This window comes from Thunnus maccoyii, chromosome 22 (genome assembly GCF_910596095.1).
Source record: "Thunnus maccoyii chromosome 22, fThuMac1.1, whole genome shotgun sequence".
NCBI lineage: Eukaryota > Metazoa > Chordata > Actinopteri > Scombriformes > Scombridae > Thunnus > Thunnus maccoyii.
Genome location: NC_056554.1, coordinates 18925757 through 19214114, shown reverse-complemented (window position 1 = coordinate 19214114; position 288358 = coordinate 18925757). Strand labels below are relative to the sequence as shown.

Sequence of the window (288358 nt, the reverse complement as noted above, 5' to 3'; positions counted from 1 at the left end):
TGATAATTAAAGATACTAGCCAGATTAAAGCAGCATTAATATATATATTTTTGGGCCACCTGGAGGCAAAACTTCACAACAACTGTAGTCAGCATGTAGGCATTTATTTAGAATCTCATTTCTGGCCACTAAATGAATGTAAGTCTTCCTTTTTATCTCTATTTTGACTCCTGGGTAAAATATCTGACTCTTTAGCTGCTAAATACTCCATTATGTTCATCCACAGCTGGTCGCTAACACTGTCTGTCTTTTCTTCTTCACTTTTTCTCTGAAAACAGCTGCCTACTGCTAGTTAATAAGCTGATAAGAGCAGCGAGAGTGAACCAAAACTGTAAAGTTGTGGGCTGTAAAACCAAAACAATGAGCTGAAAGACGCTAAAAAAGCTCCCTAGAGCTGTACGAACTGCAGAGTCCAGTGACAATTTTTATGACGAGCGACCCACGTTTCACATTACACTTAGTCATTTGATCCATTGTTCATGTAAAATTATTGATTAATGTAGTTTTAACGCCGATAAAGCTGCATTAATGAGTAAAATTATTGATTAATGTAGTTTTAACCTGATAAAACTGCATTAATAGGTAAAATTATTGATTAATGTAGTTTTAACGCTGATAAAGCTGCATTAATGATTAAAAATATTGATTAATGTAGTTTTAACGCTGATAAAGCTGCATTAATGAGTAAAATTATTGATTAATGCAGCTTTAACCCTGATAAAACTGCATTATTACAAACATTTAATCATCTTTCAGTCTTAAAAAATAAAAACCTACTTGAAGTTTATCCAAAGAGTATCCAAATTTTGGAAAAAGTCTTCAAGTGTGTCTGTTTTTATCTGAATACAGATGTACCTCAGTAGATCAGTCTTAGACAGCTGAATTCATGCATTTTTATAGATTTAGAGACCCCATCCTCTGAATTGAATCACTGTCTGTCATCAAGCTGAAATAACCATGATAAACTATTTTTCACTCAGCCATACCCACTGTAATTTTCCCCATCACTGACTCCGGCCTCACAAACACTATAATCATCCTTCAGCAGGATGGAAGAACGCTGTAACTCATTTACTGTAGATTACTATCACTCGGATAATGTCATACAGCGAGATATCACACAAGAGAGTACAAGTCCTGGCATTCTGACTAATGAAGGTAATTGTCATTGTGGTTTTCATTCATATTCTGAGAATGATTGGGTCCGCTTTGGAATGGCTTCGCGTCTCGATCAGATAATCATAACGGTGAATTACAAGAGATGAGACGACCGCTTCGCCACCGCAGAGCCAGGATCGTGACTCATACGGGTTCAAGATTTGGCGTCTGGATGTCGGATTTTGATTGATGATTGTCTCGTTTCCTCATTTATCAGAATTGGAAACTGTCTGTAGCTGGTCAGAGGTTTTTGATTTAAGCAACGTCAACCGTCAGCGGTCAGTCTTGGATTCGCAGCAAACATTTGAAATCCTGTTATCAGCACACGATGCTCTGTTAAGTTTTCTCACAGGCACTACTGTAACAATGACCCCAAGCTTATAAAGCATACCAGTACAGTCTGTCTTCGTCTAGAGGAATGCATTTAATTAAGGACTAATTTACACCTGAGATGTCAAATGATTGCAATTAACTATCTGCTGACGAGTTTGCATGTCATATTTAAATGGTGTGTACACATAAAATGGTGTTTAGAACATGTGAACACTCTTGTCATGCAGAATATATAGTTTATAATAAAAAAGGCATTTGATGTCTGTGGAGAAAATCTGAATTTGCAGCTCCAATGGCAAAGCAGTGAAACCTTCCTGATAGTTTTGGGCCTTGGAGTTCATTATTCACCTTTGGGTACAGTATATGTAACAAATAATCCAATGTCCAATGCCCACTTACTACTTCAACCAGCTCTATTTGGTGACTGAAGACAATGAGATACAGTTTAAATCTCTGAAAACTAGTAAGTGGACCCAGTAAGTGGCTTAGATTTTTTTGTTACACTTCTAAATGGTGTTTCAACTTTATGTTCAATTGGTTCAGTTTTTAAAAGGTCACACTTTTCACAAAAAGAGATCAATATCCTTTTTTGCTAATATGTTGTTTTGGTCTAAAATGCGTCCAATTTTTGCAAAAAGCAACTTCCTCTTTGCACGGAAAGTTCATGAAGGGCAGACGGTGGTTGTTAAATTGTTCGCTACTAGATGCAGCTTGTAAATAAGATGTGTTATTGAAGCTTCTCAGTCATAGGATATCTAGAAGTGCTAATTAGATAAATAGATAATAAGTCCATGCTTTCACAGTGTGTGCTAAGCTAGGCTAAACATGTTCTAGATTTATATTTATACTGAATGAAACTCTTTGCACTACACACTGTGCTGCAGTATTTCCCATTATGTCAGAGTATTGCTATGAGCTATTCTCAAGGTGTTAAGCAAGCATCTTAAAACCTTGAGAATATTGTCACAAAGGCAATAAAAAGGGCTCGAAGTGATAGTGTGCAATGATTGCAATGCAGTCATGCACCGAGCTGTATTATGTGGTTTACGAAGAAAAACCTGTCCTGCTGCCTCGAGCGCTGTATCAGCCTCAGGCGCTGGGTACTCAACGCCTTCCCCCACCTACACGGCTGAAATGAGAGATGCATCAACAACATTTTACATTCAGGCGCTCTCACTCATAAACTGTGCACCTGTGCTACTGAATGGCCGATTCAGGGAATGTTTTGAGCTGCAGACAACTCATACAAACAGACTTCCTTTTACCTGCTGGCATTAGGCCTCACAGTCCTGACCCTGATACCTAGCAAATAAATAAAGTAAACGCAGCTGATGTTGGTCCTGCACAAATAAATATCTCCCTTGCTAGGAACGGCAGATTAAGGTATCTGGATTTGGGATTGAGAGGTGCCTGAGAGGTGAAATTCAGGGCAAAGAAGCCCTTTATTGCTTCATCATGGTCATATTAAGGGGTGCGTGACATTATTTTCTTATCAATACAGTAAACTTTTTAATAGAAAATTGTATTTTTGGCAGTTTTAAAAGTCTAAAAAGGTGCATTTATAACCATGTTTTGTTTCTTTTGGTAGTATTTGTCAAGGTTTTGAGATATCTGCCTCTAAGATTTCTGATTCCACCCCAATTATTCTTTCTTTTCTAACCTTTAAAGTTGGTCAATTCTTGTACTTTTCTGTCTGTGAAAAGCTTTCTGAGTTAGGATCACTCTATCACTGTATTCCCATTGGTGCAACCGCTATCAATCAAGCGTGTTCAGCTCAACTATCGGAAAACAATGTGGTGAAGTGGCTGTTAACACTGTGAACACAAAGACTTGAAGACAAATCCTCCTAGGACCCTGCAGAGATTTACTGCAGTAAAAAGAGGTTTTCTACCTCATTAAATCGATCCATTGTTGACTGTGTGAGAGAGACAGCGAGTCAAGAGCATTTTCTTTGTGCACTTTCATGTACAAGTGTGTACGTATCGGCGGAAGTGTGTATCTGTGCTTCACTGTGTGGGCAGCTGAGCTAGTGGCGCCACTCGGCTCAGGTGGGTATTCGGTCTTCTGCTGACAGTGTAATTAAAATCTGCTGTTTCTATGAAGGCAAAAAAATCCTTCTTGTATTAAGAGAAGGGATGAAACAAACTATTAGCACAACAATTCATTGGTGAGTCGATAAAAAGGTCCTTATTGCCTTTAATGAGTTTAGGTAGAGTCCTTGAAAGAACACTTAAGAGATTTATTGACCTGTGGCTCAAACTTTCAGAGGGTCAGAAAGAGAGAAAAAGAAGAGATAAGAAGAGGAGAGAAGGGAGGAAAACAGACAGAAAATACAAGGACGGGAGAAAGGAAGAAAGTAAACTAGATTTGGAACGTCTTGGTTGCCATCAGCCCACATTTTGGAGATCATGAGTCCGAATTCCTTCATTACAAACTCTTCCCCACTAAGACACATCTGTTCATTCATTCATCTGATCAATGATATTCATGTTTTGTCTCTGAATATGATTGTCTAATTGCTGTTTCACAGCGTTAATCAAACTAAAGGATATATGGCACAGCTGTAGGTGGAAAAGAGAAAGTGTCAGTAAAAATGAACATGTTATATCTTGTTTGTTTAAACTGTAAAAGAGGCTACGTCTAGCTGTCTTTATGGTAAGCGTATTTTCCAAAATGTTGAACTATTCCTTTAATCGGATGGTTCAATCCCCACCTATCCTGCCACGTGTCCATTAAAAAGACATTCAACCCCAAATTGAATAATTGTGGTGGAGAACTGCTAAATTGTTTCATTTTATCTCAATTTACCTTTATTTTTTAATAATAACTGAAAAGAGAAAGACTCTAAAGAATTTCGGAATTAGCTTTAAAAACCCCACTATGTGTAATTTCTCTATAATTGTAGAATTTAAATTCCTCCGCAGGTTGTTAAAATCCCCAAACTCCCTGAAATAATACTGAGGAATACATTGCCCTCAAAGGTAGCTGCAGGCTTTTATCTGTATAAGTAACAGAATGGATAGAGTATTCATATTATTAAAACAAATCAATTTACTTTTTTTTTTTTTTAATTACAAATAATTTTGAACAGGTTCAGAATTGATGTCGTGCATTTCAGAAAAATAAATATGTATCTTTCAATACACTGAAAAGCTTGTTTCCTGGGTCTCGTCCATTAAACACTTCATTTACACATCAAATGTGAAGTGCTACATTATTATTCCTGCTTTTAAAAAAAAAAGGACAATTAAAACCAACAAAACAATAATTGCATAAAAGGCTGAGGCCATTTAAAGGCAATAAAAACAATAATAAAACAACAGTTGAATTAAATACATGATTAAAATGACAATAAAAGCAGGCAGCAACAATAGCAGGACGGCTCTGCTGCGTGTGTATGTGTATGTGTGGGTCGAATGTTTCTGACCACCTGAGGGTAAATGCCGTCTCTGGAGCGCCTGGTCTGGTTTCTGATGCTTTTTCCATTACTTTCATGATGAAAGAACTGAGAATAACCAGTCACAGGAATGACTGGAGCGCCGAGCGCCGTTCACAGCGTTTCACAACACTTAGAGAGAGACTTATGAAGCTGGTTTTTCAACGCAGATGATCTTTGATGCCGATGGTTATTCAGTGATCATAAAAAACGCTGTGATGCCTCCTGTGGGGATATCCTTCGACAAATAGTTTTGGTGAGTAAGAAAAGTATGTCAGAGAGTCAACAATGAGACGCTAAAGCATTGTTTTATCAGACACACTGGTGCTACAGCAGTAAGATAACACTGTGAGATATGTGTTTGTTCAACAAGCTGCTTTTTCTCCAAAAAAGTTTCTGATGTCAGTAAAGATTGATGATAGAGAGGACAACATTAGGAGGATGAAAAAAAGCTCAGTCATCTTTTTCCTTTTCAGTAACTCACACATCTAGCAAAGCAACTTCCACTGCAAACCTTCTGCTTGCGGTGAACGCTGCTCTCTTTCACTGTGGATGAAAGTTCGTAAACATGGTGACTGCTGATCCCTCTCCAATTTCATAATGAGGAAAGGTTAGCTGGATGTAACTCCAGTTGTATAAGTATGTTGGTAGCTCACTATCACTCATGTCAAAAAGCAAATCTAAGAGTAAACACAGCACAATTCATGTGCGATACATGCATCTAAATCTGACACTTACTGTAAATGTGCATCAAAATCTACTTAACCCTGCTCGTCAAGTATAAATCCAGCTGCACTGCCAGTGGTGTTGCATTTTTTAGCCCACATCCCTTACATTTAACATCCCAACTCATCATTTTGCAAACTCTGTCGTAGTATTTGTATTTTGTCAAGTGTATCAGGCATCCATTGATTCCTGTTCTTTTTCCCATGATTTGAAAATGTAGTAGCACACTCTTGTAAGTAACTTGAGTACTGGAATTACAGTGAACAGCAAGTATGCCTTTGATTTTTGTCAGTTACATTGTTGCGACCAAGCGGGTAGTTACAGGTCTGAAAAGTGAAGCCAATGCGGAAATGCCTTAAACCTGCATTCTCTCTAACGTCCAGAAGGGGGCGACTCCACTGGCTCTAAAAAGAAGTCTGTTTGTATAGAAGTCTACGGTGAAAATGACTCTACTTCTCACTTGATTTATTATGTCAGTAAACACTTCTGGTTCCAAAAAAACAAGATGACATCAGTCAAAATGCCAAACTCGAGGCTTCAAACCAACAGGTGACATCATGGTGGCTACATCCATTATTTTTATACAGTCTACGGTTGTGACCAAACAGCGACCACCACGGCTTGAGGCTGAAGTGCAAAGCCATCGACAGCTGCCAGATGCTGACTCCAATTGTCTCTCATTCTAAAATGCTTCTCTTTAGAAATACTAAGACATAATGTTTTTTCAATAAGACATTATAGTCTCAGTTGCTCAATTCAGACCCTCTAATAAATGTTCTGGAAGTCAATTTGGAAAATATTGCGACGTTAGAAAGATTTGAAGACTTACAGTTGCTGCCATGTGGGCGTTGACTGACAACTGTGATTGACAGTTCACTCCCCTGCTGCTCTCCCCCGACTCCAGGACTCACACTGACTCAGACTATTGCCATAATATTTCAGTGAGTTTAAAAAAAAAAAAGTAATATATAGATGATTTGTGGAGCTATGACTTCAAAATATGGTTCTTAAAAAGGCCATCATCATTGCCATTTTGTTCATGTTTTTTGCTCCGGGTTTCTTCAGGTTTGCCAGTTAGTTTCTTTAGCTTTTCCCCGTGAGATTGAGATTGATTTTCAACCTTTCAGTCCCTCTGGCTCCTGAACAGACTCTGCATGGCTTGAAAGACAAGTGTTTGGATATATAAGACTATAATGCTGTGGGTGTAAGGCAGAAGGGAGCGAAGGAGGAAAGGAGGGTACGGAGAGGGCAGAAAGGGAAAGTTGAGAGAAAGGAGAAAAGGTAAGAGGAAATAAAAGTGATTCATTCATTCTTTTGGAATAGGTGATCGATAGATGATTGGATCGAGGGGAAAGACAGAGTGGTACCACAGAGGAGGTGAACGAGGAAGGCAACACACACCTTCAGGGGCATTGATTGGTGCACCGTAAGTGGCTCTCAGCATGTGATTGGTCCCCGCTGTGCAAGAGATCCCCCCCCCCCCTTTTACCTTGAAAAAAGTGTGTGCGGGTGTTCGAGCATGTGTCCGTGTGTGGTTGCAAACACTTAACAGTGTTGTTGGGGCGCGCTGTGTGTGCAGATAGCAGCTAAAGCTTGATAAGCACCCGGCGAGGGAGAGCGCCGCAGAGCAATTATTCTGAATGACTCAAAGGCGAGACAGAGAGGAGGAGGAGGGAGGGAAGGAGGAGAAACAGAGGAGAGTAGGATAGATGGGGGAAAAAAGTAAAGAGAGAGGAAGAGGGCGGGATCGGAGAGGGATGAAGGTGAGACAGAAAGAAAATGAGCAAGAGAGGAGAAAGAGAAAATGTAGCGGAAAGTGGAAGAGACATGGAATAGATGGATATGGAAAGAGGAAGAGGGTGGGCGAAGGAGGACGAGGGAGAGTAAAACAGATAGAAACCATGTCTGACAAAGAGAAAAGACATTAGTATGCCTTGTCACTTAAAATGATGAACTCTCGCTCTCTCCGTTTCCCCTCTACTCTCCAGATCTCCCCGTGTCTTCATCTCGTCTCTCCTTCTTAGTGTCTCTCTTTCTTCTTCCCTCCATCTGTTGTCTTCCGCTAATGTCTTCGGTCGGGCCCTCTCCATCATTCTCTCTCTCTTTCTCTCTCTCTCTCTCTCTCCCTTCTGCCCTCTGTCAGTCCTCCTGATATGGAGGGGAATCAGACCGTGAAGACGGCAGCGTGAAAAAAAAAGCCGGGATCTAAACTTCGGGGGAAACTCGATACTTTCTTGTATTTCCCCAAATTGAAACTGCCAAGATCGAAAGTGTCAGGAGAGTGTGTGTGAGGATGATGAGAATATTTCATAGCACTTACGATGCCTTCGAGCCTCTACTGGAATTGTTTTAACACGATTCTTCTGTCAGATGTATTTTAGATATGATCTGATATGATCTACACAGGATTTTAAGTATTTTAAGTAACCCTAGAAAAGTGGTTTAAGTAAATCAGTTGTGCTGAAACAACAGGGTGAATATAATTTATTCGAAAGACAGAAAATTAAAAAACAGTAATTAATTAAGCAAAAATGCCAAAGTTTTACTTGTTCAAGCATCTTAAATTTGAATAATTGTTGTTTTTCATCATTCATCTTATTGTTAATCAAATATCTTTGAGTTTGAGACTGTTGAGAAATCTTTGATCAAGGGGTGCTGTGATATTTTATAAACAAATAAGTCCAAAAACAAATTGATGAGTAATGAAAGTAGTAGTTAGTTATAGCCCAATAAGTCAATGTGATTGTTTCATTTTAAAAGTGATTAAAAAATTGTGCCTATTCAGTAGTATTTAATTTTGTTTGAGGTGACTGACGAGTGACAAAGCGAAATGAAGTGACTAAATGAACTGCAGCAAAACGATTTTTAATTATTTTTTTTAATTACCAACCTTACCAACCAGTTAAATGTTAAAATTTAGACCCAGCAACACGTGAATGATTTCTGAAGTAATAGAGTGTTGACAAAGAAAAGAGACTCCACTCAAATGAATAAAAAAAACTTGCTTTACTTTTGTCTTGTGTCAAGATATTAGCTTCATTTCACAGAATTATAGAAATACTAAGGAAACTACTTTCAAGACTGAATCTGAGACTAAATTACTTGATAAAAGGGATGTTTGTTGTGGTGAAAAACTAAAGCTTAAGTTTTAAATCATTTAGAGTACTTAGTGTGATGTATTTAACACCACAACTTTAAAGATTTTTACTAACATTGTGCAATAAGACACAATTTAGAGGAAAAACCTTTGAAGCCACGTATTCAAGAGCATTTCACCAGGACTTATTAAGACACAGGAGGCTGCTCCATATCAACATGTGCTCATTCCCAGAACGTCAAACACTGACGCTTTGTCACATCCCCCTGTGTCTCATGCTGACGTACAAGATGCCCTTTGGTGACTGTATGGCGACGCACCGGGCTTTCAACTAATATAAACCTATCCGCAGCAATATTAGAAGCTCAGAGCATCTGCTCCGGCCTTCTGTTGATTCCGATGTTAACCCGTCTGCTGTGCTATACGACGCCGTGAGCATCGGTCCCATTGGAGAGCCAAGGACCCGGCACTGTCAGTTCCCATGTTGATGCTTTCTTTTAATGATATCCTCAGAATTTAAGCTATTCAGCGAAGTTTCAGGAGCAGGACCACACTATAAATACCACCTAACCCTCTCCGCTTCTTCCGCTCTCGTATTCTCGTATTCTTGTTTCTTCATGATTCTTCCTCTCCTTCGTAGGGTCCTGAGGGGGTCCGCTGTTGCCCGGGTGTTGCAGCGGATTCTCCGTAAGCTTCCCCACAACGCAGTCAGCAACCGGAAGAACTATGCATATCAATTGTTTTCCTCAATAAATCATCCAAACGTATCTCGTTGATGGTGTGGTCCTTGCTAGTGAAAAAAAACGCCAAACATCTATTCAGCGCAGAATAGACGCTCAGCTCCTCGTTTGTAGCATAGTGTAAATACGCGGCGCTCCCATTGCAGACAATTCAAAAAATACACTGCATGGCCTCAGGAAAAACCGCTTTGGTGGACACAGCCCCCTAATGGTTTTGAAATGAAATATTGACTGTACAAATATGGGTTGTGCTATGGACAAAGAAATGAAGTGTATGAAACAGATGAAGGTGACAAGAGCAAAAATTAGATGTGACATGTGCAATAAATAAATTATGTAACAGCAGAGGCTGAATGTAATGTACAATGTAAAGTCCAGTTTGATGAAATATGTGAAAGTGACAAGTGCAGGGATTAAACAAGGGGTGTGAAATGTAAAGTTCAGTTCGATAATCTTTATCTCGTTTATGTGACCATGGTACGAGATTTGATGCAAATACAGGCTAAGGTTAGGGAAGGGTATTGTGTTGTTGGTGGACTTGACATATTCAACTCCTGTTTTGGGTCGTCTACAGCTTGTTCTCTGCAACACGCTCATTCCTATCTGCTTCCAGCACTTGTCTTTCTGTCTCTCCTAGCCGCTTTTGTTTTGACTTCATTTACTCTCAATGTGGTCAGCAGCATCTTTTCATTCAGTGCATATTCTGTCGTTCTCTCTCTCTCCTCATCTTGCATGAATCCTGTCCTTATTTCGCCCCGTTTCTCCTCTGTTTTTATTTTTTTTTTCCTGTGTCCCTCAGTTCAAATCTCTTAATTAATCTGAGTGTTATTTTCTACCAGAAGTTGAAAGCAGTCTAACCCTTCTCTGACAGCACAACTCGAAATGAATATGCTTATGTGTGCAAATGTTATGCGTATGACAAACGTATAAATAATGAAATACTGAATTATAATGTGTCCTTTTGCAAAAATCCTGATCTTTCCACCATTACTGTACATACATAGGAAGTCATATACGTGCATCTACGAAACACTAAAACTGCACATCATCCATTATGACTCACTCCCTCCCCCTCTCTCTGACTTATATGCCATGATTAATAAAGCAGACATGCCATTAAAATGTAACCTTTATCTTGTGCTGCCAACAAGTCATTAACTGCAATATTACAATATAAAACATGACATTGTGATGACAAAGGCATTTTCTGATTACCTTCACTGAAAGCATGTAACATTAAGAGTAAGAAAGGCTGAATGCAGTGCTGTATTTCTGTTTTATTCACATTCCTAAGGACATTTAAAAGACCTTTAACTGTGGCTCTCTCTCAGGATTAACTTGTATATATGACTGTATAGCCATGAGAGGAATTCTGTATTTGCTATTTTCACAATGAGGAATTTGCACAATGAACATGAATACAGGATTGAAGGTTGCATATTTGAACTCGTCAAGGTTAAAGCTGGCGCCCGTAAATATCAAAACTATCAATGAGCCTCAAGTCTTTCAGACCTCCTTGTTTCCTCTGTGGCACCGAGCCATTTTGTTTCTTCTGATGATGCACATCTTTAAAAAACTAGTCATAAATATATACTTTTATTGTTTTAAAAGGCTCAGTAATTTCCTAAAAAAGCTGGACATCGTAGCTTTGAGCAGACGTTACTCAAAGAGGAGCAAATAAAGCATTAGTTGGGGACTATTTTCATCTGCGGATTAATATATATAAATATGTGCAGTTGACTCAAAAGAAATGGAAGAAGCTACTGTATGTAGTTGTTGGTTAAAGTTATACTTTCATGGGATTTGTTGATAATAAGAAGAATATAAATAATACCTTCATCCTTATCCTTTAATGAGTAACTTAACACCAGACTGAGAAGTGGCCTTGTTCACACTTGGCATTAACATGCATCTCGAGTGATCCGATCACAAGTGGACAGCTCAAGTACATCAGCTCAGACCTGGTATTAAAATGTGTCTCTGCATGCATCTCGAGTGACCACTTGTGATCGGATCTCACCTCCCCGTTCTATATGCAAATAAACATGTACGTCATCTCCATTTGTAAAGACCAAATGTGTTGGGGTTTTTTGTTTGTTTTTTGGGTTGTTTTTGTACTGACTCTTCAGCTCACTGGACTCACTCGGGAGAGACTCAGCAGCCAACGTTTCTCTTTTATCTGTTTTAGGGCAGCTGAGATTGTTAGTAAATGAGAATAGCTGGTCCACCTTAAAGGTCAGTCCACCTTAAGGTGGGAGTGAGCGGGTGTGTGACGATCAGGCTGTGAACAGGGCCAGTGTTTCACTGCCCTCTCCAGTTGGAAGTTTAAGTCTGTTGCACCTTTGACCACACCGAACAATGATGTCACGGTGCACTGACACACCCTGGAGTACACTTCTACATCACTGCTGCAAGGTGAGAAGGTCAGATAAGACAGATCTGGCTCCATTTGTAGAGAGTAAACAAGGATACTGTATGAACCAATGGAAACAGCTTAATCAGAGTCAATATATAGATAGTGCGGTTTTTAGTATTGCGATTCAATATAAATAGTTTTTTATTTTTCTGAATAACCAGAGCAGACTTCCTGTGGAGCCTGTTGGATAGTCCTGGTTTGCTTTTTGTTTTTCTTTGCTTGCCTCCATATAGAGTCGGGCCAGATGTGCCTACATGTTATACTAACATAATACTTGAAGCTGCAAAGTGTCTGATCAAGCTGTGCCTCAGCTTTCTCACTGTGAACTCCAGCACAGTGCCAGGTATTGTGTGGATCTTTGCAGGTGTGTCATCATTCGTTTGTTTCTGCTTTCCATTTAGTAATTGGTCCAACTTTTGCATCCTCCTGTTGTTTCAGCTGATCATTTTACCTTATTCGAACACTCCTAAAAACATTTTTATGACTCAAAAATGCCAACTAAAACTATTGATATCCCCATCTTGTGTGGGAAAAGTCCACTTCTTTTCTATTCTGAAAGAGAAACTGATAAAAGACCGGATACCCGCTGTGCACTTTTCAACTTCAAAGGAATTGATCATCACTGTTGGAGGACAGTATCAACACTTAACCACACCTTAAAACCTGGTGAAAAAAAGTGCTTTTCATTCATATTTCATCACTTTCTAGGGGCTTGAGGCCGGGTGAACATAATTTTATGAGACATCAGGATGGATTGGCTGAGAATGAATGTAATAATCCTGTCACACATACAGACCAAAAAGCCTTTGATCACTTCATCGAGTCTCTGTGAGAAGAAAGAGAAACTGTGTTTGAGAGACTGCAAGTGAAGGGGCAGAGATCCATCATCTCGCTTTTACACACAAATTGAATATGATGCAGTAAGGATAAATATCTATTACGTGAATATATGGGACCAAAAGCTATTGTCATCACTTTGGATCATTCCAAATAAAATGAATCTCTGAATTTGAGGCCAAAGCAGAAATGACTTCACAGTAGAGATTCATAAAGACAGCTGGACAGACGTCATCTTTTTACTTTCAGACCTTTAAGCCTGTCTTAGAGTGCACTGTGACCTGACTGTGATGTGCTTTTTAAGAGTATTGTGGTGATATATGGTGATCTCAGCACTTCTAATCTATAAAGACAAGTTACTTTCTGATCAAATGCACATTAGTTTGCAGCCTACCTCACATGAAGTCATTGTCTGTGCCTCTACTGTACCACCGTGGTGTTATTTACCTGCTTGCTTCAGGGGAATTCCTCAACCACTAGAGTGTGATTTAGTCAAAGCAGCTGCTGCATATGGAGCTGAACTGGTCGGCCCTCTGAAGCAACCAAAAGCACACACAGCAGCAGCAGCAGTAGTAGCAGTAGCGTTTTTATTTGAATGGAGACTCTGTCAAGAGAGATTATTCGCAAGGAAACTAGGGCAGTTGCTTCCGGTCAAGGATTGCATCTGCCAGGCCGACTCGGGCTACGGTTTTATTCTGAAGCTTCTTGGTTGACACGCGAATTCACATACACACACACACACACTGTCCCTCGCATCCTCCGTAATGTTCTATTCGCCACCCACACTCTGCCTGTGGAGTATGGGGTTGTTGGGAAAACTGACAGTGATTGAGGAGATGCGGCGGAGAGAGGGAAACGCAGAAATATGACTAGGTTTTTCCAATGTCAAACCAGGTTATGGTTTAATCCACTCAACATGAAAATAAGGTAGTAAACAAACACACACACACACACCCACACATACACAATCTAAGGGAACATAAAATGAGATGAAACAACATATTCCTAGAAATCACTTTCTCTCCTGACCTTGGTGTTGGATTAGATAGGACTACACACACATATAATCGTGTTTCTTTCTCCTTTTTTTTGATCTGTGAGCCAATCCCAATGCATAGCGGATACCAATTACATTTGGTCACTGCCTCCTCAACGATGTCCTTGAGAGAAAGCTATGTATAGAAATGTGATTTCATTTCCCTGTGGTGTACGTTACTAAGGAGATTCCTTGAGAGAAGTATATGTCTAGTCACTCGGATAATTGAAGTTCCCATCCCATGAGGTTCTTCATGAGTCCTGAGCAAATCCTGTGTTATGAATTTCTCTAAAACTCTGAACACCACCACCTTTTGGAAGTTTTCACACATCTTGTGGTTGTCTTTGGCAGATGGTGTTGCTTAGATATCGCGGAGATGGTTTAGATATCTCGTGTCCTAATTGTCGAATCTTGGATAGCAGGATGGGAGGTCGTAACTCTGTTCAAAGATGCTCTCCAGCGTTGGATGTAGATGACCTTCTTGATCTTTCTCCAGCTTCCCACTGACCCTTGGTTGATGACTTTGACCCCTTCCCAATTGATGCTGTGACCTCTTTTAGTGTTCACAATAAGCTATATGTTACTCACAATCATACGCTCTCTCTGCCACCAGATCACATTATTTTCAGGCGTTCTTTGTGTGACGGTGTGGCTCAAAGTTACAGTTCTTTATCTGTAATTTGCAGCTTGATGGAGTTTGTACTGTTTGTTGTTATCACTTCAGGCCTTTTCTAGGGAGTCAGGATGTATCTGAAACCCACTGTACAAGCAATTAAACATACATAGCACTGATGATGATGGTTTAAATACTAGCACAGTATTCCAGAAATTGTTGCTCATTACTGGCTAAAGTCTGCTGCTTCAGTTCTTCAAATGACTGCTGCTTCTGAAGGCTTTGAGTTTAGACCAGTCATCCTTGAATCCAGCTTTTCAGCACATGAATAGGCGAGAATAAACAACGTTGAATAAAATAATTACATTGCTCACAGATTAGACCAACTGTTAACGATTCCCAAGAGGAAAACGGGCATAATTTGTGCAGAATTGAAATAATGGCTGGCAACATTGACAGTCTTGCCTGAAAAGAGGTAATTTGTCATTGTCCATAGACAAGGCGAGGGCCATTATTAGCACTAGGATGGTGGGGTGGGGGCTATTAAATTCTGTGCACACAGCAGTGCTGTAGAAACCCAGACTTCTGTGTCACATTTGATGATGGAGCCACCTTGCAGAGGGCTTACCTTGTGTCTTGGGGAGATGTCGGTAATGCTGAGAAAGCTGCTGTAAACACAGAGGAGTCTGTTATAAAATGAATTATCCATTTATGAAAAACACTAGCTTCACATAATTCTGTTCTTTAAGTTTATTGCTTTTTCTCTTTCTTGCTGTTGGGTTTTCATCCTTTAGTAGTTCTCAAAAACTGTCTTAATTTCAGGAAGAAAAAAATCTAATTGGACAGGGGCCATTTTGGCATTTAAGTCATACATAATCAATGGCTTTATCAAACTGTATTGACAAACTGTAGGGATTTCAGCAACATCAATGCTGCTTGTCTCCACCTGAGAAAAGTCTTAGGCACAATGCCAGAGAGTTTTGGAAAGCAAGAAGTCTTGGCAGATGGCAAAGTAGTTGTGTGAGTCATTTGTTACAGATCAATGACCCCATCAGTCCCGGCAGATAGATTCTAATTGTTTTCTGATGTTGGCGAATATAAATCCTGCGTAGAGCGTCGCTGTATGTGAATTAAGATGGCAGCCTTCTAAGTTAATAATGCTCAGACGTCCCCGCAGCCTTCAGCTTTAGGGCACATTGGCTATTGACCACTGGATGGATGTCACAGGCTCTTGGACTGCTTAAAGGATTATTTTCTGAACTACACTATTTATAAATGATTTATATGGACTGCCAGGTCAGGTCTTTGTGGTCAAAATGTGCAGAAGATGAACTATAAAGTTTTTATAAGCCGGTATAAGATGGATATTGGATAATAATGTCAAGTGCAAACTGGTGAGTCAGCAGGTCGTCTGGCTGAGTTCTTTCTCTTATTCTTCTGTTTGTCTGTTTTTCTGCATCTCTTTAACTTTTTCTCTTTGTTGCTTTATTCAGCTGTTTGCCGCCGTCTTCTGTCTCCTCTGTGCCGTCCGTCTTTCAGCTCTTCCTCTGCATGATTTGGTTTTCTTGCTGAATACTAGTCTCTCTCCACCAAAACAAAATAAAGATGTTTCATTCAAACATTTCACTGGATTCACAGCACGTTTGCATTTGTGTGCCTGTGAGCGTGTGAGTGTGTCAGCACGACTGCCTGCATGTTGAACAAATGCAGATTGTGCACAATTTCTTGATGCATCTGTGGTATGAAAACACACCAAATACATTAATTTAAAAGGGATGTATCATGCACACTGTTGTGGAAATTTTCTTGAGAAAGAGGCACATGGAGACATAAAGAAAGCATTAAACATTGTTACTTGTTGAAGCAGTTCTAGACACTGTACAGTCCTTCACATCATCAGTAACAATTATACAAATGTCCAAACACAAACAAAAATACAATCATCTTGTATTTTTGGAGAGAAAGCATATTGTTCAGCTGGCCTTTTCCCTAGAGATTGTGAACCCAAACTAGACAGCTTTACACCTCTACAGAAGCAAAGCTAAAAACAGTCTGGTCCCTAAATGGACACTTCCACAAACACCTTCTTACAAACAAGTATGGTCTCTAAAACAGTAGGCTTAAGACAAAGATATCTCTAGCTAACCCCAGAGGTCAGATAGAAACAGGTTCAAGAGTTCAACTAGCCTAGGAGTAGGATTTCTTCACCAACATGTATCCCCAAAATGACAATGACATTACATCACATTCAGTTGATAACAAACATTGACTCTTTAGTTTGAAAACATTTGTTACATATATACAAAAGAGTTATAAAATGATAACCTACTATTCAATTTTTTTCCAGATCTATATTTATATTCTGGGGCTCTACTCTTTGCATGATTTAAAGATCAAAAACCTCATTATTTATCATATACTGACCCTTTATGCAGCCCCTCAGTTCAGCCAGTCCACCTTAAGGGACAGAGACAGCTCCTGTCTCTTTAAGGCCCGCCTCCTGATGAGCCCACTCTGTTCTGATTGGCCAGCGGTTCGGGAGGCTACGTAAATAAACAGTAGAAGTAGGATTTCACTGCTTTTTCTTGTTCTTTACCCGAAATGGAAACCTCTCAACTTCTAAAAACCTGTGGCAACCTTAGCAATAAAGGCTACAGAACAGTTGTTTGTGACATCATCACAAGGAGGAAATAGAAGCATTTAACATACAATCACCTCAAGTTTCTGAACTTTGATCATGTTTAACATAGACATCTGACATTATAACAGTAAATAACAGAAAATCACAAAAGGCATTGATCTGTCCCCTTTATAATGTAATATCACCTTCAGAAAAGGCCATGTCATAAATCATCCACCATGTTTCACCTCAAAGAACTACAGCTTAATATATTACATATTAAATGTAAAAGCTACTTTCATAGTATACCGTACATAATAAAGTATAAATAACAGTCTCTCAGAATATGTAGATGAAAAGGCACATTTTCTCTACAATATATGGTAGCAGTAGTAATATATGGCAGTAATATATGATCCCCCAGTTCGTTGTGAAATTAATTTGCATGACATTAGCTGGGGATTCATAGACTGAGCTACTTTCCATCCATTACTGTCACCACCTGTGAGTAGCTCATGCAGCCTCATAGCAACTACCCCAATAAAGAATCCCTTTAAGAACAGACGTATATGTTAAAATATACAGTTCACATTGCTCAAGGAGGTTTTGTGTGTACAATTACTGTATTTTCTGTCAGGATATGTGTTTTTTCTAGAAATGTCTTGCTTTATTATAATGCAGGGGTTTTCAAAGTCTGAGACTGTGGGCCTCCCCTCAGACAAAGCTTGGAAAAAGGCGCCCCTTCACCCTGTTTAGTTTACTTGCTTAGTTTTGCTCAATTCCTGGATGCCTATGGGCTCATGATTATGTTATTTGATCCCATAGACACTCAGCAACTGAGCCAAGATAGCTTAATATTGCTGTTTGACATAACTTCAGACTACACCAAATACATTAAAAAAAGTCTGTCTTATAGCATTTATTAGTTTCTGACTCTGGGAAAGTGGTTAATGAGTAAAATTCCCCAAAACTACCAGACCTCTGAACTATCTCTTTAACCAAATCACACACATTTAAGCTGTTCTATGTGTTCTCCTTTCTGATATTTTATGTAATATATATATTTTTTACCTCCATTCGCTGAGCCTCCCTTTAAATTGTTTGGAGCTTCCCTGGGGGGGGACCCGCCTCCCACTCTGACAACCTCTGTTCTAATGGAAAGAAATGACACGGTGATGGATGTCAAGTATTACAAGAGGCTTATTTTTGATCCCGCAGAGAATTCCTCACATCAGCCAACTGCTGTGAAGGGTTTTGCAGAGGGTTTAAATAACCAAAAAAGGTTTACAACATGCTCTGAATAAACTTTGTCGTTAGTTATGCTTGACATGTTGTGAGATACCTTCATCCCAAACAATGAAAGCAAGAAGAGTTGAATGAATTCCTGCTAAATAAACTATAATGAATAAATTAAGATCAGTCAGTTACAAATCATTCTTGTATTGTTCTTTAACTCTGTGGCCAATCAAAACAGAGTGGGCTCATCAGGAGGGGGGCCTTAAAGAGACAGGAGCTAAAACAGCCCGTTTCAGACAGAAGCTGAACTGAGGGGCTGCATAAAGGGTCAGTACATGACAAATAAGGAGTTTTTTTTAACTGTAAATCATGCAAAGATATTCCAATAGAGCCTCAGACTATGAACATATGAAATAAACGTGCCGTGAACCCAAGAGAAGTCGTCGAGTGGTCTCCTCAGGCTGCAGAGATTAAGCTGGAATAAAGGGGTTGCATAAAGACCTGGAGAAGTGCATCATACGTCCACTTTAACGTAATAATAATAATAATGTTAGAAGGATGATCTAAATCTATTGGAAAGAACAAACTTTTTTGTTGTTCCATTTGTTTCTTTTGGTGACCCGAGTGGATGAAAATGCAGGTGCCAAAATGTGTTTCAAAATCTGTCTGTGCTGCCTCATCTGCATAAACACAACCTCAGCCGGAGCCACGCATTTACCAAACAGGTGCAAATGCAAAATCTACCTGAACCTGACAAAAAATGCCACTGGCACTGTGTTAATGGGACCACCAGTATTCCTCTGGCAGGAAATTAGAGGTTACAGTAGTTGGTCAGAAAAAACAAACATGATGATGATGATGACGCATAAATAAATACATTTATTGTAAATGGTAAAAACAAGATCAAACATTTAATCGTAAGATTTTCCATCATTCAGTAACACTTCACACGACCTTCAGCTTGGCTGTGGTCCTGGATGTGTGCATGTCCGTTGACACGGAACTGCTCATTTCTCTCGGGGTATATTGAATATCCCAGAAGTCTGCATTTTAAGAACAATATTTATAAAGTTTACCAGATGTGAGCTATAAAAGGCACCAATGTTGCAGTCTTTTTGCCCCTGGCATCCGTCCCACGTCACATTAAATTTCCAGTAAATCCATCAGGAGTATGCAAGAGAGTCGGCCATTTGCATTTCCAACGTGCATAAATAAAAACTGACAGTATCTTGATTTTTTTTTTTTTAATTAAGTAGGAAACAGTCAGATTTCTGATAAATGTGTCCTAATCATATGAGAGCAACCACAGCAGTCTTATCCCAAATTAAATCTGACCTTTAATTTGCATGGAGCTCTTCTTACAGACTTACACAAAGTATTATTTGCTCAACCTTGTTTATCAAGATCTGGTATTTATCAGGTAAATATGCAAGGATTTTCTTGCAAATAAACGCCTCTTTTGCTAAGCCCTGATTTCACTTAATGACTTACTCTTTATCCTTTTCATGCAAGGTTTTATATTTGTTGCTCTTAAAACCCGTTGTGTTACATTTTAAATTTTAGGGATTTGTTTGGAATGAACAGAGAGCAAAAAAACCCCCAAAAAAACAAAAAACAAAAGATAGTCGTCATGTTTTGCCAGACCCAAAAATTCAAATTTTATCAGCCAAAAATTCAACTTGTAGTGTGAGAGAGGTATATGTTACACTTCTGACCAGTTATTGTCTGAAGGAGGTCTGTCATTTACTGTCTAAGGCTGCAGTCGAAAAGTATCCTATCCTATCGTCTTTTCCTTGATCTCGATGGAAAATGTCACAAGGTCAAGGAAAGATGTGAAGGAGAAGTCATAAGAAGTCATGAGAGAATCCGACTGCACTTACACTGGGCTACGTAATTATGCGACGGTGGATGTTGCTGATGTAGGTCTGCAATGGTGAAACTACAATTTTCCGAAGATGGACAACAAAAAGTGCGTCTTAGATACTTTGCTCCATGCGTTCTAACCATGTTGTTTCATGCAGGCGATATAAACGTGGACAACACGGTGAAAAATATTACTTGAATTGAATTAAAAAAGGAATACAGGCACAAAACTGAAACTAAATTGTCACTTTGAGAATGCTTGCTCACACTCTCCCTCCTGAATCACAATTATTTTATGAAAATAAATGTTAAATATGCAAGACAGGCACAACATGTTAGGCCTACAAATCTACTATTGTGCATATCATCATTCTTAAGTTCAGACTTCTGTGTTATGGTTTACTGATTACGATCTGTTATTAGCTTGTGCAAATAACAGCTTAAGATCCGCAACACAACTCAGTAAACACCTTGAAATGTTGACTTGATTGTGCTTTGAAATTGTTATAGTTGATACAAGCTGTGGATGTGTAATGTGACAAATTCCCTGCTTGGTTGCTTTAATTATTGCTGCTGCAAGGAATTGCTGGGACGGATTAATCTCCTTTCCTTTTGCAAATGATGATCAAGTGTACCGAACACTAAAGGAGATTAGAAAGGAAGCACTGAAGCACCTTTCCTTGGCATTTAGAGAATTCGACCAGCTCTTATAATGGCTGCCACTTAGATGCTTCTGGGTCATTTCACTCAGTTAAGAACCTTCCTAAGAAAAAAAGACTATTTGACTTTAGCTGAACATTAGTTTACAAGACTATCGACTGATTGGCATTTACACTTATCATTTTAAGTGTCTCCTATGGGGATAAAATACAGATAGGAGATAACACTTACACTTTCACACTTAAACACTTAGCCACGTTTATACATCTCCACTGGCCAGATGAGAAATCTGCTTGCATCCATATCTGTTTTCATTAAAGTAAGCTCCACTCTAGTCTAGAGGGAGGTGGTGATTCACTTAAAGCTGTTTACTGACTGTCAAAAACACTAAAAGAAGAATAACTTGTGCACTTTAGCAGTTTAGTCACAGCAATAGCAGTTATAGCTAGCTAGCTAGTAATGGCTAGCTAACAACAATTATCCATAAACTAACATAACTTAATTTACACTTTTTTGAGCTTTGAGAGCCAGCCTATCAGCACAAGACCCATGAAGTAACAGTGTTTAAATGGGTCATTGTCTCAGTGGTACTATTGATCAATAGTTAACACTGTTGCCTCACATGTAGACCTGTTTCATGACAGACATTTTAACATGTCAAACCAGGAGAAGCAAAGGTACAATTAACAACATGAATCATGGCTGTATTCCATTTACTTATGCAGGTTTCAGGGTCCTTGTATAGTGCATGCTGGCCATCGTTAATGTTATTAGTGACACGTGTGCTTTTCCTGCTTTGACAAGTCAAAATGTCTGGTTCAATCCTCAGTACATCCAACTGCCCTGTTGATAAAGATACTCTTGTCATCAGCTCTGGCCAAAACACTGTCCTGATGATTCATGTTTGTTAAATCAATGTAACTTTCACACAGGTGTATGTTGTAGGGCTGTACAATATTCGGCAAAGCACAGGTTGTAAAAAAATAGGCAATAAATGAAAAGTGCAAAGCAAGAATCGCCTTTAAAGTTCTTCCCTACACGTTACAGACTGTGCTGTCTCTGTGTTATGGGTGTATAAATAGGTTTTAGCTCAGTGGTCAGCGCAGTCGTCTATGATTGACTATTATGAGACTCCAGTTTGAATCCCGGTGTGGGGACATCCCTCATAAGTTAGTTTATTCATGAACACTTATTGTAACACTTAAATTTCTCAAATTAAAAGCGTAATAGAAACAAAAACAGGATTTTTAAGCCTCTTTCCACTTTTATTTGAATACAGATACAAATAATTTTGCTGCCTCAACAAACTCTCTGCACATCCCGAGTCGTTTGGCTAATTAGACTTTTCAGTAGACTGAAGAAAAAGGAGTCTTTCTGCTCAAGCTCAGCTGTCAGAATAGCTGCTTCCTAACCAAAAAAACTTGGTGTTTAAACCTAACTCTAACGTAAATCCCTGTTAGCTGTCAATGTAACCACTGATCTCACAATATGAGCTGGTTGATTAAGGATTTTTAGGCTCTGTGATGTTTATTGAAGTACTTTATTATCCTTTTTTTTAGTTTGTATTAAAGACAGACAATTCAAACTTATTATATGCAAATAACTCTGATGTCTGACTGAATTAATTAATTGCCATTGGTGAAAATGCCCTGCAACCTTCATTAATTATCCTCAAATTTTTTAAAAAGAGGCTTTGCTCTACTAACAGTCAAATCATGAAGTCATTTTTTTTTTTTTTTCCATTTGAAATTCAGACAGGATCCTGTACTTTGACACTGACTCAAGCTCCCTGCAGTAAAGTCAAGTAGGAGAGCACAACGTATTATGAACCGCTGCTCCTGGGCCGTTTTTCATTTTTGCCCTGTCAGTCCCCTTCCTGCCTCAGATCACAAGAAAAAGTGTCATGAGCCAATGTAAATTAAATCAGGATGATCAAAGTCAGGAGGTGTTGGTGAGATTTCGCAGCCTGAAGATTGAGGCTATACAAGATACAGAAAAACAGTTGTTTGATAATGCAAGTGTCTGTGTATTAAGGCGAGGTCATGAGAGGTTACCTCAGGACAATCTCTTAGTATTCATGAGGATAACTGAAGTTCTTGGTATTTATCTGGTGAACCTGCTGTCATTTCTCCCTTTAATACTCTACTATCTATCTCTCTATACTGATATACTTCTTTTTAGATCTCCCACTGCATCTTCTTCATCTTTTCAATTTGAATCGTCTTTATCGGCGTGACATGACATGAGATTGTGTGCCCTACTGAGATTGTCCTCCCAAGAAAAAAATGGACAGGATCAGTCATTATGCAAGTGTCCCAAAACGACATATTTCAACATTTTGTCACAACATTGAAGTGACAGAAGCCTTCTGGCGGCTGGAGTAATTATGATCGGAGCAAAAGAGGAAATCAGATGACGTTAATATGTAGCGACAAAGTCCACGAAGGAAGGAGGTTGATGTGGACGGACGGGTCAATGAAACATCAGATTTTAACATGAGGGATCGCTGCTCATTTCTCATCGACACTGCCTTTTAAAAACCATGACCATGATCGTCCCCTAACCATAACCACGTCGTATTATTGTAACCTTGACAACAAAGCTCTGGGGACATAACATGAATAACATTTTTACCGTTATGATGGCGGATGTTTGTTAAAGACAGTCAAAACTCTTAAACTTGAGGTGAACGTATGTAAAAATGCTCCCCATCCATCCAAAGATCCAACAGACAGAACTTGAACGTCCAGTTGCTTCGCAGATGGTTTCCATTATTCCATATGTTACTACATGTATAATGTTTATTATCTCTCTGTCTCACAATGGAAAACATGGGCTACTGTGAGGGAAAGTCTGCTTTTAAAAAAGGTAAAAGTGGTGTTATATTGGTAACTGGTAATATTTAAAAGGATTACAAGAACTGTAACTGAAAATAACTGTCTATATTGTGTGTGTGTGTGTGTTATTACAGTCTTCTTGTATCTAAATTTAAAATACTGTGAGTCACTTCTCGCAACTGTGTTGTTCCAACATTCTTGAGTTTCTGACATTCTGTGTTTTCAACGTTGCGTATCTCTGCCTCTATCCTGTGACGGGAAATCTGTCTACAGATGGGCCACGAGGAAATATATAGTAATTCTGTCCACACGTATACACACACAAAGGAAATGGACCTGAAATGTGTGTACCGTACATGTCATGTCAAATCAAGTTTATTTATAGAGTCCAAAATCATATACAGTGTCACGCAATGGTCCGAACTCTCCGAGAAGACGAGGGGGGAAAAAAATATCCAAAACATATGAGCGCAGAGGGAGAGAAATGGAAGAAAACTGAAGAAAACATCTAAGATAGATCACTCTTCCTTGCAGGTCTATAGGTACAAGAGGGGTGGGAGACGGAAATGGCACTCGCAAGAAAAGAAAGCCGTGACACATAGTGGAAATACAAAATACAACAATGTAAAAACTAATAACAGGATTCTGATGGTCTAAATAAATCAGGCAATGGAATGGGTCCTGGGAAATAAGACTATAAATAAGTCTAATATTATTTCCTCACATTGTCCAGGCTGCCGGGTTTCTTTTTCTGTTCTGCCGGCTATCATCGATCATCCTAACTACCCAGTTCTTCTTCCGGTTATTCCAAACTAACCGTAAATGTAATATGCATGAGACAGAGGTTAGAGGGAAGGTCAGATGATGACAGACGACGTCAGGGCAGGCAGCTTGGAGGACTAGAGGACGGGGTAACTTGAAAGATGGGGGAGGCTCGGCTCCTCCAGGAGACATTACAGACAGCCGTAGAAGAGCAGCGCTGATTTAAGGACTCTGACACACGTGTGACTGGGAAGTGAGGTCCTATGTGTCCAATAACTGCAGCTGTATAAAGCCAATATTTAAGGCTTAATGACAACCTTTAGTTTCTGTTTAAACAAGCAAATGGCAGCAGATATGAAGGCAATCATGCGTGCACAGTGATGAGACAGAGAGTGGGGAACGGCTATGACACTGGTAGAAATCACAAGAGAGAAGAAGCAGAAAAAGGAATAAAAGATAACTTTTTTTAATCTTTTTGTGCTTTCTAGTCTTTTAATTCAATTCAGTTTTGCACAGCAGTCATAGATAGAGCTAGCTGGCTAACTGTAGTGGAGGACAAATGCCTCAAAACATTTCTGACACAGGGAATTTGCATTGTTTGCCCCTAAAAACAGATACAAAACTGAGAAAAAAAAGGACATGATGTGACTGATGGCTGTATGACATGACCCCCACTGATTAAAATCAAGTTTTTAACATTGTTAACATGTCCTTGTGGTGTTTTTCTTATGCTACAAGACATATCAGGAGCAAAATAAGCAGCCAACGCCATGACTGTGTACCAATGTCTCAAAAACACGGATTCAGTCAGGTGGGATCTCCTACGTCACAAATCTAAGTAACCAATCATTTATAATTAGTAGTTAGGAGTCTTCCTCCTCAGGTTTTCCCCGCCAGCTGATTCCGATCTGCATGAAAGAGCAGCAACCTGTTGACTTGATTTCATATTGCTGTTTAGCCAAGTTTCCGTCAAGAATAAAACACAACAGTTCCTCATAGTTTGGCTAACATACCGGCCCGCTAACCCCTCTCCTGCTACGGTGCTTCCTCTTTCCTCCGAGCCGTTGCAGTCTGCTACACCGGTCCGTTTTGCCACAGGGCATTGTTATCCTCAGGAGCTGCAGTCTGCTGAGCGCTCCTCTTGGCTTCGGTGGAAGTGAGGCAGGCGAGTTGCTGATAATGTTCAGAAGTTCGGTTGGGCTGTACCCTCTTGGCCTAGTTCCACTGGCTGTGTTATCTGCACACTTACTCAAGAGAAGAGTCCCTAACACTCTCTACACCTTAACCAGGAGCCAGAGAAGCTGCTGCACCGCTGCGTGCCAACATGAATTTATTTGCATTTACATAGATTCTGAAATTTTTATGAGGGAGAAGGAGTAGATGCCATTTCAAGGATTTTAAAGTGGTAATTATACTTTTTTTTTTGCAGAAAAACCCATATCAGACACACATTATTGTTCCAAGCAGAGTATATTTTTACGTCTTAATACATGTCTGGATGTTTAAAATGTGCCCAATGATAAGTTTTGATAAGGAGCTCCCTAGCTGCCTGTACAAAGTAGATTTTGTGATAAGGCTCCTCCAAAAATAGACTTCAAAGTGCACTGAGGAGTTAATATTCATCAAAACCGTCCCCGTGTTTGTACTGTGCAGTTGTAGTTACAGCAACACTTTCTTGAGACCATGAAGCTCACGCAGTAAGTTAATTGTGAAAAGATCCTTCACAGCATGAGTTTGACCTCATATTTCGGTGTATTTGCTGCTCTCTTTTAGATTTATACATGTTTTTACATAATACCTGTCATAATCTAACATTAAACCATCCATTTGTGAAGTTATTACACCCAAATTTCTATTTTGCAGCTGCCTGATGAATCCTCTGCTAAAAAAAAAAAAAAAAAAAAAGAAACTGCTCCAGGAATTTCCACTCTGGTCTCTGCAGAGTTGTTACCTCCGTCTGAAATCACAGATCATGTCAAGGTCAATCTACAGGAGACTGTAATAAATGTTTTAAGAGCACATTGAAAGGCTGCACACATTTGACTGATGTCGAGGCCATAAACCAGACTACAATTACTACCAGCTGTAATAAAGTCGGTCAGGAATGCAGAGGCGCATAAGTCACTTCTGATACATTCTGTGCCGCATAAAAATCATTTGCCACGCCACACATCGGTGCACGTCATTCATTAAAAGACTTCACGTCGTCGTCATTAACAGGGGGGTATATGTGGTGTCGTCTTCCCCATCTTCGTCATTATTACCACAATTCCTGGTGATACAAATGAAACCTGCTAGACTGGTACAAAAGCCCATTACACTATTAGTCAGCCCCCACACACTCCTCATGTATGCGTTGTGTGTTATTGCTTTCACTGTCTGCTTCTCTGTGACTTACTGCAAGTGTGTCATCTCTAATCTATGTGTGTGTGTGTGTATTTGCACGGGATCAGCATGTGTTTAATTTTGCATGGCTTATAATGTGAGTGTGTCTGCGTTTGAGGTTTTAAAGTCAGACGAGACAGAAGAAGGGGGAGTGAAAGGTTTTTCTGAGGCTTGTGTAAATGTCACCAGCATACATAATTTGAACCCCCCTATCATGTTTCCCAAATAAATGTGTGTTTGTGTGACAGAGAGAGAGAAAGAGAAATAATGCAAGAGAACTGAATAACATTAAAAAACAAGTGAATAATTAAAGAAAGAGGAACACACATTCAAAAGAAGTCTACTGCTGAGAAGAAGGAGATATCAAGGCAAAAAAAGCATAAATTCTACTTTGAACATCCTCACAAAAATATTTAATATTTAAATGTTTAATAAGTAATATATTTTGGTCACTTGGGGGCAGCGGATTAAGCTGGAAACACAACATTGATATGTTATCCCCATATAAAGTTGTTTATTGCTAACATGTTAGCTAACATTTGCATTTTTACAGCATTAGCATTTATCTGGAATGGTTTTAAGGCCACCTGATGATGAATAAATCCAACATTCACTCTCCTTTTGGCTTTATTTTGCTCTGCACCATCTCCTGAAGCAAATACCTGCTGCTCAATGTCCCACTATATTCAGCAGCTAGTCTCTAACTTTGTCCGTCATGGGCAGGTGGAGAACAGTTAATTTCACAGAGATTTCTCCCTGAAAACAACTGAAAACAAAGCAGTGAGAGTGAACCAGAACAGTTCAGACTGTAAAACCAAAACAATAAGCTGAAAGAAGCTAAAAAAGCTCCATATCTCCAAGAGGAATTAAGCTAGGTGAGAGTCCTATGTAGATTCATCACTATACATGACCCCTTTCACACTATAAATCACCTTTGTGTCATTTAATCCATTAGTAAAACATTTCTTTTGCCCTCCAATTGCTGTCAACTGAATTTAAATGCATGTGTGTTGTGTAATTCAACTGCTAAAGCACAAGATGCATTGTTTAAAATGCTCTAAATTACAAGCAGATACTGTATATATGTAGAAAATGAATATAAATATACTTTCATTGATGTTTTAACATGGTGGATACATTTTTTTTTTTTTTTCTCCCACTAACCATTGTGAGGGATAAGCACCGTCTCAGCCGGGGAGTCCAGTTTGTTGTCCTGTTGTCCTCTCTGCTCCCACTGGCATTAAAAACTGGCAGCGGATGTGAGCGCTGGCCCATAACAGTATCTCACTGGGACACAGTCAGCAACAAGGGGTAAACAAGGACATTTACAAAAAAAATGGCCTCCACATGTCTGTGTGAAAGTTTATAATCCTTGAGGAGGTGAAATGGATAAAAGGAATAAAAAATGTGTGGGTACTGTTGTGGGTACTACGGCTTTACAGGCTAGTGTTGCTTTTTGTCATTGTGAAAAGTGATTTAAAATGATTATAATACCAAAAAGCAAGGAAATTGTGCACATTCTACAATTTTTAGCACCTGTGTCCAAGAAAGGAGAGAGTGAAGGAAGGTAGAAAGGAAAACGGGAAAGAATCCTTTCTTTTTTGTGTCAATAGTTAAGACTCATTCCTTTCTTTGCTCGTTTAGGTACAAGACCCAGTAAAAAGCTCTTTTCTTCTGCCACAACCACTCGACCTCCCTCTTTGCCTTCTTGCTGTTTCAGTAAATAAAACCTCATGAGGGAAGTGGACTGCCACCAAGTTGTCTATTTTTGTCTGCGTGTGTTCGGGTGCATGTGTGTGTGTGTGTGTGTGTGTGGCTGTGCTCGTGTCAGCCCCCGTGTGGGTTATAAAACGCCAGATTTCTTGAGAATTGGACCCTGTCGACTTCCAGGAGGGAAAATCTTGTGTTATTTTCCATAAATAAACACAGAACAGCGGCGCTGGATAAAAAAAACACACCAGACTGCACACACACACACTTCCGAATATCTTACCGGATACTTTCTAACCACATATTGGCCAAAGGAACTTCTTTTTCCCTTCTCGGCCTGTGGTGATAATTATCTTACTGTCAAAACTGTAAAATAATAATAATGAGTGATTTTATAATGAAGAAATGCTGTTAATCTCGCTAATCAACTCTACTGTTAACTATAAATTTAAATCAGTATGACGGCACCAGTCAACTTTCCCCTCCTTGCTTCCAAATTACAAATAAAGGATGTGTCCTTGAACCTAAACGCACTGATGCAGAGGAAAATATTGCGACACATGGACGGACCACCAGCCCATTTCACTGCTCCGTGACTGCTGCACAGATGGATGGAGCAGCGGATGGATGGGTTGAAGGAAAATCATCCGTCTTTGCCCACTGAGACGGTGTCTTTCTCTTTCCTAAAAAAATCTGGATTTGCTCAGATTTTGGTTGGACTGCAGACAAAAAGTACTAAACAATGAGTAAAGATGAGCTAAAAATATGTTTCATGATCCATTTCAAACAGCTAATTTTAGAAAAGTGGGGGAGAAATAAACAACACTGGGGGTATTTTAATTCCTCTTTCAAACCTTGTTGATCTTCTCACACTTGCCTACATCTGCTCATTATGCAGCAATGATGCCCATCTTCAATTTCCCAGAAGCTATTAGACAAACAACAGTGAAGTACTGTAGCACACTGAAGCTAAACTGATTAATTACTGGCAGTAGACAGTTATGTGTGTGTGTGTGTGTGTGTGTGTGTTTGCATATTGAAGGTACAGACACTTGCTTCAATGACTCAATCATTGATTTCCAATAAAAACTCCAAGGTTTTCCATGGAATAGTACACAACTCGAACATCAGACTAGTCCAGTAAGCTAAATCCAGACATTACAAATAGTACCAGAGCTGGGGGGTTCAGTTCATTGCAGGTGTTGACACAAATAGAGCTTTCTTTCTCATTCATGCTAAAAATTATGCACTCATAAGGGGCTCTTTTGTTTAAAGTGTCTGCCAGATGCTACATTGGCAGATTAGCCTGATTCTCTCTTGAGGCTTTTAACCAATCCAACGTTTTCCAAAGAATTTGCACTTTAACTCCAAAAGGTTTCCCCACATACTGGACACGTGTCATTGTCACATGTGGTCTCATGCAAAAACCACAGATTTGTTGTAAGTTTTCTTGGATTTTTCTCTTCTATACAAACAAAATTGGTACAACAGGTCTAGAGTGGTCCAATGCAAAGATAGTCTACCTTTTTCCACAAGGGAAAATGAACTATTGCACCTTCATCTGAGTGAATTTGGAGTTTCAATAAAAAAAAAAATCCCCTGACTCAAGCAGTTGCCTCTCGGTCCATTTACCATATTTGGTAGTTACTTGATGGTCCTCATTACTTTAGGCTGTCTGACATCAACGGGACACAGTGAGAGGGTTTGACAAATATGATGTTTTCCCTGCATGGTTGTTATATTTGTTAATGTCACCTAAAAAGGAACACGATTTAAGAGCATTTCACACAACTCATCAAAATGTTCCATTAGAATCAATCTGGGTTTTGCATTTTCAGAGCTGAAAACTGCTGTTTTTTGTTTTTTTTAAATCATACCAGGTGGTTAATTGTGTCCACCAGGTGCAAATCAGTCTGTGATTAGATAGCTAGAAAGGAAAATCGACACTGATCAGAAGTGGAACGTCAAATGTGAAACATTTTATATCCAAGCTGTCAGGTTGGGGAAGCAGGAGTGGACACAAATGCAGAGGCCGGAGCGCAGATTTGACAAAAATCTCCTTTAATCATGGATGGTCAAGAACAGAACAAGCAGACGAGACAAAACAAATGATCCAACAAAGACTCAACTCAAAAGCAGACCTTAAACACAGACTAAACTAATCAGGGAAGGGGGAACAGGTGACGAGACACAAGGGCAGGCTGGGAGTGATTGGCTGAGGGGAAACACAGGAAGCAGAGCAGGGCTAACGAGGGTGATGCAGGGCAGGTGAGGAGGAGTACATGAACACACAAGGGAGACACAGCAACAAAACCAAAATCCAGAAAACACAATACTCTAAATACAGGCTAAACAACACCCACCACCCAAATATAACAAGAAAACCTATATGACCAGAGGGACTAAAGGGAAAGTGAAGGGAAAGGGAAGTGCAAACCAGGAGACCCCAAAGAACACAAGAACACAAAAAGACCAAAAAACACACAAGTTCAGTGTGAGTGTGTGAGTTCAGAACAAACTTTTAACTTTACAAGTTTAGCCAACTTAACTGACTATATAGAAAATCCAATTTAAGTCATTTTCTGTAAATCTTCCTGATAAGGAAATGCTTAACTTTGACTTAATGGTGCGTAGGATTAGAGCTGCTGCTATATAAAAGTGTAGTACAGTTTTAGTCAACGTGACACTTATTTTGGATCATCAGTGATAGGGCTGAACTTTATCAGTGTGAACTACAGTTTTACAATTAGTTGGTGTTAACTATTTACATTTTTTCTGTGTTTAAAATCAAATAAATATTGACTCTTATTAGCCACAATTAGCAGCAAACCTAATAACCGCACTACTTCCTCTAAACCTAATAATGAACCACAACTTTCACACCTCACCTGAATGGTTCAATTCAAACATACTCTGGTGCATTTGCCTGTTTACTGAGGTTTATTTAGGTTGGTGTGAAAGCTGTCGATCAAACTTTAGTAAAAGTTTAACAACTGGACCGAGTGAACTGTGGCGTAATTGAGGTGATTGCAAAGCAAACCAACTACAGGATTGGTAGATTTGTAATTTTCACATGAATTCAAAAGCTATCAAATTACTTTACATAAATCAATCTACTGATAACTGTTAATAAAGTGATGCCGTGTTGTGTGTACGCAAAGTATAGCCTGTATTTATGCCAGATTATTTGGTAACCATGCTAACCTGTATGCACGTCCCCATGTGAATGCAGGAATTTATCCTGATCAATCGAAAAGTAAAAAATAAGGCGTGTTGTGCTTGTGTCAAACTTTGTGGATTTACAATAAAAAACATGAGTGAAACTTTGCAACCACACAGTATTCCTTCATAATAGTATGATACATTGGAATGATATGCACATCAATGTATGAGTGCAGGGATTTTCCCTGATCAATCAGACACTCAAAAACATTGCGATGCACCTGTATCTTACTCCGTGTACTTTGGCAGTTCATTACATCCATTAAAAAGTGCTTAACACAGCAATCCCATCATAATTCCACCCACAATAATGTACAAGACGCCTTTTTTTTGGTCATTAAAACAGTCAATTTACAGTCTAATAATACTAATAATGCTCAAAATCAGTTATTTCTTCACAAGCTCTTCGTGACACCATAAACTCACACATTAAAGTATTGCGTGACTCGCTGTTAGTCACCCAAATTGGATTTTTCCCTCGTGGGTCCTGATGATTCAGGATGTCACTAAAACTGTCAAATGAATGAGTTACCTGTCAGTCTGTATAAGCTCATGTTTACAGCTCTTGGTTTGCTGTGTAAACATGAACAACACAACAAAACCAGAAGTAAAAGGCAACAATGTGCTATAGCGCCTTAAAACTGAACAAATCATCTAATCATAAAATTAGTATTAACATAGAGCTACAGTCAAACCTTGATTAACTACCACCATTCATTATGTTAAATTAAATGAGTCAGATTTAATTGGGTAGTTGTAAAGTTTAATTAGCAATAAAAAAACATCCGTTTCTCATGGATACATTAGATCAATTTTATACTAATGAGACAAGAATGCTTTAAAAATACTTCAAAATTAAGTCATCACCAAGTAGGTGTCTGTGTCGGGTTTTATTTTCCTATCAAAGTTACCGTGAGCTCGGATTAGACACTTTCTAGCTTCTGTGTGACTCAACAGCAGCTGAGTCACACACCTTTCTGCTCATCTCTTTGTTTTACCCACGGACAGAGACGCGGGAGGATGAATACTGATGGAGACAGTTAATGGGACAGGTTATGCACTGTCTGAGATGACGCAGCCACAGAGACAGAAATCCCCCCCTTTTAAACAAAGGCGATCATGAGAAATGTTGTTTTTCAGAGCTGAAGTTCAATTTTCAACATCTCACAGACAAGAAACATTTGACCTTTTTTATTCTGAGGGAAAAACGGCTGCTCATTAAAAAACACTCTGTCATGATAAGTCAAATAAGCCAAATAAGCTTGCCACTTGATTCTTTATAAATACCATCTCGCCTCTGACTTTGTCAGGCTACATTTGCATTATTTTTTAAGGGGCTGGTAGAAGGTCAGACTTTTCGTTAAGTTCTTGTTTTGCCATGTCTGTGTGACCTTTGTAAGCCAGCTGATGAATGGAGTTTCAACTTTCACTACTGATGTTTTTCAGTGCAGCTACATTTCCAGTTCAGTGTCTTGATACTGGCCTTATCAGTGGGTTTACACAGAGAACCACATCCTCTCATATACATTTGTTGAGACTCGATTTGTTCCACGCTGGTAATAGTGATAAATCTTATCCACCAGCAAGAAATGGCATAATCCTAAATGTCTCCCAAACAGCAAAGATTCACCAATTTTATACTTTTTAGCCACTTTAGTCCAGACTGATCGCACTAATGGTTGGCTTGAGGATGAAGCTAACTGGTGACCCCTTGAGTTTTTCTCTTGTGCCACCATGAGGTTGACATTTTTAGTTTGTGTCTCCATTACTGTTGCATGGATTGCCATCAAATTTGGCACAGATATCCATGACGCCCAGAGGATGAACCCTATTGACTTTAGATGATACTCTGACTTTTCCTCAAGCCCCACCAGCACGCCAAAGTTTTCTCTTACTCTTATCCAGTGAAATATCTCTACATCAATGAGATGGATTGCAATGACAATGACGTGATACAGAAATCAGTGGTGCCCATGATTAATGATGGATTAATGAAGGATTGAGCGTGGAGCATTGGTGATACCCTGACTGTTCTTATTAGTTTTAATTTGTCCAATATCTTGGTTAATGATCAAATACATGCAAGGCTAATGGTATTCCCATTAAACATGCTAAACATTGTCTTGCTAAACACCAGCGTGTTATAATGCTGACTTCATCATTTGGCTCAAAGCACCGCTGTAAACTCTTGTTCATCCCATTTGCCCTTTAGTTTTAAAGCCTCACATAACAGCTAGATTAATAATTGTGGTTTCTGCGTGTCACATTATATGACCTTTGGGTCTTAAACTTGAAAATGGTTACTAAAAATGTACTACTCAATCACATTTTAAACCATCTATGTGCAATACACTTTTAAACATCTTTTATCTTGGATAATAGGATAAGATGAAGCAGAAACTATACATGACACATACATTAAACATTAAAATCTATCTATCTATCTATCTATCTATCAGTTGTATCTAAGACTCATTGGTTTATGGAGAGAAATGTGTCTCAATACTAGTGACAAATACATGTTTCATGATCTACAACCAAAAACAAGATGCTTCTTCATCTCCACAAATACAATCAACTTTAAATAAGCGTCAAACGGTTATAAAAGTAGATAAAATCCAAATTGATTTATCACTTAATTATCTATACTATACACACATATGAACATTTGTAAATCTGTAAATGTGGATCAAAAAACACACATTTGTATTTACTATTGAGACAAATTTCTCTCCATACTAGTAGGTAAAAACAAAAATAGTTAAATTAGAGATTATATGCGCTTCAAGAGGTATTCTTACAAAAAAAAAAAAAAAAAGAAACAATCTTCACTTTGAATTTTATTGCAGATTTCATCCACAATAAACTTGGATAACATTGGATAATAAGCTCCAACAGTGTGTTTTAGTCATTGTCTCGTTCCTCTCTTTCTGTCTCATAAATATTAAATATCTGCATCCTTGAGCCACACTAACTGAAGGAGTAGATGGAGCAGTGACAGCTGGATGGATCATTGCTGCACGGATGGAGTGGTGGAAAATCTCATCTCCGTCCCCCCAAGAGAGGCACATAATAGACAAGGCACATGAAATTCCCTCTTCTAATCTTTCTCTCCATTATATCCCGCTGCTCATCTTTCCCACATGTTCACTGATGCACATATGTTGTCGAGAACAGGTGGAAGTTGAATGGTTGGAAGTCAATAGCAGTCACAATTCTCTATTCGCCTGGTGGCAGCATGGATGACTTGGCCGGAAGAAAAGATAAATGAAACCGATAATACAAACTGTAATGTAAACAACACTGAGACAATCTTAGATACAAGGTTAGAGGTGTGTGTATGCAGCCCCTCAGCTCAGCGTCTGTCTGAGACAGGCTGCTTTAGCTCCAGTCTCTTTAAGGCATCCTTCCTGATGAGCCCTCTCTCTGTTCTGATTGGTTAGCTCCCAGAAGCTGCATCTTGACAGACTTCTGCCAGCTCTGGGGGCCAAATAAACAATAGTAGTCAGATTTTACTTCTTTTTCTTTACTTGTAACCTCTCAAATACATTCATACATGTTTGAGCCTGAATCAGATCTGAGCTATGCATGGATAATCCATGGAACAACGTTAACAACAATGACTACGGCCGGTTATGGGCTTGCACGGCGACCTGGCGTCATCTTATTGGAAAAAATAGAAAAAACTTTGCAAACTGAGCATTCAGACCAGGCTGTAGCCCTGACTTTTGTCTTGCAGGGAGCATTTTTATATATGTTCACCTCAAGTTTTGGAACTTTGACCGTGTTTACCATAGACATCGGACATCATAATAGTATGTAAATAACAGAAAATCCTAAAAAGCATGTTTTGTCCCCTTTAAGTCTGGTTATAGTCAGAACACAGGTTCTGTAAGTCATACTGTTAAAAGCACAAAGATTTTTAAACTCTCAAAACAGCAAATTATATGATTTACTATTTTTTTTTTAACTTCTGTTTATAGGAGCACATTGCAACAGCCAAGAAGAGGTCTAGATAAATGAATAAATATAGAAAACCTTATGAATTCAACTGAATATCCATCAAATTCATCCGAAGATGCCTCAGACTGTTGGAAAATGACGTTAGGTCTCTCATCAGTTACTGTTCTCTTGCATGTTTGTTATCATACGTGTTTTAAATATATATAATGACATGTAATGCACTTTGTTTTGTTGATTAAAAGTGTTAAATGTTCTTATCTTAATATACAGCATAATAAGTTTTGTACAGAGAGCCCAATTTGAGTTAAAATCCCTGGTACATTGCATATATCTGTGTAGAAGTTTAGAGAAGATTTGATGTTCTTAAATGAAACATCTCACTTATAAAACTCTGAAAGGAGCCTCATGTGCCCTAAAGTGCCCACACACTCTGTGCCACACACAGCGAGAGAGAGAGGGACAGTGACAAAGAGAGAGCGACTCAGTAAGACGAGGGCGACACTTTAGCCACACATGATGTGACATCTGTGAGGTCTTTTAATTTTTCATCCCGTTCCGCCTGCACTCAAGCTGAGTTACTTTAACTCTCGTAAAAAGTACACAGACCCTTAAGTGAACCTGCTGTGCGGTGTCACCGGTGATGAGTGATGGTGATGCTCTGAACTTGTACTATGACAAAGTCATACGTCAGCATCAAGAGGTTTGTTTTGTCAATTAAGCAAGTGATGCACGACGGAGCAGCTTGTGGCCTCGTGTTTCCACTGACCTTTGCCGCCTCATCTCCCATGCACCTGAGCCGTGTTTGATGGCGGGTACAAGGGTTGTTTCTCTTGTATGACAAACATATCTATAAATACTTCACATGCTTCAACACCTGACCAAAAATAAGTTTGTTGTCATGGATTGTTTTAACCTTCGCTGGCACACGCTGTGAGACAAAGAGTAATGCAGTTGAAAGTCATCTTCACCTCCTAGATGCCATCTGTCAGTTCCTTCAGGTATGTTTAATGTGACAAAATTTTGCACCAGACGACAATATTTCTCTGGATGAAAAATATGTTTCCTCCCAAAGTGTGAAACATTATTCAGTGGCTTATAAGAGGCCGAACCCAGTGAAGCAGTCTTCCAAACAGCCATGCAGATGCTTTGGAGGGAAATTTACATTTGTGTTGTCAAACAGGACGTTCAGTTTAGGATGTTCAGTAAGAAGATGTTATGTATTTAAGGTTGCAGAGTGCAAACTTGTGACTTTGTAGATTTGCAGTTGATGTCCTTTGAATTATTGCACATGGTCTCTTTTTCTTCAAACAAACTTACTGTGCAGTTGCTTGAAATGTAAATTGCAAAGGATTGACCCTCCTAATACCCAGTGACTGGAACAAGCCTGATGAAAGAGGATGGTAATTGTACACTCGAAGCCTAGACATTATAATCTAATGATAGGGGCCAAGGTTTGACCTGAAAAAGACCTTGGTCTTGGCAATCAATTATTTCGTCACAAGGTACAAATGTGAGATTGTCATCTTATGCATGTTAATGTTTTCAGTCTGGTATCTCTTCAACAAAAACAACAACAACAACAAAAAACCCAATAATGAATTTAAATGTTATTTCAAAAGATGACTGGTGTGATGCAGAAATGATGTCTGAAATGATGTGAATTATCCTAATGCAGCAAATCCTAGGGGTGGGAATCTTTAGGAATTTCATGATTTGATTCCGATTCTGTGGTGTCCGATTTGATTCAAAACCAATTCTTGAATGAATGAATAGAAAAGGAGGCATAATATTCAGTCTCTTGCTCCAATGTTCTGTGCGCCAAACCATTAACTGGTATCTTTATTTCACTGAAATACAATATGAAACATAACTGGCAATTAAGATAAATGGTCCACAGCCTTTTTATTTTAAAAAGTTAACTGCATTAATTAATAAATTAATTAATTTGAAAGCATCTTACAGACTTCTGCCTGTATGAGAATAACAAAATGAGCGGGAGGCAGAGTGGTCCGCTGTGTTGTTATTAACGTCATGTCTCCTGCTGTACCGTTAGCTCCGGGGGAAGACGCTGAGCGGGCGCAGGGTTTTTGAGGTGAAACAGACTGAGCACCGAGTTATTTTCTTCACCTCAGAGTTGGTTTAAGTTGTTAAATGCTGCAGTGTGTGTTGGTCTCGTTTGTTACTGCTGGAGTTTGCGGCTCAACTCCACTAACAGTGTAGATATTTCACAATATACTTCAAGTTCGTCTCGCAGAGGTAATTATTTAGACATTAAATCAAAACATGCTTGCAACTGGTGCCTTTAGTGAAGATGAATTACAAGATAACTCTAGCGTGTGCAGGCTGTAGACTGTCCGGGTGCTGCACTGCCCTCGCAGTTGAGTTCCACCTTTTGCGTTCAACATCATGTTATTAACTAACATTTAGAAACTCGATTTTTGACATTTGTGAATCGCCCACGTCCACAACACGATGCATCTAAGAATCGATTTTTTCCCCCACCCCTAATAAACCCCATCCATCCAGTACCCTGCAGTTTTAAAGCTTAGGGAGTCATTAAGAATTTTTAAAAAAAAAACATTTCATCATATAAGAGACATCAAATCAAATCAACCTTGCCTAAAGTGAATTAGAATGTCTCTAAATCAGTGTGATGTTGCGTCAGATATTCTCTGATGAAACGCCGTCCGGTCTTCTCAAACAGAAAAGTAAAGGGGGTTGATCAATTCTCTGCGTGATAAACTCAAGTTGAAATACTCCTGCTCCGCCATTAGTGGACAAATGGTCGCTGAAGGGAGGATTTGCTGCAACCCTATGACGAGTGTTGCACATAAAGTATCTACCAGTGGCTGTTAATTATTAGTTAAAAGCACAGATGACAAATGTGGTCACATGAAGTATATAAAAATATTAGCCCTGTCATTACAGTGTTCATTACACCCCATGATATGAAGCATTAACAATTCAGCTATTTTAGTGCTAGATAATACACCATGAGGTCATTAAAATTAAAAGGATCTATCTGCTCTGAAGTGTAAATGTACTAGGTATATTGGGTGGTAGCATGCTAAACAACATACAAACATTTTTGTTTAAAGATGTTGGCATTTTTGGATGAAGGTGATGCAAGAGAAAAGCGGTCAAGTGTCCAGAATAGGAAGCTTCTGGGAAGCATTAGCGCTCTTATTAAATTGTACGGCAATCTGACAATGAGTGCTGCTATGAGTGGAAATATTGACTTGAAGCTGAGACAAAAAGTCAGGTGTCACCCTAAGATTTTTATATATAATATCCAAATTAAATATCACTGCCATCTAGCCAATAGTTGTTGAGATATGTTGCTCTGAACCAAAGTGTTTCATTGACTTGCTGCCATGTGCATAATGGAGTTTGACATGGCTGTATTTTTTTTTTTATCTCCATTTCTTTATAACAATCTACATGGATGATCTGTCAATGCAGTTCAATAGATGTGGAACAGGGTGTATGGTTGGTTATTCTCTCATTAGCTACTTTACGCTACTGTGACTTTTACTGTATGCTGATGATTTGGTGATTTTCTGTCGATGTAGTGCTGGTCTTCAACAGTTATTGTGGGTATGTTCACAATATGGTATAGATTTCAACATCAAATATAATGCAAATTAAAGTAATATTATGAATGTTAGAAGTAGGGAAGACAGAAAATTAGTATTTCCTGATTTCTTTCTGTCTGGTATTGCCCTTAAAGTGTGTAATGAGGCTAAATATTTAGGCCATTACATAACCAATGATCCATCAGATATATATAAAGTTGTATGCACAAGCAAACATGTTGGTTCATAAATTTAGCATGTGTTCAGTGACTGTGAAGACCTCTCTTTTTACAGCTTTATGTAACCCACTATATACTGCCCAAGTGTATTGCTACAGAAACGGCAGCATTCGGAAACTCACAGTGGCCTTTTAATGACAGTATGAGTCTGCTGCTTAAAGCTCCAAAACAGCAGCGTAAGCCAAATGTAAATTTTGGTGTACCCACCTGCTCTGCTGTAATACGAAATATAGATTATATATAGATATATATGTAGGTTATCTGATTCTGCAAACGGTATTATTTTAGCCTGAACCAACCCGAACTGTCAGGTTCTCGTCTAGAACGTAGAACCACTGATGTACCAGTCTGTATGCAAATGTCTGATCATTGTGAAATGTTTTTGTGGATTTCTTGTTTTCTTTTTTTTAAATTCTTCTTTGTATTTTATTGTGCTATGGACCCCCCATTAGCTGTGTCCTTAATAAGGTCTGAATTGAATTGAATTGACTAAACAACTGACTAACATTGCTGGTCTTAGTGCCTGGTTAGAATAACATTTATTATGGCAAAATTCTGGCCCAAAATCAACTAATTGCAATGGAATTACCGAAATCAGTGCATTTGCTCTTAGAAGTGAACTAAATTTGCAAAGCTCTATTAAGTAGAGTTCAGCTTTGGTGAGCCTTAATATACAAGTTTGCTCTGTTGATCAAGTGCAAACCATATGGACAGCGGTGACTTTTGGGGGTACCCAGAGAACTGGAGTGTCCAGAATGATCATAGCCATCATTTTGACTGTGTTGCACCGTCTAATCCAACATAAAAGATGTGAAAAATCCACATTAAGGGGGTTCGTAATTCCAACCCTGTTCTGTCAAATAAGACGCAATGCCAATAGAGCTTTCCTCTACGTATCCAACCATATAACCACAGGTAGCTACTACACAACCTGCAAATATGTTGCCAAGCCTCTAGCGCCACATATTTTGCAAGGATGCATGAATCTTTTTCGTTCTGCCACTTTCCTGGTGTGACCTGGCATTTGCCACTAACAGCACAAAAGCCGTCCTGTGCAATCTAATCATCAGCTGCCTCTGGACTGCACATTAACGTCCAGTGTTGCAGCTTTTATTCTCTGTCTCTTTTGTCAAGTGAAATTTACTTACAGACAGCTTTTACAAATTGCTTGTAATGTGACAGGCTGGCTACAATCTGACAGAGCAGCAAAAGGACATTTAAATAGAGATGAAAACAAGAGAAACATTATGGGCTTGTGTGTATGCATAAATTTGTAAACCATATGCATCTGTGAGTGGTTACAAGACCTCTTCAGCAAAGAAATGGCCACCCCACAAGCACAAAGTTACATAAAAACAAAGATGAACTTTGTTTTTATGTAACCTTTGTGTGATTGAATACCTTTTTCTTTTTCTTTTGTTCTTTCTGAGTCTTTGGTTATCATATTTCCCTGGATCACTTTGGTGACCTTTGTTTTGACACAACTCTGCGCTCTTGCTTTTGTTCTTTTTGGTTACTTTCTTCAATGTCTTCTCTGTTCTTTTCATGCTGTTTTTGTTTACCATTTATTTGCTCACATACTCATTTCAGGATATGAAAGGGCTTTGTCAAAAGGTAGTGCATTAAAGTGCAACACCTCACTTTGCTAACTTGATGTGATTAAAAGACATGAACGTGATTCATGTCTCTTAAAAAAATGATCTGCACTTCCCACAATTTTTGACATATTAAATATAATCTATGGCAACCTAATTGTTGACGGATGTGATCAAAAACAAGACAGTACGATCATGATGACAGATAAAACTAAAACTTATTTTTAGCCATGCTAGCCGTGTGGCTCTAGCGATGGCAATGTCAGTATGTTGGTCTGTTGGTCAGTCCACCATTTTGGTCTAGACTGAAATATCTCAACAACTATTAAATGGATTGCTATTAAATTTTGTTCAGACATTCATGGTCCCCAGACAATGAATCCTACTGAATTTGGTGATCCACTGACTTTCATCTAACGCTGTCACAATGTTGACAGTTTTGGTTTTGAGTGAAATGTCTTGACAACTATTGGATTTATTGCAGTGACATTTGATACAGACATTCATGTTCCCCTGAAGATGAATCATCAGGTCAAAATTTTACTTTGTCCCATTGATTTACAATCGAATAGCTGTGAAACTAATGATATTCCCATCAGCCTCTGATGTAGCAGCATGCTAACATGTTAAACTAGAATGGTGAATATGGTAAATAAAATATACCTGCTTTTGTTTGCAAGTAAAACATTCCTCCCAAAGAATAGACATCTTTAAGTAAAAAATGTACTATTGTAATTGTAATTACTCTGACCTTGAAGCTCTCATCCATATACTAAGTCAAATGCCTTCTGCTTTATCAAAAGAAATACTCATCATATGAAGAGAAAGAAAACCAACTGGATGCTGTAAAAAGAGGGTTTATTACAGGTCTCATGAACAGGTAGTGAGACTGTCCACGGAGTCAAAGTGAAACCGTTACTGAGCACATATTGGTTTCCTCTGTTACAAAAAGACAAAGACTCTGCCAGGATCCTCAATTAAAAAGAAGGGAAAAAGCAAAAACAAAGCAATGTCATGGAGAATATACAGTTATGCACTGACACATAAAAGGATAGATGTGAAGTATGTTCTTTTGACCTGTCTGCATGTCTGCTTGAATGCTCTGTTCTTAGACATAAAGATATGGATATAAATTCATAGAATAGAAAAATACATCAGATCAAACGATTTAAAGCCAAGAAACTTAAGTGATTCTGCAATGAATCTGAGAGGAAAGAGCAACTGACTTGTAAAAGATAGAAGATAAAAACCAGATGATGATACCTCTGTCATATCAAACTCTGTACAGACCACATGGTGTTATCCCAGTACTGTAGGTGGACTAATATATGAGGGAGCAGGCTTTGTATTTGAACTCTACAGGCTCACATATGACTCACACCAGTCCTTCAGACATACCTCCCTCTGTGTGTCTCTACCAACCTCTATCTCTATCCTTCCTTTTCCCCAGTGTACTCTACCTCTCTGTCCTATCCTCTGCCTATAGATAAGCTCCTAACAAGGTGTCATGGAAGAGGAGGGTTTTACATCCTGCCCACTCTCCTCATAAACCGTAGAGTAAAAAGAAAATATGAGAGTAGAGAAGTAAAGGGGAAAAAAGGTCCATGTTTCTTTGAGGGTTGACTCTCAGTTGAACTGCATCTGAGAGCGGCTTTATTAAATTAATAGAATGTTGAATGAAAGGATGGAAAACCCGCTCTTGAGATGTGTCGGCACGGTAACAGGCATTGGAAATGTTGACATGGAAGCTTGCCTGGTGTAAAGGGTTTAAATCCGTGTGCGGTACAGTCATGAATAGATGTTCATGCTAAAAATTGATTGCAGTCATGGCACCACAGGTTTCTTTGGTGCCTTCAAATGCGGTCCTTTTTACAAGTCCGCTGTAGTGACCCACTCATGTGAAATTCATGACTTTGTGAGAGAAAATCTGAAAGCAATTAGTTGTGACATATGGAGACTGTTCTCCCAAGATAAACAACACAATTAGTCGTGATCTCAGTCACCCAAAAAGACGTATAGTTACGTTTGAGTGACAGATGCTATCTAGCGGCCATAGTAATTATGACCTGGAGCAGGCACACAGTTCAGATGATGTAAGGGTTGGGTGGATGGTACAACCCAACTTTGGATTTTGACACAGGAGACTGCTGTTCGTTTCCTGTTTACAACAGTGAGTCAGGACAGTTTTTTTAAAAATGTAACTATGAACGTCCCCTAACCTTAACCTCCATGGTTATTATTGTAGCCATGACGATGAAGGTTGCCTAACTTGAAGGAAGTAGTAACTTTAACCCACAACACATGTTTCTCTAATCTTTTTTGGCCTAAACCTAACCAGACATTATTTTTAACAGTGATTTGTAACGGTTTTGGAAATTACAGAGAAATTATGTTGTCCTGCCGATGTCAATAGGGCAATAGATTAGAAAATGCTCCTATGTGTCATTCTGTGGTCCGTGGTCAAACGACTTATTTGGTTGTTTCATTTTGAGGACTTGTTGGACATATGCTGCTTTTATTAAAACATTCATATTGAGTGGACGTTACTTTGTAGGAGAATGAGAGCCACGTAACTGTGACCTGGAATGAGTGCCAGGTCACGGTGACCTGTACCGATGCCAAACATGTCAGTCCACCGAACCAAAACAGGAGACATCTGGAGATATTGGGAAAGGGGCGGAATACCACACACACACACACACACACATAGTGCAGACGCCCAGTCAAATTTAGTTAAAGTCCAAGATAAGTGAAATTGAGAAATGTCCCACTATTCTTCTTTAGAATTTGGGATTGCCGACGAGTTTGGCAAACAAGTCATGCAACACAAACACATACACACACACAGCCTGTCTTCGGTATAAAAAGGCGTGCCACATTCTATAATGTTGGAATTTTCTCTGTCCACGTTGTTGGTGAGCCGTTGTGAAATAAGAGATTTCCCATCTGACACATGTGTCTCAACCATCTGATTCCTCTGTTGTCCACCTCTTTCTGCCACAACAACTTCTTCATGTTTTCTAACCCTAACCCTAAGGTTGAAAACATCAGTCACATTGTAGCAATGTTCTCACAACTTAAACCATTTGAATGCCAAGCATATGTTATGCTTGCCCCGTGTGGGATCGTCTCATCCAGTGCATGGGTGAAAATTCCCAGTGCTTCTCATTAGAAAAGCTTAGCGTGCTGCTCTTTAACTTGAAGTCTTTTCTTTTGTAAGACCAGAAAATACTCTTTGAAAACACTTTCAGTATAGCAAAAATCCCACAGTTGGTGAGAACTGTGGTCATAGTGGGTGTATTTTCCCGGTTGGCCTCAGGGAGCAACAATGAAACCACAAGGTGAGATTTATGCTTTATCGTAAGCGTTTCCAAACACTGTATTTTGGTTTTGAAAAAAAGGCTTCAAGGATGAGAACTAATTTGCTTTTTGGCAATTGTACAGAAGGTCTGGTTAACTTCTCCCACCTCTGATAAAGTACAGCACACAGCTGCTTCCCTGCACTTTTATACTGGAAGCATTCAGTATGCAGTCAATGAGTCAGTCCCAGACAGGGCAAGGAGACGATATGCTTGGTGTGCTCAAGTGGTTTAAGCTGAATGAACACTGATACAAGATGACTGACTTTTCCAACAGTAAAAAAAAATAAATAAAAAAAATAATAAAGCATCCATGGGTAGCTACATTTTAAAAAACAGGAGCATGTATCAAAAACATGACCTCACAAGTTCATTTTAAAAGGTAGTTTATGTTATGAACAAAAGCAAGAAACTTGATATAGTTAGTTGACATGGCCATGGGTGTAGATTTGGGTATGAACAGTAGGAACATGTCCCTACCAATATCAAAGTGTTGCTGGATTGTTCCTACTGGTATTTTTACAGATCTCAAACAATCTAACCACTTTAACTCCACGTAATGTTAACGATAAGATCTCTGCAGAGTTGCCAGCTTTGTGTGTTCTCTGCAAAAAGGTGCACTATTATGATAAAGAGTGAAAGAGCAGGATATGGGGGATATTCGACCTGATGATCTGGCAATCCTCAACTTCAAGCTGTACGCATCGTTGACCAGCAGCAGCAGCAGTAGTGGATTTATAGTTTAAATGTTCCAATCACATAATTAAAAATGACTTCACTGGACAAAACTAAGATCATTAGATATCACATTTAATTTCAGGCATTAGGTGTTTTAGCTAATTTGTGATTGTTGCACAGACATGCTGTTTTAATTAAACAACTTTATTACCGTTGGTGAAAATTCCTCCCAAAAGCAAATTAAGACATCTGGTCCTCTTCAAAGAAGAACTAAAGTGTTAGTAACAGCTGAACTTAGTTAATAAGAATGTTCTGTAATCAATCCAAACATTAATCTTTGAAATAAGTGGAAGGAGTATTTACTATTTAATGCCATCTCTCCGCTTTTCCATGAGTGCATCAAGAGCAGAGTTATTATTGAATATGTGTCACTAAGACATGAACATTATTTATAAGCTACATTAGCCACAGCTTGTCCAACTGATCTGTTTGTGACTGTCAGGCATCATTTTATTATGAAAATCTGTCAGCAGGAGCCTGAGCAGCACAGAGACACACAGACAAGTGAGCTGCAGTAATACAAATAGAAGTTTTTTAGATGATTTAAAGACAGGTTTGAGCACCGTGGCTCTGTCACCCAAATCCACAAACTAAAAGAAGGACAGAATCTCAGTTGAGGTTTTAAAACCTTACAGCAGCCAGTTACAGAGCACCACATTACCTACAGGTCTCTTTACATTTATTTTATTGTGACAGTCTGTAATATGTTATTTTTAGATATTAATGTTGGTCTCAGATTTATAGTTAAGTAGTCTACCAATAAAGTAAAAATGTAAAAATCTGAAAATAAATCATGATACAAGTCTGGTTTCAGGCAAGTCAGCAAATGCATATTCAGTAAAGTAACATTTTGCAGAGTCAGGCTCTTTATGTGAGAATGTGTGCGCGCTCATGTGTCTATGAAGGAGAAAGAGCAAGTGCACATACACAATCATTTGGGCTGTCCGACAAAAAAATGTCCCCACCAAAAGTTCAAACCAAACCTACGACCTTGGACATAGTTAAGTCAAACGTTTTTGATTAAGAATCGTTTGAGTTTTAACACCATTTCCCAGTTTTACCACACAAATAATGACCATTTAACAGAGGTGGTATGAATGAAATCATGCATTAACATAGTAAATGCACTCTACATAAAAAATTCAAAGAGCCTGGCCATCTCAGCTCCCTCATATATAATACAAAGTGTCTGTAAATATTGATTGGATCATATAAATCTGTAATGTTGGCTGTCCGTCATGATGGAGGTCCCTGTCTGATTACACCTATATACAGTATAATCAGCTCTTTAAAACTCTTTTTTTGCACATGTTCTGTATGCATTTCATTGTTCAGAGATGTATTCTGAGAATTGCCTCTTCTTTAAAAGGCTATAATGTATCCCTGACTTTTCCCTACCATTATGGGATTATAGGAGCCTTTTAGAGCTTTATTCCTAAAATAATTGCACTAGTCTGGGTTGTAATGGTGGGTTTTAAGTGGAACACAATCTAAATGCTTTTTTATGTAATTCTGGGAAAACTGTAAAGTGATGTAAATGTTTGGCTCACAAATGGTAAAAGCTTTAATGGCAAAAATACTGGTTACTTGCTTTTAGCCATTAAAAAAACATGCTTTATGTAATATCAGTATCATTCAGAAAAGTCATTCTAGCCTTCTGTCATGTAAAGGAAGAAGCTTGAAAAGAGGCAAAGGTGGATAAGGTCGTCCAGGGTCCATAGGGAAATCAAACTGATCAAAGACATGGGTTTAACAGGGTCACACAGCTGATTGAGATACACCTGATCAATTGAAACCAGGTCAGACACAGGTCACCAAAAGAAGGGTATCTGGGTAACCAGTCAAAATCACAAATGATTGGGAAGATTTGGTTGAAATAGACACTCTTGTGAGAGTTGAAAGCAACATGGATCTTTGGCAATATACTGAAAAAATAAAGCAAATTATGTTAATATGATATCAAGCAGCGATTAATGGAGGGAGGGAGTTGTCCAAAACACAGCACTTTGAAGTGAGATTTTTCTTGGACTTTCGGACCACTGATTCTATTTGCATCACTTGAATGAAGCGCTGTGAATATTTCATTCGATCTCATCCTCCCCTATTGTAAATTAAACCAGCATATCTGCAGGCAACATTATGATTAAACCTTTATTTACCCAGGGGAAGATGACAGAGTGCAGATTAGAGTTTTAGTTATGCAAACATTTCTTGAGGGCAAAGCTGTTCTAGTGTCAGGGATGATCTCTCGCCATTTTAAACCTTAATGGGAAGAGCCAAAGAAGTACAGATTTTATGGATAAGCAGTGTTAGTCTGAGGTGCATTGATAAGGAAAATACAAAGAAGGGGAAGGAACTGTGAAGCCATCTGGCTACAAACTACATGCTACATTAAGTGGCTTTCCAAGTTGAAACTCATCATTCTAGCCTGTAGCTATGTACGCGGGCTAGCTAACCAGCTATACCTCAGAACAACGTGAATGCCATGGTCATGAACAAGTATAAATGAATCTCAGGAAAGTTGCCAGTTTGCAAAAGTTTGAAAAAGTCTTGTTATGTCTGGACCACAGACTGTATTAAAATTAATGGAGGTAGCCACCGTGACATCACCCATTAGTTAGTGGACTCTTGTTTTGAAGCCTCGAGTATGGCATTTTGACCGTCGCCATCTTGGATTATCAGAGCAGGAAGTGATGAAAAGTGACCATATTTGGACAAGAGGGTGGAACTGACCCAAACGCTAGCTGCTAGCTTGGTAAGCACGGTACTGTCTATGATTAACTGTGATAATGATGATGATGATAATGCTAAATTTCGCTAGTGAAAAACAGGCTTAAAACCATTAGAACAAAATGTACTTACCAGAAACCAGAACATCCGACTCCTTAGAGGGTCTTTTAGTACAACCAAACAATGAATAAGACTCTTTTAGGCAACCAAAATGTTAGAATTAACTTTAATGAATTGAAAACACACTGAAATAGCAACAGCTACGGCTACGCCATGGTTATGTCACCCAACCAACATTGTCGCTGCGGTAGTGACTTATCAATCACAATGTCGCCACACCCTAAAGCATACACTGCTTTATATTCAAATTAGATTAATTGGGACCATACTTTACATAATGAACATCATGCTGTATTGAAGAAGACTTGAAACTAGCGATTGAGACCATAAACTCATTAGGAAACTGTTTACTGAGGTAATAAATCAAGTAAGAAGTAGGGTCATTTTCTCATAGACTTCTATACAAATGGACTTCTTTTTGGAGCCAGTGGAGTCGCCACCTGCTGGCCATTAGAGAGAGGGCAGGTTTAAGGCACTTCCACATTGGCTTCACCTTTCAGACCTGGAGCTACCAGCTCTGTCTAGACGTGCCAACAGAGATTAAATGTAACCAATGAGATCGCAGAGCTGCACTACCACTCCAACCTGTTGGCTATGTAAACATACACCTATCCAGCTTCACACAATCACTCATCACCGATGAAACTGGAGTATGGTACATTGCTAAAGGCTTGCCTACACAGGAGGCGTTTCAGCTGTGGTTTTTCAGTTAACCCTCTGATGGCACAGATGCGCCTCTTTTTTGATCAATACAACTGTCTGCAGGCCACATAACAGCTCACATTTTATACGTGTAACCACAGCCTGGAACATATTTTTGCAATTCAAGTCTTTCATCTGTTTTAGTTACATGCATAAAACAGAAGATAATTGATCGATTGTGTGCTTGGCTCAGAGCCTTGCCAAAACGCAGGTGACCCCCACTTAATACTGTGCCCCAACACATCCTGTGTAGCGTTGAAGCTGCTGCTGCTCTGCTGACGTGCAGCTAACGAGAAGAGACTCATTAAAACACTGCAGTCACTTTTTCCTCTGTTGGCCTTGACTGCTTCACAGCCTCCGTCACTTCACAGCAAGTTGGACTCACTTACTGACAAGTGACCTTTTTGGTTCTCCCATCTCATCATTCATTGTTTAAAGTTAGAGTGTCGTGCAATAGCTCGGCTGGATATAGGACGCTTGGATATTAAAAGATGCCCAAACATCCTTTAGATGACCTGTGGACCAAGCTGTTTCTCTTTACTGTCTTTGACAACTAAACTGTATTTTTCTATATAACTCACTCTTGGGAATAGAAGAGTAGTGCTCCTTATCATATGGTTTAGTTAATGGTTTATGGTAATACATAGTACAATACAGCATGTGACATATGATTCTCTAACTGTCATCTTGTAGTACTCAGGAGACCGAGCCCAGCTGGTTTTAATCAGGAAATGGTTCACACGTCAGGCAGCAGGTGAATGAAATTAACTTCAATCAACTGGCTGGCAGGAGAGAAACCAGCCATTCTTTGACATGTAAGGATCAGAGTTGAAAACCACAGCGTACGATCGTGTCTTTGTACTGTATAAGTAGGCTTTAAAACAGCGTTAAATAATGTAGATATATTTGACCTTGTACTTAGGAAATAAATACAGTATGAGTATAGGATGTGACAAGAGACTTTATTATCCCAGAGGAAACTAGTGCGTTGTAATATATTATGCAGCATGTGTTTGACATGTAAAAGGGAAATAATTCAGCTGCTCACATAATGCTTGAGGTGGTTTTCTTTCCAGTAAGATCCTGATACTTTCGTCATGGTTATGGGACAACAACAGGATGTATATGTTGTAAGTATTTAATATTTTACAGCAGTATTCTTGCGTGCATGACATCATGAAATTGGGATAGCGTGTCAATTTTAACCTGCATGAAGTTCCTATGTATTACTGCACTAGCCCGTGATTTGTGATTTAAAATTGTACTAACTGCATTTTGGCATTTCACATTTTTCTGAGTCATTTCCTGACAATGTTGATTGGCCACACTGTTGACCAAATATTTTTTTGACAAATAACATTTAATGTGTTTAAAGCAGGAAAGTCAGTAAATCAATCTGCATTAATCTGTAAATGAATGCGGGTGATTCTTACAGTATCTGCTGTCCACAGATGTTTATACTGTATGAAAAGTTTCTTCTTCAGTTCCTTAAATTCCTGCGGCATCTGAAGTCAGCAGGACTGATGCGTTTATAAATCTGCAGCCTCTGAGAAGAGCTGCACCAGAGTGCAGTGCTGTTACGCACGACTGTTCACTGTGTTCATTAAATCACCTGAATATGACCACAGGCTGCTACAGTATAACCACACTCACCTCTACACACATCTGACTGGTCAGTTATAACTCAATATTGTGCTTTTTTATAAAGGAGACGTCAAGTTAGCACAACTCATCAGCCTCTTTTCCAACTTTCTTTTCAGCAAAAGTACAATCTCATGTTTTATCCTTGAAACACAATGCAGTGCAAACACTGTTGTGTAATATTAATTACTAAACTATGTGACCATGTACAAGGTGAGATACATTAGAATTATTGCTGAAATAGCGCTGCTCCGATATAATCATGTCGTGACGCTCTGAACCATCCACACATTTCCTGAAGAAAAGCTGTTTGTCGAGCTTTAAGTGTGAATGGCACAAGTGTTTCAAAGCTATGAGAGCAGTGATGTGACTGGCTGAGTATTGTATTTATTAATCACCACACCCGCTGATCTACAGTCACCTTCACTCAGCCCTTTTGCACTGCTGCACATACGTGAGCCAGAATAGCAGGTACACATGGAGACGCCCACACAATCCGTGCACCTAAGACCTACCAAGCTGTGCTTGGCATTTATTATTAAAATTTCAACTGAGGGTGCAAAATATTAAGCTGAAGGTGCAATGCATACTTTTGCACCCTTGTAGAACCGGGCCTGGCCACTGAGGAGGAAAATTTATGGACATTTACTATAAAATAAAGCAAGATGTCAAGATTTCACCTATGGATTTCACATATCTGTTACTGTCATGTAACCTAGTCTGTATAGCTAATGCTGTAGTGAGTGGACAGGTTAGGCTATTACACTGTTACGGTGGTTGCCATGGTAATGGATTACGTCCAACTATTAACCACACCCCCCCTCCCCCCTCATTCTCTGTTTGAGAAAGAACGTTAAACAACAAGTAACACTGGCTGGATTGGAGCTTTAAGAACTGGTTATGTACGCATGTGTTTGTCATGTCTGAAAACAAATTATAATTCTGAATAAGAGCTTATAAAATGATGCCAACATTGTGATGTGCACTTACTTTTCAGATAAATCTAATGCAGCAAAGCTCTGCAGTGTTTGACAGCGTTTACTTAAAGTTATGAGTTACAAGCGCTATGTGGCTGAGTAATGCCTCAGTGGAAAGCCGTATAATGCTGCAATGCACATCCCTGTTTTTGCCATATGTAGTAATAACGCGGATTTCTTTGTACACTGTGTATGTAACAAATAATGGAATGTAACAGGATAAAGAGTTGAACCAAAGCAGCGTGACAGAGGGTTTTTTAAGACGCAGGATTTGATTTATCGCGGTGGGAAGAGAGTAAAATACATCAGTGCACAGAGTGAGACGTGGAGGGGAAGGTGGCTGAACAGTGAGAAAGGGAAGAAAGCAAATCCTCTTTTTTTCTGTAGTGTGTGTGTGTGTAGCTATAATGTACAGTGAAAATTAAATGATTCGTTTTAAAATATATGCTAAATGATAATTAATTTTAAAGCTAATATAATTCCAATTTACAGATTACAGTTCATTGTTCAGGTGTGTGTGCGCACTTCTCGTATGTCTATCTTTGTGAGGATCAGTTTAAAACCTTGAGAGTCAGGACATTTTGGATAGTTCTCACTTTCAAACACAGGTGTTGGTCGAGTCAGGCAACATTATAGAGGCCAAGAAAGTGTCATCACACTGCAAGTTAAGACAACACAAACACAGAAAGGCTTGTACAGTCCTTTAGGTCATGATGAAAATTTCTAGAGGACACAAAAAACTGAAGCTGACCACTCATCAGTGATATTTATTTTATTTTTTTACATTGATTGCATGATTCCGACATGATTGGTGAAGCTGTTACAGTCACATGACATTTCCATTCAACAAAATTTCCCATTACTCAGTCCTGAAAAAGGACATGATGTCACGAGTCTGATGAAGGGAATAAATGAATAATGATACACTGCAAACAGTGTACGAGAGCAACGAAACAGTGGTCTGACAGTATGATCATGTACTTTAAATGGTGATGAAACACACTAGAATAATATTCCAAACTCCAGAACAGCAGTGTTTCCACTGGCTAACAGAGCATCTGATCAGTCAATGTTGAACAAAGGTGAGTCCAGACATACAAGATCAAACAGATACAGGAAACACATGCTCGATTTTGTTTGTTGTGCGAGCTTCATTAGAAGTTAATGACTGAAATTGCAGACTAACATACTGCCCACTATGTACTCAATCAGTATGTTCTGCATACTGCATACTAAATCACATGACTGACAGCTGGTCTCACCTGACCAGTGGCTCCTCACATCTCCTAAAATGTTGCAGCAAATTTCCAAACAGGTGTTATTTGGATAAACTGACCACATATTGGGAAACTTAATAAAGTGACATATCAGCAGCTTTAGCTTTAGCCTGGCTCAAAATTGACGCTATTGCACAGCCTGAAGAGACGCAAAGCATTTTGAGGCAGTTGACTACGTCCAGTAAGCTCACACTGCATACTCAGAAAACCTTATGTATACAAAATCCACATACTATGCAGTTGGAACGCACTATATACTCAATTTGACATCATTTTTAGTAGGATTACTACATTAGTATACGATTCCAACACTGCCATTGGGTGCAATGTGACCATAACTTCTAACCTTATAGCTGTGTTCATCAGTTTTTCATGTCCCCATAGCAACTAGTTCCTGTTAATAAGTACAACTTGCAGTGTGTGTTTTTGTATTTGCTTGCATTTGCTGTGTGTGTTTCTTCATGCCATGCACAGTGTGTGTTGTCACATGAGGCCAGTGTCCCGCCCAAGTAAATAAATCCAGGGTGGTTGACCATGTGCCAGGTAGAGCCAACAGTCTGCAGGTTTCCATTCCTATGAGAGAGTTCACACACTAATTAGCACTACTTTATAGTAGCAGAACTCATTAGTAAAGTTACCTGCTAGGTGTGTTGTAATGAAAACCTGGAGATGGAGCTGACCACTGATTAATACAGTAAGATATGAGTTAGGATGTAAAGGTAGTTAGTGCATTTCTCTGCATGAAGTCACTGCTGCAACTGAAGTGAGCAGGTGAAACTCACTCCACCAGCATGCATAAACAGGCTAAATAAATGTGCAATAAGCTACTCTCTACGCAGCGGCGCTTTATAATTCAAAAATGTGCAAGAGCTTGTTTGAGTTTCAGACCTTGTTGAGGCGTCACAGTGTGTGGGATCAGAAGTCAACTCGTGGTCGGTGAAGCGAGTCGGAGTCTGCTCTCTCTCTCTCTTTCTCTCTCTCTCTCTCCTTACCTCCCTCCCTCCCTCCCTCCCTCCTCCTTCTCTCTCGGCTCCAGTCAGTAAGGAGTCAGTTATCCAGTTATCGTTTCTCGCTCATCCTCTTCGCGCTCCTCTGTGTATTAAAACTTTCCTGAAAGGACCCTTTTTTAAATATCGAATTAAGTATATTAACCAAATTTTTTCTCCTGTTTTGCCTGGAACTTAAGAGGAGGATTTATTGCCGTTGTGTCTCCTGTGTTGGTGCAGGACGCGTCTCGGTGCGCACGGTGCAAAACGGACCGCAAAACGTGTCCGATGCGTCCGCCCTGGTCCTCTGCCACTGTGTCCGGGACAAACTGATAGAAACCCTGACCGGAGGGGGAGCTGAACTCACATCCAGGAAACTCAGTCTGGTTTTTCCATCATTCATTGGTGGCATCAAGTTTTTTTGCGGCTGTGAACTCCGCGCACCTCCGCTGGAAGATAAAACAGAAACAGAGGTTCATTCCTCAACCCCGAAGAGATGACATGGACATACTGTAGCCAGCGCTGAGGATGTGGCTATAAAAAAGAGGAACATCACAAATAATCGGATGCCTTCACGGGTGAGTGAAACATTATCTTAGAAGAAAACAACCACAACGACAAAAATATTTACTCGAGAAAGATGAGAATTTTTGCGCGCCCTTGCATCTTTGACACGGACCGTCAGCGGATGGAGGTCAGAGCTGGTTTTGGAGTTGTGTGAAGAAGAATTTGAGGGTGAAAGTTGGTCAAATTATAGATATAGTGAACACACCAGGCTGAGCACCTTTTAGTTTAGATGAAACTTTAAGGAAATCGAGTCCTTTAGAGAGAAATATGTGAGAATAAAAGCGATACTGAGGTTACGACGCGCTGACCAAGCGGCGGCAACAGCAGCAGCAGCGCCGCTGAGGTGTGCAAGTGTGCGGCATCATCGGGGTAAACAGATAAGTGAAGAAATATATAGAATGTGTGTAACAGTGGAAACTTGATTGTGTGATAGGTTTACAGGTGAAGGACATAGGTGGATAACTGCGTGTATGTGGATTGCGTTTTTACGCATGGCATCAACTGTTACGCCGCAAAAACGCCCATATTAAGTGATTCAGTCTAGTTATGAGTTTCATAATTATTTTTCAAAACCTTTCCTTATTTTTTTTGTCATGACAAAGTATTAAAAACCTGTTAATTCGGTGGATATTTCTATCATGAAGGAAATGAATAATTTTGTATGATTTTCTGCAAGTATGGACTTCTCATTATCCAGATTTGTCGCTATTTGAGAGAATAAAAATGATATTGAGACTCAATACTAGACTAAATGACTTGTGAGGATGCTGTAGATTATTCACAGAGGGTGTGTTCAGGTCTTATGTATGTTGCTGGGTTTCATTCAGAGAGGGTGTGGCTGTTCGCGTGTCCATCTCTGCTCTGGCTGGTTTTTCTGCGCCTCGTCCAGGCGAGGAATTCGGCAGCAAATACCTGCACCAAACTGGGAATTAAATCACCTAGCTGTGTGTGTGTGTGTGTGTCTGTGTGTGTGTCTGTGTGTGTGTGTGTGTGTATTCAATCCCGCTAATCCACCTGTCTCCAGGGAGGATTAGAGCGTTTGGGACATTTGGACCTGATTTTCCTCTTTTTTTTTCTCCCCCTCTCCGCCTTTCCACAACATAATCTGTGAGACAAAACGTTTATTCCTTCAGCTCTATACACCCTAAGAGATGGAGCCACAAGTGCCATTTTTCATGCGCAACATTCGGCGGAGGCGTTTATCACTCAAAAGCCCCTGGCTGTGCTTTGAGTGCACATATTTTTAGTAGCCAAGGCTGCTGCTTGGCCCCCACTGATGGGCTGCCAAACTCTCTGACATGTGTCATCTTGGAGGAATTGTGGCAGAACAATTAATATGTTACCAGCTCACTAGGAAACAGCAGAAACTGTTGCTTTTAAACATAACTCAAGGCTGATTTTGGATATAAACTCATCTATATGCAGGTTGTTACTGTAAACAAGAGCTATAGGCTCATTTGGATGCACAAGACTGTCATTTATCATAGCCTGGACACACACTCTCTCTCTCTCTCTTGCTCTCAGTTCAATTGAATCTATCTCTCTCTCTCCAGCTTCCCCTCTCAACCTCAGTTCAAATAAATTCCCAGTTCAACACGCTTTATCGGCATGAAAATGGAAAGAAAATATCAGAGATAGATCAAGATGGAAATAGACATGGTTTCTCTCTCTCTCTCTCCCTGCATTCCCACCTTTTCTCGGTTTTGCCACATTCTGTGTGTTTAGCTTGGCAGATACACATTTCATTGAGAAACATGCACTGATGCTCAGTGATTGGTATTCCTCAACGTGAAACTAGACTACTTCACTGATGTATTTGTGTTTTTTAGGGTAAAGGTAGGGGTTCTGCTTAGTTCATCATCCCATTTATCACACATTTTCCTGCTTAAAAGTGTGTATCATTGACATAAAATGATTCCAAAACAATCTGTCTTTTCTCTCTCCTTCATCTTTCTAGCATCACTGTACAAGCCGCCTAAAAGGATTAGGGGGAAAGACAGATGCCCACCAAATGGCTTATGGTTAGAAATACAGGTTGTTTTTATAATGGCTGTTTGTTTTCAGACAAACAGAAAGATCCATGGCCCGGAGGGGGATCGGGGCATGTCGAATGAGACTTTAAACACACGCCAAACCACAGACGAACACAAGGCGGTCACACAGAGACACACACACACACACACAGTCAGACATGTACACATAAACATGCCTCTCTGTCTCACACACACACACACAACATGCGCGAATGTACTTTTGTTTTTTTTTTTTGCCTCAGGGTGCCCCTTCGGAAATGCCACGTCTGTCCACTCTGCCTCTCATTTGATTTACAGCATTAATCAGAGTGGATCAGCAGGCTTGACATATTGCCGCTAACTGCCCATCCCACCCCCCCCCCCCTCACGCACTCCCCCTCCTCACCCCCTAAACGAAAGAACAATCTGTAGCGAAGACTCGCTCTGAATGGCCGCAATGGAAACAATAACTCTAGAAGATGAAATCAGATTGCCGGAATCCAGGAAGAAAATAGATTTTTTGAGGAGGGGCTCAGTAATTCAGGGAATGAAATGAGATGTGTGGTTTTGTGTGGTAGGCTCGCGGTCATGTGTGAGTGCCGGCATGTGCGGGCATGTGGTGGTGAGTGTGTACAAGCGTTGCATGCATGCATACATAAGAGTGCCAATTGTGGTTTTTTTTTTCATCTTTGTTTTCTATCTGTGCGAGGATGTTTGTTTCTGTCTCAGAGGCATAGCTCTGCACGCTCTTGTGCTCGTATCTTTTGTGAGAAACGATTTGACTTTCAGATTGTGAGAGTGGGTCCTCACTTCTTCAAAGAGCTCTTTGAGGGTTGAGACTTTGTTTTAGGATCATGGTTAGATTTAAGCATAGGTTAAACCTGAATTATTTTACATTTTTTTGCCACTTAGGGGCAGCGGAAAAAGCTGTAAACACAACATTGGACATATTACCACCTTATAAATATGATGAAGGTTCTAGCAAACAACATGGAGCAACATAAGCATTCATTTGGAGACATGGAAGTCGAATATTTCCTCTCTTTTTAGCTCTGCTTTGGTCTCCAACAACTCCGGAGAGAAATATCTGGCTCCTAGTTGCACAGTCGGATGAAAGTTCTCTCTGGGTTCATCTCTGCAAGCATCTTCCTTCTACATTAGTTTGTCCATCGTTAATATAAGAATATTGATTGTAGCAGCTTTAAATGAGTTACTGCTTGATAAACTTGCAAGTTGGAAGAGTTTTAGACACACAACACAAGGCTCTCTCTGCAAATATGTGACCTTCGGTGCAAGAAAAGCTAAATCTCTTCACCTTTTGCTCCACATGTCTTGCTATCTTCATAAACCTTGCCAACCTGAATTCCGATTGCATGAAAGCAATCTTGACTTCTTCCCACATGAATCAGATCCATGTTTCTTCCCCTTCCGTCATGCGTCAAGCAGAGAAGCATGATCACACAGCGTGTGTCCACGTGTGTGTGTGTGTGTGTGTGATCACCTACAATTGTGGCGGTTGATTCACTCATTTTCGACGGAAGAGGATTTCATTTTGCCTGAATTTCCTCAGTCTCTCCTAGCTGCGACCCACAAGATTAAAGTGACAATCAGTCATGTGAAACAACAACAACTGCCGCCGCCACCGGTACCGCCGCCGCCACCCCTCCCTCCCTCTCTCTCTCTCTGCAGACCTGCGACTCACGGATCACGGATCAGAGCTTTAACCTCCAAGCGGTGGGTTGGCAGTAGACCTCATCTATTGCAAATCAATCCCTCTAGCTGCTTGCTGTGTTGCTTTTCTCTCTCTCCAAATGGAAATCAGAGATAAATGCTGAGGCTTCTTGAGTCTGATTATATCGTTCTCATAATGGTAAGTGGATGCTTTTGCTTGTGTGTGTAAAAATCCAGATTTCCCAGCAGCTGCCAGTTCAATAACATTTGACTGAAGTCCTAAAGGAGCAAAAAAACAAAGTGGTGTCCATCATTAATAGCCTTCAGTATGATTCTAACTTTAATTTTCCCCTCTGGCGTTTGAATGTATTCTGTTGCCTTCAAAACGTTCCTCGTGTCTTCTTCTTTGATATTTAAAAGACGAGTGTCTTGATTCATTCAAAAGTATCTCGCTTTCATGAGTCAGTAGACATAAATCATCGCCTCGAGTAAAATAAGGCCGGCGGAAGCAGCGATAAAGAGTTTTGTTTCAAAATGAGATATAAACCTCCTGAGAAATTAAGACACTTTTACTAAATGTTGACTTTTAATTAAATTCAAGCTGTCCGCGGCTGTGAACTGCGGGGAAAAGTATCATTTTTACGAGATGTGATCATCTGTGGTCTTTAAATATTGATCGGTGAACATTAGGGGAATGATGTTCCTTCTTAATTCTTTTAGAAAATGGAAAACTGCCTGTAGTGCCTGTTGGAATGAAACCCATTTCTTGTCAAGTGAGAATGGGTTGTCTGAACAGAAAGCAGGAAGGCTACTGTAGAACGGCTTTCCTGCTGTATGAAGCTATTAAACTTCAGATTAGAGGTAGATTTATAGACTCCAGATGGGATTTAGGACTGGGTGGGGAAAAAAAGGGGCTTTCTCCTGGTTTAATGTGTCCTGGGTGGTTCAGGATGATTGAAACAAATGAACAGAAGATGGAATTTTGAAGGATAATCTAGTAGCGAGGAATTTATAGATACGAAGGGATGTTGTGACAGTCATTTTTGGTTCGGTTGAAGCAGCTTATCACGAACTTTGACCTGCTTGGAGGGACGGAAATCATACCTTCACCGCAAATTATCCAACACTATTCCAGAGAACAGATCTTTAAAAACAGTTAAATCCTTTTTAAATATTCAAAACGCTTAGTCATCCTAGATTTGTAAACCAATTTCAGTGACCAAACGGAAAGAAAAAACAAAACTTGTGCATTTTTACGGACGTGAGCATATATTATGTTTATTTCATGGGCTGTTCAAGGGGGTTTTTTTCTGCAGGAGGAACCTTTGAATGTATTCATCCTGCGTACTCTCTGATTGTAATATTGATTTATTGTGCAACCAACTTGGCACCTATTGGCTCTGGAATGGGTTTTCCTCTTTTGTGATCCCTCCCAAGGCTATTTTTCCCATAAATATTTCACAGGGAGCTTTTCTTGGATGGCATCCTCGCTTTTTTTTTTTTTTTTTTTTTTTTTAATGCTTCCCTGTGCAGCCCTTTTGATTTAACACATTGGTACTCTTATTTGTTGGTAGATGCTCCTTGAATTTTCTCATTCTCTGTGAACTATAAAACCAGTTTCTTCTTTTCATCTGCACTCAAAGAATTCAATGCTTTCCAAAAAAAAAAAAAAAAAGCAAGTTTCTGAACCAAAATATCAAGAGGAGCATTTTTCTGAAGTTTTTCTTAGATGAGAAGAGACGAAAAACTTGATTTGTGAAACATTTTCCGCTCGGCTGTAGAGCGAAATGAGACAAGCACGAAGTAAAAACCTGACTAAAGAGACTGAATTTGTAGCTCTTCTTCTTCTCTTTGCTTTGATCCCTTCACTTCAAACTTTTTCTTTTATCCCAAGTCAGCCTTCTCTTCTCTACGCATTGTCAGGATTTTTCACATTTTTGCATCAGCACAGTACGCTGAGAAGTTACAGTCGAATATTTCTAAGCGCTACAAATAAAAGGTTCTCTTAAAGCCACGGAGACCTTCAGCTGCAATAACACAGAGCCAGGTACCTCCAGTACTTATATCCTCAGTGCATTTTATCACAGAGACCTTGAATGGCTTTAAACCTCAGGAGATCTAAAAAAAACGTATCTGTGTGAGAGAAAAGTAAACATGCCAGCGTGTGATTAGGGGAGTTAAAACGAGGGAGTAGAGAGAGAAAATAGAAGAAAACAAAGAAGGGAAACAGAACATTTGTATTTATTACCCTTCGTTGTCGTCGTCGTGGAGAGCAGATGATGCGCTGCTGTCTCTCAATCTGGCAATTAAGACGACAAGGTCAACAGGGGAAAGTTATAATCCACTATAATCCCAGTTTTCAATCTCTCTATATAGATGTAAATACCCCAGTGTGTTTTTTTTTTTTTTTTTGCTCAGCTCTCTTTTCATTGGTTAATATTCAACCCAGCAGCGTAAAACAAGCCAATAGGGAACTGGAGAGAACATGTGTGCATGAGCTAACTGCAGCGTAAGCGCCTTCTCTACTGTAAATACACTGGAGTAGATATGATAAAGGCTTTTTACAACACTACAAGAATAACACACTCAGACACAGATTTATAAGACAAAAATAAACAAAGAAATCCACCAACTATGTCACATAATCCACTTTATGATTGAAGTATATGTATGTGATCTATGAAAACACAACTGTGTGCTGGTTTTGGACAAATCTGTGCTATTTTTTCAGCATTTTTAAAGTTATGGCGGAAAAAAAAAAAGGTGTGCAAATGTTCCAGGAATTTTCTCATACACTGCTTTTTGATCATTTAAGCGCTGGATCAAGGCAGCATACTTTCCTATTATATTTAAATCCAAGATAAGATTGAAGCTGGCCAATACAAGCTATGAAACAATCAGATCAGGATATCAGCCAAAAATATAATAAAGGACACATTTGACTAACGTGCTCAGCACTGAAAACCTTGTTACATCACTTTTCTAGATCCAATAAGATCTAATATTCATGTGTAAAATCAAAATTCACTTTAAAGACGAGCAGGATGTAAAGCTTTACATTAGTATTCTCAGGCGGTGTTAAACTGTACTGAATTTATATGATCACATCTCTTAACGCCTTTAAGCTGTGGAGGAAATCAATTATCTAGAATGACTGAGCAAACAAGATCAGCTCATTTAAATTCCAGTTTTAGCCTGTGCTCTGCATTTTTTTAATCTCTTACATCTTCAGGTTGAAGGCAGTTCAACAAGAAATGAAAGAATCGTGAAGGATGACGTGAATGTTCTCAAAGTAGCATAGAAAGTTAAAAATGTAAAATGCTATTAAAACAAAGGCAAGCCTTATTAAAAGAAGACCAATCAGTATATTCCAGCTGGAACTGAACTGAACTGGAACAGGATATTCAATATATTCCAATATATTCTTATTAGAATGAAAAGTTAAATACTTTGAATATATTTGAGCCTTTTAGAGCAGAATAGTTCAATAAATTCAAGCCTAATTGGAAGGAGACTAGTCAATATATTCCAGTGTTTTTAGAGCAAAAATACTTCATTATATGTTGACGTTGCTGGAACAGGATGCTATAAATACAATAAATTCCAGCATTATTGCAACAAGATGCTTAAATCTATACTAGCCTTAAAGAAACAGGAAACTTCAATATATTTAAATGTTTTTGAAACACTTTGATATAATCTCTTGTTATTGGAACAAGGTCCTATTCATATTGATTCAATAATTATAGGCTATCAATCAACGTAGCAGTATTATTTAAATATTGAATGTGATAACTCTGTCAATATAGCAATATTTATTGATTGATTCATAAACAGTTATAGCCTAAAGCTCACTGATTCAACAGACCTCTTCAGCTCTCACAGACACAAACACATGTGTGCACTGTTCTCCTTTTATTTGCAATGTCATGAGTCATTTCTCTTTGCAGGCAGACAGACTGCGTGCAGGTGGATTTAATATAAAACGCTGACAATCATTAACTTACTTGATTACAGTGGTTGTATTTACAACCTTTAAAGACTCTAGCCTATATATAGCTATCTATTGATGCATAAGAAATCTACCAAAAAGAGCTTTATAGCAAGAAAAAGTTTGCTTTGTGTAATTGACGTAATGAGCTAATGCTAGCCACTGTTAGCATAACAGATAGCCCGAATTGATAACATTCGGTATCAGTGATTTAGATTAAGCTGATTACATAACGTAAATTATTAACAGCACAACTAGTATAAAGCGAAACATTCAGACTATTTAATGTTTTGGATGCAAATTTGCCAGTCACTGTTGTGTAGAGGAAGCTTCAAATAATGACCAGAACAGATCATCTAAAGCTACGACAAAGCACAGGGCGGGTTACTTCCTTGAAACTTAAAAATAAAAAAGTAAGCTTTCAGTACCTTGTCTATAGTAATATTGAATAAATACCAGTACTAGGTTTCTCATAAATTCTCACGTTCTGTAAATATTGCGTGTAAGATACTGAGTGTGCGAGAGAAGACGAGTTAACGCTGAGTCACGATGCTATATTGGCACTTAGCTTGCAGCTAACTCTGCTAACGCTGATGCAGTCTAGCAACTCACAACAAAAATACATTACACTACTTTTTTTTAAAAAAAATGTGTTGATATAGCCATTATAACAACAACTAAAAATGAATGAACACAACAAAATGTGTTATTTCCTGTCCTGAAACACGGAGCTAGCACCAGAAGCGTCCCCACAGAGGAGACCTGCAGGCAGACTCCTCTCAGAATTATGAAAAAAAAGACAATCTGAAAAAAGTTTTTCCTCGTTTTACAGTCACAGTTGCCTTACATGCCAGTCAATATGGTTTTTTAGTCTTTTTAGAGTAGGATATTTCAGTATATTCCTGCTTTTTTGTCTTATTTGCTCAACATTCACTGTCCAACTGAAAACCATTTTCAGTGATGCTGCTCTAATTTCTCTAACAGAGAAATGCTTGCAATGTTGTGACAAGTTAAATCAGTATTCTTTTTGGTTACAAGGTGTAAAAAACGAGGCCAGAATCATTCAGTATCCTCACCAGAGTGTTTTCTGATATGAAATGAAATGCGAGGTGATACTCTCCCATCACATTGTGTCGCTACTGCTCCCTGGTGTGTCCTTTGAAATCATACTGTATGTAAGCGTGAGGTAAAGTGCATCCCATATGGCTCTTTGTAGATTTCCCTCGGCGTTTGCTGTGCCGGTTACGGCTATCTGTTCTCATTTGTATGTACTTCTCTGACCGCACTTATTTTATTTTCCTGCCTGTTTGATCTCCTTTCAGTCCACCACTGGAGACAGATGTGCAGGGAGAAGAAAAGTGAAGAAGACAGACAGAGTATGAAGAACGAGAGGGAGAGGAATAAAAAGAGGCAGGTGGGAGAGTAAGATAGAGACGATGAGGAGACAAGCGGAGGGAGATGGGTAGTATGTGTGCTTCATGTTGTCATGGGCGTCGCCTGTAGCCTCTAGCTCATACAGTCAGTCAGTGTGAGGAAAAAGTGGATATATGAAACATACAGCATTTACACACCTTGTTTTCCTGGCTCAGCGTTAGAGGATGTTTCCAAGTTATGTGAACATGATATGAGCAGAGCATATATACAGTTATAAACAGCTAACGTACTTTGCATTGCACTGTATCCAGCTAAACCGTTAGCAAAGGCGGCTTTGTTGCGCTTTCCCCTTTGCTAGCGACACCAAACTAGCCTAGTCTCATGTTAGATAGCCAAAAGGTTTTATATTTTATCAGTCTGGTAGTCCTACAAACAGTGATAACACCTGAGGAAAGTTTTATGACCAATCCAGCTTTTTTACTGATCATGCCATACATTAGCCGTGCTTCAATTAGTCTATTTTATGCACATTTTGAAGTATTGCATTAAAAAAGCTAAATGGAAACGCCAAAATCCGAAAAATGTCCTCAATTTCACAAAAAAGTTTTTAAGCTCGCTTGAGGTAGATTTCGGAAATGTCAAAGAACAGTTTATGCGCAAAATAGGTAATGGAAATGCATTTGTCGAGTAAATAATGACGTAGCAAACATTGAACTCACATGACTCATCAGCTGTTTCCTCTTTCGGCATCTTCCGGTGTCTCCAGATAGCATGTAGCATGAGACATTCGAGTGGCAGGAATATTTATGTGCAGATTATATGATAAATCGCTTCCTTCCATCTCCAGCAAAAAAGCATGGAAACAGTCTATTTAGAAGTACATTTTTTGATGTAGAAGAATCTGGGCTCAGCAACAGTCCAGCCAACGCCTCTGATGTCGGTAAATCAGATGGCTACTTATGATTGCGTGAGTGTGTGACTAGATAATAGCTTCACCTTCAAGTAGATTACTTGCATGGATGCATTCTGTATGAGTTACACCTCAAAGTTACACAAGGAGATAAAAAAAAAAAATGATATCATATGATCCCATTACAACCAAAAAGAATAATATATATATATTAATATAATAATAATATAATAATATCCTGGAGTAAATGCACGCCAATTTCCTCTACAGCAAGTCAGAGATGCCCTGTCACTACCTGATGTACTTGTGATGCAGAAAAGTGCATGACAGCCAGGCAGCGTCTGTCACGAATGTGGTTAATGTTTATCTCTACAGTCCGATAATCACGACAGCAGCACCTGCAAACAGCCACATCCCCATTTCCCTCAGACTATCATTAATCTATGCTCCTGAGGTTACAATACGCCTCTGTGAGCGCCGCTGTAAAATCACTCGGCGTGTGTTTAACCTGTTCTAGCGGTATGATACACCTGTAGGGTAACGTATGTATCTACACACACACAGACGCACACATGAAAGAAACTTCTAAGATTGTCATTTAACAAGGCGGCCATGACAGAAGGTTTCATGCATCTGTGAACATAAAGACAAACACACATGAATGTTATTCTTTGCTGTCAGCCCTTCGGTTTGCCTGGCTAACTCCAACACACACACACACACACACACACACACACATATTTTTGCACCACGCCATATGACTCATTTCCTGCATGTCCCAAGGGTTCCTGGGAAGTTTTCATCGCAGGAAGGGATTTGCTTCACACCTGTCAGTGTTTGCATATGTCTGTGTGTGTGTGTGTGTGTGTGTGTGTGTGTGTGGCTAAGCAGCGTCGGGACTTCCCACAATTCCCTGATGTCATTTGTCAAGCATTGGAGGAGCTTAAAATATAGATGAGTGAGTGTGTGCGCACACATACACACACACACACACTGTAAGCCCGTTGCATGAATTCAATTAAAAAGTGGCATGAAATAGTAGAATGTTGAAAAAACTAATCTTTCAACACGTGCCAATTTTTCTGTATATCTTTCTGTCTCTCCGTCGTTCTCTCTCTCTCTCTCTCTGATTCTAGTTTGTTTTTGATTAGCATGAGAGAGAGTGAGCCATTGTGTTTTCCAAACCTCCGGGCACGTTGCGACGTTGTAAAACAGCGATTTTTCTTCTTTGAGTGCCGAATAAATTCCCCCAGCCTCTACTGCCCCCCTGCCGGCAATTTGTCTTCACCTCCTTTGACTTTCCCATAACTCCTCAGCCTCTTTTCAGCAGTCCTTCCGTCCATCCTCCCGCCCTCTTTTCTGTCCTTATTGCATCCTTCTCCTCTTATCAAAATAACCCTACACACACCAGACTGGACAGTTACAACCTGTTTTTTTCTGCCAATTCTTTGTTTGTTGTCATGTTTAAGACTGAACTATGAGGAAAAGTGATGCCGAGAGTATATGTATTATTCATCGCACCCTTTGATCTATAATCCACTTCACCCGGTCCATTTTCCATTTGCACCGCTGTTCATACCTGAAACAAAATAACAGGTGTGCTCGAAGACGCCTACACAGTCGTAGACTTTATGAAGGTGGATGTAGCAAGATGTGATATCAGTCATTGGTCTACATGGAAAGAAAAACAAACTTCAGGCAGTCATGTGTGGAGCGGGAACAAAAACACCTAGGATTAAGTTAAAAAGACTTTATTCAAAACAAGATTAACAACAAGATCAATAGATTTCTGCGGTTTACACTTAAGACTTTTTCTGAAGAAGTTGTAATAATATGTGGCTTGTAAGACCTTTCCTTGAGTCACTGTGAAAGGCTTTTTACCTGCTTCTCAAAGTCTGAGTCACAAAATCCGCCTGACTCTGTGAAACTGTCCATAAGGGATATTCCTTTTTTTGATGTGGAGGGTGAAAGGAATGATAAAGAAGAGAATTACAATACAAACATATTGATTTTTTTCTTTCGAATACTACATGCTTGGTCTCGTATTTTCATTGGTCGAATTTAAATAATCATGAAAGGATCGTAGTTCAGTCTCACTACCTGGGGAAAAAAAAGATAAATATCATCAATAAATCGACAAAAGAATTTGATCTTGTCAAGGAAAATATTCTTTTGAGGGTTGTAAATGAATCCGTCCCCCCAAAAAACTCAAAAATGCAGGAGCAAAGCTTGCACCCATACAAGTGCCATTACATTGAGTATTTTACCTGGAAATAAAAATACATTATCATTGAGGAACAACTCCATGAATTACAAAAGAAAATCAATGGGATCATCGTTTCCTGCCTGCGAGATTAATATTTACTTACACGTATGCCCTCTGAATGCACAATATCGGTGTACTAAGAATCTACATCAAGAGTTACTTGATAAGTATCTTCAACTTCACCAATTTCTGACAGCTTGTTCAAAACATGTGTAGTATCCAGTACATAAGATGAGAGTTCATGTACAAATGGTTTTAAAAAACAGTCAATATACTGGGATGCTAGCTCAGTCAATGTCCCATCGGCTGACACAATGGGTCTGCCAGGGGAGGTTGTCTCTTTGTGAATTTTTCGGTAGCATGTAAAATGCAGCCATTCTGCGATATTCACACTTACTCGCATTGGTTGATCCAACCTGCATCTTTGGCTCTGTTTAGGAGGGCTGGGAGATCACATTTCATACTGGAAAGAGGGTTAATTTGAAGTTCTTGGTATTAATTGGAATTGTTCAGTTGACGGTGAGCTTCATTGATGTATTTATTGTAATTCATAACGACTACTGCGCCGCCATTGTCCATTGGTTTTATTGCAATGTTCTTATTGTCACTGTTCTTTTAAAGCCTTACGTTCATAAGGGGAAAGGTTATTCTTTGGGACTGATGTTTGGCTATAAAAGAGTTCTGTATGTCAGAAGGGTGGGATTTGTGCTTGAAGGTGTGAACGTGGACTTGAGTTTCAAGGCTGGTGTACTCACAGCTGTGGCTTGAGAGTGCCTATGTGCCAAATTATGATTGTACCATGTTTTAAAGTGTAAGCTCTTGTAGGAATGAAATAGATCTATTTAGTTTCAAATTGGTCTGGGTTGTGTGTGAGGGGAAGAAGGAGCTTTGGATAAAACTTGTATGTGAGCAGGACTTAGCTTCTCGTCGGACAGATTGACACAAGGTGGGTCTGGCTGCATGTTTCCTCTCCATTGAAAGCGTCTTCTTTGGTCTTTCTTCCTGTCTTGGAGGTTGTTTGGAGAGTGGTGGTCATTCTTCTTCTAGAAAACTGCTGCTGGTTACAGCTGTATTAGTCACAGCGTAGGGGGGTGGTTAGGTTCATCTTTGCTGCTGGTGAGGTTAAATGACACAGACCTGTCCCTGCAGCATTGTGGTCGGGGTTGGGGTTGCACTTGGGTGTGAGGTCGTGCAGCAAGTCTCTGCCAGCAGTACACAGCTCCTCGACTATAATCTTCTTTATCCCCTCTGAACTTGGGTAATTTTGACTGTTTCACTTCCAATTTCTGTAGATCAGAGGTCAATATCTCTTCAAAGGGCAGGTACTGTCATCATCCGGGGAGAGCAGCAGGTGAGCCATCTGTCAATCACAGCTGTCAATCAAGGCCCACACGGCAGACATTGAAGCTGCTATAAGTCTTCAGATCTTATTAATGGAGCAACAACTTCCAAAATTACCAGCGGCACACTTATTAGAGGGCCTGAATTTGACTTGTTGTCAGTTTGAGCCAGCGTCTAGCAGCTGTCGTTGGCATTGCACCTTAAGGAGGTTTCAGCCTGAAGCCGTGGTAGTTGCCACTTGGTTGTATCTTTCTGTTCACTTTCTTGCAATCCTTCCTTTCATTCACTCTTTCCTCAGTTATGGAAGGGGATCCCTCACTCTATATTTATCCTCCACCCCTTGCTGCTTGCTTCACAGCATGCCTGCCACACATTCATTGCATATCATTCTCCTTTTGCACTCTTATTCCCTTGTTCCATCTTTCTCTCCATGCTCCCCTTGCTCCCCTCTCCCTCCTCATGCATACCTTCTTTCTTTCTTCATCTTACCTCCTTGTCCTCTCTCTCCCTCATCTCTTCTTTTGCCCGCTCTGGTTCTCAATATTCTACTCACCTCTCTTGTCTTCTGAACTCTCGAGGAAGGAAGAAGTCCTACACTTTGACTGACACATCGTATCTGACACAGTTTCTGCCACACACTGCACTACTCTTTCCCTCTTTCACACAAACGCACACACACTCTCCCGCTCACTGAATCTCTGGGTAGTCTTCCCTTTGAAGGTGATGGGCTTCGGGGATTTGTCTGTTCCGCCGCTGTTTGACAGTTTGACACACACACGTGCACACCTCGCCTACCATATATGCTGCAGAGAGCAGTTTACCACGAAAATACTCTTTCGCTTGTCAGTTTATCAACTTCACAACTCCTTCACCCGCTTCCTTCTCTCATTTTTTTTTCTCTCCCACACAAACACACAAGCACACACAAACTCATTAAAGTGAGCACGGCTCTAGGTGCGAAGTATGGCACTAATCCTGCCAGGGTTACGGGCTCCATTCCCACTGAAAGTGCCAACCAGACAAAAATGTAACACCCCTGTCCAGCAACATCAAACCGCGATATAAAAACTCCATTAAGCCAGCTTAGGTGAGTCCATTAATCACAGGTACTTAACCTTTGATGATGTCACTCACACACACACACATATTCTCATTCACAGATTTATCAGTCGAGGACAGTTCCTTCCTTCCTTCAGTACAGTGTAATTAGCTTGTCACAGCCAAGTTTACATGTGTGCAATGAAAAAAAGAACAACAAAAGAAGAAAACTGTTGCTTTTTGTTTGTTTTTTTTTTTAAAAAAAGGCGAGAAAAAAAGTGCTTCTTAGTAGGTTAAGAGCACAGAAGAGGAGAGGTCAGGAGTCCAGCTGATCTGCGGGTCGCTCTGGAGCACAAATACAACTGAACAAGGATTGGCAGGAAAACCAGTGTGCTGCTTACTTTTTCTATGAGTGTGTGAGATGTTTCTGAGGAGTTGAATAGGGTCTGTCCTCTTCTATAAATAAACCGTCTGATCAGCATTGATGAAAATGACATGGTGTTACTGAGGTTTAAATAAATTTTGTTCACACATCTCTATCAAACTTTGAATAATTCAGCTGTTTGCATCTATTTCACCCAACTTGTAAAGCTTGTAAAAACTGTAACCAACTGACATTGCAAACATATGATGTGAAGCATTTGTGCAAAAAGAAAAGAAAAGACAAAATATGGTGGAGTCAAAACTATGAAAACAAAAACCAAAAAGATGAACAGCACAAGAGAAAAAAGACCAAAAAAACCAGCAAAAAATCAAGTACTGTAAATATTGTGCAAATAATATTAAGAATTCTTTCAAATTCCTCCGGGAATCCACTATGGACATGTCGGATTCTCTCTCTTCTTCACAAAGGATAAAATAGGACAGAGAAGAGAACGGAAGTGGATCTGGGTTAAACTGGACTTTAAAAATCCTTGAAAATAATGTGAATATGACAACCCAAAGTTCTTGTATTTGAGGGCATAAGGGCGATGAAGTAAATCTGCTTCTACATATTATTATCAATTCCATGTAAAATCATGTTCTCTGACATCAGCAGAGGCATTTTTGTTTCAAGCGTAACATGCTGTGGGAAACAATTTTATTATATGACTTTACCACATGTTGACATCTCACATTTCCCAAAACAATGTCCACATCCCACTGAATTGAATTGTAATCGCCCTGTTGCTTATACATGTAGAACAACTGCAAAATAATAAAAAAGCTGAAAAGATTTTTAAAATGAGAAAAAGCTAAATTTGCACAACATAACAAATCTTACAGATCTTGGTAGCTGCATAAGCATGCTGGTCAGTTGAGGCTACCATCAGTGGAGATTCATCTCACTGCTTCTCCTATAATGAATTTCTCCCTTCATGATTGTTGAACATACATGAACTCCCTTTGAATCTGAGGTACTCACACCAAAACTTGACAACCTGGGATGTTGTAGATTCTGCTATTTCTTCATTATGATGTATAAAATTTGCTGGATTGTAAAGCAAAAAGTGCCACAACAACAGAGTCGACTAAATAACACAAGTTACATCACCAGTGGCAGTGCTTTAGGGTGGATTTACCCTTTAATCTACTGCTGTTCCTGTGGAGCCACCGGATTGAAGAGTGAAATGTCATTGGTACAATATGGAATTGCCTGGAAAAGAGCACTTGTGTTCAGGCAACCCAAAACCCAAGATTAACATATAGCGTCGCCATTGTTTCATCTTGAATGCTGGATTAAAGGGTTTAACTCGGAGAGTCTCGCGTTATCTATAGTCTGCCTTGTCTTAAACATCTAAGAAACAGTTTGAAATCCTCTGAAATTGATAGAATGTGCCTAGCAAAGCAAAGCAGAGCCGGCTAATATTCCCAAACGTCAAATCCCAACCCCCCCCACTAACCCCCCCCACCACCCTGCATCTGGCTCACAGCCAGACCAAAGCAAACGCTCAGACAGTATCTGGAAGGAAGGAAGCTTAGAAAGATTTCAGCTCTCACTTTAGATCTTTGGCAGTCTGTTACACCACTTGATGCCTTTTGGTTTGTGATTCGTGAAGACAAAAGGGGCTTAGTCTTGCAACTGCCTCACAAGGGCTTATATGTCAAGAATTACAAAAACACTCACAAAAAAATATGTCTTTTGAGGCTATTTCACTTGATTGATTATTCATATAAGTCTAGAGTCAAACACTGATTTAAAAAGTGCATATTGAGTATATGCTTGATGTTTTATATATGAATAACTGTACATGTGCAATACATGAACACAGTAAAAAGCCCTCTGATATTTGCTTTTGATCATATAGTATCTGTTAAGGATGGGAGAAAAAGTCTTATAATTCTTAGATACACCACAATGTGGAAATTGACGATCCTGCATTGATTCCCAAATGTCAAAAATCGATTTTCTAAATGTTAGTTAATAATGTGATATTGATGGAACGAAAAAGGCAGAAGTCAACCCGTACAGTCAGAGTTATCTTGTAATTCATCTTCACAAAAGGCAGCAGTTGCAAGCATTTTTTGATTTAATGACTAAATAATTACCTTTGTGAGACAAACGTGAAGTATATTGTGAACAGTCTACACCGTCACTCAGAGACTAATGTTAGCGAAGCAGAGCAGCGATCAGCAGTAACAAACGAGACCGGCTGACCAACACACACTGCAGCACTTAAACAACTTAAACCAGCTCTGAGGTGAAGAAAACAACTCGGAGTTCAGTCTGTTTCACCTCAAAAACCCTGCATCCGCTCACCGTCTTTCCCAGAGAGCAGAGTGGCTGCTCTCCAGTGCCGGAGAAATGATGCTAATAACAACACAGAGGAGCAGTCCGCCTCCCCATGATTATGTTATTCTCATACAGGCAGGAGACTGTAAGATGCTTTCAAATGAATTAATTCATTAATTAATGCAGTTTTTTCTCTTTTTTACCATTCCTTCATTTATCACATTTATCTAAATTGCCAGTTATGTTTCATATTGTATTCCAGTGGACTAAGGACACCAGTGAATGGTTTGGCACACAGTATACTGGAGCAAGAGACTGAAAATTATGAATTTTCTATTCATTCAATCGAGAATCGACTCTGAATCGAATCAGACACCAAAGCATTGGAATTGAATCAAATCATGAGATTCCCAGAGATTCCCTCCCCTTGTATCTATGATACTACTTAATATAGGTCATTAAAACACAGAATACACTATAATTTATTCTATTTAATCTCTATTCATGAGTCCATGTTGGTTTATTAGATGAATTAGATCCTAAAGATTGTCTTTATGTGTATGTATGTGTGCGTACATGAGTTACATGTGTATCCAGAGAGAGTAGTTATGGAAGAAAAGTGGAAAGAACTGAGAAAACGAAAAGACAAAGAAAATCCTTGCAGTTTTATTTTTTCAACTGCAAATCAAGGTGCAAAGTAATTCACTGTTTTGCAGTTGTAAAAAGACACAAGGACAATCAATGAAAGGGAGAGAAAACAACAGATGGTGAGAGAAAGTGGAATGACTGTGAGAGAATGAATGCCGGGGGCAACAAATCAAAGAAATAGGTCTTCTCAAAGTAACATCTCTCTAAGAGCGAAGGAATCAGCCAATCCACGACCTCAATACCCGCCTGCTAAAACAGATTACTTTCATCAAGAAAAGAAAGAAAGAAAGTCTCATTGGTGGGACTTAAATAAGTTCATGAACCCAAATACTTTACAGATGACTTGTTCTTACCTGAATATGTACACTTAATGATACTTATACTCCACTACATTTAACAGGAAAATATGATAATTTAACAGCTGTAGTTGATTCAGATTTTGCACACAAACCCTTTTATAACTTGGGTAAACACAACATTGATATGGTGAACTTGTTAGCAAAAAGTTAAACACCATCAGCTTTAATTTTTCGTTGTGGAGCTTCTTCCACCAGACAAAGCTAATTGGTAGCTAAAAGCTAATGTGGCTAGCTTAGCTTGGGAAGGTCAAGTTGGCTCATTAGTCCAGTCCACAAACTAGTAAAGTTAAAATAATACTTACTATATGATTTCAGATGTTAAAGGAGAAAATGTCCACCTTTGTAGATAGAAATTGTGTTTATTTAGTTATTTTTGAGTGTAATTCTGTTATTAGCACTATTAGCGCAACTCCAAGCTGTGTTAAATTGTCCCCAAACCTCCATGAGCTTAATGAGATTGATATCTAGGTGTGTGTAAAGAAAAAAGAAGGCAGAAAGAGGATAAAAGACCTTTTTTATTTTGGTGCAATCTTTGATTCTGGGAGCTCATTGTTGTTTCTTTCTGCCCCGCATCCACACGTTAACTGTCAATCAAACAAGTTTTGGCGGTACAGGGATTTGTTCTTCTCTTGGCAGACTTTGAGTTTCCGTAGGCAGTTGTCTCCACTTACGATGTCAATCAATACACGGTGACAGTTCATCAATTCATTCAACCTGATGGAAAGTTAAGGTGAAACAGCTCCAGGTGTTTAAGCAGCTGCAAAAGTAAGGCTTTTGTCAGTTCAGTCATGATATTGTTTGATGTTTGGGAGTTGAAGAAATAAAGATTTACTGATTTGGAATTGGCACACACTCTTTTTCTTCTTTCTGTCATTGATTTTTCTTTCAACATTTCACTTTTAACTCCAGATCTAAGACTCTACACTCTGAATCTTTACCTGTTGTTACCTTTCCAGATGTCCCTCAGTAGTCTTTCTCTGTCTCACCTTTACTTCCTTTGTCCTTGCCAGTCTATGAATCAGGTGTCTCATTCTTTTCATTCCCATCACTCTGAGATTGTCTACTTTAGCCCACAGGCTTAGACGGCTCGGGAGGAGAGGAGGAGGAGGACGAGATAAGAAATTGGTCTCCTCTTTGGTAGTTTCTTATTCGCACTCTTTCGTCTTTCACCTAACAAAATTATCTGTCCGATCCTATCAGTTACAATCAGTTTACCCATCCTATCACTGCCTAAATGTTGCTGTAATACACTTAATAACAACAACAGAGTCAGACCTCAATTATAAGCTGATTTTGAAGGGACTCAGCTCAGCATCGAATTAATTAAAAGCTGCTGATAGTTTTTATGAGCTGACATTTTATTTGACATCAGTTAAAATAATTCACATATTAAACATAAATGAGGAAAGGAAACGTTTCAGAGTCTTGGAAGTATTGACAGCAGCTCTCCGCTTTTCAAAATGAATTGCAGGAGCTCGGGCATCTGACCAATTTAGCTAAAACTGCAGCAGGAGGGCTTCTCTTTGAGTTGACAGTTGACTGCAAAGCCGTTGTTGCATGGCGAATAAAAGTTAGCATATGTTTCTTTTTAACCTACTTACTGTAGGACAGAACATATAAGTCACTCACTACTGGTTTTGGGCAAAACAAAACAAAACAATCCATGTCATGTTCAATGAATAAAGTAAAACAAAATGGCAATTCATTCTGATTATCAAGCTACAAAAAACTGTCCAAAAACAAGCAAGTTTGTGTGACTTAAATTTCATATTTATCATTAAAGATACCCTCCAGACATGGTTTAAGATGTATATAAACTACTCTACTCTGAATGATAATTTGTGTCTAATATAGTTTTTCCACCAAAAAAAACTTCAATTATCTCTTTAAAGTTCTTAAAAAGTTTCCCTAATTAAACATGTCACTAACTACAAATATGTAAGTATAAAAATTGAACAGCTGGACACAAAATATCTCCATTTTCAGCGTATGTGCACTGGAGGCTTCAAGTTTCCACATCATAAGTTGAATACTGGGCCACGATTGACTCCAAACTAGTCGTGATGTCACAAATCATGCTCGTAAGTTCACCCCTTAAACTGAGATTTTCTGTGAACACGGAGAAACTTTCCTCTTCAGTAGATAAATGTGAAAACAGCCTTCTAGTGTCAAACTCTGCACATACATCATTCAACGAAGGAAAAATAAGCTAAATGCATTTTTGAGTGTAGGCGGCCTTTAAAAAACAGTCACGTAATCAAAAACAGAAATTAGTGGATTCCTTCAGATATACTGTACAGACTGGACTGTGATTTAAATGGAAATTGTGCTTGAAGCAGTAGAAGAAGGGTGATCAGAATATAGTTTATATACAATTCAACCTCAACCTGAGGCAAAACACGCTTAACTTTTTAATCATCCAAAAGATTTTAGCTATTGAGTTGGAGGGAAAATAAAAATTGCATTTCAACAATTAAGCTTAAATGACCCTGAGAGAGCTAACGTTCCTATTTCATTACTGATCTATTCTTTACAACTAGCACGACATGCTAAGTCGATAGCTTCACATACTGAAGTATTACAACAGGAGCTGGCGGATCCAGTGGGAGCTCCGTCAGTGTACAAAACGTTGACATAAGTAAGGCTGTCTGGTCTGATGGGTGCGTTTGACTGGGAGTTAGACTCAGCAGCCTTGTTCTGAATCCCAGTCCTGGCGCTGAATTCCCACAATGCCCCTTGGTGCTGCTGCTCGCTCGGCCTTCGCTGCTGGGATACAGAAGTTTGTGCACGGATGTTAGTGTGTTTGTGTGTGTGTGCTGACGTTGCTGCATCTGTCTTCCTGTCTGAGTAGTCTAGACACCTTTTTCCTGTGACATTAGCTAAAGAAACAGCTAGTAGAGAACGTGCCCAGAATTTAGGTTTCCTTTTCGCCTCTATCTCTCTCTCACACACACATACACACACACACAGTGCAGCTAATGGCAGAAGACATGTGTAGATGCCCACAAGACCAATCCGGTGTAATTGTTTTCTCTGTCACCCCCCCCAGCAGTGGCAGACTAATGTCACCCACCCACCCACCGGCATACACACACACATGCACAGCAGGTCTTAGCCTGTCAGATTCACCCTGTCAAACAGGAGCCCAGGGTTCATGTGGGGTTTTCGGTGCACGGTTGTGGTTTTATGTCTACATGAATCCAATTTTGTGTGTGTCTGTCTCTCTCTCTCTCTCTCTCTTGTCTCTCCCGATCCATCTATGTGTTTGTTTGTTTTTTGTCAGTGTTTTATGTGTGTCTCAGCAGGCTGGCTGTGTGAACAGATGCCTGCTGCCTGCCCCCTACTGCCACTTTGAAGGTGTCACTGGTGCCATTGAAGAAAGTGAGCACATACACATACACACAAACATGGGGGAGAGACACATTTTAACACACACACACACATGCACAGACAGGGAGAAAGAAAGAAAAGCTGAGCTGGCTTCCACTTGAGGTGGTGAGAATACATTTCCCAGTAGTCCAGATATTCGGGGTGGTCCAGCGTTTTTACTCATCTGTTGCTCAATCCTTTAAATTCAGAGTATTTAAAGGAGCAGTTCAGCTTAAAGTAAAACCAATTTCACATTTATTTAAGTTTCAAAAAGGCATAAAATGACCATCAGCTTTCGAGTGATCAAGTGTCATTTCTAATTTTTTTTGTTTCTCATGTTTATTTCATGTAGAGGAAAAAGTAACTGCATTTCCTTCATCGTTTCAGTTCTCATATTCATTTTCTCTCCACATTTTCCACTCATGACCTTTCAACAACATGTTTACAAAGAAGAAACCGCTCATTTCCTACAGCCCTACATTTCCTTTCCATTTATTCTTCCAATGTTTTCCCCTCATTGCAAAAATACAGAGGGTAGAGCTTCATTATCACGACTACTCGAGCCATATTACCAGCGGCTTTGGTTAAGCATCAACTCAGGGTGTTTTCAAACCTATAGTTTATTTGCTCTGGTCTGAATCAGTGGATGAATTGGTGTATTTTCCCCTTGGTTTGGTTTCTTTTCACGCAGGGAAGAATCCAAGCGAACCTAAATGCATCATTAAAACCTACGAGAGAACGCTCACTCAGCTCTCTGGCTAGCAACTGTTGATTTCCTTCATCCGCATCCCAGTATGCAAAGCACAACTGGCCCCAGTATGCAAAGTACACCTATCTAAAGGAGACATTTAGCTCTAACTTGCAGAGTACGCCTAGTAGTTGGGTCAGATCGAGGTTGAATGACGTTCCCACCGCAATCAAACCGCTCCAGAGTTCATTTGTGACCCAACTTCCTCAAAGGGTCTCAATATGGTTGTTTTGGTTCGTCCAAGATGATTGCTGCGTTCAGATCTGCCCAAATAAATTGGCACCAAGGGCAAAAAAACAAACCAGAGTCTGATTCAACCTGTCTAAAAAGCACAGGAGCAGGTAAAACAACTTTCCCCAAGACACCTTCACTGAACCGGTCAGTCATCCATACCTTGTGTGTATAAGATTGTGTGTGTGTTTGTCTGTGTAGGTGTAAAACACTCACTCACATTTCCTTTGTTCTGCCGTTGATAAGCACAGTCAAATCCACTCTCTCTCGCTCTAATCTGAGAGATTTAGGAATGTGTTTGCTCTGCTCCCTCGCTGAAGGAAGTGTGACACACAAACACACACAATACGACGCTGCATACTTGGCCACAGAAGAATTAAGTCATCGGTGTGCTGTATGACCTCCATCTTGGGTTGTGTCCAACGGTCTCTCTCTCTTTCTCTCATACACACACACACAAATGCATACAGAAAGCGGAAAGAGAGCCTTTCATCAGACATATTTACTACACACATTATGATTGCTGGGCTGATTAGAGTTATGATCTGACTGTGGCGACCGAGTCGACCGTGTTGTGTCCAATCTATTCCAGTCTGGGCTGGTTGGTGTTCACAGTCTGGAGATAAAATCATACACGGTGTGGTTTTTCATTAAAAATACTTTAAACGTTTGATATGAACACCTGGAATCGACTGATATCACTTGTGCAAGAAGGAGAAATAATAATTTAAAGGGGATGTATCATGTTTATATGTATATTTATCTTATACTGGCCCTTTATGCAGCCCCTCAGTTCAGCCTCTGTCTGAAACAGGTTGTTTTAGCTGCTGTCTCTTTAAGGCCCGCCTCCTGATGAGCCCACTCTGTTCTGATTGGACAGCTCCTAGAAGATGCCCCTCAGCAGAGTTTTGCTGGCTCAGGATGCTACGTAAACTAACAATAGTAGATCTCACTTCTTTTTCTCGTCTTTGACTCGAAATGGAAACTTCTTAATTACATCCGTACATGTTTGAGCCTGAGTCCAATATGAAATATGTGAGTGGACAACGTGAACAACCCGTAAACAACCTTAGCAACAACCTTAGCAACAACCTTAGCAACAACCTTAGCAGCAAATGCCATTTGTGGGCATGCACCAACAATCTGACGTCTTCACAAGGAGGAAGAAGAGGTACAAATGCAACAATTAGGTCTCAGGAAGCATTTTTACATATGTTCACCTCAAGTTTTTGACATTTGACCATGTTTAATATAGCTATCCAGTATCATAACAGTAAAAATAACAGAAAGTCCTGAACAGCATATTTCCCCTTTAAAATACTGACCAAAAACGTCTTTGTTTGAGATGGAAACTATCAGTTTATCCACCATCTCATCCAATATTAGCATTTTTCCTCCATTTCATTCTTTGCCACACAGATTTTTGATGAGGAAAGTATTTGTAAATATGGAATAAAATAACAAGCAAAATTAAGTCAAATGTTTTGTATGACCAGCCTAAATTATTTGAACAAATTTCTCAGAATGACTTAATTTTAATCTCTTCTCTTCTCTTCTTCTTCCTCCTCTTCCCCTGTCCTGATTTGACCTCCCATAGGTTCAAAGTATTTGCCTCATACTGTCAGAAATTGTAGCGTAGAATTATGATAAAAGTGAACATCTTGATGATAAATGACTTTACATTAGTGCTTCGGACAGGTCAGCTTCACTTCAAAGTCATCCTCTTAATTTCATTTAGATTTTCAACGGTTTCATCACAGAGCCGCCCTGGACGGTCTGTCATTGCTGTTCGGACTGTTTGCTTGCCTGTGTCACCCACACGTCTGCCTCCTGCTGTATCTCTGTCTACCTGCATGTTCTTCTAACTTTGATTTTAGTACAAAGACGTCTTTGATACACCCACACTCACTCATTCACTAACTCTCCTTTGGTAAAAGGACACCTTTGCTGTGCTCTTCCCGGGTTGTTTGTATCCGTACCGGGGTGAAAAAACACGCCAGCATTAAAACAAAACATTGAATTTGACATGATGAGCAGCAAATACACGGATTTCGGTGTTCTCTTTAATTATATATCGTCTTATCAGGACATGTTCATGCTTGTGCTGTTGCCTCGCATTTGTTTCACTTTTGCTCTCTGGTTTGTTTTGGAGGATTAGTGTTATCTGTTTTGTTTGTCCCCTACATTCCTGCACCGCCCACCTTCACACTCTAGAAGCAGATAACTTTATTAGCAATTTTACAAAAAGGTAATTGAATCCTGGCGTTTCAAATTTGCCTTCAACACAAACAAATCTCTTTCTCCGGAAGAGTCAAAGCGAGCTGTAGGACTGCATCCTAATACATGACGGAGAGAGAGAGAGAGGTTACTGTTTGTTTAAGGGAGCTTCAGTAACTCCAGATAGAAGTGCTGCAGAGGACAAAATGACACTTAATTTGTTATTTATGTCTGTCGTAGCTCTGGCTATCTCTCTGGTTACTTCAAACAAAGCATCAGCAGACCTGCCAACCTGTACGCATAACTACGCAAAAACATGGTGACGCCTGTGAGTTCAACTCATACATCCATGGTTCAATTGTGCACGTGCAGTACTCAAGTCTAACAGCAGGAGGCAGCAGCGCGCAGCCTCCCGAAAAGCAATAGAAGACGAGTTCAACCAATCACAGCACCGGATTCATTCCCCCAGCCTTCATCCAAATATCAAATGGGGATGATCGTGATTGACGAATGCGTAATGTCGTTTCAAGAGACAAATCGACAGGAACATGACGCTGATTTTATCCCTCTCGTTCCCCTTTCTCACTCCAGCTGGCTATTTCCTCAAGTGAGGACGGTTCTTTAAACTCCTTTGCAAACAGACACAGACTGGGGTGGATGTGGAAAGTTAAAATTGTGTGTTGAGTTAAGTCAACAATGACCTTCCAACCTTTGGTTAAATATTTGACATTAATAATGTTAGCCTAACGTTATGTAATTTGCAAGCTAGCTTGTTTGTTCACCATGCAATTAAGGTGGCAAAGTCTGTGTGTCGCAGATTGTAAAACAAGACTTTTCATAGTGTGTATTCATAATTATTGTTGCAGCCAAACCCGTAACCCGTAATGAGAGGAGCAGATCATGGCACGATGGAAAAAAAAGTGTGCAACAGAAATAACCTAGAAAGTTACCAGGAGGCGTGTGTGTGCACACATGTGTGTAAAAGGCAGAATGGGCCTGTGGCCTGCTAGGTGTGTGTGTGTGATGGCACTGCAGTCTATAACTTTGCCTACTCATGTTCATATTCAGCCTGTATTGTCATTAGGTCATCACACCATTAAGTAATATCCTTCCTATAATGAGAACAGTTTGTATTAACCAGCTCTAAAATATTGATTTCATCGTAGCCACAAAATAGTCTGTTGAGGCTGGTTTGGGTTTTACAGCTACATTGTCATAATCTTTTCAAATTAGCTGAAAATCATATTGGCTTGGCTTAATTGGTTTGATTATTTTGAGGTTGTAAATAATAGAAACTATATAAATGCAGCAGTGGTGGGAGGTTAGTGTGTAGCCTGAGTGAAACTGAGATCCTTGGTAAGCTATGTTTAAGCAGGTGAAAGAGACAAATGGACAAACAGGCATAAATGACCAACTAACAGTAGAAGCATCTGCACATATTTTTGTAAACAATCTGATATTGGTATCAAGAATTTTCATATCACTGTATCCCTCAAATGTTTGTCTGTTCGACTGCTGCATGTATGCAAATAATGTAAGGATGTTTTGGGTATGTTTGCAAAATATGTACAATAATTCATTGTGGGAACATCAGTGATTTGCATCTCATACGTCTCGGTCACGGAAGTGGTGCTCAAAAAATTCACCCAGGGTTGGCAGGTCTGAAATAGTTGTTTGATAAGTCAAGTAAGGAAAGGAGAAAGTTTATGAGTCCATTTGATTAGTGGATTAACAGACAGTTCACTTACTTGTTAAAGCCATTTTATTAAGCTTCACCCTTGTATACTGTTAATAGTCTGATTCATAATTAGTCTTTATATTAAACTTTGGAACCACAAATCTATTTTTCATTCATAAATACCTTATTAGTAAATAATAAATGGGTGATTAACCCCTATTGAAGCTTTTAGAGAACAGTGAGAGTGTTTTCTTTAGGTTTATTCAGGGAGAAAAAACATTCACAATCACATTATACTGTATTATGGTCCTATGTTACCTCAAACAAGAAAACATACACAACCATAATAATGATTTCAGTGAATGTTATCGAATGTGAAGAATGCAAAAACATTTTTGAATGGTGGTTTTTGAATTTTTTAATGAATACAGGTCAAGTTTAAACCCCTCTATGTACAAAAATGTTAAAAAAAATCAAAATATTTCCATTTTTAAACTGGAAAAGAAACAAAAAGTCATACTATTCCAGGCTAAAAGAATGGTGCTGGGTTTTTTTATTGCTTTAAAATGGAAAAAAAATGTCAGGATTTAACCAATAAGAACCCACAGGTGTCACCAACCCTTTCAATGTTCTGGAAAATTCCTTATACAGCTTTTATCCTTGATTTAACCTCATAAAGTCCCTAAGTGACATCTACTGAACATCCTGGTGCAGTCATGTGACAATGTGTGAATCTGTGTACCCATGACATCACTTCCAAAATGGCGGCAGTGTGCCTGGTCAGCAAATGTGACAGAACTAGCTAATTTTAAAAAGCTTGTTTTTTTGTTACTAAAGCTCGGTTTCAACCCATTTAACAATTGCGATACTTTAATAAGACGTCCTGTATTACATTTAACCTGTTCTGACCACATTTCTTGAACAAATTGATATAAAACAAGTTTACAGATCTTTGACACTGAAGATAGAATTTCAAAAAAAAAAGGAGGAAATGGGTCCGGGTTCTTATGGGTTAATACTTTTCTTCATCTTAAGTTATAGTTAATTGAATATCTTTGGGTTTTTGACTGTTGGTCGGACAAAACAGTTTATAGACCAAGCAAGAAATTAATTGATTATTATAGATTATTATAACTAATAATTAATTAATCGATTATAGATTAATCGATAATGGAAATAATCATTACCTGCAATCATAAATGAAATACAAAAATGACATTTAGCAACAAAGATATTGCAAAAATAGTAATGATAATAAAAACAGATTAAAGAGTTCTCATTTCTGATCATCTTCCACACACAGAGTGAAGCACTTTTAACTATGTAATACGTCTTTAATCTCTCTCTCATCTTCAGACTGCCATCCTTGATGTTTCTTTCTGCTGCCGTGAGATTTCTGTTGCTTTTCACCCACCTGCCATCCAGCTTCACCTGCTTAGATCTGCTTTTAAATTGCATAATGTAGAAAAGACGACGGTGTGATGAAATGTCATAACCATGAATACACATTTTATACAAAAAAAATGAAGAATTCTCCCAACTGAATCGCTACAGGTGGGAATATACAAGGCTGAACAAATATCAAACTGGGGTTTTAAATGGGAAAGAGAATGGGAACGGGGGAGAATAAAGTCAATAAAGCGAGTCATAACCTTTGTAGGAGAATGAGAGAGAATGACAAAATAATTGGATAAAGTGAAGAAGTGAAGGCCAGGAATAAAAAATGAAACAGATGAAGGATGTTTGATGTCGAGAAAAGGGGGGTTGGGAGGGGGGTTGTGAATGAATAAAGACAGGCAGAGAGATGGATTGTGGAAATAATGAGGTGCAAGAAAGAAGCATCTATTGTCCACAGTGTCCTGTTCTTGTTGGTTTGCATTGAATACATTTATGTATATATTTTGTCATCATGCCATCAAGATAAGAAAATCTGCGTGAGATCGGAAAAACAAAATTATAGTTTTAACGGTGAGAGCGGCGGGAGAGGAGCTAGTATGATGGAGGGAGACAGCACATACCTCCTGACTGAAGTGAGTAACGACAGCGCTGCTGAGAGATCACTGATCGAGGAGGGGGAGCGGCAAATGAAGGACGAGCATAGGGAGGGAATTCCAGCGAAGCTATGATTCAAAGGGGAGTGACTCAGTAAAGGAATGAATGAACGGCTCAAGTGATGAAGGTGTGGACAGGTGGAGATATAAACTGGGTGGAGGAGGCGATGATGGATGAGGGGGAGGAAGGGAAGAGACTGATGGAGAGATGAAAGAGTTGAGGGAACAGAAGAATGGATTTTAAGTTCTGAAAGGCCTTTGAAGAACAACAGAGAAGAAAATTTGTCTTTTGAACATTGAAACGCATGTCACAACACATCGAAACATCTACAGAAACTTATCAAACCACTTCTGCAGCATAAGAAACTCTTTCTCTTGCTAGATTTGTTACTTCTCACTAGCTTTTTCACAGCTTTCAAACACATCTCATGGTCTTCATCAGCAAATGGAACTACAGTAATGTACTGTAACCGTTGACGACAACTTGGCTCGCTACTTTCGCTAATGAAGACTTTGAGATGCAATTGAAAGCCTGAAAAGGGTAGTAAGTGTATCATTGATTTACATTATTTTTTCATACAACTTCTTTGGACATTTTGCAAAGTTTTTTGTGGTTCTAGGCTCCACATTCAGGTTTATTGTCCACTTTTGGATAGCTAACTATCAGCCATCGTCTACGACAAAAGCGGCTTAAACATTTCAGAGGCAACTTTTAAAGCCTACAGTTAGTGAGTATTTGATACTCATTATCTTGATTTTTGGTGAAAAAAATCACATTAAAATTGAATGCTGTGTTTTGCCAAAGCTACAACTACAACGGCTTGAGGCTGAAGCCAATGTGGAAGCACCATAAAGTGCAATGCCACCGACGGCCACTAGATGCTGGCTCCACTTGACTCTCATTCAAAAAGCGTCAACTTCTCTCCAGAAATACTAACTTAAACATTTCTTCAGGCTCTCTAATAAGTGTTCTGGTGGTCATTTTGGAAATTATTGCTCTGTTAATGAGGTTTGAAGACTTATTGTAGCTTTGATGTCTGCAGTGTGGGCATTGAAAGTAGCTAGCGTTAGCCAAAGTGTGCCCCACTCTGTGTTCCTAGTAAGCTAACTTACACTTCGGTCCGAGGTAGTGGGGCGTGTTTCGAGAGCATGAAAGGTTGGAGGAATTAGAATAGAATAGAACTAAAATGAGAATAGCTGGTCCACCTTAAAGGTCAGTCCACCTTAAGTGAGCCTGTTCCAGACCGTAGTTGACAGCTCCTCTCCCCGGATGATGACAGTACCTGTCGTATTAGCACGAAAAACAAACGTGTGCACTGCTCGATGTTCCCAGTAAGCTAGAATTTGTGTGTTTCCAGAGCATGAAAGCCAACTCCCTGCACTCACTTATTTGGAAAGTCGTGGCTTCAAATGGAAAAGATGGCGTCGACCATAAGCTGCAACTCTGGGCTTCAAACCGGCTCCAATGCAAACCAACGGGTGACGTCACACCTCGCTACATCCCATCTTTGTTTACAGTTTATGGTTTTGCCCCATAAATCAACAGTAAATCCACTCGGAGCATTGCTTCCTCAAACCTGCAGGCATGTGAGTCTCTCCACGTTTACCGACTGACCCCTGCCTCTTGCTTGTCCCTGCTCTTCCAATTACACAGAATTAAAAAACACTGTGCCCTTTCAACCCTCTCTATACATCTCTTAGATAACATGTTCCATAGTTCTGTACACTAAACACCTTGACGTCCCCCTCCTAATAAAAGACACTCAACCCCACAGATACGCAAAGCTGCATTGTTTGCCCTTGCAGTATTTCTGGACGACTCAGCAGCTCAGGCCAACTTTTCACCATAAATGTCTTAATTACTCTTGTATTTGGCTCCATATCCAACAGAAAAGTGTCCACAGTGCAGGATGAATTCAGAAAGAGGGACGTCTGCAGTGATAACTACTGTCTGCAGTAGTGATGTACAATAGAGACATGAAGTTACTAATGTCAGCAAGAACTGTTTACTGCAAAAATGTGGATGTTTTTCATATTTCCTCAGAACACATTATTCGTGCATACACAACTAATATTCTTTAATACCTCTTGACCAAATTGCCTTTGAATTCCTGCTCTGTGCAGGTAAATGCAGGAAAATGTATGTTTTACAATATCTTTTGACAGTTCAAAAATTAGTTATTCTTTCTAATGAATGGCAGCTATAGTAAAGGTTGGGTTATATAGTTACAGTCAGGGAACTAAAACTACTTTTCTTTACCGCTGTTATGTCTGTATTAGCTGATTTGCATCAGTTGTTTCATTTACGCTTTACAATGACTGGCTCATTCACAGCTGTGTGGTTTAGCAACATCCACTCATATTCTTGTAGGCGAACAGTAAATCCATATCTTCCTCTAGGGCCTGTTAGGGCCTATAAGGTGTATGACTGAGCAGTGCTTCTAAAGAACTGCTCATATTTTTTCCATGTATCCGCACAGATGCAATAAAACACAAGCCCAGCTTGTGTCTGGTCACTGAACCATTGAAAACATCTTGCCAGGTATGCATTAAAACATTTGATACTTCCTGCCCTCACTGTGTTGTGGTGATTGATTGCAAACATTAAGATGAGTGCCTTCTGTGCTGATCTGGTGAAACCTTTCCAACTGTGAAGAAGCCTATTAAAAACAGGTTAGAGGCCTTTGTCCCCAGCAGACTGCCAGCAGCTGCTGTCAACCAGTGATGGAAATTAGAGCCTGACCTTCATGTTTGAACTGGATTATAAAAATTTAATTGCCTGTTTACTTTTTTAATCAAATTGCTTAAAAAATACTTTTTTTTTTTTTTTTTTTTACCAATTTAGTGACCTAATTTTCCACATTTTTTGAGTCACCTGCAGCAGAAGACTTGAAGGTATTTATATTTGTTCTCCTTCAGGTATGGCCTCAAATCCTCCATCAAAATCTTCTAGTTTAGCCGTAACAGATGCTTTGGTTTCATCAGAGCGGACCAACCGCTGGAGGAAGGAAGATTAGTGGAGAAAAGACAGGGTTAGGATGGAAATAATGAGGAGAAAGATTCAGGAATCAATGAAGAAATAGATGATTGACAGCGGTGGAGCAGGGAGAAGGACGGCAGAGATGGGAGCGGAGTGTGAACTGAATGCTTATGAGAGGGAAGGAAGAGAGGAACAGGAGAAGATGACAGGAATGATGAGGAGCATGAAGGAGAGAAGAGAGGTGGAGAGATTCAGATGGAAAGCAGCTCAGGGAGATGAGAAAGAAGAGGGACTGGAAAAATGCAGAAACCAGTAGAGTTTCTATTCATCTGCTTTGTAGTGTAGTTTAATTTCTAAATCACATGAAGTCCTGTGCAAATAGGGCTATGAGTGGAAGCGCTCTAAACACCCCCTGATGATGTAATAGAAAACCGTTTGCGCCGATTCATTACTCACTCACGGACAACCACACATGTACGTCTGTTCTGGTCCAGCCAAAAAAAATTGCACACAAAGGAGGGAAGCAGCAACAAAACGCCTTAATTTGTTAAGACTTACCGGTCAGTCAGGTATCCTAAATGTATTTTTGTCCTGGGGGCAGCTGGGCTTAGCTGCAGGAAAAATCTGTTGTAAATAGTCTTTGCAGCATTAAAAGTTTAGTTTTTTGTTTATGCTGGCAAGGCTGTTTAAATCCTGTTCAACTCTCCTTTCAACAGATCAAGTACTATAGAATATTATACACATTTTTCATAGAAAACCCTCAAGAAAGCTTGTGCTGCTTGGGCTAATTCTTTAAAAAAAAGCCTTTCACAGGTGACAATAAGAGGTGAAGTGTAACACCAAAAAAAAAGCAACAATACAAATTGCAATGGCCACCTTCTGAATGTTATTGTGCTCTTTTTAGAGTCAACTAGGTCAGACTGTGGCGGTTCAGAAGGTGACATAAAGCTAAATGAGATGCTTTGTACTGTATAAAACCTAAAACCGATGAAAAAACCATGAACTTATCACCACATTCCCAGACGGTGCCTCGTTCATTCCAATGAAAGTTGCACACTAGGTACGGTATACGCCAAAACAGTTTTTCAGGCTTTAACAGGCTTTGGCATGATTTGGCCCACAGAGCATGAGCATCAGGGTCCCTCTTCGGCTGAGTCAGTTGAGAGAGATGTACTGTGGCGATGCAGACTGATTTCCAGCTGGCTCCCCCTCCTCCACACGCACCCCACCGCACATGAATGAGATGAAATAATTCACTGATACAGCACTTTGAGACTTTTCAGACCAACGTGGGTTGAATTCTGATCATCTGCAGAATCATTTCAGGGTGTCAGTGATGTTTTATATACATTTACAGTCATTCCTTTTGCAAAGATTGCGTTTTTACGCCATTGTGCCTCACCTGATCTTGCAATTTTCGATTGTGGAGGATATTTAGATAACAATAGTTGACAGAAGAAGCTTTTTTTTTGGATTTTGTTTGGCTGATATGTTGAAAAATTGCTTAAAGTACACACAGAATTGGATGGACACACACCTGTTTACCGGCTGAGAGGGTCGATACAAGTAAAGACGAGAACAGCTTGAAAACAAACTGCAAAGAAGAAGTTGATGCAGCGAAAAGTGACAGCAAACAGGAACAGACAGCACACTAGTAGTTAGCGGATGGATGAAAAAGAAGTTAACAAGTGGAAACGAAAAAGAAGGGAAGAAGAAAAAGAAGAGACGGGAGTCGTGTAATAGAGCATAAATCAAAAGGTTACATGAAATCTGAGTCACTTCCTGCTGTTTTGGTTATTTTCTGAGTTTCGTCACTGTTTATCATCCGTGCCGTCGGAGTGTGTTCGGGCTGAGAGGGCTGATGAGTGATGTCGGAGTGTAAAGTGGAAGGACGTGTGATAGCAGGCGATGAGCTCTCCGGTTAGAGAATCAATGGAGAGGAACGAGTTTGACCTTTTACCTTAACTCGTCACCGCGGAGACGGTTACAGCCTCTGAGACCGACAGAGCGTAAAGTCATCAGTCTTCCCTTTCCTTCTGTTCCCCGAGTTATTCATGTTGTGTGTGTGTCGCTGGATATGTGTGTGTGTGTTGTCGCAGATAACAGCACTTTCTCTGTCTCACTTTCTCTGTGTTTATATATCCATCTCTCTCTCTCTCTCTCTCTCTTCCTCTCCATATGGAAGTCCCCACTGTGTGTCTATCTCCCTTTCATTCAAAGTGTAATGTGCTGTAGCGGACTAGCAGACTGTGATGGTGGCACACGACGAGGACGGAGGAGGTGTGACACACCGAGTCGCAGATGTATTCTTATTGTTTCGAAAGAGCTCTCTCTCTCGTTTTCTCTCTCTCTCTTCCTTCTTCCAGTTACCTTCAGAAAAGGCATATTTAAGGTTTATTAAGATGTAGAGCTGCAACCATTAGTCGATTAATCGATTAGTTGATCGACACGATAGCTGTTTTCAACTTCACAAATGATTCTGAAATGACTTTGCAGATGATTTTCTTTGTCGTACATCATAGTAAAATGAACATCTTTGGATTTTGGACTTCTGAAGACCTTTGACTCTGGTAAATTCTGATTATTTTGACTATTTTCTGACATTTTATAGCTAAATCAGTGAACTGAGAAAATAATCATTAGTTGCTGCCCTACTTTGATGTGTTTGATGCTACTGTGGGTTGAATCTTAACAACCATTAAGACAAGACATGAAAATTGAGGATTTAAAGGGTTAACTGCAGGATTTTTGATATATTTCAGGTATAAGTAATGTTATAGATCATTAAATTTGGACAATTTAAGACTTTAATACTAAATAAACTCCTTTCACTTTACTTTCTTTCAACACTTCCTACCTCCTTCATTAAATTAAACCCCAATTATGAAGACGTTCCAGTTATGATCGCCGCTTTTACCAGAGGAATATGTAGGTTATTTTCAAGTCTTTTCGTCTGTGTGATCCTCTGTGCTAGTAAGACCTGCACACACGCATGAGTGATCACACACATGGACACACCAGTTTCCCGGAGGTATTTTTAGTCAATACAAATCTCTGTTTGTTTAGCCCTGAGATCACGCAAATGTTTGTATGTCAGAGACTGTAATGCACTTACTGATGTGAGAGTGAGTGTGTGTGTGACCTAATATGTGTGTGTTTGTGTACATGCATCCGAGAGACAGAAGGAGGTGATGGTTATTAGTTTAGAGTTTTTGTGCAAAGTAAGGTCAAAGTTTGTCTTCCGAGAAGTTAAAGACGTGCAGTTCAAAGGCGTCTTTGAGGATCATTATGTTCTCCTTGAGGTATCAACCACAGCAACATGTACTAAACAGAACATTTGGAACCTTCTTGTAGTGAAAAAGACCTTCATCTGCAGCCAAACAGCTCTGACAGAAGTGATGATGAGTACGTGTCACCTACCTTTTATATTAAGTCATTATCTGTGCATGATAGCTACTGACCCTCTGATCCATGATGGCAAGATTGTTTACGCGTCTCTGTCAGCCAAAAACATAGCCGACTGGACTCAAAGACATTATTTTTTATAAAATCTTTTTACCACATCTTCTTCTGAACCTCGTCTAATAACACTCAGAGTAAGCCGGGCAATTTCTAAGATACCAAGCGGGGCTCGTGTCTGTCTTGACCGCTGTTATGTGTGTCTCTATTGTGTGGTTTTGAATTCAGCACTTCGGTGTCATTGATGTTTCAGTTTGCTTAAATAGTTTTTATTGATTTCAAACCGTTGCCCGGAGAGTAACTGCAACATCACACAGACGGATCGCTGATTAGAGGTGTGACGATTAACTCAAGCTGTGATAACGGCGATTTATTACCACCGCACAAGGTGAGAGAGAGAGAGAGAGACAAAGACAGCCGGACAGATAGCGAGCGTGAGAGAGGCATATTGAAGCTCGTTAGCTTGTGTGCTTCCACTGAGACCAGCTACTGTAAATGGAATCCAATACCTCATCTCAATAGCTATGAGCACACACACACACACACACACACACACACACACACACACACACTCAATGCAACATAATGGTCATTGACATCTGCACATTCAGCCCATTGATGAATACGCTATTGCTGGCTCTTTCTCCCCCACCCAAAATGATATCACCACTACTTTATAGCCACTTTTATTTATGTGTTTTGAGACACTCATCCTCCATGGTGGTTTTATCAGCTCTTCACTCAATGTGGGTCTCATGCACAAGAAGAGAAACTGAAGCCACCCTGCTAGCCTTCCTCAGTAGAGCAGGTAATTACGATGAGGTGGGCCAGGAACTTTCACAGCATTAAACTAATTGCAGGAAATTGCACTGTTCTCTTTTAAAGGTGCAGACACAGAGACGCCGACGAGGACGCATCTGGACGCAACGGACTACTGAACGCTCCAGCAGGTGGGTGACGTACTATGAGTACAAGCTCTTTCAATTTACAGCTAAACAGTTCGCTAAAGTATGTTTCTGAAAACATTTGAGGCGTAAAATAGGCGATGCGGTAACAGAATCTTGAGTCATATTTGATCAGCACTGCCTGGTTTGATCTGGATTGCGTGAGCGGGCTGCATTGCGACCTCATTTGCATGAAGTTAAGGTTGAGTCGTGATTATTGGAATTCAGATACGGTGGTTGGTCCGTCAACTCGCCGTGCTGTATCCGTCACGCACTGCGAGGCTGGATATCCTGCTCTGTCAACGTGTCCTGTCTGATAATGACAAAGTGGGTGTTCTCAACTGCCTAAAAAGTTTAATTCCTTTGTATTTTTGTGCATAGCATGATTGAAATTACAATTATATAGCAATTTTAGCTTTTTTTTTTTCCATTTCGCTGCCAGAAAAACAAGACCGTAGATGTGTTTTGCTTTGTTTTTCAGGCTAATCGGTCAGATCAGCAGACGCAGTGTAAAACCAATAAGATTTAGCGAGGAAAAGGAAAATATAAAATGTATGTCACGGAAAATATTCTAGCAATTGAATGTGCTTGTTAAATGTGAATGATCAGTGAACATTTACTTCAAGACGTTATGGATTGTTTTTCACTGAATGCTAATTGTTTCTGGGATCATGACGCAATGCAAACTGCAAATGTTTCTGAACATGTGTGTGTGTGCATCCTAACAAGTTTATTGATGGATTCTGTTGGAATGAGATCAATGTCTATGTCTTTGTGCAGAAACCAATGAGCACTAACTAGCTCACTTTGGCAAACGACTGGTCTTGGCTGTAAATTCCCAGTAAATGGGATTGATATTGCTTTGATAGAGATTGATATCAATATTTGGCTGCATGTGATGATTGACTCGGTGTAGTTTCAGGATCACAGGGAGAACAGAAAGTTATATACCAGCTGCCATCTGTCAAAATGAACATATGTGTGCAGAAAGAGTGTGTGTGCGAGTGTGTACACATCATATATCACATTATATTACATGAGGGCAGCTGTGTGCAGAACATGGTATCTGCAGGATGAAGGGATGCCATGTTTTGTTGTAATAAACTCTCAGCATCACACACACACAAATACACAAAAAAATCTCCAGGGGTTTGACTCCTTTCACAGCTGCAGTAGAAGTGATACTCAGGTTTATGAATTGGCACAAGAGTCATCCCAATCATCATAAGTAGAACGAGGGAGAGGGAAGGTTATAACTCATTACCTGAAAGCGTTCTGCCAAATACTTATATCATATACAAACTACATGCTTGAAAGGGACACTTGGTATATTTTAAAGGGCACATTCAATGTACCAGTCACTGGAGTTACTATTTAGCTTGTGAAAAGAGTCGTATAACGTCTTCACTGACTCTGAATGGAACTTTTTTCCAAGTCTGAGAAAATGACCCCGGTATTGTCGTCAGGGTTATATCTGCTCGGGCTCGGTGACTTCAACAGAAAACCTGAGTTTGAGTTTGAAAAGCATCATTATTTAACAGGCGAGTAAGGTCTAAGCTGTTGAATAGCATTATGGGAAGTGTAGGATCCAGTAATTTGATAGCTGACCCAAGCTAAAAGTCAGGATTTACAGGAAACTAGTGTATCTTTTCCTTATGAAGGTGAAATATTGAATCTCTGGAGCACTCTTTCATTCAAGGGGTATCATTTATTCATTTTTAAAATCCCCCTTCCTTTCCGTCTTCAGTTGGATGTTCGAGCTTCACAGTACAGGATGATTTCTATGCAGAGTTTGACACCAGGAGGCTGTTTTCACATTCATCTGCTGAATGTGGAAAGTTTCTCTGAGCTCATTGAAAATCTGATTTTAAGGGTCTGCGAGCGTGATTTGTGACATCATAAATAGTTTGGAAGCCAATCATGGTTCAGTATATGGAAACTTGAAGCCTCCAGTGCACAAACACTGAGACTGGACTTCACAGTGAAGTAGGAGCAGCAGTTCAACTTTTTAAATGAACAATATTTACATATTCATAAAATCTGTAATTTTTAATGAGGGAGAAGTAGATGTAATTTTAAGGATTTTAACAAGTTAAAGTAGAGTGTTTTATATACATCTTAAAATATGATGTAAAGGGGATCTTTAACCATTTGGTACAGAACATTAGGTGTGTTTTGGCTCTGCTCTATGAATCAAATTATATGTCTTATGCAAAATGAGTCTAATGCTGTCTAATTAGAGTCGTGACATAACATAAATTTATATAAAATGTGAGTTCCACTAGTGTGGAAAGTGGTTGGTAGTGATGTAAATTACATAATTTGTAGTAAATGGACTAAAACAAGTAAAACCTTCTTACAACTTTAAAGAAAATAGTTAATACAGCAATGTTTTAAAATGAAACTCCTAAGATGCCGAAAATATCTGAGAGATATGTTTAATATTCCTCATGGATAACAAGATCAGTCAGTGATTCTTGAATGTACACATACATACAGACCCACAAAATATTCCCGACCAGAAGTGCAGCAAAGAGATTTCAAGTGTTTGTTCTTTGATTGCAAAACACAGAAGAGTTTCTGCGGGCTCCCACACGCACACTCACAACCAGGTCTTCTCTACTATATTGAAAACAATTCACCTCACAACCTCCCACCTACTCACACAAACAAAAAACACACACCTACACACACATCTTACCAGCCAAAGTGTTAAATTTGGTTGTCAGAAAAGCCCATAAGGCACGCAACTTCTCGCACCCTTTCGGTGTGCCTCTTCGGGTTTTGCACCAAATTGTGACACCGTATAACTAAAACTGACTTCCGCAGATTGCAGAGATAAGGTGTCAAGGAAAAGACGGAAACTTCCAGACTCTCTGACACAAATCAGAGGAGGACTGGGCTGTCTGGAGCAGCAGAATCAGAGGTGCAGTAAATATACCTGAAGGTTCCTCAGAGGTCTCTGGATGACTGATTTAGACACATCTGAGGGGTGACTCAAAGAGTGAAGGTGTGACTGTCCTTCCTCACATCGCCAACCATCCCAAACTTCTGAAGAAGGAGCTCCTTGTAAACTTTTTTTTTACTAGATGTTGCTCTAGATTGAGCCATTCTGCTATTATGAGAGTGCTAAAATAAAGCCTTTATTTTATGGTTAATATACAACATCTTTGATCTTTTGCATGAAATCCCAGAGTTAACTGCAATTTGTGTGGCTTTAACTAGCAAAGATTTAAAGCCCCAGAAGTGATGATGGAGTGTGTGTATGGCTGCATTTCTTTGTGCAGTATGTGTGAAAAAAGTCAATGAGAGTGTGTTTGCTTCCATGGGGGGTGTGTGGTGTGTGAGTCCATGAGAGAAACTGGATTGTTGTCATGACACAGCCTTAACCTTAACCCCTTCGAGAAGCATTTCCTGCTGGGTGATGTTCTGGGTGTGTGACACTTCATTGAACCATATATAATATGAATGAACAGTACACAGAGCCTATACTATACTGACTTTTTACTGATGATAGCATCCAACAGGACAAGGAACACTGACGGAGATCTGATCACTTGGGTGGTAAAGTCTGGTGATATTCTTTATTTTTCTTACTGTCAACAAATCCCATTAAAAAATAAAACCAGCAATCTACAATAAATTGATCCTACTAACAAGTGTAGTCTCTGTATCCAAGACCTGATATATCTCATTCATTTTTGCCACAGAGCCCCATTATTGTCCAAAAAACTATTAAAAATCTCCACAGCTGTAGTTTATTTTGACTCGAGCCCATATATGCAGTACTGCCCTGCTTACTTAGATATGCATCCAATCTGTGGCTGAAAATAGTCCCCAACAAATGCACTGTCTACTAATCTGTTTTAAAAAGATTTAAAGGTCAAATATGGTGGCATCTTGCAGAATGGACATTGCAGAAATTGAATATTATATTCATAAGTATGTTTTAATCAGTGTATAATCACCTGAAAATAAGAATCAGTGTGTGTTTGTTACCTTAGAATGAGCCCTTTATATCTACATAGGAGCAGGTCCCCTTCTACGGAGGCCGCCATGTTGCACCGCCATGTTTCTACAGTAGCCCAGAACGGACAAACCAAACACTGGCTCTAGAGAGGGTCTTTTGCATTTTTTCAAGAGTTTTGCAGCCACCGTAGACGCTTGGAAGAGCAGGGGGGACGGGACGGGTATTCAGTTGCTTGCAATCTGCAACCTCACCACTAGATGCCACTAAATCCTACACACTGCACCTTTAAATCTTCAGTAGGAACAAATTGGCTTGGGGCCAGGTGTCACAGTACTTAGAGGCAGACTAATAAATTGTTGGCTTTGGTCTTCTCTGGGGATTAGTTGACAATAAGAAAAATATAGAACATTGCCAGCCTCCTGTTTTCACTTCTTTGGAGGAGAAAACAAAGGTTAATGTCATAATTATTCACAGATCTTGTTCAACTTTGATCTACTGTACTTAATGTTGTTCCACAGCACACAGCTTCTCAATGAGATAACCAAAGTCAGATGCAGTCATTTTGGGTTTCACCTTAAAATAAGTGGTTAATAATCTTGCTACTCTGAATATCTCGTATGTTTTGTCCGATTGGACTGTGTTGTAACAGCGTCGCTGCATCTCTAGGGTTAAATGTTATCATAACCATTCAACTGATGGCTAAAACCATAAAAATAAGGCTGGTTGTTAAAAATACTTACTTTTCCTGTAAATTTTAGATCGATGGCTTGTTCTGCTTCACCTGCTTCATGACTGAACGTCACATCTGAAAGACGCTTGTTTAAGAAAACAACTGCAAAACACACAAACATGGACTCAGTTATTCCCAGCGCGATTCGGAAAGCACATCTTTTTAATATAATTACAAATTACTGTAGGGATGCCACACAAGCCCAGCGGTGGAACATGAATCACTCATTGCTTACTAGCGTGTTGCTATTAGCCTTTTGAACCTGTGGGTCAGGCGAGAGAATTGTCTGGTATACAGACACACACACTCACCAACATGTGCGCATACTGTCACACCGTCTGTTTCTTTCACACATGACTTTCGTTCTGTTTGGATAAGCCGCTTCCTCACACACGACAGAACTTGTTTACTTATGCATTCATATATTCAAAACTCCTTGTTTGTTTTCATCCGATGATGTTGTCCTGGAGGCCTGATTGTACCGGTACCTTTAAGAAGGCCTTTTCCACTCTATAATCCCGCTACATATAAACACATGTGAAAAGCCTCTTTTCACATTCGCAGTACAAAACAAATGATATGCATCTGTGTTTTTACATTCGCTGAAACTAATTAAAGAAAATTGGAAGTGAGTAGAGGCTGCCCAAAAGCTTTATAAATGTAAAGCTGTGTTTTTTCTAAATTTGAGCAGAGAAGCTGCTGCGGGACAAAATGTAAATCTGCTGTTACATTTTTAGATGAGGTCAATTTGAGGCTCTTTGACAGAATAATCAAAATTAATGCAGGGAATCATGCCAGCTCTGGTCCTTTAGGGTGAAGGACTTTTGTTTTTATTTTATTATAGTTTATACAAGCAGGGTTTTTTAAAGGAATAATGCATCAGTACATATTAGGATTGACACAGTATTTTATATGCAGCGCGAATGTCAGAGGGACACTTCTTCATGCTGCTTGCTGCAGGAGCCGCTGCTGCATAATTAAAGTCTAGCAGTGACAGAAACACCCACAGTGCTGCTCCCCTCAGCGCTGCTGGATTCATCATCCACCTCCGCTAAAGGTTAGCAAAATGATACCAAACCTGTAGTCAAAGATTCACTGATGAAGCAGCGTGTACAACATATGCTCAGAGCGCTACAGAACAGTCAGTTTACTGTATGTCACCAGAATAATCCGCTCAGTATCAACGTTGCTGTCTAATGAATCATGGGTATAAAACAGCAGAGGTGAAAGATGTGTAGTCATAATAAGGAAATGACAGTTTGCTTTTCTTTTGCATATGCCTATGTGAGGCTGCACTTGTTATTCTGATCATATAAAGTAAAACTCACCAGCAGCACTGTTGTTTGTTGTGTGTGAGTGTTTGAGAGTAAATCTGAAGTACTGTTTGTTGGCAGTTGCAGTTGGTCGTTATGGAAACGATGCGCACACAGCATCTTATCTTTTTGATAAAACTCTTATGTGGCTTTTATAAAATAGTAATGCTCCAAGGGAATGTGTAAGCTTTTATTTGTTTATTCATTGAAACATCACTGAAGTTATTTGAGTTAAACCTGCAGCATTTTGCAGAATTTCACTGATTAGCCCAAAGGAGATTTACGCATATATGTCTCCAGATAGAAAAGACTGCTTAACACTATGTATAGGATGCAACATGACTTTTTTTTTTGATTACTGTTTCGATGCTGACTCAAAAATGCCCACACGATCCACGTCTGGAGCAGAACCTTTGCAGGATAAAGCGTCTGGGAGTCTTGAGTCATCGGGTGGAAGGAGAAGCTGGGCGGTCTGCGAGATGAGTGAGTTTATGAATGAGAGAAAGTGTCAGAAACTGATGCTCACACATTGAGAGTAGGAAGAAGACGAGTGCGGCGTTATAAACGCGTCTCAGTTGCGAGCATGTGACGGGACGTTTGCAGCCACATATTTTATAGAGAAATTATTATGATGCAGTGAATAATTTCATTCAAGTGAACAAAAATTGCTTCTGCGCTCGATAAATAATTTTGCCTGTTTGCTTTTATCCACATAAGCACTCAATAACCTTCAGTTTTAGTCATTCTGTCTGCATATTTACTCAGCCTGAGTGTCATAATGTGACACAATTTCAGTCACTCGGAGAATGAGCTAATTAGGTTATTCCTTTGTTTGAATAAAATGATTTTTTGCGAGACGATCGTTTATCTACAAACGATAATTCATTTTGCCCAAAATATCCCATCACACACTAAGAACTGAGACAGAAATATGTGACTCCATGAATGAGAAGACAGAGAGACCCTGGAGTAAATATAGACTCAGTATCATCTTTGCAGTTAAGTAATATAATCCATATCAAAATATTAATATCCAGTCAGCCAAATTCATTTCAAAGGATCCTCTGAGTATCTGCTGCTGTTCAGTCTCTCAACCAATAAAGTGCAAGGACTGCCAGGTGTTTATAGATCATCCCAGAGGGGGAATGCATCATCTGTAGGGAACAACATGTTCAATGCTGCATCGCTTACGATTCCTCTTATAGGCTGACAAAATATAGATGTGTCAATACGAATATCTGCTGATAAAGCACTTTATATCGATGTTTGTATCTAATACAAACAAAGCAGGTTATGCAGCTCCTTTATATCATACAAAGTAAAACATTGAACTTGTTCCTGCTTGTTTATTACTATGGGCAATGCGGAAAAGCTGTATTTATATACATGTATGTACATGTAGCACATGACACATCATTGTGAAATAAGTTATTGTGCAATGGTAGAACAATAAAGGTTGTTTCTCAGGCTGCATAAGGGGACAAAGACCTCCACCAATCAAAGTCAGTCTGCAGCCTGAGAGGTGAAACCCAGTGGAAAACAGCAGAGAAGGACTTGCTGCCAATCTAAAGCTTAGAGTGGATATATCATGTACATTTCCAGGTCTATATTTATATTCTGTGGCTCTACTGGAATATCTTTGCATGAAGCCTCAAGGCCAGCGTCCAATGAGCCCACTCAGTTCTGACTGGCCAGCTGCCCCTCTGCAGACTTCCAGCACTACTGGAGGCTATGTAAACATACAGTAATAGTCAGATTTACCTGTGCTTTTGACTTGCAGAGAGCATTTAACATACATTCACCTCAAGGTTTGGACTTTTGACTATGTTTAACACAGACATCCGACATCATAACAGTATAAAAATAAGAGAAAATGGCAAAAGGATGACATTTAACATAGCTGTGAACTCACAGTAATAATTGAAGGCAACCCAGATGAACAATTCAGCATTTTTACCAACTGCTGTGCTAAAAAAAAAATAAGGGAAAAACACCATTTTTAAAAGTGAAGAGGATATTTCCCTCCTGTCTCCAGTGTAAATTACACCCTTGGCTTTGGGTGAATGTCTAAAAAATGTAAATATAAAAAAGTTTATGCACCTAACTTATGCCTCTTTTGGCAAAGCACAGCACAGACCTGAAAAGTTTGCCACAAAATATGGAAATGCCTGATGGAAAAGTCATTTTAAATGCAGTTTAACAGCTTCGATATATGCTCCCCCCCCCCCAAAAAAACCCTGCTGTGTCTTCTCCAGTCCAAACAAAGTCAAACAATAACATTTCATTATTCATCCCTGCACAGCGTACCATTTTCCTTGGTCAAACTGTGCTTTCTAGTACCATATTCTTCTATATTGTCTTTAGGTTAAATTATCTGGATCTTGGCCATTACTTATTCCCCCCCGCAGGTAGGAAAAAGGAGAAGAGCTGTTAAAAAGTTTAGCTTTAACAAGGATGCCCTGTCCTTGACTGTCACCGTAAAGTGATCGTTCCACTTTCTTCTCCCTCTAATTAGTCTGAGTGTTCTTCTTCAGCTCTGGACATGGAAGAAAATTTATCTCTCCACTTGTCACAGTGTACTAGTTGTTAGTGGGGAACAGGGACATGCGGAGGGTGTCCATTTATATACTTAATGGATAAATGTGCATTACTGCTTCACCCGTATTATTTTAAATACAGTATGACTGTCATATGGAAACCTTGGGACCTCATTTTGGTTGATCTTATGTTTAATTCAGTATTTTTCTGAACTTCTGCCGCATTTTCTCTCCATTCGGGATAAATTAAAGATAGAGAGTATATATTACGGATGATATATAGAGTAGAATCAGGTAAATGCAGTGTAAGTGCAAGTGGGACCTCTGCTGCACTGGAAGAAATGATATTTCTGCAACTTCTTCATCTGTATATTGAGAGGCTATTTGTAGGCAATGCAGTTCCTCAGAGCCGAATATATCTGAGAGGGTCATGCTCACTTTTTTTCTTAAGTGAGACCCAAATGAGCATCGTCTCGCACCCTGGGACATACAGCTCATTAAAGGGGACAGCATATGATAAGCAATTGTCACAGGACTTATTAAAAAAATAAGTACAGTGTAACTCTTGTCCCATTTTTTTATGCTGTTTTTTTATCAGAAAAGATGGAGTGGTGGTGGAAAGAGCACTGATTAGTGTACTGAAATGAATTAATTGAAAGTTCACGAAGCGTAGAAAATACAAAAGACAGAATCAGTGAGGAGAAAAAGCTACAGTGGAGTTAAAACTTACAGCATGTAGGGAGAATTTATAGATGGTTCTTACTCTTAGTGAAAAGTCAATCTCAACTTTTACTCGGGTATTTTTGACCCATGATTCTTTCTGTGTCAGTAAGTTATTGGCATTGCCATTATTTAAGTAGATAGCCGTTCTTAAAGTCTTGTACTTTACTGGCTGTTTGCAATGTTTCCACAAGACCATCTCTCTTTCTAGTGCCCATCACCGTTATGGCACGATTCATAATGTTTCTGGAATGCTACAAATAGTTTTGGTATGCAACACATAGCTTCTAGTGTGCATTTGACAATTACTACTAAGAACCAGATAGTTTCTAATGAACACTAGATACTTTTGGTATGCGGCCAAGTTTCTTTTCTGTTGTTCACATAGATTTGTTTGTTTCTGCTGCACAGTTGACAGTTTTCAGTGGAAACCAGAAACATTTTTGATGGGACCAGATACTTTGTTTCACACCATATGCAGCAGTTTTGAATTCACACCAGATAGCTTTTGTATGCATTACTCTATTTTGCTGTAGGTAGTTCCTAGTATGCACCAAATACCCTCTAGTGTGCACCAGTGAGTTTCTACTGTATAGCACATAGTTTTTAGTTTGTATTTGATGGTATGCATCAGATATGTTTTGGTAAGCATTAGATAGTTAGATAATACATGCAGAAATCTGTTGTGTGAGGCACCTGGTGGCCTGTGCATTACTGCACCAACATTGAGCTGCAGTGTCTCCAGTTCGCACCAGCTGACAACTTTTACGTTCAGCTTTCTAATAAAAAGGCATAAAACACAATGACAGAAAAGTCACTTTTTCAGCTCCAAACAAAGGAAGTTCTCCTTTGACAGAGATATGATATGAGGAATGATATCAAATTGATATCAGTACAACAAGCAATCAGTGAAACAATTCCTGTGTTGCACTGCATTGTGGCAGTGCAACACTGCTTCCTATCACTGAGGCTGCTCTTTTTTTCTTTTTTTTGCTGGCTTCATTGACCAGCAGGTCAGTTTAATTTATTGTTCCATCAAGTCACAGATTAGCCTGCAATGCCGCCAATGAAACAGTGTGTTGAGGCCTCCTCATTGTGCATGCTGTGTGTATTTCTATGTGTACCACACAGCGCCTGCAATGTGGAGGCTGAGACATGCAGAGACGTCTCCACACACACACACACACACACACACACACATACATACATCTGCCACATGTATGTTATGCTTTCAGGCGCAAAAAAAATTAGAGACTGTGGTAATTAGTTGCACACATACTGTATTTACATGCATCTGCAGACACACACTTGCAATGATCTGATAACATTTGGTCCACAACAGCATCGTTTTACATAAAGAACTGTTCATACACATATAAAATCCCAAAGGCACACACAGTAATAAGCCCCCTACAGATTGTCATGTTGACTGAATACAGAGCATCAGCAGCTTCACATGACTTCCCCAGTGAGTCAAGTGACTTTTACTTTGTCTATAGGTCACCGTTCTGTTCCTCTCCACATGCAATCTATTTATACAAGTGGGTGGTCACAGTGACAGGCCCGTTCCTCTGTGGCAATGCAGAAAACTGAAGCTATGTGGTGGTGACGCTTATTATCTACCGCAGCACTTCTGCATTGCGGTGACACCATGGAGCTTCTAGCAGCATAATGACCTGTGTAAGATCCCAGTTAGTGCTACACAGATGACAAGCTATACAAAGCTAACGTTCTGTTGAGGTTAATGAAGGAAAAAAAAAAACAACAACACATCATCCTATGTAGCGTAAACTTCAAATTATGCTTCCAATTTGATGCCTGAACCCACTGCATGGGTTGTTAATGCAGCCCGCCATAAAATTCGCCAACTCATCTGTAAACTATTGCTTGATGTCACATTTAGGGAACAACTTGCCATTCTGCAAAAATGTTTCTTTTCCCAATTAGCTCAAATGCTAATGTAGCATTCCCTCTGATGAAGGTGAGTGCTTCGCCTCAGCGGCCGCCGTGCATAACCTTCCCAGTTTTTCTAATTTTACCTCCATGTCTGCCATCCTTAGTTCCACTTGCACAGCCAACCCTGGCCGTTCAATCAGGTGGATGCTAATTAGCTTAGTGTTGGGCTAGCCAATCCCACGGGGAGGGCGACAGGGTAATTAGCTCGTGGCTAATAGGCGTAGCAATGGCCCCGGGGAGGCAGAGTGGAGACCTGCGGTCGGTTACAGACAGTTGTGTGTCTCCCGTGGCTCTTGCTATGATATTGTCAGAGTATATGAGAGGATGTATTAAAGAAAAAGGGGCGGCAGGAGGGAGGAAATAGAGAGGAGAGTAGAGGATAAGAGCTGGAAGGAATGGGGAGATTGAAAGATAGAAAAAAAACAGTTAAAAGGAAAAGTTAGAAGGAGGATTCGGTGCAGATAGACGGGATAATGAGGGAGTAGCCGCTTCTCAACTTGAAGATTCTGGTTCAAGTTCAAATGCTGAAGAATTTGCCTTGATAAAGTGTCCATAAGCAAGATCAACTCACAACAGGCTTGCTGCTGTGTAGCTGCAGATATTAAGAAAGGAAGCATATTTCCCTGCAGGGATACATAAACTTATATGAAAATCTTCAAAATTAGCCTCATAATTGGGTTGCCTGTTGACTCCTCCAACTCTGACAGCAGAGCATGTCTGTGGGCCTCCAGAGTTAAAGAAAACTTTTTTAATAAAACTGCACATGCTTCACGTTGCTGGTTTTAATGTAACAGCTAGAGGTACAGCGGGTACGTCTCCTGAAAGCAAAACCTGCTGAGAGTCGCTAGCTAAAAATCTAATAGGAGGAACACGATGTGCTCGGTGCATGTTGTTATATTTTAGTGTTCACAGTGGTTTCCAGTAGGATGATGTCACTCTCAAGACATTGAAAGCCTTACTTTCCCAAACTCAATGGAGAATTCAACATGCCATCCAAATGACTGATCTCTAGTCTGAATAGGATTCATTTTTGCAATTAAATAGACAGTTTTGGAGGTTTGCAAAGGGAATGAAAGCATGTGGGCGGGAAAATGTATAGCTTGGTATGATAAGAGGACTGATAAAAGCTACTGATGAGTAGGAAGAAGCTGTTAGAGAGGGAAAGGCGTTGCTAAAGTGGCAGCCAGGCTGATTTTGTGTCCATGAAAAGCAAACTGACATAATGTATTCTGCATGGAGGACTGACATATTGGTGGATGACACTCTCAGTATTTTTACATTTATCAGAAATCATTTTGATGTTTCTTCTTGTAATACACCACACACACACAAATATCCATCGAATACTCTTTGGAGAGACCAAAGGTTGTTCATTCTGTGCCTGAACCTGAAACAAACCTCATCCATTTAATCTTGTTATGTCTGGCAGTTCTCAGGTGTGTTGTCATGTTACTTGTACAGAGAGAGAGAGGAAGCGAGGTAGAGATAAGTAAGAGAGAGAGAGAGAAGAGAAGAGAAAACAGGTTGGGGACTCACTCACTTAGTCATTTTAGCTCGGGGCAATCCAAACTTGGCCTTTTGTAACGAGTTCACACACATCTCTCGCCTACACACTCACTGCCTACAGGCATGCACGTACACATAAACACACACATCAAAACACACATTAAAAAAACGCAAATGCAAATGTGCATTTGTGCCCAAGACACACACACACACACACACACACACATTCATTATTCAGAAAAGGCTGATCCAGGTTGTGGAAATACTCTTGCACCGGTCCAACCCACGCTCCATTTAACATATCTGAATGAGTTACTGGTTGTGTAAATGGACATCGAAGTCACCTTTTAAACAGACTGTGGACAATGTTTCACAGAGGGGGGGATGCACTACATTACACACAGCTCCGCCGCCTGTTAGACTTCATTAGAAGTACACCCCAAAATCAGACATCATGTCAGCTCTTGTTCCGTGTTCCTGCGTCTTTTAAAATATGACTTTAAAGGCGTCGGTGTGCTTTAACTGAAGTGCTTGTCGGATGGTCAAACAGCATCTGAAAATCCCTCCTCTTACTCCTTTCTGACATCATAATGTGTCTGACATTTCCTGTTACTTTCCAAAAAGGACTTTACATTGAGATTGGCCAGATGTGCAGAGGTTGGGAAAGAAGCCAGGATTTTTCATTTTTCACACTATTACCTCTGTCATTTTTCATGTGTATGTGTGCACAATACCAGGAATGCCTTAAAGGACAAACTGTCTGAAAGTGTACGCCGTTATCCCCAGTTGAACTCACGCCTCTGTGCGACAGCAGGCTTTTCACCCTGCCTTCGAGTGTGGCCCTTTTCAGAACAGTTATAAGCACTTTTGCGCTAAGATGTGGTAGGATAACTCATACAGACCAGCTCTTTTTCCTGCCATGGTGACAATTTAATGAATTTCACTTTTTAATAGGATTATAAATGTGTGTAAAGTAGAAAATGTATATCATGCAAATACAAGACAGTTCCTGATGCATATCCTTAATTAAAACATATGCTTATGTTCACTTTTTTGTTTTTCCTGCAGTCAAAAGGCATTGAGCAATGCAACCGGAGCTTGAAAACTTGATTATAAATAATTGCTGTTCTGATGGTAATTCATCTAATTAATTCATGTATATGCTGCTTTTCATTCAAATAATGATTTGCAGCTTTGTAGAGCAGTTGGAGTGTTTCTAATCAGCTTCATTATTTCTTTTTAAGAGCCAATTAAGAACCACATCTTGCAGTTCTTCCACATTGGCTTCATTATTCATCCATTTCATATTGTATATATTATCTCACTGCGTTTCATTGCTTTTCAAATTTGTATGTTTATAATTTGGAAACTCGTGATGACAGTGCAGCTTTTACGAAGCTCGGAGAAACAACAGTCTGAATTTCTTTCTTCTGTTGTCAACTCAGTGCTACAAATTAGACGTTTCAGTTTGACTGTTGGTGGCTGATTTCAACCCGTTCTCATCCCAGGTCGTCAAATACTGACGCTTTGTCACGCCCCTCTGGTGTCTCATGCAGATGCACAAGGCACCCTTTGGCGTATATATATAGTATATAAGTATATATATAATTCAACTAAACCCAATGTAGACCTACTCATGGCAGTATTACATGCTCAGAGCAGCTGGTGTGGTCTGATTAGGTTTAGGCACAAAAAACACTTGGTTAAGTTTAGGGAAAGATCATGGTTTGGGTTAAAATGTCATCATGGCAACAGTAAACACTAATGCTGTGTCTCAAATCACATACTCCTGTACGTACACTTAACATTTTGAGTGCATAAGTGCGTTCACACTGAGAAGTATGGGAAATGCAGTGCACTGTGAGTACCTGGATGATGCACTCAAAACAGTCAAAAAGTTGAATGTCGAACTATGGACACTTCTCGCCCTCAATGGTCACCATCTTGGCTACGTAGCGGAAGGGGGGGGACCACTTTTCAAACTGGAAATGGCGGCCGTGTACGTTGTAACTACGGTGAACATCGCCACATTATACAAATGTAAGTTATACATGCGTTTTTTAGCACCAAGCACCACTATACTGTTGTCGGATATAAGCCATCAGTATGTTTTTTGGGTTAATTTAGCAGTCTGTAATGATTTGGTGTGAACGATAACGCTAGCTAATGCTAACGCTAGCTAATGCTAACACTAGCTAATGCTGATTTGTGATCGTCATTTCCGGTAAGTGCACAACGGCTGTGTTTGATTTGAGACAACACTAACTTACCCTGTCAAAATCTGCGCACTACGCCAGTAATATATAGTCTACAGAGTGTACTACATGAAAGTGTACTAACAGAAGTATGTGATTTGAGACACAATTATCCCGAGTCGCGGTTGGAAACATGACACTCACAGTTGGAAGTGGGAGGCAAACAGTGGTCTACTGCAGCAAAGTCCAATTTTTGCCACCTAACTGTCTAGCCATCCACCCACCTTGCCTCCTCCTAATAGGGAAAATGCCACCTTATATAGACTTCATCGGTCTCATGGCGTCTAATAATGACATGGATGGGGTGATATTGAAGTTAGTTGGAAGCATCTCATACAGATGCTAAAGGGTGATTTGTGCGTCGGTATCAGACGCCGAGGTGCATGGCAAAGCGTCGGTATTTGACGCCCTAGGAATGAGAACATGCTGCTGATTTCGTCTAACCTCGCTATAGTCAGACTGCACACGTTTCTGTCTGTGGATGGCCCAGTGGGAAATTAAGTCACGACCCCGGCTACGTTCTTGTTGCGACCTTCTGTTTGAAGCCGCAAAGTACCACAGAGACTGAACTGAGTGTCCCCCTCCTCTCACCTGTGACTCCATCTCTTCCTCTTTGTTAGCTGAGAATGTAGAGAGAGAAAAATAATGAAGGGTACGGCAAAGGAGGAGAGGGCAGCGTCTTTTGATCTCAGTCTGAAGAAACGAGAAAAGGTGAAAGTCAAAGTGACAGAAATAGGAGAGAGAGAGAGCCCTAAACTCTGCTCATCCTCCTGGGTAAAATCAAAAAAGGTAGTCTGGACTGTGGATCAGTTTTGTGTTGAATTACTTCTGTAATTTATGTGTTCCTTCTTTCAACCTTCCATTACGTGCAATTTCTTCTCATTTGTCTGATTTTGTCAAACTTTTTTAGGGGGTTTTGGCTAAGGTTGCTATGGCCTGGTATGAGTGAGAGGTAGGATTTGGTTCCAACAAACTGCTGGATCCATTCTGGGCCCAGTTTCAAGATGGTAACTGTATTTTTAAGCTGTCAGTGTATCTCCTCTTTCTTTTATTACCAAAAAAAAATCAATATACAGGTTCAGGAAGTCATTCAGCTAAATAGCTGTGGTTGTGGTTTGTAAGAGTTTTTTCCCCCCGTTGACCAAAGAAATACAGTGTGTTGGTTTAAGAGTTGTTATTTCCTTTTTCATGGATGTGGCAAGGTAGCTATATAGAAAAATGATGTCCCCAATCTTAATCCTGCCTTTAAAGCTCTAATTAGTCAACTGTTCAGAGACCTGGAACCAAATTACCAAATGAAACTCCTCCTGTTCAAATAACGTTTCACTTGTGTTTGCTGCTCCATCGACACAGGGATCGCCGCTAGAATTTAAGATAAATGTCTGTGGGTACGAGGTAAACATTTAATATAGATTATATGGATTTCGTTAGCTGTTCCCTCTCTTTCTTTGTGCTGTATTGTACTCTCAGACTCTCAGAAGACGCTTCCAGAAGAATACTCTTATCAGCGCCGCGCTGTAGCTGACGAGACTGTTTCTGTCTCCGTTCGCTCCGACACATAGAGGCCAGTTTGAAATTAACTTAATAACACAATTGCCATTCAGACACATTTCACTTCATTGTTACTATGCAACACAGCTAAACTGAATACAGCATTATGTCATGGTCATTGTAATCTGCACAGACTGTAGCCTGCATTATCTGAAGGATAAAGCTGGTATTATTCTATATTTTTTTCCTATATTGTCAACAAATCCAATGAAAAGATAAAAAACTAACAATGCCTTAGTCTGTTTCTCAATACTGTCTGACTGTCACTCAGCCTCAAGCCTGTTTGTCTCTACTGAAGATGTAAGTCTTGTATCTCCTCTCTCCTTTTTTTTTTTTTTAAAAAAAAGGTGTTTAATATATGGATTCATTGGTGTTTTTTGTCATTTCAGTGCATTTCTTGCCTTATTCTTCATGCTAATTGCATTCTACTGAGTCTAGCCAAGATCTCTTTATGACAGTGTCCTCCATGTAATCACAACATCTTTGCTTTGAGTCTGACCCCGTGACCTCCGCCATGCGTCAGCCCCCCTCCTCCTCTGCTCCCTGTCTTTCATCACTGCTAAATAGTAAATAAAGCATGTCATGGTCTTTTAATTCATACACAAAGTGACATGTGGGAAGCAACATGTTGCCTTGATTTTTCCCACCTCCATCTCTCTTCACGTCTGTTCACTATTCATGTTTCGCATCTTCCATGTTTGCTTCGACATTTCTCTCTCTCTCTCACACATACAGGCGCACGCTGTGATACTTAATTGAGGATGTCAGAAATGTAGACGGAGCTACAACAATGTGTTGCATCTGTCTGTCTCTCTGACCACACACACACCTTCTCCTCCTTCTGTTGTGGACATTTTCTGTATCTCCCAAACTTCCTGCATGTCTCCATATTTATCTCAGTGGTCCGTTTTCCTTCTGTCTGCCTCTTGTCTCCCTCTTAGACTCTCATTAGATTTGAAAACCCCCCCTAATGAAAACCAAACAGGAAGGAAAACACCTCCCCTCTCTTTCCTCCAGCCTCCATTTTCTCTGTCTCTCTTTCTTTCATTCCTCACCTCATCCATTTATTTCTCTCATCTCCCTGTCTCCCACCTACGCCCCTCTCAGCTTTTCTTTTTTCACAGCGAGATCCACCATTTGGGGAAGAGGAGGAGGAGGAGGAGGGGGGGGGGGGGGAGAGAGAGAGATACAAAACAAAATAGAAAGCACCTGCTCTTACAAAATGGCTGCAGACGTGATGGTGGAAAGTCATTTTTGGAAATGCAGGTGACATCTAACATCAGGATGTAAAATTGCTGCATTTTAGAGGCAGTTGTAATCAGAGTGGAGACATCTGTTTAGACTGTTGAGTTGTGAATGAAAATTATGTTCTCTCCTCTTCTTCCTCCGTCCCTCTTGCTGTTTCTTTGGCTTTTTCCTCCTTCCTGCATCTCATCATTTTTCCTCTCTTATTTCCTCCTCTCCCCCCCTCACTCCGTCTCTCTCTCTCTCTTTCTCTCTGCGGCAATGAATACTGAATCAGCCAGAGACAGACGGTGCGTGGGGTCTCCCCGGAGGAGGGATATAAAAAAATGCACACATACAAAAACATCCATGCACGCAGACATATGCCTTAGCAAGAAACCCTCTGTTTCCGACTATATGAATGTACACATGCACACACGGGGGGGGGGGGGGGGGGGGGGGGGGGAACGCACGTTTGGGATGATTTTCTTGCTGATAGATTCTGACAGTGTAATTTTCCTTATCGGTAATCTGCAGTCACTGAGTCTCAAATAGCTTCTTCAAACATGAGTGAAGCCACTAGGAAGCTCTGCCGAGGAGATTAATGGAAACCACACACACATTTTTAAAAAAGGAAACACATATATTGTACTACACACACATGAGAAGACACACACATGCAGGCACATGCAGTTATGAAAGCATTTCAACGACCAGACGAATAGACTTTTTTTGTATGATCTTCATGTTATCCAGGAAACAATAATCAAACACCTCTTCCTCTTTTATTTTGGTGACTTGCTCCATCTTTGTCTCCCTTCTTCTCCATGTGTTCTTTCGTCTTTAGCTCCCCGTCCGTCATACTGACCGTCTTTTCCTCCCTTTTCTGCGGCTTCACATTAATTTTGATTACCGTTAACCTCCGCATGTGTTAGTGTGTAATCTTCTTCACTGGGCGCTGAGCCCTCATGCCACCAGATTAAAAGTGTCCACTTGGCAAAGAAGCAGTTACTGACGTTGCATAACATGACTATAATGCATTACATAACAACAATAATGCATTACATAACAATTAATATACTGTAAATACACGTACAGAGTCGTATGAACGTTGATGGATGGATTTATCTGCTTTATGTCACAGTGAGTAAATGTACAAAAACTATAATCTTCTCACATATCTAAAACAAATACATCTTTAGAGTTCAATAACGTTCATGTAATAGCTCGCAAGAGGCAGAACGGGCTGATGAGTGGTGAGATCTTTTTGTCAATGTCTATTTTCAAGGTCAAAACTGAACTTTCCATCTCAAAGCCTGTCGTATTTCAAGGGTTTTTCCAAATGAAATTGAGGAATGCAGTCTTATTTTGCCTGAATTTGGAAGGTGCAACCCATGAATCCTTTCTGGCCTTATAATTCACTCTGCGACGGTCAGCTTTCTGGCGCCCTCATCAACTTGTTATGTGAGTGAAGATCACATTGACCACATTATAAATTGCTTTCAGGTCTCTAGTAGAGATATTCCCTTAATTAGACCAAAGAAACATTCATGTCAAGTTGAAAATAGATATATAAGAGCCTTCCTAGACATGTTAGCTGCAGGTTAATTTATACACATATACTGTATATATGGATGTCCAGTACTTACCAGTAGCCTGGAATCCATTTTTGTTGGTATTTATGCTTTGTTGGTTGTCTTGGGGCAACATCCTGGTGATAAAATTGGAAATAGACCCGAACACAACATTTGTTTTAGTGTGTGTGAGACTGGATGGTTTTACTTGTAGAGGAGACACTTGTTTAACCTGACCTTCAGATACTTAAGACCCTCCTTAATGGAACACATCCTCTGGCAAATCCAGCCCCTGAACTGGAGCACAGACACACTGGGACACGGTATTTGTGTGATATTCACACACATACTGTCATCCTCATTGAAACTTTATATAAATTTGGGTCAAAACCTTTTCTTTTCTGATGTTTTAAGACCATGTGTGGAGCCTTATTTCCATGTGACCTGCTCTGTTTTAAGCCACATCAGGAACTGAACAGAGCCTTGTCTTTATATACCAGCTGTAAGATTTCAATACTGTTTCCAAATCTGTCAATTTAATTATCTCTTCAGTGCAAAAATCCTGTTTTAATTACTGTATGTTATTAATGTAAGCCCCGTTGGTTTATCGCTTGTTTTGTTTTCATGCTGCATTCTGTTGAATATCCTCTGAAATTATCCAACTATTATTGGTGTGATGGCGTCACCCAAAAAGCACAAATGAGTCAGAAAGGGTCAAAGAAAATCTAAAGAGACAGTTACGACTAATTCAAGTCATCACAAAGTCCTTATTAACTTTAACACAATTAGCTCCGGAGTGCAGCGTGTGAACCCTTCTTCTTCTGTGCCAGCGTGTGTTTTAGCGATTGGCAGACGACCCACCGCGTTACACCTACAAAACCTCCAAAACTGTTTTGCACGTTTTGACTCAATCGTCATATCTTCAGAGCAAGAAGCAGTTTGGATAGACAAGATATTTGTGTGAAGATTAAATAGGGTAAGACAAGATTTGGCATGCTAACATATTAGATAAAATGTTGTTTTGGACGTGATGGTTCGGATCCTTCTTGGGAAGAACGACAAGCCACAGTAGAGATATAATAATGGAGATGGGAACTATGTGATATGTGGTTATTGCTGAGGCTGTGCATTGATGATAAGATGTGAAATGGATGACTCAGCACATAAAAACCACATGTCATACATTCCTTGAAATAAGCCTTATGTGTATTATTTACTATTATGATTGCAAGACTCGACAAAAAAAAAAAAAAAAAAAAGGATGAATCACTGCTCCAACTCAATGTTTTCTTGCTCGCTCAGGAAAGCGGAGAAGGTGACAACGGGAAGATGCAGAGAAAAAGGACAGGCAATGCGGCGGAGAAATGACAGGGCAATTTTTAGAAGGGAGGGGGGGAGGAGGAGAGAGAGAGAGAGATATAGGGACTTCATAGGAAAGACGGAGAGGAAAAAAAGGAGTGAATGGACCAAACGGAGCGAGAACGGCCCCGGGGGGGGGGAAGATTTAGGAGCAGTGAAGAGATTAATGGCGGAAAAGTGGAGTGCCAGAAATTAAAAAACTTGGAGAATGAGAAGGAGGAGGCAGACAGATTTAGAGGTGTCAACTGTAAGAGAAAGTGACACACAAATAATAAAGGGATTAACGGATGGGATGAGGGACTGAAGTGCAGCGAAGTAAGAGGAAGGAGAGCAGGTGGAGGAGATGAAAGGGAGTGATTTAAAGTTGTTTTTTCAGACTTTTACAGCCCACCTTCGTACCCAAAAAACCCCCAGATACATGCACTTCCTGTGGTCTGGGCTGCTTCTGGTTTATTCTCCTCTACTGCCAGGAATGTAGAAAGAGAGATGAAGGTAGGAGAGACTCAGAAAAAACAGGTAAATATAGATTATAAAGGAGGGATCCATACAGCACATCTACAGTATATCCATACAGAAAGATAACTACATGCTAGAAGTAACGGTTGAAGCAAATGCAAAGAGAGAGAGTTAATTTCCTTCTTCAACTCCGGAGGGAATGAAAGAGAGCAAGTGAAGTCGATAGGGGTGAAATGCAATAGACCAAAAAAAAAGAAAAAATACAGAATACATTAAAAGTGCAGTGGAAGAGGAAGAGGAATGGAAAGGATTAACTCAAATATTGGATTGTGATCTAGTGGTCTAGACAAATAACTCACTAAAGTCAGCAAGATTTTTTTTTTTTTCCCATTTCCAAGATTAATATCTTTATTTCTTGCATGACCTTTCTCTAATATCTTCCGCTCTGTCACTTTTTTTTTTTTTTAACTCTCTAACCCTGCCTCTATACTTCATTTTCTGCTTTATTAGATATGGCACGATGTAGGCAATGATTGAGGAGAGAGAGAGGAAAAGACGCAGGAAGAGGATTGTTTTATATCCTTTTGTGCCTTGATGTGTCCTTGTTGTAGCAGAAAGAGGCGGATAAAAGAGGAATCAGCTAGTCGAGACACAGGTATCGGATGGGGGAATCTCTTTATTACATTACAGAACGTGACATACCTTTTTAAACTGAAAACAGGCTGTATGTGTTCATGTTGCGTGACAAGTTTCATCCTGTTTGCCAGACTCCTTGGCACCGTAAAGTCTAAAAAAGAATGGTGGGACATTTCGCAATTTCACTTATCTTGGACTTTAACCAAATTTGAGTGGGCGTCTCTGCACTATGTATGTGTGTGGGGGGGGTACCTCGCTCCTTTTCCCCCCCAATATCCCAGATGTTTCCTGTTTTTTTGGTGGGCTCACATGTTCGGCATCGGTTCAGATGATCTGGCTCTCACTCCCAACATCCTCTTGCTACTGTTGCTGCAGTGGTGGTAGTGCAGTTGTGTCATTAAAGTTTAATTGGACTGCAGCTCTTTTCAATCCGATCTTTCTTCGTCTGTATTTACAGGTATTATGCAGAGTTTTTTCCCTCGAGGAAGTTTTGTCCTCCTCCTCCTCTTCCTCACTTGTGCCAGTTCATGTCCCAACACTTGTCTCTTGAATCGATGTGCTGTTGTTTTTACACATTTTCTGTCATGTCCACCTTTGGAAACTAAGTTCAAACATTAAACCGTTAACAATACCTGAAAAAAAAAGCAACAAACCAACTGAAATTACATCATCAAGAACATGAACTGCATGTTTCTCATGAGTTACCCATCACTTATTCATCTTTTCACAAAAATCTCTCCATCTTCTACTTCACATGTTGTTTAGATCATGCTAACCTAAATGTTGACAGCACTGCCATGATCAGAAGGGCCCATGAATCTGATTCACTGTAGCATTTTAATCACCCTGTCTGCATGGTCAAAATGTAGGACGTCTATGCTGATGCTGTTCAGATCAATCAACCGCCACTATGTGCGGTGCTCACACAGGCAACCTGAATCAGTTTTATACATTGACATTTACTATTAAATTTCATCCAACAAGATGGCAAAATGTTAACCAATGTTCACTTTGTGCAATTTATTTTTTTGAAGGGAAAGCAAAAAAGGGCACGGACCTGCAGAGAGCTGGAAAGACGTGTGTTTAGTTCAATTTATTGATAACACAACACAGTATCGGTAAAGACTACAGTCGTGAGCTCACTAGAGTTTGGCATGAATCTTTTGACAGGAGTCACACAGGAAACCGAATCTCTGAACTGCTCAAACTGACCAAAATGTGTACTATGTCAGAAACCCCTTTGATAGTTCAACATTTGATTGCTAATCAATCAGACAACACAACCGTGTACCAAGTGACCGTCTAACTGCAGCCAATCTGGTAGAAATTCTGCCCAATTCTAAATTTAGTTGGCGGTGACCACTTCAGGGTTTAAACCCAGTTTAATCTATTCAGTATCTGGCCAGCTTTACTTCTGCCATCTCGGCAATGCCTCCATGCCACCCCAGAGCGGCCACTAATCCGGCCTTTACTGCCATTTAGAGAAACCAGCCCATTGGCTGGCATGCTACCTATGTATACACCGACTCTTCATGGCTTCTGAGCACAACTGTTTCCTTCAAATGGAGCCAGACTACAAAAACAATGAGTTTTTGTTGCAGTTACAGCTTTATAATGTGCTTTTCCTTTCTTCCTGTTTTCATCGTACGACGCTGCCAGCTCCCAACACTTCTCACTGTGTTCATAATAGATCATTTTTATGTGTTACTTGTCATCTGCATATAATCAATCCTCATGCAGGAGACTAATTTCCTGAAGCTTGTGGAGCTCATTTAGTAAAAGAATGAAATTCAATCTTTTACAGCAGCATTAATGCGAGACTGAAATTTTGATGATTGCGATAAGACACAGTGAATGTATTCGGTCCATCTCATCTCATCATCTCTCTTTTTCTTTGCATCCTTCCATGATGCCCCCCCAGCCCCCCTCCCCAAAACCTCTTTCATCCTTTTACACCCAATATTCAGCTCTGGCCTGTAAGTAATCAAAAAAGAAAAGGATTCTTGTTATGAATGATTGTGTGTGTATATCCTTGAGCCAGCGAGTCAATACATGAATTTCAATGCATCTGTACTGTGTCGGACCCGCCAGCTTAACAAGTGTCTATTTTTCTCTCTCTTTTTTTTTTGCATTTAAAATCTATCTCTCCGCCCGTTGCTCTCTTCTCTCTCACACCCACATGTAGTATGCTTGAATGCCCTCTCTCCTGTCATCAACTGACTCATACAAGCAGCGGTTAGGACTTCATATTTATATGCATGTCTATGAACGCAATTTTGAGTCACACATAAACAGGATTACATACGCAGCCGGGTTAAAAGGGTGGAACGAGGGTCTGAGAGAATTTATCTGCATTGGTCAGGGCTCGAGCAGGTTGGCACACACACACACGGAGTCACATCCAGATGCTGGTTAAAAGGGTGTAACAGGCAGGTCTGACAGACAATATTATCTGCTTTGGTCAAGGCCCGGCAGCTTGACATGCAGAAACACACACACACACACACACACACACACACACACAGGCTCTCACACACACACGGCGTCTCCCCACTAATGCGATGTGTTTTTTTCATTAGGACCCAGTCATTGGAGGCAATTACACGGGTCATCCTGGATTTTAATGGAGAAATAATAGACTTGGAGGGAGGCTGAGAGAGATAGAGACTGGTGAGAAGTGGGGGAGGAGAGAAAAGGTAGAGATAGAGGGAGTGAAAGAGAGACAGAAAGAGATAGAGAGAGAGGAAGAATGGGTTGACGTGAAATGTCTGTCACACTCACGCTGCATGCTAATCTAAAACCCAGCAAGGGAGTGTGTGTGTGAGGTCCTGCAGCTTCACGTGCACGTGTGTGACACCAGTTTAAGTGCTGTAAAAGCAAAAGTGATTCTCTCTCAAAATTAGCAGCTTATAGATAGTACACATGTAAAAGTGTGCAGGCGTTAGCTAAAATATTTGTGCTTGTTACTCTGAAACAAGTTTAAAGGAATATTCAACCAAAAAAAAAAACAACACCCATATCCACTGTTGACCTGCACAGTATGCCAAGTATGTTTTAAACAGTCGTTGCTAAATCGAAACCACAGATTAAACTGGTTTGGACGCTCAGTGCACAGGAAAAGACAAGTTACAACAACAACATATTAAAGACAGATAACTCCCTTTACACACATACTGTACAGACTTTAAGTAACAGGCTCCCTCATGCCTGTCTGCGTGTTAACGAACGCAATTTACATACTCTGCTCCACTGTTACAATTATTTTCTCACATTGCTACGATACCGGAGCACAAAGAAGTTGCTCATTTCTCAAGTGATGTGTCTCCACCACGCATTAGCTCATTAAAGTAATATCATAATGAATGGAGAAGCCATTTACTGCAACAATTGGCTTTTCTAACATTTGTTCTTACAAGTGCTTTTATATTCATATTACATTATTTTACAGCTGTGATTGTGTTACCGAAGGGAATCAAAAGACGTCAGGGAAATTCTCATCAAGTTTAACCCTTCAACTTCTTCATGTTGGACTTTTGAGTCTTGAATCGCAGCAGCAGGATCTAATTTGGAGGTGGAATTCACAATAAATGGCAGCATGTTGCACATCTAGTATTCAAATCCATATGTGTGTCCAATGACACAGATTCTATGACAACATTAGAGGAACTGATGAAGCAATAGCGTGACATGAACACAGTGTTATTAGTTATGGATATTAAACTATGAGTGTTTGGAACATGCTGAACATATGGATCAATGTTGGAGAGGCGGATGATCCTGCAAAGTCTTTGGCAGAATATTCCTTTAATTATGATTCTCAATGTTTGTGTATGTTTAGGGTGCAGCCTCCATTAATTTCCTTGAAGCCAAGCTGTGCTCATTATGTATTTTCCATATGATGAATAGTTTAAATTATGTCTTTATTGACCTCACAGGTGGTGTGAATTTATTTCTGTCTCCTCAAGGCCAAACTGATACACAGAATACTGAGGCGGGAAACATTAACAGTAGTTTGTTTGGTTATAAAATGATCATTTTTTGCTGGTAATTTGTGCCAACCTATTGCTCCATGGTGCATTTAAATAGATGGTGCAGTATAGATAGAGGACAAGGTCAATCCACAGAGTATATATATATATATATATATATATATATATGTGTGTATGTTTTTTGCTTAGGCGGGATAACAAAGACAGCTTAAAGGTATTGTATGTTAGGTCAAGGCGAGGGAATGGTGTCGCCTGTCAGAGGGATCTATGATGGTACAGCTTGATATCACTGTGGGGCATCACGATAGGTCAAAACATCATTTCACATTAATACTGGGCTTCCATAGGGATGCTCGCCTCCATCTTTTTTGGCACGTTACACGTTGTACAAAGCCAGCTTTACTGATCCCGGACGGTTGTAAGATCTGCGTTGTGTACCCCGGGCATGACTCTCCCTAACAAACTGGATCTTAGTCTGACAAGGCAAGATATAAGATCAGCGATTTTTTCAAAAGCAGCTCAGACATGATCAAGGTGATAAGGTTGCCAAGACTTTTGAATACTGTATGAATGTAATTGCCCCTATAGGCACAGGAAACGGCAGGTCGTTAGCTGCGAGGCTAAGCTTGGTCGCTAATGAAGCCCTCTCTATAGATTACCTTAAGTGCCTCATATTTATGTGGCTGTAAAACTGTAGAGATTTTGCTTAGTCGTCGTTTCCTTTAAGCCTATTTAAATCATGACTTTGCATTTTAGTAAAAGGCTAAAAAAAAAAAAAACGGCTTGCGGGGCTCAGCGGAGATTCATTGGATGATTGAAGTGGAATGAATGTACTACAAGATGGGATATTGAAGAGCTTGAAATCATGACCAAACATTTTGATGGAAATTAAGACGTGTTAAAAAAAAGACGTCCAGTATTGATTTGCTGTATTTAACATGATTTAATTTTGATGGGTAAAATTATTCTTGGATGAGATCCTGAATGATTTTCAATTTCTATATTTGAGCTTCTTAACTAGAAATGCTGATATTTTAGATTAACTGGGATGCCAGGATTGATTTCCAATAATACCAACAACATTCCCTTTCCCTTGTGTGTGTGTGTGTGTGTGATTTATTATGTGCATACTTTGCCCTTGTGTATGGAAATAGTATTGATTGTGCATTGATGACTTAAACTATGTCTTTAAAGAGATGAGATCCTTGCAGAGAGAGCAGAAAGCTACTTGAGTGTTTGCAGGAGTTGTGTGTGTGTGTGTGTGTGTGGTTACTGGCTCCACTATATATGGCAGCTCTTTTTATTTTATACTGTAGCTTTGTTAGGAAGCTATCTCTTTGGTCCAAGTGGACAATCGGTGAGAGAGTATTATTATTTCCTATATGTGGGTAGGGTCGCATACATTTTGTGTGTGTGTGTGTGTGTGTGTGCATGGGGCCCATCTGTTTTTCAGTTTCTCACTCTCTCCGTCTCCTCCAGTCTTTCAGCTCTTGGCTACGATCTATCTTTCTTCCCATCTGATGCAGCAACAAATCATTTAAAAAAAAAAAAAAAAATCTACCAAACTGCATGCCTTTTCTCTCCTATCTCTTTCTTCTGTGTATCAGCCTTCCTCTCTACTTCTACACGTCTTCCTCTTTCATTCTGTCCAACACAATACTGCATAAAAACACTAAGATAACCTTCCCAGTGTCCACAGAATCCAATCTTTGTGTGTGTTTGTCTGATGCATTTTAAATTGATCAGCACTTGCAAATATTGTTTCTGTTGCACAAACATTAATAAGGGTATTGCATGGTGTGACAGTATTGTAAATATACTCATCATTGTTGTCAAATAGATGTTACCTAGAGATGTGATTATGCACAAACATCACCCTGTGATCACAGGATGGTTTAATCACATCAGCTGTTCTGTACATAGACTGTAAAAAATAAGGAGGTAGCCACCGTGATGTCACTCATTGGTTTCTGAGGAGTGTTTTTGAAGCTCAAAGCGGATGACTATGGTCATCTCCATCTTGGCAGTGCCTGACCGTCTAACTCCCAGCTAATCCAAAATGGGCAAAGAGGTGGAGCTGAGGCGGCCGAATGAAGCCTGGTTGCTGAAACAAGCCACCTAGCAGCTAGCAACCTTGTCATGAAACAGTTGACATGAAAGGGGAAATTAGCTATGGAGACCAAAAGCGTTTTTTGCACCAGGCTGTAAACATGTTTATTTCTGCTGTAAAGTTGGACATTAACAGGGGCGTCTATGGGGATTGACTCACTTTTGGATCCTTAAGTGGCCGTTTGAGAAACTGCAGTTTTTGGCACTTCAGCATTGGCTTCATTTTTCAGCCCTGAAGGTTGCCGCTTGGTTCTGTAACATTGCCAACAAAGAGACATTTCAATCCTAAACACTGGCTGTGTGTTTGAGGTATACTGTAACTGGTAAAATGATTCATTTATAATTACAAATACAAATGAGCTAGGATAACTGTTAGTGGGTTATGATTGGCAAGCTGACAGAAAAAATGTTTTCTTTTCCATTATGTATCAAAGTATATAACAACTGTATGTCCGGGATAGCGGAGCAGGTGGACCCAAACACAGAGACCAGAGAAGAAGGGCTGAAGAAAACTTTACTGCTGAGACTTACAGACAAAAACAGAAGCACTCAATACAGGAAACGACTGAGCAGGCAGCAAACATGACAGAACAGATGATCCAACAACAAGTGACTGCAAACCAAGACTCATAGACTAACTGAACTAATAGACAACAGGGAACAGGTGGCAAGACACACGGACAGGACTGACGAGGCTGATACAGGACAGGTGTGAGGAAAACACAGAGCAGAGCTAACGAGGGTAACGCAGGGCAGGTGAGAGGAGGAGCACATGAACACAGGAGGAGTGAAGAACACACAAGGGAAACATAGCAAATCCCAGAAAACACCACTCAACAACCCAGTATAAACCAAACAGTCTCTGAATAAATGAACCAAGGAACACAGAACTACAAGCTAACCAATAGTCTAATGGTCTTCCCAAGAAACAACTCAAATAACATGAAAGAGCAAAACCAAAAGAACACAAAGAGTCCCAAAAATAAACAGAAAGTCCAGGCATTTTGAATCCTGTGTACTTTAATTCAATTGGTAGATTCAAATGAAGTGTTTAAGTGTTTAAAGACTTACAGACATATTTTAAGACATATAAAAATCCTCTGCTTTGAATAATAAGTTTTATTTGATATGTTTTTTCCACAAAAAAGTTCAATGAACTTGTTATAATTTCTTAAAATGACATCTACTCCTTCTCCCTCATTAGTTATACAGAATCTAACAATATGTAACAGCCTTTAAGCGTCACTATCTGCACGTACGTCGTTTCTTACAGTGAAGTTTAAACATCCAACTGAAGTAACAAGAAGAAAAACACGTTTTTGACTGGAGGGGGATTTTAAGTGCAGTCTTGTCATATCTATTCCTCGGAGATAGCCTGAGGACAGAGGAATCACAGTGAATACTTGTTTCACTTTATTATTCAGTCTGACATTGTGTTCACGGCAATTTCTGTCATTTTCACTTGGCACAGAAGCGAGAAGTGGTTGATGTAAGAACTTAGTGTTTTCACGATGATCAAAGAAATACCCTGATTCATAAATCGCTAAATCTGTATGTTGACAGAGGTTTATCAGTCTCATCCGTGTCACTATTTTTCTGTTGCTATTTTTCATGAGTGGCACTAATTTTCTGACTCATTGAAAGATGATTTCCCCGTTCTCAATGCATCGTAGAAAGCTCTGATTAGATTATGTTCTAAACAGGGAAACAGCCACGAATGAGCAAAATAGCAGCACTACTTCAGTCGTTGTAATGATTGGAAATGTAGGCAATTCGGAGGTCTGGAACCAGACTACCTCAGAATCTGCCTGTTTTAAATAATGCATTTTACTGGTTAATGCTCTTGGATTTATTTATTTATTTAAAAAAAAAGGGAACTTGAACTTTCTCTTCAATCCATTTACTTCTCAGAGAAACCGTCCCAGACAGATTTATTACCTGAAGATCGAACCACATGTTCACTGAAGTTACAGGAAATTTTTATTTATTTACACGAGTACGAGCACAGGCGCACTGGAGATCTTGCATGTCAGTCGGTGGTTCTTTACAAGACAGCATTAAAAAAATATACTTTAAAAATAACACCTACGAGTACATGAATGCACCACACTGGAAGAAGTTTCAGTTCAGTCAGCGCTTTCTACTGTGATAAGGTAAACTTGAGGAAAAGCAATTTAAATGTTCATTGTGATGGATTACCTTTTCCACAAGTTTTAAAGTCTCTGCAACTTTCATAGTGTATTGAAATAAAAGCAAAACCAACAGAGGCCGGGAAGATATATATATATATATATGCAAAAATGTACAAAACTGTGATATGTAATGCTTTATAAAACATGCAAAAACACCAGCATGTTCCTTTTTATTTCCTAAAAGCCATATGCTGCCATAACATATTCAGATTATATATTATGCATCATACACGCAACCTCAACCTGAGCTCAGATTTCTATAATTAAACCATGCAATATATGAAAAATTAAACTAAAAGTCAGTTAAAGTATGAGGTACTGAGGGTGCAGGTTAAGTGTTTTAAGATTGAGAGCTTTCTACCCTTGATGCTGTTGGATCTGAACCTGAGAAATTATTTAAAGAAGTTATTTAACAATTCTGAAGGCGTTAGATAAGATTAAAGGATGAAGCTTGTGTCGCCCAGTAGAGAGCACACGGTGTTTATTGTTTATTATCGCTTCAACTTGGCTTTTTGATTAATTGGAGGCATGTTCCATTCCCAAAAAGAAAAAGCCTCGCCAACTCTAGTGGCGACAGGGGATCTAATTAGCACGTTAGCAAACTTTATTGGTTCGTCCTGTTCTTTTTATTTGTATGTACTTGAAGAAAACCTCCCAGCTTGTTGCCAGGCGTGTGACTTAAATGTGAATGTTAAGTGGGGTGTAAATTTCCCTGGATAGATAAAAAAGTTTACTCGGAAATCTATACTGAGAATTTCTGACACAGCAATATATTTCAGTCCTACTTTTCCGCTGCTGTGGCTTTGACCTTTGCTCCCCTTATATTGCTGCTTGTGATTTTGGCTTCTTGTAATAAGAGCTTAGGTCCGAGGTGGCTGTCCTGAGGGGTTTCAGCTGGACTCTATTATTTGGTTTCAGTGTTGCCGTCAACAATTAACTGAAAAATGAGAAAAGGAAGATTGGAGAAAGGGAGAGACAGGAGGCAGTGGAGGTAATACAATATTATTAGTAGTACTCTGCTACAGTATGGGACGCACATGAATGCACAACCGTTTGTTCAAACAGAAGACATGCACAGAATAAACAGAGAAGTTTTCTCTCTCATTTTTGGTCCAGTGTGGTTTTAGTACATTTTAAAAGTATAAATAATCCAACTGGAAACAAACATTTCAAACATATAGAATCTGTAATCATTCCCAAATTGATTAACAGGAGTTTTAACACTTTCAAAACAACTAAACCTAAAATAACTAAGAAGTTTTTCCATTAATAATGAAGTTCCGAGACAACTTCCTTTGACTTTTCCATTAGTGCCACCAGCAGGTCAACGTTTCAGCTGTTCAATTAAATATCTCAATATCTACTAGATCGATTGGTAAACAACTCATGGTTCCCAGACAATGAATCCTAATGACTTTGTTGACATTCTTGTTGTAGAGAAATGTCTTGGCAGCTATCGGATGGATTGCCATGACATTTGGTAAAGACATTCATTTCCCCCTCAGGATGAATTGTAATAACTTTGATGACTATTCATGTAACGCCATCATCAGGTCAAAAATAATTACATTCCCATCAACCTCAGTGGTATTTTGTGTTTAGTGCAACTGTTAGCATGCTAACAAGCTTAATTAAGTTGTAAACATTATGCACTACCTGCTAATCATCAGCATGTTAGCATTATCACTGTGAGCATGTTAGCATGCTGATATTAGCTCAAAGCACCATCTTGCCCCAGTACAGCCTCAGAGTTGCTAGCATAGCTGTAGAAAAGGCTACACAGGTACAGTAATATTTGTTTCTAACCTCATATCATACTTCCCTCTGTTGAAAACATATTGTCGCTGTAGACTCTTAATCTTATTATGTCACATACACAAGTAAAACAGGCTTATACTGTCAATTTAAATCTGCTAACAAACACACAAAATGCTTATTTTTAGTGTAACTGTTTAGTGCAACTGTTAGCATGCTAACAAGCTTAATTAAGTTGTAAACATTATGCACTACCTGCTAATCATCAGCATGTTAGCATTATCATTGTGAGCATGTTAGCATGCTGATATTAGCTCAAAGCACCATCTTGCCCAAGTACAGCCTCAGAGTTGCTAGCATAGCTGCAGAAAAGGCTACACAGGTGCAGTAATATTTGTTTCTAATCTCATATCATACTTCCATCTGTTGGAAGCATATTGTCGCTGTAGACTCTTAATCTTATTTCATCAAATACAGAAGTAAAACAGGCTTATACTGTCAATTTAAATCTGTTAACAAACACACAAAATGCAGATTTTTCATCATTATGAAAAAAAATTCAATCATGAGTGTAGCTCAAATTATTATATTGTCAAAAACTACAAAAATCAGTCCAGTCACAATTTATTAGACATATATCACTGTGTTTAATATGATTTAGCGGCTGTGTCAACTTGTCAGCTGTTGTAGATCAACAGATGTGGTCATTCGACTGCTGTTTTTAAAAATTGAAATTCTATGGCAAAAATGAAAAATATGTCCATTTAAAGTAGAGTACAGATTTAGATTAAGTAGACTTATTAGCAGTTTCATTCCACATTTTCCCTTAATCATTTTTGAAAAGAGTGTGATGTGTAATGTTTTAAATGTGTGTTGTTTTAAACTTTATGGAGTCAAACCTTTTGTCGAAATGAGCCGCTGACCCGACTAACAGAGACACTTTGCATAGAGAGACAATAAAGTTTGTGAAGCGACATGTTTGTGATGGATTATTTCCTCTCAGACACTTCCATTTTTTTCCTCTGAGTGTCATTGTGATGGACAATAAGTGGAGTGTGAAATAACAAGCACACTCATAAGAAAACATTCAACTTAGGGATAATGAAGTAACAATAAAACAGGCACTTTGACAAAACCAAATGAAGGCTTTGTGTTTACTGTGATGGATTACCTCAGTGTGTGGAAGCTGTTTATCGAACTCAACAACAATGGATGGCTGCAAATTGCTTTCTCTGAAGGAAGGAAAGTGAGTTGTAAATATATGGAAGAGAAGAAAGCGACTGAGTACTCTATAGACGTGAAATTTCAGCCCCAACCTGCCCTTTGTTAAACTCTCAAACTAATCAATTAAATACTAACCAAATGAAATAAGATTATAGGAGTGAAAAGTTTGTTCACCACTCAAACACAATGGTTTAGAGGGAAAAGCTGAGCAGAGCAAAGATTAAACTAAGTGCAGAGACCTTAACAGCATGCCCAGTAGCTCCGGATATCTTTATTTCAATCAGGAGAAACAAGTGAATGAAGCAAAAAGAATGGTTTATTATACAGATGTTAACAAAAGTCTTTGGCGCTTAGACTCTACAGGGAGATATGAAATCAAAGTATGTTGGTCCTGAAAAGCAGGAAGATAGATTCCCCACATGGAGTCCAGACACTGGTGGTAGTGGAGGCTGATGACTTCTGCTGAGGCTGATGAGGCTGATGAAGTGATGCATTGATGAATCTGCGAAGACTGGATGGTTATGGGGAGGTTGTGGTGGTGGTGGTTGGGCGTGTAAAAAGGCAGCATGAAAGCACAAAGACAGAGAAGGAGAAAACATATTTAAAAAAACAGCCGCATTATGATAGGCTGACAAATGAAGGTGTGTCACCGTGCTGTTGGTTAGATGTGATCAGCTGATGTCTTAATTGACACCCAGTAGGGATGGGAATGACAGATGGTTTGAGAGATGATACTAATAATGACCTGAGCATGCAAAAAAACATAGTCTTCCTGACTGAACTTTCGCTAAGCTTCATTAAAAGTCTAAATACAAGTGATGTTTGTTTCTGTTTCAGACTAAAAAGTCAGGAAGACTGAAGAAAGTGTGTCCAACACACACATGAATGCAACAAGAGACTAAAGCAGCTCATCTGAAGAGGTTTTTCCCACAAGATGGTCAAAACAGCATTCAGCAAAGGTGAGAACACAAACCATCACATTCACACACATTTTCTTGTTTTGATGTCAAATTTGGTTCATTTGTTTGAAAGTAACAATAGTATAAATTGTATTCTAACACACACGTTTCATTGTAACGCTGCTCCTCAGAGCTCAGAGATGCTGTTTAGTTCCAGGCAACATCAGCAACATTCAGTGTTTTGTGGCACCATCTGTCCCTGAGCAGGAAATCTCCCACATGAGGGCACGTACACACAGATATACGCAGATATACAGTATGCACAATACACTCACGTGTTCACCATCACACACACACACACACACACACACACACACAAACACACACACATGCTCTGATTTCCTAATTATCCCCCTCCAGCGGATACTCTATTTCCCCTGTCTTCCTCCGTGTTTTTCACCTGTCTCCTCTCGGTCTGCATCCGATGGTGCCTCTTTAAGGGGAATGCCCCACACACACACACACACACACACACACACATATACTCTCTCTGTAGCTTTCTATTTGTGTCTCTCGCTCTCAGTCTCTCTCCCAGTCTTGGAAAGCTGCAGCTTCCAGCCAACTCGGACAACTTCACATTAATTAGCTCAGTTTTTTCGCACTTGCTGTCTTCTAATATTTGATATAAGTGAGAGTTCACTGCAGTTTTGCAAGATTTATTCATTGGCCTATTTGATGAACACGCCTGACACACACACACACACACTCTCTCTCTCTCGCTTTCTCTCCAAAATTAAAATAAATTCACCAGAGGGCCTTAGACATGATTTCAGCGTGATGCAAAGCATGATATGCATATTTGCATATCTACATAGAACTTAATGTAAAAGCTTCCCGCTGTTTTACTGCTTCACTCCGCTGATCGCAGCGATTCCATTGAAATAAATTAGCTTTGGTCTTAAATTTCGCCGTTAAAAACCTTAACCTTAAACATAGTTGTGAAGGATTATTTAAATATAGTTAGGCCTTGATGAGAGGAGCATGAGTCAACATACATACTGCTGCAGTTTTGTGGTACAACCCTCCAGGAAGGAAGGAACAGCAGATGGAGAGAGTTCTTGATAAATTTCTTGGTAACTAAGCCTGTTTTGTTCTGGTTTGTTGTTGCCTGATTTTAAGATTTATTGTGTTTTTTATGTATGTCAGAACAAGGCTTTTGTCAGACAATTCTTCTTTGTATGTATTTCATCCATACCTTAAACCTTACTGTTAGCTTAAACCATTTAGCTGTCGGTCCTCAAACAACCGACTGAAACATGAGGATCAGCTAAAACATGTTCACGTTCACGTTCTAAAACTCACATTCGTCCTCACAAAGACATATGACCCACAGACACATACACTGACATTGTTAACATGTTTTTAATGAGACTTTTAACCCAGCTGGTTTTTAAAATCGAGGACTTCTCTCTTTCTATTCCCCTCCAGCTCTTAATACCTCTTGCTTTCTATCTCTCACATGAAGATGAGACATGATGTACTGGCTCCATCTGGCTTTGATGACTATGCCATTGTATTGATTTAAAATACACACACACACACACACACACACATATACATGCATGTTCTCTCTCAGGGAGGAGGAGAGAAAGGTCATGTCTCTCGAGTTAATTAGTGTCTTTAGCCCTCAGGTGTGGAGGAGCTTTCCTTTCCACTTTCTTGCTCCTCTATCTCTCTTTCTCTCCCTCCCTCTCTTGTTCTTTCTATCTATACACTTTCACCAGAGCATGAAGGTCAAATAAACCTCTCTGAATGTTTTTTTTTTAATCTGTTTGTGTCCTCCTTCCTCAGTTTCATACTTGTTGTAGACAGCGATTGCACATAAACAAACGAGTATATTGACGATATCTTTGATCCTAAAGCCAGAATCAATTAGAATCTGCAGCAGAAGTACTACCTTTAATTACTTCTTCACTGTAGCTAAAGGCGCAAAATCTGTGTGTTTTTCTGTAGGGATCCGCCATAATGAAGTGTGGATCTATCTGATAAAAACGTGTGTGAGTCAGTGAACTTCCTCAAGGGACGAACACACTACTAAAACACAGATTACCTCTATATGAGTGTGTTTTTTTTAAATCTCTTCCCTTCTGACAGCAAAAGCTTAGAAAGAGGCTCCAAAACTGTCTTAACCCTTTCATGCATGAATTATGATAACCTCAGTCAGGAAGTGTTTTTATTCCTCTTTAGGCATGAAAAAAAATATTTGAACGCATTTTTCAAGGAGTTTGTTCAACTGAGTGGACAGATGATTAATTGTCATTTTCTCCAAACATAAAATCAATACTTGGAAATTTTAACAATTGTATTACTCCTTAGTTGTTACTTGATGTTACAAAATTTTATTTACCTGCAAGGGTCTATTACTATAGAAGGATTGGCAAGATATTCCTGAGTCGCTGGCAGGCGGCCATCTTGGTTTTGAGCTATTACAGTCTATGGTTACAAAGGCTGGCCAATGGATGACAGTGTATGGGATGACACACTAGAGTCCACTGTGTTGGCTGATGTCCAACTATACCATTAAAACCCCATGCATATATATAAGAAAACAGCTTTTGAATAGCTGTCCGCTGTAGTGACCACTATGCATGAAAGGGTTAAATATTGATGATTAATAATATAATCTAATATATAATAATATAATATAAAATAACAATATTTGATTTGATATTAATATTATTATTCATTCAGAGATGTGTGATTCTAAAAGAGAGACTGATAACTAAACAAGAAAAAGTCTCAATATTCTGACATTTTTAAAGATATAAGAAAGCGCTACTCGAGTGAGCGCTCTTGTTTAAACATGAAAACTCAATGACATGACCTTTTTCACTCTTTTGGGTGCTTATACATGATTGCAACTAGATTCGACAATCATTCCACCCAAAAAAAAAAAAAAAGAATAGTCCCATTCAATCACAGAAACATTTTACCTTTAGAAACAATTTTACCCTTCAGAGATCCTCTTATGGAGGTCAACTGTGAACCAAAGGCTGCTGCAAAATGAGGAGGAAAGTAAAGAGGGAGACTAAGAGACTCTATTTCTCAAGTCAATTTTCCTTTGGTCTCTGTCACGCCTGCTGCATCAGTTCATCCACGCTAGTAGTGTTCATTTTCATTGCCGCATACACCATTTATTGTAAGTCGAGAAAGAAAACGTTAGTGACATAAATCTTTGTCTGTTCCACATGCTCCCTAAAAATGGCGGCCATCTTTATGTGTGACACGCCGTATGTTTTATCTAAGGGTCAAGAAATGCAGAAGAATAGGTTCTTCACTTTCTTGTTGCCAGGTAACAGATAACTTTTGTTTTTGGTGAGCAAACTTTTTCAATTATGATTCAGAGTCAAATATGAATGAAGTTATATTTAACCGCCTTGTACCGTAGTTTCATCTGTGCTCTCTCTCTCTTTCTTTCTTTCTCTCTTTCTTTTTCTGTGCCAGCTTGTTTTGCCCATATGGTGCCAAAGCTGCAGCATCACGGTCATCAAGAAGCCAATCCAATCAGTTAGCACGGAGACACTTCACTCCCCTTCACTCACTCAGCTTAATTATGCTTTACAGCTCTTGAGATAGTCATTTTCTATGAATTGTGTCTATTTCTTTTGAGAGCAGTATCTAAGGCTTTTTTTCTTAATGACCGGGGCACGACCGGGGCATTTAGATAGATAGCCAATATCTTTCTGATGTGTTTGTCAAGCCAAAATGCAGGCAGAGGGCTCCGAGGGCTTTGCTATGACCTTAGAATAAGCTTTAAAGGCGTCATGTTTCTAGCAGCTGGCACACTAACAGTATCTGAGGACTAATTCCTTATAATACTATGCTATAATTTGACAGCTTTTTATGTTGTGTAATTGCTATTCTTATATAAATAGCTTAATGAGAAGCTTTATTTCATCATGATGTGTGACAAAAAAACAGCCTATTTAGATGTTCTGTATTTAAATAGCGCTTTTCTCATCTTCCAACCACTCAAAGCGCTTTATACTGGGTGCCAACATTCACCCATTCACACACACATTCATATACTGATGGCAGAGGCTGCCATGCAAGGTGCCAACCTGCTCATCAGGATTTCTAACGGTGATTCATACACATATACACCGATGGCACAGCCTTCGGGAGCAATTTGGGGTCAGTATCTTGCCTAAGGACACTTCAAGATGCGGACTGGAGGAGCCGGGGATTGAACCACCAATCTTCTGATTAGTGGACGACCCGCTCAACCTCCTGAGCCACAGCCGCCCCAGAGAGGTCTCTCTCCATAGAGAGTAGACTTGACAACATTATTTTAAATGGTTTCTGTCAGATACAAATTTTAGGGAAGAAACATATTTCTCAACTTTGCAACTTTATTCTTATCCGTCTCATAAAGAAGAATTGATTTTTTGGTATTAAGGTAACCAACAGTGGAGGTTTTTCCATAGAAATGTAGTGTTTGGTAGCTTCTTTGTGTCTTGGTTATGACTTGCAGTCCTAAAATGAGCTTATAGACTACATAACTGCACCAACTGGTCTGGACTGGATTGGTGTTACACAGTAGACGTGGTGAATTGTGGGATACATTTTGCTCTAAATACTGACTGAAGCTTACTACCTCCTAGCTGGTGATGCCGGCTGCAGACCACATGTGTTGGCGGTGAGATAGACTATATACTGTACCTCTGTTGTGTGATGAATTATCCACAGTGCTCATTTAGTCATTGCACTATGAAGCTGTCCTTGGTGCTGACACACTCGTTGAGACTGACGTATTTCTCTACATTTCTTTGACACTATCCATGGTACTAACACATTCATTTTTTTATATTTTTACTTTATTTTTCACTTTGCCTTTCGCTATCCATGGTGCTGACACACAAATCATGACAGGTATGTTTCTCTGCAGCGATATGAAGCTGTCCGTGGTGCTGATTTATGCTCTGTGGCAGGTGCGTTTCTCTGCAGCATTATGACAAAGTCCTTGGCACTAACACACTTATCACAGCAGGTTTATCGCCAACCCACTAACAATGAGTCGGCCTTGAAGTGAACTTTTATTTTGCCTGCAGTAGAGTTCTGTTACTCGACCTGAGCACGTCAAGTCCTGTCAAATGAACAGGTTTCATCTTGGGTAGTTGTCTTTCAATGACTTTGCCAGACTGCTGCATCAATGTGTTGCATGTCTTGCAAGTTAATACACAATCCCCAGTAGTGAGAGGGAAAGAAGAGTGTAAAAAAGGTGTTTCATTAGCATGACAAGCTATTAACAAGCATATAGGGACCATTATAAAAAGCTTATAGTCTTGGGTTGTGTTTGAGTCAGGTTCAGTCAGGTCACGTCTTAGAAATGGATGCACGGGCCTTGAGTCAACATATTCCTCTTGTCTTCTGCTATGGTACTGTCCACAGTGCTGATGTACTGCACTCATTGTGATAAGTATATTTCTCTGCAGTAGGGTGAAGCTATCCATGGTGCTCATGTACTCATTGAGACAGGTGTATTTTTCTGCAGTGTTATGACGCTGTCCATGGTGCTGAAACACTTATCACATCAGGTTAATCACTTAACCTAACACTGATATAAATGTTAGCATTTAGTTAGACTTGTTTGAACATGTTTAATGAAGATTATCCATTTTATTTATTTATTAATGTTTCTATTCAAGCAAATTAGCATTGTTCTGATGTACCTACAGTATCTGGCTGAATTCCCAGCCTTGTTGGCATGTAATATTTTTTGCTTTGGCTGAATTTATAAATAAAGACAGCATGACAGCAATTATTTGCCACTATTCCAAGAGAAAACCTATCCATCTTTACCCCAAATCTGTATGGAGCTGCACAGAATCTGCACTCATTCCTATTAATTTCAATGACATTAGGCTACTCCTCTCTGACAGGGCTGCGAGTCAAGAACACTTGCAGCAGCGCTCTGGTTTTGAAATTTTTCTTCTGGCGATAAAGTGTTTGCGCGTTAAGTGGGCAATCAGTTATTAATTAGCAGCACATTAACCACAACACTCACCCCCCCACAGGCTTCTGATTGCCAATAAAAACAACAGGTAATCAACTTGAATGAGTTCTTCAAGTTTGGGACACACAGTTGACAACCCATCACTATGCCCCCGCTGGGTGGATAAACCCTAATTAACTCCTCACACCCTCTTTATTTTTATGTAGAGGGCAGACATGTGTCACTAAATCCTTGATGATATGTGTTCGTGATGTTCAGCCACTGAACTGACTTAAGATGAATGGAGAGAGAAACTTAGAAGCTCCCATGCTGATGATAAAGTCATGCCCTTGAGCAAAGCAACCAAACCTCCTTCATTATTATGTGAATGTGAATGTTAGGAATATTGGCGACAATGCTAGCTTAATAACACCCAGCAAAGATGTCTCGATAGATACTCACACTTTTCATCTTAATATGTTGTAAACACAAATTAAAGGCTGTCTGCATAACACACACACACACACACACACACATATATATACCCACAAACTAATTGCTTCCCTCCAGGCTGTCTATCAAACACCGTCTGGCTTTGTAATGACATGCTAATAAGGCACTAATGACAGAGAAAAAAGGCTAACAAGTTTTGCAATTAAAATGACCAAAATTTTTTCTTCTCCTCCTCTTCACGCCTTCCTCTCTTCCGCTCCTCCTCAGAGAGAAGAGGTGGTGGTGGTGGCGGTGGGGTGTTTTGTCAGCCGCACTCGGTTTAAGTAGTTTTTTATAATGAAAGCAGGCGCATAAAGAAAGTGTCAGTAAGGAGGTGCGCGTATATGAGAGGGAGGAAGTGTGTAAGTGTGTGGTTTTGTTTAATCTCCATTAATGTTCCTGTTTAAGAGTGGAAGGCTCTGTCAGAATGCTGAGTAAAACTCCTCCGAGGGCTGCCTACACACACACACACACACACACACACACACACATTGAAGCACATAGTGTAGGCACACACACACCCACTCACACACTCACAGACACAAAGCTGCACGCACGGAGCTCTTCCCTCTTTCTTTCTCTTCCTCAAAGTCTTTTTGTGATAAAACAGAAGGTCTCTGGAAAAAAACTCAAATCAAGCAGTGTGAGGAGCGTCAGAGGACAAGAGAAGAGGGAGAAAGAGAGAGGAGACACAGTCCTGTTGAAGTGGGATAAAGGGGTTTCTGGTCATTAGCATAAATCATTGAACGCATCTCCCCTGTTGACCGTCCAATCGATGGAAAACGGGGATCTACACACTCAACGCCCCTCGTTAAATATGAGCACGAATCCCACATGGAGTGTTACGTGTCTGTGTGTGTGAGACAAAGAGAAGGTGTAAACAGTGGAGAGTGTCAAATAGGATGATACAGTCAGCATAAAATTGTAGTCTCAGTGACTTATTTTCATCACCGCCGTTGTTTCAAAAGGCAGCCGAAGCCGGTCGACTGTTATGGCAACGTGAGCATGAAGAGACCTTTGTGTTTGCTGCTATGTGTTTGTGTGTGTACTGCTCTCCTTTTGAAGTCAGAGAAAGCCGCAATGTCTGTATAAGGCAACATCTCTGTGAGCGTACGAATGTATCTGTGCCTTTCAAAGTAATCTTCTGAAAAGTAAACACACACACACACAGAGTAGAGTGCAGGAAAACATAATGCCTTGTAAAGTCATTGCAGCTCCCTCCCAGCATTGGCCGATCCCATTTTTTTTTTCAGTGGCATCTGTGTTATTTTTGTTGTCTTATCTTTTGAAAGAGTAAAAAAATAAAATCTCACCGTTTTCTGTTTCTTGAACTTTGGCTTCAAAAATCACTCAGCTGAGACAAACGGGCTTTCGAGCTTTCAGGAAGAGATTTACAGCGTTAGAAACTCTCAGCTCTTAATCTGCTGCCTCTCTGACAAAGTTGTCGCAGCATTAAAAGAATCACATCCACAAGCGCTCCACACTTTTAACGCTTCCAAAACAAAGCCTGAAAAAATTGTATTAGTACAAAGCATTAAAAACAAATCTAAGATCAAGGAAAACTGACAAGCGGAGAAATATTTCCTGGATAAAACTATTATATTGGGTTATAAATTCTGCAGCAACCTTGAAAAAGCATAGTCTCTGCTTCTGCAACTATTCATGGTCAGTTTTTCCTCAATAATTTATTTTCCTTTTGGAGAATAGATCTTTTAACATTTGGTAAAGCCATTCATCATGCTGCAGCCGGTGTATAAGCATAAGGATAGAAAATATAATAAAACTGCATTTGGAGTGCAGCCTACAAACCCAAAAAGTGGTACGAAAAGCAGATTTAAAGTTGTGTAAATTTGTCAGCACCTGCAGATATCTAAACTCCACTGTACACTATGAAGTCAGGTTCAGATAGTAAAAGAAATCTGCTGCCGAAAGCAGGAACAGGGCGCCGTTGCTCTGAAGCAGAAGGAGCTTTTCTCTGAGGGCGTTTGACCTGAGTGAGGTAGCTGGAGATGGTTCCAGTTAAACTGTGGTAAAGACAGAAACTGGTTTATCCAAGAAAAAACAACTTGTTTTTAGCAAACGCCCCAAAAATGTTTACATTCCATGAACAAAACCTCGCAGGGACTTGTAGAAACGTGTTGTCAGGTCAGAAAATTTGGTGTATTTTGCAACAATAATGGTTTTTAGAAGGGACTGAAAAATGAACAATAGAGGCGTCAGATCAGAAAAGTGTCATTCTGGAGAACAATTACAGATGATACATAGTATTTTGTAGTGTAATTTGGAGGACTTGATGATATGTCATAACATCATTAGTGTCATTATTCTGTCGTTGGCAAGAAATAAAATCCCTCACAAATTGATGCTGAACCACTTAAGAACTGTAGTGGAAGACAGACCCTTGTTTTCTTCTTCTTTGCAACCTATATAGTCGCTCACGCACATGTCAGTCATGCTCATATGGCTCCACATGTTTGTATTTTGTTCTCAATCAATGAGAGCCAGTTGACCAGCAAGTATTCACATAAAATATTCACATTTAAACTGATAAGGTGATGAATTTTAACATTGCGTTAAAGTCATATACAGTAAGATGGATGGTAAAGATGGAAAAAATGATCATATTTAAGACTCGTGAGCGTGCATGTCATCAGATTGTGTGTTAGGGTTAAAAATACTGTGCAATAAAACACTACAACACAAAGTTGGGTTTAATTAGCTTGTATGACAAACATTGGCATCCATCTGTACTATTAAACACCTTGTTGTTTACAAGTTTACAGGTCAGAAACTGGTATGAAATGAACACGGCATTAGACAAAGTTACAAATATGCTACAAGACAAACACATTTATGGGAAATGTAGTTCTGATTCTGAGTAATTCTGACTATTTCAGGTATTTCATACCGCTGTAGTTTCTTTGTAGAGACCGTAATGCATTTTTTTCTCTGCTTTCCAGCAAAACTTCTCCCTTCTTTTTTAATGGAATAGCATCAGACAGCAAGGTCACAAAGCTATTAATCTTTGCTCCGCTCTCCTCCCCTGTCTCCGCCTCTCGTCCACTCATCATCGTCTCATCCTCTCTCCTCCTTGACGTGACTAGTGACAGGACCCGACACAATAAAACTTCACACCGCAGCCGTCAAGCGCTACCTACATGACGTGCTCTTTGTGTGTATGTGTGTGCGTGTGCGTGCGTGTGTGTCTATCCCAGTGGATTGAAGGTGAAGGCTCCAGTATGTCATGCCCATCACTACGGCGATGAACTTCTCTCTGTCTCCATCTGCCCTTTGGATGAAAGGAGAGGGAGGGAAAGAGTGAGTTTTGGGTTTGAGCAAAACTTTATTGGGCGACAAAGTCTGATTCATCTTGTTCTGACATGAAGTCAAGAAGAATTCAAGGAGTTTTGTGAGTAGAAAGAGGAACAGGAGGACAAAAAGAGATGAAAGAGGAGAGGAACATAGCAACAGAAATGTTAAGAAATGTGAGGAGGTAAATTATGAGGTGACTAGCATATTGTGTGGTTAGGCTGGTCCTGCTATTGCAGTCCAACCGAAAAAAAGGGGAAATAAAAGTACACAGACGCCTACATTCATTCGCCATCAGTTCCAACACTTTACAGCAGGACAACTAATAAAACAGCACTGATCAAGGTCAGTATAAAGAGCTAGGAAGAAAGAAAAAATTACTAAATATATTCTGGACACAATGAATACTCCTTGTACGTGACTCAAAAAACATCCCCAATGCATTACCAATCACTTAATGACAGCCCGGCGCGCCATATAAGAAAAGAAAAGTTGTATAATTGGACGAAACAATGGTGTCAACATAGTACAATGTAAGTCCTTCAAGGGAACAAAGCCTCCAGGCGTTATTCAGTGTTGCTGAGAAAAAAATGAGATTTGAATGAGCTCTATTGATTCTTCAGTTTCTCATGATGGAAAAGTTAATGTTTGGTTTTTTTTTTTTTTCTTTTTTTGGAAACAACGACCTTCACTTAAGGCCACATTGAAAATGATTAGTTTTTAGTTTACTGCGGCAGGAAAATATATCTCACTTAAATTGAACAATGATTTGATTTCGACTCCGTCTCACCTCCTTCTACTCACTTTGCTGGAAGTTTACACCATTTCTCATGTACCTTATTTAAAGTAAATCACAAACTTGAGAAAAGTAAATGTTTACGGACAGTACAATATAGAAAAGGAGGGCGGAAAATGCAGCGGTTGTATGACAGTGAGGAAGATCCTCATCAGCAATAATGGACGCCTCAGAAAAACTGCTCCGTAATAAAAAGGCTTTACTGCTCAGTCATCCCCCATATGACGCCAACGTTATGCTTGGGCATCACTTCCTTCATCTCTTCTCTAATTCTCATTCTGTATGGACGGGTCACCTCTAGCTTTTGTGAACGTGTGATAGTGTGTGTATAGAAACATGTGTGTATCTGGTATAACTCACGTCTGTTTCTGTGACACATTGTTGGCTACGGCAGACGTTTTCGGATGCTGAAGTTGATGGTTCCCATGGTCGAGTGGTTAATATGTGTGATAGAGAGAGAGAGAGAGAGAGAAAGCAATTTGTACTGTTTGTCTTTGCCGACTATAAATCATTTGCATTTTATAATAGTGTTTACAAAAATGTATGTAGGCAAGCTCTCTCATAAATGATCCTCTCTGTGTGTGTGTGTGTGTGTGTCACTGATGCTGTTTGATACGGTCAGCTAGCTTATGGTTTTACAGATAAAGCGTCTCTCCTTGGAAGTTTATTCAGTTATGAACAACAATTTTGCACTAAACACGTCCTCTAGTCAAATATGTTTCCTTTGTTTTCAGCTTTTTAAAGTAACACTTGTGATCTTTCGGGGTGGAATAAAACAATTTAAACTGTAAGCAGCAGCTGTACCTCTCAGCATATTTTAAGCTTGTATTTCATTTTGTTCTCTGATTGCTTCACTGTGGAGGTGATTTTTCTTTGTAAATGTGGGTGATTAAGGCTGCAGGATTAAATTATATACAGAATATACTGTATATTAAACATACTCTTTATCTTAATTAGGGGTGTTTCCAGACCGATTTATTAAGGGTCTCCAGGTGGGAGGCTACTAAAAGTATAATATATGCCCATTTCTGGCCTGAATGAGAATATCATCTAATAGTGCCAGCAATTAGAACAAGCTAGTGACCAACATAAACTTACAGGGCACAAAACTGATGTAAAATTGAATCTAATGTCAGCGACAGTGTTGCCAAATTGGATGGTTTTACTCCCAGCTGGGCTACTTATTATGTGATTAGGCAGTTCTGGGTGGCTTGTGAATATTCAGGCTGCTTTTTTATAGCATTTGGACAGTTTCCCCTCCTCAATAAAAAGAACCAAACACCTTAAGCGCAAATACTTAAGTTTTTATCTTGCACTCATATTTATCTACAAAACATAATAGGGAGGCTCTGAGGGTCCAAATGTCTTTCTAGCACCACAACACAAACCCACTGATGAGTATGTGACATGTGACCAAGCTGTATATGTACTTTTATGACAAGAGGACAAGTTCAAGACTCTGATTGGACCATTTGGTGTCAGTCAAATCTTGCAGCACTGATCAGGCTACTTTAACAAAGACGAGCTAGTACAGTAGGGTGAAGATGATTACATGCTTGCTCTTGTTGTACTTAAAGATCCTCACCACACATTTTTAAAATGTATGTTATACTACAGCTGCAGCTCAGGAGGTAGAGTGGGTTGTCCACTAATTGGAAGATCATCAGTTCAATCCCCGGCTCCTCCAGTCCACATGTCCAAGTGTCCTTGAGCAAGATACTGAACCCCAAATTGCTCCTTTCATTTCAAAAGTTAAACTGGGGGACACAAGATGTCTCTGGCTTCACTGTGAAGTCCACCCTCGTACTGGGCCACAACTGGCTCTAAACTAGCTGTGATGTCACAAATCCTGCTCATAGGATTAGACTCAGATTTTCGATGAGCTCAGAGAAACTTTCCTCTTCAGCAGATGAATGTGAAACCAGCCTTATAGCATCAAACTCTGCACAAACATCATTCTGCACAGTGAAGCTCAAACATGCAACTGAAGAAACAATAAACAAAGCAATTTTTTGAGTTTTAAGCATTTTTGATTTGGATATTTATTTTTTTGTGTGAAAATTTGGTTTAAATTTTGATTTTATTGTATAAATTTATTGTTACATGTTTTGTGGATGTCTTGATTTGAAGTAAATTTGCATCATGTTGGAATAAGCATTCTCATTTAAACATTGTATCCCTTGAATTCATTATGTGTCCATTAATAAATCAACATACATCTGCTAACAGGGCATGAAGCTAGCATAATATTAGCACAGCAACAACCAAGCTATTTGTGATTGAGCATCAGCTAACAGAGTAAAAAGCTAACATAATTACAATGGCTAAGCTAACAATTCAGCAGTTCAGCATCTGCTAACAGGATAAGTAGCAAGGCAACTAGCAAACTAGCAAAATCAACAAATTTAGCATCTTAAACCATCTCTATACTTTGTTAACTTACTGTTTATAAAAAAAACAGATGATATCTCATAAAATTAATCTTTTAATAAAGTTCAAAAGCAGGAAAATATTGTTCTTAACTTACACCAGTGCTACCACAACAGCGGTGGACTGTTACATTTCTGTGGTGCCAATATAAATTTCCCCAATAAGAGTGTCTTCAAATGAACTATCAAATCATTTGAAGACACTCTAAACTATCAGAAAATAGAAACATATTGACAATACTGAAATATTTCTTTATCAGTTCAGCCAATCCTTACGAGTAGTCATGGCTAAATTATCTCAGAGTATCAGGTCATATAATCACAACTATCATTTCAGCCTTAATTGCGCCTCCTGGACTCTAATTACAGTAGTGTGTGTGTGTGTGTGTGTGTTTGTGTGTGTATCTCACTGAGGATGACACAGTGATCCATCACCGCCAGCCTGCTATTTACTAACCTCAGGGGCATACACACAACAGCTGTAATTGATTTATTTACATTTTTAATCACTATAGCTCACTCTCTCTCTCTCTCTCTCTCTCTCTCTCTCTCTGTAGCTCTCCCTCTTTCTCTTCCCTCTATCTTTGACGTGTATGACAGCGTTAATAAATATACTTGAGGATGTGAATTCCTTTCTCGCTGGTATTTCATTACCATTCTTACCTTTGAGCACTTAACCATGAAGCTCACCTAAAAAAATACCACAGTCGAGACCTCAAAGGCTTGTGAGAAGAACATCTACAACCTTTAAGACTTTACAGTAAAAGCCAAAACCATTAACTATTGATGCTGTCTTCTTTCTTAGACTTTCTCAACTGACTATGAACTGTGATCCTGAGACGGCTTAAATGCCCTTAAAGAGGAAGGTTAGAGTAAAGCTGCATTCACACCAAATCTAGTAATGTAGCATCTTCCTGCAGGGTTATGCGGAGCTGTGGATGTGTTTATTTGTGCTTTAGAACATAACTTTGTATTTCTCTGATTCAGGGCTTTGTTCTCACTACTGCCGCTCCCTCTCTTCATTCACTCTCTAGCTCGCTCGACCACCGTTGCTCTCTCTCGCTCTCAGCTCGCTGGTGCTCTCTCCCTCTGTCTCTTTTCTCTCATATTATTTAAAATGCGTCAGGAAGCCGACAACAAAGTCAACAAGAAAACAAGGTTTTTCTTCCCGTGGGCTTCTTCGGTCAGATCGCCGGTTTACGTGATTGGCCACTGCAGCGTGACATCAGGTTGCATTTCGGAAATAGCTGATTCTGGTTCAACTTCTTCTTGCACGACCGCTTTTTGCTGCACTCCATGCGGTCTGCACACACTACCCCCATTCATGGGAGGACTGCCGTTTTTCCTGCATTCCTGGATCTGGTGTAAATGCAGCCTAAGCAATAAAACATAAAGACACACACAGATTAAATGCACAAATATACACAAGGACGACAGAAAAGGAAACACACACACACACACAAAGACACCATTTTTTTGAGTGACAGAGCTCTGACTGATTGGAAGGCCTTTACCAAAACCCTGCTGCGTATTTCATTTCATGGTGCATTACCCCCCACCTATGTATGTGTGTGTATATGTGTGTGTGTGTGTGTGTGTGTGTGTGTGTGTGTATTGCTGGGTATCTCTTGTTTATGCGAATACAAAAGTAAAACCCTCAAACTTATGTTTTCCTGCTTGCACAACGTAAATCTTCTTCCTTTAATGGAGGTAAATTAAGAGACAAACAGACACATGAACAGATGTGGATTTGCCGTCCGACTTGTCTTGTTCCTCGCCTTGTTAGCTGGATTGCGTCTTGTTGTGTGTTTGTGTACCAATAAAGGCCAATTAAATTGAATTTGCCAAGTGGCAGATGGACAGTGATGAGCCGGCGCAAGACTCATAAACAAAGCAATCACTGGGAGAGAGAAAATGAAATTTATAAAGATGGAAAAAAACAGAGGAAGCTTCAAAAAAAAAAAAAAAAAGATACGAGAGGTAATAGCTGAGTGAGGTGAACTCATCCTTTTGCAGTTGTTTACTGTCAAAGCAGCAGTGACAGCAGTTTATATGATGCAATAAACTGTTACGCTTCAAATATCAAGCATGAAAGAACACCGCGGGGAAAGGAAATATGTCACACTTGAAAGAAATGACTGATAATAGCTCATTTTAAAGGGATAATAGATCATTTGTGAACGCCAACATGTAGTTGCTGATTTATTTGCTAACAACGGAAATTTAAAGCGACAACAACAGATGCAGAGATAGTCACAGTCCTGGATTATCATATATTATTATATCAAGATTCATTCCTAACTTGAAATAGCAGCTTGACAAAATATTCTTCTCACAAGCTTCCACATGTCGAGTCCACATGTTTGTTTTTTTCTTGAGCTTTTAGCCAGTTATGATGTTTTGTTCACTCATTCTTTACATATTCAACCACACATACAATCACATGCTATACTGCCATCAGCGATAACTTAACCATCTCCATGACGACTGGACTCCATCTGTCTGCTGATGGAAAAAAACAAGAAAGTGCATCTTGTTTCATCAGTTTCAAGTGAACTTTAAAAAAAATTGATGGTTTAAACTATTAATTTTACCATGACTTTTCTAATCAAAGGTAAAAAGTACTTTACAGTAAAACAGATGAAGATCATTAAAGTTTAAATAATTATGTAACATGAGACGAATCTATAAAAGACAGTAAAGCAACAAAACCCATCAAAACCAATATAGTAAAATACTAGAAAATGTCATTGAATTATTTGTTAAATAAGACCTTTTTGTGAAGATTATAGCACTACAAAAGTATGTCGACACTCGAACATTAGACCCATGTGATTCAAAAACCATCAGGATCAATCTGCTATAATGGCCTCTATACTTCCGGCGAAGGCTTTCAACAAGTGGCCACTGATGATGGAGGCTCACAGTTGAGGTCAGGGCTCTTCCAAACCACAGTGCTTCCACATTAAACTGGTCAAACAAGTCTCTTTACAGACTTCTTAAAGCTCAGGAGCATCGTCATGGTGAAACAGGAAAGGGTTTTCCCTAAACTGTTCCCACAACTCTGGAAGGAACGCTATAGTCTGAGATATCGATGTAGCTTTAAGATTAATCTTAACTGGAACGAAGGAGTCTTGTCCAAACCTGTAAAAAGCATCCAGCTGTCCATATACTTTTGGCCATATGATGTATTTGACACACTACATGATCAAAAATCCTTCAAAAGCAACACTATCTCAGATCTCCTTCATCTTTTTCAGGCTCAGTCTAAATAAGGTTGTTTGCTGCTCTCCCATGTGATTCAAAAACCATCAGGATCAATCTGCCATAATGGCCTCTATGTTTCTGGTGAAAGCTTTCAACAAGTGGTCATTGATAATGGAGGCTCACAGTTGAGGTCAGGGCTCTTCCACACCACAGTGCTTCCACATTAAACTGGTCAAACAAGTCTCTTTACAGACTTCTTAAAGCAGAGGAGCACCGTCATGGTGAAACAGGAAAGAGTTTTCCCTAAACTGTTCCCGCAACTCTGGAAGGAACGCTATAGTCTGAGATATCAATGTAGCTTTAGTCTTGTCCAAACCTGCAAACATCACCAAACCAAAAGTACATGCATACAGGTGTCCGCATACTTTTGGCCATATGATGTATTTGACACACTACATGGTCAAAAATCCTTCAAAAGCAACATTATCTCAGATCTCCTTCATCTTTTTCGGGCTCAGTCTAAATAAGGTTGTTTGCTGCTCTCCTCCTTTTTTTTTCCTCCATCTGAGTCATCTGCTACTTTCATTTCTTATTCTTTGTACTGTCTCATTTCTATTCCCTGACTTTCCATCACCGCTGCTTACAGCCGGCGACCTGATTTCCACCCACCTGTGTGTGTGTGTGTGTGTGTGTGTGTGTTCCTTTAAGTATGTTTGTATCTTCCCTTTGCTTCATTTATGTGTGCAAATGTCTGTTTTTCCATTGTCTGATTCTTGATATACCCTCATCTTTTGTATATGAGTTAGTCTTGACCTATGTTTTTGGGTGTGTGTGTGCATATGTATATATATAGTATGCATTCAGGGTCCTCAGCTCAACATCTTAATAACATTCAGCATAAGGGCCCTTCCGCGCCGGCGGTCCTATTTCTCGCCGCTTGATTAGTTGGAGATGAAGCCGCAGATGGATTTTAGGTCGAGCACAGTCAAGGGCAATCAGAGGGGGTCTGGAGGGGTCTTAATGGTCAAAGACCTCCAGGAGACCAATTAGAGAAAGGGACGGAGGGCGGAGTAATGGATAGATGGAGGAAAGAGAGGGCTAGGAGGAAAGGGGTGATGAATAGAGAGGGAGGCGGGCGACAAGGAAGATGAAATTAAGAGAAGACAGGAAGGAGACGCAAAGACGGGATGACTGAAATGATGGAGAGGAAAGGAGACATGAGACTGAGAGAAAGGCTTAGATGGTTCAGAGTTGAGATTAGGGGATGACAGGAAGTAAAAAATAAATATTTACAGGAGGAATGACGGAGAAATTTAAAGGCAAGTTGGGGGAAAAAAAAGGTGTGAGGAAGGAAAGGAGGAATATACAGGATATGAAGAAAGGTGGCGGATGAAATTAGGCCAAAAAGAAAGAAAAAGAGATAAGAAAAGGACAGTTAGATAGAGACACTGACAGTGAATAATAGTAGAAGAAGAAACCTGACACAATAACGGGTAACGATAACTGCAAGAATATTGAATTGGCCTCCAGACACAGTGCATGCAATAAGGAGCAGGTTAAAGGGGTAGAATTCAGTTGAGAAGAAGGAAAAAATAGACGTATAAAGAGGAGAAAAGGAGGGATAGAATGAATAAGCAATGGGTTTGGAGGTTATGGCTGAATGGAGGTTAAATGGATCTGTGCAGCTATCGCCATCCCCCTCGCTTATTAACGTCAACATCCATCAGCGGAGACCTGACCTCCACACCAGTGTGTTTGGATATACAGTACTTGTTTGTGTGTGTGTGTTTGTGTGTGCATTGAAACATCATAAATCAATCACACCCTTCATCTCCAGTACAGTAAATCCTTGTGAAAAATCGTCCTTCCTTCTGCAAAGGAAGCTAAAAGCATCGGGGATGTATGTGATCCTTTGCAAAATGGTCCAGAACTGAATATCCTCAATAAAACAGCATCAATGGAAATAGTTGCTACGACGCTTTGTTGGCGTGAACTGAATGGGAGGATTCTGAGTAAGTACCAGATCATCCTTGTTGAATGTTTAATTTCTGGATTTAGTTTATTTTTCTGTAGTAAGAGTGCAAGGCTGGTTTTCAGGTAATATACCCACAATCTCTTGCAGCTATACTGGAAGTCATAAACTGTTGTGCAACAACGACAGCAGATGATCATATTTCTTTACAGAATATCTGTTGTCACTGCAACTTTTGATCCAGAAAAGCAGCAATTATGTCACATTTTGCTTCCTCGATGGGCTCAACCCAACTACTACTGTACCTGTCTACTTAACATTACATTCATATACTACTAATTTGCAACTAGAAATACATTTAAGAGACATATAACACCTCCCAGGTTACATTTTTATCAACATAATATGAACATATTTTATGTAATTATCTGCCAGGTTCATTAAAACTGTATCTGCAAAGCAATGTTAATATATTTTATTTGTTTTTTGCCTACAATATCCACTCTTACAATACAATATCTGCTCGTAGCAACTGAAACATGATTAAACTTTATTATGATTTTATGGTTTAATCACTTAGCACTTGTTTAGGATCTTATTAGTATCAGTGAGTGATTTTCCTTTAAAACATAAATGGCCAAACAAAGGGTATATAAAAGTAATTTGCAGGAGATACTACAGAATAACTGGCATCACTTTAACTGTTAATTACTGTCCTATTTCCCAAGACAGACATGTCGGCACTGCAGAAAAGCAGCTTTTATTAGCATGGCTGGCATGTGTTGCCCTGTAGTCCCTGTTCTCCCTGTCATGTTTTTAAGGCATTTTAACCATCTTGTTTCTTTGTTTTGTTTATTTTCTACATTTTTTATCAGTATGCACTATGTTCTATTCAATTATTTAAATGCCAACCACCAGAAATGAACAAAAAGTTTAGTGAATTCTTATATTTTTACTTGTGTATTACTAGATTATTGATTATTATATTATATATTATGAGTAATATACCCAAATGAAAAGAACAACAGGAAGTAAACAGATGTATAAACTGTGCTACTATCCCTGTTCGGTTAAACTGTGCATGGACATTCGGCACAGAGAAACCCATCAGTGCACAGTTCAAAACTTTGACCTTTCATGCCTTCATAAGTAACATTTTAGACCCTTTGAGACCCAGACCCAGACTCAGAGCATCTTTTATATAAAGTCAGAGGCAGGTGGAGGGCAAAGGATGAATGTGAGAGAGGTTGAAGGAAAAAAATAAGGGAAGTGGGGGCTGGAGATATAAATATCCAGAGCAGGAGAAAGAGAGTAAGATGTGTCACTCCCCCCTCGAGTGTCTGCTTTTCAGTTCTTCTCCCTTCTCCACTTAAAATTTACTGGAAGGCATGGGGAGAGATGGATAGACTGAGAGAGGGAGAAAGCAAGAGAGATGGAGGAATGTGTCGCTGCCCACTCAAGGGCAAAGAGCACCTTGACAGCCTTTCTTGCAGAGAGAGAGAACAGTCATGTCGGCCTTCTTCCTCTCTCTCTCTTTCTGGTTTTATGCCTCTCTCTGTATTCTTCTTTCTCGTTAACGCTTTCATTTCCTGTCCGTTTATCTCTTCCTTCTGTCCTGGTGGCTCAGCTTCCTTCTCATATTTGAATTCCTGAATCTCTACACATCTTAATATTCATTCAGAGAAGTTGGCAAAATAAACAGTGAAAAGCAATAATCATAAAAGTTAAGAGTAGCAAAATATAATTGATTTGTTAATCTGGGAATGATCGTAGTTCTTGGAGCGCTGTTTTGAGGGACTTTTTTAGCTCCTACTTTAGGGTAGGTACTCTCCCAGCACAAAAGGAACCTTGAGTGACATCAGCGTATGGTGATTGGTCAAGACGTATGATTGATCCAAGTATGATTTGATTGGTTGAACACATAAACCAATGAAGCACCGGCAACCACCATTTTTATATATTTACATAGACAGATACATATTTTTGTCTCCTTTCCAATTCCTTGAAACCCACGACTTTCAACAAACATACAGCTCTGATCATGGCATCTTGTTGTTGTTGTTATATGTCATGCAGAAGTGACGTTACTATACCAACATCCGGCCAGCTTACGTCACTTCCTATATAATAGCGTTCCTATTGGCGGTGCGAATGCCAACAGAAAAAAACCCCTTGAAGGTGTGTAGTCCAGTGGGCAGTTCCTCTCAGCGAGTCACCAGAACATACAACCTATGCTCTAACTCCGTCCTCTGTATATACTTATTTAAAATATTTAAATACTGTATATAATACAGCATCACTTATGCTGTAGCTCTTACTTTCCTGCACTCTTCTGTAAATAATACACTTATTATGCACTTCTGGCTGAATGCTCACTGCTTTTCATTGGCTTTGTACTCGTACTCTGCGTAATGACAATAAAGTTGAATTTAATCTATTTTGTGACATTTTATCATTCAACCAGAAGTCAGCAGAGGTGAAGGACATTTTATTAAAGAGTATAGTTATTAACTCATCATATAAAGAGCAATAAAATATTAAACTGACTTTTTAAGTTATTTGGGTGAGGATGAAGACAAGGTCTCACCTCTTCATGGAGATACCCATTTCTATAACGAACGATACACAAATGATGTGCCTGAGAGTAACGGTGTAAACAGATCTTTGACTCCAGGTTGAATTCTGTGTCATATACTGTATGACAATATAAATTATGGTCATTTTAGTTTAATATCAAATTAAACTGTATGCTCACAATTATCTGTACATTATCTACATCAAAAGACTCCTCACTGTGCTGAGTGTCACATATATTACACCATACTCTGTGTAAAATGTTCCAAATTAAATCTTTCTGCATATTTATGGTCATTTATTTGACCACTTTGTTATAGCTGAGGTTCAAAGTTCATTCTTGCCTTGTTGTCATGGACTGTTTGTCCATGTTAAGTTATCAGTTGACATTCAAAGTTAATTCTTGACCTAGAGCGGTAGGAAAAACAGGTTAATTAAAGAAAAAATGTTAATCATTAACGACAGAAAATCCTCAAAGTGTTCAGAAAAATGGAAATTTGAACAACTACAATGCCATGACAATTAGGCAAACACAGCTGATGAATTATGTGATTGCTACTAAACGGACCTTGTGTTCAGATTGTGTTATTAACTTCAAAGCAGAATTATTTGTGATATATGAAAGCCACTTTCCTTCATTTTACTCAGGCTCCTTGTGTCCTGCTCAGCTGTTTGGTGTTCATACACACTGCTGAGCTCAGATGCCAGCTGGCTCTAGAGAGAAGGGCTTGATAGTTCAATGACTGCTGTTTGATTAGATTAAATGTTGCCAAAATGCTTGAGCGTCTCTCCTGAATCTGAATGTGGAGTCCCAGCTCAGCTCTTCAGCTTTGAAATACAATTAGCACAATGCTTCATGCTCTTATAATAATAAATGTACTCATTGCTTTTCCACACACTTCAAATTGTTGGATTGGGCTTCCAATTATGTGCTTTGCATTTAATTTTTTAGCATACGGTCACTCCCTTGTATCTCTAATGTTGTTGGTTTTCTTTTCTTTAGATTTGTTGGAAGACGACTGTTCCTACACGGGTTAAGAATATCCTCTATTTAGCTTATAAAATCTTTACAAAACCTGACATAGAATTTTAAAATAGCTTTTTCATCAAGCTAAAAAAGAAGGCTGTTTGGTTTTGGATACAAGGACAGTGTCATCTGCATAACGGAGCATGTTTACTTCTCTGCTAAGAAGGATATGGCAGAAAACAGAGATAGAGGAATGGAGAGAGGAGAGTAAGACTGACAGAAAGAGGAAGCGAAACAGCGAGACGATGAGAAGCTCAGAGCAGACGGAGCTGGAGTGAAGGGAAACTGTAGGAAAACAGGGACAGAATAAGGGAAAAAGGGGACGGAATAAGAGGAGAGAGGAGAGAGACGACAGAGAAACTGAATAAGTGACAGAAATAGCAGTCATTAGGATTCCCATTAACAACACAAGCACACACAGAAACAGCGATGCAGGGATACTCTGTCACACACACACGCACACACACACAGAGTTGTAATCCATCTTAATACCTCAGGGTGTGAGTGGAGGGATATAGCAGGATAACTGATCGTCTTATAGCTTGACATAATCGCAGCAACTAGGGATGATGTTCTTACTGTTACCTAAACACTGTGTGTGTTTGTGTATGTATGTGTGTGTGTGTGTGTGTGTGTGTGTATATTGTAAAATTTCCCTGCATACTAACAAAATATGTATCTCCTTCAAATTTAGACAGTTTGTTGCTGCTTTGTATGTTGATTATTGCTGCTGTATCATCTGCATACACACACAGGGTTGTGTGTGCCATAAAAGTAATGTCTGCCTCCCTCATTTGTACTCAGGAAAACATAAATCTGTATAAAAATGTATGTGAGTCATTAACTTTACACACACACACACACACACACACACACACACACACACACACACACACACACACACACACACACTGAATCTTCTGCCTGGAAACGTAAAAGTATTTACAGTAGAATTAGCATGAAAGAGTCTTTAACCTTGCAGCTTGTATTTGAGAAGATAAGCTTTCTCTGTATACACACACACACGCACACACACACGCACACACACACACACACACACACACACACTCAATCACAATGCACATGCACATATGGCAGTTTTATAAAAGTCTTTAAGTCAAAGAGCTTTTATCCTTGTGGAAGAAGAAAAAGCTTTCTTTGGCGTCAGAACAAATTTTACAAAACACAAGCTCACACACACACACACACACTAGACTTATTTGCCTCCCTTCACTCGCTCACTGTTGATTATGTTATCACAGAAAAAAAGCCAAGGACTTCTTGCCTCACCTTGTGCTGAATTGAATGTTGTGTAATCTGAGATGTGCGTCATCTCTAGATTGTGTCAAACAGTGTAAATAAACGTGTTTCTATCACTCGCTGCATCAGGTGTCTGTTGGATTTGCTTCTGCTGCATCGTGTACTTAAAGAATCGCTCCTTTTTTATCAAAACTTTTTGCAGTTTCAGCCATCGTCCCTATCATTACAATAATACCTTTCTCACTGAGTTACAATAATGGCTGTGGGGAACATTGCTGTAAAGAAAAGGCAAGGCAAATGGTTAAATTATTACCCAAACTATCCAATGTAAATATCCATTCCAGTTTTCCTGTGCAGGGAGGGGCTACTATTGACATCACTCTCTTTTGGTTTAACTCCAAATGAAGTGATTATGATAATCTGGCTAAACTGCCAGATGATCTGACTGCCCTTGTTTCCTGCCCTGTCAGACTTTGTTTAGCGACGTTGCTGTCCTCCCAGATCTCAGCAGTGACTCTGGTGAGTCATCATAACCAGTGGAAATGATAGGAAAAACTACAAAAATGAGACCCAAGTTGTAATAAACCAGGAATTTTCCTTTTGGTTTGACTTTGCTTGCGTCCTTTTGAAAACAGTATTTTAGACAGAGTAGCTATATGGTAATGTGTGTGCACATACATGTGCAAATATTTGATTACCATCTGCGTCATGTGCCTAAGGTCTTAAGATAATGTTTATTTACCATTAAAAATCTGTTGAGCACTAACAGATGTAGGCACTATCATCCCCTAGCAGCTATATGTTTATATTTGAGATGCAGGAGGAGAGAGATGGAAAGACAAGTGGACAGACTGATGGATGGATGGATGTAAAAGTCCATTTTAGCATTTATTTTCTGTGTTTTGGTTCCACATAATTTTAATTTCTCCATGTTTACAGTCTGTTGTTCAAACTCACCCACTGTGATTTAATTCAGTGGTTTGCTTTCAAGCAGCAATATTTGATTTGGCTTTCAGTTCCTCATTCTGTGTGATTATACAGTTTCAGCCGCCTGCAAGGTTTAATCACAAGCTCATGTTTATGTGATTGGATCAACACTGGATCTGTGTACTTGACAGTCAAGTCACAAAATCCAAGAATATGATAAAAAAAAACAACATATCAAGGTTATCTCTGACTCCCAGCACAATCGACTATGAACAATGAGGCGTTATGCACATCTTAACGCCTCATTGTTCAAACTTTATGGGCAGAGTTGTTTAAATTCCTTTATTGTAGTAACCAGTGAGGCTGGACGTCATTAGACAGTCTGCCATTACATTTGTCTAGACAGAGCACCTGCTGTCTGCTGCTTTGTGCAACAGCAACCAAGCGGACTAAACATGACATTGCTTTGTCACCTGGGCTTCTAGTGCACGACCACCAGTGAGGATGTTGTAGCCAAGGTGTACTTGGTGTTAAGGTTGGCATGCTGGAAAAGAATTTGGCACCTGCATCGATGTGACCCTAGCTGCCAAACTGCAATCAAATATTTTTAAAAGTACGCTGATTTGTTGTTGTGTACTAACAGCAGAAATGATATATGAGTGTGAAGGAAGTGAGGAGAGTAAAGCCGGAAGGGAGGTAAAGGACAAGAGGATTTATGGAGTGAATGAAAGGCTCATTGTGATGAAACCACCTCTGACGCTTTAAGCTATAAAGTATAAGCTGGTGAAGTGGGTGTTGGGGGGTCAAGCACAGTGACACACACAGTTGGCCAGAAATACCCACAATCAAAAGAAAAGGGAAATGTGAAAGTGGGTCATTATGGCTTTTAATAAACAGGTTACAAATGTGTAGTGGCTCTTTAAAAAAGTTTACTTTAGAAACAGTACAAAACAAGAAAGTCAGTTAACTAGCTCCCTCATTAGAAGAGCTGACAGAGCAGCCAATGAAACGCAACTAGCCGTGCATTATGGGCATTAGCTGAACATCTGGGACATGTGTTTGACCAATCGGATTGCTCCCCGTTCTATAAACACCCAGACTTGATTACACACACACACACACACACACACACACACACACAAAGACACATTATGTACCTAAGCCACAACTGGACACCATCTGGTGCACCGTACATAGTCCAGTAAGAAGAGTACTGTATGTACATTCCAGGATGGAAAGCCGTGCTTTATGGGAATTATGAGCACAGCTGGAACACGTCTTAGACCAATCACATCACTCAGACAAAACCATGTTATATTTGGTTTAGTCTGGTTTGGTTTTACACAGCTTTTAATATTACTTCTCGGCTGTAGCACCTAATGCAATATCAAGACAGCAAGACGATATTAAAAGTATTTGTGCAGGTACTGTGTGTGTGTTTCTCTCTCTATCTGTGTGTGTGTGTGTTTGGGTGCAATATACGAACATTTCATTAAATCTCTTAAGTCTTCTTGAGGGTTAAACCTCACAAATTAACTTCAGATTAATTTTCTGTGAGGTTTCACCCATAAGTGGTTGAAAAACATCAGCTTTCAACCCAAAGGATGAAGGGTGTAACAGAGTGTAACTACTTGAGGATGCTGCTATGTAGAAGGTATAGACTGTCCTTGATTGAATCAAAATACTATTTGTGGCGTTTTGAGGGTAAAACCTTTTGTTCTTTAGTTTTCAGCAATTTCTGGATATCTCACTTCAAGACTCACAGCCAGATTTACTAATAAAATGGTGTTGCGCAAATGTGCATTGCGGTTGTCAATGAGTTTGTGGCTGCGGCTTTATTTACTATGACCTTATGCAGTCAGCTACTGGACTGATCCCTGGACTGACCTCCAGGCACGTTCTGTGAAGGAAAGAGAGCTCAACTCAGATTACAATACATTTACTTTGGCCGCGGTTCAACTTCACCTGAAAAAACTGTGAGGCTATTTCTCAAAATATGGAAATATTATTATAATCTTAAGCAAATATTTAATTAATACATTAGGATGCAATAAGCATATTCATGGGCAATGACCATGAGATGAAATCAGAGTTTGGACATCCTTGTTGTCATCTGTTGTTTTACTACCAACTGGCCACCTCCCATCACAGAGGGAGATCATCAATGATCACAACAAGCCCAGATGGCTCAACAGAAAATTACAGCATCCTGGATCTTCAGAGTGTCTTAGCACCAATTAAACCTCCTGCTGACACCAGCCCTCAAGCCCCATTTAGCTTGTATATACCTATATATCTGATCTAAACTAGCAATCTAAAGTTTTGAATCTAAGAGAAACGGATCATTGCTCAACATGTAAAACGTGACTTTTCCCTGGTACATTTAATTTCAATTGTCAACCACCAAAAGAAGAAGAAGTTTACAACTGACAGAAACACTACTAAAAGTAATATAACAGTAATATAAACTTACACTTATATACACTTGAGCATATTTTACCTTCAGTCACACCTCGACTATATTTCTTTGTCTCCCTCTTTATCATTTTTGCACGTGATCCATGTGGTGTGAAATCAACTCACACTACTGTCTCTTTCATTTTCCACAGTGTTACTCACAATATAGTTCCCACGGGGACCGCTGCCTTTATTACTTTATTCAGAACAGGAAAGGTACTGATTGCTTCGGTTCAACTGACTCAGAGTGATTTATTTTCTGCAATGGGTTTGATAAATTACCGTAGATAAGAAAAGTCATCACAAAGAAATTAAAACTTAAAGATTTAAAGGCCAAGCACACACCCACACAGTTAGGCGGAGCATTATGTGAGGTCACCTGACTCAACGTAGCAATAAGAATGATAAAGGTGTAAGTTGTTAACAAGTGCAACAGGTGAGTGGGGTATTGGAAGAGATTTCAAGAGATTTAGATCACTCAATAAATGAAAACACCTGCATGGGCTTTACAAATATGTATAGGTAACTAAAAATAACAAAAATATAGGGTTGCAATTAACAATGATTGTCTATAACGATTAATCTGCCAATTATTTTCTTGGTCAATCAATTAATCGTCTATTTAATTTCAGGCAATAGTGAAAAATGGCCTTTATAATTTTCCCACAGCCCAAGGTGACGTTTTCAAATGTCATTTTGTTAAGATACTCAGTTTACTATCATGTATGTAAAATAAAAGCATCGAGTCCTCACATATGAAAAGCTGGAATCAGCAAATGTTTGCAATTTTGAAGCAATTATTCCGATATCAATTCATTTTCTGTCAATCAACCCATCGATCTGTTAATCATTTCAGCACTACAAAAATATAAAACACAATTTTAAATAACAATTGCATTAATTCATGTTTTCAGCCACATGGGGCAGCAAAACAAGCTGTAAACACAATATTGACATTCAGTATAATCACCTTATAAAGTTTGTATGGTGAACTTGTTAGCAAACAGTTCACTATTTTCCACATCCAGCAGATATGTTAGCATTTATTTGGAGTCATGTTTCTTGCCACCTGATGAACAAAGTCCAACATTCACTCTCCTTTTAGCTCTGTTTTGGGCTCCACCAACCATCTGGCTCTTTAGCTGCTAAATACTCCACTATGTTCTTCAGCTAGTTGCTAAATTTGTTTGCTAGTTGTTGACAGGTAGCATGCAATGAGGTAACAGGGCTTTTTTTTTTGTTGCTGAAAATAGCTTCCTACTGTGGTTAGAAATGGTTGATGAAAGTGATGAGAACCAAACCAGTAAAGTTGTGGGCCATAAAACCAAAACAATGGGCTGAAAGATGGTAAAACTCTCCATAGAGCAGAAGGGAGCTGCAGAGTTGGTGATAATTCCCTGCCGCTTCATCACTGCAGGCTGCCACTTTCACATTATGCATATTCCTTTGATCCATTGTGAGCATAAAAACGAATAAAAGCAGTAAGTCCAAACAATACTGAATATACAGTACAATAAACTGATGTCAGTACACAAATAAAATTCCAAATCTGTTCCACAGTTCATAAACATTTTCAGGCAATAATTCATCCTAACTAAGACTTTCTTATTGGTGCCTACAAACAGTGAATTAGGATCCATTGAGTTATGCTCAATTCTACAGAAATCTCATGAATATGTGGATATAACACAGCAGTAAATGTTACTAGGAGACCAACAGGACAGTAGAATAAAGGTTGGACCAGCAACACCAATATAAGGTGTAACTTTTGGCTCTCAGCGTCCTTCAGGACTCTGTAATTAAGAGGAAAATTGGCCGAGCAGAACATAAATCAAGGAGAAACCCCATTTCTTAAACCTTTTGAGAGGGTAAAATTCCTCTTTGACTGCCTGTATTTCACCGAGCCGCTCCGCTCCCGGCGCCCCAATTGTTGTTGCGTTCACGGTGTTGCTGTTGACATATTACCTCTGCTTTAATGGGATTTTTGACAGCAGCTCAGAGGGGAATATGGACCCACACTCAACACACACACATTCAAAGTGTTTCATGTGCACACACATAGAGGAGCCGTTTGGAGGAGCCTCCTCTCTTTGCCTCTTCCCCTTCAACAATGAAGTGTTATAACTTTTGATCCGAGTAAAAACAAAAGTCAGTATCAGCTATGAGCAGAGAGAGACAGACTGAGACAGTGACAGTTTAAGTCAAAGTCAGAGAGAATTAACTGACAGGCGTATAACAGTGTGACTACCACACTTACCCAGCACACCAGCGTTAGTAGTAACAGCCAACAACTGCAGGAACTTAAAAGTACGTAACATAACATGTAGCCGTCGTCAAGGGTTCTTCTTTGTTTCCACTGTTCTCCATCCGAATGGGGGACAAGTTCCTGAAACTAAAAGTCAGCGCTGCTCAGGAGATGATACTGACTGCAACATCTGGGTACTTTTCCGGTACCTCTAAGACTGCTTTTTATCAACCCAGTCGCCAGAGGAAAATGTTGGCATTGAGTGTTTCTGCAAACCACAAAAACGTTGAATATATACATTTCAACACGTAAATTACGTATCATATCAACATTTCTACAAACGTAGCATATTAATATTTCTACCGGTTGAATAATGATGTTTTATGGTGTGACAACGCTGTGGTTAAGGTCTTGTTAGGTTTAGGCACAAAGACCACTTGGTTAGGGTTAGGGGAAAGATAGCGGTTTGGGTTAAAATAAAAGTAAAAAATAAAATCAAAATGGCCGATGTCTCACTAAAAAAAGCCAGTTTTCTCGCTTTTGTCGGTTGAAACGGGAAGCGGACATTGGTTTCGGTTTCGAGGTGGTCTCGAACCGTGTTCTCTGCTGATTTACCAACAAACTTACTAACCATCCACCTGCCCCTCCTCCTCCTATATAGGAAAGATCAACTCATATAGATCACATGTGAACTACGTCACTTTAGAAATGTTGAGATGATACATTTTGTGGACATTTTCATATGATATGTATTGTTGAAATGTTAATATGCTACGAATTTCACGTGTCGAAACGTAGATATTCAACGTTTCTGTGGTTTGCAGAAATGTACAATGACAATGTTTTATTCTGGCAACCAGGCTGTTTTTATCATCTTAGAAATATATCCAAAGTCAGATCTTTCCTGTCGCAGTCTGATTCTGAGAAGTTGGTTCACGCATTCATCTCCAGTCAACTGGACTCTTTGCTGGACTGGCAAAGCAAACACTTAATAAACTCCAGCTTATTCAGAATGCTGCAGCCAGAGTATTAAAGAATTGATTTTTAAAATACTTCTTATCATTTTTAATGCTATGAACGGCCTAGCTCCCACCTACATTGTTGACATGCTCTCTGATAGACCCTTGAGATCATCAAATAAAGATCTCCTCACCATACCTAGAATAAATACTAAATCAGCTCATTGTGCCTTCAGCCATTATAGTCCTACCACATGAACTCAGGTCTGTTATAACAGTGTCTTCCTTTAAAAGCAGACTAAAAACAAGCTTTTAGTTCAGTTAATGGGTAAAACCTTCTTTTTAGAAACAGTATTATTATTATTATTTCTTTTAACAATGATAATAATAAAACCTTCTTACCCTACTCACTTATTGTAATACCTTCTCAACTTCTAATTTTATTTTATACTGCCTTATATGTTTTTATATATGTAACATCTTATTTTATGTTTTATCTTATTTGTTTTATATATGTAATGTTAATGTCATATATTCGTCATGTATGATCTTTATTTGTTTTTAAGCACATTGAATTTACGCTTGCCGTATGAAATGTGCTATATAAATAAATTTGACTTGACTAAATTTGAATATCAGGGTTTGACAGCAGTACTATCGATCGTGATTGTGATGCGATGACAGCAAATTTGTTGTAACTAGACTAACTAAAACAACAACAGTAACCACCATTTTACCGCTTGTATCTACCTGTATTGACTTGGACAACCGATACTTAAAAAACAGAAGAACAGTGGAGAAAGCTTGATGTTCAGTATTTGGGGAGAAGAAGCCATTCAAAGGGAACCATAATCAACAATTGGAAACTAAAAGTTTTATCTGCATTTGGCAGAAATTGTGATGCAAGACAGCCAAACTATGAAGGGAAACTTTTCTAAAGACAAAACAAGACTATAGAGATATTAAGAGCACAGTGGAGCAAAGTGAAAAATTTCAAAGTGGTTTGACATGCTGGTTTGATTTCAGCGATGCCTTAAATTCAGCAGCAGTGGGACAGAAAATCAATAACATTTTCAGCACTTTTTTTTTTGTTCCGTTGTCTTTTCCACAAACTGTTACTTCCCTCAACTACCAAACCAATTCAACCATAAAAATGACATCTTGGTTGGTGAAATACAGCGTAAACAAAAGGAAGAAGTTAGTACCAAATCCTCACAAGGTTCTTAAAAGTTCAAGTTATGGAAAGACTCATAGTTACAGGTTATGTTGCAGTGGGGGAAAGGGGTTAATAGTGAGTGAGTGTGTATAAGAGAGAGAGAAAGAGGAAAAGAAAATCAAATGTCAAAGCAGACTGGTTCGTGTTTGGTCAGGATTTAAACTGGGAAACACATCAAGTACTTGAAACTAACAGAGAAAATTGGTCATTTTTCAGTGTCTTCCGAAATAACCCAAATTGCATTTTCCAAAAACAGCAACATGTTGCTGTGACCAGAGGTCCATGTGGACATTGTCATATTATTAAAGTCACATCAAGTGGATCCTCTCGGCTATGTGGGCATATAAAGTATAATTTGAGCTCTGAGCTACTAAAAAGATTTGGCTAAAGTAAGAAAATATGGCTTTAATTATCAAAAGACACAAGAGTTGATTGTTGGTAGAGGACAGGATGTAAACTATGCCTCCCAGTGTCAAACTCACATCCTTTTTTTGCCTTATTTGTCTTTTTGGGTTTTTTTTTTGCTTTTTTCTGGAAAGAACATGTAGTCATAAATCACGCAATGACACTTTTTGGGAGAATGTTAAATGCCATTTTAATCACAATTCTGTTTTCTGTCTGGTCTCACGAACCTTTAAAGGATGTTTTACTCCTTCATCTCTTTCTGTCTGTCTCATTTCGACTCTGTCATAAAGCTTTTGCCTCTCTAATAAAGCTAATTTCCTCATATTACATGCAGTATTTTTTGTTTATTTATTGGATAATTGAAAGATAACCACTTTGAGAACATGAATCCATCAACTAGGAACATTTCAAACTTGGCTCTGGGCTTTTAGTCGATGAATAAATTACGATAAATGTAGAAGGAAGTGCAACTGTTAAATAAATTATGACAATGGCTCAGAGAGCTCGGCTTCGCGAATGGACAAGACTAATTGGTAGAAAGTGCCAGAAATTCCTTCTGAAATGTTTGTCTGCCTGCCAAGACTTCCAGAAATGTTACACCTGCTGCTGCTTGCATATTTACATCTTCGCAGAGGGTCGTTAAGTCAAGTGGATTTTATTTATATAGTGCCAAATCCCAACAGAAGTTATCTCAGGGCACTTTTCACATAGAGCAGGTCTAGACTGTACTCTTTCATTTATAAAGACCTGACATTCCCGCCATGAGCAAGCGCTCGGCGACAAGGAAAAAATCCCCTTTAATGGGAAGAAACCTTGAGAAGAACTGGACTCTAGTTGGGCGTCCATCTGCTTTGACCGGCTGGGTTGAGACTAATAGATCCAGTAAATTCATGTAGTCGAGTGGATGCTGCAAAGTGCACCTCAAACCCAACACATTAGCTGATAACTGATTATTGAAATGTAGTTTTCCTTTGTGTTCTGAAACTTTTTATTGATTGGAAACCGTCCTGATTTACATTTTCTTTCTTTCGTTTCTCAAGTTTGTTCGTAATCTGTCTTCTCTCTCTCTCTCTCTTTCTATTTGTGGCTTAATTAATCTCTTCTCGCAGCTAAGATTCCTATTTCATGTTCATTTAATACCTCGTTTCTTTGTGTTTCGTTCACCCGTTTACAGTATGCCTCTCTCTCTCTCTATCTCTCTCTCTCTCTCTTTCTCCCAGTTGAATGATACTGGCTGATAAACATATGGGGGGTCTGTTTCTGATTAATAGCCAAGAGGCCTTTCAGGAAACATAATGAGTTTCTACTACTGAAGTGTGTGTGTGAGATGCATGGTTGAGTGGTTAAAACATTCCTGTTTGTGTATCGCTCTGTATGCCACGATTTCTTTCTTTTTTTTTGTACAAGTCGTGCTGATAGCAATGAAAACCGCTCCATTTTCATTACCTCACTTATCAACTCTGACTGACATTTTCCCTCCATTCCCTCCTTTTTCTTCCTGTGGTGTTATGAATGCAAATTGCACAATAAGACTCCAGCTATTTGAACTTAAAAGGCGCTAATTAAACATCAATTTGTCTTTATCAATCTGACTAGAAGACCACAGTCAAGGTAATTTGTAGCCTTTATCTTTCTGCATTGGTTTTTGCTCATATACATTAACATATATTTCCCATAGATCCTGCGGCGTCTTTGAAACGTTAATCCTGATGATTTCTGCTTTGGTGGGTTTGGCTACACTCGTAGTTGTCGCATCAAGTGTTTTTTTCAGTGTAGCGTGAAGTGTGAGGAATTGTTTTTGGCATGCATTGTTACTCCTCAAACAATAGATGGAAGTAAATTAAAAAAAAGCTTTCTTCATACATCTTGGCTTTTGGCTGGATGATAAATGAACCGTCCATACACACATTCATAACTTTCATTTTAAGAAACGCTTCCCCCGTCTTGTTCAGTCCACATATTTACCTGTTTTGTATCACAGGGCTTGTATCTGACTCACTACTGTGTAGGCTGGATCGAGTTTACCATCATCACTGTGATTTAACTCGATTGACCCTCATTAAAACTACGGAGGAGGATTCATATCTACCTTTTTTTGTTTTTTTTTAACACCATTCTTCTGTTTCAAACATCTCTCAGACCAGATCCTTTAGAGGAATAATCAGTTTCCAAAGATGAATTTGGCAAAACTGCATTTTCATACAAGGCATGCTGCACTTGGAACCATTTAAAAGACAAACTTAATTTAGAAACACAACCTTCATACTGTATCAGGCACTTAAACACCACACCTAAAACGTATTTTGAGAAGAAAGTAACTGTTTTAAATAGTCACACTTTCTCCCTTTGATCCTATGTTGTGAATGTTACACATTTTTTATGTATAATCTCTACAATGACATTTTGGCTCGGTCTCTGTTGTAAAAGAGACTTCCTGATTAAAGAAATGTTGAATATAATCTTTAAAAAATACACTTTCTGCACAGACAACATTGGGTGACTGAGCTTTGAAGCACTTCTGAAGCTTGTCTGGACATCATTTGTACAACTGCATCATCTTGATCTTTGATGTATAAAGTCAAAGGCAATATGCACATAAAAACAGGAGTCAGCTACGACTTCCAAAGAGCATTTTAGTGAGAAACGTCAATCACCAAGCTTGCGTGCACCGCTGACAGCGAACTGAAGGTAAATTCAGCTTTTTGAAACGCTTCCAATTTCAGATTCTGGGTCAATGTAAGATACTCGTTAATCATAAAAAAAGCAGAATATAAAGAAATACTACCAGAGCAAGACTGTGCTGTATACTGCTGCAAAAAATCATGTTGCATAGAAGCTTGTACATACCTTTCCTTCCTTACTCCTTTTATTTCTCAAGGTAATTTTCCATTTTTTTCCTTCCTTCCCTCCTTGAATGCTTCTTTACATTAACCCCCCCCCCCACCCCTTCTTTTCGTCCTCGACCCTCTTCCTTCATTAATTCTTCATGTCAGTCCTTTCTTGTTACCTTCTTCTTCTTTTCTTCCACCTTTTCTACTTTTCTGACTCCCTTTCCCTTTCTTCCCTGCTGTTTTCCCTTTGATCCCTCTACCTCCCTCCCTGCTTTATTCACACAATTTGTTCCTCCTCTTAAACATTTCTCTCTCGCTTCCTTCCTCACTTCACTTTTCATTGTTTCCCTTTTTTAAAAAAAATAAAATAGTAGTAAAACCCTGCCATAGAGATCCATTAATATTCTCCTTCTACATTGCCTTCTTTTACTCCAATCATTCCCTCACATCCATTCATCTCTCTCTCTCTCTCTCTTTCTCTCTGGCTTTGTCATAATCTATCATTTGTATGCTTTGAATCTTTGAGTGCTCTACTCTCCCGCTTTCTCTTTTCTCTCTGCGGCGCCCGAAGGCTCGACTTTCTCTTCTTCTGTGGCTTTGTATGCAGCCGAGTGTGTACCGTGTATAATCTAGAGTCTCTCGACTGATTTGAGGAACGCTCTGTTCTGTCCTCCGTTGTGTCTCGGAGTGAACACGCTGCGATCTGTTATCTGTCGGTCCGGTTTTTTTTACATTGCGGGGCGTTGTAATGCCTTCAAATCATAGACGTTTCCCCCCCTACACACACACACACACACACAAATACCAAAACAGCCAGCACATATTTTTCACTGTGCTGCACATACACATTGTTTGTCATCTTCCTTCCTTCCTTTTTTCTCTCTTGTCAATCCCGGATACCTTTGAGTTAATATATTACTCATTCAACCACCTCCCCCCCTCCCATCTCTCTCCCTTACACACATACTGTACACACACACACACACACACACACACAAATGGAGGGATTATGTGGTATTACATTAGCAGTGCAGCTCTGTGTTAATGACCTTTACATCATCCTGCAGAGAATACATTTTGCCGTTTTGTCTCTTTAAACACATTCAAACTTCTCTCTCACTATATATACAGCATCTCTCTCACTACCAGTTTGTCTGTCTCACATTTTTGTTCTCGGCAACTTTCCTGCACTTAATTTCCAGTTAAACCATTTAGAAAGTAAGCTTATGAATCCCTTAATATCCTTAAATCATCCATCAGCTACCTGTATGTGAATATATTCAAGAAAACAGGAAGGGATCACATGATAAATCAACCGCTAATGACTCTTAATCCACATAAAACACATCCTGGCTTCTCATTGTGATTCCCGTCTAAATGGTATTTGTGTTTTCTCTTGTATGAATGAATTTGTCTCTTGATCCACCCTGTGGTGTTTTCTGAAATTTCTGCAAACAGCTTTTCAAGACTATCCGGCATGTCGGCACCGTGGTCATCCTCATGTGCCGGACTTTTCCGGGTAGACGCACGGGAAGAGCTTTTGAAGTATTTCGATGTCGCCATGTCTTTTAAGCCTTTTCTTGACCGAAAATATTCTGTTTGAGCAATTAAAGTATTCTGAGTGAGCGTTTGATTACTTAAATATGTTTTGACACTAATTACTAAAAAACTAGTATGTGCAGGATGAGAGCTCCTCTAACTTGTGGCCATCTTGGATGCTGCACCCACGTCCACCCTGTGGTGTTTGAATCCAGGACTGAGAACGCTACCTTGTTATGTCGGTTATTACCATATCTTCTCCATTTTTATAAAGTTTCCTTAAATGTGTGAAACAGAGCTCCTCTGGGTTGTAACCACAGCTGACTGTTAGCCGATGCGTGTGGTCAAACGCAGTATAGCAGCTTAACCGACGTCTACTGAAACATCTTGCTTTGCCTGTTCATTGAAAACACAGTTGCACAGATGAAGAATCTTTTTCCTTGTCTCCTTTTCTCTTACTATGAGCACAATAAATCTGATGTTGACTTTCTCCCCTTCCAGCTCTTAATGAAAAGTTATGACACTGCATCGCCAGAATTTCCTCACTTTGATTCTCCCTCTTGATCCCTTTTCTCATTAAGTGTGTGTTTGTTTCTTCTCTCCTGGCTGCTACGCTCACTTCACTCACGTATCAACACCTCTGTGTTCAACTTGATGTGTTTTCCATACTATCTATTTTTGAATTTTTGATTTATAAATCAGGGGCGGAGAGAGTGAATTACCTGAAGGACTTTTGGTTTAAATCTATAAATGAGATATTTCTTTAATAGGATAAATGACGCTCTTTACAGTTTGAGGTTGTACATAATTCTGCTATAACTACCAGTTTCTAGAGGCTATTGTAAACCTGTATCATTAAACTACATGCAGTTAACATTTACATGCAGAAATATAAGGCTTAAAAGGCTGAAAACCTGTCCAGTTCCCTGAATAATTAGTACGTTTTTTAGGATTTTGGTATTTTTATAGTATATTTTACAACTACTTATGTTCTTTATCATTTTGCTACTACTTATATTATTATTATTATTACTACTTTCCTTTATTTGAAGACTCTGCACAGGATAAGCAGGTATAGATTAACATCATTTAATGAAAAAAAAAAATGCATTTCTGAATCTTCTACTGGGGTATTTAATAAAGTGCAGCTGTTATCTCCTTCACCCAGTAACATGAACACCTTCTTCTTCTTCATCCACATAAAAATGTGCCAGTCAAGGTTGTAATGGCTGATTAATCTAAACATTGATTCACACTTACTGTAACTTTTCCTGCTTGTCATTCATGTCAACTTTGAATTGGTGTCTCAGGACAAAAAACTCATATAAAAACAATGTTTACTTATTGTTATGAAGCTAAACATTAATGTTTTAAGTGCAGGATATTGATTTTTAACATTCTTTAGATTCTAACTCCACATATTGCATTGTATTCTTAGTTGAAGTGCCATTTTCAGCCAGGACATGTCACAACTGAACAGATTTCTACCTCTTGCTGTCTTTTCTCTATCCAAACCTCATCCTCCTCCATCAACACCCCCCACACCGCCGCCCACAAACTCCTCCCAGTCCATCCGTCCGTAATGGCGCTCCATCTGTGCAGTCCATTAGGTGGCCTCATGGCTTAGTGGTTGCGCTGATGAAAATGACCCCGTGTGACAGCACAACACAATACTCAATACAACACATTACTGTACTCTGAAGCTGCTCTCGGCACCGCTTGTCCCCTGTCCGCAGCAGAAAGTGTTGTCATTGTGGTACATGGCCAAAATAGTGTCACAATGTCACATCAGAACACATTTTGTGCATAATTCTGGAGGCTTGTTAATGTTAATATGATTGGAATATTGTTCTCATAATGTTTGTATGACGTTTTATGAAAGAGTGATGGCCATGTGCATGACATACAGTATCAGTGTGATAAAAGTCGGGGTCGAGGTAACTAGTTCGTTTAGGGTGAGGGTCTGTTTTTGAAACAGGGCCCTATCCAGATCAGTCAAACATGGCGTGCCGATTCTTGGAGCAGACACCTACTGACCACTGTAGCAGGGCCCATGCTCAATGCCAATCAGGTACCTGATTGGCAGCACCTGGGGGTACCAGAAGCTCAAAACAAGAGTCAATAGCAACAGCAAAATAAGCTGTTTGGCATTGGCAGAGAAGATTTGGCAAATTTTTCATGGGCACAACCCACATCTGCTGCTCATCCCACAAATGCATGTTTCTTACAAATGTGGCACCATTTCAAAGGGAAATAAACAGGCTTTCCAACGGTATAAGATTTATTGCCAAGAAGCATCGTTACAACAAAGAAATAATCTACCAAACACAAATTTCCTTACTTTTTGTGCTAAGTACACAATTACAGTAAAGTCATTTTGTTTATTCACATTTCTTTGCAAATTTTTCATCCGTTAAACATTCAGTTCTCCTCTTTGACTTTATGTTGTTTCACACAGCTGTACATCAGACTTCCTCACATAACATGAGCTTAAACTTGCCAGTTGTTTATCTCATGTATCATAGTATTAATTGTAGGATAACCATATGACTGTGGTATGTGTTTATTCGTCAGTGTTGGATGTGAGAGCTGAAGATTAACGGTGCAGTGATGTTGTTGTTGCCGGTGTGTGGGTGCGTGTGGGAGTCATTGTGGTTTCAGGAGGTGTTCAGTCACTTTTTTCCTCAGTTTTGATCTGAAATGTTTCACAAAAAGAGCATAAAAAGTCAGTCTTTTTCTTTTTTTTCCCTTCTCCTCTCCCTCCCTCTTTGTCTGCAGGCGGATGGATGATGCTTATCCCTCGCTCCAGAGGTGTGGAATGACAGATGACAGAGGGATTGATACAGCAAGAGCGAGAGAGAAAGAGAGGGGTAACGTCAGAAAGGGTCACTGCCGACGGTAATGGAAAACAGCAACAAAGGGCAGGCGTATCGATCGGGAGGCAAGAAGTAAGTGACCAGATTTACTGATACTGGGATGACACTCTCTCTGTCCGTCTTTACCTTCTGTCTCTGTTTCATTCTTTCTCTCTCACTACTTTTCTCATTTTCCTCTCACTGGCTCCCTCAATGTCTCCTCTGTCATTTAGGCTACCATTTCTCCTTCTGCACCTTCATCACTACATAAAACACACACTTTTTCAATGTAACACCCACAGTGTCGAAAGTCCTCAATAGCTCTAACTAAAGGAGCAACAGAGTTTTATGTTTGTGTCATTTCTCACATTATTGCTGCATTAGCTTCAATGCTACATGAGCAATATATGTGGGAGAGAGAAAAAATGGGCAGTTAGCATGAGCATTAGCATGACAACCACCGCAACCAAACAAAGAAATAAAGCTACAGAATCATGTTTGACATATTCTAGAAACTCTGAGCTGTGGCCACGAAAACAAACTCAGTGCGCTTGTGGACAGCAGCCACAATATCTTGCCGTACGTAGTTGATTGCCTTGACTAATTCAAGCAAAGATGAAGAATGCTGCTACTGGTTTGTAAGTCTGCATTCTTGATGATTAATGTACTCCAGTCACTTCAGGCTGTGGATAATAAGATACAGTTTATGCCAACTTCACGTTCACACAGGGCTCATGTGAGCCTTCTTTCCCGTAGCCTTGCCACCTAGCTAGGCCATATGTACTGACGGTCATCAGTAGGGAAGTGCACAACACAAAAAAAATATAAAACTCTACAGCAAGAATGCAAAATGCGAAAAAGTTTGGAAAACAACTCTTGTTTCTGCTCTTTTATCTCTATTTTGTTCCAACAGAGCAGCAGCTTATCTCTGTGATTTAAATGTAATCAATGCAACATTTTCAAATGTAAAAAACAATAACTATGGAAGATACAAACCAAGTAAAGGTCTGCAGCCTGACAATGTCCATGAATGTTCATGCTAGCATAACTTCTGGTTTAACAAATTTTTAAAAACACACACAATGCTAATGTAGTAAAAAGACAACAAACATCATTTACAGTAATCATTTCAGACTGAAATCTACCCATTCCCATTTAAACAATGTCAAACCCACAATCAAGATATCCTGCTAAAGGATATGCTGACTAGCTTTAGTGCTAGCACGGCTACCCTTATCAGTCATGTGACCCCTGGCTTGCTGTTTCGGTCCCTCAAGAAGTCTCCTGGTTCACATCACACTTTCTAAAATAACAGATACCACAGTGTATCATACAGCTGCACAACAGTCCTGCCAGTGGTTTTATACTATTCCACTGACAGACAGGTGATGGTAATGAGCCAAGAGACACAAAAATGTGCCAACAAAGATTTAAGATTTAAAATACTTTAAAAATGTCTTTTCAAATGTTCTCTGGAGGATGAAATGTATTTAGCACGTTGGTTAAACGTTAAGGATACACATAACTTTTGTTTGTTTACAAGACACTCCACAGGGAACCTTTAACTAATTTAGGCAAACAAAGATGTAGACTAATAGGAACAGTAATTAAGGTTACAGTCATCTTAGCAAAGCACAGTGAAAAAACACTGCACACACTTCCAAATGCTGCAGAGGAGCTAATATCCACTTTTGCCCTACAAAAAAAAACAGAAGCAACACTGAAATTTAGGAAAAAGTAATCTCCTGCCGTAATGTAAAGTATTGTTGTTGCAGAAATGGGTATTTAATCATTTAACAACATTTACGGATATGAAATATAAACCCTTGAATGTTAAGCTTCAAACCACACAAGAAATGCAGTCGGTTCTGTTTGCCTTTGTCGGACAGTTTAATAAGAAAATCCCTCCATCCCATTTCCCCGCCACCCCTCCACTGTTTTATCTCGCAGAGCAGAAATGGCTTTAACAAACATAAGTGCAGCAGCAATTTGTCCCTGCGGTGAAAAGCAAAGCGACGGCGGCGACATCTGTGCCTTAACTAGGCTTCGACGGCGTGATCCTTCGGGAGTCTCAAGCCGTAAATGTGTAACTCTCTCTAGGAAGCCGGGGTGGGAAATGTTTTACAGACACAACAACAATAATAATCTACAGATGATGTGATGGGTTAGCTGAGATGACACAGGGGCTGTGTCTAATCTTTGGTTCAAAACTAATGAACTCTGGTGTTTTCATGCCAGGTTTAAGGCTAAAACTAGATGACTAAAAGGAAGAGGATTGTTAGAATAACATGTTACTGTCTTCGACGAGTCGAGGGTGGCTCCCAGGTTGTATGTATCTATTCATAGTCTATTTCTCCCTACTTCCTTTTCTTTCTCTTTCCAATTGCCTGTCTTCCTCTCTTCTCAATCACTTTATCCTTTATCTCTCTCTCTTTCTTCTTCTCCCTCCTCTCCCTCACGCTCTCTCTGTGATGTATTGCTGCTTTATCGGACTGGTTAAATGGCTCGCCTGCAGTACTGTTTAGTTTCCTGTGAACTACGCTGATACGGTACTCTCCCTGAGAGGAGGAGATAGCAGGAGCAGCCTGTCTATTACACACTGAGCTCTGCAGAGGTGATAAACACACACACACACACACACACATATTCCTACGTGTTCATCTACGCATGAATAGTTCATTTTCTCTCATTGTCTGTTCTTATTCAAAGTTGTTTACCCTGTTATCTTATGCTTCACTGTCATTTTTAAAGCAACTCTGACCTCATTAAAACACTGTTTATCATCATTTAGAATGATGCAAACAACAACCTCATTCATTTTAGCTTAAAACACCGATACGACTCTATTGTTTCATTGACTTTATGTTGCATAAAGTCCTTTTTATTCCAGCGCAGACATAGCCGAGACAAATAATCAGTAAATTCTGATTGAAAGTATAGTTTACAGCCTCATTTAATTGGCTGAATGTAGCTACTGTGGCTTCTCATTGAGCTGAGGTCCAGTGATAAGCTGCAGCAGAATGGTAGACGGTATAATAAATGATGGGAAAAAAAGCAGTTTAATGGGTGAGTCAAAAAGCAGTGAGCTTGACCTGTGTTACCAAGTAGTTGTTTTACTTCATGCAACCAAACACACAAATAACGAGACCCATGGCACATCGCCCGTGAACCATCCCCACTATGCACCGCTTTTACACCCGTCTAACTCATGTCACACCCTTCCACCTCTCAAAATGGATTTTCAAGTAAATAAAAAATAAAAATTAGACATGTGATGTGTGAAAATTCATTGTTACTTTCACTGACCCTGCGTGCATGTACAGTAAGGAGCAGCTGCAGGAGATTCTCCATCAGGACACATTGCCTTAAGGTCTAATAACAGTGAGTCCAGTGGTCAATCAAATTATGCAACAGATCAAATTATGCAGCAGCCTCTCACAAAATTTTAATTTTAATTTTATGCCTGAATCCCACCAAACAGTATCATTAAAATTAAATGGAAATATTGTTTTTAATGATAAATGAATGCTTAAAAAACAGGGGCCAATTCTGTAAAAAAATCCTTCCAAAGACGGTCCTCACCAGAAAAACTACAGCATCAGTTGATTGTTCAAACAACCTTAAAGAGATGTATATTTATGTTATCCTGAAAAGTGATGACTTCTTGTCATGCGTATAATGTCTGTCGTCTCTCAGAAGTAAAGGTGGAAGTATTGTGATGCTGTTCTGGTGCCGTATATAGTCTGAGTTAGAAGATAGGGGCTGATGTTTGGACGTAAAAAGTGCATCTCAACCCAAACCTACGGTCAGCCTTCGTTTCTTTTAACTATGACTGCAATCTTTCCGTAACCTATGACCTCACTAACCTAGTTTTAGTTGCGTAAACTTAACCAAACATTAACCATAGAAGCAGCAGATCAGTCGACGCTCATATGAAGTGTTTTTGTAAGTCATGTAGAAGACACTGAGAGACACTGAGTTAAATGACAAAAGTACAAACACACAACACATCTGCCCACACACACACATACACACACACACACATCAATAATCTGAATGAATCATTATGTTTGCACACAATCACTCACCTAGACAATTAATTTATGCATACACAGTAATTTACATGAAAAAAAAAAGGAAAACGGAGACAAATGATCACACTCACACACACGTTGAGACACAATAAATTAACATTAAACAATGCAAATGTTAACATGCCCACACACACACACACTCAAGTAATGCAAAGCAGAGGTTTTATTATTGTGGTTATATTAATGATTAAAATATGCACACGCACGCATAAAACTGCAGAGCCAATTCTACTCTGCTTGATATTATCACGGACTCACCGCCCACTAAACTATCTCAGGTTGGAGGCCTGAGTCCATCTTTTTTTTTTTTTTTTTTATCTCCAATGCACACACACATATGGACACGGAGGCGCACACAAAGAAGGAAAAAATACAAGGAAGCGCACACAGCCGTTCACTTTTCATTCTTAAACATGCGCCCACACATGTTACAAAAAAACGTCTCGTTGGTTTTCACCATCTTTCACGCTCCGTCTTACTGTTTCTTACAGGCAAAGACATACAGTATGTGCACACACACACAGACTCACACACACTCTGACTCCTCCACCTATCCTTGAAGACATTTATGAGGTTCTAAATCACTAAGTCGTCTGAGTGGTTAAGGGTAAATAGAGAGGACAGCCAGTACTTTTACACACACACACTGTGATGTGAGGGTGTAAACATCCAAGCTTCTGTTCTGTTTCAGTTTATCTCCTCCGGTTTATTTTAAATGACTGTAGCGTTTGACACTGGTACTTGATCTCTTTCCAAAACCTTTATTAGGGTTTCAGACAATATCATAAATTTGTCTGCTTGATGAAGAATCACTGTGAGGAAGGAAAGCAAAAAAGGGGAAGAAAAGAAGAAGAATTGAGTGGGCAGGTTGATGAATGGCTGTGGAGGAAGGAAATGAAAGGTGGAAGGAAAGATTTGGTGCACAAGAATGAAACAAAAAGGAATAAGGGAAAGAAGAAGAAAGAAGTAAGGGAGGAAGAAATAGAGAGGAGGAAGAATGGGGTTAAATGGAAGGAAGGAAGAATGGATGCATAGATGTGGAGGGAAGGAAAAGAAGAATGTGAGAGGACAGACCACCAGATGTTTGGACAGAAGGTAAAGATTAAAAGAGAAAGGCTTGATCAGACAATGGATGATTGATGATTAGGTAATTAGTCACAAATTATGCAAACAGGAAGTTATAAGGAACAGAAAAATACAACTGCAAATGATCTAATGTCTTATTTTCTCTTGATTCCTTCTACAGATCAAACCGATCATCAACTCTGACCTGAAGGAGGTTAAAGCTTCTTACAACAGTCTGGAAACATTGTTCGCAGCAGGAGCAATTTCTAGCTGAACATACACATCAAAACTGATTGATACCCATCATCAAACTAATTAGTGGGGATCCTGCAGAGGGGAGCAGAGAGCTGGCAGACATGGATATAAATAATCCAGTTTTTATCTCTAAATTAGGGACTCTTAAACTCTTAGGGACTCTTACTTCCTGCAAGAGGTGGATGTGACTAAACACGAAGAAGCAACACAGGACGTATTCACTTGGCGTACAGCTTGAGAACTTCTCGCCAATGACTTGTTGGACGGAAATGGGGGATTCACACCTCAGGGAACAATCTGAGGCTGTTTGGAGCTAGCAAGGCTTTATTGGAACAAAATATAAACCCCAGAACACTTGTAGCTAGTTCCTCCCCGTCCCCTCTTCCCTGGCATTCCCTATCCCCCCAAGTAGCTCCTTCCCTGTTTTCTCCCCTTCCCTCAGATCCTGTTGTGTTCAATCTGTGCTTAATTAATGTGTACTGTTGGTATTAAGAATATATTTTGGAAGAAACACCTCAAATAAAGTCTTCAAGTCTCCCTCAATGCTGAGTGAGCCCTCCCCTCTTCAATCTCCAACCGGGTAAGGGTCTCTCCTTTGGGATGGGTGGCCCAGCCAGGGCTCTTCTTGGTGGATTCGGCACCACCACCACCTCCTCCCTGGAGGTTGGGGGCCGGATAGCCTGGACTAGCAACATCTCCCTGGAGCTCAACCAAAGCCAAACAAGGGGGGTAGGGCTCGGAAGTAACGGTGGAGTCGGAAGCGCGGCAGCCATGAGCGCAGGTCTGGACAATTTCACCCAGGAGGTCGTCACCAGTGCGGCGATCAAAGAGAAAAACTGGCCGGCGTTGCTCATCCTCATCATCATCGCGCTGACGATCGGTGGCAATATCTTGGTGATCCTGGCGGTGTCGCTGGAGAAGAAGCTTCAAAACGCCACCAACTTCTTCCTGAGGTCACTGGCCGTGGCGGACATGCTCGTAGGCATCCTGGTCATGCCGATCTCCCTCATCAACATCCTGTATGGTGAGTTTTATTGAAATATATGGTTAAACACTGGAGGATTCTTCAGAGATACTGTAAAAAAAAAAAGATTAACGTTCCTGTTGAACTTCCACTCACTCTTTTACTTCAGTTTTATGTATTTTTTTTTATATGAAATCAATATTGGATGCAAAACATAACTTTTTATAGTAGCTGGGGGACATCTGTAGAAAATGAAAAGATGCCAAAAAAAAATTCTTGCCTTTGTATTTTAAGAGGTAAATTACCCTGAAGGCTTGGTTGAAACAAATGATAAAACGCCTCTAACCCAAGACAGTGGTGGTTAATAGAATCTGATTTGTGGTGTTCGCAGCATTTAAATTATATTACATTTAAATATTTTAAGAATGGCCTCTTTTTCAAGAGAAAGTATGCTGATTAATCCACAGCCCTTGCTGTGAACCATTTTTATTTTGACTTCTTTCGACTGAAGAAATAGCCCCTATTAACACTGGTAACTGAGAGATCTATGTGTTATCCTGATTCAATTGGCCAAATGAAACCAAAACTATCTAACTATCTGCATGGCACTGGGGTTAAATAAGATTTTTGTTTGTTTTTTGTAATGTAGGTGAGCTGACCCTTAAATATGGAAACTACAGTAATTCCCATAGTCATTTATAGCTGGACAGTCAAAGGAGAAGGTGCAAACGTTGCTACTTCAAATGTCAGACTTAAGAACAATTTGCTTGCTTTATGTTAGTTTTAGTAATGTATATACACACACTTACCTACAACGAGTTATCTGATTGGCTAACAGGCTTTCACTCTGCTTAATACAATAAGTAAACAGACAGTCCAACCCGCTATAAGCGCTTGTAATTGATTTTGTTGTGTACAGTTTGTCACTAATCATGAAAATAACACAGACACGTATATAAATCTCACCCAATATTTAAACAATCCTCCTTGCACATTTCTACCCGTGATCTCAGGCCCCCTCCCACTCACCAGCTGTTGCCAGCACACTGTGACATGCGCCTCGTCACAACATTTTTCATTGCAATTATTGAAATGATTATTGTTTCTCTGAGACTTTGCACACTGTTATTTTGCAAGAGATTCAAGAGCTGGAGGATGCCAACTTGATAATTGCAATACCAGCTATCAACTGCTGTTCTTGCTTACAATATCCATGCCAGGATTCTGCATGAACGCCTACATTAGCTTAATAGGATCGCGGGTTGTTGCATCGTAGGCTGTGTATTGAATTTCTTTTCCAATGTTGAGTAAAAACATTAAATTAAAGGGAGGCTGTCTTCCTCTAACGTTTCAGCCAGGTCGCTATATTAACATTTCTTACTGCGTATCTGCAAGTGTCACCGTCACAAAACCGATCACAGAGGTGACAGTAAGTGAGAAATCTTTTGCTGAGCTGCAGATAAACATGACGTCGGCCTTTGCAGTTTTCAGTGACAGTAATCCTTGTCAATGCCAACGTTACTTACTTCCAAGAACTCTAAACCATTTCTCGTGAATGTTTCTTGGGTTTTTCAGCGGATGCCACATCTGCAAGCATTTTGTTGTCACTTTTTAAAAGCATTCTGATGAGTTCATTTTGGGCGTTTTGCCATTTGAACGCTGGTCAGAGAGAATATGAGCCAAATCGGAGTGTTTTTAAAGTCTTTTAGGGTCTCAAAAGTCTCAAGTCTTTGGATGCAAGTCCAGGACAAGTTATCCTGACAGGACAAAAGATTTAGGCTCGGTTGGTGCTATATGATTTGTGACTCAGTGACGTTGATGTGAGTTTCTTTGGTTATTTGCCAAGGTCTGCACTATATTGCAGTCTGCTGTAAACCTTGACAAACTTATAAAAACTTATGAAAACTAACTGGGAATCTGGCTCAAATCCTTGTAATAAAGATGTGTGATCATTTACTTTCAGCCAATATCTAATGGCTAATTTGATCCCTTATTTGTCCAAATTCTTTGGGAATACACAGGAGTAATGTGTGAGAGCATCATGGCCAAATATGGTGGAAGACATGCCAGTCCAGTCCAATCCAATCCAGACAGCAGAGACAGCCAGATAAGACGTGGCCGTTATCATGACGGCAAATCTCAATTTGAGGAATAAAACTTTAAGATTCGGCTGGTGTTCAATGATTTTCGTGCATCTGACAGAGACATGGCTATGAGACTTGTCCTCGGTTATCTGCCAGTGTCACATGTGGACATTTTGTGTCTCTCGGAGATAAAATTTTGATTAACTGAGTTACGGAGCAAACAGTGATGGCAACTGAGCTAAACACTATTGCCTGGGAGGAGAATATGTGTCGCTTGTTATCAGTATGACAGCAAAAGAAGCCAGATTAGGGAAAGTCAACACAGATGTTATTTTGTCTGGAGTTAAGCCAGTCAAGACCTCCTGGGATTCTGACTTTTATCAGTTCATCACCTCTTCATCATCGTATTAAACTGCTAACAAGCATAAACACCACAATTTCAATACAGCGCTGCTTTGAAGAGCTTGTTCATGCGGCTGTGTGCGCCTTTCAGCATTTATTGAAAACACCGAGGGAGGACACAAGGTTGAAGGACGAGAGGATAGATTTGGCCGTCAAAAACGGTGAAGTGGGGATCAATGAGAGGTCAAGAACTCACAGTCGGCTCAATTAACCCAAGGAGCTGAGAACGAGGGGCGTCAGCCTGTTGATGGAGGATCCAAGTCAAAATCCAACAAAGGACATAAAAAATAATAAGATAAAAGGACCAAATACCTAAACAATATAGACTAATATTCACAACTGAATATAGATTTACAGTACCAGTCAAAGGTTTGGACACACTTCGCATTCAAGGAAATGGGAAAAGTGTGTCCAAACTTTTGACTGGTACTGTTCATTATGTACGAAAGAAAAAACATATAAAGAAATTTAAATGAGAAGAACTGTTCCATAAGTTGGGACCTCTATATCTTATCTTCCTGTCCTGAGAGACATACCATTTACAAAAGAGTTGCAGTATGATGTCTTATAACAACAGTCACAAAGGCATTGCAAGTAAAATGGTGTATTATAAGCTGTAACTATCATGTAAAAGCTCATAAGACGCATGTACAGATATCTATAAGGTCATTAAAGATATGTTCAATGTTTGTTTCATTCAAATGGTTGTTGTTTGCTTCAAGTTAAGTGAACAGAACAGAAAAATGATTTTCTGGGTCCTGGTTTAAAGGATACAGCTGATGATTTTCTATAGATTTTCTGTCCCAGTCTGGCTCTAAGTCCCTCCATCAATTCACCAGATGCCCTCAGACTTTTACCCTGTTTGTTGAACTGGACTAAGTGGAAAGACGGATAGATACTGTTGCTCAATGCATTGAACCTTTGTCCAGATAAAGAGAATACATGTGCTCAATTGGAAGAGCAAACGGACCCTGAAATACTTTTACCAGATTGTACTGAGAATGAGTTTCAGGCTGGTTACTCTGAGCTGCCATGTTTAATGCTTTTCATGCAAATCACTCTCCGACTTGTAATGGAAGAGATCTAATGTTTTGGACTTTAACAGTTTGCTTGTCTCGGATCGTCTTGCAGCCCACTTGGCTCTGCGGCACAAAGTGTTTTTTTGTTTGCACTTGGCCTTCTGGTGTTTGGGGGTTTTTCTTGACACTACTTGTGTTTTTCGGTCGTCTGTTTGTCTGTTTGTAACACTTTCCCCCTGCACACCTGCTCCATATCAGTCTCATTAGCCCTGCCCTGCTCTCTGTGTCGGCCCCTGTGTCTTGCCACCTTTGCCTTGTTGTTTCAATAGTTCAATTTATAACTTAAGTCCTGGCTTTCGATTCAGTCTTGTCGGATCTTTTGTTCTGTATTGTTCAGTCTGTTCAGTTCTCTGCCTGCACTTGAGCTAAAATAAAGAATTATTCCTCGGTTCCTGCTGCTCCTGTATCCTGTGTTTGCATGAGGCTCGTTGACATTTTTTGGGCAACAATGGAGGTCTATGGCACAGAGGAATAAGATATATCAGGCTTCAGATACTCACACAATACTTGTAAGTAGATCAATTCATTGTTGGTTTGGCTCTCTACATGAGTTTTGTTGACAATAAGAAAAATATAGAAAATCAACAGCCGTATCCTTTAAATTTGCTGCACAGAAGCAATCTGAAGACGTCTCAGGTATCGAGACAGCATTTTTAATAGTTTTTGACATTTTATAGACTAAAGAATTAATAGTTTAACAGTTTAATGACAGCCCTAAAAACCGTCAGTGGGATGCAAATGGGAAATGTGCCCACATTAAATCTTTATTCCCTCTTCTTCTCCCTCGGCACAACTTGGCCAAACTAGCCATATTCGTGTCTGTGCTTTGTAGCCGTCAAGCGTCTGTCAGGAATACTAAACAGGACAAGTGAGGCTGATTGCGTCTTAATAGGCCATGTATGGTCAATAGACACAGTGGCTCTCCTGCTCTGCGTCTGTCTGTCAGTTCAAGCTGCTCCTGCTGCTGATTGCTCACAGCGGTAATCAATGTTTCACATGAACAAACACACACTGAGGGGGGGGGGGGACAAAAAAAAAAAATACACTGATAAGTCTCTTTTTCTTTCTGTTTTACAAACAGATGCACATACACACCGAGAGAGATAGCCAGTGTCTCTCCGTCATTCATATATACACACCTACAAAACAACACACACACAGATGCTCTCACACACTTGAATGGAGCCGGGATCTATACCTGCAGTGTTATCCATCAGACTGGTACTTGACTGTATTGATCCCCACAGCTGGCTGAGTGATAGACCAGACACACACACACACACACACACACACAAACACACACACGCACACCGGCAAGTCACAGAATGTTCTCGCATTGTCGTCACAATTTAAACTGGCGATGAATCATATAGATTACAGTGATAATGATGATGACAATTGTTATGATGATGATGACAATCATGATAGACGACGATGTGGATGGTAATTCAGTAACTTTTTATCTCTGTATACTCACAGTTGTGCGCACATACACACACACACACACACACGGTGGCAAGTCACAGAATGTTCTCACACAATGTGAACTGGCAATGAATCACACAGATTACAGTGATAACGAGGATGACAGTGGTTATGATGATGATGACAATCACAGTAAAAGATGATGTGGATGGTAATTCAGTAACTTTTTATCTCTGTATACTGGAAGTTGCGCACACACACACACACACAAACACACACACACGCACACACACAGAGTCGTGTTTCCTTCACTTCAGAGGACATTACGTTAATTTACATTCATTTCCTATTGATTTATTTGAATGTTAACCATAACCACCATATGTCTAACCTTAATATAACCCTAAACTTACCTGAACTTTAAACCACATCTTCACCCTAAAAGTTACACACACACACACACACACACACACAGTTGTGTTTCCTTCACTTCAGAGGGCATTACATTGATTTATAATAATTTCCTGTAGACTTATACTAACGTTAACCATAACCACCACATGTCTAACCTTAACATAACCCTAAACTAACCTTAACTTTAAACCAAGTCTTCACCCTAAAATGAATGATTCAAGTTATACACACACACACACACACACACACACACACACACATACACAGCTTTTGGCAGATACTGTATTTTTGTATTTCTTTAATAGGAATTACCAGGATGAAATACTTAAATGTAATTGATGGAGTCTAAGCTTCCAAAATAATCAACACACACACACACACACACACACACACACACACACACACACACACTCTCTAATGGCCCAGAATAAAAAAAATAGATTAAAAAAAATAGACAAATTGGATAAATGGTCCCTGGACAGGAATAATGACCCTAATTACCCTGATTGAATCACATTTTTCATATAAATCTCACAGTGTCACGGTTCCAGTCGACCTTAACCGGGTTCACCCACAACTGCACCGTCGGACTCACTCATGACCTCGTTCACATGGCCTCATTGTGTCTCCTGTGGCAGGCATGTAAACGGTAGAAAAATGTCTGCATGTATGGCAGGGACAGAAAATGCAAGACTGGGAGGAATATCACACACAAACATGCACAGGGGGAAGCTGACGGTCACTTGCCTGCGTCTGCATTCATGTCATGTCGTCATGTCACTTGAACAACATGAAAACTGCCACATGCATCTTTTCTATTCTAAGCAGCAGTTTTTCTAGTTTGAAAACTTTTCTGACCTTTACTGAGGTTTTCAGTCGTTGTGTATCAGACTTCCTACAAAAAAAGGAGGAAATGGGCAAATCATTTACTAGCAGAGGACAACGTACTTCATCCCTGTGACTGCTCCTGTGTCATCCTTGGAGAGCAGTCAGGACTACTTTGTTTTAGATATATGTTTTTTTTGGCATCTCACTTTGGGTCAAACCACTTTCTTCTTTATTACTATCACAGCTCTGCAATGACGTCGTTGACAGCTGTAGTAATGTTTTCAATTATTTTCTAGCCTCCTAATACGACTTCTGCTACATTTTTCTTATTTTTTTCTCTGCTGATTTCCGATTGCAGAACGTCAAACTCTGCGGTGTAAAGCCTGTTTCATTCTTGGATAGTTAAACACGGACATTGATTGATTATGCTAATTTGAACAGGTGGCATTTAATTAAGTTGAAACAAAGTTTGTGCAGCGAGGAAGGTTTGATGAATCTGACTCGGAACATATTGGCAATAAAACCTGACAGAAAAACGTACGACAAGTTTAGAATAGAAATACGAGCAATTTCTGGGATGAGGCACGATATATTATCACAGCTAGCTTCTTTGTGTTGAATCCACAAATTTTGACTGTCAAGAAATGATGATCTACAATAGCTCTTTACAGTGTCGTGGATAAATTGGTATCTTTTACTTGGTATAATGTTGGAGAGGAGCTTATTCTTCAGCTGCTTTGAATCATAGTTTGTTTTCAGATCATTTATTTTTGCTTTTAAGCTAAATGTAGCCATCTTCTCTTGTTCATGACATGCAGGCAACCGATACATAGCTTTGCAAGACAAAAATCTAGACAAGGCACCAGGCAATTATATTAGATAATATTCAGCTCATTAAAGGGGAAATTTCAGCTGTTGGGTTCTTCAACAAACCTTACTGGAGTGTAAAACTGACTGTTAACTCGCCCAAAAAGCCAAATCAGTTATGTGAAGTTGTCAAGAATGACCTAATGGCAGTTTTATCTCCTGCAATGGAAAATTAGTTTTATCATGCAGATAATATTTTTACTTTTCCATTTTACCGCTCAACAGTAATCTGATGTCTTCCATTCATTCAAAATGTGACCTCGGCCACAATAGTAAAGGAATAACATTTCAATGAGCGTTATTTAGATTCGTTTGGCTGATTTTCCTGATTTGCCTCCGGTGAGAAAACAAAGAAGTCACAATAAAACGCTGATAATATACGAAGCGAGAAAATTGCTCGTGTTTTCAAGCGTGACATAAACAAAAAAAGGCGCGAGGGAATATATGTCACCTCCAAAGACAAAGAGTAAACATACAAACAAATCTAAATGAATTTTTTTACCACACAGAAATAAGTTGTGAAGAAAAAGGAGAAGGAACAAAAGCAGCAGAGATGAGATCATATAGAGCCAATTAAGATACCGCACTCACACACAGGGACACACAGCGTATATGACCCTCAAGGCCAACTCAATCAGACTTATCGCTTAAGGCTATCTCTCTGCATGAACACACTCTGACAAAACACACATGTACCAAAACCTACACACACACACACGCTGATGCCAGACTTCTTCCCTCATAGTGGATTGTAGTAATATGAGCTCAGTCTCATCTCTGCTTAAATGAACCGGAAAGAGGAATGGCAGCTTGTCACAAACTGAGGTCACAGTGACTATAATAGAAAATACAATGATGGAGAGAGATCCTCGCATCGAAACAGTGCAGTAAATTGAATGTTGCTGAGTTCGTTGGGGGTTGTTGATGACTTGTTGCCACTTTACTCTCAAACAAAATCTTGTTCTCCTATAAGAACAGCATGAACACAGACTAAATCATCTTTTAAATAAAAAAAACATAATAAAAATGTATATTAGCTACTGCTACTGTGATATATTTGATTATAAAGCCGTAAAAGTTAATAATCCTTGAATGAGAGTCGAGGAAGAACCACTGCTTCAGTGGCATTGCAGGAAGTTGGTGTCCAATATCAAAATACTTCTGGCAATAGGGCTGTTTTCTCAAGGAGGACACTGTCATATTAAATGATCTTGGTGCTTTAAAGGGGACATATCATGCTTTTTGTGATTTCCTGTCATTTATATACTGTTATGATGTCGGATGTTGATGTTAAACATTGTCAAAGTTCCAAAACTTGAGGTGAACGTATGTACAAATGCTCCCTGCAAGGCAAAAGCCAGGGCTTCAACCTGCTCTGGACGCTTTGTTAACAAAGTTACATCTACTTCCCCATCAAACTGACTTCAGATTGTTCGCACATGGCTGCAAACAGCTGTCTGTTCTGTAGCGTTTGTTGTTAAGGTTATCCACTCCCGCTGTATTTGAGAAGTTGACATTTCGAATAAGAACAAGAGAAAGAAGTGAAATCCTGCTACTGTGTGTTTACGTAACCTCTGGAGCTGGTGCAAGTCTGCAGAAAGGACTCATGGGGAGGGGGGCCTTACAGTAAAGAGACAGGAGCTAAAACTGCCTGTTTCAGACAGAGGCTGAGCTGAGGGGCTGCATACAGGATCAGTATAAGATAAATAATGAGTTTGAACTATAAATCATGTAAAGGTGTACCAGTAGACCCCAGAATATAAATATAGACCTGGAAATGTGCAGGATACGTGCTCTTTAAAGCTTGCAGTAGCTTGGCCCGAGAGACATGTCATATTACACATTAAACCCTGAGGAAGCTGGAGGCCTTTTGCAACCTGCATGACATGCAGAGGTGAGCGAACAGAGACAGACTTCAAGGATCAGGAATATCAACAACCATGGCGCCCGAAGCATCATAAACATTGTCCAACTACTGTAGGTGAAATACAGCTGGAAAATTCTGACTCGCTAGTTTTCCCCGCAAAGCCTTGAGAGACACTCAATCAGTTGAACTGTGACACACTGCTCAAAACAACAATTTGTAACGTGCAACGCTCATTATGTTCTCAATGCCCCACTTCTTTTGGATTAGGCCGTTTTCAGGTCAATTTCGGGTGGTATGGTGATTCCCGACCAGGATGCTTCTGCAATTGCTAGAGGGAATGTGAAAAGAGGACATAAACACTCAAACAGCATTACAAATTCATGTATTCTCACTATAATCAGCAGACTTCCAGCTATGATGGGCCGAGTGGAGAGGACACTCCTATCACCAACCTGGGTCATTTATAACACCTGATAAGCCATGTGCTGTGAAGGAGCATAAAAACTTGACAAAACCTACTGAAAAAATATCGGACTTCTAAAAGACACATAATATATAAAACCCCTTTTTAACAGTGGTTTAAAAAGCTTCTAAGGGACTGAAATTGTTCATGTGAAATGGACAGCATTGGGAGTTGATATGGTTGATATCTTACAAACAGATTCGGCCTGTGACATCATCAGCCTAATTGATGCGGCTGAGCATTTGTTAGCTGTTGTTTCCTGACTTGTGATCAGTCCTTCAGTCCATCTGAGACCTCAAGCTAAACTAGGAGGCTGAAATACAAATTTCAAACAAATTAGTCCTCACCTCAAATCCTCAAATCAACATACAGCACTGGTTCAACTGAAAAAGCATCTTATTAAAGAAACAAGATGATTTCAAAATGCTGTTTCATTGAGAGTTAAAGTATTTTATAAACACTGTTTAGCTGTGGCCCTCAGAGTAGATGTGTGTAATTACCAGAAAATCCAACGCACCCACTAGCCAGCTGAGTAGCACCTTGCATATGTGTGTGTGTGTGTGTGTGTGTGTGTGAGAGAGAGAGTGTGTGTGTGTGTGTCATGCAGTGCCCCCAATAAGTGTTTGACCTCTGAAAAGTTATGCAATCTGCCTCCCACACAGTGCACGCATAAAAAAACAAGCACGTGATTCACTCCACATGCATCACATACGTGCTGCTTGTCCTCCAAATCAGAGATGAAATTAAGGATTGTGTGTGCGTGTGTGTGTGTGTGTGTGTGTGTTTGGCTGCAGGTCTTGTCCTCTGTGAAGACAGGACTGTTCATATAAATAGCCGCGGGCACAGAAAGACACAGAGAGACAGACTTTGTGGTATATGCCCTCTTTAGAAAGCTGACACAGCTGGAAACAAAAACAGAGCCGTTGCTATCGAAGCTTTGAGTCATCTTCAGACCTTCGCGCTGTCTTTGTCATCGCCCTTATCTGTGACTTGGAAACACTGGCGTGAATTTCAGAAGGTACCGAGAGGAGAAGTGGAGAAAAAAAAAACATATGAATCAGAGTGAGATTAACGACTATGAGCTCGAATCCAGCTGTGACACTGAATACAGGCGAGTAATGCGTTCGCACCACATATTTGGAGCAATATAATCAGGTTTTGGGGTGATTTTAGTTGGCTTTCATGCTGGTGATAATGCTGTTCCCCAGTTTAACTCTTCTGTTAGTGGGTAAAACGGTGCCAGGATGTCATTTTCGCCTGCTAAGCTGCCAGCATGCCAATCAAGCTAATTAATATACCCCAGTTTAAGCAAACGTTAACTCGTTGATTGAATTCTCTCTGAGCTAACATCTGCCAAAACGCTCCCAGCTGTATTTCTGTTTCAGCTGCTGTTGTGTTGCTTTCCCAAGACACTGAATCTCTACCAGCTCTACGAGGTATCACGCTGTCAGCGGCTGTGATGTTTGACCTCCCTGTGGACGGTTAGGAGAGATAAAAAAAAATAAAGAATGACTTCACCCTCGGGGATCAACAGAGCATCGCTGAAAAACTGAGGCTGGCCTTTTTTTTTTTTTTGCTTCACACGCTGTACGGTGCTTCAGTGTCTCCTGCTGGGAGTTAAATAAACATTTTACTCACTGTTGACAAAGTGTTTCATCAAGTGTAACACTCACACTGTTGGGAGTTCACAGACTTAATTTCAACGGAAGATTTATTAAACTTTTAATCTAATTATGAATTACAAATATATGACGCTGCCTCCGCTTAGCAGGACTGCACTGTATGAATCACTCATTTGAAATCCCATTAAGAATTATGATTTTAATTACTATTCCCTTCTTAAACTCCAATCACATCTTAATGAAATGTAAGTACGACACACACACACAGCACTTTAAATGTAAGTAATGAGTTCAGTTAATGAAAACCAATTACAAAAATAAAAACAGGTATAAAAATATTGTGTGTATGTGTTTCCCTTTTTACTTCTCAAAAGTTATGACCCTTTTTTTTATCTTATTTACCAATTGCAAAGCTTCTAACTAAAGGGCCCACACTGACACTCACTCACTCACTGTGCAACCAAAATAAAAGTGTCTTTTAAACCCAATTGTAAAACAGTGCAGGCCTGAGTCCTGAAACAATTGGCCGCTTCACTTCTAATACAAGCTACCAAATAAAATAGCACTGGCTAGCTGTTATTCATAAATCCCTGAGTTGAAACATGGGCGATGCATGACGAGGGGGACTATGAGTTACAGTCCAGATGAAGTGATAGCTGAGCAGGAGACTATGTACAGATGTACAAAACACATCCAGTTGTTTGGACTGTACTTGGCTAGATGCGGACTTTGAATTGGAACAGTACTTTACAAGAACACAAGAACACAAGTAAAGACAAGAACGCAGATTGAGAAACACCTTATCCGTCTGACTAGCCCGTGGCTCTACTCTACAGGGTCTCCTCTACATCCTGCCCCTTTACGTTTCTGATTGGCTGACAAGTTGGTAACAACCAGTGCAATTAACAAAATGCCAAGATGGACAACCTTAAGCCCGCTGGGGTTAGATTGTGCGCTAAACACGCTACTCTTATGTGTACAGCACATAAATTCACTATGAACTGTATTAAACATTCCATGTAACTGGTTTAATGGAGTACTTTTTAAACATTTAAGATTATTTATTAATCTCTACTTATTTACATATTCATTTCTCCAAACTGAAACATTTTTAGACTGGTCGACATAAACATAACCAAACCCAAACCTCAGATGCGATGGAACATCATTATTTCTCCATTATTTCTCTCCGACTCAGCTGTCCCCCAGGACTTCCACAAGCATCAGGACATCTTTTGTACTTTTTTGATGAATTAATCAAGTCCTTGGTTGACAAATGTTTACAGAGTTTGAATGATGAACCTCATTTAATCCCTCCAGTGCACCTGTGGTGTTGTGGAAATGAATATTTTGAATCAATCTTTTTCATTATCTGTTTTTTTTTCCCTCTCTTTTATAAAATGAGCTACAAACACACACAAACCCTCAGACACAGCAGAGCTTTATTCTCCTATTCTCCATTCATCCATATACGCTGTATTAATGACTGTATTTGTCCATAGGATGTCTTCTAAAATCCTTTGTTTGGTGTCTAAACCAGAGCTTTACCTCCCTAGTGGTAACATTTACATGCACATTAATCATCCGATGTTCACCTCTACTCTCTGACAACAGCATTGTCAGCAGTGTAAACACCTTTATCTGCTTATCTTAATCAGAATAATCAGAGTAATACTTGTAAACAATGTAAATGCTATCAAACTATCACCTGAACTTGCATGTAAAGTGTGTTGTGCCTTGCGCTTTGATGAACTCTTAAATTAAAGTCTAGTCAACCTCCCCGTGCTGCATCTTAAGCTGTCATACTCTGCTGACCCTGATAACATTCGCTCAGCCAGCCAATTAAAACAGATTTAACATATTTACGTCACCGCTTTCAAAGTCAGCAGTGTATTGACTGCAGTAGAGGGGAAAAAAACTGCATCAAACTATATCTTTTCTGTCTGTCATTTGGGAATAAACTGCATAAATAACTGTGTAACGATAGTATCTCTCCTCTATTCCTGCTCTCTGTCCATCCTCCAGACTACGCCTGGCCTCTCCCTAGCGCCCTGTGTCCTATCTGGATCTACCTGGACGTGTTGTTCTCCACCGCGTCCATCATGCACCTGTGTGCCATCTCTCTGGACCGATACGTCGCCATCCGCAACCCCATAGAGCACAGCCGCTTCAACTCCAGAACCAAAGCCATGATGAAGATCGCCGCTGTCTGGACCATATCTATAGGTCAGAACGCATGATTTGATAGATTGGACCTGTTGCTTGCATTCAACTATACACACACAAACACAGAGCAAGGATGTTTTAACTTGTATAGAGCAAATATGGTGATTCCTTATTGCAGTGACACAACTTTTCTCCTATAATACTATAGTGCCTTTGTCTTCAAATTCATAGCAACCAAAATGCTAGACTGTCAATGTTAGACATGGGACTTAGGGTGCATTGTTTGGTTCCATTGAATCAAACTTTGGTTCATTTCCTCCCTTGGTATGATTAGTTTGGGCAGATCTGAACACACAATCATAATGGGGTGCAGACCAAAACAACCGTACCGAGACCCTTTAGGGGAAGTGGTCTCATTTATTGGTAATGTAATCCAACCTCAATCTGATCCAAATACAAAGCGTTCTCTTCCAAGTTTGAGCTAAACAGCACCTGTAGCCGAATGTGCTTTGCGTATTGGTCAAGAGTACTAGCAACTAGCAAGTTCTGATCTCGACTAGCAACAGAGTATGTGGCCATCTTGATATTTCGGCAGATAGATTCTTCCTCAAGACCTTCTTCCTGTGTTTATGTTCTTGCTCATGCCCCAGACAGTCAATGTTCTCATGTGGCTTTTAGTGATGCTTTTTAGTTACCTTGATTTTTTTTTCCATGTGAAAAGAAACCAATAGGAAAATGCTAGAAAGGTTTACCAGCTCATCCACTGATTAGGACCATAGCAAATGAACTACAGGTTTGAAGACGTCCTTTAAGAGTCAGTTTGTCCAAGTTAAAAACCATATTTTGTCTCTTTCCTCTAGTTGTATGTAGCCATGTAGATCTTTTGTTTTATTTGCCCAAGTTTGGAGATATCCATTTTCTGCCTTACCCACCAATACTGTACAATGGAAGGGAATGGGATTTTGTTTGTGGTGCTCACAGCATTGATTGTCAACTCATCTGACAAAGAAAAAACAATGTTCCTACTATTACTGTAGGTGAAATTATCTGTTCTGAAAAACTGAGTATTGAGTAAAGTTAGTTTTTTAAGTATGTAAAAGAAAAAGGTAGAAGGTGAACTGTTTTCAGTATTTGAGAAGCTCCTTTGTGTCTTCTTGTTTGTTTTTTGGAGTTTTTTTAAATATAGTTACCAGCCTCTGAAGATATCTCTTAATGCTTTTCACAGACGTTTTCTTAGTGGTGGTAATTTTGAAAACAGAAAGGAGTGCTGCCACTCTATAAAAGCCAGTCACAGTGATGTCTGTGGATTATACCAGGACATTGTTATTGGAAAGACACATACTTGTTGATTTTTTAATGTACTTTCTCAGTGCTTTGAGAGCCACAGAAATCCCATTTACCTCCACTGTATTGGGCTAGAGTCAAAAAACTCAGAGTTGGATATCTGAAAATCCATCTGACGCCCTGAAGGAAAGTATGAAAACATGTTTTTTCCTACTTTTTGTAACTTGGGTAATTCAATCCTTCAGTATTTTGTGGTAGTTCCATTTATAACTCATGTACACATAAAATAATTCCCGACGCAGACAGGTGTTGATTCACCTTTATGGTCATTTCTGAGGCTGGATTTATGGTGTTGTTGTATTGGATTTTATTGGTGTCCCAGTTAATTTGTCAGTCCCCCCTTAGACCCACACAGAGTGTTGGCAGATTGATGACTGTTATTAAATTTAATGACTTTCTGGGATCCCCTGGCAGTTTCTGCAAAGGTCCAACTGTAATAATAATAATGATGATGATAACTTTATTTGTGTAGCACCTTTCATACAAAAAAAGTGCAGCTCAGAGTGCCTGAACAACTAAAGAAATTACATACAAGTGCTTCACATCAAAAAAGACCTAAAAGACATAGAATTAACATAAAAATATGTAAATTTACCTAAGATGGTGAATAAAATCCATTTGATAATGTTAATAACCATAAGATAGAATAAAGTAAAAATGCAATACATAGAATGCATACTTCATTTGAGACTTAATAAGCAAAAACTCAATATTTCACCACGTGTACACAGTCTGTAAATTGGCACCTAGGTCAGTATTGATTAACTGAAATAAGCCTCTTTCAGCTTAAACCAGAGCGTCCTCCCACAGGTTTAACCTCACTGTGGGTCCTCAGTGTACCGACACACCTACAGACTTCCTGAAACACAGGCAACATCGGCAACGTCTCATAACACGTTGTTACAGTCAGAACTGATTTGCATCACATACTTTTCTAATCCCCAGAGGTGATCACGGCGCGTTTCACATTCATCTTTGTCACCGGTAAAGACAATAATATGCAAATTAATTAATTATGTCATCTGAAAATTTATGGCAACCATCAGCAGTAGCCAGTAGATATTGTCTCAGGAGGAGCTACACTGCACACAAACAGTGTACATAAAAAGAAATCTGCATAAGTGCAATGTTAATCACTTCTCTTGACTGAATGGGGAATGCTGTGATCCAGACAGGAACCTACATTGAAGAAGTTAAATTAGGAGTTTCACTAACAAAGACGACACCATCTGAACGGTATAAAAAGTAGATTTATTTGGACTGTCGAGAGGGTTCAGGATTGGATGAGGATAGTGTATGGTGGGCTGGATGGGGGTCGAGGAGAGGGATGAAGGGGGTCGATGGCGTGGGGACCAAATGGAATCACAAAGAGGCTGGAGCGTCTAGGAACCAGGGGGTCGAGACTCAGGGTGGTGGACATGTCTCGATGAGCTTTCTGCTTCGTCGTCCCCCTGTGGTTCCTAGAATAGGACGAGAAGAATTACTTATGTGGAAGTATTAACCCTAACGAGCATGTCTTTGATGGTGGGAGGAAACCGGAGTACCCGGCGGAAACCCACACGAACACGGGGAGAACATGCAAACTCCACACAGAAAGGACCTGGGACGGCCAGTGTTCGAACCCAGGACCTTCTCGCTGTGAGGCATAAGTGCTAACCACTGTGAGCCACCGTTGAGAGGGGAGAGAGGAGAAAAATGGGGTTTGGAGAGGAGGGAACTGAGACGAATGGGAGAGAAAGGGGTTAGACACACTTATATAGGTATGCACAGGTGATTAAATTTAGTGTGAGAGAGGGGCGTGGTCTTGTTCCTGAACCTTTGTTATAATAATAACTCAATTTTTTTTAAAAAGCAGACAAACTTGACATTTTAGCTAACATCTTTAAGGAATTAGTTTTTTTTAAATACCTAAAAGATATGTTGGGTAAAGTCAGAATGAATTTGATTTTTGTCCTTGTTTCCAACCTCCCTTCTGTCCCCATTTTCCGTTATTAGGGCAATTTTTCTCAGTCTGGGTTAATCAGTTTCTCGAGTGTGTGTGTGTGCTGGGAAGAATGAGGCGCTTCCCTTTGAGGAAAGTGTTGAGGGATCGGATGACTTTTAAAACTTTTCTCTCAGCCCTTCCTCTGTCCATCCATCCATCCGTCCGTCTGGCTTCTGTTGATGTTGTTTTGTGCCTTTTTTAAGTCCAAGGAGGGCTTCCTTCCATATGTGAACATGTACAACCACACACACACACATAAACACGCGTACATGAACACATCCAGATCGTCCTTATCATTAGACTAACGTCCTCTGACCCTACAGTAAAGGCAGCTCTATGCAAAGTCATTGCATTAGTACATAAACCCCCTGTGGGATAGATTGTTCCTGCATGTAAAGTTGCAATCCATGTCTTTCTCCAAAATAATTACATATGCTATATTTAGGATATAATCAGATTCCTATGTGGGATTTAATACAAGTGAACTCACTGACTGCATTGAGGAAAAATTTGGATTGTTGCTGACAGGATGCAGTTTAAAAAGACAGAATAAACATTTTACTTTTCTCTCATGAAAGGGTATTATGTTAGCAAAGGGGTTAAATATATAGTACATTCTATTAAAGGAGCAAACCACCAATTTTACTCCTGAGGTTTAGTTTACTTATCATGAGGAGTACTACTCAGCCTCTGGAGAGTGGGGTTTTAAAGAAGTGGGCATTTAAGAGACTAATGAGGGACACCATTGAGTTGCTTTACAGGAAGTGTAGTGTCTGGCTTAATTGGACGAAATTAAAGGAAAAAGCTATCGATTTTCTATATGTTTCTTATCGTCAGCGAATCTCATGTGCAGAACCGAACCAACAATGAATTGATCCTAATTAGTACTACTTACTAAGTATTGTGTGTGTATCCAAAGCCTAATATGTCGTATTCCTCTGTGCGGTAGACCTCTGTCCAAAAACTATCAAAAACATGTCAATGAGTCACACTGTTGCACTGGGTGACATGTTCCTTCACCCTCGAAGAGTTTGGTCACGTTAGTTTGTTTAGAAATGGCTTCAAAGACTAATAACAGCGATCACATTTTCAGTCTCTGGACAGATACCACTGTAGATGTGCAGGAACACAGTTCTGTTCACAGAGCTTCACTAGCTTGTTGTACGACATAATAACAACCTCTTGACTTTGTACTGAAGCTCTTGTAGTATGTAGCAGAGGTCTGCAGCACAGAGGAATACAATAGCAGGCTTTGGATTCACACACAATACTTGTAATACTTGATTTTGCTCTGCAGATGACATTTGTTGACAATAAGAAAAATATAGGAAATCCACGAGCCCTTACCTTTTAACCCTTTAACATCCACCCTTTTTACAGAATTTTCACCTATTTGGCACACCCAAATGGAAAAGCTTATAACAGAAGAACTGTAAGGCCATGGTGCATGAATTAGGCTTCATTTGACAAGTGACATCCTCTAGTTTCTGGAAATGTGCTTGTTTAGCATGTGGCTAAAACACAAACAAAACTACATCAGTTCATATAAGACTCAAAAAAGTGTTTTTGGTCCTCTTCTACCATGAGTCATATTTGAATAACAATAATTAGGACACACTTTATGCCATAACTATGCAGACCACCATATACCTTCTACATCTTGTCGACCTGTATAATATTCCAGACGTCTAGGACTAACCTTATGGGAGTTTTTAGTTTGTGGTGTCACTGGTGTCCCTGAACCTCTCCAGTTATCTCCAATTGGCCAAATTGTGCCAATTGCTTTGACTCATTACTGTGTGATGCTACCGCTAACAACTGGCTTAAGTGGGTCACCGGTGACCCGGTGGATTTTAAAGGGTTAAGTAGTCAGTGTGCATACTGATTTTGAATATACTGTTGATGGATGTTGTTGTCCCACAGTTATCCCACAGTTATTTCCTGTTTGTACAAAATGATAAAAGATACATTGATGTCTTGTATATTAACTGAAAAAAACAGTAAACTAAGACGATTATTAATACATACTGTGTTTAAAATGGATCATGGGTTGGAGAAATGGTAGATTGCAGGTGTGGATCATTCATATTTTAGAAACTCTCAAGGTTTGATCATAATCTTTGTCTGCTGGTTTGCTCTTTTTGCACTTTTGTGTGGATTAATGAGTTAGTTCTCCATCTATAGAAAGCTGGACTCATCAATATTAAGATATTTTTCTCCAAAGTACATTTTCTCCAACTGGTATCCTGTAAAGTTGTCTTGCTTTTAAAGATTATTTCTTGAAAGTAGCATTGACAACTAGACATGACTGACGCCTCTAGATGAATTTTACTTCCTTCCCCTTCGCTCTACAGTCTACCACAACCAGCTGCTTTTGAATCCCTGTTTCCATGTCGGCATTACCTTGACCCCTTCAAGAGTTTCTGCACCACAACATTTCGCCATGATTGAGGTCTGAGAGGGCAAACAACGATCAATATCAAAGGATTAGCAACAAAACACCCAAAAGAAGACGTACTGATACACCATGAAGAGATTTTCTGCCTTTTTTACCTTTTTAGCATCTAGTAGTGTGTGGTTTCAGTCCCTTTTCACCTTTACGCCACTTGGAACTGATGCATCTACTTTCAGCTAAACTGGAGTACCAATCTAGACACAAGAGTTTCCTCTGTTGCGACAAATTTGAAATGCAGAGTAGTGCTCATGCACAAATTACCTCACTCAATGTTGGCAGCAGTTGACAGGTCTGTTCTCATCAGCAGAAGTATTGCCAAAGTCTTTTGGGGGAAAGTCCAAGTCAAGTGGATCTCTCTTTCCAGCCATGTGCAGCAAAATCGAGTGTTTCTCAGATCAAGGAAAGCAAACAGATGTGAGACAAATACTGGAGCACACATTGATCAACCCTGCTTAACCCAAACCACGTCTAAGCAGGGCCAGTGCTGGAAAAAAAAAAATCGGAATTTTTCACTTTATTCACAGCTAATTTATTCACACCTCCTTCATGACCCGAATGGTTTTACGATGGTGAAATCAATGATATGGATCACAGCTTCTGTTCAGTTTCACCTGCGTGGTCTAAAGTAGGAAAACAACATGTGGGTGGATTTTTTATTTTCTTTGTGTTATGCATTTTAAAGCACAGACATTTACATTTAACCGCTGTAATCTGAAGTATACAGTATCATTATTCATAGACATTAGATTGAGCACGTCTGTCAGTTTGTAAAACTACCTTAAAGCAAGATTACCATATGTCACTTTTGAGAGAATAACTCAAACTTCCTCTTACAAACACACTCAATTCAGAACAGAACGGGGTTTGCTGTTACACCCTGACTTGGTCTTGTATGACTCATGTTAGCTAATGATAGCTAATGCTTGCAAACTTTAGGTCATTTTTGGACTTTGTATGATTCATTTGGGCAGAATCAGAGAACTGCAATCGTACTCTGGTGTGGACCAAACAACCCTTTAAGGAAGTGGTCTCGGGTAAGTCCCATACAAACTCTGGACCAGTTCAATTGTGGTGGGAAAGTGATCCGACCTTGATCCAACCCAACTACAAGGTGTACTCTTCAAATAGCCAGGTGTGCTTTACATACTGGGATGCAGATGAGTGACATCAACAGTTGCTAGCAGATAGCTGCAGATTGTGCAACAAAGTATGTTGCCTTCTTGTATTTGGTCAGATAAAACTTTCTTCAGGACTTTCTTCCTGTGTTTGCGTTCTTTCTCCCACAACAGACACATCTAATCAATGAGCGGAGTGAACATTCTCACGTGGCTTTTAGCATGAAAAGAAACAGAAAAGTGAGACTTTTGAAATAACAAACTTCCTCTTAAAAGTAAAAAGTTGAATTCATAAATAAAACACTCCTGCTCAAATCAGTAAACTTAGAGGGTTTTGCTGTTACAGCCTGACTTGGTCTAATATGACCAGTAGCTTATTTTAGCTAACAAGAGCTAATGTTGGGAAACTTCAGATGGATATTGCTGTGTAACTGGTTTTACAGAGTCAGTTCACTGACTACGTGACTCCTCACTTGTGCTACTGTTACACTATGTTTTAGCATTTTTACCATTTTCCTGTAATTACATTACATTTATATTAATTCATATATAATATTAATTAAATCTGACCACATTGGCCGCTGTGGAGAAGTTACATAGTCTCGCTTTAAATAAAAGTGCAGTGAATGTGTATCAGAAGACAAATAAGTTAGTGATGACGGCTTTTGGATGCAATTTCATCAGTATCATCTCAGTGTGGGGCTTTATAGGGAGGAAGATCACATCCCAACTAGCCTAGATTCACCCTTTTTATCCAACTAAAAATTGTGTCGGGTTTGGTCACATTTTATTCTGCATGAATGAAACTGTCAAAGCACCAGCATCCGAGCTGCAAATCTCTGAAGTTCCCTGCAGCTTTAAACAAACATTATATAGCAACTGTCTCTCCTCAAAATCACACTCACTGTGTTGATCATGTATAATTTGTTTTAATGTTATCAGTGCAGAAGAACAGAAGAATAACAGGTGTTGCATTTGATCCATATCACTGTAAAACCATACAGTCACTAGATTGAATCAAAACAACAGACTTAGTACATTTTCTTCAGAGTCGCTCTACTGCGAGAGATTATTTCTCACAAGCAGCTTTGACAGATCAAGTTGATTGATGCTTCCAGGTACCAGGTAGTTTTACTATCTTCCCTGTTTCTCTGCAGCGCTTCATTTTAAATCATAAGAAATCCCCCTGTTTTCCTGTTGGCATTTCCTTGACCTCTCACAGCTACATGCTGCTGGGATTGAGGTCTGAGAGGGTTTACAGCGATCAATGCTGGAGGATTAACTACGAAACAACCACCAGAAGATCCTTGGAGCCATTCTCTCTGGCGTAATAACACACTCTGTTTGACTTCGAGGTTGTTTCAACCCATTATGACTTGTACAGTACGACCACAGCTTACATAACATTATATAACTTTTTGTTTTACATTATAAATACTATATAATCTCCTGTTTTTGTTCCCCAAAATTTAAAATTTTCAGCCCTGCTTTTGAAATGATGCTTGACATAACTGATATGTTTCATTTATTTATTTTATACACTGTATTTGCATTAGATTCTTATATTTAAATAGTATAATTCAGTATTTTATAATAATATAACTTTCAAGAACTAATAATAACTCAACTCATGTTATTATATTGATAATATTTTTATACTTTTAGCATATTCACACATGACAACAAACTAAAACCATCAATCATATGAAAAAACTTCAAAGACGTTTAACTGATCCACGTTAAAAATACAATAAAATAAGGTCAACTTGCATTTGGTTCACTGTATGGTTCATTAAAGTACACTCCACCGTAAATAAACACACACACACACATCCTCACACAGTTACAGTAAACACAATACACTCGCTTCTTTGTCAGTTTCACTCAAAGACTCTGTGACAACAGGCTTATCACGGGGTCACGGATAAGCCGTACACCCAGTTCACTGCTAGAAAACCTGAACGGAGTCCTGTGGAGGCGGATAAAATGGACCGTGACCACCTTGTGAAAAAAAAAATTAAATGTGAGATATAGTTGACATAATGGGGGTCACGCACTCACACACACCGGGGATTCAGAAGACAGAAAGGGAGGTCGGATCGGGTCACTCGAAAAGCAAAGAAACAGATAAGAGTGGATTAATACATGTTTGTCAGTGTGTGTGTGTGTGTTGAGAGTGTGTGTTCTCCTTCCTTCCCTAGTCATTTCAAACCCGACAGCTCAGCTTTCGTGGAGGTGAACAAAAATCTATCATCTTAAAGTAAACTCCCTCCAACTGGATTCACACAATTTCTAATCTCATGTCCTAAAAGTAGAAATATTCTGTTAAGTGCTCCTTAAATTTTATACTAATTTCCTGGTATTCTTTTTGAGTATTTAAGTTTTTAACAGTAAATTTTTAGGACATTTTACAGAGAGGCAATTTGGTACAAATTATAAGAAATACTCCGTTTTCATTAGTGAAAGAAAATCTCCTGGAAATTTTTAGAAAAGCTATGGATCCGTGAAATAAAGTGTTACAAAAATTGTTGCTAGACGCTTATTATAGCATTTTTAAGAAACAACCTAATATGCTAATATATCGTTTGACAGACAAAACTACACACTGAAAACAAAATATTTTCTGACAGTTAAAGAAATGCTTTTAAGAATATTTGCAAATTAACAACTACCAACTTGAAACTTTTTTCTGTTTTTCTTATAATTTTTTACCAAATTGCACCACCCTTTCTTTAAAATGTTATGTGAAATACCTGAAAATACTCACAAATTTAGTATAAAATTAAGGGAGCTGTAAAATAAAGCATTACCAAGTGTTACCTCATAATATATAGTTGAAGATTTTTTGTTTCATGACCTTTCTTCACAGACATACACAGACATACTGACAGCTGTGATGCATAATCCACCATAAACATCTATAAAGAATCATTTTTACAGTCAATATTTAGCCATTTGTTGGATTAAACTCTTGTGATAATTTTCCATAATGATCTCTCTAACTTTTAGACCACCTTTTCTAAACTACTACTACTGTAATAATCTTGTCTTCCCTTCCTATCTCCAAGACTCTTCCATGTCTTTTGTATGAGCTACCAAGCATGAGCATGCAAAGTCATCCCCTTTATTCCCCGTGCTTACAGTTGATGCTTCACGCTGCAGCTAGCTGCTGTCAGCTCTTAGGTTCACAGGAGGTGTGTGGTGCTCATGAGGAAAAACGTTTTCCAGTGCCGTTTTGTACCCTGATGATTTTGCAGATCTCCCTCTGCTGGTATGATAATCTTCCTCCAGCAGCACAGCCCTCCTAGCAGAGCCACGCTGTGATCTGCCACAGTGCTGTTGTGCACTCGGTGGATTTGCAGAGTTGGTGAGTAACCGTGGCGTGAGCAGATAACTTTTATCACCTGAGGGAGTGGAATCTGCTGCATTTCGAGAATAGTTTAAACAACTCAGCGTGAGCTAAAACCTGTGACTGTCAAAAGTCACAGAGCAGCAAGAAGTTACCCATCAGGCACTGCTCCGGCTTAAATTGGAAGACGACATATTTTCTCACTTACCTATAATGGTGTAGTCATGCAAATAAATTTATTCGCTGAAATGGTGAAATATCTGCATCTAAGATTTCCTCCTCCACTTCAGTGCTTTGGAGGTCACTGGAACTACTTTCTATTAAATAAATAGTTCTTATGAAAACTGTTTACAGTGAGGTTTATTAAAGAAACATTCATGTTGATTACTATACCATAAGAAATAAAATGTTATTGTAATTTGGGTGAAACAACCCTTTAAAGTCTCCTTAACACACTGTTTAGGAGAGTATGAATATATCATGACATGATCAATACTACTGGACAGTTTCATTTGTCAGAACTGTTTGTACAGGTTAATTGGACACACACACAGAGGTAAAAAGTTTACAATAAATGCAAACAAATCCATCTTCCTGTGCAGTGTGTGTGCAGTCAGTTGTAATGATTGCATTAGATGAGCTGCCATCGCTCCAAATTGCATTTTGATGTTGGCCTGGTCACTGTCAGCTGTGTGCAAGAGAAAATTATGTACCCTGCACTTAAATGAATTATAGCAGTCCACTCTGTGCCCATGACACAGACCAGAAAGGGCTGAGATGTCCCGACTTGTCTATGAAACACTTCTCCTGTTGTTGCCTGGAGCTTGAGAGCTGTGAAAACCTGGAGTCACGTTTCTCCTCGGTGTACGCCTTTCTGAAACAGAGCTCAGGTCAGCGAACACTTTCAACAGAAAAAGCTCTTTGTCAAACTCAGCACATTAGTCAGTCAGTATTATTACCATAGTTCAGAAAATCAGCTCGGCCTCACCTCAGTCTTTCATGAGCAGTGTCATTTAACAGCACTAAAACTGTATTATACCACCACAAACACCCATTACATACTGATAGGTATTAAAAACTGCAATGGCACATTGCCTCATAAGAGATACAGCTTTAATGTGTTGTTCTTTTATGCCTTTATGCCTTTTATGCCTTATGCCTCTGATAATAATGGGAGAAAATGTTCTGCATTTTCTAGCCCTGATTTATGATTATTACACTAAATGAGCCTCCGCGCTTGCAGGTAATGACTCTTTCCGTTGGTATTTAGTTTAAAGTGATTTAAAATTACTTTACTTACATACAATTAAGTAGAAACAGATGTTTTTTGGTCCTGATTGGCAGTTATTACCATAAATATGAATCTGTGCAGTCTTACCCTAAAAATAAGGGAATGTTGTGAACGGTGATGGAAAGATTTCAACATTTTCATGAAATTACTGATTTCCTGGAATTTTTTTGTGATTGTGAGGGTATAACATTGATATTTTGCCATGAATATTGTGAAAATATGAGCCTAATATTACCTTATTATTATTATTAGCATATTTCCCCATTATTACTGCACTATTAGCTACAGCACTCATTATTTCTCTCTAATTGCTAAAGCATTAACTTATTGTTATTGGATGGAATATTATTCTGATATAACTTAATTTGTTTGAGTAGATTACCTAATTGTTAGCCACTTTGCATGCTAATAGACAATATCAACAGGTTCATATCTCCTTCTTATTGAGCTGTAATGCAAAGTATTACCAGAAATCATGCAACGAGGTGTTTTTCATTATCAGAAGCATCAATGTCGGAATAAACAGAGGAAGCTCTGAGTTTGAAGGAAGAAAGTACAGAAAACACCAAAATCCTAAAAAAAACTTCCCTCCTCTCTCTCTCTCTCCCTATTTTTCTTCATATAGGTGTGTCGATGCCTATCCCAGTGATCGGCCTCCACAACGAGGACAAGGTTTTCGTGAACGGCAGCTGTGTCCTCAACGAGGAGCGCTTCATTCTGATTGGCTCCTTCGTGGCCTTCTTCATCCCACTGATTATCATGGTGGTGACGTACTGCCTCACCATACAGGTAGGCACTTGCATGTGCCCTAAAAACATGTTATAAGTGAACATGTCCTGCTCTTTGATGTCCTTAATTTACTCCCTGTTGCTGCTTCTTTTTCTTTATTCACTTTCACTCCTCTCCAGGTGCTCCAGAGGCAGGCCACTGTCTTCCTGTACGAGGCAAAGGCTTCCCAGCAGCCTTTGCACCAACCAGCAATGAAAAACACATTGCAACCTCCGCCTTCCACCTTCCACCTTCCTCAGATCAACACAGTTTCTCCTCCAGTATCACAAGGTAGACACCAACTGCGCTTGTAGCGGCTAAGATTTGGTTTATTTAAACAGAATTCAAATGTGTTAATCAAGGGATTTATAATAAAGATGGAAATGTATTCATCACCATAAATCATCAGCGATACCCGTATGTTTGAAGAGCAAAGACATTCATTAGTGGTAGTTTTTATAACCCTTTCAGTGTGCATTATGTCGATATTTTATGTCCCTGCCTGGAGATTTTAATCATTCCACAAGCCTTTGAAATCCCCAAATTAAACTAAGTAGAGCCTCAAAACAGATTGATGGTTTTGGTGTTTGTGTTCGGCTCTTGAGATAGTTGAGTAAACTCTCGAATGCTTACATTTTTTCATTTTCATTGTAACAATGAAAGATGGTTCCACCAAAGCCCAGCACCAACACCTTATCCATTCCTTTCTTTCAAGTTTTGGTTTATCTCTGTCCATCAACTTTTTCGCCATTGGTATGACAAGACTATTATATCTATGTAGCATAAACAGGAAAACTGAGGCGTTTTTTTAGCTTAAGCATTGTGTCTCGCTGTACAGTCAGTGTTTCCCAAGATTGTGATACATTTGCCAAACACATCATCCTAAATGTCTTCTCTCTTGAAATGTTAAAATGTTTTAAATTACGAACCGTTGTGTTTATGGTAAGCAGCCAACTAGGGTTATCATAGCTACTAGAACAGTGCTTCTTCTTTATCTCCATGTCTTCTACATTGATAGTAAACTGGTTTACTAAGATATTGACTTTTTGTCTTTTGGGTCATTCAATTTTAGCCTCAGTCTTCTAGCACTAACCCCAACCCCATGTACTGTATGTAGCTATCAAGTGCGTATTCAAGACTCCTTAAGCAAGATTCTCTCGATTCTCTAGCCAGCTGGAAACAATGAAAAGGAGATAGGGTTGCCAACTTCCTGAAATGGAAATGTGAAATGCCAGCAAGGTTGGAGGGGAGCTTTTAGTTTCCAATTACAGGATGATTCCATATTTTACGACACGGCTGGCAGCCCTATCTGGAGACAGCATTTGCGACCAACTCATGGAGCTAACGTTAGCTTCATTTGCTAGCTTGCTACAGCTGAGGGCAGCTGGCAAAACTGACAGTCACAGGCTAGAAATGAGAAGTCTCATTTTGTCTAACAGTGTCTGAAGTCAAGGACCCATTGTTCCAGAAACTTACCAAGAATTTCAAGGGGTGAATCTGAATCGTGAGAAGTTGTCGAGGAGCCAAAATAGCAAACTTTTTATCAGCTAATTCACCAGCAGTATGCCACAGCTATGGCTGTCTGTCCAATCAGTTTGGGCAGCACACAGATGGCTGGTTCCTGATCCCAAGCCCAGCCTTGGTGTGTCACGTAGAGATTAAATTGCCTGATGTGGCAGTCACCCATTTCTTTCACCTTATCCCCTTCCATCCCAAACAGAGAAGAGTGTGCATTAAACATTCCCGTCATGTTCAACCTTTTTGTCTGTCCCTTGCTTTAAAATGTCAGCTGCCTTGTTAATACAAAAACTGACAGACAGGGTAAAATCTGCAGCTTTTTTCTCGGTAACTAAGTTGGAAGGAGTCATGGTGATAACCTACATAACATCCTTCAGTTGTGCACCATATAATTGCTGAACTTTTGGTCAAAAGCTCTTGCAAACTTTTAAACACATATATTTCCCCATTGTTGATAAGTTAGATATTCATGCAATTGCATTTGTTTAACCATAAACCTTGAGTAATAGTAAAACATCTTTAAATGGTACCTCTTTTTCCCCTCCCACAGAGAAGCCGCCGCCCCCTCAGAGCAGACGAAACACCCTGAGCTGCCTGAAAGGGGCGGAGCCCAGCATAGTGCTCAGCACCTCCAAATCAGACAGCATAAGCATCATTCCCAGCTCCGAGGTGGCATCTCAGCTCAGCTCGCCAGCCACGGGGCCAGGGCGGAGCGACACATCAGGTTGCCACGGGCGACGGGGGATGATGCAGGCCATAAAGAACGAGAGGCGGGCCTCCAAGGTATGAATAAAGTGTGGTGCTGAGCCATTGCTTGTCATGTGATTTAAAGTGCATTTGTCTCAGGGCTCACAGACAAGCAGTAATGTACAGCCCAACAGTTTGGAAATAAACAGATAAATACACCCCTAGCACTAATAATATATGATACCAAACAACAAAATGTGTCCTGAGCACAGAGTGTCACATTACAGAAAGGTGATATTGGACTATCTAACTTTCACTAAGCAGTAGCAACAGCTGCATCTGCTGGCGCATTTAATTCAGCAGGCAAGGGTCTCATCTCAGAAGGGGTGACAACTGAAGCCATATATAACATACAATATGTCCAGCTAACGTTACGATCTGCATCATATTCACACACTCTGCCAGCAGAGAAGTTTGAAATTTAATTTTGTTTTGATGAGAAGGAATTTGCTTTTTGCTCATTTAAAAGTTACTCAATTTTGCTTAAATGAACAACTTAACACCAGCTGAAACTCTTAGTTTTGCTAATATCCGGTGGTTTAACTTCTCATCTTGCTGCAGTGATGTAGAGGGGTACTCCAGGGTGTGGTTGGTGCACTGTGACATCACTGGTGGGTGTGGTTGCAGGTACAACAGAGCACACTTTAAACTCCACCTACCCACATCCAGCAGTAATGCCAACCAGAGAGGGCAGTGAAACACTTCTTTGCAGCCTCATGTTAAGTTTGGCATCATTTTGTTTAATTGAAGGAAGGTTTTGTAGAACAACAAGTTAATGTTTCTTCTATAATAGTGAATTAAGTATTGTTTGGTATCAGTACGAACAGATGGGAGAAATGTTCACATTGATGCTTTATTTATCAGAGAAACAGATTGAATAGTAGTACTATCAATACTACTGACTATATAGAAGAGCTAGTGCTAGTAGCACTATTTTATTGATTTAGTAATTTATTTTTGGACACATGGAGGCAGACTTCCACAATAAGTTCATCCTGACCACGTTTAACATTATTATGACCTCATAAAGTTGATATGGTTGTCACATAAGCAAACACATACACGTCAGCACACAGAGCAACATTAGCATTCATTCAGTCTCCACTTTGTTTACTAGCTAGCGGCTAACTTTGTCTGTCTGGCGTCTGGTGCTGGGCAGGTAGCATAAAGAGGATTTATCAGAGCTTTTTCACTGAGAAGTAGCTGCGTGCTGCTGTTGGGAACAAGGTTGATGAGGACAGTAAGAGTGAACCAAAACAGTAGAGTTGCAGGCTGTAAAACCAGCACAGAGCTAAAAGAGAACAACTGCAGAGATTATCGATCATTTTCTGTGTATTATAGTTTTGAGTCCGCAATGTACAAATGTCCAGCGTAGTGAAACAAACAATAAAATCCCCAAAAAATACATTCATATAAAATTCTGTTCTAGTATATTTCATGTTGCTTTTCTGTCTCCAAATGTAGTTCATCTTGGAGACTTGGACCGATATTTCATGCTCTGTGTGTAGCGTCATTATGACTAAATGTGTTTCATTTGTCTGACTTTGATGACCAAAAAAGATTTGTTCTTCCGAGTAACTCCCTGATGTTTTCTCACTGAGAGTTTCAAATGTCTCATCTTAAATGGTTAGAAGAACTCATTATCAAATCCAGAGAGACGCATTAAACAACGTCAGAAAGCATGAAGCATTGCCAGAGTCAGAGGGTACTCAGAGACCACTCAGTGGTGGCTTAGCTGAATTCAAATTCATGTTGGATGAAGACCAAAGAACTTTTATACTTACTTACATACTTAGGCCTTTGTATTCCCTAAGGAATATAGGCCATCGACAAAAGCCCTCCATCCCCTCCGGTCTTGTGCCTTTTGATCTAGTTGCTGCCATGACAGCCCCTCAGCCTTAATCTCCTGCTCTGTGCTTCTTCTCCAGGTGGTTCTAGGTCTTCCTCTGTTTCTCTCGCCTTGTTGGTTCAATGTTAGTGCCTGTTTGGTGATAATTTTATTGTGTCTTCTGAGTGTGTCTCTCAGAGTGGCCTATCCAGCTCCACTTCCTCCTCAATAATTTCAAGTTCTAATGGTTCTTGCTTGGTACGTTCCCATAGATTGATGTTGGTGATAGTGTCTGGCCAGTAGACTCCCAGGAGGCGTCCGAAGCAGCGGTTGATGAATGTCTGTAGTTTGTTGAGTATGTTGGTGGTAATTTCCCATGTTTCGGATCCGTACAACAGAGTGGATTTGACGTTTGAATTGAAAGTTTTCAGTTTGTTTTTAAGTGCAAGGTTTTTTGTTTTCTAGATGTTATTTAGGATGTTGAATGCTTTTCTTGCATTTCCTATTCTGGCTTTGACATTGTCCTCCATTCCTCCGTCCACAGTAATTATACTCCCTAAGTATGTAAAACTGTCTACCTCTGTCTACCTCTAGTTGATTGTGATCCATGATTGGTGAATTGTTCTTGTTATTGATTCTAATGACTTTTGTTATTGGTGTGTTGATCTTGAGCCCAAACATAGCAGCAGTTCTTTCTAGTATGTATGATTTGTCTTGCATCTGTTGGTGAGTGAATGCAAGTAGTGCTATATAATCAGCAAACTCTAGATCCTCTAGCTGTTTGGCCAGGCTCCACTGTATGCCGATTTTGCTGTTGTTGGTTACTTGGTCTGTAGTCCAATCTATGCAGAGGAGGAAGAGGAAGGGCGAGAGCAGACATCCTTGCCGCATGCCAGTCAGGGCCTCAAAGGCCTCTGATGGGCGTCCATCATGAATAACTTGACATTGCAGCCCTTGGTAGGTGTTCTCGATGATACTGATGAATGCCATAGTTCACCATCAGTTTCCCAAGTGTCTCACAATAGACGCTGTCAAATGCCTTTTCAAAATCTATGAAATTGACATTGACAGGAGAGTCCCATTTTATGGATTGCTCAATGAAAATCTGAGGGTTGCACTCCCCTGAGGTCTCCTTTCTTGGGAATCTTTACGATGATGCCATCTCTCCAATCCGACAGGACTTTATTTTCCTCCCAGATAGCCCCTGTGACATGGTTAGGCATGCTGGGGGAGATTTCAGTGTCTGCCTTGTGGGCTTCAGCTGGTATCTAGCCCTTCTGCCTCACCTTCCCTCAAGACCTTAATGGCCTTTCTAAGCTCCATCTTGGTGCGGTGGTTGCAGTTTATCTCCAGCAGATTTAGCAGCTGATGGAGTATCTGCTGTCAGTTGAGGGTGCTGTCTGATGATCAGGTGTCTAAAGTGTTCAGTCCATCTCTGAAGTTGATCTCCCTTGGTTGTGAGGAGTGTACCTTTTGTGTCCTTAATGTGTACTTGTGCTTGTTTGAATTAGCCGGTGAGTTTCTTTGTGGTTAGGTAGAGTTCCCTCAGATTGTTTTTTCCTGCTTCATCCTCTGCCTGCTGTGCTAAATCCTGCACTAATCCTAGATGTACTTCTTTTTGTCCCTTCTGACACTTTCTTCACTGCCTTGTTTGCTGCCTCATATTCTTTCTGTGCTGCTGCCTTTTTTGTTCTAGTTTTACTTCTATTTAGTACCTCCTTTGTTCCCTTCTCTCACTCACTTTCGTGTATGTCTCTGTGGATAGCCAAGGTTTGCTTTTTGTCTTTTTCTCCCTACCACTTCACATGTTTCCTTTATTTGGTCTTGAGACCTTTCCTCATCTCCTCCAGTGATCTTTTGGTTTCTGTTTCTTGGTCTTGTAGTACTTGAAACCAGTTGTGTAATGTGACCTAGTATAGTTCCAATGTGCCTATATCCTGAAACTGCTGTATGCTGGATTTGATTCTTCCTTCTCTGGGATTCATACATTTGAGTTTCAGCTGTGTCCTTGCTATGACTAGGTGATGGTCCAACTGTCAGCTCCCCTTTTCACTCTGACATCCAGAAGTTAGTTACTAAACTTCTGGTTGATACAGATGTGGTCAATCTGATTTTCCATAGTGTGGTTGGCGGAAACCCATGTTGCTTTATGGAAGTCCTTGTGTGGGAAAACCGAACCTTTGATAACCAATCAGAATCAGCTTTAATGCCAAGTAGGTAATCAGATTACATTCAAGGAATTTGACTTGGTGTTGTTTGGTGTGTAGTAATCAAAAATAAACAGTCAAAATATACACAAATACAAATCTGCATAGACTGCATAGACTGTTCATGGTACCCAGCCCTTGCTTTCCCATTATTTCCCATTATTTTTTCCCCATATCTTCGCATTCATGTCTCCCATTGAAATCATGATGTCCTTTTTTTTTGGTCTGGAATATGTGATGTAGTTGGTTGTAGAAGTGGTCCTTGGTTTCATCATCTGCATCATTGGTGGGGGCATAGCATTGTACTATTTGAACGTTTATTTTCTTATGTGTAGTATGAAATTTTGCTGTAATGATCATTGAGTTAATGGGCTCCCAGCTGATGAGGGCCCTCTGGACTTCTTTGGATAGCATGAACCATACTCCCTCCGTATGTGGTGCAGAGTCTTCTTGGTGCCCTGAGTACAAAATGGACTCACCACTGGCCAGTTTAACCTGCCCTGACCGGAGCTATATGGTTTCACACAGACCCAGGAGAGATATTCTGTACCTCCTCATCTCCCCCACTATTACTGCTCTTTCCTCCTGCATACATGATGTAGGTGTTAGAAGATTCAGACGCACCTTCTCCTTGCAGTTTTCCATGTGCATCATCATTTTCTCTTTAGCTTGGGAAACTGAAGAGTTTTCCTTTCCAAGACTTTGGGATTTTTTTGGTTTTCATCATGTTTCTGTAGCATGGATGTTTTTTATGGGTTGGGGTTACTAGCCCCAAGGCCAACGTTCCACCATTTCTGCTTTATAGTGTATTTTGGAGTTGATTTGTTAGTCCCCTCTCCCATATTGTCTTCCAGGTAATGCATTACAGTCTCATACCTCATGAGACCAGACAGGCTTAGTGTCGTCTACAATCTGTCTCGCCATGTCAAGAACAACCAACTCCTGCTACTATGTAATGAAAGCCGCAACCAGTACAACAGTATATCTATTGCAAACATTTCATACCAGCAGCTCCACACAGAAAAGAACTCTAATACCAATATCAAAAATGAAAATCCCAGCAGAAGTGGCACACTTACAAGGATATTAAAAAACATCAATCTGCTGTATGTATGCTGCATACATTTCAGTTGGAAAGCATTCAAGAGGTTTAGCCACTTGAAAAAGGCATTTTAATTTTTTCCTGTTTTTATTCCAGTTGTTAATTTTACATCTCCTCTTTGCCATTAAAAGAATGATTTTTTTGTTGTATCATTTCAAATCACCTCTTCTATTTTGTTTTCATCTCTTCCCATCTTTTTTATTTTCTTGTTTTTCCCTATTCTTCCTTCCTCCTTCTTCATTCCCTCTCCGCTTCTGTTTTTTTTTTTAAACTTTTCTCCTCTCCTCTGTCTTCCTTCAGGTCTTGGGAATTGTCTTCTTCCTCTTCCTCATCATGTGGTGTCCCTTCTTCATCACCAACGTCACCTTCGTTCTGTGCCGCGGTTCCTGCAACGAGTCGCTGCTCCATGACCTCCTCAACGTCTTTGTCTGGGTGGGTTACATCTCCTCCGGGGTCAACCCTCTGGTCTACACCCTCTTCAATAAGACCTACAGGAGAGCGTTTTCCAACTACATCAGGTGCCAGTACAATGTGGGGGCCAACGCAGCCGGACAGAGTTGCAAAACCCTCCTGGTACCCCCACCGTGCCCGTCGCACGCTGTGACCCCTCTTCTATCAGGTGGTCACGGGAAAGCAGGCGTGGATCGCAATAGTAACTGTCGCAACGGCAGTAGGGGGGACAACGGGAGGCTGACAGTGGACCCAGAGGACACAACAGATGACGGGTCACAAATTGGAGGCATGTTGCAGAGCCTCTCTGAATGCCACAACGTCGGCATGCTGTCAGAAACAGAGCCAGAAACGGAAATGGAGCATGAGCTGTCACTCATCAGCTACAACCCGGCCACCACAGAACACACTAGCAGCGTGTGATTGCGTGCTTCTTGCTGTTTTATGTCTTTTCTTTAACCTGCAGACACTGAGCTGAGCAGCGTGACGATGGGCTGGTGCTTGGAGCCGAGAGCATTTTCATTAGTTGACTGTAAAACTGCAGTGGGTACGCTTATATTGACAGGACTAGTCTTGGTTGAGGAGCCTTATCCCCACACTGAAGTGCACTACTTACTTCAATGTGTCAAAGAAATCTGATTATGAGAGGAGTCAGCTTCTGAGGCTAAAAAAGTGGGAATATTTTTGAATGAAAACCAGTGTTTCAATTGTGTTTGCCTTCTAGTTGGTGCCAAAATGTTGGTTTTCATACCATAAATAGAGAATGAAGGCTTTTCTTAGACTCTTATCCATTTGTAATTGTGCTCAGTGTTCACAAAATGTGGTGTACTTCAAGGGGACCAAGGTGCCTGCTGAGAACCAGACAGGGAAGAAGTGCGTTACGAAACAGTCAGTGAAGAGCTTTGTCTCATTGTTAACCTGGTATGACGTGACGCCGTCCTCAACAGAGTCCCACTGATGCAGGTTACAGAGTCGAGCACCGACCGCTGAGGTCAATGGGGTCAAACTATGACTTCAAGCCTTCGCACAGAGTCAAAATGCAGTCTGAGCTATGGTTTATGGGGACTCTCTCCACACCAAGCAAACTAAACCAAATCTATTCATAAAAAGTCATAAAATCTCTCTGAATGAACTTTTCCAGCATGTATAATGAAACTATTCAGCTGACAGAAATGAGATTTTCTCGAAACTCTCTGGAGGCTGCAATGAAAGTTTGTCTGAGAGGACCAAGATGAAAGAATGTACAACGACCACTGGTCTCTAGTGGACTCACAGTGCCATCTGGTGGTCACATGACACAGAGAGGTTGCTCCCCTTGAAGTGGACAAAGGGGCTAAAACAGCTAAAAGCATGGCGCAGGCCTTTGGTCCAACACAGCTGTCAGGCTCTTGCTTCCCTTGATCGATACACTCTTTGAAAGTTTTTTGTTTGTTTGTTTTTTTTACTGAAAACAACCAATAAAGTTTACAATAAAAAGAAACAATCTAAAAGTAAAAATGTGAAGAAAAAAAAAAGTTTTTGATGTAAGGGTGCACAAATGTTTCCCAGATGTCATCCTTAAATGGAACGACAGATCTGATGACATCAGCCATAACGTCACTGTTAGTTTCATCATATAGCCATCGTTATCACTGAGTCATCTTCATAAAACAATATAAAACTTACTGGTCTTCCTCAAATGTGATCAAATCACAAACACATCTTTATATTCGGAAAATATGTGAATTCGGTTACCACTTCCTACATTTTTCATTGGATAGGCTTTAACAGTTGACCGGTCAGCTATGAGCTGACTAATTTGACCACATGTAGTAAATTTATTTCACTGATAAAGGGGGGATGAGTAGTAGATGAGGGAAAAACAGAATTAAGAAATATTTTTTTAGATTGTAGACACAGATTGTATTAAAAGGTTTAATCAAAGTCAGTGAATCTCTCCTTAAGATTGTTGTCCCACAAGTCTAGTCAGCAAACTGCAGATCATATTATTAGATGTATTCATGTCATCTTCAAATAATAACCCAGGCTGTTTATTTCTGAAGGACATATTCTTGAATGAACAAGAAATTCTCTGTCGTTTACTTTGTAAATGAAGGATTTTTATACAAGGTCAGCCATCAGATCAGTCCTTTTCATCCAAAAATCCTTCAGCAACATGAATTTCCAGTTATGCTACTGGCCAAAATTTGCTAAGACAGTACGGTGAATGCCAAAGAGGAAGGAGGGAACATTAATGCTTCAATGAACGCTCTGATAATGGGTTCAAGACAAAAACTAGGCAATATCTCAGAGAATTGCAGGTTTGATCAATAATTACTGGTTAAAAGCTCTAAATCAGTCTCTTTGATCTCGTCTTTTACAATCTGTTCAGCCTGAGTCACCAGATGCCGCAGTGTGACTCAAAGACCGAATACCCTTAGATTTCATCTGTCGCATAAGATGGACAAAAAGTCAATACGCTATAAGAGAGACCCCTGACTCTATCAAGACAGATCAGTAACCCTCACAGCTCTGTCACGCTGATTTTCTTGCCCTCCCACATTTATCAACATCTGACAGGCGACGACCATTCCACCATCAGCTGAAATATCTACAGTACACTGCTTTAGGGTGAAAAAAAGGATTAAACCTTTTGTAGGTTTTCCTTCCATCTTAAATGATTTTGTCACAGCAGGTGTCACTTTGCCCTAGTGATCAATATTTCATTTTGGTAATAATCCCTTCAGCCATAAGACAGCCAAAACACCTGAATGTACAACCCTTTGTTACCCCTTTAAGGTCATAGAGCAAAGGTCAAAGCCTGGAGTGGACCAATCGAATCCGGAGCCTGAGGTCTGCAGCTGCATCTGCATACAATTAGAATGAAACATAAGAACTGGGAGTCTTTTTATTCTAATTATATGCATCTCTGTGTACTGTATCCACTATTTGTAAGCTACAGACTTACACAGTGGTCATTCGTACCACTTTTCTCTCCACAGGGGGAGGTCTACATGAGCTAATGTTGGCAAGCCAGCACCGAGGTTTGGCCTACAAATACTGTGCATGTTTGAAGTGATGGTCAAAAGGTCCTCTCTGCCTCACTTAGTTTTGTTTTTGTTCTCCCTCTCTTTTTAATACTCGAAAGGAATGAAACAGCGCAGGAAGGAAAGAAAGAACAAACAAAGAGCAATCAACAAAGTGCACATTGCAAACAGCATGAAATTCCTGCAGGCACTTCATCAAATCATCAAAATACAAACAATAACGACATAAACGAGAGAAAAACGGAAAGAAAAAAAAAAAAAACAGAGAAGAGAGGACTTGCCGAACGGGTCGTGTTTGATCCGTTCAGGTGTGAGCGAGGAAAGAGCTACAGCCAGGCCAGCCAACTCAGTACGTCACAATGTAATAACTATATGTTACCCGTGTACCTGTGTGTATGTGTGTGTGTGTGTGTGTGTGTGTGTGTGTGTGTGTGTGAGTGTATGTGCCAGACCCGGCTCAAATTGCTACCTGAGATTGATTCAGTAACTTTTTCTGGGTTCTATCGATTGTGTCTGGCACAATGGATTGAATCGGCTCGTCCCTGCAGATGCCAATCCCGTTTGGCTCGCGGTCCGGACAGATGAAAGCAATCACTCTGAGAAATGATCTGAATGGATTTCAACTAGCTAATTCGATGCAGGTCTGGTGTGTATTGAAATAGTTGGAGCCGTTTATTGGCAGAGTTTCATTTTGATACATTTGAGGAGGGCTCATTTGGGATTGTCCCCCCCCTCCCCCTCCTCCTCCAGGACTTTGTTTTTGTTTTTTTGTTGCTAAGCAACAATACATGCAAGGAGTGTTTCAAAAGATTATATAGTAGCTTACATTTACAAATCTAACTCTATGAGTAAGATGTTTATTGCTCAAACAATAGGAGCATACGCACAAGGAGAAATTCTTTGGCACAGTTTTGAAAAACTTGTTATGTTCACTGCATTACTGGCTATATTTTGTGTTTTCTGATATATTTTTTTACTCTAAACATTAACTGGCAAACATGGAAATATTTATGTAACAATAAGGTATTTCCAATGAAGCTGCAGTAGAGATTATCTTAAATATAGTACAGTTGCACTAAATAAGTCCTGTAATGCATTAATCATTACGAACGCGTGCAATGCAAAGCTTCCTCTCTAGGAAAAACATGATTTCTAGGTGGCAAAATTTAAAATAATACCTCATCAGAAGAACTCACAAAATCTAAATGTAAGCATACCTCAACATGCTGATTTTTCTAAGGCACAGCAAGCAAACTTTTTTTCATACCGACCCCAAAAACCGGAAATCCCAGGACACTTATCATCCAAAGTGTTTTCTAATAACTCCCTCTCACTTATCTTCCCAAACATGCAACTCTGTCACTAAATGGCTCTGAGAATAGCCGGAGCTGCTGCTTGTTCAAGAGTCTGACAAACCCGACGTCTCCAGTGCACCTACGCTGAATAAAACGTTTCCTCTTGAGACTGAGGCGTCAACACCCTGCGATGCTGGTTTGCACTGACACGGATCAGGTTTGTCTCACTCTTGTACGATCCAGCGCTCGTGAGTTAGCTATCTCTCTCTCTGTGTTGAACCTTCCTCTGTTATGCAGTAGCTGTTTTTTATACCATTTTAATTGTGAATGTTTGTCTATGACACCTCTTCTTGAGTTTATACAATTATTATGCCATCATCCACATAATGTATATTTTCTTTTTTTTGTGTGATGCTGCTATTTATTTATTAAAATATTATTCTAATGTGTTGCCAGTTGTCTTATTTTTCATATTAACCACATGGTAAATTTGGAACTTGACTCTGCTGAACTTACACAAACAAGTTATTCCACAGTGTCAGGGAAATCGTTAAATAACGAAATTGTGTTTTGAATGTGGAAGTGGCTGAGGTGACGTGTAAATTGGATTCAGCTCCTCCTGAGGGAACATTTCTTTGAGCAAATCACAAGTACCAAACCACAGAGCAGCAGAACAACAATCCTCATGGTGAAAGTTACTGAATTGTTTGAAATTCCTCCCCTCTGATAATTAACAGCTACACACCCCGCTGTGTAATTTGGGGAATATTTGATAACAACAGTAGTTAACAGTAGGTCCCTGGCTACTCACTCCACTCTGCTATTATATTATTTTCTACTGCGAACATCTTCCAATCAGTGGAAGCTTTTATCCAAAGTGCTTCACTGTACCGTGAATAGAGCTGAACCTGGAGCTAATTAAACCCTCAGCCTTGGCTTTGTTTTAGCGTCACGCTCTGCTCATTGAGCCCATACAGAAAACCCTTATGATATGAGTACAATGAGTACCCATGCTGGCAAAGTAAGGTATGTATTTTCTACTTTGTGAACTGCTCAGTTAGATACATATAAAAACAGAGTGTTAAGATACAGCATTGTGTAGATTTTTAAAAGAATGTTGTTAACTGCGGTCTTATAAAGTTTACTGTATGTAGTCTATACACTGTGTAAGTTCTGGAGGACAAACTGCACATATACCATATAAAAGCCTACTGTGTGCTAAGTAGCACTTAATTGTTTAAAGGGGCATTAAGCAGGATCCCTAGTGTCTCATTGCACGAAATGACCACAAAATAGGTCCGTGAAGGTTTTGCAGGGCTGTTAATTCATGCAAATGATCTCACCAAGTGTTGAGACTAATTTCAAAAGGATATTAAAGGGAAACACCTCCCTCATTCAAATTTAAAGAGGCTCCGAAACCCCCACATGAATTTTCAGCTTTAACAATGAATGTTGATGGTGCTGTACATAAGATTATAAAGCCTTCAAGCCAAAAAGGTAATAATTATTACATTTTCTATGTGAATATTTACAATACAGTGTTACCTCCTCACTTAATATCTCTGTTGGATCTCTGCTGTACTGATACTTGCACTAATCTGTAATGAAAATATGATTTTTTTTAATCAACAAGTCCCAGAAAACTGTGCTAAGACTTTTTCTGTGTGGCTGTTGCTCCTACTGGCAGCTGCTAGAAGTCGATAAAGGTCATATTATTCGCTGCACCTTTAAAAAAAAAAAAGCAGAGACCCACCGCTTTGTAGTTTCACACATCTCAACAACCAGGTGTGATGCCCACTTCAAGCCACATGATGGCACCACAGAGTGAAGTATAAGAGTAATAGGAATCACAATCAAGGCAAAAAAATCCACAAATATTACAGAAAACAAGAAAGAAAATGTCAAAGTCACTTTTCTCTGCAGTACTATGCAAACCTAGATCCTCAAAACATCCTTGTTTTAAAATCAGGGTGTGTGTTTATTCCCTGGTCAGTAACTGATCAATACTGATGAAAGAGCTTCTGAAATGTATTTCACCACAGGGTATCTACTGTAGGAGCTGCACTGTAGGTGTCCCAAGTGTGAAAATATAGATTTTATATAGAATATAAAATGTGTGAAACATAAATGACTGCATGCTACAAGTTACTGCATATCCCCCCTGCAAAAATATGTATAATATTATATACCTGTAGACCGTTTTATTGAATTTCCACTGCTGGGAAACAGCTTGGATATTGCTTTAACCTTTAATATTAGTTTCATATGGGAGATAATGTAAGAAAAATACAGGTATATATAACTGAAATGTAATCATACTGTTAGTAATAGTAATGAATGTCCAGGAAAAGGGATCATTCAGTCCTTGAGACGCTTCTTTCCTTTTTCTTAAGCCTCCTCGGCAGCTTCTTAATGAAATCAGCACCACGGTCAGCGACAAGCGCGTCCATAAACATGATGTTTGCGGCGTCGTTAAAATCAGCACCAGGGACAGCGACAGACGCCGAGGAGCCAACAACCTGCAGATAAGATGCGTGTCTCAAACATGACGCAACAGCGCCGCTGTGTGGCGACGTTTGAGGAACTGCAGGAGTCTGTGAGGGCAACCAGGGTGGTTTCTCTGCATGGTACACAAGTACATACGTGCAATCCCCTACTTTTTTAGTGGAGTTGTTAAAACATAGTAAGTCTGTCTAACTGGCCAGTATTCCTTAATGTGTGGAAGGTAGAAAAATATACAAGAACCACTTTACAGGCTGTAGTCTGAACAAATGTAACAATCCAGGGTTTTATTGGGGTTTGCTTAATGCCCTCTGCTGATTAATTAAACTGCTGATTACAGTTTGAGGTGAGCTAATTTATCAGTGTGATTAAATGTATTATTAATGCAACCACAGTTCTTTTTATAGCCTGGTAATGTGCAACACAACCTCAACCTCATGCATGACTTTACAAGAGATGCTTGATTATTCATATGTGAGTCATTGTTTCCTTTGCGGTCAACATTTCTGCACCACACCAGCTGATCTCCAGCTGAAGTCCACCCACTTCAGTATTCTTTTGTTTTAATACAAACAGAGAGACATTACACTCCAGATATACAACATTTTTCAAGTGTTATGGTTTTTTTTATAGATGCATTAGGTGCTGTTTAAATAGCTCTGTATTAAAATAGACGTCCATTACATTTTACTCCTATTAAAATGCGCTTTCTGAAAACACTTCCATTCTCCTTTTTTAATTTCAAATCCTTTGTATTCCAGAAATCCTATTTTATCTCCCTATCTAGCATCATTTCATTAATCTTACAGGTGGAAAGTGATATCAGCTTGTTTGTCTGGGTTGAAAACAGATCTGGTGATTACCTTCTTCATCTCGAGTTCATTAATTACAGCGAAATGATCCTCCAGTTCACAAATGTGTTTACATGTAAGTGCCGTATTCCCACAGGCCTGCAGCGGCTCTGCCTGCTCATCCATGCTGCTCGACTGAGTGGGTGGTGGTCTCGGCTGTCACCGGTGAATCTCGGAGCGTTTCGTGTACGCATGCGCCGTTACAACGATTTGCTGCATCTCCCCTGGTTTGTTTGAGCCGACGGCTGCGTCAAGCAAATGCGAGTAGAAACACCAGCGGTTAAGACATGTAAGCCTTCAATATAAAGCACCATGATTGTGCTGAAGTGTAGGTGGGTATGATGACACATAAAAACGCTTTATTTCAGCTTTGTGTGTGCATATGTAACTCTGCTTTAACCTAATATAATCAGCAAATAACCTAATAACAATTTACTGCAAGTTTGACAATTTACTTTGAAATACTTGAGTTTAAAGCTACAAAGATCTTCTTCATGTTCATTCTTCTTTAGACATTGATATCACTGTCAAATTTCATTATTAAGATTATTATTTCAACAATATGTTTGTTCATTTGCATGATACCGAAGAGGAAATAAAATGTAAAGAGTCAAAGATAATAAAACAATATAAATGATGACTAACAGAGGTTTTGCACACAATGTTTTAGTGTTTGGTTGTCTTTCCTCGTCTTTAAACTCCCCCTCCTCTCAAAAATGTGTTATTATTACTTCAGTTGGCTGTTTGAACTTCACTGTGCACAATGATGTGTGTGCAGAAGTTTGTTTCCACATTCATCTGCTCAAAGTGGAAATTTTCTCTGTTCTCACCTTAAGTTTAAGGTGTGTAAGTCTGAGAAAGATTTGTGATATCACAACTAGCCTGGAAGCCAATCCTGGTCCAACAGGTGACTTACACAAGTGTGATGTGGAAACCTGAAGCCTCCATATTTGTATATTCGTAGATTTTTCAATAAGGGAGAAAGAGCAGATGCAAGAATTTCTAACTAGTTCCTGTTGTTTTGTTCTTCTTTTCAGACACAAGTTAATATTCAAAACTGATTGTTTTTATACATTTTAAAATATGTCTGGGAGGGATTTTTAACAACTGGTAATCTCTTTTAGTGCAAGAAAATATTTACAATATTCATTAATAAGACAAAGATTATTTCCTTTAATTGTATCAAATATGAATACAAATCCATGTCTTTTCAAATAGCAAGTATTGTCCTCTTTTAATGGAATTAAAGATAAGCATCCCAATCTCCGAAAGGTTTTTTTTATAGTATACACATCCTGCAACACGTCACTCTGCACATGCGTTTATAAGTTCTTCTTTATATATTTAATTGATGTGGAAGCTGCACGTATCAGTTCTGCAAGTAAGCATTTGGTTTGACTATAGTATGTGTGCATGTACACACTATGTCAGTGAGACTACAGTATGTTTTACTTTCTTTAGTAAGGACTTTTAATTGGGTGTTTTATTCTGATAATGTCACCGGAAGTATGCTGCCTCTATAATACCAGCTTGACGCTCGTCAGCTCGACTGACGCTGCCTTGGAAACGACATAAATCCAGTCCACGCAGCTGGGATGCGAGCAGGGACCCAGATTTCCTCACTTCAAAGGCTTCCGCTCCTCTCCTCCTCTTCCTCCTCCTCCTCCTCCTCCTCCTCCACCTCCACCCATCCATCCCTCCATCCATCTATCTATCTATCTATCCATCTATCTTTCTTTTCTTTCCCAGCCTTCCGAGCTGCGAACGATCTGAAATGAATTGCAGAGCAGGAGGGAAGGGACGAATCATTTGAATAAGCGATAGAGAGAAGAAGAAGAAGAAGAAGAAGAAGGTGGTGGTGGTGGTGGTGGTGACGGGAGAGGCTGCAGCCAGGTAAATCTGCTTCAAATCGGCTTTGCATGTGACAGCAATGGTGTGGACACATGCGTCCTGTGGGGGAGCGCGTACAGGGAGGGGAGAGAGGGCGCGTTTGTTATTGTTATTGCATCGTACACACGCACAACACAACGCACCCGCACTGACGGAACTGCATGCTTATTAATTAGACCCTATTTATCTGCAGGGCTCGAAGCCTCCCGTTTTCTCTCCATTCTTCTTCTTCTCCCCCTCCTCCTCCTCTTCCTCCTGTATAATCGTGACCGTCGTTCCTAACGTACGCGCTGGCTGGTCAGGTGTCTCTGCGTTCCGCCTGCAACAAAATGTCACCAGTTGGTTGAATGTGTCATGGGATTTGGCAGGGGAACGAGCTCGTGGCTGTATGTCGACTAGGGAAAAAAAAGAGAGCAATGCTGCCTGTCTGTCAATACTGATCAAGCAAGATGTCTCTCATGTGAAGGTTCTGTGTAGGAACATGTCTTAAGATGCAAAAATGAATGGACTAAAATGTGTTGATGCAAATATTTTAATCTTGTCTTGTTGGAAATTACATGCATGGTATAAGAGTGCATGTATATTTACATGTATTACAGTAAAATGTGTTTTTTGACCGCAGATATGGATTCAAACCTGTTGGATTCTCTAATGAGTGTTCATTTCAACCACAAACTGAATGAATGTGTTATTTATTGCTCTTGATGTTGCTCCTGTTGCTGATTGTTGTTGCCTTGTTCAGCTGGTGCAAAGGTCTGCTGAAATTTAAATGGGAGGTGACCTCAGACACCTGGTGGGATTAGTGCAGATTATTATACCAATATGATGTTTTTTGTTTTTTTTTGCAAAGGTGAAACAGGGAGAAATCAATCACTCGTCCGTCAGAGCCAAACAGAGAAAACTGATCACATGAGGATATTGTTAGAAAGCGTCTAATATAAATAAGACATAACGGCAAAGTTGACGTTTACAGCAGATCATCAAAGTAATACAGTGAAGTCCTAAACTGCTTTCAACTCCTTCCACTATTACGCACACACACACTTTATATTTTCCTTAAATGCAAGTTAAGACATATTTTAGTACGTTTTTTTTTGTGGGTTTAAATTAAGCTTTGCCTTCCTCTTCATGCCACCGTTTGTCAGATACTTGCAGGGTAAGTTGGGAGACCATCAATCTACCAGATGAAGGTTTAAACCCATTTCATAGGAAGTAGCTTCCCTGCTGTCATGTCTTTGAGCAAGATGCTAGATCTTAACCAGGTCTTTAGCCAACTTTGACCTCTGCAGCTGTATTCATCAAGCTTTTCAGAATAAAAAGGTCCTACTTTTCTAGGACTTGGAACACAAGCATTTTGTTAACTCCCATCTGCACCAGTATTTAGGAGCTTCAAAGGTGTCCAAACTTGTTAGCAGTTTTCTGGCAGATATTCCATGAGAGGAGAGATGTTTCATGAAAGCTTGATGAGAACAAACGTGATGAAAGATCATTTTTACCCCCTCACCGCCCAATCAAAAGTTTTTATTTTTTTAGCTTTGCTATAGTATATCCGCTTATACAGATATTGCGCATGTGAGAGCAGATTAAAACTTATATGAACACAATCATGCTCCCTCGGCTGGATAAACTAACGAATCTCAACTTCATTAATTCATTCTTACATTTATTTTGAAAGGAACGTACTGTAAGTTAACAGGAGGTGTAGCAAAATGGGAATTGGACAGTGAAAGAGATGCTGCAATAAACCTATTATTTTAATTTACTTAACAGGCTACTTTCTTTCTTTTTTACCCATGTGAGTAGCTTTGTTTTTCACAGTCTATGAAGGCTAAATGGCGTGTATATATCTATGTAAGAGAACTACAACATGTCATCATACTGCTACTACTTCGTGGCACGATGTTGTTAAACAACGACCTCACCCTCTGTCCTAAGAGTAATCCTCCTCCTTACTGAAAGTAAGTGTAGGACGCTTCATAAGTAAGTCTTAAGTCCTTCTCTGAGGTAGGTCATCATTTTAAGACGACCTTATGAACCAATTACCTGCTCGCAAAGCCGGTTTAAACTGAAATCATCAAAGGGAAAGTTATGGTTAAAAAAATGTTCAATCCGGCTCTCTGGGACCAAGCAGAGCTGACTCAGAGGGTACACATTAGTCACTGTGTGTTTAATTTTTCTAATGTTACTGCTGTACATGGACATACAAGCCACACAGGGAATCTGACACAACGCTAATATTATAACTGGATAAACTGGACAGTAGATAAATGCGAAGAGCTTTGCCAGTTTAAACAGTCGAGGAAGTGGAACGACTCCAAAATTTCACAACTATCATTAACAAATATACTGAGTCCAATTCTGGTCAACAGCAACCCGAGTCCTTTCAAGTCTAGACTCCAGGCCTGGGTGAAGAGTGATTAGATAATAGGTTTCCTTTGTGTGTATATGTGTGTGTGTGTGTGTAGCTGTACAGTACAGAGCTGTATTCATAAGAGACAGTGTTCAGACAAGCTTGTGCTGATTCCTTACATAAGCGAATCATCGAGGAAGGAGGGCGAAGACGGCTGAGCGCTAAACAAGCATAAACTCTCAAACAGGAACACAGCGCTAATACACACATGGATGCATAACTATACACACACACATACACACATTTAACTTCAGGGAGTAAAGCAAAGACAAAGGGAGGGTGATGCTGTGCTGGTTGACAAAGGCGTGTTCTCTGCTGAGGGCACAAAGGGGATTTTTCTGTTTTTTCGGGTCGTTTTGGTGGCACAATTTCCATTTTTTCTTCCCAGAGAAATTACTCATTTGCTTCTATTTACATTTTTTGTCTGCATTCCAGTGGGGATCAGTGGTGATGTTGCATTTTTAATGGGTATAAACAAACCAAAGAGAGGATAAACATTTCATATGAGATCATTTGCTCTATTTTACAATGCTGACTAATGGACAGCAGGTCTTTCTTCTTCCTAAAAAGTTCAAATAATGTCGTGTAAGGCTGCAACTAACAATTCATTTTCATTATTTATTCAGCTGTAGATTATTTTCACAGTTAATTTATTAGTTGTTTGGTCAGAAGATGGTGATTACTGTTTCCCAAAGTCTTGAGATACAACCTAAAATGTCTTTTTTTTGTCCACAACCCAAAGATATTCAGTTTATTTTCATAGAAGATTAAAGAAACCACAAAATTTTTCACATTTAAGAAGCTGGAACCAGAGAAGTTTGTCAAAAAGCAGCATAAAACAGGCCTGATCGCCTCAGTGTTTCTCTTTTTTTCTTGTCTGTTTCTGTTCTTTTGTGACTCTGACTCACTCTAGATGTGTTTTTGAAGCTCTCACCATTCTTTCTCCCTTTTTTTTTTTTTTTATAAACAACACATACCGTCTTTGCACAGCACAAAATCCATCCGCATCCTGAATGTCGAATGAATATCACGTCGACATTGCTCATTTTTTAATGTTTTGTACTTAAGCCTGAGGTTTCGGAGGGGGCTTTTACTTTCATCACTCAAGCAGTAAATATACAAAATGTCCACTGTATAATTTCAAAAAAATGGATGTCTGCCAACTTGAAAACAACCTTTCATTGCGGATGTGCTGTATTTTTATGTCTGCCAGCACCTTGCTGAGTCTTCGGTAGAGATTTAAAGCTTGCCGTTTGACTCACAGAGGATGATTAGGATTCCAGAGGAGAGCGGTGTGTTTTCACAGTAATCTGTATTTCAGGAGTCAACAGTTGAGCCGGTATAGGAAGGAACATTATAGGTTTTGCAGATGCATGTTCTTTCTCATGGATATTCTGTATTCTTCTTCCTCCCCGAAGAGTATGTTCTGTTCTTTCGCCTCCTCTTTCAACCAGATCTGGCTAATTTCTTTTTTTTTTTATTATTTTAAACGTTTCCAGGTGAAAGGAAGTCGGATATGATTGTGTTATTCAAACTGCCTTCCTCGGATTTCCCCCTTTTTTTTTTGTTTTTTAGCGACACATGTTCAGTATGTCTCGTTGTTTCTAATGGTTTGAATTAACTCCGAAGACATACGGCAGCCTCTTCGGGCTGCACTTAGACTGAGTGATGTGGCCACTTAGGGATCTGCTGCAGGGCCTTTTCATAGTTTGAATAACCATCTAATACATTGAATAGGATCTGTCTGTCATCGGTCTTTCATGTATTACACCCTGTTCTCGCTGAGAGATGTATAGATAGAGAAAAATGGTTATGTGGTGAAAGCTAAGTATAGACTTTGTCATTTTTACTTGGATGAATGGCTTGAAAGCAACACGTAGACCTGCACCGTTTTCCCTACAGCTGTCATATGTTTCTACAGATAGAAATCAGTGCCATTAGAGTAGTTTGAAATGTGCTGTAATCACATAAAAAGTGCACATATGGGTTGCAACTGTAACCACACCCAACACTGATGTCACTTCCACTTCCATTCACTGCAGTGTTAAACTGCTGGAGGTCAGAAAAACAAGATTTTAAGTTGCTTTTTAAAGATGTAGAATTGATTTGAGCTTTTAAGTTTTGGATATTTTTTTATGTTTTTGATTTTGAGATAAAAAGTAGTTCTGTTTAAACTTTCCCAGCCCTATAAAACTGGTGTGTTTACTTTCACACTGTCGTTCTTCGAATGTGGCTAAGCTAATTCAGGCTAACGCGCCGTTAGCTGCTGAAATAATCCTGTTCCAGCTAGTTTGGGTCTTTGAGGATTGATTTGTTGATCCTGGATGAAGTTATCTTGAATAACAAAGGTAAAACAAGTGAAGGGTTGAAGCCATGATCAGCAGTCATATGATTGGCCGAGTGCTGATCATGTGATTCCAGTTAAATGAGGTAGTTGTGTTGGGAACTCTCACTAGATCCGTGGAGATGGAGTATTGTGTGTTCCTGCTTTGTTACTGGTGTCATTGTGCTCCGCAGTGTTTCCTCATCACTGTTAAACAATTAGACATCACCAGTGAATGTGGTTAGACTGTTTAATGATGTTGTTATGAAAATGAAACCTTATTAAATCATCTCAAAAGGCAGTTTTAATTGCATGAACATGTGTCAACAAAGCGAGTCCTACGGTTAATAATTAAATACGTTTTAGTGTTTCAAATGTTAAGTTAAATGTCAAATATTCTGCCTCCATTTGTCCTTGAACATGTCTTTTATTCAGAGTGTCTTTAACTGAATTTGGATTAGTTCTTGAATTGAATGTCGTATATTTTATCATGTATATGTATCTTTAACTTTTCATTATAAGAAGATCATAACAGTTTATCAATAAGCTGAATGTTCTCCTCTTAAATCATAATTATATCAACATTCTTTCATTATAAATCTAATTAAATGAGACATTTGTATCTGACATTTAGTTTTAGTATGTTTGGGTTTCACTCTAAAATGTCTTGGTCAATGTTTAGCTAAACTGTCAATAAGCCTGAACTTTTAAGGATTTGTTGCTATGACAACAGTTCCAGATGAATTTTAAGCAAAACAGCGAAGAACTAAAACCATCCAGTTTAATCTGTCTAATCTGGATAACTTGGTTATCCACGTATGAAGAAAGAAGTCAAACATCATTTCCTGCTTTCAGGAACTTGAAGAAGCTCTTATCCTGATTTCTGATTCTGGTGTCACGTGAACAGATGCGTCTTCAACTGAGTTTATGTAGAAGATTGTCAGAAAGTGAAACAGATGATAAACAATCTAGTAATGATCTATACTGTATACTCAAATAAAAGACTTATGTGTCACTGTCAATCATAGATATATTAATAAAACATATAACACAAACTATCTGGAGCCAACAGTAGGGCAATATATCGATATTATATTGATATCATGATATGAGACTAGATATTGTCTAGATATCGTAATATCATAATATGATATAAGTGTTGTCTTTTCCTGGTTTTAAAGGCTACATTACAGTAAATTGATGTAACTTTCTAACCATACCAGACTGTTCTAGCTGTTCTATTATTTGTTTTTACCCACTTAGTCATTATATCCTCATTACTGAAGATTATATTTCAAAAATCTCTTGTGTAAATATTTCGTGAAAGCACCAGTCGTCATCCCTACGATACTGTCGCAATATCAATATCGAGGTATTTGGTCAAAAATATTGTTATACATGATTTTGTCCATATCGCCCAGCCTTAGCCAACAGCAATGCAATGTTAATATAATACAGAAGTAACATTTTTACTTATTTAGAGCGTGTATTTACAGAAGTAATTGTTAATACAGGGATACAAGAGGCATAATAGAGAAGCCAGTGAAAATTTCTTTTAAACTGTCCAAAATAAGTAATAAAAAGTCCAAATGAAAAGTACTTGAGAATAAGTTTTGTAGCAGCAGTTGAATTGTACGTTGCAAAGTTACTCTTCTATCAAAGTCCTTCAGGTGCAGACAAGAGGAGAAACTATTCAGCGTTACTGTTGTCAGGAAATATATATTTGCTAATGCACTTTGTCTCTTGCAGCTGGGAACTTCGCCAGACTGTGTATTTTTTTTTTTTTTTTTTTTTTTCCCAGAATCTGCAGTTTATAATCGTTCCTCCACCTGGTCGTCTGACCTCGCTGCTTTAACTGCGCTGGCTTTTGTTGTTTTTATTCTCGGCGGGATGATGCAAAGTGCAAGCAAGGCCAGTCTATTGACGACGCATCGGCGTGGGTGTTACACTGTACAATGACACTGATCAGCTCACTGTGTACCTCAATCTGCTGTTCTGTGACTGTGTGTGTGTGTGTGTGTTTCCTTTTGTGCCTGTCTGTGCTTTGTGGACGTCGCTAAGCCAAAAAAAAAAGAAATGCTGCTGTTATTTTAAAAAGAGACGTGCTCACATGCTAAATTCTCTCTCTCTATCTCTCTCTCTCTCAACATCCACGTCTTCATCGGTTATTTCTACCTTCCACATTTTCTCCAGTCAGTCTTACTCAGCGATTTTTCCGGTATCAGTCATCGGCACGAGGTGATCGATGAGGCTGGTTCGGCGTGGCGACGGTCGCTAAAGGGTGTTCACGTGCGGGTGTTGCTGGTGGTTTTTATTGAGGAAGCCATCGATCCAGCGTTGACCCCGGTCGTCGATCTCTGGCCTTTGTGTGTGTGTGTGTGTTTAAAATGAACCAGCGTATTCAACATGATACTTTTATTGATTCTTGTGGGGGAATTGTAATCTCTCTCCCCCCCCCGCCCCCGTACACAGGGAAGTCAGATGTCAGGGTTAGCGTTTAGGGTTCTGTACCTTGCTCCGGGGCACTTCAGTAGAGTCGATGCTTATTGATATGACGGCTTTAACCCTTAAACCCCTTTTGGTTGAAAGGTAGCCTCACTATCTGAGTCATTCTGTACATAAATGTATCTGTATGGTCTAAATTTTCAGTCCAGACTCAGTTTATTAGGAGCACAGTTAGATGTTCGTGCGCTGGAGGGAACCATAACCAACCGCAAATGTAATTAAAGAGCCTCACCACAGATTTTACGCATCAAATTCATTTTCACTGTGCGTTTCTCTGCCTGAGCTGTGAGATGATACATTTACAGACAGGCAGCCTGCTACAAGCAAGAGTGTCAAGTTTGAAAAATGTGGGCGTTTATCAGGCACGCAGAGTCTAAGAAAAGATGCCATTGTTGCGTTATAGGAAATGCATGATCCGACTGTTTTAATAATGGATTAATCAATAATTCATGACAAACTTTCACAGAATACAACCTCTGAAATATGAAGGTTTGCCTCTTTTCTTTCTTTGTGTTGTTATAAAGTGAATATTATTGGGTTATGGACTGTTCTTGGAACAAAACAAGCAATCTGAAGCCATCATCTTGGGCTCTTGTGCATATTTTATATACAATTAACAGAAAAAAATATATAGATTAATTGATAAAAATAATAATCACAGCCCTGGATCCAATCTAAACACAGGTGACGAGTATCTATAGTAAACGTGAACTTATTTGAACCAGAAATCACGTAGCGTAACGTCAGTAAACTCCACACAGCAGGCTCACGCTCAGCAGCCTGGCTGGTCTCTGATGTTTCGTACCACAGGGAGCAGAAAAAATGGAGGATGTAACGCCGGTGAGCGAAGCTTCCTGCGGAGGGAGAATCTCACCCCCTTTCTGCACAGCAGACAGCTTGGATTTCAATTCCTCTGCTTCCTGTGAGCGGAGTGAGTGTGCTTACTCTGCAGCAGGATTTCATTTGGGGCGAGAAGAACAAATCTGTGTGGTTTCAATTAATGGGAGCAAGACAGTCTCCTCTGATGCAGCACTGATTTTAAAACCCAGGCTGTTACTGTAAGACTGCTGTGGACACACTCTCCCATTACTTTGAATGAGACAGTGTGTCCCAACTTTTGACTGGTGCTGCACATATGTGCACATTTCAGTTGTCTGAGGAAATCCCAGAGCTGTAGTTTTGTCTCTGAGGCTGTCGGAGAACATATTGGGATAGTCAGTAATGCTGCACTGACAGGCCGCTTCAAGGCAACACAAACGCTCCCTGTACAGCTACTGAAAATAGTCATTATTGTCATTATTTATCTTTTTTTTTCTCTTATGCTCACCTGAATCCAAAAGGTTGAACTCAGTTGTCACATTGTAGCGATGTTTAATGTACTAATGCAGTGATGCTGTACATGAAGAAGGTATGGCAATGCTAACAAGAATCTTACTTTCTTATTCTTTAAAATAACACAGTTTCCAGTTATGTGACTTTTGCTGTAACCTTCATATCGTGGCAGCTCCTCCTTTAACATTACTGAGGGTTTTAGGCCATTGGGGGCAATTTTGAGGATCGACATGCAGGTCTGTTAAATGATAATGTTAGAGATGATGAGTTTTTATTCACTGGTTTAACTAAAAAACAGACATTCCCATCTGGTTATTATACCTACTAACAGTTTCTCAATTTATTTCCCAGAAGTTTACTACATATAGCGATATGACAAAGTTAAATTATGTACATTGTGATAGAGAATCTGCATTTCTTCAGCCCATTAGTATCAGTAATCGTCTGCAGGATTCAGTGTGCTAAGTTCCCTGAAATATAGTGCTGGGATCAGCAAACGTTCTCTCACATTTTCCTATAAATATAATTTAAAACAGTCTGTGAAATGAACAAAGCACCTGCCGTAGTCTTTCTCTAGATTTTCTATCAGCTGTGTGAACTGTAGCTTGACAGCAGTTGTCGTTCCTGCAGTTTTGAATCTAGAGGATTATTTGTTCTGGCATCTTAACCAGCCAACAAGCCAGCCTTTGACCAGATCTTGTCCGATATTCTTTATAGCTTCCTGGTTTCTTTGTCAGTCTCTGTTCTATTTTACCTTCCCAGTTCAGACTGGGAGCAGGGAAACTGGGACACTGTGACAAATCACATCACCGCTTTAATGTGACCTGTCTCTCCAGGCATCCATCCCAGTCTTCAGGCCTTGCTGTACACTCATCCCTCACCAGTAGACCCAGTTTGGTGTATATATGTGTGTGTGCGTGTGTTTGTGTGTGTGTGTGAGAGAGAGAGAGAGAGAGAGTGTCAGGTCACATGGTTCTGCCCCTGCCGGATGACTTGTTGCAATCGTGCTGAGGCCGACACATTTCATTGTGAGAGACGGGGTCGCGGAGGGGCACGAGGAGAGTTCTCACAACACACACACACACACACACACACACACACACACACACATGCAAACACACAGAGCGAAGAGCTGAATGCAGTTCAGAAACATTGCATTCATTCTGTGGCTGACCTGTTTACTAACCACATTAGCGGAGAGTCGAAGAGAATAGATCCGACAACTGAAATTACTGGTAGCTGCTATTTTGTGCGGATGTCCAATATGTTCAGATGTGATGATTTTAATGTTCTTAATAAAGATTAATCATATAGCTGCTTGTTAAAGGATGATACCGATGTTTTTCTTTTCTTCAAGGGCATTTAAAGCAAATAGTCATAATGTTTGATTTGACTGAAAAAGTTTTGCTGTTTTTTCAGGATTTTTCTGAGATAAACCCTTCAAAACAAAATGATTGCTCCCTGTTTAATATGTATGACAAGGGAGCGCACTAAAACATCCAAAACAACAGACAAGCATGTTACAATCAGGCCTAGATGAATAGTTTGGGCCATAAAATGTCAGAAAATAGTGAAAAATGTTTCCCACAGGGGAGGATGACGTCTTTAAATTGTTTATTTTGTCCAACAAATAGTCCAGAAACCCCAAAGATGTTCAGTTTACTGTTAGGTACAGCAAAGAAAAGCATCAAATCCTCAAATTTGACAAGCTGGAACCAGTAGATGTTGTCATTTTTGCTTAAAAAATGACTAAAATGATTATTCAAAATAGTTTTATTTGATTAATTGACTAATAGTTGCAGCTCTGGTTATTTCCCTAGAATGCCAGCAAGGCTTTTCTCACCTGTGATGTTTTTTTTTGTCTTCTGGTATTTGCTGTACCAAGTAGATAAAAACAAATACCGCTAATGAATTGAAACTACTGTTTGACTATCAGAGTAGAGATAGAGTGCTAGTGTGTGTGTGAGTGTGAGAGTGAGTGTGTCATTGTGCCTTTAGCTCTTTTGTCTCCCATGTTTTATTCACCTTCCATCAAAGTGGCTGTTTCATAACACTTCATCTGCATGCACCCTCAGTTGGAAGGTACTCAAGGCACACACACACACACACCTACACACACACACCTACACACATGCACACACACACACAGGGGAGACAAGTGACGGAGATGTCTTGCAGGACTGCATTGCCCAAAGTAAACTCTCTTCTCTGTCCCGCTCAGATCACTTCATTATCCAGCCAAAAATGAAAATACTTCCAAAGAAACCATGACAACCAGTCCTCAGAGCCTGCTGCTGCTTCTGCAAAAAAAAAAAAAAAATAGAGAGAGAGAGAGAGAGAGAGATCAACCACCGTAAAATCTTTCTCCTCTCCTCTCCTCTCTCGCACTCTTTTGCATAATTTGTTTTTAGGGAGGATTAGTGAGAAAGGGGGGGGGGGGGGGGGGGGGAGGAGAGCGCCGTCGTAATTGTGATCATTTTCTACAATTGCTCCTCACCCAAGAGCATCAACAAGTACAGACATCAAAGAAAGAGAAGCGGGAGTAGAGGGAGTAGAGGGAGACGAGGGAGACGGGGAGCTGAGGATGGAGGAGAAAGGAGGCCAGGAGGAGGCGAGAGTCAGCGTGGGGGGTTGGGGTTAAAATGAAGCTGTAACTGGAATTGTTGCAGTTAGTCAGGTTTGAGTAACATCAAACAAAAACTGGTTTTTCGCTGTTTTGGCAACATCAAACATAACATGGCTGCATTTTTTTTTTTTTTTTTTATAGATTTTCATATAGCTGAGAGCTTGTTCCAGTCATTTTCTTTTAATTTTTCATTTCTGCTTTGTTGAGTTCACTGATGCCTTTGTTCGCTGACACTTGGCGTACGACCAAGCAGAGAGCTTCCCGGGCCTGCGGAGCAAAACCAGAGTAATCCTGACTCAGAATAAAACATTAGCTCTGTTTCACTGTGTTGGCTCACTTTCCTGTTTTCATAGCTGTGTGCTCACTGTCAGTCAGGCCTGAATTTACAGTCTGTTTTGTTATATTACACGTATTTCAAGCTGTTTGTTATTAACTTTGTATACCTGATCCAGAAAAGTCATGTTGGATGAATTGTCAGTAATAAAAAAATTAGTTGAAACCAAAATATTTCCTTGTGGCTTTAGAAATATTTAGGTTTGGCGAAATCCAACCGAGTGAAAATAAACTATAATTTACCCGTTAATACACAGTATTCTTTCCTGAGGGACTAGTAACCTATAAAGTACAACAAACAGAAATCTTGTAGCTGTAAAAACATAATTTTCATATTTTGCATGTTATTCTTCTCTGTGGGGAGGAAAAGATCCCTCAGAATCCACTTAATAACTTTACAAGTCTCCTTTAATCAAATCATGTAAAACATCAAACCAAAAGCAAAATAACATAATCTGCAAAACAAAAAATGAATCTCATCTTACACTAGTACCTCTGTGAGGCTGTTTTAGAGCTAAATGCTAAAATCAGCATGCTAGTATTCTCACAATTATGATGCTAACATGCTGGTAAAATGTTCACTTACCATGTTAGCACTGCTAATTAGCACTGAACACAGTGATAGACCGACATTGTCGTCACAGCTAACGTGGCTAAAAATGACAAGGCAGCTTTTCTTATTTCTTGAAAAGTTGAAATTGGTTTCAGGTACAAAGTTTTCATCTGTACTAGTAACCTGTTCAGTACAATGCTGCCAGTTTTATTATTTCAAATAATGATTTCAGTTGCATACTTTACTTTGACCTTTTAACAATTTTAATTCACTTTTATCAATCTTATGCTAAAGAAGTTGTTGATTGTTTAAAAAGAGAATGACCAACCAAACCAGCTCAGCATGTTGTATTGTTTTAAAATCAGCCATGTTGACACCTCTGTGAGACTGTTTTGAGCTAAATGCTAACATCTGCACACTAATATGCTTGCAGTTACAATGCTAACATGCTGGTATAATGTTAACCATGTTCACTCACCATGTTAGTATGCTAATAAGTTTACATGTCTCCCTTAATCAAATCATGTAAAACATCAAACGAAAAGCAAAATAACATAATCTTCAAAACAAGAAATAAATCTCATCTTACACTAGCACCTCTGTGAGGCTGTAAGAGCTAAATGCTAAAATCAGCATGCTAGTATGCTCATAATTACAATGCTAACATGCTGGTAAAATGTTCACTTACCATGTTAGCACCGCTAATTAGCACTGAACACAGTGATAGACCGACATTGCCGTCACAGCTAACGTGGCTAAAAATGAGTTTCAAATTGAAAACAAGGCAGCTTTTCTTATTTCTTGAAAAGTTGAAATTGGTTTCAGGCACAAAGTTTTCATCTTTTCTAGGAACCTGTTCAGTACAATGCTGTCAGTTTGTCCATAAAAGTTTTACTATTTCAAATAATGATTTCAGTTGCATACTTTACTTTGACCTTTTTTGAACAATTTTAATTCACTTTTATCAATCTTCTGCTAAACAAGTTTTTACTTGTTTTCGAAGAGATTGACCAACCAAACCAGCATAGCAATATGTTGTATTGTTTGAAAATCATATTTTACAGCCATGCTGGCACTTCTGTGAAACTGTTTTGAGATAAATGCTAACATCTGCACACTAATATGCTTGCAGTTACAATGCTAACATGCTGGTATAATGTTAACCATGTTCACTTATCATGCTAACGTGCTAATTAGCACTGAGCGCAGAGGTAGTCCCTAGAGCTAAAAATGAATTTTAAATTGAAAGGCAGCTTTTCTTATTTCTTGAAAAGCTTAGGTACAAGGGCTTCATCTAAAAACAGGAAAACATTTAATTTTCAACATACAATAAACAACTTAGAGCACATTTAGAGTTTCATTCCAAAAGTCTAGACCTATAAATTTTGAAAATTAAATAATCTGTTATGTACTTCATGTAAACCAACATCTTTAGATATCTTTATAAAGCTAATACCGACACGCTTGATGTTGCAACACACTATATTTTGCAATTCAAAATTTCTGTGCACAGTGGTTAATTACTAAGTGTGTTGTCTTGGAAACTAGCACAAATGAGCAAACCAGACTAATGAGAGATTTGTTGAAAATAACACATTACTTCTAAGCTTTTATGCAAAGCAATACCCTAATCTACAGTAGGTGTCACAGCACATACAACCCTCTATTAAGCTTTGTGCCGCTGCCTTTAATTCATTTACATGAACAACCGACCTATTAACCCTCTTAATTATACCTTCTTCTTCTTCTTCTTCTTCTTCTTCCAGCGTTATTCTTAGGAAAAGCTCCACTTCTTCATTCACACATGAGCTACGCTGCATGCGCTAATTAGCCTGCATGTTTTACATAATGCTGTAGGATTAGATCATAAGGGAGAGAACACACACACAAGACATGGTGATAAAGCTAAAAGATGTTTGTTAGAGATGTTACAGATGTCACCGTTACCTGTACAGGAATCATTTATGTTTATTCCAAGTGACAAAAATGGACTTTGATGATTTGGTATAAAAAATATGAAGATAGAAGCTTAAACAAGCTACTGTGTATTCAGTAGTGTGTACTTGGGAGGGTATATAATTAGTCTGTTCATGGAGGGTGACTAATGGAAGTGCTTTGCTGACCCGTATTGTGTTTCATTGTATCAAACAAAAAGTTATGTAATGGCAAAGAGAAAAGAAAAGCTACAGACATGAAATTTTGTACCACTCCAGTGATGACCCTTTTGCACCCTCAGATTCTTTCTTGTGGATACAGCTATCTTGCTTTTAATGCAAAAATAATGCATGTAGTACCTTAAGGGAATACAGTCTAGGAAATTAGTTTTCTTGCCAAGAATTAGATGATAAGATTGTTTTCATATTTGTCTGTTAAGTATGAAGTTGGGAGAAGATTATCTAAGTTTAGAATAAAGAAGCAGAGTGAAGCAGCTAGGCTAACTCACCAGCTAACACTTAATATCTTGTTTGTGTAATCCATATACAAACAGAAGTGTAAAAACAACAAGTTATGGTTTTATGGGGAGTTACATGTTGGAACTATTTCTTGGCTGAGTGCAGTGACTTCTGGGAGGCCTGACAATCCACTACAAGACTACAAGACCCTGTACAGCTATAAAATGTCTCTGCACAGCATTTAACTCCCCGTACGTGACTTCTAAGCGAACTAAGCAAAAAAGCACATAACCATATTTCCCAAAATGTCGAACTGTTCTTTTAAGTACCAGTAGTGAACATCTAGGGGCATCCTGAGTCAGACAGTGTTATATGTATGTGAGCCTTACTGCACTGATATACAGAGCATGCATTTGCAAAATAAGACTCTCTGATTGAAGTAACTAGCACACCGACGATAATCTTCCAAAGTTGGAAGATTATCTTAGGCTTCAACTCTAAAATGCAGCACCTAGTCTTGAAATAAGACAGGCTTTCATACCATAAACTGCTTCTCAGAAAAGCATTACGTATTGTGCAATTATGTTCTGTAAGCTTCACATTACCCCTGTAATATATAGTACATGCTTGCATATAGCTTTTGTCGCATCAGCTCACATGTTCATTTGTGATAAGCTTACACAGCACCAGCTAGCTGTCACATTAGAGGCAATACAACTTGCTCCCTCATGCAGTATATCTTCTAATTATATCGTCATAAAGAATCAGGGCTTGTCATTTCCATTAGTTACTGCAGAAAGCTAATTAGCTGTGATTATACAGGTCCCTCCTATGGAGCAGGAGAGGAAGGGGGGGGTTGAGTGAGACAGGGTCGGGTGGGCGGGTTGCTAACCTTCCTCAGAGCAGACCGAGACAGACTTAGCTTGGTGTAGCACAGCGGGAGAGTTGCGTGTATGTGTCCATGATTGTGTGTGTGTGTGCTTAACTCTATATGTCCGAGCAGACGGAGCAGTAATAGCATTAGCTGATGCCTGCCTGACAGCCTGCAGGAATGATGAGTTTGGTTATAGACAGTAATTAATATCGTCTCCTTCTTTATCTGCACGCACACATATAAATCAATGCACGTGAAAAATCAGAAATTAGTTATTTTCTGCTTAATTACATCCCCAAATACATCAAATGCAATAAAAATAGAGCATCTGTGTCTTTTAATCAGATTTTAAGACCAACAAAGTCTGTTAATGTGCACCCTGGGGAGATGTTTGGTCCAACATCCCAGCACCTCCTCACGAACAGGCTCCAGTCAGTCAGGGATCAGTCAGATCAAGTCTTATCTGATTACAAATGTTGTTATACGTGCAGACATTAAGACATAAGGAGGAGGAGGAAGGGAGAATGTGGAAGAGTAGGAAGAGCTGTTAAATGTAGAAACAGAGGTAGAAGTGTGACCACGAGCCAAACTTTGGACGGTTTCCCAGATAAGCACGTTAGTCTTCTCATGGTGTAACATACCTGAAATGGGTGTTAAATGGGCTTTTGGTTAGGAAGTTGATCTCTGAAACAGCTTATATGTCTCGTCTAACTGCAGCTCAGTAACTGGAAGCCTTCAACCTACTGTAAACTGTGTATGTAATATGCACAATGGCCTGTAGGGTTCATTTAACCTTTTTTAGAGGACGAAATACAGTAATGAGTCATCAATTTATGTTAGAACGTGAAAATCACCAATGCAGGAGCGACTTGTCCCTCAGTGATGTTACAGGGGTCTCAGTTGCAATAATCCTTACATACTGTTCATATTCTGACCCGTCACTGTATCCAATCATAATTAGTCTCAAACTTCTGAACCAGATATCAATTTTTCATTCATAAACACCTCATCAGTCGTTAATAAAAGGGTGATTAATCCCCAGAGAGGATCCTCAGAGAGCAGAGAAAGTGTATTTACAGAGAAAAAAACATTCACAATCACACTGTATTGTGGTCCTGTGTGACCTAAAACAGGAGAACATTGTGATTTCAATGAATGTTATTGAATGTGAAGAATGCAGCAACATTCTTGAGGGTAATTATTTAGTTTTTGAATAAATATGGGTCAAATTCACCTCAGATTACCCTCTACAGTATGTAAAAACAATGTGAATCAGCTGCATAAAAATTTAGAAAAGCTGAAATATTCCTATTTTTGTATATTCTAGGTCACAATGAGGAAAAGTCCTATAAGAAAGGGTGTTTAGGGTGTTTTTGCTGCTCTGAAATGTAAAAATGGGTCAAATTTGATCTGAACAGTATGTAATGGTTAATGCAGAGCTGTACGGCGGCATGAATAATCTAAACCATTTATTTCAGTTTCTTTGGCGTCCCAGCTGCAGGATGTTGGCACTAACTATGACCTGATGCATGTAAAACTCTCCATCTCTGACTTCAAAGCTTCTGTCTTTAGGTATCTGACAGGGTTGTTCATGCAGCTGCAACTTTTCTCCGAAGAGCTCTAAAAACAATTTCATCTTGTCATGAATCTTTGATCAGGAGCGCCTTTTCAGAGTTTGACTTTCCGAACTGTTAGACGTGATTCCTGTGTTGCTTTTTTTTTTTTTTTTTTTAGTTGCTGCACCCTAAACTCTCCTTATGTTGTGTTCGGTTATCAGATTGCAATAAATCCTCTACAGATTTAAAGTTTCTATTTTTAGTTCTTACAGGGATGTCCATCCTTCCTTCTTTTCCTCCTTTCCATCCAACTTTTCCTCTCTTTATTCATCTCCCCATCCTCTTTTACTCCCTTTCTCCTCTTTCATACTATTTTCGGAGTCTCGTCAAGTTCCACTTTTGAGCAGCGGAGCAGATTCCTCAGCGCGTTGCCATGGCAACGTTCCCATGGCTCCACGACACACTTTTTCCTCCTCTCTCCTCCCTGTTAGCTTGTTAATTTCTTCATTCCCTCTGTGTCTTCTGGTCCCAAATGTCTTAAAATGCCTAAAATTGTGCATTTAAAACACTGTGAAATAAATCATTTGAAGACTTAACTTCTTTGTTAGAGGTTTTAAATATTGTGGTTGCTTGGCACACTTTTTGTAGTCGTATAAGTCTACGTTTTGTTTTTTTTACATATCAATAAATGTGGATTTTACATTTAAAGTCAATGCAATGAAACTTTAAATGTAGTTACTCCAGGCCCAAAAAAGAAAAGATCTTGTTGGTCACTGCAGGGAACTGCTCAGAGGTGTTTTATCTCTTTCACACGAAATAAATTAATTCTGGGATCAAATTACAATATGTCATCATGTGAATGGTCTGATCCGACAGACGTGAGGTGTTGGGAATGAAAATGAGTATCGGGCACGACAGTTTGTCACTTCAGTGCATGTAGTGTGTGTCATGGTGAAAGACATCTCATTCTGTTTGTAAAATGCCTCACAAGGTCCAAGAGGAAGGACCGACATGTCGGACGTTTTTTGTCTTCTACTTACTTGCTTTTCAGTCCTTTCTAGTGTCTTTAAATCAAGAGTGTAGCCCATCAGGATGATGTCACCTTGCCCTGCAGCTGACCTGAATGGGCTTGTGTGAAGAGAATAAGTGCCTTTGGATCAAAATGCAGTCTGTGTGTGTCTGAGTCTGACTTATCCAAGGTTCAGCCAGTGTATTGCAGCCTGTGAGGCCTAAGTTGACTCCCTGTTGGGCCTAAACATTAGGGGGAATTTTTTTTAATGTATTTTTAAGATGTTTTTTAAACTAAAATGTGTTATGCAAGTAGCTCCGTTAAGGAATAGTTCAGTGCGTAGGTTGTGTGAGAGAAAGAGAGAGAGAGAGAGAGCGGGTATGTGACGGTGAGGCTGGTGATCGGAGCAGACAGTATGAATTTAGCAGTGTAGCGTTGAACGTAGCAGTGCATTGTGTGTACAGTTTAGGCTGTTTGTCGGTGAGTAAATGCTACAACTCATCAAGACCCGAGACAAGTTCCCGTGTCTTGCATGCCCGCCAGCTGAAGTGAAGGGGGTTAGCCCTGTAGTCAGCGAGGCCCAGGCTCACTTAAGGTGGACCAGCTACTCTCATTTTAGTGACAGTCTCAGCCACTCCTCCGAGTTTTGCTCAGCCCCCGACTACCTGGACAAAGCCATGTCCGCAATTGGGAAAACATTGATTGGGTCAGTGGTTAAGGTTAGGGTTAGGGTTAGGGTTAAGCAAGTAGTGTTAAGGTTAGGGTCAGGGTTAAGCAAGTAGTGGTTAGGATTAGGGTTAGGGTTAAACATGTAGTGGTTAGGGTTAGGGTTAAGCAAGTAGTGGTTAGGATTAGGGTTAGGGTTAAACAAGTAGTGGTTAGGGTTAGGGTTAAGCAAGTAGTGGTTAGGATTAGGGTTAGGGTTAAACAAGTAGTGGTTAGGGTTAGGGTTAAACAAGTAGTGGTTAGGGTTAGGGTTAAACAAGTAGTGGTTAGGGTTAGGGTTAAGCAAGTAGTGGTTAGGATTAGGGTTAGGGTTAAACATGTAGTGGTTAGGGTTAGGGTTAAACAAGTAGTGGTTAGGGTTAGGGTTAAACAAGTAGTGGTTAGGGTTAGGGTTAAGCAAGTAGTGGTTAGGATTAGGGTTAGGGTTAAACAAGTAGTGGTTAGGGTTAAGCAAGTAGTGTTAAGGTTAGGGTCAGGGTTAAGCAAGTAGTGGTTAGGATTAGGGTTAGGGTTAAACATGTAGTGGTTAGGGTTAGGGTTAAGCAAGTAGTGGTTAGGATTAGGGTTAGGGTTAAACAAGTAGTGGTTAGGGTTAGGGTTAAGCAATTAGTGGTTAGGATTAGGGTTAAACAAGTAGTGGTTAGGGTTAGGGTTAGGGTTAAGCAAGTAGTGGTTAGGATTAGGGTTAGGGTTAAACAAGTAGTGGTTAGGGTTAGGGTTAGGGTTAAACAAGTAGTGGTTAGGGTTAGGGTTAGGGTTAAGCAAGTAGTGGTTAGGATTAGGGTTAGGGTTAAACAAGTAGTGGTTAGGGTTAGGGTTAGGGTTAAACAAGTAGTGGTTAGGGTTAGGGTTAAGCAAGTAGTGTTAAGGTTAGGGTCAGGGTTAAGCAAGTAGTGGTTAGGGTCAGGGTTAAACAAATAGTGGTTAGGGTCAGGGTTAAGCAAGTAGTGGTTAGGGTCAGGGTTAAACAAATAGTGGTTAGGGTTAGGGTTAAGCAAGTAGTGGTTAGGGTTAGGGTTAAGCAAGTAGTGTTAAGGTTAGGGTCAGGGTTAAGCAAGTAGTGGTTAGGGTCAGGGTTAAGCAAGTAGTGTTAAGGTTAGGGTCAGGGTTAAACAAGTAGTGGTTAGGGTTAGGGTTAAGCAAGTAGTGGTTAGGATTAGGGTTAGGGTTAAACAAGTAGTGGTTAGGGTTAAGCAAGTAGTGGTTAGGATTAGGGTTAGGGTTAAACAAGTAGTGTTTAGGGTTAGGATTAATGGGTAATGTAAGCCTATGCAATGTCCCCAGAAGTGACCCAAGTAGGCTAAACGTGTATGTGTGCGTGCGTGTGTATGTCAAAGAGAGGGAGGATCCACATCACAAAAACCAGACTAAGTGGCCTCAACATCTAGTACACGCCAGCATCCCTCGCACACAATCCCCCTGTTATCTCGCACTGAACACACACTCGCCGATAAAAACACACACACGCAGAGACGGGGAAATACCCGCTCGCTGTTGGAGACTGGGGAGTTAGAGGAAGAGATATTCACCCATCCTGATTTATTAATGAAACCAGGCAGAGATGGAGTGAAGATCTAGAGCGAGAATATACGGCATAAAAGACGAGCGGGGAGGGGTCAGACTGGTGAGACAAATGAGAGATGAAGCTATTGAGGCGGCGGCGGCAGAGTATGAGGATGAGTGTGTATGTATTATTAAACAGCCAGAGTGTTAGATTATTTACAGCAGCTGGAGGAGGGGGTTTGATATTAGCTCACTCACACATGTACGCACACACATTCAAAGAAGCTCGATCACACTCTTAAGACAAGCCGGCGCGATCCGAGTTGGTTTATATAATTGAATGTCAGAAGCTATTAGAGAGAGAGAGAGAGAGACGTAAAGAGGACAAACTAGTCGTTTTTTATTAAAGTTGTCATGTGTGGTTGAGTCAGACAAATTACAAATAAATTAAGGAACATGTGCACACATTTTGTGCTTGATAAGTCTGTAAATTAGCTCGAGAATTGATATTACAGACGAGTATTAGCATGTCTTTCATTATGAAAGATTCAGGTTTCACACGCGCTCACACATGCACACAATTTGGCAGCGAATTCATGTGTTTTTGTTTACCTCCATTGTTTCTGCTTCATGCCTCTCGTCCCGGAAATATTAATTGTGCCAGCGATTATATTAGAAGCGTGGGAGAGAGTGTGAGACTGGCACGTTTCCAGAGCACTGACCTGGGAACACACACACACACTTACACACACACACACACACACATACCCTCCCACATGTGCATTATACGCAGTCTTTCACGTGCACACAGAGCGAGAACACACACACACGCACACACTTGCCGAGAAGTCACACATCGTTTTAACTTCTGAGGCGCGCAGACACACGTGCCGCACGCACAAACTCTCAGGCATGAACACACACACACACACACACACACACACACACACACCCTCGCACAAAATCGAGGCCCAAAAATAACAAGCGTGTCCCACATAGAGAGTTCACTCCAAACTCAGAAGAGCTGAGCAGTTTCCTCTCACGTGTTCGGCTCCGTCGGTAGTTTTCACTCACTTTTATCCAGCTCCTCTTCCTCATTTTAACTGTCCATGTCTGTCATGAAAATTACCTCAAAGAGCCAAATGGCCAAATTACAGTGTAGTTGCAGTTAATGATGAATCTACTTATCTTTTTTAGTGTATTCTAAGGCTCCATTTTTTTCTCTCCTTTTGTAAAGTAATTTAAAAATTTTTGCAACCTGATCCTGACCCAAAAAGTTGTGTATTTCAACTACTTTAACCTAAAAATTGCACACTTAAACCCAAAAGTTGCACTTAAACCCAAAAGTTGCACATTTCAACCTAAAAATCCCTCATTTCAAACTAAAACTGCACACTTAAGCCCCCAATTTCCCACTTCAACATAAGAATTGTATATTTATTAACATAAAACTTGTAGTGTGCCAAAATGTTTCCCACCTTAACCACAAAATTGCATACTTTATATCAGAAGTTGTGCATTTCAACCTAAAAAAAGCAAACTTCTTTCCAAAAGCTGCCTAGTTTAACCTATCAGTTGCACACACTAACTTAAAAATTGCACACATAAACCCAGAAGTTGCACATTTCAACCTAATACTTGTAGTTTCAACCTAAAACTTGTAGTGCACCAAAATGTTTCCCACTTTATCCATAAAATTGCATACTTCAAATCAAAAGTTGCGCATTTCAACCTAAAAAAACACACACTTCTTTCTAAAAGCTGCCCAGTTTAACCTATGAATTACACACTTCAACCTAAAAATTGCACACATAAACCCAAAAGTTACACATTTCAACCTAAAAATCACACATTTCAAACCAAAATTGTACAGTTCAGCCCCCCAAATTTCCCACTTCAATTTAAGAGCTGCGTATTTTACCCTAAAAAGTGTAATCACCCACCAAAAAGTTGTACATGTTAACCACAAAATTGGACACTTCAAATCAAAAGTTGAGCATTTTAACCTCAACCACACTTTATTTCAAAAGTTGCACATTTCAACCTAAAAATAAATGCACACTTCTTTCTAAAAGCTGCGAGGTTTAACCTTGTGAGAAAGTAGATACCAGAGTGAACATACAGTATTCTGGAGCCTTGTAGGATGATGAACTAGCAGTTACCTGATAAGCAAATCTCAGCGTCCTTGTGGCCATTCTTTTGTGTATGTTTTCTTTTTTATGGTAGTTTTTGGCAGAGCGCAGTTACATGATTTCACTACATTTCATTACAGATATATTTAACAGATGTTTTTAGTCTAAAGCAGCTTATAATGCTAAATGTATAAACTTGTAAAACAATCTTCTGTAATTTAGAAACTGCCTGATGCTAGATGTTTGTCTGTCTGTCTGCGTTTGATGTACATTTAAGTTATCTGAGCTTTTTTGAGTTTGGGCTCTAATAAAAGTGGCTCACAATCAACCAATAAATGCACAGGCTCATAAAACCAAAACAATGAGATGAAAGAGGCTAAAACGCTTCATAAATCTACAGAGTTTTGTGTTAATTCTTGATAATTTTGGTTACATGAGCTATATGTGTGATTAATGCAGGTTTAAACTGAAGCATTTATTTACCCAGCAGAAGGACGCCTGACTCGCCTCATTCTATGACATACATACAACATCTATATGTAGCTCTTCCCATGTGGCTCGGCCACTTTCACACACTGACAGTCTGTTTTCCTAGAACAGACTCTTTCTTCTCTCTCGCTGTCTTTCAGTCGCTGTCATAACTCTTTCACCCTCTCATTTTTTCTGTCTATCTTCCATTATACTCATCTTTTGTCCCTGTCTTTTTCTCCCTCAGTCTCTTTCCCTCGTGGTTTCTCTGGCCACAGTGGCAACTCGTTAGCACCATTTAGAAACTTCTTTCCGGCTCATTTGGCTCTTGGCTCATCCCGGCCGCATTGACATTAAGCAGTGCGATGAGCGACTGCGTCCCACGGCGGACATGACACCTCCGTCTCCATCAGGACTCGCAGCTGAGCACCAACCCCATTTTTCCTCCGCTTTCTTCTCATTTTCTGATCTGTCAGCGCGGATGTACTTATTTTATAGCGACGGCGTGTTAACAAATGTCAGAACATACCCAGCAGAGTTGAGTCGAGCTGCTTGAGACACAGTTTCGGTGATGTCTTCAGTATCTTCGGGGTCTTATTTCATAAAACAGATTTCACCATTAACCAAAAAAAAAACCTTAACATTCTCTCCGTTGTTTCCTCAGGTATAAACCAGGATGCCGTTGGTGAAGAGGAACATCGAGCCCAGGCACCTGTGCCGCGGGGCGCTGCCAGATGGGGTGACCAGCGAACTGGAGTGCGTCACTAACAGCACCTTGGCAGCCATCATCAAACAGCTGGGCAGTCTCAGTGAGTATACAGAGGTTCAGGATGTGAGTAATGTTTCTCTGTAATGTTCAGCACTTTACCTGCTGACACGCGACCGCTGCCGCCGACAAAGAAATGCACATTTGAACTTAACTATCTGCATTTTTGATTAAACTACACACAAACCCAAAAGATTGGTTTCTACCTTCCAAACAGAAGAAGACCATATGCATTCAGGTCATATGCATCCCTGAAAAACTTCAAATTTACCACGAGCAGTCAGATCCCGGCGTGTCATCCTTAGCATTTTGAGTGCAGATACATTTAGAGATGCTGTACGTACTTGTAAACACATCGCTCGAGATGTTGTGTTTAAATGCTAAGTGCAAACAAGGCACATGCTGATCAGATGCATTCCAGCAGTTGTTTACTGAGAGGAAGCAGTCAGCGTTACTGTAAATGCAGCTGTCACAGTGTTTAGCAGTCAGTTTCAAACTGCCTGTTTGGAAAAAAAAAAAAGAGGTAGATCCAATAACACACACATAAACATGTGACTCAGCCATAAAAATTGACCCACAGTACAAACACAGTGTAACGAGTCGATGCTGTTTTTCCTTTTCTTGAATATTTTCACCCCGAGCCTTGAAATCCAGCTGATGACGTCGTGTTTTTTGAAAGTGTTAAACAGAGACTCAGACCAGATTTACTGTAGATCATACAGTGGAAAAGTAAAGGGGAAAAAAAAAAGCTATTTAGATGTGATTAACAGTTAAAATTCACTGACAGCTCACTGTGAATGAGTGAACGCTCTCTGCCTCTGCTCCATCTGTTATGATGTGGGTGTTGAAAGGTAGAGAGAGAGAGAGAGGAAGAGAGGATAAGAGATGCAGAGAGACTGAGGATACGTAGCAGGTGTGTGTGCATTTTATTTGGTTTGGTAAATGCTTTTAAATTTCCGTACTTCTCTGTGCGTCACGCTCGCAGACACACAAAACGCACACTCTCGCAGACAGAAATGTTCTTTTACATATTCAGTCCGACAGGTGCACGGCAGGAGGCAGCCTGTCCTGCTGAGACAGACGGAGGGAGGAGGAGGAGGAGGAGGAAGAGGAGTGACTGACCTCCATTTCTATGAATTTTTTCTTTTCATGCAGCCCCTTTCTGCTTTAACAGGCTAATGTTCTACTATTTATTTGGGTTTTATCACACTAAAAAACGTTAAAGTTATAATAATTTCTGCTGCCCACATGAAATCCTTATTCTTGCTGCTCAACCTGCCCGAAGAGGACAAGAAAATGAGCTGACTGACACTTTTTTGACCACTACAGTAGTGGTGCTTTTGACAAATTGGTGTCTGTTTTGTGCATATTTCAGACTCTAATACTGATTGACAGTTAGTGGTGGTTATGTAGGCAAAAGGAAATACATTAAACGTGTTTGTTCGGCCTCAAGGATAAACACCAGTACATTTTGGTTAGAAATACTGGATGTAAACATAACTGTGTTTTAGTGATAAAATATTTCAAACTCCAGGCTTATTCACTAGCTTTTTCCAGAGCTTCAATCACTCACTTTGGTCACATGATAAGTTCCTGGCTAAGGTGGTCAAAAGCTTTGGAAAAAGCTAGTAAGTGAAGTTTATTTTACCACATATGCTGCCAGGGGTCAGTAATGAATTTCCGTGCAGACTTTGTTCTAAATAAAACTCTCAGAGTGCAGCTAATCAAGCAGACGATTCTTTTTTCATGATTAGTTGATGCCGAGAAAATTGAAATAAATGAGATGCAACAATATCCAGAGAGTCTAGTAGCTGTTTGCCTGCCAACAATGTGTTTGTTTGCTCTTTTTTTTTCTTTTTTTTGTTTTTTTAAAGAATGAGGAGTCATTTTCCCTGCTGATTTTATTACTGGGATGTGAAGCAGAGCTCAGCTGGCGAATGTGACAGTGTGACTCTGTTAACTTTCCCCGGGATGAAAGAAAAGCTATGTCAGGAAAGGGAAATTAAATTAAAAGTATCGAACCTAACCCTGTGTGTGTGTGTGTGTGTGTGTGTGTGTGTGTGTGTGTGTGTGTGTGTGTGTGTGTGTCTCGTTCAGGTCGCCATGCAGAGGACATTTTCGGAGAATTGTTCAACGAAGCTAACAGCTTCTACCTGAGGATGAGCAGCCTGCAGGAGAGAGTTGACCAGCTGGCTGTGAAAGTCACCCAGCTCGACTCCACTGTGGAGGAAGGTTGGGACAATATATGTGTGTGTGTGTGTGTAATGTATCAGCTGTTTAATCGAGTATATACAGTAGTTGTTTGTGAATTGTTTGAATTTGCTTTGTGCTGGTTCTTGGTGAGCAGAATTTAGGGGGACAAAGAGCGTCTGTTAAGGGTGTTTGAATATGTATGTTTGTGTTCTTCTCTCTCCGAGGATTACAATGAGTGCTATCAAGCATTAAGTGTGTGTGTGTGTGTGTCTCTAGTGTTTCTGGATGATTGTGTGTGGCGTGGTCAGAAAGCAGGAACTGTGTGTGTGTGTGTGTGTGTCTGTGTGTGCAGACTGTATATAAAGATGGACGTAGCGAGGTGTGATGTCACCCATTGGTTGGCCCACACAGCAGACATCAAAGCCGACTAAGTCTCCAAATCTTCTAACGGAGTAATAATTTCCAAAATGTCCACCAGCACATTTATTAGAGGCCTCGAATTTAGCGATTTAGACCATAATTACTTGTTTAAAAAATGCTTGACCTCTAGAGAGAAGGTGATGCTTTTTGAATGGGAGTCAATTGGAAACAGCATCTAATGCACTCCGAAATATGATTTTCCTTCCATGTCTGTATGTGTGTGTGTTCTTAAGTTTTTGTGTGTGTACTCACAGGTTAATTTTTTAAAAATGTCTGCTCCTTTGTGTCTTTGTGTATGTGTTAGTGCATGTGTGTGTGTGTGTGTGTGTGTTTCGCTGCTTTCCCCTCAGCCTGCAGCATTTTAATGTCTAGGCTGATGATTTATTGATAAAACATCCCTGCGGTTGTCATATTATAGTGTGTGTGGTTTGCACGCGTGCGTGCGTGCGTGTGCGTGTGTGTGTGTGTGTGTGTGTGAACAACCTGTTCCACTTTCTTTGTTTGATGTCTGTCGGCTTTTGTGCTGATGCTCCATTTGCATATCAATGTGTCTGTGTGTGTGTGTGTGTGTGTGTGTTTGTGTGCCATCTGAGTGTGTTTAGTGAACAGAATGACAGAATAAACACATCACACTGCAGATACATGCCTTTCCAAAGGGCTATTACACTCAATTTGTGTGTGTGTTTGTGGTTATGTGTGCAGTGTGAGTCGGATTCATTATCTCCATCATTAAGCTTTTCACTAACTCTGAAGGTCAATTCTCTTAATGCCGTAATTGATAGGCATACACACACAAACACACACACACACACACATAGTCAGACTGAGCTGTGATGATTAAGCTGATGCTTACAGGAGAATTTCAAAGCCGACTACGGCGGCCCCAGAGGCTCAAACTGAACTTTAATGTGAGATCTGACAAACCCCGATTCTAGTGCTCTTTATCTCCTTTCTGTCTCCATTTCTCTTTGTCTCTCCTCCCTCTCACTCCCCCCCCCCCCCCCCCCCTTTCATCTTCTCTTTGAGAGGCTCTAGACCCTCATGTTAAAATGCCCAAATTTACAGCAGAAATAAACATGTTTACAGCCTGGTGCAAAAAACAGTTTTGGTCTCAACTGTACGGGGGGTAAATTTTTATATAACTTACCCGTTTAAATTGTATTAAGGCCTTAAGTTATGCATAATTAAGGGTGTGGCCACTTTGAGTGACAGGTGGCTGCCGTCACAGGTGAGTCGCTACCACGGTGACAACGTTGTTTAGGTAACGTAACTATGGCGCAACAGTCAGATTCACAGAGTATAGGCGTAGTAGTAGCCGTCACTATTTCAGTGTTTTCAGTTCATGAAAGTTAGTTGTAACATTTTGGTCGCCTAAAAAAGTCTTGTTGAGTGTTTGGTCGTGATAAAAGACTCTCTAAGGAGTCTGATTTTTCCAGTAAGAACATTTTGTTTTAATGGTTTTAAGCCTGTTTTTTTTGCTAGTGAAAATTAGCATTAGCATTATCAAAGTTAATCATAAAGTGTAAATGCGTCGTGCTAACCAAGCTAGCAGCTAGCGTTAGGGTCAGCTCCACCCTTTTGTCCAAATATGGTCACTTCTGGCTCCAAAAATCCATGGTGGCGACAATCAAAATTGAAACGCAAAGGCTTCAAAACGAGAGTCCACAAACCAGTGGGTGACATCTTGATGGTTACGTCCATTATTTATTACAGTCTATGGACATAACATGCCAGGACGTAAAAATGCTCCCTGAAAGTCAAAAGCTCAGGGTTTAGTCTGCTTTAGAATGCTTCATTTTCAGTGTTACCTCCACTTTCTATCAAACAGACGTCATATTGTTCGTGCATGATCACAAACAGCCGTCCGGTCCATAGTCTGTCGCTATGGTTGTTTCTTGGGTTTCGGATCGGATTTTAGGTCAAACATGTACCGCTGTATTTGAGAAGCTGACATTTTGAGTAAAAAATGAGGAAAAGAAATAAAATCCTACTACTACTGTTTGTTTACGTAGCCTCTGGAGCTGGCCAATCAGAACAGAGTGGACTCATTGGGAGGCGGGTCTTAAAGAGACAGGAGCTAAAACTGCCTGTTTCAGACAGAGGCTGAACCGAGGCGCTGCATAAAGAACCAGAATAAGTTAAAGTTAAATAAAATTTTGAAATTGGAACATTTTTACTTTTATTGAAGGGATCCTTAAATGTGGTTTCTCAAAATCTGGTTAAGTAGAAGTCATTTTTTTTTAATGTTCTTTGGATCAGTTTGTCAGGACTAAATACTGGTGAAAGAATGAAGAAGCGTGGCAGTTTGGTTAACAAGCTTTACTGACTTCTCTATGCTTTACGGAGCTTTACTGATTTTCCATGGACAGTTTTTTTTTTTTATGAGCTTCTTCACTGATTCACTTCATCCGGAACGAGAATATAGGCTAACGAAAATTAGCCCGCTGACGCATTTGTAGCGGTCTGTTAAGTCTCCCCACTTCGTTACCTCTTTTTCCCTCCTTCTCTCCCCTCCGCTGCTTTCCCATGTCATCGTTCTTATTTCCTCTCCCTTCTCCTTTTTTATTCTCCTATCCTGTCTCCGCCATCCTCTCCTCCATTTCAGCCCTTTTATTTCCTTTTCTCCGCTACCTTCTCTCTCTCTTTCTCTCTCTCTCTCTCTCCCTCCCTCCTTCCCTCCCTCTCTCTCCTTGCTGATACTGCCTAGTCATTCTGCAGCACAGCGGACTCGGACAGAGAGCGTCGGATAGAGCAGCGGGGATGAAAAAGAAAAGCTCAGCAGTCCTCCGTCTTATCCTCCTCTTCCTCCGCTCACACTCTTTCATCTTCTCTCTCCTCCTCTGTTCATCTATGCGCCTCCTCCCCCTCCTCCTCTTACACACAAACCACTCGTCTCTCTCGTCGTCGTTCTCACTTTCCTGTCTTCCTCCACTCCTGCCTTCTGCCTCTTCCTTCCTTGTCTTTTGTTGATAAATCCAAACTGGAAGGACGCCGTGAATGTTTTATGACATACAGGGAAAAAAAAGGATGAAAGGGACAATGAAAGAAAAAAGGAGAAAAGAAAGGAAGAACGGAAGGAAGGAGAGATGAGGAAAGATGAAAGAAAGGTAGGAAGGGAGGAAGAGAAAAAGGAAGGAAGGAAAGATGAGGAAATGTGAAAGAAGGAAGGAAGGAAGAAAAAAGACAAGGAAGAAGGTCAAGCAAGAAGGAAGGAAGAAAAGAAGGAAGTAAAAGAAGAAAAGAAGGAGGGATGCAAAGAATAATGGAAGTAAGAAAGTAGAGAGAGAAGAGGAAAGGAAGGAGGAAATAAAGAAAGAAAAACAGGAAAGGAGGAGGGAAGAAAAGGCAGCAAAGAAAGTCGGGAAGAAGAAAGAAAAGAAGGAGGGAAGGAAGAAAGAAATGACAGAAGGGAGGAAGGGACAATTCAAGGACAAAGGCAGGAAGAAAGAAAGAGGAAACTTTGTAACAAAATGTAATTAAAAAATGGAGAATTTTGTCAAGAAAAGGAAACGAGTTAAATATAGAGAAGAAAACATCAACATCATCAGAGCATTTAAATACATTCTTGACTAAAGAAGACTCGTCTATGCAGTCGTCATATCACCTCAACCAGGTTATAATTGTTGCATTAAGATTGAATTCAGAGTAAATTTACTCTACTGAGAGCTGATTGTAGCCTTTACATAGAGACAGAGAAGACACACACACACTTCAAAAACAAAATATCCATCTTATCAAGTCATTGTCAATACAGAATCTTTAATAAAAATGGAAAAACTGTCAGTTCAAGCATATTTCAACCTGTTTCCAATTCAAATCAACCTTAAAAGTGCAAGTTGATTTCTATTGTAGTTTACTGCATGTGATTTTTTGCACTTGTTTCACAAGAAAATAAGACTTTAAGAGGTTTATTTGCAGTCTACCATGATTTGGAACGTATTAATTAATAAACAAATTACATCAGAAATGATCGTTGTTGCATGTATCAACAGTGAAATACTGTATATGTCCTCTATTCATTCTGGAACAAATTCATTATTGCCTGTTTTTGCACATATACAACTAAAAAGACAATAAAACAATAAAAATGTTGCAAGAATACTCAGTATATGTAATCATAATTTTGTTTTAACAATCATGATCAAATACAGATAAGAAAATATTGTTCAGGGACGTCAGAAACATCCAGAGTTACACTTCCATGCATGTCTCACCAGTAAGCACTTATCTCATTGGTCTGTGAGTTTTATCTCCGCTAAACGCTCAAACATTGTAAGTTCATGGGAACGCACAGCTGTACAAAATAGAGATTATACATTGCATTTCACGAAAATCACATTTTCACACTCCTGTCATGGGAAATGAACGATGCAGCTCACTATCACGTAGAGTCTGTCAAGCCTGTAATACTTAAAGCACCAGAATTTACAATAAGGAGCTTTTTAAACCTCTTTTAATGTGTTTATTCTCTTTTTTACTCATGTGGCTGCTGCACAACTTTATTAATATTAAACTGATTATTAAATAAAGCACAAAAAATCTGATTATTGCAGAACTCCAAACTATGTAAGTCCCTTATTACATTAATCTGGTTATTGGCAGTTATTTGTATGCTTGTAAACACGCAGAGGGAAGGATGAGCGTATATATATGTGAGAGTGCACGACAGAAAGATTAGAGAGAAGACGGAGATAGAGAGAGAGTGTGTGTGTGTGTGTGTCTGTGTGTGTGTGTGTATGGTCAGAGAGAGAGAGAGAGAGGTTGAGTGTGTGCTACGAGGGAAGAGGGAGAGCTAGAGGTGTCTTTGAAGACGCGTCTGAATGAAAGTTGCATTAGCTGCTAGTTTTGTGGATTATTCATTTGGCCGCAGGGACAGATGCTTTAGGAAGGAATGATCAAACACCGAGCAGACAGGAGTGTGCTCTGACTGCAGAATCTGTGCATGCACGCACACACACACACACACACACACACACATATGCACGCACATGCACGCACACGCACGTACATGCACACACACGCACGGGATCAAACAACCAATAGCGCTTTAGTTTTTGAGGAATAAGTCTTTGTAGTCAGAGGTTAAACCTTGCAGACACTCATTCCTTCTGACATTGTTAATAACGCTGCTGATCTTGCACACACACACACACAAACACACACACACACGCAGTATACTGTACAGTTAAGTGAATCACTGGAAGGAACATATGTTACATCGACACGGTTTAACCTTATTATATACTAGGCTGATGTACACTGAACATGCCTGCGCGTGTGTGTGTGTGTTTGTGTGTTTAACCATCTGGTAGATCCTGGATAGCGTTGCATTGCTGTAGCCTTAAATCTCTTGTGGTGTTAAAGGATTGACACACATACATTACATGTCGTATTTTCTTTCTGTGGCTCACTCTCCCTTTCGCTCTCTCCCTCTCTCTCTCTCTCTCTCTCTCTATCACTAACACACACACACAAACACAAACACACACAAACAAACAAATAGTGTCTTTTTATATGTGTATAAATCACATTATCACACAGTACCACAAGCTGCAGAACACACAGAGCATTTGGAGTCTTTATGATTACCGAAAGCACGATTTCCATAAAGTAAGCACGCCCACACGCTCACACAAACCTCCCTTGCAGCTGCAGTGTGTGTGTGTGTGTGTGTGTGTGTGTGTGTGTGTGTAAGATGCTCATTAAAGGGCAATTTCATCACATTTTATGTGGCTGTCCAATCAGTGTTGATGGTAAATGTAGTCAATCAAACCAATAAATTCCTCAGTGTGTGCTATATTGATCTGAGTTTTCCTGCTCGCGGAGCCGTGCCGGCAGCGCCTACATGTACCAGGATGCATTGCATGCGAGCTTCTGATGCCCAACCCCCAATCGCACTCTTGCTCGAATAAATACAGCTGAATATCCGAGTCAGCCAAAAAACTGTAAAATGTATCCTCGTCCATAACATCCTCTGCAGTCATATTCTGGAAACGTCACTAGTTTGTAAGTTTTGTTTTTGAGCAGCATCTAAAGGCCCCCCGGCACACCCTCTGTCTCCTGGAGACTAGAAATCCAAGCTGAAATAGCCTGTAGTTCTCTCCCTCGCCTCCCCAACTGCATCACTGTACACTTCAAATGACGGCGCCGGTGCCGGAAGAACAACAGATTCTGCAGCGGCGCCCCAGAGACACAGAGGGGACAACTGCAGATGTTTTTTTCATGCTAATTCCTCATTCAGATAGCAAGAGATAAGGTTGAAAATCAGCAGAATGGTCCTTTAATCTGATGCAACAAGCTCTAAAACTAATCTGTCCCTGCTGTCCTATTATCACCTCCAGTGTGTGTATGTGTATGTGTGTGTGTGTGTGTGTGTGTGTGTGTACGGTATGTAAGCTGTATTATATAGTCTGTATGCATGTGTTGAATGCATTATTGTAGAGACAGATGTTAATATTTCATTTTTTCCGTCATCTACAGCACTTTTGATTTCGTTTATTATGATGGAAATGAAACAACCCGCCTCAGGCTGCAACTAATGAGATTTTCTCAGTTAGTTGTTTTGTCAGAAAATAGTGAAAAATTAATAATGTTTCTTATAATTTCAAAGTTGACACCCTCATATGTTTTAATTCGTCCAAACAAAAGTCCAAAACCAAAAGATAATCAGTTGTCTGAAGCTTCAGAAGCTGAAACCAGCTAATGTTTAGCATTTTTGCTTAAAAAATTACAAAAGCAATTTAATAAAAGCTCTAAATTAAGCCAATAATCTACAGTTTATTACAGTAAACATCCACTGATGTGAGTTAGGCTCCAGGAATCATTTTGTTCTTAAGTGTTAAACTTCATATTCGCCTCATAGCGTTTCATCCGTTGCACTTCTGCCTCTGTAAGCAGTTTCCTACATTCCCAGAATGCCTCTCAACAAAATCCATAAACCACATAAATCTCAGGGTCAAACCCACACAGACATATGTGTGACATTGAGATTCTTGAGCTGCTCTAAATTGAGACACAAGCGAGTGTTAAATAGCTGTTTTATCTGCCGCTATCCACAGAATCAAATCTTTTCTCCTGCCTTTTTTGGTGGCGAGATAAAGAACTATTTAATCAAGACTGAAGCTGACTTTGGTGGCGTAAAACCTTGTAGTTAAATAGCTGCACCCTGACTGATTAATAGAGGGCAGCGCCGCACCTCCGGGTTTCAGCTGCTAAGGCGACACTTGAAAAGTTACACAGTCAAATAATTGGGTCTATTTTTTCTTCTACCTGTCAAGTTGTTTACTGTCAGAACATGATGTTCCGGTGATGAATCCTCGTTTAAAACTTCCTCCAACTTCTCACTTTCTTCCTCCAGTCTCCCTGCAGGATATCAACATGAGGAAGGCCTTCAAGAGCAGTACCATCCAGGACCAGCAGGTGGTGTCGAGGACCTCCGTCCCCAACCCCGTGGTGGAGATGTACCATCGCTGTGACAAACCTCCGCCTCTCAACATCCTCAGCCCCTACAGGTCAGTAATTCAGCCTGACTGTTTCATATTGCTAAGTTACAAATCCTACTAACCTTTAATGCACTTTAAATGATTTAAGGTGGAACATTTACCAACAGTAAGTCATATGACAAACTGCTGACTGAATTAGCTGCCTCTTACAAAACTCAGCCTGAACTTTACACTGGGAGCTGCTGGGTTGGTTTTGGCAGAAAAGAACAGCAACAGCAGGTAGTTTACTGTGAAAATTCACATTAGTGAAAAAATTAAGAGAAAACTGTCGAAAAAGCATCTCGTTTCTGTGAAGTATTGGTTTCAAAATTCCACACTGATGCATGTTTGTATTGATTAACTACAGAATATTTTAGATCAGTGTGTATTTCTTACTTTCCAAGCAGATATCTCATAACTAGTTAACAGTAGTTACCATTTTAACATCAAACCATTTAAGTTAATAGTTATAGTAGTAATTTTATCTTTGATAAATTGATGTGTTTTTACTGCCAGTACAGTAGTAGTTGTACAGTAGAGGATAGTTAGGAAAGGGTAACAACTACTTTCACCTTTTTTCACATTTTAGGTCCTTCTTTCTTAAATAATAGCAAGCTTATTACCTACAATACAGTATTCTGGTGGGGGTATTACTAATTTTACGTTTTTAATGATCCCATCTAGACACGTTCTAAAATGTGTAAAAATACTCTGCTTGATATATTTCTAACCCTTTTTCCCACAAAAAGTTCAGTCTGTATGTTAAAGATGTTTTAAGATATGTACTCTTTGAATAATGATGTGTCCAATATGTGTTTTCCACAAAATGTAAATTATCTTGTTAAAATCCTCAAAATGACACCTCCTCCTCCTCCCTCATTAAAAATTCAGAAATCTATGAATATGCAAACATTTTTTCATTTCATATGTTTAACTGCTGAACACAAGATGTCTCCTACTTCTTTGTGAAGTCGATTCTCAGTGTTGAAGGCACTGAAGGCTTCAGGTTCCCACATCACACTTATATACGTTGAATACTGGACCACGATTGGCTCCAAATTAGCTGTGATGTCACAAATCCCAGTCACACGAAGGTTAAACCGGCATTTAAGGTGAGCACAGAGAAACTTTCCCCCTTCAGCAGATAAATGTGAAAACAAACTTCTAGTGTCGAACTTTGCACATAAATCATTCTGCGGAGTGAAGCTCAAACATCCAACTGATAATAAAAACATCTTTTTGAGTCGAGAGGGACTTTATACTCAGTCAGCACTGAATCTGGTTTGTCTCCAGCCCAGTTGTGGCTCCCACAAAAGTAACCAGTAATGCACTAAGATGAGGTGCAACGTCCTGCTTCTAATCAAACTACCTTTTCCATGTTCATCATTTCTTTTTGTTTTCACTCACTCCTCTATTCGTCCATGCAGGGATGACAAGAAGGACGCATTGAAGTTCTACACTGACCCCTCTTACTTCTTCAACCTGTGGAAGGAGAAGATGCTGCAGGCCACCGAGGACAAACGCAAGGAGAAGAGGCGGCAGAAGGTATGGTTGTGTGTTCTGGTGGAGTGTGCAGTATTTGTATGTGTATTTGTCAGGGGGGGCTTGGCATATGCTTCGGGGGGTGAATGTGTGTGACGGAGCTTGTCTGCAAGAGTGCAAAAGAGCAATTTTTTTAAAAGATCATCTTCTGATTTAATTTGCTAATCAGTTTTCTCCAGCCGAGTTGTGTCTTTTTTTTATGCTGTTATTCGTTTCATTTCCTGCATTCAGCCTGTATATCTTACTGTACCCGCCATTTAGCTTTGCTTCGCTGTGTAATTGGTTATTGATACAGCAGCAGTTGGGCAGGATCATTATCCGGAGACAAAGTAATGGCCGAAGGGGAGTACAACTTTTAAACATTTTATGTGTTGAGTCATATTCACGTCAATAAAACGAACCATGAACCTTTATGCAAACATATTCATAAAACTGATCAATCTCAACCTTTAAGCCAACATGGACGAGAAGGCCTTAAAATGCCCTGAAAAATGGACATTTGAATGTCTTGCTTCCATGGCAACTGGGCAAATTTCATCTGCTAAGGATGAAAATGTGACATGATCGAAAGCTCCAGAACAGCTATTAATAGTTTTATTTATATTTATACAAAGGTATAGCTCCTATATACTGCAAAAGCACAGGTATTACAGGACAGTCTTATGTAAGGATATATAGTTACATGTGGAATGACAGTGTGCTATGAATTCCTCTTAATCTCAGGTTTTCATTTATACTTCTCAAGCCAGCAGTTTCATATATGGTCATTTATCAATGTGACCAAACAATAAGATTTTTTGGGGGGGTAAATTTAATGCATATACTGTATATAGTACATATTTCTATAGCAAAAAACATAAAAGTATAGTTGCAGTATAGCGCCTGCCACCTGTAATTAAGGACTCATGCCTCTGGTCGACGTTTCAACTCTTCTACAGTACAAAACTAGAAATCAAAGAAACTAAACTCAATTTTCTTTTTGCCAAAATAATGCAGTGTGGATACCAGAGGTTACCTGTTCATCTATATGTCTACATGCAGTCACAGTTGTAGTACTGCATTAGCAGGCACGTCAGTAAGCAAATGAGTTCCTGGACTGTCAAAGCAACAGATTTGCCTGGAGAAGGTATCCAAGTTATCCCAGTTATTACTATAAGAGTCATAGATAAATTATCAATAGACTGAGGTTGGTTGAAATCAAGCGTCTCTTTAATTCAAACAACACACGTGTTATGGAGACTCTGCAAACTCTCCGTGGATAATTCTGAAGAAGGAAAGAAATTCACTGGTATATATATTGATGGCCTTGGGAGGCACCTTAAGCTGTTTACAGATTCCTACCAGACCTAGACAAAGCTTTACAGAGCTCTCCCTTCCACATGATATCCATATGACTTTGTCCTGCTGTTACCCTCGGAACCTGCAGTCTAATATATATAACCATACATGGTACACAATGTACAGATTTTTCTATCAAAGAGTTATCATCAATTTGTGTTATTGCTTGCCTAGCTTATATAGCATGATAGTACACAGTGAATTCAGTGGAATCCAAGGGGTATATAAAGATGGATGCAGTGAGGTGTGACATCACCTGTTGGTTTGCATTGGAGCCGGTTTGAAGCCCAAAGTTGCAGCTTATGCTCGGTGCAAACTTTTCCGTTAGAAGTCAGGACCTTCCCAATAAGGAGTGCGGGATGTTGTCTTTCACGCTCTGGAAACATGCCCCGCAACCTCGAACAGAAGCTAATGCTAGCTTACTAGGAACACTGAGTGGTGCACTTGAGCTAATGATAACTACTTTAGCTAAATTTTACCAACAGGGCAGGAATCATAATCAAGTAACATTAACCTTAATATTACAACAATAGTCCAACTCAGTGCGAGTCCAGGAGCAGCAGGTGAGCCAACTGTCAATCACAGCTGTCAGTCAACGCCCACAAGGCGGACATCAGAGCTATTATAAGTCTTCAAATCTTATTAATAGTACACTTATTAGAGGCCCAAATATTGTGATTGAGACCATAATGACTCATTGAAAAATATGATTGATTTGGTATTTCTAGAAAGAAGTTGATGCTTTTTTTGAATGGGAGTCAGTTGCAGTCAGCATCTAGTGGCCATCGGTGGTATTGCACTTGAAGATACTTCCACATTGGCTTCAGCCTCAAGCCGTGGTTGTTGCTGCTTGGTAGGAATAGTTGATCAGAAGCTAGCCTTGGGTATTTATTCAATCCAAGGGGGTAAGAGCTTTTAACAGTTTTGTCTTTTGCAGTTAATTCTGTGTGAGGCTCTTTTGAACATCCCTTAAATGTTCACTTAGCTCAACATAACTGGCCTAAAGAATTAACTTCTTCATATTGGGATTTCAGTGGTTTTCCCCTCTGGTGCAAAATCACTTCAAAATGCTACACTTAACTCCTTCAGCTGGCTCGACAAAACACTTCACAAACCCCTGACCCACTGCTGCTGTATGTGTTTGCTGCACTTTGTTAATATTTCTGTTCATTTTAATGCTGCTCACATTTTTTCTGTTCCCTCCCTTCAACCTTGAAATATCCTTTTAAGAAACAAAACCAGTTTTCACTCCTTGAAAAATTGACAGGTTCGAATCCTTGAGGAAGCTCAGCTGCAGGAGGATAGCTCATTTTTTTTACCACTCTTTCCTCCTCCTCCTCCTCTTCTTCCTCATTCCTTTCTCTAATTTATCAAATAGAGTCACCTGGCCTTCCAAGACACACACACCCCACCCTTCCTCCTCCTCCTCCTCCTCCTCCTCTGCTCAGTCTAACGCACCAGCTTGTCTTTCTCCCATGTTTCCATAGGGCTGTCCGGCCCACCCTGACAGGCCCCACTCCAGACAGGCCCCACCCAGGAGCCCCCTGTCCATCTCTGTAAGACAACCCCGACCCCCTAACCTGCCCTCTCCTGCCCCCCCTCCTCCCCCCTCCCCCCCCCGCCTCCCACTATACCCACTCTACACCCCACTAACACACACACACACACATATTACACACTCACCTGTCATAGAGGATGTATGAACGCAGGTAAGCAGACAAATTGATAGAAAAACGCAAATATTCAACAAATTAATGGTTGTATTTTAATACTGTTAAAAGACACAGACACACACACACACACACACACACACACACACACACACACACACACACACACACACACACACACACACACACTCCCTCCTGTTTGTGTCCGTGTGTTTCACGTTACGTTCGCTTGCCACCTCACCCTCCCTCTAACCGTCTGTGTTTGGTTTGGTTCCCGTGTTCCTAAACGTTTTGGTTCTCTTGTCCATCGTTTTACTGGTGTATGTGATGAGTAGACTATTGTGTGTGTGTGTGTGTGTGTGTGTGTGTGTGTGTGTGTGTGTGTGTCATTGGTTCGGTGTGAGTTTGCCCCATGGTGAAGGAGCTGGTGATGGGGTCCTGTTCTTTCCCTCTGCACCAAAGAAATCAATAATCAATGACTGAAGTTTCTCTCCGCTCCTCTGTCTATCTGTCTATCTGTCTGTCTTTGTTTCTCTTCCAGGAGCAGCAGAGGCAGGTTGAGGACCCCGGCAGAGAGGTGAAGAAGGTCAGTACGGATTTGCACGAATACATGATCACTATTTAATTTAAACGTGTGATAATGTCGCCCCAACACTTTTTAAATATAAACCAGCCGTGCCAGAGTTACCATCACTCAACATAGTGAATGTTTAGTTTTGTTCCAGGGAATTAGATCATTAGTGATGTTGGCCCCTGATGCACAAATATGCAGACAGTGTCTGTTATTTTGACCATATAGTTTAATATCCTGTGTTTTACAACCATTTGTGGCACCATAACACGATTTTTAGATCATAAAATATGTATGACTGATGCATTTAGGACTTCTAAAATGATTGTGCCAGTTTGAAGGTTTTCAGGTGTATGGCAGGGTCCTATAAGAGGATTTAATAGCAATGCTTATATATGGTAAACAAATTTAATTTAGTTTTATTTAATGCCGTATATTAAAAAACATCAATACATAGCACATCCCGGTAGCCTACTGATTAAGACGCATGCCACATAATCCATCTCTCTCTCTCTCTCTCTCAGTTTCATGTCATCTCTCTATAATAAAAAGCATAAAATGACCTTAAATAATATATATAAAAACTCCAATTTGGTATCCCAACTGCAAAGCTGTGGAGCTCTGCTTTCTTGCCGTCTGCGCTTTGGTGTCTGGCTTCAATTTACTGTTCAGTGTTTGTGAAAAGCAGTTTGAAGTGATAACAAATGTTTTATATAATAACAACAGTCTTTGATATCCATTTTAAGTCTAAAATTTGCCTGAGCTAAAATTATACTGTCACCAGTTTTGGCCGAGCAAAGTTTGTTCATTTAGACGTGCATGTACACATCACAGTGTCACCGATGTAAATGACAGTATTGAGTGAATAGCAAAGGCTTCCAAGACTTAGTGAACTTTTTAAGAGGATCATTGCCAGTATGGAGAACTCTTTATCACTCCAGAACTATATTCAGTAAAAGTATCATTCACTTATGTAAGAACAGAGGCTATTAACACTGTCCTGAGGTAAAGCTGTGCTAATTCTCTAGACCAGAACAATTAAATGTTGAAGTCATGTACTCCAGGTAACAGACATGATGTAGAGGAAAACACCAAAATTGCAGACACAGGTGTTGTCTCAGTATTTATCACTTCAGTGAAGAAAAATGTCTGCCTGTTTTACCCTGAAGGTGCGTAAGGCTCGTAACCGGCGTCAGGAGTGGAACGTCCTGGCCTACGACAAAGAGTTCAGACCAGACGCCAGGCTCACCCCCTCGCCGTACCATGGCATGTCTTCAGAAGGCTCCCTGTCCCCTGACAGCAGGTACACACACACACACACATACACATAGTTGTGTTTCTAACACTTCAGAGCACATGACATTGATTTATATTAATTTCCTGGAGACTTACACTAACTATAACACCTACCTGTCAAACCCTAACCCTTATCTTAACCTTTAACCGAGTCCTCACCCTAGAATTTAAGGATTTACACAATGGGGACTTCAGTGTCCCCATAATGTCACTCTGTAAGCAGATTTATGTCCCCACGACATGAGTTATACAAGGACACTATCTGCTCCTACATGACTGAGATTTTCCTCTAAGGTCCTGTTGCCTTGTTACAGTCTAGCCTCACAACAAACACATCTGTGTTTATATGTTAGTTGTCTCCTAGAGATAACCAGATGTGACAAAAGTGGTTCACTGGGAATACACCTACTCAAGGAGACAAACACACACTCATGGGTCAGATTATTAGCGTTTAACGGTGAGGTTTTCTGCATTAGGATGAAACTTAAATCAAACCGACTTTCTGTATTTTCTCCTTAGTCTTAATAAGACTATAAATAGTAGCACTACACTATACTGTAGTATGATTTGTGCACATACTGCTGGGATGCATGTATACATAACCACTCAGTCACAATTAAACACATCCATCAACAAACCTGTAAACTGATATAGAGCCTTAAGCAGTAGATGTCTTCAGTTTGTGGTCTATGCTGCCCTCTTCTGGAGAAGGCAATACAGAGCACAAGATATTATTATATTGTATATCATACAATATAATACATTTACAGTTGCACATCCACACCTCTGTAAGAAAAGATGAGATCAAACTGTGAGGGGACACTGGATCACTGCAGCAGAGAATACAAAACCAGGATATACTGCAGTGGAAGACAGTAAATATCAACCCAATTGTGGAGAAGTTATATTTGTTCTGTCATTATTTTTCAGCTTTGTTGTCGTTCTGCCCATTTTTATGTCTACATTCTGCCATTTTAATGCCCAAAATTGTGAGAATCCAGGATTTACTGCAGGATTTTGTTCCTTTTTCCTTGTTTTGTATTTGATCTCCACTATCTGTAAACCTTTTTTATCTGCATGCCTTTCAACTGACCGCCCACTCACATTCCCCCCATCAGGTCAATGGCGTCTGACTCCTACCCAGCCAGCCCCAACCACCCCTCCACCCAGGCGCCCAGCGCAGCCCAACCTACCGACCACCACGCCAGGGACATCCTAAGCGCGGCAGCCCAGACACAGTCGCTGGACCGGGGCATCAGGCCAGCTACCCAGCCTCCGGGTGCTGCAGGGGCTGCAGCGGCGGGGCGACATGCAGCCTCCCTGGGCAGGACCCCATCAGGACTTGGAGTCCAGGCTGGCGGAGATCCAACGGTTAACGGACCGAGGCAGCAGTCGGTTAAGGACTACCGGGCCGGGCACGGGTAGGTTTGGTCATTGTAGACCAGGTTTTATTTTAATGTATTAATTTGTATATTTATTTAGTTTTGGTAGTGTTTGTATTTTATTTTCTACTATTTGTTTGACTAAAAATGTGCATCCCTGTTTGCCATTGGATGAGCAAAAGAGCTACTGGTGTTTTGATGTATTGATGGCTGAGTTTTAATTTAAAACTGAATAAAAAACAGTTAAGATTTCAGCTTTCCATTACCATTTGAGAATTGCAGTTTAGTTCGTATTAGTCTGCAGCATGCCCTGTCTGCAGACTGATCGAAGCTGATCGTCTGTCTGATTTGGAATAATCCCAGTTATCATGTTGTCTGAAGAGATCTTAAGATACTGAACCCCCGTCTTGCTCCCTAAGAAGCTCTGGCTCAATGACTGAAATGTCAAACATGATATTTAAACCATAAAGGCTTAGCTAATGTCAACCAACTGCTGCTTTGAATGTTAAAATGAAATTCTCTCCTTTTGAAAATGTGTCTCCATGACTTTTCCTAGAGATCTATACAAATCAATGATGTTAGACACACATTTTCCCTCTACTATTAACTACAGATACATCAAAACAGGCTTAACGCTTCAAACAGTGAACAGAATAAAAGAAATCTATGAGAAATATAGTTATACACAGTAGCAAAATAATAATAGCAATTAGTAAAGAAAAACTGAAAAGAGTAAAAGCAATGAATCACAAGCAGAAAAATCAATAAGACAGCTCCTGCCTTGCAGTGCTACATTGCTGGTGCAAAGCTGGAGTGTAAAGTAATTTTATTGCTAATGCTTCCTCCTGCCCTGTGAAATCTGTACATCTGACCTTAAAGGAATAGTTGGACATTTTGGGAAATATACTTATTTGCTTATTCACTCCGAGAGCTAAATGAGATACTACTCTCATCCATTAAATATGAAGATATAGGCAGGAGATGCTTTGCTTAGCTTAGCATAAAAACTGAAAACAAGGGGAAACAGCTAGCCTGGCTCTGTCTAAAAGTTAAAAAGTCCACCTACCAGCACCTCTAAGGCCACAATTTGTTATTTTGACCATTTTGTTTTTGTACAGATTAAAAAATGAGACATTGTGTAATTAATGAGCTTCAGAGTTGCTGGTAGGCGGATGTTTTTTACCTTTGGACAGAGCGAGGCTAGCTAGCATACTTAACAAAATGTCAAACTATTTCTTTAAAGGGAGCATCTCAAAGTATTTATGTAAAGGATGGTAGATATCGCTTTTGTACCGCAATTATGTTTGCTCTTTAGCAAACTTTTCTTTTAAAGATTTAAAGATTTGTTTTGGACTTTTAGGTTAGCATACCATGCTAAAGGTAATAAGACCACAGTTATTACGGCTTGTTGACCTCCCATATTCACAGAATAAACTAATCCAAATTTAATTTAATTCTAAATCAAAGTTCTTCTTTTCTCTCCTTCTCCTGCACCAGCAGCCAGCCCTCCACCATCCCAGAGTACTATATCCCCCCTGCCCCTCCCCCTCCTCCCCCTACCATCCCCTCCGCCCAGACCGCCTTCGACTCCACCACAGCCCCGCCCTCCGGCGCCGCCTCCGCTGTCCCCCCGACCTCCTCCGCCCTCTCCCGTCCCTACTCCCCCTCCCCTCCTCCTCCCCCGGCCAACTACGTGCCCTCTCCCTCCCACCCTCCTTCGGGCGCGCCCCCGGCCGCCCCCCCACCTCCTCCACCTGGAGGCTCCGTGGGTCACCCGGCCCACCCGTCTCCGCCGCACGCTGCTGTCGGCCAGTCGGCTGCGGACGCCCAGCCCCAGGCGAGGAAGTCCACCATGCTGGGGATGATCCCGATGAGCGACGCCCGCTCCGACCTGCTGGCTGCCATACGTAGAGGTAAATATGATGTTTTTTCTACTTTAAAATAATAAAATACTGAACTACCTGCCTTACTTTGGTCTATATATTAGTTTGTAGCCCCTGTCAGTCATGCAGCTTGTTACATGGATGTTATGTTGGTCTCATGCCTGAAGAAGCACCCAAACAGCACAAAAATGAGTTCTGCAAGATTAATATAAAGGCTGCAGCATCATAAGGTTAAATATGCACAGAGAGAGATTAGAAGCTGGTCTTGTTCGCCTTATTAAGAACACTGTAATAAATGTACCACTTAATTATAATTCTAATACACAAAAAAGAATAAAATTGCTTTAATAAACCACAAAGGCAGATGGCCGCCCACCTAGAGCCCAGTTCTGCTCAAGGTTTCTTCCTATTAAAGGGGAGTTTTTCCCTTGCCGCTGCTGCCAAGTGCTTACTCATAGAGGAATGTTGGGTCTCTGTAAATTAAAGAGTACAGTCTAGAAATGCTCTGTGTGAAAAGTGCCCTGAGATGACTTCTACACTGACTACAAGTCTCAAAAGTAATAATCAGACCAGCTTTCTCCCTCCTTATATTTCCAATTTTCATTCAAACCTGCTGCATGAATGAATGAATGAATATGTTTTGTCGTTCTATGCTGGTGCGCTGTCAGATATTATAAAATGAGCAACAGATTTTGTGTGATGTAATAACTTCAAACGGTCATTAAACTTATTACTTATGATTCACTGGTAGAATAGGGAGGGAATGAGTATCTCTCATGCTCATGATTGCTGTTAATTAAGGCCTCAATGACAAAAAAAGACACTGATGCAGCCTGTGAGAGAACAAAGAACTCCTCCTTCATATTTTAATGTGGCTCCTTCTTTCACACTATGTGGCAAATACTGCACAATCATTGTGACTCTTTCCTTAAATGTCCTGCAATGTCTGAATGATAGATGATGCCGGTAGTGTTATGTAATCCATGTCTGAAAAGAGCTATAAATAGGGGTTTATATTATAATGAAGCTTTTGGAAGAACTGATAAATTATCTTGACAGTAAGCAGACGCATTGTTAAAACCACACTTACTTACCTGAGCTGTCATCAGGCGCTGGAATACCTACTCATGCTCACTCCTTCCTCCCCCCCCCCCCCAGGTATCCAGCTGAGGAAGGTGCAGGAGCAGAGGGAGCAGGAGGCGAAGAGGGAGCCCGTCGGCAATGACGTGGCCACAATCCTGTCGCGCCGTATCGCCGTGGAGTACAGCGAGTCGGACGACGACTCCGAGCTCGACGAGAACGAGTGGTCTGACTAAAAAAAATGTTTATATAAAAAAAAGAGTGAGATAAAGACGGGGGGGGCTCGGTGGGTGGTGATGATGACGGAGGGGAAGGTGCGAGGGGGGAGAAACATTGTGACATTGAGGTGGAAATGAAGGGGTTTGGTTAGTTTTAATATTCATCATTAACATTTTAACAAAAAAAAAACAATCAATGAAATTCAAAAAAAATCATACATTCACATACTACAGATCCCCCTGTTGCAGCCTCTCTGAACATCGAGCACTTCTACAGCAACAGGTCGGTAATTTTAGCTTGCTTGGTTGCCCCTGACGACGCCTATTCTTGAAACCCTAGAGATGTGTGTGTGTGTGTGTCTAACCACCCGGGGTGTTTGCCACGACAGACGCATACACACACACACACACATGCTCACATTCACACTATTTCAACACCCTGCCGCCCCCGTCCGCACATTTTTAACATTCAGCGGTGGGGGAAACAAACGCGCCAACTCTTCCCTCCCTACATCGTTGAGTGGTATTTGCGAGCGATATATCAGGCTCTCAAACTGTAGGTAGGTGTGCCCCTAGTGAGTATGGGGTAATGTGTTTACAAAGCACATGGTATAGCACAAGAAAAAAAAACTAATTATAGTGCAATCTTAACTTATCTGCCAAATGGTGAGAAAGAATTTATGAAAACAAGTCAGGAAAATCAGGGAAAACAATAGTTCCACAGAGGATTACTCCGCTCTGCCGGGTTGTGCCTGTTTAAGAAACAAGTGCACCTAACCTTGGAAAAACTGCACTTAGCTTTTGGGAGTTTTACCCATTGGTCACCTTAAAGGGAAACTTAAGTATTTTGAAAACCTGGACCCTGTTTTCCCATCTTTTTGTGTTTAAGTGACTAATGGGGAGAACAGTTTTTGAAACTAGTCCAGTATCGAGCAAGAGCGCTTCAGTTGGCAGCTGCTAAACAGGCTGCAGTGTAATCTGATGGGGCAATAGCGCTCCGTCAATGTACGTCCACTAAAAGTGCTTGTTTTTGCCACTTAAAGGTTCAGATTGTTATTATAATTGTCTGACAACATTATGGAAAGAACCATACAAAAAAATATAATGTTTTTCTTTACCCTTCGCTTGATCTGGTCTGTTCGTTATTGTGTCTAAACAAGTCTCGCTCAAGTAGAAGTCTCATTCTGAAATCTCGCGAGAGTTGAGTCATTGTCAAAATTAGCTTAATATTCAGCCACGACAGAGTTGGAGTGAAGAGTGCCGGAAGAAGTTTGTTGTGTTGGAGTACAGGAAGTGTAGTTTAGTGTTACCCAAAAGATTTTCAAACTATTTAGCTGTGACTTGACATGATGTGAATTTTTTCTACAACGAACTTCTTCCAGCACTCTTCTCTCCAACTCTGTCATGGCTGAATATTTAGCTGATTCGACAACAACTCAACTCTCGCAAGATTTCAGAATGAGACTTCTCTTTGAGCGAGACTTGGTTGGACACAGTAACAAACAGACCAAATCAAGCAAAAGGTAAAGAAAAACATTTTATTTCTCTGTATGGTTCTTTCCATAATGTTGTCAGACACTTATAATAACAATCTGAGCCTGTTAGTAGCAAAAAGAAGCACTTTTAGTGGACGTACATTGACAGAGCTCTATTGCCCCGTCAGGTTACATTACAGCCCATTTTGCAGCTGCTAGCTGAAGCGCTCTCGCTCAATACTGGACCAATTTCGAAAACTGTTGTCCCCATTAGTCACTTAGACACAAAAAGATGGGAAAACAGGGTCCAGGTTGAAAGATACCGAAGTTTCCTTGAACCAACATGCAACGATAGAATCAAGCCCAAAATGAACTCTGTGTAATGAATTCTGGCTGGTGTGCATGCTAACAGTTTAATGTGTAGCATGTTAGCTAACTGTAGCTGGCGCTAATTGTGTTGTTACTTAGCTTAATTTTAATGTCACATATCTGAACCTGCTGGTTATTGTGAAAAGGTAAAGACTGAAGTTTGAGGTTCTTTGAAGATATTTAAAACTGGAGGTCGTCCTGTCGGTAGATCTCTAGCATGATTTGTTGCTAAACAGAAGGTGAGCGATGTAGCTAAATTAGCTTGTAGCAATTTCTTTTAAAATGATAATTAAGATTCTCTTTTAAGAAATTCATTTACAAGCCATAGAATAAAAACCAATGCCAAAGTTTGGTTTACTGAAAATCTTCATATTCTGGATATTTCTCTTTCTTAAAGGCCCTATCTGTATTTTTTTGGTACGTTTGTGTTTCTGAAATGATCAAAATTCAGAATACAGGCCTGTTTTTCTGCTCTTTTGCCAATCATTAATGGTGTAAACAAAATTTTAACAATGATTGAATTGTTTACCTTTTTTTTCATATCTCGTCAGTCTGTTTGTTTGTGATAGCCGGTTACAATCGTGTGTTTTCAATTTTGTACGTTTTGTTTACTATACTGCTTTTGTCTGTTCATGCTTTTGCAAGTACACCAGACAAAAGTATCCACAGAGATAAATGTGATGTCAGTTGTGTTGTAACAAACTGAGGACAGTAAGCAGGAGGGAAAACTCCCATAAAGTCAGTGTAGAGCGTGAATTCATATCTTTAATTGATCCGTTGTGATATACTGAAAGCTGAAACTGTGACACCACCCACCCAGGTTTACAAGCGCCATCAGCCTTGTCAGAGTAATTACTCATCATACAGCCTCCATATTACAGCATTGAAGAATCAAGCAAGCGAGCTTATGCCATTATTTTGGTATGTTTTAGTTTTTGTTTTTTTTTTTGGTCTTTTCTAGTCATTCATAACTTGAAGCCTAACATTTCAGCCAGTGACTGTGTGCTGTGGTATTGGTCGTATATAAACGCTTCCACACTTAACCACACCGGAGCCGCTCTCACAAAGCTTGTCATCCTGAGCCAGGGTCAAAGGTCACGTCCACTCCTACATATATATATATATATATATATATATATATATATATATATATATATATGACCTTTTCTCGCTCTTAGCGACCCTGGATCAGCACTGCTGTCTGTGGAGGCTTTGTGAACGCAGCCCCTGGACTATAAATACATAAGTGTAAGAGACTTGCAACAGTAATACACAATATATTATCTATCTCTTTTCAGTATAGGTTTGGCTAATCCTCAGTATGAGCTGATTGGACTGTAGTGTTTTTATAATGTGGTTTTCTTTTTAAAATGTGCTGCAGTGAGTTGTTCACTTTGATTTACTTTAGGATTTTCTACTTTCGAGGCCAGGGGTTGAGGTACAGAACCAGATAAAACTGTTGAGCTTGTGTCAGAGAAACAGGTTAAAGGTTGATTTCTTTTTTTTCTTTTTTTTTTTTGGTTTTTAATCTACTCTCGAGCCAAAGCAGGATTCAAACGGCATTTTAGTGCTGCATTTATACATTTCCTATCCCACTAAAAGATTAAGCACCACTGTTCTACAAGATATATTAAACTGAGATTGACATTATCCATGTTTTCATCCATTGTAAAGTGAATATTAAGAAGAAGAAGAAGAAGAAACGGACTACATTTCAGTGTTTAGTTCAAATGAGAATGTAGACATTAAAATGCTTGTGAAACAAGTTACATGTAATGTATCTATGTCTAAATATCAAAGTATCAATCAAATCATTTTTAAGCAAGTATAGCCAAATTTTAGCGAAGACACCTGGATGTGTTTTGACCTGCAAGTCACTTAAACAACTAAACTAAGAAGAGCAGGTGTTTGTCAAGAATTTGAGACTGTATAGTTGTTGCAGAGATTCAACAACACCAGGGCTTTTACGCTAATGGTTTTTATTTTAAAAAAAAACAAAAAAACCCAAGATTTTGAAAGGGATAGAGCTCAAAAGTAGTTATTTCATTATTTGTATGTAAATACCACACTAGAGTGGAGGAAACGGCTCACTCGATAGCTGCTCTCTGTTACAACCGGGTAAAGGAATTGATTGGTTCTTGATCATCCTCCCTGATTGTTTGATACAGAATTTAAGGGACTGTGGCACGACCTGCATTTGTGAACATATTATTGAAGCAAAAAAAAAAAAAAAAGCACATATGAAAAAGCTACAATGTGGATTTGTCATAGACCTGGGTCAGATTTCACTAGAAAACGTGACCCGGGTCTGATTGACTGATTCTGATTTAAAATCTTATGGTTTTGTTGTTATGCAAGAGCCATAGATATACTCAGTCCTGAAATGCGCCCAGTAGTTTTTGAATCCAAACAACTTCATGACCTTTCGGAGTCCTAGAATGTAAAGCTGTGACTGTAAAAACCCAACTCTTTCTGTCTTGTTGGATTTGCTGGTAAAACACTGGTCCTGTCAAAATTACTATAATCAAAATGCTTACCCACAATCCCCAAACTTTGGGAGACAAAGTCTTATATAATCTCAGCACCAAAGGTCGAGATTTCAAATCAACCATACCTTGTGTATCTATGGCTACTGGCTTGTATGAATACTTTATTATGTGTTGAAAAATGTGAGAAATGAGTCATGTTGTATAGACTTTTGGTAAGGAAGCCTGTAAAGTAAAATACATTTGGGGTAATATAACCTAGACAATGAAACAAAATAAAACTGTGTATTGCACACTAAAAACCAACTGTAAGCAAGTATGCATGTAACTATAGACAATAAATGGTGAACAAAAGTGTATATCCTGTCATTTCTTTACATCTACAGTGTGCTGTCTGTATTAGTCATGAATTGATTGTTTTTTTTCTTTATCATCGTCTTCAACTTGAACTTTATTGTCCCCAAGGGGAAAGTGGCAACCAGGTAAAGCATAACAAATACAAAAAAACCCACATAAGCTTACATAATACATCAGTGACAGCAACATCAAAGTTGGAGTACATCCCATCCAATCGTCCATGTTTTAACCATGATAAATAACCATGTTATCAACCAAATTCACTATTCCTTTCCCACCAATATAGGTGAATAATTGTTCCAATACACCCACCAATATACACCATTGATGCTGAACTGTTAAATATATACAATATTAGTATTTTTTTTAATTATAATAATGTGTTATCCTTCTGTAGCGCTGCCACCTCAAAAAGCTTCAGAGGCTCATGTGAAATGACGCCAAGAGCATCAGTTGCATGTTTATTTTGCTTAATGCTAAAACATATATATATATATGAAGATGTATTTCTTTGCAAATCCTGAACATACTGCATTTCTTTTCAAAGCTGTCACTGGCAAGCTTTTAAGGCCCTGAAAACATACTTTCACAATCAGCTCCTTCTGTATTACACAGTAGCTACTATGAGTGATTACATGAACACTATTTTCAGCCAAAGTTGGAACCATTGTGGTTATTTTACATGACAGATTTCTGTGTTTGTGTTTTTGTCTGTATCTTCTGTGCACCAGTCAGAATATTTGAACATTTGAATCAAAATCTGATGATACTTATGTTAGCAGACCACTTTCAGTCAAATCTGATCAAACCTGATCACAGTCCTGGGTTTGTGGGTGTTTAACACCTCTAGTTTCATATTATTGAGAAATACTTAAAGTCCCCCTCCACTCAAAAATGTGTTTTCTTTCTTGTTCCTTCAGTTGGATGTTTTAGCTTCACTGTGTTGTGCAGAGTTTGACAACAGAAGGCTGTTTTCACATTCATCTACTGAATGTGTGCACCGAAAATCTGATTAAAGCATTTACATACAAGCATGGTTTGTGACATCACAACCAGTTTGGAGCGAATCGAACTCCAGTGCACAAACACTGAGAATGGACTTTACAGTGAAGTAGGAGACGTCTTGTGTCCAGCAGTTAAACTTCTCAAATGAACAATATTTAGATGTTCATAGATTCTGGGATTTTTAATGAGGGAGAAGGAGTAGATAAGTAAAAATTAATGAGGTAACTGAACTTTTTTGTGGAAAAACCATATTAGAGATAAATTATTATTCAAAGTATTTCATATATACCTTACAACATGTCTGGAGGATCTTTAGAATCATCTTGAAGAAAACAATGCAATACAATAAAGTAACCCATCATCATCACTACCACATTGATTTGCCCTTTTTGCTCAAATGAAATATTGATCTCGTCTGTATAAGGCACCAAAGCCCAATTAGGTTGATAAACTGCAAGGAATTTACAAATATTACAGTAAAGTCCAACTGAAATTAAATTGTATGTTTATTTCTGCTACAGCGTACATATCTGCTCCGTAAATCACATGTTGAGAAAAGAAACAGAAACCAAAAGCGAGAAATGTATTATAGGGGTTTCACATCAGGCTATATTAAGATGTTCACACCAAACGCTGAGACCAGAGAGATGAGCAGACAACAGACGGGAGTTTATTTCATTACACACGAACATACAAAACTCAGAAAATCACCAATGCAGCCGCCCTTCAACTCACATCCAACCCCTATTTATGCTAAAGCGGACGTGACTTTTGGCACTTTCGTGAGTCAATGATCACTTGGATTTTGACCAATGAGAGTAGGACATTTCTTAATTTCGTCTTTGCACGCTGTGTGCAAAGACTATTCCCAGATGTCTCCTGATTGTCTGGTGGCCTGACATTTTTTGGGTGTGTAAATGATCGGCATAAGTCAAAGCGACCTGGCAACAAGAGTATTTGCTTCCCCAGAAATTGTAACCGGACCTTTGGAAAACAACTCCTTATCCTTAACATGAAGTGCTCTGTGTATTTGTTGGTACAAACAACTCCTTATCTAACTTTTCTGGTTATGCAGCTGTTTATTTAATCTGAAGTGCTCCGTGTATTGTTTGGTATAATTCCACACACTATCATGTTTCTTCGCTTCTACAGTATCTTTCATATTTTTTGGTTTCGTGGTGGCGTCTTCTGTCTTTGCATTAATTTTTCTGAATACCATTAGAACTTGTTCCCATAAAGCCAATCAAATCGCTTTATTTTAAACTGTATTTTCAGAAAACAGTAAAGTCACAGTTCTATCATAGCCAGACAGCAGCCTGGTGAGAAGATCAGCCTGCCAACAGCTGTCAATCAAACGCAGACACCGACACGCCCTTTAGCAACTGAGAGGAAACATTTATATTTCCAATATTTCCCCAAACACCTTTTTTTCTTCTTTTCAATAATAAAAAACTATTGACAAGTGTAACAAATGACGAGTTTTGTGTTAAGGACTCATGGTTTTTTTTTAAAAAGTAGCAAGAGACTTCATACCTAGACATTAATTTGTCATTTACCAACAGAGACGATGAGATCACTTCCTTATAAAAAAAAAAGAATCGGTTCCTCTCTTCAGCATAATCATGTATCAATGCTCATTAGATTATGTGTATAATTGGATTTCCTTACAGGAAAACATGTCAGTCCGTCTCATTTACAACAACTTCACTTAAAATGGTAACATTTAATCAGCACTGTCATTCCATGATGATGACGTAAATCCAGCTATCATCACTCCATCTTCCCAGCGTTGTGACACACCCACTGGTGTCAACATGATTCGTTCCAGCTCCGTGCTGTTTTGGGCCTTGGCAGGGTGGAGGAGGAAGCGATTGGGTGCTGTTTGGGAGAGAGGAGTCATTTCGGGACACAGATGGTGACACAGCAGAGAGAGAGAGAGAGGTCAGTGGAAAATATAGAAGGCACCACAGACACACATATCATGGTGAGAGAATATCTGCTACTTAAAGTGTGTTAGTCAGTGTTTTTAGTTTCATAAATGTTAAATGCGGTGGGTGTTGGGAGTCCAAAACATTTCTTTCATCCTTTCTTTCCTGCTAGAGCCTAATTTTAGTCAGGATCTAATTTTGGAATAAAAGGCTCCAGGATTCACTGGATTTATCTGACGTTGTAAAGGATGACTCATGCATAAAGTATTTAAGTGCAATGTTTAAATCCTTTCCTTTGCATGAATGAATACATTTAACCAAAGCACACTAAAATACAGTATTTGGCAAATTTCCAACCTTTTATGCAACCATTAGCTGCATCTGTAGAGACCTGAAACGTCCTTGACAGTAAACAGTGAACATTATATCACACAATGGGCCCTTAACTGAAGGTTATTTCATCCAAAATATATATTTAAAGTAAAAAATACACCCTAAAACAATGTTAGAAATAGCTACTAGACATTCTACTTGTTTTTCTGGGTCCATCCAAAAGACTCTGAACATATTGGAAGTGTCTTTAAAACACTGACAGGTTTACACAGTTCTTGACAAGATTTGGCTGTCCATCTAATTCCCGTGTTGACAGGAAAGGGCAGAAATGCTTTTCTTGCCATGAACCAAGCAAATACAAAGGGCCATGACCTGCTGAAGACTACTGTGCTGAGAAAATATGAGTTTAATAGAGATACCATCGCAGATCTGCTGCTGAAGAGTCCCCCCAAGAGGTGTATACCTGTCTCAAGGACTTATTTTCGCTACTATAAGTGGGTCCAGTATGACACTTGTACTAAAGAGGAGATGATGGAGAATATGTTGCTAAAGCGTTATCTCGATATGCTGTTACCAGAGGTGAAGGCGAGAGACGGACGCAGGGGCAACATTTACTGCACGGGCTGACATTTACAGTGTATGTGACTGCTCACGAGGGACCAGGCATCTACATTTATGAAGCTCAACTCAGATCGTAAAGGGTAAGTCTGAGACGTTCGGTAAAGGTTGACTCAATTTGGATGATTTCAGGCCTGATTTTTGGTTTTTCAAAGAGACAGTGTATCAAGATTAGCAGTGAGTGTCTCTTGGTAAAAGAGCAAGGTGTCATCTGCATAATTATGAGCTCTTTTTTTGCATAATTTGGCCTATGAGACAGAAGGAAATGCTAAATGAAAGAGGTCCAAGGATTGCGCCCTTGGGAACTCCACGTCATGTTCACCTGGATACATACATAAGTTGCCGAATATCTGCCTTGGGGATCGGATGGTCACCCCAATTATTGGTCTAGTCTTGCATTGTCGGCAGTGTCAAAGGCAGCACCAAGATCCAATTGATGTTGGACCAGGATTTTGCCTGAATTGGTGTCTAAGTAAATAGCATGCAGCACGTAAATGAGAACACTCTCAGTCTGCGGTGAGGCTGATAACACTGAAAGTTGCCAAACTAACCATGTGAGGTTAAAAGCTTGCTTCAAAAGCTTTTCCAGTTACCTTACTCACAAAGGAAAGGATTCAATATCAGTCTGGAGTGGCTCACCACAGATGTTTTGTTTTGTTTTGCCTTGTTCTTTTTGGAAACGCTTTTCAAGTCATTAGGAAGATTACATGATGATGATGAGAGCACAATACCAGTTGCACCATTTCTGTTGCTAAACAACCGAAAATATTTTTAAAGAAAAACATCAAGGCAACAGATGGACGGAAGATGCAGTGCAATTTCTTCTGAGAGCTATGTAGTGTATTCCTGTAGCACACTGTCATGTTTACTAAATCCCCTCTCTGCAGTTGTGACGAGGATTTATTTTAGCCTCAACAGGCAAGATTTCATTTTAGCCATGTTTTTGATGTGGCGCTTTGAGTTTTTTGGTATTTCGTTCGTAACTGGAAAAAGCTCCCCGCTGTGCCTTCACATAAAAGTCACAGCTTGCGGTCTATCGGTGGGTCGTCGGGGCATCCTAGGAAATGTAGGACATAACATTACAATCAGAGGACAACATTTAAAATAACTCCTGGAACACTCACTCATTGATGTGTTAATAATCTCCGGTTCACATTAAGTCCACCCATGAATCATTTCCCGGCCACATGGAGGAAATGATCTTCAGAGGTTTCTATCAAATATTCATTAAAATTTTAGATGAGGGTGAAGAGGTGTGTGTGTGTGTGTGCATGTGTGTGTGATTCAGACACAACAGATGCAGGAATATCACCACCTTCTGTGCTCTTTTTTTTTTTTTTTTTTGCTCTCAAACACACGTACGTACAACGGAGGTGATTTGCAGCATCCTGCAGCAGATGGTGGAGGGAGCCTTCTGACTCACAGAGAGGGAGAGAGGCTGACAGGAGGGGTGGGAGAGCGGTAGAGAGAGAATATGAGTGGGTAGAGAGAGGGAGAGAGAGAGAGAGAGAGAGAGAGAGATGGAGACAGTAAGGTTGGAAAAGGAAAAGAGGGTTCGGGCTTCGTGCTTGTTTTGAGAAAGCTGCTGTAATGACGTAAAAGAGGTGAGGTGTGTGTGCTGCATATTCTCCTTCTTCTGTCTTTGCAGTACTCAGCTTTGGCCACATGATGGAGCTCTTCCCCTCTTTGTAGAGGCCGCATAGAGGTGAGTCAAGGAGTCGATCATCACACACACACACACACACACACATACTGTAGTCTCACTCTCTCGCCCACACACTCGCCTGTGCTTGTATAGTTCACACCTTCATTGTCATAGAGGCAAATTTGTTCATAATTGCCTGACTTGAAATGACTAAAGATTAGATGACACACACACACACACACACACACACACACACACACACACACACAAACACACACTCACCTGCGTCATAGATTTGGAAGAGTGAAATCTCCTGCTGCATTGTTAATTAATTACTAAGAAAAAAGCTTGAGTGTTAGTGTGTGTGTGTGTCCCAGTACCCCACCCTCTCTCTCTCTCACACACACACACACACACACACACACACACACACACACACACATAGCTATCCCTTGGGAATACATACCTGCACATAGAGGCAGTGATAACAAATGTGTGTGTCTATGTGTGTGTGTGTGTATATGTGTGTGTGTTTTCAGGCTACTTTGTGACAACCAGCCCTGGAGAAACACACACACACACACACACACACACACACACACACACACACACACACACACACACATATATGCACTATCCTTCCTCCCTCAGCCATTTTTTGCACCTTTCCTCTCCTCCTCTCCCTCCGGGCTTCCTCTTTTTTTCCTCTACGTGAATGTCATATGGATGTGTGTGTGTTTGTGTGTGTATCATGCAATCATCTTCACTGATTGGATTCTCCCTCTTCCTCTTCCTCTTCTTCCTCTCTCTATCTTTTTTTCCCCTCCTCTCACTCTTTCTCTCCGTTCCTCTCCTTTCTGCTGTTATGCAAGCAGGGAGTGGTTTAATAATTCAGCAGCATCTTTTTTTTTTTTTTTTTTTTACTCCCAGGCTTTCCTTAACACTACAGTGACCTGCAATATTGACTCACACACACACTCACAGTCCCCACACACACTCGTTATAACGCCCACACGCAGATAATGTCACACAAACACTCAAGCTAACACCCACAAACACACACACACACACACATACACACGCTGTCGTCACTGACTCCATCCCAGCACACAGAAAAACACAACTTTCTTCTTTAGTTGTTCTCAGTTTATTTGGCAAATTATTCTCCATTTTTTGCAGTCTTTTTTTTTTTTTTTATTCTCTTCTCATTTATTTACAATAGTAAAAATAAATCTTTCTCTTCAAGGTTTTACATTCGACATTTACAAGTGCAATGTGTAACATGTCCATCTTATAAAGTGCATTTGTACTTTTTATCGTAACCGACTGTTTCACGACACAAACTCAAAAGAGGAAAAAAAAAATGAAAATACAGTAAAAATTATTTTAAAAAAAACAAAAAAAAAAACATGATTCAAGGGCACTGTATTAGGTCTCTGACATCACAGTATCATTACCCAATAACACCCTCACCTTGAGGATTTTAAAACCGGTGATGCTTGTGCGCACATGCTGCTTCCTTGTCCACACACTAACGATATCTATGCATAAAACAATGTTTTTCTATGAAGGCCATACTCGGTCCAAATATTAGCTCTGTAATGGTTATTTTTTTTTGTTTTTTTTTGTTGTTTTTTTTTTTGTTGATTGACAATCTCTGCTCGCCTGAAGTGTTTTCAGGTTGTAGGTTACAGTCTAACCTGCTAACTTGCTGTATAGTATAACACTCGCACCGAACCCTGCTTCTGCGTAAATGATTGTGCTCGAAAGAAAAAAAAAAAAGGAAGAGACTCAATAAAAGGATGGATAAGGACAGGTATAAAAATAGACAGGGATGAATGCGTGCTTGTGCAAAGTAGATGAGACAGGAGGGCAAGAAAGAGAGAGAGGAGGAGGGGGGGAAAAACTTAACAATGAAAGAGAAAAAAAAAAACAGAAGAAGAAGAGGACAAGGCGGATGTTTCAGTCTACCGGAGCAAAGTGAAGGTTTGCCTCTGCGCTTAGGGAGGGAGGGTTGATTTCTTCTGCTTTACTATCTCCCTCCCTTCCCCTCCATTTCCTTTCCCTTTTTTTTTTTTTTTCCCTGCTGTTCTTTTTTCACTCTTTTTATCTGCTTTCAGGGTAACTATTTTTAGACGGAGCCTGACCGACTAGCTTCCTGCGGGCCAAGGATAGCAAAAAATGTTAGACAAGAGACGGAGGGAAGGGAGAAGAAGAGGGGGAAGATGAAAAAGGGATACGGTGGATGAAGGTGAAAGACTGGAGGAGGAAAGAAACGACTTGAGAGAAGAAGGGAGCGAGGAGTGTGAGGAAAAGAAGTGAGGGGGGGAAAGACGGGACTTGAATCGATAGAAATGAAGATGAGGAAGGAAAAGAGGTCTTATAAAGGGGTTGTCTGAAAAGATGAAGAGGAAGAGAGTGTTAGAAATTACGAAGAAAAGTGGGGCGTGTTTGAAAGTGCGAAGAGGACGAGAGGGGGGGTTCTCTTAGAGAGGATGAGGAGGAAGATGAAGAAGGGGGGGGGGGTGTTGTGTGAAAAGAGGAAGAGAGTAGGGATGTCTTTGAAACGACCTGCTCTCTTAGACACGACTCAGACAAAAATGACGTCACTGGAAACCTGACTCTGTGACGTACAACGCTGCTCACGCAATGTCTCTCTCTCTCTCTCTCTCTGTCTGTCTCTGTGTCTCTCCGTTATTTAGTGCATGTCTTTTTTTTTTTTTTTATGGAAAACAGATTACCGCAATTTCAAGTCAAGAAGACATTTTACAGAAACACTGATATCATCTCTCATGTTTGTGTTGGCGCTGCCCCGAAAAAATAGAAGTCTGAAGTTACAGCATAAAGAACATAAGAGTTTGGAGCGGTGGATTGATTGCTTTCTGTCTTTTTTTTTAATGTCGTTTGCTCAGTATAGTGATCGATAATATCAAGGTCAAGACCTTTTACATAACTTCTCTTTCTTTCTGCTGCACATGGTTTCTCTTTTTGACCATGTTGAGCATTTTTTTTGTCGTTGTTGTTTACAGATTTACCGACTCGGACTTCAGATTCCACAACGAGAATCACCTTCTGTTAAACGTGTATGTACACAAAATCAAAAAATAAGACACTAGAAAGTCAAAAATATGGCACTTTTTCAGCATATCCGACACACAACTCGCCCCCCAACCCCAACCCCCCCTCCCCAAATAAAACAAAAAAAACATTTGACATTTGTTTATAGGAAGAACACAGAAGAAGAGGAAGAAACACACACGCGAACACGCACGCTCACAACTGCACAAACTCACGCTCACAGCAGCGACCATGTCCTGTAACTCATGCCCTGATGAACATTACAAAAATATACATTTTCTGTACAGCATTGCATAAGAAAAATAACACACACACTCACTTGTACAGTATTTTTTTTTTTTTTTTAAATTGAATTATAGTCCTGTATAGCGGCTGACAAAACCATTCTGCGTGTGTTTTGTGTTTACAGTGAGAGTTGGTTGAGTTATGGTTCATTACAATTGGCTATGATCCCGGGGGGAGAACACAAGCACACACACGCATTGAGACACAGACACACACACACACACACACATACACACACAGTGAGTGGTCGCTCCACTCCTGCCCCAGGAATGGTTGACTGTGTAGTAGTGGCATATTCACAGATGAGTGTTAAAACACTTTAGTTGTTTTTAATAATTGTTTAAAACAACCACTAGATGGACATGCCAGATGGGACCGTCAGAGACAATGTGTAAAATACAGCTGTGTGATGCTGCTGTGGTCGACGCTGGACTTCATATCAGCTGTTCAGTCGCTCTACTTCCAGCTGAGTGATGCTGGATTTAATATTTCGGTCAGCCCGCTCGTATAAGAGCTGATTTGTGGTTTTACTTTGGAGTTTGAGATTCCCTCCAGACTTGGATCAAATAACCTTTCTGGGTTTGTTTTACCCTGGTGAAATGCCATATAGCTGACATTTTATTAGTACCAAAGGACAACAAAGTGGAGTGCAAAGGTGAAATCCTTCTATTTCCAAAATGTTCAAAGAGTTAATTCCATTTATCTTAGTGTTTATCCACAGCAGGTTATGAAATAGCTACATAGAGGTCTTTTTTCTCAACTAACAGATGTTATTCACTGATTAAAGTTAAACAATAAATAAAAAAATCCACCTTCAATCGTGTGTTGTCACAAAATATGTAGTTCTTTGTGAACTACTGTAGCTGTAAGATAACTGCTAACGCTAGCCAGCTAGAATCATGCTAGCGCTAGTGGGTTAGCTCCCTGAGCTTCTTTCTGTTTTGTCTGAACTGAGCTGTTTAGTCCCTCTTGTCATTTTGTTGTCACAACTGTAAATCATTTAATTTAATAAAGGTTTACTAAAGGGAGATAAAAGCTCTCTGAGCTAGCTAGCTTTGGTCAGTTAGCCAGCTTGTTAGCTTGGTCACTAAAAGGACAGTAAATTCACACATTTATTATTCGAAAGATGTATTTGTACCATTTGAGAGAGACTTTGTCTCATGACTGTTTGCAAATCATTCCTCTGTTGTGGAGCAGCTTATGCTCTGAAAGTGGAGGTAAAATAAAAGTGGATAAGCAAGACAGCTAGCATGCTACGATAGCTTCCTCCATTTTCACATGAAACTTTGAGAGGATGTGTGTCACCTCCATGAGCGGATCCACTGAATGCAACAAAATCAGTTAATTTAAATGGAATTGCCGTGATCAGTGGATTCAATCAGCTCAAATTTTCACTGCTTTTAAATCCTGGTTTGATAGGGCCTCAACTGGAGTCAAGACACTTCCAAACTATAGAAAGCTGGTGACACAAAATTCCTCACATTTGTCCTGGTGATAGGCGATACCCACACTATGTGGCTCAAACATACCATAAAAATTATTTAGTGTTTAATCCAAGTCTGGCTCATGATTCTAATCACAGTTTGATTAGTTTTTAATAGGAAGATAAAGCAGAGGGCAAGCTTGAAGGCCACATCTGGTTTTGTTAGCATTAGCCATTAGCCATGCTAGTGCAGATCCTCCATCATCGTACCATTTAAAGGGCCAATCTATGTACCTCCAGTCATTCTGTGCGTCCCATCTAGCATCTCCAAACACAGGTGACCAAGCAAGTTTCACACATCATTGTGCATACAGGAGAACTGTGTGCCAACTGGATCTGCATCACATTCCCATGTGAAACGGATTCAATTAACTCTCTGGGATCGATTGGTTTTTCCCGGCACTGCTGGTCCCCCCCCCATTGATGCTGCAGCTCACCAAGCTTACCAAAAAGACCAAACTCTGTCCATCTCATGCTTCCAGCTTCAGAGTAATTGAAAGTATTTCACCTGGTAATTGATGCAAGTCGTTTTCCATTAGGCAGTTCTGTCAATGCAGTGATTGAGCAAAAGGAGAGAGCGAGAGAGGGAGGTGGACCAAACTATGAGATCTGTGTCAAACTGTGGCAACCCATTTCACTGGTGTGACCCCTTAACCTTCAGATAACCGTTTTTTTCTTCTTTTTACTTACGATTTTCTAAAATGAGACATTTACTATTCTGCTATTCAAATGCGATGACTGTTTAGAAGAAAATAAGGCTTATTTTAGAGAGAAAAAGTAACAATATTACAAGTCCACTATCTGCATAACGCAGCCTATAAATGGAAATGGAGCATTACTTCATTTTTAGGTTTGTCCTACTTCCATGATACACTACTGCTGAAAGGCCTCTTGGAAAACCCCCAGCCATCCAGCCCATATTTCTTTTCAAATACAGTACACCGTGCTATTTGTTGCTTTGAAATACTTATTTTAATTATCCTGCAAATCATTCGGAGCTCAACCGCCTCTCTCTCTTTCTCTCTCCTCATCTCGATTGTGGCTTTTTGTACACAGCAAAATACACTTGGACATTATTGCGAAGGAGTGTTTGTTCCAATAAGGCCAAAACAAAACAAAAACAAAAAAAAACACAAGAGATTCTGCCTTTTTTTGGACAAAATTGTAGACAGAGTGGTGTAGCTGTTGTTCTGCTAACAACTTCAGCAAAAACAACTGATTGTTTGCTGCTGCGAGGAAAAAAAAAAAAAAAACACTTCTACTCTAGTTTTTAATTTACACTATAGGAAAAAAAAAATTATGATCTTAATACCTGCTTCTCCTGTGCGCCATTTTCAAAGTTTCTGTGTATTGTTTGCTGTCATCTATTGTTGTGGTTTATTTGGTAGAAAGCGTTAAATTTGGAAGTGATTCCCTGTCGATACAGAAACAACCTGTGTTTTTTTTTTCTGCTGTTGAGTCGAGTGTCTTTGTTTTAGAGTTTGAAACTATAAAGCCCATACAGTTTCCATGAACTGTTTTCCTAAAGCCAGTACACCTCCCACACACGTATACTAGCAGCATGCCAGTAGCTTAGTCATGGTGCCACTTTCTGAGGTTGTGCAGAGGAACACGAGAGTGAAAACTACCTCCGTATATCATTTAAATGCAGATGGAAGTTGGCAATAAATCCCCTCTCTGGCTCATCCTCGAAGCATTCACTACATCCCCTGTACATTAGGCCAGTTCCCGGCACTATTATTACAGAGATGTTATTAACATTAGCTGGATTTAACTTACATGATGCCCTTTCAGTGGGAAATAACTTCATCCTGATTGGGTGCGTGGTGGACGTGACCTGAGGTTGTGTTAAAGCGCGTCTCGCCTGGCGTTTCTATTTCACGCCACGTCACCTCGCCTCTCTCGCTTCTCATTAACCCGCCGAGCCTTCAGAGGGGCCCCGGGGCAGAGCTGCGCTGCTTCTTCAAGGCGGGGCATGAGTGTGTGTGTGTGTGTGTTTGTGGGTGTGTATGCAGCAAATATCCAGCTACTGCTGACAAGCTGCAAGTAAGGAAGTGAAAATGGAGGAATTTAGACCATATGATGCTTGTGTTTTACAGTTTTAGTATAGATTTCATCCATCATCTGCTCTCATATCTGTCTTCCACTATATATATATAATAAGTTCCCGACTCTGGGACTGAGTATAAGCATAGGAAATGCTATTTTTATGCCGTAACGTTAATGTAAAAGCCATCCAATATAGGTTTTTTACAGATGCAGTTTTTTGCAGAACTATGGCAATATCCAAGTTCAACTTAGATGCACTGTAGCCAAACAAATGACTGGATGAAAAATGACCTATTCAATATGGATTGCGCTCAGCTTTAGCTAATGGATAATCAATCGGGCAATGGAGTTAGAATGCTATCTCTAAATTTAGAGGCGCATGGCCTAAACGGCGTAATGCGGATGCAGATAAACATCGAGGTCCCATTTGATCTCTGAAAAACATCAGCTGCTTTCACCTTGCCCGTGTAAGAAGGTTTGTTTTACTGGCACTCGCGGGGCCATACATTGCTTTACTCATGCATAATTTCTACTGCAGCGATACCGGAGAGGCGAGAGGAAGATGGAGGAAAGAAACAGGTCATCGTTGCGCTGTAGGACCTCGAGTAATGTTTAAGGATAATTCAAGCATGATTGGAGTCGTTTACTGTATTCTATTGCTCTTTTTTTACTTTCTAGAATGATTTCCAGTGTTTTGGTTGTCTTCTTAGCCTTCATTTTAGTTTTGTACTTTTTTAGTCACTCCCATGTAAGAATACGGCATATTAAAGCCATGAATGTGTAAAATGAAGCTTTAAGGTTTTATTTTACAGATGATAGCTGGTGAAAGCATCTTTTGGTTTTCACAAAGACTTCACTGAGTTCTGTTTGACAGATGGTTTGACAGATGTCTTGCTATTACCTGCTCTTTTTAGAGTTTGTTCCTGTCTGTCTCACAAGCAGAAACTGGAAGTGAATATGCAGTTTTTCAAAAAAATAAATGAGGCCAAATAAAAGTTAGAGCAAAAAGGATTAAAACATGCATCTAACTCATCATATATGCCTGACAAAACAGTCCAAATAAACACTGAATGGGTTGGAAATGAGTACTCCAATCAAGCTGTATTGGTCCTTTAAAGCCAATCTCACATTCTCTATCAAGATGGTGAAGAGAACAGCCTAGCCTACTTTCCAGTGCTCTCCCACCGCAGCAGAGAGCATTCCCACAGTAGCGGCGCTCTGCAGTGGCGCTGTCCTTGGTGCTGAATTCAGCTCTCTATGCTTCACAGTCACAGCGCAACGGCTGGCTGAGAAACCTGTTTTTCTCCGACAGGGAGCAGATTTGATTTCATCACACCCGACTCCCTCTCTAGGCTCAGCGAACTAGCGGGGGTTATCTATGCATTAGGGGCCCACTAGATTTGATTTTGTTTTGGATTTGTTTTTGTATGTGATTAGGTGTTGTTTCTCTCTGAATTATGACACATTTTTTTTCCCCCTCTATCCTCACGGCATGCTGTGCATTGAGATGTGTGTCTGCCTTTGAGAAAATGCAGATTGTGCTGTTGGCATTGGGAAAAGTCATAATGGGCTTGGTAGACTATGTCGATGATCACGATTTCAATCTCAGCACATACTGTAGAGTTAATTATTGTTACACTCTCTGTCTATAAACTCAGTAATTACTTAATCTGCATCAGATCAAGGCAACACAGTTGTTAAAGTATGTTTCACAGGGGGATTTTTTTTTAATTTTTATTCCTATCAGGAGAAGACTGCAAAATTAGCTCATTGAGAATACTCAAGGTCATTCATTGTGTATATTTAGCTCATTGTATTTTTATCCAAACACCACTGAATTTCAAACACATCAGTGAAAACAAATACGGTATTTTAAGACTGTTTCACTCCTTCTGATTGCATAACCATGCAGTGCTTCCCAAACTCGGGTCCTATGGAGATTTAGGACAATTCCTCCTAAATACCGCCTTCAAATTAATGCTACTCTTGAGAAGTAGGCCTCACTTCTCACACCCTAAAGGAGGTCAGTTGGAAAAAGTCACCTGACACACCCCCCCCCCTGCAACTCCCACAACCACCATGAGGGATACCTTAATCAGGTTTTTGCAGTTGGTTTCACGCCATCCCCATCGCTATGTGATTTCCTCCCAGCATTAGACAGGACATGATCTTTATTAGCTCTATCTTCTTTTTTTTATATTTGGACCATGCACTGTCCCCCCCTTCTCCCTCACCTGCCCGTGCCACTTTTACCGTGGCCAGCTGAGCGTTCGCCATCAGCCCACCAGCCCTGATACGAGGAGTTGAGAGGAAATCTCTTCTTCCTCCACCACCAACCTTCAACCTTTCTCTTCTCTTGTTCCCCGTTTCGTCCTCTCCCTCCGACAACCCTGACTTGGCGTCAAGCATCATGCCAAACAGAAACCAACCTTCCCTGCTACACGTCACTGGAGGTCCTGGGTCTGAGGGAGAGGTTGGACGGGACACACCCACAACAGGCCATCCACAGCGACTTCTGGATGTCCGGGTTTCGGAACGCATAGATGATGGGGTTGATCACAGAGCAGCAGGTGGCTGGGAGGACCGTGGCGTAGGTGTATATTACGGGGTAGTTGTAGTCAGCCACAATGGAGTACATGGCAAACGGCAGCCAGCACGCCCCGAAGGCACACAGGATGGCCGACAGCGTGGAGACACCTTTGGTGGTGGAGATGGCCACGAACTGGTGCTGCACGGCAATCTGCTGCGCGTGGCGGAAGGCGATCTTGCAGATTTGCAGGTAGAGCTGCATCATGAGGGCGAAGACCAGTAGGAAGGTGACGGCGAGCGCCACGGCGTTGTTTTTGGTGACGGGCCGACAGATGCTGCACGTAGACTCGTCCCTCAGACAGTTCCAGCCGAGTGCCGGCAGCAAGCCGAGCGTGAGGCACGACACCCAGATGAAGACCACCATCACGTAGGTGAAGGTGACTGTCCGTTCAGTGTGGTAGGTCAGGGCGTTGTACAGCGACAGGTAACGGTCCACTGTGATGGCGAGGATGTTGAGGACAGACGCCGAGAAGGCCGAGATGAGCAGTCCGACTGACAACAGCGTCACAAACTCCACCGAGCTGACCAAATAGGTGAAGACAAAGTTCAAGATGAGGCCGAGGCCGGCCAGGAGATCCGCCACCGCCAGCGATCCAATCAAGATGAACATGGGAGCGCGTAGCGTCGGCGTGTAGAACAGCACGGCGATCACCAGAGCGTTCTCGCAGGAGATGAGCGTCCCAGTCACGCAGAGCGCAATATCCCAGGGGCTGACTCCCTCGACAGCGATGGCGTTGGTCGCTGGCTGGAGGTCAGGGGTCAGAGTTCGCACGACGGGTTCAGAGGAGGAGTTGGAGGGGTCCTCCGAGAGGCTCCAGGAAGTGGAGGAGTCGAAGGGGTCGAGGGGGGAGGAGGAGTTGAGGCTGCTACCGCTGCCGCTACTCATGGCTGCCACTGCGGCCAAGGAGAGAATCATAGCTAGAGAAACGAGAGAGAAAGAGGGAAGGATGGAGGGAAGAAAATAAGGGAAACATAGAAGGGAAAGTGAGTAGGAGGGAAAAGAGAGTTGAGAAAAAATAGAGGAATGAGTAAGAACAGAAGTGAATGTAGGAGGAATTGATCAGGTGAGTTTGTGTTGATACAAAGTTTGTTAAGGAGGGAAGAAAGAAATGTGAGAGGAGAGAAGGGACGAGGAAAGATCGAAACAAAGGATGAGAGAAGGAGAAGGATAAGAGGATGACAGGATGTAGGAAAGAGGGAATGAGGAAGGAGAAAGCGAGGAGTAAGTTGTAATCGACAAAGTGTAAAAAACACGGAAATTATCAGACGAGAGTTGGGAGAGAAACAGAGGGATAAAGAAATATCAAAGGGTCAGGGGTTGAGTGAAAAGCGAGGAGGGAAAAAGTTTAGAAAAGAGCAGTGACGAGTCAAAAAGAAAAAGTCAGACGAGACAGAAATGCGAAGAAAATGAAGACGGAGAAAATTAATATAAATGAAGACCAGAGGACGATTAATTAAAGAGAGGGATGGGTGGAGGACCCAAAAGAGGTGCAGAGAAGGAAGAGAAAATGTACAAAGACGGGAGAACAAGTTTTAAGTTGAGCACAAGAGAGAAGAAGACGATGGAGAGAGGAGGTATGTTGTGGAAAGAAAAGGATGAAAGAGAAAAGCGTGACGAGAGACCGAGACAAAACAAAAGAGGAAGGAGGGTTGAAGGGGGGGGGGAGGTGTTATCAGCTCTGCCCTTTGATAAAGGAGCAAAAGAGGGATTTTTTTTCCCATTCATTCACCCATCTATCCTCCCATTCATTCATTCATGAAAACAACCGTGCACTTGACCCCAAGCACGCACGTCACCAGCAGCTCCCACGCACCACGCTGACAGGTAATTAGCAGCAGCACAATAGCAGGTGTGGACACAAACACACAAACATACACATAGACAAAAATATTCCGTAAACAATAAATAAAAAAAATATTCCTTCCATTTTGACTTCAAAGCAACGAGACAGACCAAAGCAGCCAAATAAACAACACAAATAAATAACCAAACAGCCCCCCCACACCCCCCACACCCCCCCCCCCCAAAAAAAAGCTTCAATCTGGCGCATTCCTACCTAAAAGACGCCGGAAACAGAAGAAGATGTTCAATTTCCTCACAGTCAAAACCATCATCAACAACTTCTATTTTTAGAGCATCTCTAAAAATGGTGCATGACGTCCTGGGGCACGGCGCGGTGGTAGCTGCTGTCCTATTCACCGGTGGCGTGTATGAGCGCGTGCCCAGACATGCGTGTGTGTGTGTGTGTGTGTGTGCGCCCGCGTTTTGCGTTTAGAAGCTTGTTAATTCGGATTCTGATCCACATATGCTGCTGCTGCTGATGATGATGATGATGATGCTGCTGCTACTGATGCTGCTGCTGCTGCTGCCGCTGCCGCACGCAGACAGAAAAATCTGGCACGGGGCTAATTTTAGCTCAGCCAGCCAAGCTGCCAGCACGCGCGCGCACGCGCCAAAAGATGTGGAGCTCCATTCACAAAAAAAATTCATCCCCTCTCACACCTCCCACCTCAACCCCCCACCACACACACACACACACACACACACCCTTCCTTCACCCCCCGCCCTCTTATTTTTCATCTCTCTCTTTCATGCCCCTGCGCACGCACACACACACGCACGCATTCACACGCGCACACACACCGTCAATGACTGCAAACGGCCGGGGAAGGTCACCACCACCACCACCACCACCACCAAAAGCCCCGCAGCTGATGGGCTCACTTCCCTGCGGTAATGGGGGGGTTGCTGGGGAGAAGGGGAAGGGGAGGAAGAGAGGCTCGTGCAGCCTAAAGCATCCAGTTTAAGCGCCTTAAAAAACCGCTGGTCAGCCTCGTGCGTGCGTTTTTTTAGCAATAGAGAGAACAATAAATACCTCGATCAGTTTCATTCAGCTGCAGCAGTGCAGTCCCTGAGCCAGCGCGCGCCAGAGAGCGAGAGAGAGAGAGAGAGAGAGAGAGAAAGAGAGAGAGAGAGGGAGGGAGAGAGAGGTACAGAGAACACGGGATGGAAAGGGAGACCACGCCACACAGACCGAAAAGAAGAGAGAGAAAATTACCAGCTCCGTGTCTTCTTCTTCTTCTTCCCCCCTGCAGTAAACCAGGATACCTCTCTTGTCCTTTATCCTCCACTTTACGCGTCTAAAGATGTTATTTAAATATTCTTCTTCTTTTAGGGTTTCCCCCCCTTCTCTCTCTCCTTTCTCCCCCTTCTCTCTCTTTTTTTTTTCCTCCCCAGTCAGCGGTGCGCGCTATATTCCTCGGTTGGCATGGTTATTAGCCTTCTGTCGGCGGCTCCGTCCTCGCGCTGCACATCCTCGGCCCCTCATTGGACTCGCTTGTCATTCTCCTCGTCTGACGTCAGAAGTCTCCGCTCCTCCAGTCACCGTCATCATGGTCGGTGTGTGAATCACGGAGAGAGGGAGAATGAATTAATAAATTCACCATCACTAGAGGAATCAGGGACTCTAGTTTATTTTTACTTTAAAAAAAAAAATGTATTTAAATATTTTTCATTTTAAATGTCATTTGCGGCTACTAATAATGATAGTCTATTTATTGTTATTATTGTTATTATTATTATCATTACTGAGTTTAGATGGGAGTAGATGTGGTGTTATTGGTCCCACCTAGAGACGCACGAGGTCGGAGGGCTGGACGCACATGCAGGTGGAGGGACAACAGCAGTACAGTGCATCATACAGTGAATAATAACCCACAGCCTTAAAAGGACAGTGTGACAGAGTTTTATTTAATCTCGAAATTCCTCACGAGTGAAGCTGACCCCCCCTTAATTGGTCCCCCCCCCCCCCCCCCCCCCCAAATATTGCGTCACCAGGTGTGAAGACACAAAGCATATTTCCAAACATTTCCAATCATCGCTCTGGATGGCCTAATGGCCAGTGAGTGTGTGTGTGTGTGTGTGTGTGTGTGTGTGTGTGTGTGTGTGTGTGTGTGTGTGTGTGTGTGCTTGTCCGCAGCGCGGGCGCAGCAGCAGCAGCAGCAGCAGCCCAGCAAGAAGAACCAGCTAGTATATATAAATATATATATATATATACGGCGGGATGGTGGTGGTTATGCAATCTCTCTCTCTCTCTCTCTCTCTCTCTCTCTCTCTCGTAGCGCTGCTGGGTATCCCACTGCATTACTCGCACATGCACGCGCACACACACACGCACGTGCGCCGGCCAGGCTCATATGTGTCGCCATGCATGAAGACAGAGCTGCTACATACGGAGCCCCTCACACACATACACACACACACACACACACACACACACCAGCTCTCTGTGTGTGTTAGCTCTAGGCTGCTTTGCATCATCCGTGGCCTAAATGCAAAACTACACTGGATGTTGAAGTTATAATAATTTAAACATTAGTCTTTAGGTGATTAATGGGATTCAGAAATAAGCTGCTAATATCATAATGGCACAATAAGACATATAAGCCTATATAGGCCAACCATTAATATTACATTTTAAATTATGCTGCAGCATCACTAGAGTTTTACTGTGTTTTATTTATAAGTTGCAATAAAATGTTGCAACATCCCAATTAGAGAATTACTTAGTATCACTTAGTAATTATGATTAAGCCAGTATAAACTTATTGTTGAGCACCACAGGAACACTATAAATCCCTCTATTTGAGTAAAATATCTTCATATTCAATCAACAGCACATGAATTCACACATAGTTGAACGATTGATCGTCTCTACGGGGGTCCAGTGCAAGTCAAACATACATGTGAGCAAAAAAAGAACATTCAATATATACACATCTAAAAAAAACTGCGTCCTTGAGTAGTAAAACATATTAAAATGTCGTAGATTAATAATAAAACTCAGGAGGTAGGTGCTTGGTTAATGTTTAAAGTGTCAAGTGCATGAGTGTGTGTGTGTGTGTACGAGATGGGGTATTAAACAGTCTCACAGCTTTCACCTCCCACAGTATCACTATTAATTATAAAAAAAAAAAAAAGAGGCCGCTACATTTACTGTCGAGGTCCAGGTGCTTTAAACCCCTGAAGTAATATTATAATATTAAGAAGCTTAAATAGTTTTTTGGTCCTGGCTGGACAAAATTAAGCTGATAAGTGGAGGTAAAGCTAGACCGATAAATTGTCTGAGTCGATATTAAGCAGCAATATTAGCTTATTTCAGATAATTTGATCAACCAATAAGTAAAATGTTCAACCAGTCCTCCAAATTAATCAGCGAAATTAGACTAGATTAGATTAGATTAGATTATTTACCAACGAAATGCTGTTGGCATCTAACCAGAGGTGCAAATTGAGCATAAAGGACAGTAGAGTATGTCATGGATCTATGCACTCATGAATAAATCTTACTGTAGAAGCGTTTTCTGATCTTACATTTCTTCCAAAACTGCTACAAATCACTGCTGAAAAATAAATGTGTTATGACATGACAAAGCTATTGTTAAGGTTTGGTTTAACTCGGTTAAATTTAAGGAAAGAAGTTTGGATTAAAATAAGTACTGTGTTAAGGTTAAAGAAACATTGTGGTTTGGGTTCAAATCAATACTTTATTAAGGTTAGGACAACTTTATAGCCTAACATGTGGTTAAGGTTAGAAGACGATTGTGGTTTTAAAAACATATGCTGACACACAGTTGGAAATGGGAAAACAGCTTGTCTCCAATGTTAAAGTCAGATGGTTTGTTGGTCCACTCCGATTTCCCTAATTGCTCCCGTCCACTAGAGGGCGCTGTAATGATAACTTAAACATATGTCGTTATGGGCACTTGGCGAAACGAGTGATTCTGTCGTTTTTCTCGGGAGGACAGTCTCAAGAAATTTTAGTACAAAAATACCAACAACCTGGTACATTTCTTATTCACACTTCTTTAATAACCAAATTTAAAGGCCCTTATTTCCATTATTTTGGCTGAATCGACGTCACCTAGTACAAAGAGTTTATCTCCTGTCCATATGTGTCACAACTTAAATGGTTATTTACATAATAATTTTATCATATTTTATCATATTATATTTGTGTTTTATACATACATGTAAGAAAAAACCTGCACTGCCTGAAAAGACTGTTCATCTTACCATTAAATATATTCTCTCTGATTGAGTTACAACACCAGACAACAGCCTCCAAACCCCAAATTTCCATCAAGAATAACCAGAAAATCACATTATTAACAACTTTTTGCTCGTAGACCTTCATCAGGTAAAGTTCACGGCAGGTAAAATGTTTTGTTTAGTTATTTTATATATTATTAACTGAGAGCAAATGACTGACATCACATCAAACATACATACTGTGCATCAATAGTGAAATTTTGTTTCCATGAGAGAGCCTTTGTTTACGAATGTGTTACTTCTAATAATATTAAGAAAGACAACAGACAATAGAGGAGGAGTTGGGGGGGTATATTTCTGTTTAGGTCCCTCAAAATGCTCCGACCGGCCCTGGTGTTTTTTTGATGCTCTACTTATATCTCTACTGATATTTTATTCGTCCCCTCCTTGAGATTGAACGTCGCATATGTTTTATCCCCCCCCCCACTAAACGAGTGCGTGACATCGGCTGGCTTTCGTGATGTGCACCTCCTCCGCCCGCCTCCTCCTCCCTCGTGTGAAAAGAGACACAAGCTCTTATTTCTCTCCTGACTCTCTCTCTCTCTCTCTATCTCTCTCTCTCTTTTCAGCTCAAGCTCAATTACATCATCACACCTTTAGTGCAGGAAACTCCCGAGCCGGCCCACGCGCTCTGCACTCTGCCAACCTTTCTCTTTCTTTGTCTCACTTTCTTCCTTTCTTCCTCTCTCTGCTCCACTCGTCATCTCTCCCCACGTCTCCTTATCACTCTTTATTCATTGTTAAGCCCACAAGCCAAAGGATAAATGGATAAAATAGGAAAGAAGCTTTTGGTTTCTTTTGAAGCAAACACACACACACACACACACACACACACACACACACACACTCCTACTCTCTTCAGCGTCTTCCTATTTTTGTGGACGGTCTTATGTATGAATCATCCCGCATGATTAGAATACAGATGAAATGCGTGTGCGCGTGCGTGTGTTTTCATTGACGCCCTCTCCATGTCCGACTTCATTCATCTTTCCAGCAAAGCACTATGGGTAACTGAGAGCTGTTACATCATCTTGCTGTTTTGGTATGCTTTGTAGCAAAAAAAAAAAAAAAAAAAAGAAGCTGGCCCGCCTCAGTTTCCTTCTCTCTCTATGTCTTCATCTGACTCCATTTCTACTACTACACACACACACACACTTTAGTCTCTTTTATACAGTGATGACAAAGCACGCCAAAGTCAAACTGTATTACATCACTGATGCATTTCCAACGCAAGGCTCTGTTCTTTTCCTCCTCCAGCCCTCATCTCCTCCGGGATGAAAGTCACAAGAGGACAGACGTTTTCACATGCAGCAGTAGATTGAGTTGCGTAACTCCTTCATATTTAGGGCAGTGGTGCATGGTTACGCTTACGTCTTCACTGCCACGATTATCTAATGTGACTCCTCATACGGAATAAAATAGTGTCTGAAAAAGCACAAGAAAATGAGAAAATATATGATGGTGCTGATCAAAAAACAAAAAAAACTGCATAAGCAGGCTTGTGCTGGGTTGAATCCCCCCCCCCACACACACACATTAGCTGGGAAGATCTGAGCAGTGAAAGTGGATGACTAATACTACTCCCACCCTGCGTCTCCCCCTCACACTCGCATATATACACCTACACACACAATCCCTCACGATCTGCCAGTGGGTTTCCCTTGACAATGATTCCTAAAGGAAAATCCACCTAATAAGTTACTGTTTATCATTTATACTGTAGGAGTTTAATAATTAAAAGGTGAGATTTTCTTTCTCAATGATTTCTCAGATTGTTGACAGTGAACAGTCGGCAGTGGTGGAAGAAGCAACCAGATCATTTACTTAAGTAAAAGTATCAATACAGCAATGTAAAAATACTCCATTACAAGTAAAAGTCCTGCATTAAAATCCTACTTAAGTAAAAGTACATAGGTATTACCAGCAAAATGTAGTTAGTATTGCAGTAAAAGTAGTGGTTTGGTCCCTCTGACTGATATATTATTATATATGACATCATTAGATTATTAATACTGAAGCATCAGTGTTAGAGCAGCATGTTACTGTTTGAACTATTTTATATACAGTTAGCTAGTTTAGTCCAGTGGTTCCCAACCTAGGGGTCGGGCCCCTCCGAATTGATCCCTCGGGCAAATCTGAGGGGTCACGAGATGATTAATGGGAGAGGAAAGAAGAAAAAACAAAGATCTGACACACAAATCTGTTTTTAATTTTTGGACTTTTTCTCTGATCTTTGGTGAAATATTGGATCATTTGAACATTTATTGAAATGAAACCATGTGAGAAGTTTAGAGGGAAAAATCACTATTTGGTGGAGCTGTTAACAACTCATAGACATCTGAAATGTGAACCCGACCACACACTGCTTTTTGTAAGATGTCAAAAGCCAAAAAGGTTGGAAGTGGAAGTATAAAGTAGCATCACATGGAAATACTCAAGTAAAGTACAAGTGCCTCAAAATTGTACTTAAATGCTTGAGTAAATGTACTTAATTACTTTCCACCACTGATGGTCGGTCAGTTGATCGGTCCAACACTTTGGTCCAGACTTAAATATTTCCATAACTTTTGAACAAAGTTCCTTGAATTTTGGTCCAGACACTCGTATTTTCCACAGGAGTTATTTTAACAACTCTTGGGATTCGTACAGTTTCCATTTCGCTTCATAATCAGTCCAGAATTCTAATTTGTCCAATACTTTGGTTTATGACTAAATACCTGTTATAAAAATAACATTCCCATCAGCCTCAGCTGTATTTTTGTTAATAATTATACAATAATGCATTTAATTTTTACTGCACTTTTCATTCGCAGTGAATCTCAAAGTGCTAAAGTGTAGTTGTTTAGTGCTAATTAGCAAACGTTAACTTCTTTGTGATACAATAAACTATAGTGAATATTACCTGCGAAACATCAGCATATCGGCGTCGTCATTGTGTGCGTGTTAGTATGCTGACACATTGAAGTATAGCCTCATAGAGCCGATAGTGTGGCTGTAGACTCTTAATCTTGTTTTGTTGTTCTTATTCACGCACGTTACTAAAGAAATATGCATGGTCACAATGGAGATGCACGACAAACATCAGTGGTAAATGATTTTGAGGATTAAAATAGAATGAAAGAGAGACTAAACATACAATTAGGACCGAAAAAAAACAAAACAACAAAATTATACCCACATGAAACTTGGAGATATTGAGAACGTCATTAATCAAAATCAATTCTCGCATATGTGGAACAACTTCAACAAAAAGCAACCGCAAGTACTACCCATCCAAAAATGGTGACATCTGGAGAGCACATTTTGAAAATCTCTACAAAGACATACCAATAAATCTGATTCACTCAGATCAATTTATTATACAAAGAAAAACGTTAGAAGAAACAATTAAAGACAACCAAAACATCCTTGATTTCCCAATTACTTGGGAAAGAATTGACCACACAGACAAAATCTCTCTGGTCAAGGAATGCTTGTGGTCCAGACGCAGAACAAACATATGTGCACAAAAGCAAACAAAGGAATATGAGGAAAAGGAGGGGCATCAATAAATACTTAATATAGCTGTTTTGTTTGTTTGTTTGTTTTGTTTTATAGCAAATGGTTTTTGATAGTCTTCTTGTTGAAGCTCATCATATTACACACTGCTACACATAGTCCGGTATGGAGTTCAGATATGACCTTATTGTGTCCCACAGTCCCTCTAGGCCCGGATCACGGTGCCTTTGTGTGGCGGCGGCTCTTTCTTTCCTTGTTAAGTCTATAAACTCTTCCAACCAACTGCTCAAGCTGAAACTGGTTGGAGTTCTTATCTTCCAATTCATAACAATTTTCCGTTTAGCAGCATCATTTTCCTTACAGATAACCCATCTATTTTGTCTTCTTGTATACACACTATAGGAAATTTAGGAACATCAACCTGGAGGATCTCTGTGAGGGTATTGTACCACTGACCAGACTGCAGGACAGTTTATCAGGGTGGCACAATAGCGTTCATTTTATTACAATTTATTGGGGTAATGCAAAATTTTCATTTGAATGACTCTATATCAGCCACATTTTGATATTATTGGAGTTTTCCATATTCTTTGCCAATTGGCTGCGGAAAGGGGACCCGTTATGTCCTTCTCCCAGCCAAGTTGTGTTGGTGAGTTACTCTGAGCTGCAGAGAGATTCACAAGTGAGACCCTACTATATATACACTCGTGGACTTTTGGACCCTTGTGTGTATTAGAGACCAAACCTTTCCTGGCAACAACATCCTGTAACTTATTGTCTTTACTCTTCTCTGTCGCCATTGGCACCCCTTTATGCAATTTAGATTTAATTATGGAGTGTATTTGTTGATAAGGCAAGAAGGAGGCATCAGTTAGATTATGCTGTTCCTTTAGATTAGTATATGAAACTATTTTCCTATCACTGATTATATCTCCCAGGCATTTAATGTTAGAGCTCTGCCATCTGGCATTGACTAATAGTTTGCCTCCTGCTGAAAATAAAGGATTGTGCCAAACAGGGCAAGATGGGAGAGAGGTTCCTGTAATTTTGAGCCTTTTATGGACTAATTAGCAATTCTACAAGAGAAATTAATAATTGGATTATCAAGTCCTGCAGGAGGATTTGAATAAAACCACAAAGAAGCCAAAGATACTTTGTTGTTAAGATTAGCAATAATTCGTCCCTCCAGCCAATCCCGCCCGCCTATTAAATTAGAGTTATCATAACCCCATACAATAGGATATCTGATGTTAAAAGATAAATAATGCAAGTAAATGTCTAGCACAGTCAGACCACTCTAATGTCTTGGCATTGAAAGGTTCTTTAGGTCTCTTATTACACCACAAAAAGGATGAGACCAAAGATTTTAACTACTTGAACCAGCTTGATGGAAATTGCATACGTAAGGCTGACATGATGAATGACAGTCTTGGGGGAATATTCATCCTCAGCACTTCCGTTTTCCCCTACAGAGACATTGGCAAAGAAGACCATCTCTTTATATCATCTCTTACTTTTCTCAATGAACCTGGAGCATTCAGCTCATAGATTTTGGAAAGGAAATATGGGCTATGATTATAATACCCAAGTATTTAATCCCATTAGGTTTCCACATGAATGGTGCATAACCCAAGTCAATAGAAAAAGTATTACAGTTTTTACTCCCAATTTATTTTGTATCCAGAAAAAACTACTGAATGTATTGATAAGCCTTAGCGTCTTGTCGTCTGCGTATAAACTAGATTTAAAGTCATAACCTCCTATTCCAATGCCCTCTATTTTTTTGGGTTGCTACGGACGGCACATGACAGAGGCTCTAAGGCTAAAACAAAGAGTATCGATGAGACTAGACAACGTGTCGGGTAGAGCGAGTAAGACAAAATACCATTAGTTTTCACAGAAGATATGGCACCATCATGTAATGATTTGACCCATTTTAAAATATTTGCACCAAAGCCAAATTTAGACAGAGCAAAGAATAGATACAGATTCTATTCTGTCAAAGGCTTTCTCCACATCCAGTGACAAAGCTACAGCTGGGCCACAGAGAGAGCTTGCTTTGTAGATAATGTCATACAGTCTTCTCATGTTACTGGATGATAAATATCCCTGAGCAAAACCAGTGTGGTGACATTTTGGTCTCCTAAAAAAAGTCTTGTTCAGCATTGGTTGTACTAAAAAAAAAAACTCTCTAAGAAGTTCAGTTTTATCCAGTAAGCACATTTTGATTTAAAGGTTTTAAGCCTGTTTAATAATCCTGGTGAAATTTTAGCATTAGCATTGTCACAGTTAGCCATAGACTGTAAATGCACCATGCTGACCCAGCTAGTAGCTAGCGTTAGGGTCAGCTCCACTCTCTCATCCAAATATGACCATTTCTGGCTCCAAAAATCCAAGATGGCGACAGTCAAAATGCAAACTCAAGGCTTCAAAATGGGAGTCCAAATAGGTGACGTCACGGTGGCTGCATCCATTGATTTTTACAGTCTATGGCTGTATCATAGTGAAGCACAGGGGTCCACTTAGTCATCATAGCTATTAC

General features: G+C 39.8%; 3 protein-coding genes and 1 long non-coding RNA gene across 13 annotated transcripts; 2 read left to right on the top strand and 2 right to left on the bottom strand.

Annotated features, from left to right (window-relative positions):
• Positions 1–53627: 53627 nt before the first annotated feature.
• Positions 53628–63467, bottom strand: LOC121889177. Of its 2 annotated transcripts, none has more exons than XR_006093453.1 (3): positions 63402–63467; positions 60088–60138; positions 53628–54038 (listed from the first exon to the last, which is right to left on the bottom strand). It is a non-coding gene; the product is annotated as an uncharacterized LOC121889177 (long non-coding RNA). The 2 variants fall into 2 exon arrangements; XR_006093452.1 differs by lacking the exon at positions 63402–63467 and adding an exon at positions 62907–63232.
• A 12295-nt stretch (positions 63468–75762) lies between these two features.
• Positions 75763–207060, top strand: htr2cl1 (5-hydroxytryptamine (serotonin) receptor 2C, G protein-coupled-like 1). 7 transcript variants are annotated; one of them, XR_006093451.1, is made up of 12 exons: positions 75763–75860; positions 90098–90162; positions 124050–124171; positions 162530–162699; positions 167469–167795; positions 167947–169044; positions 182061–182261; positions 194365–194528; positions 194648–194798; positions 196576–196808; positions 202210–205382; positions 205487–207060. XR_006093451.1 is itself a non-coding variant. In XM_042400930.1 (12 exons), the coding sequence occupies exons 7-12, from the start codon at positions 168621–168623 to the stop codon at positions 202780–202782; spliced, it is 1746 nt and encodes a 581-aa protein (XP_042256864.1). In that variant the 5' UTR covers positions 75763–75860; positions 90098–90162; positions 124050–124171; positions 162530–162699; positions 165122–165220; positions 167469–167795; positions 167947–168620; the 3' UTR covers positions 202783–207060. The 7 variants fall into 7 exon arrangements, 6 of the variants coding, with proteins under 6 accessions (XP_042256864.1, XP_042256863.1, XP_042256866.1 ...); XM_042400930.1 differs by adding an exon at positions 165122–165220 and having other exon boundaries at positions 202210–207060; XM_042400929.1 differs by having other exon boundaries at positions 202210–207060.
• A 4546-nt stretch (positions 207061–211606) lies between these two features.
• On the top strand, positions 211607–256575 carry zgc:109889 (uncharacterized protein LOC553542 homolog). Of its 3 annotated transcripts, none has more exons than XM_042400315.1 (11): positions 211607–211926; positions 235331–235475; positions 237530–237664; positions 245403–245556; positions 246954–247071; positions 249894–249962; positions 250618–250662; positions 251817–251950; positions 253062–253364; positions 254826–255238; positions 256367–256575. In XM_042400315.1, exons 2-11 carry the CDS (start codon positions 235343–235345, stop codon positions 256522–256524), a joined length of 1662 nt encoding a protein of 553 aa, XP_042256249.1. In that variant the 5' UTR covers positions 211607–211926; positions 235331–235342; the 3' UTR covers positions 256525–256575. The 3 variants fall into 3 exon arrangements, with proteins under 3 accessions (XP_042256249.1, XP_042256248.1, XP_042256250.1); XM_042400314.1 differs by having other exon boundaries at positions 254823–255238; XM_042400316.1 differs by lacking the exon at positions 249894–249962 and having other exon boundaries at positions 254823–255238.
• A 13549-nt stretch (positions 256576–270124) lies between these two features.
• gpr185b (G protein-coupled receptor 185 b) lies at positions 270125–279370 on the bottom strand. Its single transcript, XM_042400400.1, has 2 exons — positions 279266–279370; positions 270125–277124 (listed from the first exon to the last, which is right to left on the bottom strand). The coding sequence occupies exon 2, from the start codon at positions 277120–277122 to the stop codon at positions 276055–276057; it is 1068 nt and encodes a 355-aa protein (XP_042256334.1). The 5' UTR covers positions 277123–277124; positions 279266–279370; the 3' UTR covers positions 270125–276054.
• Positions 279371–288358: the final 8988 nt, after the last annotated feature.

Bases quoted from the DNA above. Each gene is read 5' to 3' on its own strand.
- htr2cl1 (XM_042400932.1), top strand. From the start codon at position 168,621: ATGGGTGGCCCAGCCAGGGCTCTTCTTGGTGGATTCGGCACCACCACC. The intron at 182,262-194,364 runs GTCAGAACGCAT...TTCTTCATATAG, and splicing joins TGTCTGGACCATATCTATAG to GTGTGTCGATGCCTATCCCA. The intron at 194,799-196,575 runs GTAGACACCAAC...CCCCTCCCACAG, and splicing joins TTCTCCTCCAGTATCACAAG to AGAAGCCGCCGCCCCCTCAG.
- gpr185b (XM_042400400.1), bottom strand. From the start codon at position 277,122: ATGATTCTCTCCTTGGCCGCAGTGGCAGCCATGAGTAGCGGCAGCGGT.
- zgc:109889 (XM_042400314.1), top strand. From the start codon at position 235,343: ATGCCGTTGGTGAAGAGGAACATCGAGCCCAGGCACCTGTGCCGCGGG. The intron at 237,665-245,402 runs GTTGGGACAATA...TTCTTCCTCCAG, and splicing joins CGACTCCACTGTGGAGGAAG to TCTCCCTGCAGGATATCAAC. The intron at 251,951-253,061 runs GTACACACACAC...TCCCCCCATCAG, and splicing joins TCCCTGTCCCCTGACAGCAG to GTCAATGGCGTCTGACTCCT.